The following is a 246237-nucleotide window of genomic DNA, read 5'->3' as shown; positions in this document are numbered from 1 at the left end:
CCCAAAGCCAGAGGCAAGGGGGCCAGGTGAGACCGTCAGCAGGAGCCAGCCCCAGGACACAGGGCAGGCAGGCAGAGAAGCTCAGAGAATAGAGGTTAGGCAGAGTAGCCAGCCCAAAGGCTCCTCTCCTCTTCCTGGCTTTTCTGAGGGGCTGAGAGAGAGTGGCCACACCTGTCTTCCAAAGCAGAGAGTCTGTGCCTGACTACGGAACACCCTTTTTTGTGCTTCCAGGCCCAGGTTACTTTGTCCACAAAGTTGGCCCCTGTCCTGGAGTTAATTTCTCCCACTCCTGGCTCCCCTGGTTCTCAGTGCCTACCATATCACTTAGCCCATGATTTGGCATTATTCTCTGGGTAAGTTTGTCTTCCCAGGAGACAGATCTAACCTATTCTGTACCGTGAGCTCCTTATAGGAGAGGGTCAGGGCTAAATAAGGCCATTTGCCCCACAGAGGGTCTGGCACACACCAAGTGCCAATGTTTACTAAGAGAACTGAGTCCTGTGGCCTCACCTCACTCTGCCTTGGTATAAGCTCTCTGGGCACATGTTTACGTCTGTGTCCCTGAGCAGATTGGGGGCTCCGGGGTGGTGAGTGGCACAGGCCTGGCACATAGCAGGCATCAGATGTTGCCTGAATTGGCCTAGGTAAAACTATACTTCTTTCCTTCATTTACTTCACACTGTTTTTTAAGGTTCTACTATGTTACAGGGCCTGTACTGGGCCCTCAGGACACAACAGTGAAAAAAGACACACAAAGTCCATGGCTTTATGGAGCTCCCATTCTAGTGGGGAAAGCGGAGAAGGAAGAAATTTAAAAAGACACAATATTACACCAGATTGTGATAGACGCTATGACAAAAATAAACAGGGAGATGGATAAACAGTAAATAGGGGGACATTTGCTGCATGGGGACAAGGGCGAGGCCATCAGGGAACTGAAGGGGAGTAAGGAGAGTAGAAGCCAGGGTATGAAGGCCTGGAAAGGGTGTTCTAGGCAGAGGGAACAGCAAAAACAAGGCCTGGAGGTGGAAGAGTTTGCTGAGATCCTGGGGGATTCAATGGAGTCCCTATGTGGTCCAACTGGATAATGTGTTCAGCTGCTAAACAAAAGGTTGAAGGCATGAATCCACTCAGAGGTGCCTTGAAAGAAAGGCCTGGCAGTCCACTTCCAAAAAACCAGCAGTTGAAACCCCTGTGGAGCAAAAGAAAACCCTGTGGAGCAGTTCTACTCTGACACACAAGGGGTCACCAGGAGTCAGAGTTGATGGCGACTGGTTTTGGAGGATTCAGTGTTGCAGCCTAAAGAAAGGCTTGGGGTGAGGCTAAAAGGGGCTAAGGAATTCAGTCATGGGGGCTGCCCAGGCCCAGCCCCTGCGGGGGGCTGGAGGGAGAGGGATGGCGCTTCTGAATGCCACCCTTGCTGCCTGCCTGTTGCCTAGCACTTGGAGCAAATAGCACTGCTGGCAGGCCTTGCCCTTGCCCCCGCCACTCCCCTCTGACTGGCAGCAGCTGTCAAGTGAGCAGCAACTGAGATTTTGCCAGCCTCCTCCCCTGGAATATTTCAGGGGTAAGTCAGAAACTGACCAGCAGCCTCCAAAACCTGACTTTTTCTCATTCATACCTTACAAGGGTGTATTTGGTGGCCTTGGTGTTAATCCAGCCCCCTGCATTAGAGAGAGATATATAAATATACAGCCACAATCAGCACACTCAGACTTGAGCACATGGATTAATGAACACATACACAGGACACGCTGTAAACTGCTTGTGAGCACCTCTCCGCATAATCACACACACCAGCTCCAGCTCCTCACAGGCACCAAGTCATACACATGAACATATACATGCCCTGTAAACACAGTCACAACAGACACACATACAGACACTCTACAAGGGACACAGTCACCAACACACACGTGTTCTGCAATCATACAATCACACACATGACCATACACGCCTCGTAAACACAGTCACAACAGACACACACATAGATATTCTACAAGGGGTCCAGTCACCAGCTCACACTCATCCTGTGATCATACAATCACACACATAACCATATACATACCCCATAAACAGAGGCATAAGAGTCACACATACACACAACTCCACAAGGGGCACTGTGACCAGACACATAACCCCTTACCTCACAATCATACAATCACACATACACATGCCCACACACAGGCACAAATGGACACACAATCCCACACGTTTCCCCCTCCACACACCACACACAAGCCCACTGGGCACATACAACTCAGTCACACCACTATCCGCCCCACCCCCCAGGCTCCAGGACTCTGATTACACGAAAAACTCTGGCTTCTCCAGCTCCTACAGAGCACTGCATTCTTCTTTGATTGAGTCAAAACCTCCCCAGACAGAGGGGCTAAGTGGAAAAAAGGAATCAGAAGGGAGAATGCCCGAGGCCCAGTTTGGGAAGGGGCCAGCAGCTTCTCTCCTGGGGAGGAAGAGGACTTCAACGTTGAAGTCTGATCCTGACACTGATGGGCTGAAGACTTGGGGGAAAGGGGGGCCTTGGAGTTGACAGAGCAGGACTGGGTGGGGGTGACAGGTGGAGCAAGGAGAAACCTCCCATGGTGGGGTCGGAAAGCCGTGTTAAATATGGACTCAACCTTACAGGCGTAAATCCCTCCCAGGCAATCCTCCCACCGTCCTGCCCTAACCCGGGCCACAGGTCCCCGGGCCCCAGACTGTCCCAGGATGCAGGGGGTGTGGCCGTGTACCCTCCTCCCCAGCCCACGCCCTGCCCCAGCCCTTCACGACAGCTGCGGGCATAGCGCTCCCAGAGCTGAGGGTGGCCGCCTGGCGAGCTCTCCCCATTGCGCGGGTGGGGATCAGAGGGTGCCGAGCTGCGGCTGACATAACGGAACACTTGCGAGCGAGGGTGCTGGCTCCTTCTTTGTTCCCCAGCCCTGCCCCCACGGCCGGCCGGACAGGGGAAGGGGTTCTGCCGGGGCTGCACAGTTCCCCCCTCGCCCCCCTCCCATACCGGGAGCCTCGCCGGGAAGGGCGGAGAGAAAGAAGATTCGGGAAGATCTCTGGGTTGGCTCATTTTGGAAAGGCTGCTAGATCGCTCCCACCCCCACCCCGGGCTGGTCCCAGGAGGGGCGGCCTCTCCCCGCCCTCCGGGCCGCGCGGCCCACTCCCTCCTCCCCCGGTTGGAGCCCCGGCCAAGTGGGTGCGCCCGGCCCGGACGGGGATCCGGTGTCGGCTGCAGCTGAGAGTGCGGCGGGCGGGCGCCAGAGCAAGCGGCCCGCGGGCCGGCTATTAATAACGCGACCGCCAAGCCCCGGGTCGCGCAGCCATGGCCAGCCCGGAGCCCCTGCGCAGCGGGGATGGCGCCACCCAAGCCGCGAGGTAGGACCGTCCAGGGCCGGCATCGCCGCCCCTTTGGGGAGGGGGCGCTGGACAGATTCCCTTCCCCCACGCGAGCACCTTGAGCCTGCCTGGAGGGTAGTGGTCCAGCCGGGCTGGGGCACCGGGCGGAGCCACCCCAGCAACCGGACACATTGGGGGTGTCTGGGCCTGGGGTCCTGGGACCTCAGTTAGTTTGTGATTTTTCATAATACTCACCGCCCCCCACCCCAGGGTGAGAATTAACTCTTTCAGACCAGTGGGCGTCAACTATTCAGACTTATGCTATTTGGAGTAGTGGCCTAAGATAATCTTTTTCTTCCTCACCTCAAATGTCAACTGGGATGGAGGTCTCCAGCTGCCGAATTCCTCTGTGTGGAAGCCACTTGGTGCAAGCTTGGGCCTGGGCCAGCTTGAAATTAAGAGTATGTTCAGGCAGCTTGCTCTGTCCTGTTTGAGCCTAGGATGGAGGGTCCGGGAGGATCTACTGTCCCAGACAGGCAAGGGGGTCCTGGCTGGGCAGTGGTTCTGGAGAGGAGATCCTCCCCATCCACCCACCCTCTCAGCTTGTGGCTGGTCTAGGGGAAGGGACCTGTGGCCCAGGGGGTTGGGGAAAGTGGGAAGTATTTCTTCTCCAGGTCAGACTGTGGCCCTGGGACTTTCGGTGTTCTTAGAGGCAGAGGTGCAGATACAACCCACCCATCCACACACACCCCTTCACTCTCACATATGGGCAGAAGGCTGAGCACAGAGCCTTCCACACAGAAGCTCTCTGGAACTGCCATACATGCATACAGGTACACATGGAGTCACAGACATGTGCAGACTCATGCCTGCACAGTGTCACACACACCCCCAGCCACAGCCCTGATGGACAGGGTGGAAGCTGCAGGAGTATGCTGGGGACAGGAACAGAGTGGTGGAAGCATACTGCCTGGGGCCCAAGGGAGTCTGAGGTCAGGGGCTCCAGCTGAGCTCACTCCCTCTCTCCTAGGCCTGGCATAATTTGCCTCTTTCCCATCTCCTTAGAGGGAGAGGGCTGTATGAGCACAGCCTCTAGCTAGCAGAGGTTCTGGCTCTGTGGATGGTGACCGAGGCAACACAGTGTGTGGTAACAGCACTGCCTGAAGTCAGGAGACCTGGGCTCTACTTCCAGCTTTGCCACTCGACCTTGGGCATGTTTCCTCGTTGGATCTCAGTCAGTTTCTGCCTGCCTGCTTTCTACAGAGCCCCACCCTGGGATATTGAGCAGAATGAGAATCACACTTGTCCTTAGGAAATTCACTTAGGAGTCAGCCACAGGCACACCTGTAACAGAAAGCACTAAGTGCGAAGAGGAGTTGCATACAAAGTGCCACAAGAACTTAGAGTGGTGGTTTATAGGAAGTACTTCACAGAGGAGATGGAGTTTGAGCAGGGCTTGAAGGATGTGTAGAAATGTGGTGTTGTTGTTAAGTGCTGTCAAGTTGGTTCTGACTCATAGTGACCCTATATAACAGAAAGAAACACTGCCCTGTCCTGCGCCACCCACAAAATCCCTTGTTATGTTTGAGCCCATCGTTGCAGCCACTGTGTCAATCCATCTCGTTGAGAGACTTTTTCTTTTTCCCTCACCCTGTGTTTTACCAATCATGATGTCCTTCTTCAGGGACTGGTCCCTCCTGATAACATGTCCAAGGTACATTAGATGAAGTCTGGCCATCTTCAGACTTCTGCTAAGGAGCATTCTAGCTGTCCTTCTTCCAAGACAGATTTGTTTGTTCTTCTGGCAGTCCGTGGTATATTTTTAGGTAGAAAACCAAAAAGACCCAAACCCACTGCTGTCGAGTCGATTCTGACTCATAACGACCCTATAGGACAGAGTAGAACTGCCCCATAAGAGTTTCCAAGGAGCGCCTGGTGGATTTGAACTGCCGACCTTTTGGTTAGCAGCTGTAGCACTTAACCACTACGCCGCCAGGGTTTCCTTGTTAGGTAGTTAGATATAAAATATATTTTGAGTGCTGTTATTCATGCTGTAGTTATTTTACCCTTCTTAGATCTCATGCCTACCCAAGGAAGAGAGGCAAGATAGTGTGGCAAACAAGAACTCCAGCTCTGGAGCAGGACCGCTGGCCTTGTCCTGGCTCTGCCACTTACAAGTTGTGTATCTCTGAGTGAATTCTTTAGTCTGTTTGTGCTTTGGTCTCCCTGTCTATAAAATAGATGGATAATAAATGAATATTATATAAACGATGGAGTTTCTGGGTGGCACAAACCATTAAGCGCTCAGCTACTAACTCAAAGGTTGGCAGTTCTAATCCACCCAGAGGTGCCTCAGAAGAAAGGCCTGGCAATCTACTTCTGAAAGGTCACAGCCATTAAAAACCCTATGGAGCACAGTTTACTTTGAAACCCATGTGGTTGCCATGAGTGGGATGAATTTGATGGCAACTGGTTTTTGTTTTTCTATATATATATAGAAATGAGTATTCATGTAAAATGCTTAGAAATAGTTCTTTGAGCACAGTAGGTCATTCCAAGGTAGAGTGTCAGTCATTCCAAGGTGAAGCGTCATCTGCTGGGAAAGCAAGGACTCTGTTGAGTATCAGGGTGGGTCTGCCTGGCTGGTCAGATGCATCCTTCCTGGTGCTAGGAGCTCCACCTACCCAGGTAGTGCAGGATTGTTCTCTTGTCAGGTGGTGTGTAAGGAGCTGCGTTTCTCAGCTGGATCCTTCAGACATTGTGGACTAAGAGTGGGAGGTATGAAAAGTTAATGCATGTTCTGGATTGTCAAGCTTTGGGTGGGATGTAGGAAGTAATGTGAAATGAGGCTAAAAAGGTATGTTGGGGCCTCATCTTTAAGGGTCTTGAACCTGGGCTAAGCTGTCTATGGGTAAAGAGCAGCATGATTTGCTCTATGTCGTAAGGTCCTGGGTGAAACAAATGGTTTGCACTCAACTACTGACCTTAATGGTTTGAACCCACCCAGCGGCACTGCAGAAGGAAGGCCTGGTGATCTGCTTCTGTAAAAGATTACAGCCAAGAAAACTTTATGGAGCAATTCTATTCTGTAACACGTGGAGTGTCGCCATGAGTTGCATGGCGACAGTTAGCAGGCTAACTGTGGAAATGTAAAGAATAGATTGAGATGGGAAGAACAAAGAAGACTGGAGACAGGGAGACCTGTTAGAAGGCTGGTGCAAAAGTCCAGGTGAGAAATGACAACTCGGACTAGGGCCCTGGCAGTGGAATGGAGCAGAGGGGGATGGAGAGTGGAGACTTGCTGAGAGAGAAAGGTCAATTCTCAGTGAATTGGCTATGTGAGGGAGGGAGAGAGCTGCCAAAGGATTTCTTGCCTGGTCAACCTGGAGTATGGTGATGTGCCTGTCTCTGAGCTGGAGAATACAGCTGTAGCCAGCTTGGGTAGAAGGATAATTTGGGATAATTTGGCAGTTGAGTTTGAGATGCCAAGTGACATCAGGTAAAGATATCTAAAACTCAGTTCCTGTCTGGTTAAATGATGTGAATGGACGAGGTCATTGTCAAAGTTGTCTTCGAACTTTAAGTTTTGGTGCAATTGCTGGATTGAATGAGGCCAATGATATCTGAGGCCTGTTGAAGCCTCACTTTTTGGTTTCTAGAGGGCCAAGACGTGATACAGGAAGTGTTAGAGAGGAGGACAGAGCACACAATAGGTTAGAGTAAAAATATTTTTTATTGGGACTTGGAGTTAAGATAAAATTTAAAACCTGGACACGAGTAGGCCTTTTTAAGACAAATAGATCAAGTTCTTTGCTACATGGGGCTTTTCATTTATACTTTATATCTAAAAAAAAAAAAAAAAAAAATTCTTAAAAGCTGTACTCAATTTAGTCTGTTTTGTAACTGACACACACTTAGTTTCCTTGAGCAAATTACTTAATCACTCTTACCCTCAGTTCCACCATCTGTAAAATGGGGCTAATATGTGTGACTACCTCATAGAACGGTTATAAGCATTCAGTGAATTGATATATGCAAAGCATTTAGAATAGTACCTGGCACATAAAAACCTGTTGCTGCCGAGTCAACTCTGACTCATAGAGACCTGGCACATAGTAAGTCCTTTGTAAGTGTAATTTATTATTATTATCTCCATAGTATTGTATATTTTCAAGGAATTTCTGAGAGATTGAAGGTAGGTGTGATACATTTAAAACAAGAAAGACTGAAACCACTTGAGGGCCAGTGAAGCAGCAGAGCATTCCCCAGTAGGAGTTGAGTAGACTGGCTGACAACTGGGTCAAAAAGCTCCTTAGTTGGAAAGAGCCTTTGATAGGCTAGAAGGATGGGCCAATTCTAACAAGATGGAGTTTTACAGGCTCAAGAGATGTGGCTTAAAAGCACTTGCGTGAAAACATTTTAAAGATTTTAGTCAAACTCAGCATTTGTCAAGCATGTGCTGGAGCTGCCTATATGCTAAGTATATAGTGTCCAGAGACTTCACTGCTCAGAGCACACCTGGAGCACTGGTGTCAATACCCATCCCCAAGGGGCAGTGACAAGCTGGAGCCTGCTCAGAAAGAAGTGACCCAAATGAGAAGGGCACCGGAAACCTTGCATGTATGGAATAATTGAAAAACAAGATAAGTTAGTTATCTTGAAGTGTTTGAAAAATGTACATGGAAGAGACATTAGATTTGTCTGATTTTAGAGGGCCAAATCAAGTTCAACAGGTCTTCTCTCAACATTCGAATTTTCTTACGACAGAGGACCAAGTAGTGGTGCCTCACGTGTAAGTTTCCTGTCCTTGAAGGTACGTAAGCACGGATGAGCCATTGACACTGTGGTGATGTCCGGGGATCTAAGCAGTGGATCCCTTGGAGGGAATATAAGGGAGCAGACCAGAGACTTGTGAGATCTGAGAACCTGTTATAACCTAGGCCTAATGAGTCCAATCATGAACCATCCTGGGATTGTGGTTGCCCTCTCACTTTACATCATTTCTCTTGCAGGGAAACAAAAGCAGAGGCCAAGTCTCCTCTTCAGGAGGAGAAGAACTCTGAATTCCTGAATGAGGTGGAGACCTTGAACCCAGAGGTTACTCTATCTTCAGAGGGAACCTTGAACCTAGAGGACATTCTCTACCTGGGAGACACAGGTGACCTCGATGAGACACTGTTTGTGGAAGAGAAGCCAGAGGAGACACTGTATATTGAGGAGATTGTGCGGCCAGATGAGGCATTGTACGTGGAAGAGCCCGTGAAGCCAGAGGAGGCACTATATGTGGAAGAGACTAGGCAGCCAGATGAGAGACAGTTTGTGGAAGAGCCCATGAAGCCAGCAAAGGCCACAACCCCAGAGCAGATCGAACATGTGGGAGAGATGGTCACGAGGGAGGAGAACTCTAACCCTGAGGTGAGCCTCAGAGCTGGACCCTGCCCCCACACAGAGGAGGCCCTGAGCATAGAGGACCTGGAATTGCTAGAGGAGCGTTTCCAGCAGTGTGTCCAAGCTGTGGCCCAGCTGGAAGAGGAGAGGGATCAGCTCATTCATGAGCTTGTGTTGCTCCGGGAACCAGCCCTACAGGAGGTACAGCAAGTCCATCAGGACATCCTGGCTGCCTATAAACTGCACGCCCAAGCAGAGCTGGAGCGAGATGGGCTGAGGGAGGAGATCCGGCTGGTCAAGCAGAAGCTGTTCAAGGTAACAAAGGAATGTGTGGCCTACCAATACCAGCTCGAGTGCCGCCGGCAGGATGTGGCCCAGTTTGCTGATATCCGGGAAGCACTAACTACACGGGCATCCCAGCTCTCAGAAGAGCTGGCCCAGGCCAAGGATGCTTATCAGAAGCAGAAAGAGCAGTTGCGACAACAACTAGAAGCACCTCCTAGCCAGAGGGATGGGCACTTTCTCCAGGAGAGCCGGCAGCTCTCTGCCCAGTTTGAGAACCTCATGGCAGAAAGCCGCCAGGGCCTGGAGGAAGAGTATGAGCCTCAGCTGCTGCGGCTCCTAGAGAGGAAAGAAGCTGGGGCCAAAGCTCTACAGAAAACCCAGGCCGAGATCCAGGAGATGAAGGAGGTTCTGAGGCCCCTGCAAGCTGAGGCCCGGCAGCTTCACCTGCAAAACAGGAACCTGGAGGACCAGATGACACTTGTGAGGCAAAAACGAGATGAGGAGGTGCAGCAGTACAGGGTAGGCCTGAAAGGAAGTCCGGTCTTTTAGCTTGGGGAAGGGAAAGATGACCAGAGTGAAATGTCTTTGGGACTGAAGGGAACTATTAAATGTAGGAAGAACTTATTCTTTGGGGCCACTCACTTCTTTCATTCAGGCCTGTGCTAGGTGTTGAAAATTATCTGCACTATAGGGTCACTGGAAACCCTTGTGGCGTAGTGGCTAAGAGCTACTTCTGCTAACCAAAAGATCAGCAGTTTGAATCCACCAGGCGCTCCTTGGAAGGGGCAGTTCTGTTCTGTCCTGTAGGGTCGCTGAGTCAGAACTGACTCTTTGGCAATGGGTTTTTTTGTTTGTTTACACAGTACTTTTTACACCTATTATCTCATTTGATCCTCACATTAATCCTGTAAACAATTATCATTTTCTATAGATGAGGAAACTGAGGATCAGTGAGTTGGATTAATTTTTTTTTTAACATTTTATTGTGGTCTGGGTTAAGATTTACAGAGCCAATTAGTTTCCCATTCAACAATTCATACACATTTTGTTTCTTGACATTAGTTTCAAGCCCCTCAATGTGACAGCACTCTACCTCCTTCCTCCCCAAGTTCACCATTTCCATTCACCCATTTTCCTGTCCCTTTCTGCCTCATGAACTTTGTTTTTGGGCAAAAGCTGCCCTTTTGGTCTGGTATGGTTGGTTGTTCTGAGGACCCCGTTCCTCACAGATGTTGTTCACTTTATGTAGGCCTATTGTTTGGTGGAAAGGTGCTCTCCAGGAGGGAGTTCAGTTCCAGGTTTGAAGGGTCTAAGGGCCATAGTCCCGGGGGTTATGCCAGTCGCTGTCAGATCAGTAAGTCTGGACTTTATGAATTTGCATTTTGTTCTACATTTTTTTCCCACTCTGTCCAGAGCCATCTACTATGATACCAATCAGTGCAATCAGTTATTGGTTGCTGGGTGCCATCTAGTTCTTCTGGTCTCAGGCTAGTGGAGGCTGTGGTTCGTGTGGTCCATTAGTCCTTTGGACTAATTGTTTCCTTAAGACTTTTGATTTTCTTCACTCTCCTTTGCTCCAGATGGGAAGAGACCAATAGTTGTATTTTATTTTATTTATTTATTAACTTTTATTGAGCTTCAAGTGAACGTTTACAAATCAAGTCAGACTGTCACATATAAGTTTATATACACCTTACTCTGTACTCCCACTTGCTGTCCCCCTAATGAGTCAGCCCTTCCAGTCTCTCCTTTAATAGTTGCATTTTAGATGGCCACTTGGAGTTGGAATAATTTGAACCTTGGTTTGACCAACCCCAAATATTTCAGTCCTCGTTCCACAGCTCCATTTTCCAATTCTGACTGGATCACACTTGGGTTTATATAGAGGAGGGAATGAGGCTACACAGAATTCAGTCCCCTCCACCCCACATTCACCCTTGAGTCCCGTCTATCTGACTTGAAAGATTTTCCAGTCTTAAAATTGGAATGAAATCTGTGTTCTTTATTCTCCTTATTTGTGCATTTGTCATCATCTCCCTTGCATTCAAGGTATTTCTGATTAACTGTGAGCCAGTTCTAATCCCTTTTTAGAACAGCGTGGGATATAAATACTAAATGAATAAACAATTGCGTCTGCCTTACTCACAGACTGAGCTTTTGGAAGGTAGGGGATATGTTTTATTTCTTTGGGTTATTTTCTGCCACCATGGCTCAGAATACACATCAGTTAAATGCTGAATTGAATTTATACTGCTGGGAGCTATGAGGTGACTATAATGTGGTGCCTTTTTTTGTCATTTGAAACATGTGTTCCTTTGGATAAACTTAAAAATCTTATGCTTTCTCAGAGATTGATACATCTTTAAGGGAGCCATGTCCCCTGCTGAAGATGGCTGGCTCTACTTCAGTGCAGATTTTGTTGTAGTTCGTGTTATGAAAACTTGGGTTGTTGTTGTTATATTGAGTGTTTTCAAACTGTGCTAATGCTTGTACTACCCTCACCCACTCCCACAGCACTCCCAAATTGACTTTTTACTGGTTCACAGTCTAGTGAAAGGGCACTTATTTATTTAGTATAAATACTGCCCTTAACAGCTTATACTCAGGTAGACATTACATTAATAGTTGTAATCCAGGGTAGAAGGTAGAGAGATACAGGTAAGAGTATTTTTGGAAAATCAGAGGGATTACTTTTAGCCCATGGGTTAAATCAGAGAACTCTTCATGGAAGAAGAGCTGGAGTTGGAGACAAGTATTGAAGGGAAGGTTTACACCAGCACTGTCTAGTACAAATTATAATGAGAGGCACAGATGTAATTTTAAATTTTCTATTAGCCACATTAAAAAAGTAAAGAGAAACAGGTGAAAGTAATTTTAACACATTTTATTTAACCTATCTAAAATATAATTCCAAAATGTTATCAATGTTAAAAATTCTTAGCTATTTTTTTCAACTAGGTCTTTTACATTTCCAGCATATCTCTATTTAGACTAGCAACATTTCAGGTGCTAAATAGCCACGTGTGGCTCTTAGCTACCTATTGGACAGTGCAGATCTAAACATGCGGAGATGCCAGGAACCAGATGGTGCAAAGGCACAAGAGGTATGAGAACAGAGCATGTTCAGGAAATTAGTAACTTAGCTGCATGTGAAAGGGGGAAAAACTGTAAAGGTAGGTTGGGGCGGGTCACATTGGGCTTTGGAATTTGGACTTTAATTAGGAAGCTACTGTAGCTAAGAGTAAATAATGGCAGTGGGAATACAAGGGGAAGGATGCAAGAACAACTGCAGAAAAATAAACTTGGCAATTGAATGAATGGGGCATGGAGGTAAGGAGCCAAAGAGGATGCTGAGATTTCAGGCATGGCTAAGCATATGGTGGTGTCATAAACAGGGAGCTGTCTGGGTTAAGTTGTCTGACACGATACCAGAGAAGTTGTGGAGTTATTATTTTCCCTAATGATTTTCATCAGCATACTGGGTTTGTTTTAGATTCCAAGGATCATCGTATGAAACATTTTTTTTTAAGTTGTGTTTTAGGTGAAAGCTTACAGCGCAAGTTAATTTCTCACACAAAAATTTATACACATATTGTTATGTGACCCTAGTTGCAATCCCTATAATGTGACAGCACACTTCCCCTTTACACCCCGGTTTCCCGTGTCCATTCAACTAGCTCCTATCCCTTTCTGCTTTTTCATCTGCCTCCGGACAGGAGCTGCCCACATAGTCTCATGTATCTACTTGAACTAAGAAGCACACTCTTCATGAGTATTTTATGTTTTACAGTCCAGTCTAATCTTTGTCTGAAGAGTTGGCTTCGGGAATGGTCCCAGTTTGGGGTTAACAGAAAGTCCGGGGGCCAGGTCTTCTAGGGTTCCACTAGTCTTAGCCAGACCATTAAGTCTGGTCTTTTTACATGAATTTGAGTTCTGCACCATACTTTTCTCCTGCTCTGTCAGGGACTCTCTGTTGTGTTCCCTGTCAGGGCAGTCATTGGTGGTAGCCAGGCACCATCACGTTCTGGTCTCAGGCTGTTGGAGTCTCTGGTTTATGTGGCCCTTTTGTCTCTTGGGCTTATATTTTCCTTGAGTCTTTGATCCTCATTCTCCTTTGCTCCAGGTGGGTTGAGAGCAATTGATGCATCTTAGGTGGCCACTCCCAAGCTTTTAAAATTCCAGATGCCACTCACCAAAGTGGGATGCAGAAAATTTTCTTAGAAACTGTTTTGCCAGTTGACCATGGTTTCCAAACCCCTGCCCTTGCTACTCTGTCCCTCGAAGTGTTTGGTTGTATTCAGAAAGTTTCTTAGCTTTTAGTTTAGTCCAGTTGTGCTGACTTCCCCTGTATTGTGTGTTCTTTCCCTTCACCAAAGTTGACACTTGTCTACTCTCTAATTCATGATTTCCCCTTCCCTTCCCTCCCCATCCTCGTAACAAAGAATGTTTTCTTCTGTATTTAAACCTTTTCTTTTTTTATTGTGCTTTAAGTGAAAGTTTACAATTCAAGTCAGTTTCTCATACAAAAACTTATGCACATATTGTTATGTGACCCTAGTGGATCTCCCTACAGTGTGACAGCACACTCCTCCTCTCTAGCCTGTGTCTCCCATGTTCATTCAACCAGCTCCTGGCCCTCTCTGCCTTCTCATCTCATCTCCGGAGAGGAGCTGGCCACAGTCTCATGTGTTTACTTGAGCTAAGAAGCACACTCCTCACCAGTATCATTTTATGTCTCATAGTCCAGTCTAATTTTTGTCTGAAGAGTTGGCTCTGGGAATGGTTTTAGTTCTTGGCTAACAGAGAGTCCGGGGGCCATGTCTTCTGGGGTCCCTCCAGTCTCAGTCAGACCATTAAGTCTGGTCTTTTTACTAGAATTTGAGTTCTGCATCCCACTTTTCTCCTGCTCCATCAGGGATTCTCTGTTGTGTTCCCTGTCAGGGCGGTCATTGGTGGTAGATGGGCACCTAGTTCTTCTGGTCTCAGGCTGATGAAGTCTCTGGTTTATGTGGCCCTGTCTCTTGGGCTAATATTTTCCTTGTGTCTTTGGTGTTCTTCACACTCCTTTGCTCCAGTTTAAGACCCCAGATACCACTCACCAAAGTGAGATGCAGAACATTTTCTTAAGACACTTTGTTATGCCAGTTGACCTAGATGTCCCCTGAAACCATGATCCCCAGACCCCTGCCCTGTTACTCTGTCTGAAGTGTTTGGTTGTATTCAGGAAACTTCGTAGCTTTTGGTTTCGTCCAGTTGTGCTGACTTCCCCTGTATTGTGTGTTGTCCTTCCCTTCACCTAATTCTTGCCTACTATCTAGTTTTGTTTTTTTATCTAGTTAGTGAATACCCTTTTCCCTCCCTCCCCACCCTCGTAACCATCAAAGAATGTTTTCTTCTGTGTTAAAACCTTTTCTTGAGTTCTTATAATAGTGGTCTCATACAATATTTGCCCTTTTGCAACTAATTTCACTCAGTATAATACCTCCCAGTTTCATTCATGTCGTGGGATGTTTCACGGATTCATCATTGTTCTTTATCATTGCGTAGTATTCCATTGTATGAATACACCATAATTTATCCATTCGTCTGCTGATGAGCACCTAGGTTGTTTTCGTTTTGGTATTGTGAACAGCACTGCAATGAACATGGGTATGCGTGTATCTATTCTTGTGGTGGCTTTTATTTCTATAGGATATATTCCAAAGAGTGGGATTGCTGGATCGTACGGTATTTCTATTTCTAGCTTTTTAAGGAAGCGCCAAATCGATATCCAAAGTGGTTGTAGCATTTTACATTTCCACCAGCAGTGTACAAGTGTTTCCGTCTCTCCATAACCTCTCCAACAATTTTTATTTTGTGCTAGCTTTGTTGGGGTGAGATGGTATCTCATCGTAGTTTTGATTTGCATTTCTCTAATGGCTAGTGAGCACTTCCTCATGTATCTGTTAGCAATCTGAATGTCCTTTGGTGAAGTGCCTGTTCATATCCTTTGCCTATTTTTTAATTGCCTTATTTGTTGCTGAGGTTTTGCAGTATCTTGTAGATTTTAGAGATTAGATGCTGATCAGATATGTTGTAGCCAAAATTTTTTCCCAGTCTTAGGCTGTCTTTTTACTCTTTTGGTGAAGTCTTTGGATGAGCGTAAGTGCTTGATTTTTAGGAGCTTCCAGTTATCTAGTTTCTTTTCTGGTGTTTGTGCATTTTTTTTTTGTTTTTGTATTCTGTTTATGCAATGTATTAGGGCTGCTAGCATTGTCCCTATTTTTCCTTCCATGATCTTTATCATTTTAGATTTTATATTTTGATCTTTGATCCATTTTGAGTTAGTTTTTGTATGTGGTGTGAGTATCGGTCTTTTTTTTTTTTTTTTTTTTGCAGATGGATATCCAGTTATGCCAGCACCATTTGTTATAGAGACTGTCTTTTCCCCATTTAATGGGCTTTGGACCTTTGTCAACTATCAGCTGCTCACAGGTGGCTGAATTTGTCTAGATTCTCAGTTCTGTTCCATTGGTGTATGTATCTGTTGTTGTACCAGTACCAGGTTGTTTTGACTACCATGGCAATATAACAGGTTCTAAAATTAGGTGGCGTGACGCCTCCCATTTTGTTCTTCTTCAGTAACGCTTTACTTATCCAGGGCCTCTTCCCTTATGAAGTTGGTGATTTGTTTCTCCATCTTGTTAAAAAATGTCATTGGAATTTGGATTAGGATTGGATTGTATCTGTAGATTGCTTTGGGTAGAATTGACATCTTCACATTGAGTCTTCCTATCTATGAGCAGGGTGTTTTTTCCCACTTATGCAGGTCTCTTTTGGTTTCTTGCAGTAGTGTCTCATAGTTTTCTTTGTATAGGTCTTTTACGTCTCTGGTTAGATTTATTCCAAAGTATCTATTTTAAGATGCTATTGATTTGATTTCCTCTTTGAACTTCTCTTTGTTGCTGTAGAGGAATCCCACTGATTTTGTATGTTTATCTTGTATCCTGATACTTTGCTGAAATTTTCTATTAGTTCTGGTAGTTTTCTTGTGGATTCTTTGGGGTTTTCTGTGTATAAGATCATATCATCTGCAAATAGGGATACTTTTACTTCTTCCTTACTAATTTGGATGCCCTTTTTTTCTTGCCTTATTGCTCTGTCTAGGACCTCCAGCACAACACTGAACAAGAGTGGTGATAAAGGGCATCCTTGTCCGGTTCCTGTTCTCAAGGGGAATGCTTTCAGATTCTCCATTTAGGATGATGTTGGCTTTGTATAAATGCCCTTTATTGAAACACATTCTTGATATGAACTTATCCTATTGCTGTACCACAATTAAAGTAGAAATCAAGGTCTGAAGGACCAAGTTCTTTCTGAAATGGCTCCCCAAACTGTGTTTGCCAAAGGTCACCTATGACATTGGATTACTTTTCAATAAAAATATAGTGCCCCTTTAATCCTCAGGCTGTGCTCCACCCTTACTGATTGCAAATCTTGCCTCTTTCATCAACACCATCATCATTCATCCATTCAACAGATTATTTTCTAAGTGCCTACTTACTATGTACCAAGCCAGGAGCTAAGTGTTGAGAATACAGAGATGAGAAAGGTGGGGCTCCTGCCATCAGAATTTATAGTCCAGGAGGGATACCAGGTAAAAGTAACATATTTTATAAAATCTAAGATACCATTGGTTTTAAGATGCATCCTGACTTGGAGATGTTAAATTGTGAAAAGTATTTTAGAATTAATGAAATAACACACCTCAATGTGATAAGCAGTTATAGTTGTAGGAATAAGGCACTGTACTGATTCAAACGGCATGATTACCCCTGCCTGGGGAATGCAAAGGGATGTTTCATACAAGGTTAGTAATAGTTTGCACTTTTTGAGCACTTGCTATATGCCAGGCAAGGCACTTTAAGTATTTGCATGTAATAATAACCCATTTAATCCTTACAGCTCTATGAGATAGGTATGAACTCTACTGGCAGCATATGAAAAATGAAAAAAAGGAGGTGAAGCACAACAGTTATTTGTACAGAGTTATACAGCTAGGAAGGGATGGAGCAAGCATTTGTCCCTGAGCAATTTAGTTTGAGTCTACACTTCACCACTACAAGGTATTTGAGCTGGGCCTTGAGGAATAAGTTCACTGAGCAGACACGGGGAAAACATTCCAGGCAGAAGGAACAACTCTTATAAAAGCATGAAAACATGAGATGAAATGTTGTTATGGGAAGTGAGCAGCTCAGTGTGGCCAGATCACCAGGAATGTGAGAAGTAGAGATGAGGCTGGGGAGGGATCAAAATCAGATTTTAAAGGATTCCATGTCTTCTTTAGGTCAGTGGTTTTCAAAAAAAAAAAGGTTGTTTCCAAAGCCACACACTTTTCCCCAAAAGTTTTAGATGGAATGTCAATATATAAACAGGTAAAAGCGGAGCTACTCTCTGGAGAGGTAGGGGCATTCTAATTTGGCATGCTCCTGGGATTTCACAGAAAACAGTCCACACACAACTGAAGAACCATGATTTTTAGGCATTGACACGATGTAATGATGATATATATGTGTGCATATATATTTACACACATTGTATATCGATATGTATATGAATCGACTCGATGGCACTGGGTTTTTTTTTTTTTATTTGTACACATATAGTTTTTTTAAAGAAAGGGGACAGAGTACATAAGAGCATGAACTCTAAGCCTATCTATGGCAAATTCTGGCTCTATCATTTACTAACAGGGAAACTAACTTTGGGCAAATTACTTAATCTCTGTAGCTCAGTTCCCTCACATGTAACATGGGATTACTAATAACACTATTGCTCCTAGGGCTGTTTCAAGGAATGAACAAATTACTGTTTGTAAAGCACTCATTTACCATGGTGCCTGGAACAGAGGTTCACACTATCTGAATGGCAGCATGGAAGATAGAGAGCCTGGAAAAACCACTTAGACCTTCTGAGGGCAAGATTATGTGACAGATTTCTGAGGTAAAACAAGTAGGATCTGGTGACTGGTTACAGTGGGTGGGGTGAGGGATTTGCTGAGAATGATCTCAAGATTTTAGCTTGAGATTGGTAGATTCCAATGCTATTAACTGAAATAGGGGATATGCTATCTGAATACTTCACATCAATAAGCATTTTGTGTAGGGCAATGGACATACAACTAGGAGCCTACAGTCTGATTGGAGGTTAGATATGAATAGAAAGACAAACAACAATAAGGGAGCAGGTGCCAAGTGCCTTCCCTCCTTTCACCTCCTCACAGACACCTCAAATTACCTGCAGTTCTAATGAGCCACATTTCCCCATAATTCCACAACTGTGCGTGTGACCAGAACTCTTCTCCCCTTTTATTACTAACATCTACTTACCCTTTAAGACTTGGGCCATTTCATTTCTTCCTGGAAAGCTTTCCCTGACACCCTGTGTGATATTCTTCCAGTGTTTTCACAGCACTTGTCATACCATATTATCATTTTAGTTGTTTCCCCTCTTGAGAATACACACTATCTTTTCCGTCTCTGGCCTAATACCGAAGTAGAAAATTGAGAATATTGCCAATAGAAGTGCTACTGAGATTAGAGGAAGGTATGAGGATTTGGTATTGTGGACATTGGAGACTGACATGCACCGGCCCTTAAATGCTGGGTAGGATGTGGATGGGGGGGGCAGAGAGCAAGTGGCAGGAGCAAAGTCAGAGACCTGTGAGTTGGTCAGTTTAGAGTAGCGCTGTCCAATAAAAACATAGAGCAAGTCACAAACATCACTTTAGATTTTTTAGATGATGTTACTAGGTTCCGTTGAGTTGGTTCTGACTCATAACAATCCTACAGACAGGGTAGAACTGCCCATACGGTTTCCAAGGAGTGGCTGGTAGATTTGAACTGCTAACCTTTTGGTTAGCAGCCGAATTCTTTTAGTAGCCATGTTAAAAAAAATGTAAGAAGAAACAAGTAAGGTTTAATGTATTTTATTTAACTCATCAAATTAAAAAATTACCAAAAAATTGAGATATTTTACATTTTTTGTGCGAAGTCTTAAAAATCTGCTGTGTATTTTATACTTACAGCGCATCTCCATTTGCACTAGCCATATTTCAAGTGCTCAATAACCACATATGGCTAGCAGGTTCTGGACAGTGAAGGCTGAAGGAAAAGTTCACATGAAGAGTAATGGAGGTTTCAAGTTAGAGATGGGGTCAAATTAGAGGGGGGTCTGAATACCAGACTAAACAAAAGTAGAAAGTCTTTGAAGAATTTTGAGGTGCTAAAGCAATTTTGGGAAAGGTAAACTAGTGGTGCAGATCGCCTTCTCGAGCACGTACTCACGTGCTTCACCAAAGCAACAGATTTGCTAGGTAGTGAGGTTTGGGAAATTGGGGCACAGAGGTATGTAGATGTTCACTTTTATGTGGTGAGGATGGATCTCTCTGTGTAGTGCCAAAGTGTGCTAAAAAAAATCAGCCTTTTGACAAAGTTGATTCAGCCAGAGTATCAAACACTGCAGATTAATGGGCCACAGGTTTTATACCAAGGGTGACTCAGAGAAAAATTATTCAGGTCCTCTAATAATAGCATGTACCCAAACTAGATTCCTACCTTATCATTCCTCAAAATTGGAGGTGAAGTCACTGCCCCTTTAAAATAGACGTTCCAACTTCTCAACTCCCCCCCTCCCCCCACCCCAACTCCCTGCTGTTTCCTTAAGGATTCATGTCCGCTAGCAGCTAAGCTAGAGACTGACTTGCTGACATCTTCCTTACCTCATCCTTCAGGCATCAATACTGGACAGAGACAAAGAATGTACCCCAGCCTGGTCTTGGCAGAATGGGAAATGGACGGTTATCTGAAAGCTCCTGGGGGGCTCCTGGGCATAGCATCTTTGTCTTCCAACTTAAGAGAACTTTTGAACAAATTCACAAAGTCTTTTTGTGTAATAAATAAAGGATGCAGAAAATTATGTATGACAGCCATCATCCTTACTAATAATAAAGCCTCTATGTACATATGGTATTAAGGTAAGTACTAAACGGAGATATCTGATTTTCAAGAGAAGCTCCACCTACAACAAATCAGCATGAAGAATATAAAGACAGTGGGAAAAAATAAATTCAATTATCGACAGTTTTTTCTGCCAACGACAAACCCAAATATTTTCTAAATAGACTTCATTAGTTGTACAACTCTCCTAGAAATCGACCCAATATTTAAAAAAATTATTTCCACAAACTTAGTTTTTTTCAATATAAATTGCTAAGTTATTATAAAAGCTGATTATCTTAACTGAAGCAAACGCGCATTTTCGAAATCGTCCCCAACAGCATGTCTTAAGATTGTGAAACAGTATGTGTCCACCCTCTCCAGGATTCTATTAAGAAGTCAGCTGTGTTTAACAGACAAGAGACCTTTCAGGCCACACTTTCAAAAGCCGTGTCACCCTCTCAAGACACTTAACTCTTTGAACTTTAGTATCCTAATAGATAATGCCAGCCTCAATACTGTTGTCAAGATTATATACTGTGTAAGAATGCGCTTTATAAATGATAATGGACAATGTCAAGTTTTTATTGTCTAGCTGATCAGAAATGTTCTGGGCCCTCTCATGCAGGAGCAGTTGGAGGAAATGGAAGAACGAAAGAGGCAGTTAAGAAGTGGGGTGCAACTCCAGCAGCAGAAGAACAAAGAGATGGAACAGCTAAGGATCAGCCTCGCTGAAGAGCTCTCAACCTATAAGTCAGTTTTTGCTGCCACCCAATTCTCATCTAACACTGGCTGAGGGGGATGGTGGGGGGTGACAGACATTGCTCAGGGGAAAATGATTTGCCAGTTTTGCTCATCCATGAACAGATGGAATATGGCTCTCTCTTTTTAAAGGGCTATGCAACCCAAGAGCCTGGAACAGGCTGAGGCTCCTACTTCTCAGACAGGTGGAATCGAGACAGAGTCTCAAGGTGATCCTTGTGGGTAGAAGAGTGGTGCTTATTATCCTGGCTGCTTTCCTAACTTAATAATACTAATGTCTTTTTAAAATTTTGCATCTAATGACAATTAAGTCATTTAGGGAGTTAAAAAAAAAAAAACTTGTTGCCATTGAGTCGATTCCAACTCATAGCAACCCTATAGGACAGAGCAGAATTGCCCCACAGAGTTTCTAAGGAGTGCCTGGTGGATTCGAACTGCCGACCTTTTGGTTAGCAGCCGTAGCACTTAACCACTACGCCACCAGGGTTTCTTTAGGAATAATACATACCTCTAAAACATCTACTTCAAATTCTCACTTTCCCATCCTACCTGCCATTCATAAACTGTTTTCTTAAAATGGCAGAGAAAGCAGTTCTATTATCAGAATTCAGACAAAGGAGGCCAAGAAGAAGGAAAAATGAATTTGACTCATAAAAAAGCTGATGAAGGAAGGTGTTTATGGGCAGGGGAGTATTACTGCTTAATGTGAAACAAGCAACACACCTTATATAAAATAAATTACGCAACGGCTGTGATTCTGGGCGAAAGTGGAAAAGCTGCTCATATTTCTGACTTTTGGGGAGTGGCTTGCAAACACGAAGCCATCTTTCTGACCAGTGAACCACTGGCTAACATCCCACTGTGATGCCCTATTCACTTTGCCTTTAACAAAGTATCAAAATATTGCCTTTATACACCTGGTTAATACAACAAAAATAAACAACATCCTGTTGAGGATCCCTTCCCCAATGTTTTATCAGTATGTTCTCATGTTCTTTATAAAGGTCTAGAGTCCACCTTCGATACAGACACTAAAGACAAAAGAAAGTCTTGTGTCACATCATATACTAGATAGATACCCATAAACTTTATTTTTAACTTCCCATTTAAACTTACATCTTGGATACAAATTCACAAGTAACTATTATAATTGATGCTCTTCCTAACTTACTAGAATTTTCTTTTACTATGTTTTATCCAGACAAAACTGATTTATACTTGTTTGGGAGATGACCAGAACCTTGCAATTGAGGAAAATGATCTGCTCAGTGTGGATAAGATTAAAAATATAACAGAGAAAAGGCAATGATTAACCCAAAGCAATGAAACTAGAATTTTAGGAACTGTAGTAACTGTATGACGTTAACCTGGGCAGAGGAAATTTTCAGCTAGCTCCTTCCCGTCACAGACACGTAGGCTACCATTCATTCTGTCTTATAAACAGGAAGCACTCAAATATTTGCTGAGGGAAAGCCAACCCTAATCTTATGTGCATCACTCTATTGTCCTCTCCCCGACACAGCCGGCACTAACTCAACTTTCAGAAGTTCATTATAAACTTTCTACTGTATTATTTCAAGTTACAGAAAGTGTAAACTTAATCTTTTTTTCTCTCAACCTTACAGGGGCTGTTTAGAAATCTATGGCCGAATTTGTAACCCAGAAACAACAAAAAAACACTTCTTAGCAAAGGATCACTAAGTACCCTTTGGACATACTTTCTTCCAGACAGACCAGAGAGTGCCTGGGACTTGGCAGACAATTTGCCCTGTGAAAACTACAAATACTGGCTGATGTATTTAAAAAGGTTCTAGGATTGGCTGGAAACAGAATACCAGTCAACCCATGGTGGGATTCTATCTCATAGGCTACTGGTACTGACCTCAGTGCACTGAGAACAGAAAAGTGAGCCTCCTGTCCTCCAGCAGCAGCCCTCACCTCCACACCGAGTGAAGGATGGATATACAGACACACCTTGCAGTGTGAAGAATGTACCTTGCCTTGCGTTGACCGAAATCAAACCCTCCCCCATTTTTGGGGTGGGGGGCAGAAATGGGGTCAAAAAGGCAGCTGATTTGCATTATATGTGTTTACAATTTGAATTCTTTTGTGCCATGAGTATTAGACTTTAAAGGAAGGAACCAATTCAGATTTTAACCTAAAAATTAAGGCTGTTCAGATTTTCCTAGAGGTCTTAACTTATGAAAATGGTTTTGGATTAGAATGATTTAGTTGGTTAAAAAAAAAGTGACTGGTAAAGAACCAGGCATTTCATCCAATTATGGCGCTTGGTGATAAGGTTTCAGTGTCTGCCTACTATCTCTGTCCTCTAAGTACAGGCCCCAGCAGAAAACATGCTGGGGAGATTCAACCTCTCTGAGAAAAGGTTCAAGCACCTTTTCCAAATTTAAATTTTGCCTTAAATTCTCTCTACCACACTGCCTTTGACATTCTTGAAAGCCCATGTAGTTCTTTGGGGAAGGATGCGCAACAGACTTCAAAAGTTTTTTTTTTTAAATCAAAGAATAATCCATGAACCTCTGATTCAGTGTTTTATGTCTTTCACTTTCCTGGGGAAGGAATAAAAAGCTTTTTTTTTTTTTATCGCTCTGGGTCCATTATATTTAACTCTGCTTTTGATAGTCAAAGATCACGGAGCATAACTGTCATCTGAACATCTAGAAGCCAGAGACTGGTGTTTGATGAATGTTTTATACTAAATAAAACCCATGAGCATGGGGTTCTGTAGAAAAGCAATTTATTCCATTATAAGCACTTACACAGTTAGTCATGGAAAGTAACAGGCCTGCTGGTGAAACGGGTCACCCAAAAGGGAGATGGTACCAAACTAGTGGTCAAGGACTAACTTCTAAAAAAAAAAAAAAGGCAACTCTTATCCAGGATTAATTTAATTTTAAAAACAAATTATCAGCTATCAATTCACTCTTCTCAACTTAACTGGACAGTCTACCTGTGGTATAACTGTCAGGTAAAAACATGTATCTTTACAACTTGGTGGTCCCAAGTTTAAAAAAAAAACCAACCATTTCACAGAAAGGAAAGAAATAATATGCAATCAGTTTAAGAAATACACTAACAAGCAAAAATATATGGGAACAGAGGAACATGTAGAATAAAGTTTTGACTTAACTGGAGAAACGGAGAGGAGACTGGTCTACATGGCAAGTCAGGTGTGAAGATTTTAGAGTAGGAATCTATTTTGAATCTCCCGTTTCCTGAATAAAAATGACATCTTGCAGTATTATACTTCATGGCTCAGACACCTACCTCACTTGGCTCTAGTCCTTACCCACTCTAGCCTTTTTACTTAGATGAGTCTGAAAAACTTGGGATTATAGTATAAGAAGAAAAATAACCACACACATATGTTCCCCTTTCTGTGGCTACTTCAGACCCGGGTTTGTTTCTAGAAATTCCTGAAGAAAATTTAAATATAAGTCTGCGGCTTTGCTAAATCAAGTCTCCCAGTTAACATTTAGAAAACCCCCACTGCTTGGGCTAATAGCACTGTTGATGGTACCTACAGAGGAATAGCCAAACATAGTCTTGTCTCAAAACCAGTGTTAAAATCAATCTTGTGGTTGAGAGAAAAAAGGGGAGTCTAAAATCACAAGTACAGACATATCTAGGACCCCTGTCCTTCTGGATCCACACTTCCTTCAGGGTCTTCATCATTATAAATGTTCTCTGCCTGCCGAAAAACAAAAATGAAAGAGAAGGCTATTTGGTAAATGTGAAGGTTACTCCTGAAGATTCAAATGCTAGCAAAATGAGGATAAAGAGGAGATAAGGCAACAATTAGGAACCCATTGCAATAGTCCAGCAAGTGTTGATGAGAACCTGACCAAAAAATCAGGGTGTGGAGTAGAAGCAGAAAGTTCAGCATTTGTGTTTGCATTTCTTAGATGAGGATAGATGGGAGAAACATTGCAGAAAAAGATACAATAAAATTTGGTAAGTGAACTAGACCTAGAGATGACTAAACAATGGAAGAGAACTCTTCAGTTTTCAAGTCTGGTTAATTTGGAAAATATTGGATCCATATAGTAAACAAGTCAGGAGGTGGAAAGGGGAGTAATGAGAAGGGGAGGAGAGAAAGGTAAGTTGTTTTGATGAGTTTGAGATACCATGGGACAATCAGATAAAGGTAAAGAGCTGGCAGTTGAAAACAGCAGCTTGGAAAACATGGCAGACAAGAGCTAAAGTCACATCTGGGAATAAACTGAACAGGTATGCCAGTTGTATTCATGAAATATAGAAATACGAGGGGATACCATGTCTTATTTCTTACCAATGTACCTCCCCCAAACAAATGACCAAACACTTACCATCTGCCACACTTGCATGATATTGTCTTCTGATACAGAACAAATCACCCAAGGTTCATTGGGATTCCAGGAGAAATCAGATATCTTGGCAGTGTGACCACCATGAATAAACTGAAAGAGAGAAGATACAAAAGATATGAAAAACCAGACAAAAGATATTAAATTACAGATTATTTCAGAAGTGCAAAATGTCAGTAACATACCAGTAACTCTGGTGGCCCATCTTCTGCATCTTCTGGGGATTGTTCCTCTCCAATTTTACTAGAGGAGAAGATTTTTAAAAGTCAAAACAGATCTACCCTGAGTAACTACCTATTTAAAGTATTAAAAAAAAAAACAAACCTCGTCCTCCACGGAGGGAGGAGCTAACACAAGACTCACCTTAAATCCCAGACATTCAGCCTACGATCAGTACCACTGGAAGCCAAAATAGTTTCATTGTGAGGTGACCACTGAACCTATACATAGGAAGGAAACAGGAAAGCCATGAATTAAAAAAATTGAGGGAAAATTACCTAAAATTATATTTAATAATTTTAAAAACCTTTAAATAAAATGAGAAGTCAAAGTACCATATACTATAGTTAAAACTGACACCTAGATCATATTAATTTCCTTTATGAAAATAACCTGTTACTAGACTGGTATATCCCTCAGTATGCCCTAGCAATGAGCTTTGAACATAGTACAATAATTATTTCTTGAATTGAGTCAGAGAGGATTTTGCACGTTAAGGAGCATAGACTGATGTGGCAGAATTAGGCTCGAATTGAAAAGTCCATAGACATGTCAAAACTATACAGAATGAAGGAATGGAAATAAAGGAAAGTGTCAGTAGCAAGGCCAATAAGTAACCAGGTACTGGTTCTCTTAACACCTCAAAAACGTAGGTGAATGACCAATTTGAGAAAGTACAGAAATAACAAAGGAGGAAAAAGTCCCACAGGGATTGGCATAGGCATAGAAAATATTTCTATTATTTATAACAATGGGATACACACATTCAAGTTTTCCTTTAAAAAAAAAAAAAGGATTAGTACCATTACTTTCTCTTACCTGGAATATTTCATCCTTATGTGATTCAAAGGAATGCAACTTGAGTTTCAGATTTCTCAGATCCCACAAAGCAACAGTCTATGTAAAAAAGAAATTCGAGAGCAATCAACGCCTTTTTATAAGTGGGGGGAGCTGGAGAAATTCACCACATTTTCTCTTAAAATGTATCAAACTGACCTTGTCAGCTGATCCTGTGGCAAGAATAAATTCACTATAAGGATTAAAAGAAAGGCAGTTCACTTCAGCAGTGTGAGCATCAACAGAGTGGCTTGGTTTGGAAGTATTGTTTGAACGAGTATCCCAGCTTTAGTAAAAAACAAAACAAAAAGTTTGAAATGGGTGATTAAATGTAAAACTTAATATACGAACGGGAAAAAAAGGATTTTACTCACATCATAAGTTTCTGATCATCAGCAACTGACCCAAACAGAGACTCATGGAGCAGATGCCAGGAAACATCTTCAACTACTGCTGTGTGGCCAGTAAAGATGGTCTTTGCATCCACCACTTTTCCTTCCTTTGGAACAGCGCTGATGTCCCATAGGCAGATGGTCTTAAATGCAAAATTAACCATTATATAAAAGGAAGGTTACTCTCACCTCACCCTCAAAAGAAACTGATTGATAATTAGCTCAGATTTGCTTCAAAATGGGAAGGATACGCACATGGTCATCTGAAGCACTAAGCAAGTGCCCACTGAGATTTGGGTTCCAAGAAAGCCCATAGCCCTCCTTCTGATGTCCACGGAGACGCAAGTCTGGGTTGCACTCTCCAGAAGGGTCTGCAAAAGTAACAGACACATCAAGACTATACAGTCTAGTGGGTCTACTAAGTCCAGTAAAACCTGCAAAAAGTTAGAACCTGTGTAAGGCAGACATCTGTCAGAGAAGAACAAATCAAATACTTCCACTAATACTGAGTGATAGAAATGTGCTAAGACTGTACCCGTCAAAGGTAGAAAACTTGCGAGACCTGGAAAAACAAGGCAGTCCTGTCAAGTTCCAGCTCTCACAGGTTCACTGTATAATGGAATTTTGATCAAGAGGTCTGAAGCTCTTAACATTTATAAGCAACACAAAAACCCACTATGATTAAATACATAATGTTTAAGCTGCACTATTACTCTGTTCTATGTAAAGAAGTTTTTTTTTTTTCGCACTTAAGGGAAGAGACATGAGTAAAGAATACTCACACACATCGGTATCAATTACAACATATTAACTTATACAAAGAATAACCAAAAACCAAACCCACTGCCATCGAGTCAATTCCAACTCATAGTGACCCTATAGGACAGAGTAGAACTGTCCGATAGAGTTTCCAAGGAGCACCTGGTGGATTCGAACTGCTGACCTCTTGGTTAGTAGCTGTAGCACTTAACTACTACACCACCAGGGTTTCCATACGAAGAATAAGGACCCACCAAATTCAGATTGAGAGGGGTAAAGTATTCCCAGTGATTCACTACTTTTGTCTGAATAGAAAAGGGCAGATACCTGGTTTAGAAGGGTGTTTTGTGTAGTCAAAAACAAGAACATCACTGGATGGAGTCTTTGTTGCAATGATGCAAGGGTTCTGGGGCATATAACGGGCCCTGTTTACTTCTCCTTCATGGTTGATCTTGATTTCTATTTCAATCTTTCCACTCACTGAGCCAAAACCTCCAAATTCTGTAAGTAAGATTGATTAATTAATTAATTGCAAATGAGGACAAAGCAAGAGCTATCTCTATCTGTAAAAGTCACTCAAAGTGTAAGGACAGGGAAGGCTTTTTTCCCAGAGAACTGGTATAATGCTAGAAGTAATCTAGATACTTTTTACCTCTACAAAGTACTTTCATGCCTCTTATTATCTGATTCTTACCATAACCCTATACAGCAGGCAAGATATTTGCATTTTAGATGAGGAAACAAAAGCTCAGTGTACCAACAGTAATATACTCATGGTGACATGACTAATGAATTGGAGCTATAATGAACCCCTATGTTCTTGATTCCTAATCTAATACTCCTTTAGCTATACCTACAATGACTCCAGGTAATTATACACTCAATAAAAAGTATTTCATTACCATTTGAACTTAAAGAAGACTTCCGCTTCCAAAGCAGGATCTCAATAAGCAGTTTTCAAATCTCATTTAAAGTACCAAATAAGTATATTGAATAAATAAAACCTAAGTTACTATTTTAATGAATAACAAGTAAACAGTCTGTTAGGCACTAAAGGGTTCCTCTTACACCATTTATCTGAAGCTCTAGTCTGTGATGACCTTTCTGAAATACCAATACATCTTATCTTCTCCCTACAGCGTTCTTCCAGTGAGGAGAAACAGAGCCACACCAAGCTAGTTCTGTTTTCCTAACCTCCCACTTACACTTGCCAACCAAAGTCCTTGGGTGAAATAAACCAGGTAGGCAAGTACCACACAAAAACATTTTTTAAAATTCATATCTGACTACTGTATGCACTTAGAGTCCTCCCAAGTACCATTATAAAATGTGTAACAATATAATTTGTGCCTATATTAATCTTGGCTAAGTAATATATAAACAAAAGTAGTTAATCAGTCAAAGAATTACAAAAGACAGCATGATAAAGTAGAAACAGCTCCGAAATGAGAGTCAGATCTACGCCTACCCTGGCCTCTGCCACTTACTAGACTGGTGATTTGGGGAAGGCCTTCAATTTCTCTGAGCCTCAAATATCTTATCCATAAAGCAAAGAAGTTGTAAACGTTAAATGAGAAAGTATAAATAAAAATGCTCTGACAGTAGTGAGGTTATACGAGTGTTATTTTTTGAAGAACAAAATCTTTCCAAAAAGCAAAGGACATAGATGGGTAATATGGTTGGCATATTAGGTAACTTTCAACTTCAAAATAACTTTGAACCAAATTCAAATGGGTGAAAAAAAAAGTTCAAGGCAGACTGTGAAGGAGGGGGGGAAAAAAACACAACACATTAAATGAAACTTTTTTTCCAGGAAGTTAGTCCAAAAGGCATCTACAATGCACACAAAAGAAGGCTCAATATGTGACCTCAAGGAACTTTTAAACATGAGGAGATAAGCACACTATATATGACATGACAAAAATACCTAACAACTACTAAAAAAAAAAAAGGGGGGGGGCACCCATAACAAGGGAAAAGCAATAGCTGCCACAGAGCAAGGGGCAATCATTACATAATGTGGGTTATTTCAGTACTGGGCATATACTAAACTGAGAACTTCCCTAATAGTACAGGAAAGCACAGTAATAAGAAAGAACAAGAGGACTAACAACTCCTAATCAGGGGCTACTGATTCGAAGCTGATACTCGAAATGCCAAATTTAAAGTGGGAAAAGACAAACCGTGATATCAATGTATAATGAAATGAATGAATGTTAAGGTATGTATGTTCACATTGTTTGCTTCTCTCCATGTAGGATTTTTGTTGTTGTTGTTAATTGAGGTACAACATTCACATAGTAAAGGGCACAAACCTCATTAAGTGCCCAGCTTCAATTACCCCACGGGAACTACCACCCAAATAAAAATACAGAACATTTCCAGCACCCGAGAAGGCACTCTCACGCCATTCCCAGTCAATACTGCACTCCCACAAACAATTTCTACCATTCTGATTTCCACCACCAAACCACCTTTTGTTCTATGCCCCAAAACATTTTGAAACTAACAAGAGTAACTTCTAACATTCTGAGTCAAACATGCAAAATATTTCAACATGATTTAACAACAGATTATATATAATTCAGACAAAAAGACTAGAGATTTCTTTTTTTTACATACGAAACCAGCTATCCAAATAGGATGCTAAAAATAAACTTGTTGATATTTGAAGATCTTGGTAACAAAGTATGAAAATATTTTAAATCTATTTTCAGATTTAAAATGTGACAACAGCCAGACCGAATCTAATCTGACGACCACCCAAGAAACTTTAAGAGACATTTTGACGTATCTCCTTCCACCACGGTTGAGACCATACATAGGCATCAATCCCATTTTAAGTACCAAGCCTATCCAGAAATCTGAAAGATTTTTTGGAAGGGAAGAGGAAGGAATGGGAAGAGATATGCTGTAGAAGCTTGGAGCGAGTTACAAATCTCTAGTGAGTCTCTGTTTCCTCGCAAGGATTAAACAGAATGATTTATATAGCCATTATCTTATGTATTATTGGTATTACTAAGCATCAGTAAGGGAGGAAAAGGTCTCATCAGAGAAAAAAGTTTGAGTATTTACGACAACTTAGTAAATGTTAAGAGATGCCATTTTAAACTAGTGGGGAAATAGATTAATCAGTAAACAGTATTCGAAACAAAACTGACTAACCATTTGGCAAAAAAGCTTAGATTCCTATTCCTTATCTAACACCAAAACAAATACCAAAAGGATCAAAGTTTTAATGGTAAAAATATAGAAGTACTAGAAGAAAATAGTGGGTGAATATTTCAAAATCTTAGAATGAGGAAAGCCTTCAAATGACACAAAATCTGGTGGATATAAAAGTTTGACAACTTCAAACTTCTAAACAATAAGACTTAGAGTCATAATATAAACTTGGAAAAAAATATCTGCCACCTATTTGCAGGGGATAATTTGCCTTATCTATTTAAGAGATAATTGAAAACAAAAGGGCAAACAAAAAACTAAACAAAAAAACCCACAGAAACAGCTAAATGTCCATCAATGAGGTATGACATACTATATAGCCGTCAAAAGGAGGCAGGTCTCCATATACTGATACAGAAGGATACCCAAGATTTATTAAGCCAAAAAAGCCAATCGCAAACCTGCATTGTATATTCTTTGCTGTATCTCTGGTACCAAGAAAAATGTCTGGCATACAGTAAGTACGCAACAGTTGCTGAATGAGTGATCCAATACATGGGATAAATCGTTCAGAAAACTATAGATCAATTTAACAGTGATCTCTAGGGAGTAGGTTTACAGGGCTCTTTCATTTTATGTTTATTTATCTTCTTATAATTTACTATATTACCGGTCAAAATATTTGTTTTGTGCTTAAATAACCAAAAAATTTCACTTAACAATTTATCTTCATTTAATGAAAAACACTAAGGCTCATACAGGCTAAATGATTTACCCAAATCCATACAACAGGGCTTCTAGCTGTTCTTTCTCCACTACAGATGCCTAGCCACAGAGTGACTTTTCAGTGATCTTATCCTATTGTTACACACTTAGGTCAATGACACAAAATCACATTTGCTGACTTTAATCCTAAGAACTTATTTTGCATTCTGTACCAGACTAAGCTTAATATGGAATGGTCAAATGACTAACAGCACAATTATAATCCTGACAGATGAGAGCCCTAAAGAATTTTGGTAAAAAAACAAATTATGCTAATCAGGAGAAATCTAACATAAGATGCTTTAACATGCGTTATTTAGAGCAGAACTCTCCATCAAAACCTGTCCTCTAAGTCATAATAATCTGGGTTTGAGGACAATAAAAGAAACCCACCAATTCCTACCTCTTATGAAACGGAAAGAGTAAACACTTCATGAGAAACAATCTAATCTTTAGAATTATCTCCTAAAATACATTTAATTTTTATGTATGTAGTGCCATGGTTAAGTCATTTCTATCACTTCAAACCTGGTAAGGGTAATTTAAGCCACTGCTTCTCAACCGTTTTTTCATTATCACCTCCCCCTTAGTCAGAGCCAACTTGATGGCAACTAACAACATGGAACCCTTTAAGACTTCCCCTCCCTTAAATCCCCAACCCTTGATGAAATTTTCATACCACAAATATCCTGTATGTACATCTGTGATTTATATATAGAGTAAGGCTGCTTTCACACCCCTACAAACCAATTTTTACTCTCTTAGGGGCAACACCGTCCCTGTTGAGAACATATGCATGCACACAGCAGTGATATATGGTAAATTTTTGTTTCTTTTAATTCCAGAAAGTCCCGTACCATCAATTATTAACATAGAAAGGTTTATAGCAAAAATACAGAACAAAGTGTGTATTAAGTATTTCTTTTGGCACCTATGGCTAATACAAGTCAATACCTACACTGCAAACTCAAGCTTTCCCAAGCTTAAATCTTGTTTCTAACTTCAAAGGCTACTTATCAAACCGTACGTCCTTTTTATGATAATTTAAAGATGAAAAATATAACCCACACACGGTTCCCTCTTCCACCTCTAAGATTCCTACCTCCTTTCTCACTGTCATAGTGTGACGCATCAAACTGAGCATCATCGTTAGGAAGCTGCACACTGGCTATCACAAGGTGGTTTTGTTCATCTGAGGTGTGTGTTCCCAGGACAAGTCGATGAATGCTGAAATCTTTCCCTTCTGGTCTGCAAGAGCAACGCATGATCGTTACTCAAATTAGTAATGTCAATGGAGACCATGACGTCAGTTATACATACATGGATGCAAAAGGCTCTATTACTACAATCAGTTTTGAGAGGAGAAAGTCATTAAGAGCCATATTTTCTACTTTTAATGTATCTCCCACAGGGCTGGGTACAAGAAGGAATACATAGTACTTAATTTTGTAAGTATTTCTTAACTTGGCCAAAAATTTAGAACAACTCTGAGAAAAAAAGAAATTCTAACAGATTAAAACATGGATTAACTACTCAGCTTTTACAATGGGTTTGGAAGAAAAACAGCAATTGTTGGATACATTATTAGTATTTAACACTGTTACACTGAGTATAATGCAATAAAAAAAAGAAAAAAGACAGGGAATTTGGACCAATGTCAAACACTGCAGAAAGTTTATCAAAGCAGAAAGCTACTCAGTTGATAGTGCAGAGATTTCAGCCTTGGGGAATTTGCCTAACTGAGTGCATTCCAACCCTGGCTAATCACTACATTATTTGGGAAGCTTTTTAAAAATATGGGTTCCGGAATGATTTAGTAGGTCTGGGGTGGCTACCATTTGGGACCCACTGGTCCAAACATACCTAATTTAGAATGTGATAGTCAATCTGGAATCACTATTCAGCTATTTTTCAAGCGCTCTGAAATGTCTTTCTGTCACAAATTCTTACATGATTTTAACTATCACTGAGAACTCCTTACAGAAAGGACTCCACTTACTCCTGAACTCCCCAGGTAATTTTGACAATCAGCTGAATATGGGAACTCTTGGTCACTATAACGAAGAGCGCAACTCTAAATTTCTAGATGTTTATTACAGTTTTATGTAACTTTTTTTTTAAATGCCCTTGTGAAGGTAACTGTCTCATTCTTAAGTTATTAATAAAATTTACATGTTGAATTTCCACTAGCTGAGCTGACTCCTAGTCTAATAATCACTTGGCACGTATCTTGATTTCTAAAGATCTGAGGTTTTAAAGTAGTTTTGTTACTAAATATACAATATAATTTTGAATGTTATTCTGAAAACTGAATCAGTTTTATAACAAAGTAAGAAACGTGAACTTCTAAGTCATAGTGAAACAGTGATGACACTTGTAACTTCTTTAAATGTGCCTCTGGAAGTGCTTATTGGGGAAATCCATTATTCCAACAAGCACACCGATTTTGCCGAAACTTTAGATATCTATTATCTAAATTCACTTTCATCTTTGGATTGACACTTCCTCTCGGAAGCCTGTCCTGACGCCCCAAAGGGAGATAATTTTTTCTTCCTCTTAAGATTTTATCTGTGCTACTTTTTTTTTTTTTTTACTACTTTTAGGGAAATTATAATTACTTTGTACTGTTCTATTTTATACACAAATTTATACCTAAATTTGTACCGATACCTGGCACATATTTGTTGTTAGGTGCTGTCGAGTCAGTTCCAACTCATATCGACCTTATAGGACAGGGTAGAACTGCCCCACAGGAGCTTCCAAGGAGCAGCTGGTGGATTTGAACTGCCAAACTTTTGGTTAGCAGCTGAGCTCTTCAGCACTATGTCACAAGGGACCCTCAATATATGTAACCTAAAGTAATAATATAATTTTCTCTATTCAAGGTAAAGGTCCCTGGGTGTCACAATTTGCTCTTGTTTACTAAACTAAAGATTGGTGGTTCAAACCCAACCATCAGTGCTGCACAAAAAAAGCCTGGATATATGCTTCTACAAAGGTTATGACTGAGAAAACTCTAAGGAACAGTTCTACTCTGTAACACATGGGGTTACCATGAGTCAGAATCCACTCCATGGCAACGGTTCCCGCCCCCCGCCCTAAGTATCCTAAGTAGCTCTCAATAACTGCTCTCATCACATATAAGGATTAGTTTCAGCCTGCCTCTTTGACTATACTATGTGCAACAATGGGCTCAAACATAACACCAATAATATGGATGGTGCAGGACCGGGCAGCGTTTCTTTCTATGGTACACTGGGTCGCTATGAGTTGGAACCAACTGGACTCGACAGCACCTAACAACAACACCTGCTTCCTGAAGGCAGGTACCGTGTCACGTTCCGTTTTGTATTAACCAACTAATACCAACGACTGTGAGAGTTCAAATGTTTTGTTTAAAGAACTGTACTCATCAAAATACTTTTGAAAGCTGACAAGTTTTATGTTGTTACTTGGTCAACTACAGTTGTTTAATATGCCTACTCAATTCATTATCAGAGAAAGACACTACCCAGGTATTTTCTCTTGTCATATAAATCGCAAAATATTTTTACATTTTGCCACACATTCTGGGCTAGAAAAAATGTTGCCAATAGGTTTTGCTCAAGTGCAGGTGGTTGGATAGTGGGAAATAAGGGGCGGGGTATCTATGGAAAACCTACACTGCGAACACACAAAAAGAGATTCAGAAATTAAGTGTATTAAGAGATTTACATCACCTGGTTACATCTGGAAGCCACTGTGCAGTTAGGCTGGGCCACTCCAGAGCATGGGTCATCACCAAATCATAAAGAAAAGGGGTGTTCTTTTTCCATATTTTGTACTCCTCGTTGATGACACGTTCTTCCACGGCATCATCAAAGGCTGCTAAAAAAGAAAAAATAAATGAACTTAGCAAACGAACGGAAACCGATCACACCCGGTACCACTAACAGCACGGCTCCTGGGTTCTCATTTTGAAATGGAGATTAAGTTTGTCCAAATCCTTCCTAGGCAGAGGCACCAATTCCCCTCTCAGCCTTCGTAGGGCAGGAACTACTCTCGGTTCACTGCCATCAGACACTCCGTTACCCGTTCCGTGCGCTGGGCCTTCGGGGCACGCTCCCGTCCGCCACTAGTCTACAGGACCGGCGAGGAGGCCCGAACACCAACCCCTGGGGGTAGGGAGCGTTGCCGAGAGGCCGACAAAAGGCGGCATAGGAGGACAGGGAGCGCGGGGAGGCCGCCGGGCTGCTAGGGGAGGGATGAAACACCCTGCGGCGACCGGCACCCCCTCTGGAGGTCCTGGCGCGCCGTTAGCCCGCCCCGCGGGGACATTTCTCCTCAGGCCTTCGACGCTGGTAACCGCACTCAGCAAAGTCGGGCCTGTCCTCACTGTTAGGCCGTGTCGAGGCCGCAGCAGAGCCGCAGCTCCCCTTGGCCCTTCTAGGACGGCCCCGACACCCTCACCTTCCTTGTCGGCCATGGCGGGCAGGCGAGCCGGGAGGGAGCCGGGAGTCGAGAGTTGCGGGAGGGGCGGGGAGGCTGCGGGCGCTCGCTCCGCGCGCGCGGCCTCTATTGTTTCCTGCTGCCCCTGCGTGAGGCCCGACTCGCGCACCTTCGCGCCAACATCGGCCAATCCGGGCGCACCGAGCGGCGGAGTAGGCGGGAGAGCCGCGCTCGTAGCCTATCCAGACGCGCAGAGTTGCTTTTCGCCGGACCGAGGCGCGCGCTCCGCCCCCTCCCCCACACGGCTCAGAGCCGACTTCCTTCGTTTGCGCGCGCGCGCGGGGCCTGGCGGGAGTGCGCACGCCCGAGGTCACGTGAGAAGGGTTGAGCCTTTATACTCCTGGGGGCCGCCATTTTCTTAAAGGCTGTTAATCTCAGGATCCTCTCAAAGCACAGTACTCAGATAAGAAATCTAGAATGTTGTTGGGTTTAGTTATCAATTCTGGAGGCAATGGAGAGAAAAGGCCCCTACCGTTCAGGGCTTAAAAAAAAAAAGTTGCCCTCGAGTCGATTCCAACTCATAGCGACCCTATAAGACAGAGTGGAACTGCCCCATAGGGTCTCCAAGGAGCGACTGGTGGATTCAAACTGCCTATCTTTTGGTTAGCAGGGAGCTCTTAACCACTGAACCATCACGGCCCATTCAGTGCCAAAGCCAAAAAAAACCCACTGCTGTGGAGTGGAGTCATACTCATAGTGACCGTAAAGGACAGAGTAGAACTGCCCCATATGGTTTCCAAGGAGCACCTGGCGGATTCAAACTGCCGATCTTTTGCTTAGCAGCCATAGCTCTTAACCAGTACACCACCCCACCAAGGTTTCCCATTCAGGGCCATAGGCCGTAACTCAGGTGTCCCTACTCCCAGGTCCTTCAACTTGCTTGTTGCTAAGAACTATTGATGAAGTAAGGTCAGAAAATGGGGTCTTGGCCCTTTAAAGGTGCACTCCAGGCGGAGGGGCCTAGGACGGAAGGCTTCGGAGCTAATATTTGTACGCCAGCTCCGAAATTGGAGTCTTGGCCCTTTAAAGGAGTGTGCCAGGGAGCAGAGTCAGAGCGGAAGTTGTAACCAGATCCGAAGTCCAGCAGATGAAGGGCGGAAGTAGGGTGCCCAACGTTGTAATCATGGCGCAAGACGGGGGACAAGATGTAAGAGACTACAATTTGACTGAGGAGCAGAAGGCAGTCAAGGCCAAGTATCCTCCAGTCAATCAGAAGTACGAGTGTGAGTAGATGGCTCTCTTTTCAGATAAGGGCACGGGACATCTCTCCTTACTGTATCCAGTCTCGCCTACCATCCCGCCCTATAAGGTGTTTCAGGGATGATCCCATTCCTCCCTGCTGTAGACGCTTTTGGACTTGTCCAGGTGATGCTGAATGAAAGAGCCACCTGGTCTGAGAGTTGAGAAACGTACGCGTTGCCGTCGAGTCGATTCCGACTCATAGACTTAAGCTCCCACATTTACAGTCTTCAACTTCTTTCACGTACGGCTAATCACCTTTTTCTTGTGTGAATTTTATTAGCATATTAACTCTAAAAATAATCGTATTTTTAAGCGTTTCCAAGGGTGTCGCTCCTATGTATATCCAACAGCTGGATAGTTAGATTGTCGTTAGGAGAGAGGACTCGGCAAGCCAAATAGGCCACTTCACTGCGTTGGAACTTGGTATTTTACATGGATCGTGATGTTAGTAAATAAGAGCTGGTTTTGCCATTTAGGCAAATCACATAACTTTGCATTTCAGATTCTTCATCTGAGGATTCAGTGAAATAATATTCAATGTAAAAGTAGAGTGCAGACTTTTGAGTTCTACATAAACGTTGAGCTGTCATACCTAAGCTGTATGTAGTTTGAGGAGCACAAATCTGACTCTTATTTCCCTGCTTAACATCCTTCATTGATTTCCCATTGTCTCTATAAAGTCTGTTTACCATAGCGTGCAAGTCTCTGTACTTCTGGACCCTGCATATCTCTATGCATTTCTTTCTCACTTAAAAACCGTTTTAAAATTTTATTTTTAATGGGCGATATGTGATTCGAAATTCAAAAGGTGTAACAGGTATTCCGTGAAAAATTAAGTCCTTCAGCCCTGATCACCATCCATTACTCCTCCTCTCTAAATCAGGCATTGATACCATTTTCTTATGTGTACACGCAAAGATGTTCTACCACCTGCTTTGTTTAACCAGTTTCCGGTTGATGGACGTTTAGGATGTTTCTTCTCTTTTGCTGTTACAGACAGTGCAGCAGGGAGTATACTTGTATATCCATCGTTTTGCACACGTGCAAGTGTATGTGCAGAATAAATTTCTAAAGCTAAATTGCTTTGTCAAATTATATGTGCATTTCTTACTTTGGCAGTTATTGTCAAATTGCCCTCCATAGAGGTTGTATCAATTTTTGCTGTCACTAGCAGTGTAGGAGTGTGCGTCTTCCCTTACAACTTTTACCAGTTTTGTGTGTTACCCTACTTCTTGGAATTTTCAATTTTAGTATCTTGTCATAACAGTTGTATTTTTCTTATTACATATGAGTTGAGCATCTTATGGTATGTTTGGAGCCAATTGTATGTCCCCTTCTGGAAACTGTATATTCATATTCTTAACCTACTTTTCTATTGGGTTTTCGGTCTTTTTTATTATACAGAAATTTATTCTTATGTAGTCATTTTAACCGTTTCTTTTTATATGTAACCAACAATTCAATTAAGGTATAGAATATTTCCATCACCCCAGAAAGTTCCCTTGTTGTCATTTTTAACTTTGTTGGTAAATAAGCCACCTTGAGGCAAACACTGTTCCAGTTTCTATCATCATAGTTTAATTTTGGGTGTTTTAGAGTTTCATGTAAATGGAATTGTACAGTACGGACTATTTTATGTCTGGTTTCTTCACTCAGTGTAATGGTTTTGAGATTTATTTATTTTGTTGCTTTTTTGTTGCTGAGTAGTAGTCCATTGTATGATTATACCGCTGTTTATTCTCTTATTGATGGACGTTTGGGTTGTTTTTAACTTTCAGGAATAAAGTTTCTGTGATCCTTCTTGTGTCAGTGTTTTTGTGGACACATCTTTTCATTTATCTAGGGTTAATACCTATCATTTTCTTTCTTTTTACTTTTTAACTTGTTTGTGATCTCTGCTAGTCATTGAGCTCTCTTTGCCTAATAGTAAACTGAATACCAAACCCATTGCCATCAAGTCGATTCCAACTCATAGCGACCCTATAAGACAGAGTAGAACTGCCCTGTAGAGTTTCCAAGGAGTGGCTGGTGGATTTGAACCGCCAGCCTTTTGGTTAACAGCCAATCTCTTAACCACTATGCCTCCAGGGCTGCAATACTTAGTAAGTCCTCATGAAATATTTTTGAGTGGATTAGAGATGAATTTGAACCTTGATTGCCACCAGAAGACTATGTTAACAATAATAAAAAAATAATAATAATAGAGTTTGCAAAATGCACCAAATTAGGAATCGGAAAACCTCAATTCTAGTTAATCCACAGTGTGGTCCTGAACAAGTCACATAATCTCTCTGGATTTCAGATTTCTTCTTGTAAGTGAAGGAATTGTACTAAATGGTCTCCAAGGCTTGCTTCTAGCCTTAATATTCTATGACCCTAAGTGGGAAGAATGGTTGAAAGTTATGATATGGGTGAAGAATAGACTGAAAATATTGAGATAACAGATCCAGTGGGAACATGCTATGGTAGGATTTGTTACTTTCTAGTTTTGTTTTTTTTAAATTGTGTCATTTAGGGTGAAAGTTTACACAGCAAATTAGGTTCTCATTTAACAATTCCTAGACATTACTTAGTGATATTGGTTACGTCTTTCACAATGTGTCATCATTCTCATTCTTTCCTTTCTGGTTGTACCATTTCCAGCACTCTCGTCTCCCTGCCCCCTTACCGTCTCATCTTTGCTTTACAGTAATTTTTGACCATTTGGTCTTCTAAAGATGATTTTTTAAAGGAGCTCGTTACTCACAGGTGATATTCTTTATGAGCCAATCTGTTATTTAGCTAAAAGGTGACCTCAAGAGATAATTTTGGATTAAGGTTTAAGGAGTATCTCAGGGCGATAGTCTTGGGGAGCCCTCTACCCTTGATTGGTCCAGGAAGTCTGGACTTTTTAAGAATTCGAGTCCTGTTCCAAATTTTTCTTATTCTATCAGGATTTATCTATTGTGGCCCTGACCAGATGGCAGCCGGGCACCATCTAGTTCTTCTGGTCTCAGAGTAGATGAGGCCGTGGTTCATGTAGACTGTTAGTCCTGTACACTAGCTGAGTTTTTCATTTGCTTCCTTATATTACTTAATATGGCTCCTCTAGCCACAGTCTTTGTGACTCCCACATAAGGATTCGGTGGGATTATGCAAATAAATGGCTTGTGGCCTGTAAAAATAATGTGGTGGTGATGCTTGACTTCCTCTAACTTTACGAGGGAGAAAGAATCAAGATCAGCAGCCCAAGGCTGATTCTTATGAGGCAGAGGTCAGACATGTCTCCTGTCTCCACCATCCTTACCAGTTCTGATACCAACTGTCCCTCCCATGACACTCTCTACTTCTCTGCTAGGTTCAATAATTCATTGCAGTGGCCACAGAGAACTTGCAGACTATACTCACGATTACGGGGTTTATTAGGGAAGTAACAGGTTACAATTCAGGTTTAGGAATGCTCAGGATACAGTTTTTCCATCAGGACAGCCTCTTCCCAGTCATGCCCCAGGGATGTGTCTCTCCGGCGCTCTGTATCTCCCAACCTGGGCAGGTATTACAAAGTTCTTTTAGCCCCTCAGATTGCTCAGGCAAGTGTTAGAAAGCTCCTTTAGCTCTACTGATAAGTGCCGCTAAGCATCCCACTCTGCCAGTAAGCCTCCCGCAAAGCCACTCAGCTTTCTCACTCTCTGGGCTGGGAAGCCCACTGTGCCACCTCCTGCCTGTGTCTCCTGACACTGTTTCTCTGCCACTGTTTCTCGCCACCTTCAGTGTTACAGCTCTCTCTCGGTCTCCTGGTTCCAGGAGCTTCTGAGCGCAGGCATACTGGGTCCAAGGGACATGCCCCACTCTTGGTCCTTTTTCCTTGGTGGTGGCGGGATCCTGTCTTTGTTCTGGAATTGGCTCTCTTAAGCCTCGCGTGATGGCGAGACTGACCAGTCCCCTTGGTGAGCCAAAATTACCTTATTTGCACAGTTCCACCCAATCACTTGGGTGGGAGTTACCAGACCAAGGTGAGAAAGGCCACACAAAAGTGATCCGTCACACTGAATGCCCCACCAAGGAGACTGTACAGCTTGCTAACAGTGCAGATAAGGTGTAGAACTTTGTGGGGGTAAAACTATGCAAATAAGGTGTTTGGAGCCCTCAGCTCTGCACTTCTGCTAGGCTTAAAAGTCATTCCCAGAGTAGAGGGGGACCACACTACCACCAAGAAAGAAGATCTGGGAGTAGAGGTATCTTTTGAATCTGGGGTCCTTGCAGTGAGAACCTCCTAGACATAGAAGGCAGAGGGGTGTAACACTGGAGAGGGTGTAAGACAGAAGCAGTAGCAAGCATGGGAGAAAACTGGCCTCAGCAGAACTAGGAGACCAGCAGGAGACTGTGTGGTTGGCTTCTGGCCCATGGAACAAGAATCTTGAGTGCTTTTGGGCAGGAGGCTTTCTGGCAGAGTGGGGTGCCCCAGGCACTTGTCAGCAGAGCTAGGCTGGCCAACCCATGGGGCTAGAGCAGTGAGCATCTTCAGGCTGAGGCTTCCTGGCAGAGTGGGGTGCCTCTAGGCACTTACCAGTAGAGCCAAAGAGTTTTGTGACACTTGCTTGAGTAGCGCAGGGGCCAGGCTGACCCAACAGGCGTGAGGGACTGAGGGGTGAGAGGGCAAGGGCCAGGGAGAGGCCTGCCTGTGGTCATGGCTAAGAAGCTCTCCTGATTGAAGAACTGTATCCTCAGTTGTTCCTGATCCTGAACTGTATCCTGTTACTTCCCTGATAAACCCCATAGTTTTGGGTATTGTCTGTGAGTTCTGTGTGGCCATTGCAACAAACTACCAACCCAGCAGAGAAGTACTGAGCGCTGTGGAAGGGACAGTTGGTATCAGAACTGGTAAAAAGATTTGGAAAGAGGAGATGTGTCTGATCTCCATTTCATAGGAATCAGGTTTGGGCTGATGCTCATGGTGATGCTCTCTCCCCCTCGTTGAAGTTAGAGGAGGTCAGACGCCCCTACCGCATCATTTTTACACCATTTTACTCTTTTGTTCTGAATGAGTAGAGACCAACAGATGTATCTTAGATGGCCACTTGCAACTTTTAAGTCCCCAGACACTACTCACCACTTTGGGATGAGAACATATACTTTATGAATTATGTTATGTCCATTAACTGAGTTATCCCATGAGACTATGGTTCTAAGTCTGCTCACGAGGTATTTGGTTATGCCTAAGAAGTATCTGTAACTGTGTCCCCTGTAGTTTATTATGTATATGGATATACATGCATACACACACATACCTGTATGTACATATGCCTATAGATAAATCTATCTGCACACATATGTACACTCACATAACCACTCTAGTGTTCTTGTTAGAATACCAGAAGCTTCCTGAAAAGGCTCATGATACATACTGTGAAATTTACTTTCTAAATAGTTTTATCTAGGATTAGGCTAGCTGTTCACAAAAAGGTAAGACATGAGAAATCTAGAATTTTATCCCTTTGATGTTGATGTAATTCCTAGAGTTTTGATCATTCACATAGTAGATATTTAGGAAAGGTATTGGTTTGTTTTGTTGGTGAAAAGTAGCTAATGGCAGGTAATATCATTTAGTCACTGAGAAATTATAACGTATTAGACAAGTTTTGATCACCCAGAAGACCCTGGACCTGCTGTCTTACAGAAATTGTCGTTCATTTAAATATAAACCTTGGCTTAAAGAAAAAAAAAAACCTTAACGAAGCAGTTAACTTTGTTGTGTAAATGGATAGCAAAATGTGTAGGATGCCCCACATTTTCTGGTTCTTTAAGGATGGTGATCTTATAATAATGAACTAGAGTTATTGTATTTTTGATTTGGTAACAATATATAAAAGAAAACATTTGCTGCTTCCGCATTTTTAGATGTACAGCTCAGTGACATTAATTACGTTCATCATGTTATAGAGTTGTTTTCTTGTGATTGTTTGAAAGCATGTTTTGTGTCTCATTAGTGTTTTTGTCTCTCTCTTTCAGATTTGGATCATACAGCTGATGTCCAGTGAGTATAACTGGAGTTTGCTCCCTTTGAGACCATGTTGCTTACGTAAGAAGGCTGAATGTTTTCATCTTAATGTCCCTAATTTTCATTTTTCTCTTCCTATCTTGGTTCTTTCAGAATATGAAAATGGTAGTTTAAAAGCAACCCAGTTTTAGTGCCATTGACTTGATTGAGGCCTTTGGTTTTTTTGTTATCATATTGATTTAATTTTGATCTTGCTGTCACGTTTTCCACCTTCCGGTGGATTACAGCGAGCGTGGATGTGTTTTTTTAGGCTGCACGCATGGGGAGACACTCTGGAGGAAGCATTTGAGCAATGTGCAATGGCCATGTTTGGCTACATGACAGACACTGGGACTGTCGAGCCCCTTCATACAGTAGAAGTAGAAACCCAAGGTAACTGATTTATTCACAAGGAACAAATGGTTACAAAAATGTGTAGTGTTCTAAATAATTGGGGAGTATGTTTTCCAGCTTTTCACAATAAGAATAAAGTTGATTATGAGCCTGTTCTTTTTTAACTAGCCTAAGAAATTCATTAAATTTTTAAGTTAAAACAAATTTTTAGAGACCAGAATAATTAAATGTATTGTTGTGGTTCTTTTTGATCTTGTATAGGAGATGACTTACAATCTCTTCTGTTTCATTTTTTGGATGAGTGGCTTTACAAGTTCAGTGCTGATGAGTTTTTCATACCCCGGGTAAGCAAGGGTTTTTTTCTTTCTTAGCAAGTGGATTCCTAGTTCAGCTTTTAAAATAGAACACAGGATTCAAGACCAATCCATACAGATATCTAAGATGATATTTATTTGCATAAATTGAAATGATAATAGGCATTTTTTGGTTACCCTGAGTTTGCCTTATCTATATACATTTTATCTTCAGGTATCTTATCGCGTACTGGTCAGTAACAGGATTGGGCGATCAGAAGGCAGCACCTACCATGTAGACAGACAGTAGGCTACTGCTTACCCTGAGGGACAGCTCTCCAATATTTGGTCTTTATCTAAGGTCTTTATCTACACTTTTCGTGTCTCTCAAGTTTGAGTTATATTTATGTCCATCCATACATTTCTTTTATTATGTTAACCATTTGAGGTTTAGCAGTTCTGCCAAGTTGGCTTAGTCTAAACAATTGCTGCTTTCAGTTTTCCTTGAAGTGAAAAAAGGTAAAACCAGATGGAAATTCCTTAATGCTGTCAGCCTCTAGAAGGGCACACCTCTCCAACAGCAGTGTTATGTAATACAGATGGCCCTCCCCGCTTCCGTAATTCCACGCTTCTCTCCCTTACCAGCACTACCACATATGCTCTTATCAACTGTATCACACAGCCCACAGAGTTCAAGTGCCTGTACTGTTACGTGAATATAGAATGAAAACGATTGAAAGCCTATATTGTTTTTTGCTGTATACCTTACAAAGAAATTCTTTTAACTCATGTTTTTAGACTACATTTTTCAAGAATGCCTCATTCGAGCATATAAAACAAGCCGTATTTCCTTGCAATGTATTTAGTTTGTTGTGCTATTTTAGTTAACATTTTAATTGTCTTTGTTTGAGAAAAGTAGTGTACTGTCATTTTCTAGAAAAGGTGGTAACCTAGACATGTTTTAGTACATGGTCTGTTATGAAAACATTATTTTAAATAAAAAAAAAATTATTTTTCCTCTTTAGGAAGTGAAAGTACTCAGTATCGATCAAAGAAACTTCAAATTACGGTCAATTGGGTAAGTTTTGAAACCCTTTTAAGTGTCGAGTCGTGGAAGATGTTAGTTAAATTCTTCACTGAACCTAGTGGATGGGGAGACAGGCGCACTTTTGTTCTGTAGGGTTTTGCAGGTTAAGCTTTGTGAGACACTTAGGAATGAGCCCTCATGGTCCAGGGTCTGGTTCTCAGCTTCAGAGGACCAGAAATTGTCAGAACAAAGTTGATTCTGGTTCTTAAACCTGATTCCCAGTTTGTTGTTTTCAACAAAGAAATATAATTGCTAAATGCCACAGCTACTTGCATAAAGCTAGGGCTCCATCCATCCTCATTTTTACACTCATAGGTGGGCCAATCAAATCTACTTTTTTTAACATCAACTCTGAGGATGTAACAAATCTCCACTTTTCGCTTCTGTTCATTTCTGGCACCAGCTGCACGTGCGGCACTTCATTCTCTGACCCTAACCGTCCAGAGCTAGGTCTGGTCCTACAAGTTAACCCATGGTCCTTCAGACTGCCAAGTATACCTGGGACTTCAGGTTCCAGCTGCAAGCTTGGGAGGCCTCATGACACCCACACTTCTGACCTGCTGGCTGTAAGTTCAGGGTTTTCCCATTACCCCTTCAGGATGACAGCTGTAAGCTCGCAAGTTCCCAGCCCCCGCAGTTCTGACCTGCTGGCTCCCACTACTCCCTCGGGTTGGATATTTCACTGGAACAAGTCACAGAACGCGCTGTACTTAAGATTACAGCTTTATTATAAAGGATACAAATCAGGCTGAGCATCAAAGAAGAGACGCATAGGGTGAGGTCTGGGAGGGTTCCCAACTTGGAGCTTCCGTGTCCCAAACAGGGTGCGTCACCCTCTCGAGAGAGCAGATGTTTTCTCTAACCAGGCAGATATTGTAGATACAGCGTCCAGAGCTATTATTGGGGGGGGTCTCATTATATAATATAAACTCCAACCCCTCTCCCTTGAGATCAGTGGCAATCACAAGGTCAGGTATCAGGTGGTAGGGTCTTTCTGGCCTGGTCAGCACCCACCCCAGAGTCATCTCATTAGCATAAATTCTCAGGTGTGGTCTGCAGACCTATAAACCAAAAATAACCAAACCCACTGCCGTGGAGTCAATTCTGACTCGTAGCTACCCTATACGACAGAGTAGAACTGTCCCATAGGATTTCCAAGGAGTGCCTGGGGAATTCAAACTGCCAACCTTTTGGTTAGCAGCCGTAGGTCTTAACCACTACATCACCAGGGTTTCCCTGCAGACATACAGATAATAAGAAACCAAGCCCGTTGCCATCAAGTCGATTTCCAACTCATAGCAACCCTATAGGACAGAATAGAACTGCCCCATAGAGATTCTAAGGAGCAGCTGGTGGAGTCGAACTGCCAAGCTTTTGGTTAGCGGCCATAGCTCACTGTAGCTGTTAACCACTGCACCACCAGGGCCCCATAGATAATAAAGCCACCTTAATTGTTCAGGAAATTCCAAGGAGTAAGAATTTCTCTCTCAGGAATCAGCGTCAATGACCAAATTATTTTGGGTAAAGTGAAAATCTTTACACCACACTCCATTCAAACAATATTTTCCTTTTCCTTCCAGAGTTTGCAAACAGTTGATTAGATCACTTTAATTGGACTTAGTGTTTCCTACGTTTCTTTAGTCATTTGGTTACATCTCTTAGGTTATTTCTATATATAGCTTATCTTTTCCATTTTATGCTGAATTTTATTAGTTTCTTTCTGTAAAGTGAGGTCTTTTATTACTCCCCACAATTTTTTTTTTTTTTTTTATAGATAAGGAAACAGGGTTGTCCAAGGGTACTAAGCTCATAAATGGTTGAAGGAAATTTTAAAAACTTTGCTCTTTCTACCCCACCATATGAAGTGCAGCCACAGTGCCAAGGAGAGAGGGTAGGCTCATCTCAAATTTTAGGAGAGTACCTTTCTACAGCCTTCTGTGTACAGACTGTGAACATTTTTGGAAAAGATAAAATGCCAACCAAGTTCTGGCCATGTCACAGAATCTAGTATTTTGTCTTTTTGATAACTCAGACCTGTGGGAGATACTATTTAACCAGCTCTGTTACTAGCTGAAATGTTGGTCGTTTGAACCCACCCAGAGGTGTCTCCAAAGACAGGCCTGGCTATCTACTTCTTAAAGGTCACAGCCTCGAAAACCGTATGGTACCAAAAGACTTGAAAGTAGAGCCTCAGAGACTTGTACACCAGTGTTGGTTACCGCACTATGCACAATAGCCAAAAGGTAGAAACAACCTAAATGCCCACCAGTAGAGGAATGGATAAACAAAATGTGGTATGCAGCCAGTAAGAGACAGGAAGTCTTGATACATGGTGCAGTAGGGATGGAGCTTGAAGACATTATGCTGAGTGAAATAAGTCAATCACAAAAGGGCAAATACATACGATCTTACTTACATAAAAAGAAAAGGCAGATGTATATAGACCGAAGTTTATTAGTAGTGGGTACCAGGGGCAGAAGAGAGGAGGAAAGGGGGCTATTGCTCATGAAGTTTCCATTTATGGTGATGGAAAAATTGCATTGATTAGGGGTAGGGTTGCGCAGCCTATTATTGTAATTGCTGGCATTAAGTTGTATATCTGTAAAACATTGACTTGGCAAAAGTTGTATGATAGATACATTTACAACAGTGACCAAAAAAAAAAAAAAGGAGTAGCTGCTGAGGCTGCTTATGTACAGCTAAACACCTTGTCTTAGTTATTTAGTGCTGCCATAACAGAAATACCACAGTGGATGGCTTTAACAAAGAGAAATTTATTTTTTCACAACCTGGTAGGCTAAAAGTCCAAATTCAAGGCGTCAGCTCCAGGGGAAGGCTTTCTGTCTCTGTCGGCTCTGAAAGAAGGTCCTTGTCCTCCATCTTTCCCTAGTCGAAGAGCTTCTCAGGTGCAGGGACCCTGTGTCCAAAGGACACGCTCTACTCCTGGTGCTGCTTTCTTGGTGGTATGAGGACCTCAACTCTTTGCTTGCTTCCCTTTCTGTTTATCTCTTGAGAGATAAAAGGTGGTACAGGGCACACCCCAGGGAAACTCCCTTTACCTTGGATCAAGGAGGCGACCTGAATAAGGATGGTGTTACAATCCCATCCTAATCCTCTCAACATAAAATTACAATTACAAAATAGAGGACAGTCACACAACACTGGGAATCATGGCCTAACCAACTTGACACATATTTTTTGGGGGGACACAGTTCAATCCATGACATACCTCATGGCATTTGGTTCCTTGGTTTGGAGGTTTAGGGTCATAGTTTCACGGGACATCCCAGCTAATGGGTCTAATGTGTTTAGTGGCTCTCTTCTACCTTCTAGTTGTGTAGCACCTGGGGTCTTAAAAGCTTGCAAGCAGCCATCCAAAGCACAACAATTGGTCTCTACTGACCTGGAACAACAGAGGAAAAAGGAGTCAGGAATAGGAGGAGGAAATGAAATGTGTGACTAATTGCCTCCATGAACAGCTGCCTCCTTTGCCAAGAGACCAGAAGAACTGGCTAGTGTCCTGCTACCATTACGGAACATTTTGGTCAGAGATTTTATAGGAGAATCCTGATCAAAAGGGAGAAAATGCAGGATAGAATATCAAATATCCGTGTACTCCAGACATTCTGGAGCCATGGAGACTAGATGAACCCCTGAAACTATTGCCCTGAGATAATCTAAATTTCAAACCAAAAATACCCCCTGAAGTCTTCTTAAAACCAAATAGTAGTTTAGCTTAACTAGTAAATAATGTCTGCCTTGAACATTATGCTCTTTTAAGAACTATCCATATGGGATAAAATTGACAAGAGCAACTTGAAAGATTAGATAGGGTCCTTAGAGGGCAGTGAATTTATGTTAATGGGAGACAAACAGCTCAGAAAAGAGGGTCAGAATGGTTGCAGAACTTGAAGAATGTAGTCGAGGTCACTGAATTGTACATGTAGAAACTGTCGAATTGGTGTATATTTTGCTGTGTATGTTCTCAACAATAACAAAAACCCTGTAGAGCAGTTCTACTCTGCACACATGGGGTCATTATGAGTGGGAATTGACTTGATGGCAGCTAACAACAATAGCCTTGAGTACAGAGAAAATTTTGAACATACTCTGTTATGGAACAGTGTTTATTGAACCTCCACCATAAGCACGCTATACTGGGGCACTTTCTTCGAGAGCAACTATCAAATGGCAACTTCCCCAAATGGCTGTTGCGCACAGGTCCCTTGACAGGTGTATGTGCCAGCACATCAAAGTGATATTTATAGCTCCCCTACCCTTTCCGTTTGTTTGGACTCTGGTATCTTAACCACATTTATAAGGCTTCTTTTAAAATATCTTAAGAGAGGAAAAATCTTAAATCTTGGAAATCTTAATCATGTTTGAATTTTCTTTCTCAAGGTGGGGAGAAGAATTTTCATTGTCCAAGCACCCTCAGGTATGTTTTTAAAAATCTAGCCTTTAAAAGCATTTTATGATACCTCACTGTGAGGTCAGCATGTAGGTCTAGTAAATTGATATAATTAAAATGATAAATTTTTCTCACATTTCTCTGACCTGTCTAGATACATTACGGTCAAATACTATGATTTTCTACATCTGGCATGGTTGACTAGGAGCCAGCATTTTGGGTTCTGTGGTCAGGTTTGTTATAGATTGTTGTGAGACTTAGACATCATTTTGCCTATTTGGGCTTTGGTTTCTTCACCTATAAAATGAGGGTGTTGGACTAGACGTCTCTAAAGTATCTTCTGTCTTCTGTGGTTCTCTAGATTCTGTGTTTGCCAACCTGTAACAATCAAATCTGTTGGAACAGGGATTGACAATTTTTTTTCTGTAAAGGGCCAGGTATTAAATATTTTAGGCTTTGTGGGCCAAGAGCAACGGGAGAGGTACTACTCAGTTCGCTGTTATAGTGTTAAAGCAGCCATAGACCACATATAAATGAATGAGTGTGGTTGTGTTCCAATAAAACTTTATTTATATGGATATGGATCTTTGAATTTCATATAATTTTTGAATGTCACGCAGTGTTATTCCTTTGATTTTGTGCTTAACCATTTAAAAATGTAAAAACCATTCTTAGCCTGTGGGACCATAGAAAAACAGATGGTAGGCTAAATTTTGCTCATAGATTGTAGTTTGCCAATTCCTGCGTTGAGGCCAAGGAGGCCTAAAATAGCTTAAGCGCGTCCAGTAGCTCTAGTATGATTTCTTCAACAACAGGGTAATGAAATAAAGCCTGGTGAGGGAGCCTCAGGAGAGAGAAACATAAAAAGAAGAGAAACCAGTAGAGGGGGACATGTATGTTGAAAACAAATTATTTTTACAATACTAATAGCACAGTGGATTCTTCTAAGGTAAAATAATATATTTGGGGCAGAGCAAAACATTTCATGTAGATGGTAGAAGACAACCCTAACACATCCCTTAGGGCTCTTTTCAGAGGGGGAAGACTGATATGAATGGCATATGCATGTGGCCTAGCGTGGTAGTTTTGTTCTCTTGATAGAAAACAATGAGTCTTCCCAGTAATGTGGGATACTGAAGAACTGGTCGGCGGAGTAGTAAAAGCATAAAATAAAGTATGATGATTCTGTTTCCCTGCACTGAACACATGAGAAAGACTTTACTCCTTTCTTCCTACCCCACAAAATTCAGTGGAACACCCAAATAGTATATCCCTAAGACCTGACCAGTCTGTCAAATTTTAGATATTCTAAATTCACATTAGCCATTGGAAGTGCTCAGAATGCATTTCAACTATTTTAATTTCGTTCATTCCTTGCAATTTTTGAAGAAAGCAAATGTAGGTATGAAAGGACTAGAATCAGATTGAATGTTGGACAAATATAATATGACTTCACTTACATGAAGAGGAAAGGGAAATGTATAGAGACTAAAGTTTATTAGTTGTTACCAGGGGTGGGAGGGAGGAGGAAAGGGGGAGTCACTGCTTATGGAGGACTGAGTTTTGGTTTACAGTGATGGGAAATCGCATTGCTTAGGGGTAGGGTTGCACAGCCAGTTATTGTAATTGCTGTAAATAAGTTGTACACCTGTAAAAAGGTGAATTGGCAAACATTGTGTGGTAGATGTATTTATAACAACAACAAGAACAACAACAAAAGAGAGTAACTGCTGAGGATGCTTATGTACAGCCAAACACCTCATGGGGTTTGGTTCCTTGGTTTGGAGGTTTAGGGTCATGACTTCATGCGACTTCTCAGTTGATTGGCCTAATAACATGTTTAGTGCTTCTGTTCTCCTTCCTAGTTGTTGCTGGAGTTCATGACTCTGATGTCGGTGTCGTTTTTTTTCCTGTTTGTTTCTTCTATATCCCCAACTTTAGGGAACTGAAGTCAAGGCAATAACATACTCGGCAATGCAGGTCTATGATGAAGAAAAGCCAGAAGTTTTTGTGATCATCGACATTTAAGATACAAAGAAAAGAGTCTCCTATGAAGAACTGTTGTTTTTCTTCCTTTTGGGAAGATACCGTGATTTAACTTCTACAATATCCATTGATAAATGGAAACATGCAGAGCAAAAGAATGTAACTTAAAGTGTGACTTTCAGAAATGGAAAATCAGGGCACAGCCTTGGTCAATGTCATCTGAGTATTAAAATTTTAAAGAATTCTTCAGGTGGCAAGTATGGTCCCTCATTTAGTAATTCCTTGCTGTGGCAGCAGGTGCCTCACACCCTTCATCGGAAAGCCATCCATTCTGGTCCCAAAAAAGATCAATGATGTAAGCAGTCCCGGAGAGCCCTTTACTCTGTGGGAGCCGGCTCCAGGAGTCAGGCCCAAGTGCAGCACTCTGGAGCCTTCGCCTGCTCCTCCCAAGCCTCCATGCTCTTACCAAATTCATTTAAAAAAAAAAGGAATTTGAAAAAATACAATCCTATGCCTAGAATTTTGCTTTTCTTCCATGTTGGTTAAGACAGATATATTTTATATATGTACATTGAGAGTTCGTGTTTTAGATTGCTATGGGACAGACCCATCCTGTATTCCAGTTGGTTTTCTTAGAAGAAATAAGTATACTTTAGCAACTGGAAGACTTCTCTAGGAAAAGCCCTGATTTTTTGTTTCTCATTTCACACATTTTTTGAAGCACTAATGTTTTGACACTTTTGTTTTCCCGTAAGAAAAATCCTATATCTCTTATAAATGGGCCCGCCCTTCTTCTAACATGTAATTATAATTTAAAGCTTGTATATTTATACTGTTAGAGAAGAAAAGGCAAACTTTTTTTATTTCTTTGTGAGTTTTTTTTTTTTTTTAATTAAGCTACTCATCTTTAAGGATGAAAAAAAAATAAATTAAGGATGAGCCCAGGAAAACAACTTGAAATGATCTGAACCTTTAGAAATAGATGACTTTTAAAAAATGAAACTGCTTTAGTTTGATTTGCGACTTTATTCTATTTTCTATTGATCGACTGGGGTATTCTTTCTTGTGATCAAAAGTTTGCATAGTTGCAGTTTATTCACAAGGAGATAAGAAAAGAGTGCCACTGGGTGGTGCCAGATATTATAGTATCTGTTAACTTGAGCTGAAAGGAAGAGATTGGCTTTGAACTTTGTAATAGCTTTTTCTGAGCACTGTATCACTGTTATTTTTCTCTGGGTACGGTTAAGCACTGGACCACTGACAAAGGTTGGCAATTCAGATCCACCCAGGGGTGCCTCAGAAGATGGGCCTGGTGGTCTGCTTCTGAAAGGTCACAGCCTTGAAAATCGTATGGAGCAGTTCTACTCTGCATGCGTAGGGTCACCATGAGTTGGTAGGGAATCAATTTGATGGCAACTGACAATAACATTTAACAGAAAGTGGGGTTGGTGAAGACTAGTCCAGGAGCCTGTGGTTTGAACAGCTGTTCTTCAAATGAATATGTAACAGGATCACTGGGGTAGTGCCTCTCAGGCACATTTTGTAAATGTGAATTATTCCTCTCCAAGCAACAGGGGCCTTTTTACCTTTTGTTTGGTTGAGATAGAGCTCTGTTTTTCATGGACCGCTTTGCATATCATGGGCTACTCTGGGGGTTGATTGTGAGAATGAACAATGGAATACCATGAGGGCAATGGAAGATCCAACTCCAGAGCAAGAAGAGCGCTAGAATTGGGATAGATTTAAAGCCATGTAGGGCATACACTTGGATTCTGTATGCTTTTGACGAGGAAGAAAATTGTGAGTTAGCCACCAATGCTCTATGGTAGGGTTCAGTAAAAACAAGTCAGATGTAACTATGTAATATTATATTTTCTTCACAATAAAGGTATTACTTATGACATTCTAATATAATATTAATTTGTTAAAATATTAGTTGTAATATATGCTGAGATGAAGATATTGAGTAGAAGAAAAATGAGTATGTTACTCTTTGTGAAGTTGGCATTCTTGATCCATCATCATCAGCACACATTTATTTTTAAAACATTGAGATGGTTGTACTGGCCTGTCATCAGCCTCCTCTGGTAGTTTCAGGTGTATGCCTTGGCCTAGGGAATGGATTTCCACCCTGCAGAGCTAGTTGGTTTAACTGGGACCGAAGTTTATCTTCACACAAAAGCTCTGTTCCAGCCAGACTCAGCGCAGCACTTTCTCCCACCCGTATGTGTGGAAAATAATCAAAATCCCACTTTTCACTTCTCTGCCACTTTTGTTCTGACACCATGTGCACATGTAGCATTCTTCCTCTGACTCTGACCACCTGGAGCTAGGTCATGTCTCACAGGTTGAGGGACATAGTCCTCCAGGCTGCCAAGTCTGCCCAAGACCTCAGATGGCTGCTGCAAGCTTGGGAATCCCCACAACACCCTCACTCCTAATCTGTTGGCTACAAGCTCTGAGTTTTCCCACTACCCCTTCAGGATGCCAACTGCACGATCACTGCCCACCCCTTCACAGGCTCCCTCATTTCTGGCCTACTGGTTACAAACTTGGGGGGTTCCTGTATCTGTGAACTCAGTGGTCCCCAGACCCTCTCACTCTGACCCTGCTGGCTCCCAGCACTCCTCTGGGTTCAGTAATTCACTAGACAACCCGGAACTCACAGAAAACAGTATACTTATTACAATTTTATTACAGCAAAAAGGGTACAAACGAAGAGATGCATTGGGCAAGGTCTGGGAGGTTCCCAACACAGCTTCCATGTCCCCAGAAAGGATGTACTTACCCTTCCATGTACATCAATGCCTTTCACAAACCAGGAAGCTCGTGGAGCTGCCATGTTCAGAGGGTTTTCTTTGCCAGGTCATTATGAGGTGGTGATCACGAGGTGGGTCCCTCTGGCCTTGCTAGCCCACTCCCAAGAGTTGCCTCACCGATATAACCTGTTAGATGTAGTTTGGAGTCCTTACTGGGTTTTTTTTTTTTTTACTGAAATTCCAAGGTTCTGGAGTTTTCAACGGGTAATTTTTTATAAGTAGGCCATAGGCTTTTCTTCCGTGATGCCACTGGGTGGGTTTGAATCACCAACCTTTAGCTTATTAGTCAAGTGCAAGCCATTTGCACCACTCAGGGGCCTTCTGTAAGATTACAGCCAAGAAAACCATGGAGCTTAGTTCTACTGTAACCCACGGGGTGGCTGTGAGGTGGAATGGACTCAACAGCAATGGGTTTGGTTTTGGTGCTAACATGTTTTCAGGATATTGGGGGTGTAGCCTCAGAAAACAGGCCTGGCCATCTGCTTCCAAAAGGTCACAGCCTTGAAAATGCTATGGAGCACTTCTACTCTGTGCACATGGAGTCACCATGAGTCAGAACCTACTTCACGGCAAACAACAGGGGTTGAAAGCACAAACTGGAGGCAGATCACTGGGGTTTGAGTCCTGGTTTCTGCTGCTTACTAACTGCAGACTTTGGGCATGTTGCCCAGTCTCTCTGTGCCTTAATTTCCTCATCTTCAGTGGCAATGATAGTAGTACTTACGGGGTTGTTGGGAGAATTAAATGAATGTATACATGTCAAGCTCTTAGAACAGTGTCTGACACATAGTAAATGCTCAACAAGTGAGAGCTGTTATTGGGACAGAGAAGCCCTGGTGGCGCAGTGGTTAAGCGCTTGGCTGCTAACCAAAAGGTCAGTGGTTCGAACCCACCAGTCGCTCCATGAGAGAAAGATATGGCAGTCTGCTTCTGTAAAGATGATAGCCTTGGAAATCGTCTTGAGCAGTTCTACTCTGTCCAATAGGGTCAGAGTCCGAATCAATTGCTGTGGGTCTTATTGGGACAAGCATATACACAAACATTCCCTTTACCTTTTCTCATCCTTAATTCTTAAAAAGAAGGCCCACAGTGCTCGGTAAGGCAGAGTGGGCCAGTGGGCCAGCCTAGAGACAACCACGCTAGCCATTCTGCAAGAGCGGTAACTAGATTGGGGGACAACTAGGTCAATTGGCATAACATAGTTTATAAAGAAAATGTTCTATATCCCACTTTGGTGAGTAGTGTCAGGGGTCTGAAAAGCTTGTGAGTGGCATTCTAAGGTATATCTATCGGTCCCATCCCACCTGGAGCAAAGGAAAATGAAGAAAACCAAAGAGAAAAGGAAAATACTAGCCCAGAGGACTAAAGACCAATGAACCAGACTCCATCAGGCTGAGACCAAAACTGGATGGTGCCCGGCTACCACCAATGACCACCCTGACGGAGAACACAACAGAGAGTCTGCGACAGGGCAAGAGAAAAATGTAGAACAGAATTCAAATTCACGTAAAAAGACGAGACTTAATGGTCTGACAGACACTGAAGGAACCCCCGAAACTATGACCCCCAGACACTCTCTTAATCCAGAACTGAAACCATTTCCCAAGCCTACTTTTCGGACAAAGATTAGACAGGCCTATAAAACAAAAAATAATATGCCTGACGAATGTGCTTCTTAGTTCAATCAAATATACGAGACCAAATGGGCAGCTCCTGTCCAAAAGCAGGAGGAGAAGGCAGGAAGGGACAGGAACTGGTTGGATGGACACAAGAAGCCCAGGGTGGAAAGGGGGAGCATGTTGTCACATTGCGGGGATTGCAACCAATGTCACAAAACAATATGCATAAAAATTTTTGATTGAGAAATTGAAAATAACTAGAGCTAGAAACCAATTGCCGTTGATTCAGTTCCAACTCCTGCTGACGATGTGTGTGTCAAAACTGTGCTCCATCAGGTTTTTAATGCCTGATTTTTCAGCAGTAGATCGCCAGGCCTCTCTTCCAAGGCACCTCTGGGTTGGCCTGAATCTAACTTTTTGGGTAGCTGCCGAGAGCATTAACTCTGTGCATCACCCAGGGACTCCAGCTAGAGCTAAATCTCGGCTGATTGAGAAGGGCAAGCAAAGCCGCTCCTTTCTGCTGCTCCCTCTCCTGCCTTCTCTTCTTCAAACTTATTTTCCTTCTCTGCTTCCTGTCTTTTTCCTGTGTTAATCTTGTTTTCTTGCTTATATATATTTAGTTAGCTGCTCTCTTCCCCTTTGTACCAAACTAATAGCCTTCCTAGGAAATCCCCACTTACTGTCCCTGTCTGAGTCCCTTGCAGCCCACAGTACTAAACATTCAAGGGGTGCAATCACAATGAGAAGAAAGATGAATAAATTATGGGGTAATTTTGTTTCTGCCTTCATTGTTCCCGTGGCCTCTCCAGCATTTTCTCTCACTACCTGTGCAGCCTGCCCACTATCATCACCAGCAAAGTTCACACCATGTAACTCACCAATTCCTACCTTTGAACTTTTGCCCAGATTATTTTTTTTCAACTTTATTGAGATATAATTTACATACCATGCAATTCACCCATTTAAAGTGTACAATTCAGTGGTTTTTAATGTATTCAAAGTTGTGCAACCAATCACCACCATCAATTTTAGAGCATTTTCATCCCCAAAAGAAACTCCATACATTTAAGCAGTCATCCCCCACCTCCACCCCCAGCCCTAGGCAACCACTAAACTATTTTCCGTTTTGTGGAGTTGCCTGTTCTGTTGTCCAGATTATTTCCTACCTGCTGCTAAGCTTGTCCTTTTTCAATGCAACTGGAAACTCACCTCTCAGAAGCCAGATGGACTCATCCCACCTGCCTGATCCTTGGCTTACTGGGTCCTCTGAGTTCTGATGAAAACCTTGACCACATCTTAAATTTATGGATACACTGCTGCATAAAGGGTTTTTTTTTGTTGTTTTTTTTTTTGCATAAAGGTTTTTAAGCTAATTTATACATGTAATCACAACTTCCCTTTTAAACTGCAAGCACCTTAAGGAGCAAGGGAACTGGCTTCTGATTATTTCACATACCTTCTTGAAACCTTCTGCTGTGGCCCATTCCTGTGAAACCTAATCTAGATCTTGCTGATTCCAAAGCTCCTGGTGACATGCTCCTTAGGGAGACGAATCTTTTTTTTTTTTAAATAATTTTTATTGTGCTTTAAGTGAAAGTTTACGAATTAAGTCAGTCTCTCACACAAAAACCCATATACACCTTGCTACATACTCCCAGTTACTCTCCCCCTAATGAGACAGCCCACTCCCTCCCTCCACTCTCTCTTTTCATGTCCTTCTCACTAGCTTCTAACCCCCTCCACCCTCTCATCTCCCCTCCAGGCAGGAGATGCCAGCATAGTCTCAAGTGTCCACCTGATCCAAGAAGCTCACTCCTCACCAGCATCCCTCTCCAACACATTGTCCAGTCCAATCCATGTCTGAAGAGTTGGCTTCGGGAATGGTTCCTGTCCTGGGCCAACAGAAGGTCTGGGGGCCATGACCACCGGGGTCCTTCCAGTCTCAGTCAGACCATTAAGTCTGGTCTTATGAGAATTTGGGGTCAGCATCCCACTGCTCTCTTACTCCCTCAGGGGTTCTCTGTTGTGTTCCCTGTCAGGGCAGTCGTCGGTTGTAGCCGGGAACCACCTAGTTCTTCTGGTCTCAGGATGATGTAGTCTCTGGTTCATGTGGCCCTTTCTGTCTCTTGGGCTCGTAATCACCTTGTGTCCTTGGTGTTCTTCATTCTCTTTGATCCAGGTGGGTTGAGACCAATTGATGCATCTTAGATGGCTGCTTGCTAGCGTTTAAGACCCCAGATGCCACTCTTCAAAGTGGGATGCAGAATGTTTTCTTAATAGATTTTATTATGCCAATTGACTTAGATGTCCCCTGAAACCATGGGGGAGAGGAATCTTAATGTCAAGTTTCCATTTCCAAATTCCGTGTTCCTTATTTCTATTAACAGCACCTTCATCTTTCCTGCCCCCAGACTGGAGTTGTCTTGGACTCTTCCCACATTTCCATTCCCTACACTCATCTACTAAGGAACCCTGGTAGCACAGTGGTAAAAGCGCTTGGGTGCTAACCGGAAGGTTGGTGGTTTGACTCCACCAGCTGCTCTGTGGGAGAAAGATGTGGCAGTCTGCTTCCATAAAGATTTACCTTGAAAATCCTATGGGGAAGTTTTACTCTGTCCTACAGGGTGGCTATGAGTCAGAATCAACTCGACCGCAGTGAGTTTTTTGTTTGTTTTTATACTCATCTACTAGTTTTTCTTAATTGATCAACGCTCTTTTCATTGTTGTAATAGTTTCCTAACTGAATCTCCTTTCCATTCTTCAAAGTATGGCTCAAAATTATCTTTTTTTTTCTTTTTCATACCAGCAGAGGTTATTTCTGTGGTATGATTAAGGGCCATTTTTGTCATCTATATTCATTTTTATGTAAAAACGAAACTAACAAATGTGATCTCCTCCCTACTCAAATTATTTGCTTGAATTCTGTCTAGGGATCTGGGTGCTTGGAGGTGGTGCAAATGGTAAATACTAAGATCTTTGCTGCATAATTAAGTTGATGTACTTCCAGGCACTTGCTACTTTCTACCTTACATCGTTACTGACCAGGTGGCTGGGTGGCGCAAATGGTTAAGTGTTGGACTAGGCGAAAAGTTGGCGATTCAAACCCACCCGGAGGTGCCTTGGAAGACAGGCCTAGCGCTTTGCTTCTGGCAAGATCACAGCCATGAAAACCTTATGAACAGTTCTACTCTCCATGTAATCCCCGTAAGTTGGAATTGACTCAAAGGCAGCTAACAACAAGCTTTCTCCCCAGCTGGAATGTGGAGCTCCTCCAGGACTTCATTTCATTATTTTGCCTTGCACATGGAAGGGATTCCAGAAGTCATTATAAATGTCTCACCTTCCAAAATGTGGATAATAGTATCTGTGTGTGCTACATATGAAAAGGTAGGAGCCAAGGCCTCTGTTTCATTTTCTTCTTTAATTTCCTAACCCTTTGGCCAAGAGTGGTGAACTCGAAGCATCGAGTTCTTTATCTGTAAAATGGCCAAATAATACCTACCTAACAGGGCTGTTGAATTAAAACATCTGATGCTTGGTGTTTCTCTTAAACAGTTATGACCTCCTCATAAAGAAAGGTAGGGAGAAAGGGAGAAAGGGAGGAAGAGAAGAGAAGGAAAGGAGGAAAGGAAGGAAGAAATAAGAAAAGGCAGGCTGAGGGAGGTGCCCCTAGCAAGTCTGACAAGCAGTAGTCTGTTTTGGGAGTGGAAGTCATTCTCTCCAGGCTGTCTGGGTCCTCCCTCCCTGCCCCTCCATCCTGTTCAGGGTTCCTATTGGCTTGGTACAAACTCCTGGGGCACCCAAAGCTTTAATTGCCCCTAGGTCCCACCTTTCTACTAAGTGTTGCCCTAGTAGGGGTGAAGGCTTTAGGCATGGCCCCATTGGTGGGGTAAAAGTAGGGGAGAGGGTAGAAAGGGCCAAAGGTGACTGAGGGGACTCCCAGTCGCATCACTAAGGTTGGTGTTACCCAGTGTGGTAAGTCATGGTGTCACTGCCCCGCCTGGTGGGCGAGGCCGGCCAGCGAACACTGCCCTAGTGGGCGAGTGGCCTAGCCCACTTTGCCCCAGCACAGGGCTCCTCCCTACCCCTCCAGGCGGCAGCACCAGCTCACCCACCCATGCTGCCACAGCCAGGGACCCTGGGGTCATTTTGGTTTCACCCCCCCCATAGTATCATGGGGTGCCATCTGCACCCCCCTAGTGACACTTCAGGCTCCTAAGGCAATGAGTCACTTTGTTACACAAAATACAATATTGTAACCTAAAGTAACACCAAAAATAATTTTTTGTATAGTTGGGATAAAATAAACTAGCTGTCCCTGGCAGCAGGGTGGCACAGGATGCCAGTTTTAGGCACTGGTAAGGCATACTACTGCATGGGTTCGAATCGCGACTGCCCCTCTGAGTAATGGAGTGACTTGTTGGTCATTCAACTACTTATGCAGTTCCTCCAGTTTTAAATGGGGATAGTGAAAGTGCCTGCCTCAGAGGACTGGAATCTAGTCGGTACTTGGCAAACGTGGGCTCTTTATTTGGCGCCCACTACACATGACATGGAAACCCTGGTGGTGCAGTGGGTAAGAGCTACAGCTGCTAACCAAAAGGTCAGCAGTTCAAATCCACCAGGCACTCCTTGGAAACCCTATGGGGCAGAGTTCTTACTCTGTCCTCTAGGGTTGCTACGAGTTGGAACCGACTCAACAGTAATGGGTGATGATGGTGATGACACATGAGATAAAATTTTCTGTTCTTTCCCACCCCTTAGCTCAGGATCTAGATTTAGGGTTGTCAGGTAGGCTGGAGCTGGGGGTGGGGCAAACTCTTAACTCCATAGGCTGCGAACAGAAAGGTTAGAAGCACTCAGAAGAAAGGCCTGGTGATCTACTTCTGAAAAACCAGCCGCTGAAAACCTTGTGGCGCACAGTTCTACTCTGACACACCTGGGGTCGCCATTAAGTTGGAATGGACTCAATGGCAACTTTTTTTTTCTGATAGGCCAGGGGTTTAGGACGCTAAAGGTCCTGTAGGGGCAGGACTGTGTGAATGACTTTCCAGAAAAAGTAGTTGTGGTAGAAAATGGGACTGAAAAGGAAAAGCCACAGGGAAGGAGAAGATTCCAACCCATTAATCCCACTCACTGGTGCAGTCTTCCCTGAAATAAGCCACGCTGGTCTCCCACCTGAGCGTAAATAAATACCGTCGCTGGGTACAGGGGAAAAAAACTAGACTTTTGTTTAACATGGATCCAAAACATTGGAGCATCCAGGGCTAACGCTTACAGGCATTGCTTTCCACTGCTGTGTTCCTTGTGGATTTTTTTTTTCCTCCAGGCAAAAGAAGTTTTGTCAATTCAAACACATAACAAAAGACACAGTATGTATTTCACTATTTAACCTTTTTGAATTATGCAAGAAAATGCCATTTCCATCACTGGAAGAACTTATTTTGTAGGAGACTAAGTAGGGGAGTGTCTGTGTATACAGACTGCTGAAGGGATATATTTGTCATGTATGGATTGCAAATACAACTTTAAAAGTGGGAATGACAATGCTACTTTATTGAAAAGTTGTGCTTTATTTTCAGTGTTTTTTTTTTTTTAAATGGTGATACTTGAAACAAAGAAGAAATTTACTTTTGTTTCCAAATTTGTCTGAAGGCTTCTTTAACAAATCTTAGTATTGAGTTCTTCTCTAGTATTAGTTTAAGGAACCCTGGTGGTGCAATGGGTAAGCACTCGGCTGCTATCGAAAAGCTCAGAGATTTGAACTCACCACTGGCTCCAAGGGAGAAAAGACCCAGTGATCTCCTCCCGTTAAGACTGGAGCCTAGGAAACCCTATGGGGCAGTTCTACTCTGTCATATAGGGTCACTACGAGTAGAATTCGACTCAGTGACATACAGTAACAGTATTAGTTTAACTTGAATGAAAAATGGTTTAATTTGATTCATTGATGGGATTCTAATCTGTAGCAATTGAGTTTCCCAGTGCTTGGGGAATGTTCTGGGCCTCTTTAAAAAAAAAACACTCAAATACCAATTCAACAGTTACTACGTGTACAATTCAGTGACACAGATTACATTCTCTGAGTTGCGCAACCATTCTCACAGTCCTTTTCTGAGTTAGTCCTCCTCCATTAATATATACTCACTGTCCCCAAGGTTCCTATCTAATCTTTCTAGTTGCTCTTGTCAATTTGATCCCATAAAAATAGATCTTAAAACAGCATAATGCTCAAGGCAGATATTGTAGTTAAGCTAAACTATTAATTGGTTTTAGGAAGACTTCAGGGGGTATTTTTGGTTTAAAGATTACCTCAGGGCCATAGTTCCAGGAGTTCATCCAACCTCCAGGGCTCCAGAAAGTCTGGAGTCCATAAGAATTTGACATTCTGTTCTGCATTTTTTCCCTTCTGATCAGGATTCTTCTATAGAATCTTTGATCAAGATGTTCAGTAATGGTAGCCGGGCACCATCCAGTTCTGATCTCATGGCAAAGGAGGCAGTTATTCATGGAGGCAATTAGCCACACATTCCATATCCTCCTCCTATTCCTGACTCTCCTTCCTGTTACTCCAGGCAAACACAGCTTTTTTTTTTTAAAAAAAACAACATAAAAATCTTTTTAATATTCAGGATTCTGGAGCCTATAATAATAAAATCATTTTTACCAGCTTAATATATGCTTATATAATCTTTAAAAACCATCCTAGTTCACTGTTTTCTGTTGCACAGGTTAGAAACAAAATTAATTTTTTTCCCCTGTTGAATCTTTTGTGTATAGTTTTTCTCAACTTCCCAAATTTTTACCTATTTTGCTTGTCCAAAACACATTATCAGGTTGCTGTGTTTAACTATCAGTTAATGTAATTGAATTGTTTTAATGATTTTAAGTTGAAATTTTTCTTCTTTCCAAGTAATTTAAGCTACATGTCTGAGTAATCATTTACTACAAATTTGCCTCATTTTATAGAGGGAATTTAGCTAAAATCTGGAGTAAGCATCTGGGAGGCATAAGTTCTATTACTGAACTATTTTTGCTTAATCAATGTCTTGGGCAAGTTAGTCTGTTAGAGAGGGAATCATTTATTTAAGAGATTAAATTAGTTACTCTTTATTTCATATATCGATATCCTAAGATGACAGTGTCCATGGGAGAAACAGTTGGTGACATGAATAGCATATGATCAAAAGAAAGCTAAGGAAATGCTCCTCTGCTGAGATTAAATGGCACATACATGTACACGTGTATATGTATTTGTGTGTGTACACATATGGACATACATACACATTTATATTTGAACATATTCATATCAGATTAATTTCCTTTAATCTTGTTTAATAAATAGACTGACATGACCAACAGATGTTTGTATAGTAATTTGAGATGGGGCCTTGGTTTCAAAGACAGAAAATATTAAAACCTGCAGAATTTCAGGATATAGTATTTTAGTCACATACTCTTCATAGTCACTACATGTCTGTCAGTTTGTTGCTCTGTGGTGGCTTGTGCGTTGCTGTGATGCTGGAAGCTATGCCACTGGTATTTCAAATAACAGCAGGATCAACCATGGTGGACAGGTTTCAGCAGGGCTTCCAGAATAAGACAGACTAGGAAGAAGGACCTGGCAATCTACTGCTAAAAAAACTGGTCAGTGAAAACCTTATGAATAATAGTGGAACATTGTCAGACATAGTGCTGGAAGATGAGCCCTTCACGGAGGAAGGTATTCAAAATACGACTGGGGAAGAGCTGCCTCCTCAAAGTAGCTGGCCTTAATAACGTGGATGGAGTCAAGCTTTCGGAACTTATATTTGCTGATGTGGCACAACTCAAAATGAGAAGAAATAGCTGCAGACATCCATTAATAATCGAAACATGGAATATAGGAAGTATGAATCCAGGGAAATTGTAAAAAGTCAAAAATGAAATGGAACCCTTGAAGATAGATATCCTAGGCATTAGTGAGCTGAAATGGACTATTATTGGCCATTTCGAATCAGACAATGATATGGTCTACTATGCCAGGAATGACAAACTGAAGAGGAACGGCGTCGCGGTCATTGTCAAAGAGGACGTTTCAAGATCTATCCTGAAGTACGACGCTGTCAGTGATAGAATAATATCCATATGCCTACAAGGAAGACCAGTTAATATGACTATTATTCAAATTTACACACCAACCACTAATGCAAAAGATGAAGAAACTGAAGATTTTTACCAATTTCTGCAGTCTGAAATTGATCAAACATGCAATCAAGATGCATTGATTATTACTGTTGAATAGAATGTAAATTGGAAACAAAGAAGCAGCATCAGTAGTTGGAAAATATGGCTTTGGTGACAGAAACACCACCAGAGATCACATGATAGAATTTTGCAAGACCAATGACTGATTCACTGGAAATACCTTTTCTAACAACATAAACGGCGACGACACACATGGACTTCACCAGATGGAATACACAGGAATCAAATCAACTACATCTGTGAAAATACATGGAGAAGCTCAATATCATTAGTCAGAACAAGGGAGCTAACTGCAGAACAGACTATCGATTGCTCATATGAAAGTTCAAGTTGAAGCCAAAGAAAATTATAATAAGTCCACAAAAGCCAAAGTACCACCTTGAGTATATCCCACCTGAATTTACAGACCAACTCAAGAATAGATTTGAGGCACTCAACACTGAGGACTGAAGACCAGACAAGTTGTGGGATGACATCAAGGATATCATTCTTGAAGAAAGCAAGAGGTCGTTAAAGACAGGAAAGGCCAAAATAGATGTCAGAAGAGACTCTGAGACTTGCTCTTGGATGTCAAGTAGCTAAGGCGAACGGAAGAAATGATGAAGTGAAAAGAGATGAACAGAAGATTTCAAAGGACGGCTTGAGAAGATTAAGTACTATAATGCAATGTGCAAAGACCTGGAGTTAAAAAACCAAAAGGGAAGAACACCCTGAGCATTTTTCAAGCTGAAAGAAATGAAGAAAAAATTCAAGCCTCGAGTTGCAATACTGAAGAATTCTATGGGCAAAGTATTGAAAAACACAGGAAGCAGCAAAAGCAGACGGAAGGAATACACAGAGTCACTGTACCAAAAAGAACTGGTCAACATTCAACCATTTCAGGAAGTAGCAAATGATCAAGAATCAATGGTACTGAACGAAGAAGTCCAAGCTGTTCTTAAGGCACTGGTGAAAAACAAGGTTCTGGGAATTGACAGAATACCAATAAAGATATTTCAACAAGTGATGCAATGCTGGAGTGCTCACTTGTCTATGCCAAGAAATTTGGAAGACCCCTACCTGGCCAACTGACTAGAAGACATCCATATTTGTGCCCATTCCAAAGAAAGGTGATCCAACAGAATGCAGAAGTTATCGAACAGTATCATCAATATCACACACAAGTAAAATTTTGTTGAAGATAATTCAGAAACAGTTGCAGCAATACATTGACAGGGAACTGCCAGGAATTCAAGCGAGATTCAGAAGAGGTTGTGCAACGAGGGATATCATTGCTGATGCCAGATGGACACTGGCTGAAAGCAGAGAATACCGGCAAGATGTTTACTGTGTTTTATTGACTATGTAAAAGCATTTGACTGTATGGATCATAACAAATTATGGATGCCATAGCAAAGAATGGGAATTCCAGAACACTTAATTGTGCTCTTGAAAAACTTGCACACAGACTGAGAGTCAGTCATTCACACAGAACAAGGGGATACTGCCTGGGGTTTAAAATCAGGAAAGGTGTGCATCAGGGTTGTATCCTTTCACCATACTTATTCAATCAGATAACCCAAGCAAATAACCCAAGAAGCTGGACTGTATGAAGAACTGGGACATCAGGATTGGAGGAAGACTCATGAACAACCTGGGTTATGCAGATGACACAACCTTGCTTGCTGAAAGCAAAGAGGACTTGAAGCACTTACTGATGAAGATTAAAGACTACAGCCTTCAGTACAGATTACACCCCAACATAAAGAAAACAAAAATCCTTACAACTGGACCGATAAGCAACATCATGATAAATGCAGAAAATATTGAAGTTGTCAAGGATTTCATTTTACTTCGATCCACAATAATGCCCATGGAAGCAGCAGTCAAGAAATCAAACAATGTATTGCATTGGGCAAATCTGCTGCAAAAGACATCTTTAGAGCGTTCAAAAGCAAGAAATGTCACTTTAAGGACGAAGGTGCACCTGACCCAAGCCATGGTATTTTCAGTGACCTCATATGCATGTGAAAGCTGGACAATTAATAAGGAAAACCAAAGAAGAACTGATGCATTTGAACTATGGTGCTCGTGAAGAATATTGAATATACCATGGAATGCCAGAAGAATGAACGAATCTGTCTTAGAAGAAGTACAGCCAGAATGCTCCTCAGAAGGGAGGATGGCCAGATTTTGTCTCACGTACTTTGGACATGTTATCAGGAGGGACCAGTCCCTGGAGAAGGATATCATGCTTGGTAAAGTAGAGCATGAGTGAAAAAGAGGAAAACCCTCAACGAGATGGACTGACACAGTGGCTGCAACAACGGGCTCAAACATAGCAGTGATTGTGAGGATAGCACAGGACCGGGCAGTGCTTCATTCTGCTGTACACAGTGTCACTATGAATTGGAACCAACTCCATGGCACCTAACAACAACAATTTATAATAGAATTCTTTTATCAGTCTGAAGTACTGTGTAAATTCCCAGAATGGAATAAAAAGGAAAAACACCCCAGACCTACCGCTGTTGAGTTGATTCTGACTCATAGAGACCCCATAGGGTTTCCAAGGCTGTGAATCTTTATGGAAGCATACTGCCACATCTTTCTCCCACGGAGCCGAAGCCGTTGCTGGTTTCAAACCACTGAACTTCCAGTTAGCAGTCAAATGCTTTAGCCACTTCACCACCAGGACATAAAATGCCAAGTATGTCCTGAAGTAAAAATGGATTAAGCCTACCTAGTGTTTTAGAGCACCCCTATTATTTGTTCCTAGTTCTCTGGGTGGCATCAATGGTTTGTACTTGGCTACTAACTGAAAGGCTGGCAGTTCTAATCCGTTCGAATCCATTCAGTGGCTCCTCAGAAGAAAACCCTGGAGACCTGCTTCCTAAGATGAGTCGTTGAAAGCCCTGTGAGACACAGTTCTGCTCTGATCCCTGAGGTCACCGTGAGTCTGCATCGACCTCACGACAACAGGTTTGACTTTTTTTTAAACTAACTAGATAATGGGCACATTGTATCTTGAAATTTCAAAAACATTAATATATTCCTGGACTGTTTTACAGTTTCCTTAATTTTAGGATTGAGAACCAGTGGACTAAAAAGTCCAGTGGTCCTACTGCCAACCTCTAGCATCTCGATGGGAAGGGCAGAGGGAAACCTTGAATGGGGGACCTATTTTGCACATAGGAAACACCAGGAAACTTAAGCAAACAAACAAACAAAACACCCAGGGCCAAGCCCCCAGATTCTGATTTTGCTAAGCATCTGTATTTTTAAAAGCTCCCCAAGTGCTTCTAATGCATAGCCAGGGTTGAGAATCACTGGCCTAGGCAAAAATGTTCTAATTCTTTCCCTTACGGTTTGAATAAAAGTAAGTTAATTTTTAGTTAAGGAATTAAGTAGGCACAAACAGTCAAGCACTCAGCTACTAACCCAAAGGGTGATGATTCAAATCTACCCAGAGGTACCTCAGAAGAAAGGCCTGGTGACCTCCTTCCAAAAGATGACCAAAATAACCCCCAAACCTGTTGCCGTCGAGTCAATGCCGACTCATGGCGACATCACAGGACAGAACAGAGCTGTCTCATAGGGTTTCCAAGGCTGTAAACCTTTATGGAAGCAGACTGCCACATCTTTCTCCCACAGAGAGGCTGGCACATTTGAACCACTGACCTTTCTGTTAGCAGGCAAGCACTTAACCCCTGCACCACCAACGCTCCTTCCAAAGGATTATAGCCATTGAAAACCTAATCTGAAACACATGAGGTCACCTTGAGTTGGAATTGACTCAATGTCAACTCTTTTTCTTTTTAAATTAGGTAATAACAAGGAATTAGAAGATATCTCAATGATAAAAATTAAGAAACTATATATGGAATTACAGATGGCATATAAAAATCTGAAAGAATGCAGATAAAGTATAATATATCCTTAGATGTCCTTTCCAAGCTGTTTTCGAATGATCAAATCAAGCCAAAAGATGAAGAGGTGACTGTCATTACTATGGTCACTGGTTTCCTATCATCTAAAGGTGATAAAGTATCCACGGGCACATAGCTTTTGCCAGTGTAAAAAAATCAAAAAGGGATGGGAAGAAGTGTTTATCATGCTATTTAAATAAGTACAAATAAAACCCAAACCAGCTGCAGTCAAGTTGATTTAGGTAGGTACATTTCAAAATATTTTGCCTTTAAAAACTTGAGCTCCTTGGTATCTCTTGCTATGTGTGCTTTATTGTTTATTAACATCATACTTAAATATTCTACTTTTTGTTGGCATTAATAAAAGATCTGTAGGGAGAAGGTTCATTTTTCTGGCCTATTCATGGCTCTTGGAAACCTTGGTGGCGTAGTAGATAAGTGCTACGGCTGCTAATCAAAGGGTTGGCAGTTCGAATCCACCAGACGCTTCTTGGAAACTCTATGGGGCAGTTCTACTCTGTCCTATAGGGTTGCTATGAGTCAGAAACGACTCGACGGCACTGGGTTTGGTTTGGTTTGGTTTGGTATTCATGGCTCTATTAGCATGAATAGTTGAGAATCACCTGTATCAAAACAAAATATTATACTTCACAATACACAAAGCAACTGGCAAAATAGTGCCATTTCTCTGGCATCTTAAACGCTAGCAAGCTGCCATCTAAGATGCATCAATGAGTCTCAACCCACCTGGGGCAAAGGAGAATGAAGAACACCAAAGACACAAGGTAATTGTGAGACCAAGAGACAGAAAGGGCCACCAGAGACTGCATCAGCCTGAGACCAGAAGAACTAGATGGTGCCTGGCTACAACCGATGACTGCCCTGACAGGGAGTGCAATAGAGAGCCCCTGAGGGAGCAGGAGAGCAGTGGGATGCAGACCCCAAATTCTTATAAAGAGACCAGACCTAATGGTCTGACTGAGACTAGATGGACCCCGGAGGTCATGGTCCCCAGACCTTCTGTTAGCCCAAGACAGGAACCATTCCCAAAGCCAAGTCTTCAGACAGGGATTGGACTGGACTACGGGATAGAAAATGATACTGGTGAAGAATGAGCTTCTTGGATCAAGTAGACACATGAGACTATGTTGGCATCTCCTGTCTGGAGGGAAGATTAAGAGAGCAGAGAGGGTCAGAAGCTTGCCGAATGGACACGTAAATATAGAGTGGAGGGAAGGAGTGTGCTGTCTCATTAGAGCGAGAGCAGTTGGGAGTATATAGCAAGGTGTATATAAACTTTTGTATAAGAGACTGACTTGATTTATAAACTTTCACTTAAAGCACAATAAAAAATTTTTAAAAAGTGCCATTTCTGTGATAACCTGAATTTTATGATTAACACTCTTGTAGCTAGTTGTATTCATTACATTACATAATATTTATTTTGTACAGGATTTATCCACACACAATGAGGTCAGCTTTAAAACAATTTACTGTTATTTGTATAAAGTCATCTCATAAAATAGAGTGATACACAATATACCTCAGCGAGTTCAGCAGGTATTCTAGGATTCAGAAAATCTAATCGTCTAAGTCCTATTTTTGCCATTGTTTCAATGGGTTATCTTACTGTTAGGTGCCTCAATTTTTGAACTTTCACAGATATGCAAAGAATAAGTGACAAAAATTAAACATTTTGCAAATATAAAATGCTATATACAGTAAAGCCTGTGAAAGTGGGGACCTGCGTAAGGCAGAAAACTGTCGAAGAAGGAAAACTCTTTTTTCCAATAGAATAGAAAGCAATAGAAAAGTGGTAAGACTGTACCCTGTCAAAGGTGGAAAACTCGTGAGATTTGGAAAAACAAGGCAGTCCCGTGGAGTTCTAGCTCTCACAGGTTTCACTGTAAATGATAAATAGTAACACTGATCCGTTCTCATATAAAATAACCTCGAACTTTCTGTTTAGGTTCTCCTGCATCTATTGTTATTACCCTTCCTAGTTAAACATAACACCATCTCATGCTGTGCTGTTTTTAGTGATTTTCCATATTATTAATTTTAAGGCTAAAAAAAATTCAAAAAACAATAGGAGAGGAAATTTCAGTATATCTTACCACGACTTGGCAAAACAACTTTAATGAACTGAGTACTGAACTCATATATAACTGAAACATCAAACTTTTTCATCCATTAAACAGTGACTGGGCCACATGAAGGTGGTAACCATGTTTGTTTTCATTCCATCACTCGAAAACATAATATTGAAAATTTTGTTCTTGAAAAGTCTTAAGACCCGACAACCACATTTAGAAGGACTATAGTGTGGTAAGGATTAATCTGCTAGTCTAAAAGAGATCCCATGGTTGCCTGCTTACAAGGACAGAGATAGTAATGTTCAAAGGGATTTCAAGAAATTTCTAGTTCAGTGGTTTTGAAAGCTGTGCTCCTGAGCTCTGTAGAGGTGTCTCGGGGAAGGTTCATGGGGTGGGAGATGAAAAGGTTTTAACCAAAGCAGCTCTGGTAATAAAAGTTTATCACTTAAATATTGAACTTCTCTGTGAAGCAATTCATTTGAAGGAAAGGTAAAATTATTTTAAACCACTGATCCTGCTTCCTCCAGATACCAGACATGGCTGCAGTGGTATTTCATTTATGCAAAACTTTAGCCCATCAACCAGACATACTTGAGGACAATAGAGTTGGATAGGCATTCCTGTCAGCGAACTCTGGTCTAATCGACTCCCATTCATTACTTTTCTGATTAAAAAAAAAAAAATCCCTGGCATAAATAAAGCTTATTTAAACAGATTATACCCCTATGTAATATTTTGACACGTTTAAAAGCTAAACAATTACATTTCTTCAGAAACCATTAATAGTTTCACTCTAGAAAAGAATTGGTCTCTTAAAGTCTTACATAGATATGATATGATGCCTGGAGTTATTATTTACAATGTACAAACATGTCATAAATGTCTCCCTTTTATGATACTAAAATGATAGAACAGATGTGCTGACTAGTTTGGTGGAATTGATAGCTGTTTTGTGGGGATTGCTTGGTGCTTATTATAATCAATTATGGGAAAGCATTATTTCTGAAAGGCAGTTATTCTACAAGTGCTGTGTTCAATGGGCTTTGCTGACATTCATGCTCATGTATGTAAAGTTTGCATGCAGAAGATAATAGCATAGAAGAACATTTAGATCATAGACTAAAGTGTGTTAGAGTATACACATGCAAGCACTCCTTTATTTCTATGAATAAAGCTCACATCGGCCATTTTTCCTACTGGGCCCATTGCTAAAAATCAGGTTACAATTTTGAAAGGTATAGCATCACTCTGGTTCCTTCCCTCATCTGGATACAGCTTAAATGTTAAGACTCCTGATTCAGGAGTGGTCATGGTGGAAGAACAATGAACTCAACCTATACCATCAGGTCTAGAAACAATTTGCCTTCAGGGGAATCTTAAAGTCTCCGCATTATGTACCATAAAACAAATTGGTTATTCATCCATTTATAAAAAATTTCTCTGAAACTAACCATTTTAACCCACAAGTTGGTATCAAGGACAATCACTTTAAAAAATAAGACAAAATAACATTAAAAAGTACCATCTTGAGATAGATCATGGCATTTAAAAATACAGTATAACACATGGAGCCGCTATCAAAATGAAAATATATATGAAGCTTCACTGTGATAACCTGCAGTGACCTTTATAAAGTTCTTTTCTTTAGTTCTGGTACTTAGGCCTTATCTTTAGCGCAACACTCATGTTTTTGCAATTTAGGTGTAACTTTGGAATGTTTGGTAATTCATACAGGGGAGGGGTTTAAACTTAACTTCGTACCCTAGGAGGAAAGTTTGTTTTGAAATATTATATAAACAAGATAAGCAAAAATGCTTAAAGTATGTAATAGGGTAACTTGTTCAAGCAGTTTTATAGTATTTTAAATTTACATATAAATAACGACATAAAAACATGTCAATAGGTTCTGTAGGGACATCACTGAGCACTATTTGAATAACTCTAAGATATATATATATTTTTAAGATGAGTAAATTCCTCTTCTTTCAAGCCTTCTAATTCTGATTGGCTTACTTTTATAATTACTGTAGGTCGGTGAGGCTTGACTTTAATTCTCAGCTATTTCAGGAGCCGTGTGGGGAGAGCTGAAAGGAGCCTGTGTTTAAAACCACAGCCTGTCTAATCACCGTCCCACCGCTCAACTTTCTGACCTGAATTTCTTCATTTGTAAACCAGAGATAATATCTACCTTGCTGATTAAGTGAGATAATGTGTGTGAGAGCACTTTATAAATAATATAGCACTACATAAATGTTAGAAATTATTCTTAAGAGCCTCCTGTTTTTTTTTTTTTTTTCTTTTTCCTTTCTTCCTTTAGGAGAAGAAGAGAGCTATTTTGACAGGTCTTTCACATATTACCTTGACTTTCAGGCAGCATTAGCTTCCTCCTTTAAGAAAGTGAACCCTGTACACAATCTTGGGTCAGTCCCACTTTAGATTTTTTGTTTTAACAGTACTGACGATATAATTTTTAAATTAATGAAAAACTTTTCAAATATGAATGATTTTAAATATTTTCTATTAGTTTTCAGCCATACTTCTAAAACACTTAAGATACTGGAATAGGTTGTTTCAGATCTGAAATTAACACAAAGATTTCTTAGTTCAGTCAGGTGGGGTGCTAGACCCTTAAATGTGCTATTACCTGGTTCCCTATAAAAATTCGATATTGGTTTAGTTAATGTATTTTTGAAGCACCTTGAACTTGTCTTACATGAAGTTTGGTTGTGGTCAATTTACTTAAAATATTTTCTTTGAAAAAAATTTGGTAAGTACATCTTCCACTATTAGGAGAAAAAAAAGTACCTCTGTAATAAAGTAAAAGGATTAATTGTTCATCCATCATGCCAACTCAAGCTAGGTCTTTCTTTCCAGTGCAGCAACATATTGTAGGGCAACAAAGTTCAGACTGGACACAATGGCCTGTTCGGAAAAGCATGCAAGTTATGTCAGGTCATTTCTTTTGTCAATATAAGCTGGTTAACCAGACTCTGCCCGTGTAAAGAGAGAGATACAGGAAGTCAGTGTAAATCACAGACACGCCAGCTCTGTTGGTTCACGTTACAGCTACCTAATGTTGGGCTTTATTTCCTTTTCTTCTTCTTCGTCACTATCATCGACCTGCTGTATGACCAGATCAGCAGAACCATCCTCTACAATCTCCACATAGGATCTATTCTCATCTTCACTCAAGTGCCATCTGGAATCCTTATCTCCTTCCGAGGGGGACATAAGACGTTGTTCTTCCAAATCGATGGGGAGGCTGTCTATCCCAACTTCGGCAAGGCACTCGTTACAGAGTCTGTAGCGCCTGGTTCCTTCCTGTACCACTTGCCCCGTCAGATCAGTCACATGGCGTTTGCATTTTCTGCAGATTAGTTTGCATGCCTGGTGAATCTGTGTAGAGATTTCAATAGGTATAAAAAAATGGTTTTTCAAAAGCAGGACACCTGGATATTTTAGGTACCAGTTCATAAACTTAAAGTGTTCAAGGTATTAAAATGTTCAAGGCTAGGTATTAAACTTAAATGAGTATCTTGTTATTAAAAAAGATCCGGGGTTTTGGTGATGAGCTGACATCACAGAAATATTAAACATCAGCTTTCATATATGCATAGAAGAAGTTCTAGAAGAATATATGACAGTGTTAAGAATAGTACTATCTGGTTGGTAAAAATGTATCATTTTTATTGTTTCTACTTTGATCTGTTTTCTTACTTTTTGCAATGTACATATATTGCTTTTGTAGTAAGAAAAAGTTGTTTTTAATTGAAAAAAAAAATCTAGCTTCATGAAGGCAGAAATTTTGCTCACTGCTGTATACCTAGCACTTAGAACAGGTTCTTACACACAGTTGGTGCTCAATACATATTTGTTGAAGAAATTAGTATAAAGCAATGAATGAAGAAATCACCTTAAGTGACCCTTTAGGTTTTTCCATTGTCCTTTAAAATTAAAAAGGAGCTCTTATAAATGGAATAGAAGTGCCAGATATAGAACACAGATTTTGGAAAAAAAAATTCTTGCTGTAAGACGAGCAGTAGAAGAATTCCAAAGTCACTACCTCATAAACCATTCCCTGAAATTTTCCGACCGCTGACAGTCAAGTCTCTGACGGGGAGAGGCTCTATTGCCCACCTTGTTCCCTTTCTTAATGAAACTAGAGACCAAATAAAGAGAGACTGGAGAGGGGGTGTTGTGGAGAGAGGCCGGACAGCAGCAACTAGACTGAGACTCAACCAGGTAGGGACTCAAGAACCACTGGCAGATGCTGAGTATCTAATGCAGTGATTCCGACGTAGACATTAAAACATTTACACAGCTTACGTTGTCTCTGGCTCTACAAAGACCAGTATATAAAAATGTATTAGACTTTAAGTGAATTAAAATGGAAATATAAAACTATTTAGTATCAAAATTCCCAACTTCAAGGTCTCAAAGGAGAATCGTATATATATATAAATATATAGTGTCCCCCATATTATGTATTATGTACAAAGTAAAAACATGAAGTTGGAAAATTTTTTAACATAGAGTTATGTGAAAAAATTTCCCTCATAAGTTGGATTACCCTAAAGCAGGTAAGTGTACACATTTCTTAAGAAGTAAAATAATGAAGAAGCATATACACACCGTTCGAAAATGGCTGCTTAGATGGTCTAGCCTGCTGAATCTTTTTCCACAAGCTTGACACGGATAGGGCCTTTCACCTGTGTGACAACGAAGGTGACGCTTTAGGTCAGCTTTCCGCTTCACCACATGGGTACAGTATGGGCACTTGAATCGCATCCTGGGCAGATCGTCTGTCATGAGACAGTTTCATTAGATCACTGGAAAGTTCACGGTAACAATTTCAATAATACAAAGAAATCCAAACAGAGTTGGTAAGTTCCATCTCACCAAGGGTGGGAGAAAAGGAGAAGAAATTTTATTAAGACTAGATGGTCAATGTCATCCTAAATATATATACTGTGTATTTTGTTAACTAAAGTATTTTACAGATTGACAAAGTCTGGATACAATTAATAGATTGCCACACTTATGCTTTTACTTAATGTTGTAGATCCACTAGATTTTAAATGTAAAAAGGTAATGCTTGATTTTAAAACTGGATATTATTGAAGTGATTCATTTAAGTATTTAATATTTAAGCTTTACGCAAAGCTTTCAAGTAACTTGTTTTATTTATGTTTTTACTCCCTTGCCTTTACTTTAGATACACTTCGTAACTTTTTTTCATTCCATGTATTTATCTATTTTTTAATTAAAATATTTTGTTATGTTTTCAGTGAAAGTTTACACAGCAAATTAGGTTCCCATTTAATAATTTCTACATAATTTGTTCAGTGACATTGGTTATATTTTTCACAGTGCATCAATTTCTTCATTGTTTCCTTTCTGGTTGTTCCTCTTCTAGTAATCTAGTTTCCCTGCCCTCTTGCCTTCTCATTTTTGCTTTTGGGTAAATGTTGACAATTTGGTCTCATATAGATTATTTTCTTAAAGGCGCACAGTACTCACAGATGATATTGTTTATTTTGTGAACCAATCTGTTATTTAGCTGAAAGATGACCTCATGGAATAGTTTTGGCTCAAGGTTTACAGAACATTTCAGGATGATAGCTCAGGGAGCCCTCTAGTCTCAACTATTCTGGTAAGTCTGGACTTTTTAAGGATTTGAGTTCTGTTACACAGTAACTTTTTTTTTTTAAGGTGAAAAAAATGTCAGGGATCTTAAATTTTTTGTTTTAAAACTCATATATTCAAAATGTTTTTTTTTTAATTTGATTGTGTAACTATATATAACCAAACATACGTCATCTCAACAATTTCTATATAAAATGTTAATTTCACAGTTCTAAAACAGCATCCTCATTATTAAGGTTAGATTTAAATAACCTAGAATGAAAAAAGTACAGAGCTCAAAGGAAGAAAGAAAACTTTTTTGTATTTTAAAATTCAATAAAGACACTAAAAAAGAAAAAATAATAAAATGCAACAAAGATTTTCCATTTTTGCTCTGTTGTTTCTGTATGCCTTGGTCAGTGGTTACAGCCTGACAGGACTTCCCGTAAGTTCTAAAATATGATATAATTTCATATATTTTCAAATTAATACCCCAAAGGAATATGTGATTAATAAAAATCAATCAGGTTGCTTACTGTATTTTAAAATTTGTGTTCTCAACAAACGACCGAATTATTTTAAATATGTTACATGACAATGAGAGAAATGTGAATACCGAGTGGCTATTTAGTGATATTAAGGAATTATTGTTAATTTTGTTTAAGTACAATGATGGCGTTGCAGTATTTCGGCTGCTAACCTAAAGGTTGACAGTTCAAACCCACCAGTGGCTCCAAGGAAGAAAAGACCTGGCGATCTGCTCCCGTAAAGATTAAAAAATCCTAGGAAATCCTATGGGGCAGTTCTACTCTGTCATATAGGGCTGCTATGAGTTGGAATTGACTTGAAGGCACCTAACAACAACAACAAAATATTTTAGAGATACATTCTGAAGTTTTTACAGATGAACACATACTATGTCTGAGATCTGCTTAAAAATAATACAGGGAGGGGATAAGGGTAGGTCAGTAGCTGAAACAAGACTGGCTGTGCGCTGAAAGTTGGGGCTGGGTAACGGCTCCACGGATATTTACGTTACTCCCTTTACTTTTATATATTTTTCTAAAATAATTTTTCTAAACTTTTCTAAAATAGATCCTGGGTTTGTAAACCTCTGCAAATACGCATGGTTGCTCTATTTAACTTTTCTGTATAAAAACACTTTTCCTGAGTGAATACTGAGGGGGAAATAAGCTATTTAAAGTAAAAATAAAGTGTCTTTGGGATTGAATTATAGAAAAGAGCTTTAAACATTTAACAATAATCTGACCGCCCATAGATTCAGTTGTAGAAAATCCGCTTTTGACCCTCAGTACTCTATTGTTTTGACTGTCATTAAATTTATTCAGTGTTATTTTAAATGAAAATTTTAAGAATTATGTTTCAAGAAACAGATTTCATTAGAGAAGCATAACTGTAAAAAAAAATCACTTCTTAGCAACAGTTCAACTACCCATAACACCTACAATTAGGAGCATGTTGAGATAGGGCTGATTTCTGTAGGAGATTAGAAACTGGATTGAGGGGATCTGTGCTCTTTTGGGGGTACCTGGAAAACTTCTGGATGTGATATCAGAAACTTGACCATACTGATAGCCAGCAGGTGTTGAGTCCATTTCAGCATCAATTTGAGCTTGTTCTTCAGATTGGGTAACGTGGCTGGAAGAATCAGATGTCCGTGCTTCTCGTTTGCTTGACTTATAATGAGTAACTTCAGAAGGCTGTGACAACCTCAAATGTTTGGACTTTTTGATGGAATCTTTCCTTTGTTCATGCTTGGCCAAAGGTTGCTGAGTATTTCTTTGGGAGGCTGAATGGTAATTATACTTACTCCACGACTTCCCACTTACTACCCCTGTTCCTTGATCGGGGCTTAGGTGAGAGTGTGGAGAACTGCTTTCTTCTTGCCAGCCACCACTATAAAGAGAGGAACGTTCTATGCCATTAGAATTGGCATCTTTATCTGAGAGACTGAAATAGCGATCTTTTTCTTTCTCGCTAATATCTAATGAAGATTTAATAAAAGTCTTACATACACTAATGACATCAGTCATCTGAAGGAAGCTAGCAGCTGACATCACTTCTATGACATTCTGGCCAGTAAGAGACAGTTTTCCTGAATAGACAAAGTCCAGAATAACCGTGAAAGTGTCAGGGGAGAAAGCCTGAAATGTAGCTGTCGTTGGCTGACTTGTCTCCTTCGAATTCTGAGAAAGAAGCATTTTAAAGTAGCCACTACTAGCAAATAATACATTCCGATGTGCTTTGAAGACCTTTCCTTCGACTAGAATACTGCAATCACAAAATACATCTTGCCTGCGCTGCTCATTCAGTTGTTGCAGGAGGTGAGACTGATGGGAGGAGATCTCCATTCTAAAGAGGAAAAGACACACATGGTTACCAAAAACCGAACAGCACTGCTTTCTTAAGATGAATCAACTAAAATAATGTTGTCTTCCCAATAAAGGCATTTTCTTCTTGGAGAATACAGTCTTCACAGAAGATGTTAGGTTTCAATCTTAGAAGGTATCACTTAATACTACTATATTATTAGTTACTAGATTTTTAGAAAACTATTTATTCAGTTGACAAACTTTATTAGGCATCTTCTATAATTCAGGCCCTCTGCTATGTGCTGAACTAAGCAGACTTGGTGCCTGTCCTCATGAAGCTTTCCATCTAGAGGGTGTATGAGGCATTAAACAAATATTCAGATGAAGTTAGAATAACAAGTTAAGTGCTAAGCTAAAAAGAGGATGCTATGAGTTAGTTTAAGGTTCCCTGGCTGGCACAAATGCTTAAGCACTACTAATCCAAAGGTGGGCAGTTTGAACCCACCCAGAGGTGCCTCAGAGGTAAGGCCTGGTGATCTGCTTCCTAAAGGTCACAGCCTTGAAAACCCTACGGAGCGCAGTTCTACTCTGACACGCATGGGGTTGCCATGAGTCAGAACAGACTTGATGGCAGTTAGTTATGAATAGTATAAAAGGGTGAACTAGTTTAGATTCAGATGGAGAGAGTTAGGGACTACCTCTCTGAGAAGTGACATTTAAGCTGAGACCTCAAAGGTGACCAAAGGAATTAGCCAGGTGAAGAGTGAGGGGCAAGATCGCTGGTTCCAGCAAAATGGATGTCTAGAAAGTGCTGAAACTTTACTGCTAGGAACACCTAGAGATGCTGGACAAAATAAACCAAGATTTGTGTACTTGTTTGTTTAAACGTATGGCTGGACTTGCAAGAAAGTATAGGAAATCCTCAGATGCCAGCAGTGAGGAAGGAGTTGAACCAGAGTAGAGAGCACAGGAGGGTGGACCAGTGATGGCTAGGGCTTAAGTTTTCATCATTAAAAAACCTCTATCTACGAGAGGTGGGAAGTTGGCATCCAGTTACCTGTTGAGACCCTCTAAGGACCACAACTTCAGTGAAAAGGGACTAGTAAATTTTGCCTTTAAGTCCAGGGGAAAGGTAAAGAAAGCTTGTCTTTGCCAGGTTCTTGGGTGGGAAATATCCTAAGTGTGATATTCGCATTCAAGGTTGTACTTTTTGAGTACAAATTATATTACCTGCTTGGTGTAGAAACTTCAAGTTGAAAAGTTTACAAAAATATTCTTCCCAGGTTGGTGGTGCCTCCGGGGCACTTTGTGAATGAGAAATTGCTCGTGAGGGTTGCTCTCAAAACCCAAGCCAGGTAGTACAATGCCCTTTTCTTTTATGCTGTCTTGACATAGTTTTGAGGCCCTGTTTGGAGGCTGGTCAGTTGCCCCTGTTGAGCAGCTGATTAAGCACACTCTCCAACCACTCCCCTTATCAGGTTCTCACACTCCTGACTTCTACGCCTCCATGATAATCGCCTGGAGCCAGTTACCCAACAACTAGGAATAGCCCCTATGCCTCCCGAGCCTGCAAAATTATTCAGAAACCTAGATAACCCATACATAAGCCCTTTTCTACAATTCCAACTTGTTGTTGCCTTGTCCCCGGGTGCAGCCCCAGGTGACCCTACGTCATGGCATGCTGTGCCTCTATGTCTCTGGGAACTGTGACTATAGTAAGCCTGGTTACTTTTTATGGGCCCCCTGGCTCCTCTTCCCCACATCACACCAGACTTACCATCCCATGAATTTGTTAGAGCGGGTAAGAAATAAGCTCTGCTGAAGATGAATTCAAAATCATTCCCCCTCTTTACACAAAATGGATTATTTCCAATATCAGGCAAGCATGGTATCTATCTCCTATTTAAAAACAAACAAACAAATACTTCCCCTTGATCTCACACCTACCCTTGGCTACTACATTTTTCTGCTCCCTTTACACAAAATTCATTAAAGGAGTTTTAAAAATATCTGCTGTCTCCATTTCTTTGGCCCCATTCTCTCTTGAACCCATTCCAATCAGGTTTTCATCCCCTTCACTCCATCAAAACCATTCTTGTCAAGGTCATCAGTAACTTGCACGTTGTCAAATGGTTCTTGCTTTGTCCTATTTTACCAACACAGTTGATTACTCTCTTCACTTGGCCAGCAGGACCACTCCTACCTGGCTCTCCTCCTCCCTCACTGGCCACTCCCTCTCAGTCTCCTTTACTTACTACCCATTTTTCTCACCTTTAAGTGTTAGAAAATTCGAACAAGTGCACGAGAGCCGAAGTACGACCTTGAGTATATCCCACCTGAATTTAGAGACCATCTCAAGAGTAGATTTGATGCATTGAACACTAATGATCAAAGACCAGACAAGTTATGGAATGATATCATGGTCATCATACATGAAGAAAGCAAGAAATCATAAAAAGACAGGAAAGAAAGAAAAGACCAAGATGGATGCCAGAAGAGACTCTGAAACTTGCTCTTGAACAAGTAGCTAAAGTGAATGGAAGAAATGATGAAGTAAAAGAGCTGAACAGATTTCAAAGGGTGGTTTCAAAAGACAAAGTATTATTATGAAGGACACCCTGGTGGCATAGTAGTTAAGTGCTATAGCTGCTAACCAAAAGGTCAGCAGTTCGAATCTGGCATGTGCTCCTTGGAAACTCTACGGAGCAGTTCTACTTTGTCCTATAGGGTCGCTATGAGTCAGAATCGACTTGACAGCAGTGGGTTTTTTGGGATTATAATGAAATGTGAAAAGGCCTGGAGTTAGAAAACCAAAAGGGAAGAACACGCTTAGCATTTCTCAAGCTCAAAGAACTGAAGCTTCGAGATGCAGTATTGAAGGGTTCTATGGTGAAGATATTAAACGACACAGAAAGCATCAAAAGAAGATGGAAGGAATACAGAGTCATGTTACCAAAAAGAATTAGTTGATTGACGTTCAACCCTTTCGGGAGGTAGCATATCATCAAGAACCAATGGTACTGAAGGAAGAGGTCCAAGCTGCAGTGAAGACACTGGCGAAAAACAGGGCTCCAGGAATTGACGGAATACCAATCGAGATGTTTCAACAAATGAGTACAGCCCTGGAGGTGTTCACTCGTCTATGCCAAGAAATCTGGAAGACAGCTACCTAGCCAACTGACTAGAAGAGATGCGTCTTTATGCCTATTCCAAAGAAAGGTGATCTAACTGAATGTGGAAATTATCAAACAATATCATTAATACCACACACGAGTAAAATTTTGCTGAAGATCATTCAAAATGTCTGTAGCAGTACTTTGACAGGAACAGCCAGAAATTCAAGCTGGGTTCAGAAGAGGATGTGGAACAAGGAATATCACTGCTGTTATCAGACAGATCCTGGCTGAAAGCGGAGTATCAGGAAGATGTTTACCTGTGTTTTACTGACTGTGCAAAGTCATTTGACTGTGTGCATCATAACAAATTATGGATAACATTGCTAAGAATGGGAATTCCAGAACACTTAATTATGTTCGTGAGGAACCTGTACGTAAATCAACAGGCAGCTGTTTGAACAGACCAAGGGATACTGTGTGGTTTAAAGTCAAGAAAGGTATCAGGGTTGTACCCTTTCACCATACTTATTCAATCTGTATGGTAGGCAAATAATCTGAGAACCCAGACTATACGAAGAAGAACGGGACATCAGGATTAGGGGAAGACTCCTTAACAACCTGTGTTATACAGGTGACACAACCCTTGCTTGCTGAAAGTGAATAGGACTTGAAGTACCTACTGATGAAGACCAAAGACCACAGCCTTCAGTATGGATTACACCTCAACATAAAACAAAAATCCTCACAACTGGACCAATAAGCAACATCACGATAAACATAGAAAATACTGAAGTTGTCAAGAATTTCATGTTATTTGGATCCACAACCAATGCCTGTGGAAGCAGGCGTCAGGAAATCAAACAACGCATTTCATTGCATTGTTTGAAGTGTTAAAAAGCAAAGATGTCACTTTAAGGACTAAGGTGCACCAGACCCAAGCCACAGTGTTTTCAATCGCCTCATATGCATGTGAAAGCTGGGCAATGAATAAGGAAGACCAAAGAAGAACTGAAGCCTTTGAGTTATGGTCTTGGCAAAGAATGTTGAATATACCATGGACTGCTAGAAGAAAGAACAAATCTGTCCTGGAGGAAGTATGGCCAGAATGCTTCTTAGAAGCAAGGATGGCGAGACTTTGTCTCACATACTTTGGACATGTTATCAGGAGGGACCAGTCCCTGGAGAAGGACATCATGCTTGGTAAGGCAGAAGGTCAGCAAAAAGGAGGAAGACCCTCAATGAGACTGACTGACATAGTGGCTGCAGCAGTGGGCTCGAGCATAAATACGATCATGAGGATGGGCAGCACCGGGCAGTGTTTCTATCTATTGTACCATAGGGTTGCTATAAATCAGAACCAACTCAATGGCACCTAACAAGAAGTGGTAGAATGCCCCAGACCTTAGACCTCTACCTGTCAATTCTTAAGTGATCTCATCCAATCTCAGTTTTAAACACCATCTTTGTGCTTATGTCTCCCAAATTTACATATCCAGCCCCATGGCCTCATCTCTGAACCTCAAGTCTAGTATGTATGTTGTTGTGAGTAGCCATCCAGTTGATTCCAACTCATGGCAAGCCCATTTGTGCACGGTAGAATTGCTCCATAGGGTTTTCAAGGCTGTGACCTTTGGGCAGCAGATTGCTAGGCCTGTCTTCTGAGACACCTCTGGATGGGTTCGAACCACCAACGTTTTGGCTAGTAGTCAAGTACCTAACTATTTGTGCAACCCAGAGACACCCAAGTCTCATATATCCAACTATTTACCTGCATCTCCACTTAGATGTTTAACAGGCACCCTAAGCCTAACATGTCTGAAACCATACTCTTGATTCACTGCCATCCTAAATCTGCTTGCTGTACAGTCTTATCCATCTCAGGAAACGGTAACTCCATTCTACCAACTGTTTAGGCCAAAAGATTAGGAGTCATCTTTGATTCCATGTTGTTGGTTTTACGTTCAAACAGATCCGAAATTCTACCACTTCTTTCCACTATGCTGCTGCCACTTTGAGCCAAGTCACCATCATCTACCCCTTAGAGGCTACTGCAACAGCTTCCCAACTGGTCTCCTTGGAAGTTCAATCTAGTCTGAATATAGCAGCCAGAGTGATCCTTCTAAAATGAAGTGAAATTATGTTACTCCTCTCCTCAAAACTCTTCAATGGTTCATCCAACTCCAAAGTTGTTCCCATGACCTAAAAGGCCCTATAGGATCTATACTCTTCTCCCTCCCGGCACCTCTCAAACCTCATCTCCTCTGCTCTACCCCTCACTCTCTGCATTCCAGCCACACGGACCTCTTTACTCTTCCTTGAACACAGGCACGTTCCTGCTACACAGCCTTTGTACTTGCCATTCCCTCTGCTTGGAACATTCTTCCCCCAGATACACACAAATCGCATTCTCGCTTCTTTTGGGCCTCTGCTCAAATGTCACCTTATCAGAGAGGCTTTCCTTTCCATCGTATATAACCCCCCCCCCCGCCCCATCTCTAAGGTCCCTGGGTGGTACAAACGGTTTGTGTTTGACTATGTTATAACCCAAAGGCTGGCGACTCGATGGCACCTGGTTTTTCTTTGGTTTCACAGTCTTTATTTCCTTGCCTTGCTTTGTTTCTTCCTTTCGGCATTTGCTACGTATTTATTTTGTTAGTTTTCCCCTATGAAAATTTAAGGTCCAAGAGAGCAGAGGCTTCCTGTTTTGTTTACTACTCGGCTCTTTGAACACAACAGATAATCAATATTGTTGAATGAATTAATTAAAAATGTTACGACGCACAGGGAAATTGTTCTTTATAAATGCAAATCAGCAAACATGACAAACAGGAGAATTAGAACCACAAGAGCTTCAGAAAATAGAAAAAGAACTGACAGACTATTAAATAAGTTGAAAGTAGTTAGAGGTAAAAAATGATAAAGAATAGCATATAGTTATAAGCACAGATACTACAGCAAAGTAGCTTGACTTGGAATTCCAGCTCCACCAGTTGGTAGCTGTGTGGACTGGGGCAACTTATTTAACCTCTGGGTCCTGTTTCCTCCTCTGTAACATGGGGCTAAACACAGCACTTATTTCACAGGACTGCTGTGAGGAGTGAGTTCTCAGCCCATTAGTAAGTACTCCACAAATGTTAGTCACTCTCTTTTTTCTCTCATTATTATTATTCATAAGAAAAGACACCATGAAAACAGAAGAGGTAGCTCTGAAGAGAAACAAAATGAATATAGAAAAATGTTATAATTAATGAAATTAAACAGCTTCATGTTGCAAGATGGCTGTTCCACCTCCAGTCTTATGTCCACATTTCTGGCAGAAAGAAGAGCAAAGGGCAAAGGGCAATTACCAGCCCAGTCTACCTTCTTTTTACCAGGAAAGAATATCTTTCCTGGACACCTCACCCAGGGAACTTACACTTGCAACTCGATGGCCACAGTCATGCCACATAGTTTTAAAACTTGCCTTCCACTAGTAGGATATATCAATTCCCACTTCTCATCTCTGCCAACATTTAGTATTGCCGGACTTTTTAACTTTTGCCAATCTTATGAGTAAGCAATGGTATGTTACTGCTTTTATTTACATGAACAACTTTTAATATGTTTATTAATCATGTTTAGGTTTCCTTTTCTGTGAAATAGTTGTTCATTAGCATATTGCTACTGAGGTGCAGTGAATTACACATTATGGCTCTTCTAACCATAGTCTGTAACTCCCATCAAATGACTGGGTGAGATTATGCAAATGGGGTGCTTGTGGCCCACCAAGGGGGCGGAGAGTTTGCTAATAATGTAAATAAGGTATATGGCATCCTCGTGGGTGCTGGACCATGCAAGTAAGGTATATGCAATCCTAATGAGGGGATTGGTCAGTTTTGCCATCCACTAGGCTTAAAATGGGAAGGGCGGATCTCACCACTACCACTACCAAGAAAGAACAGCCAGGAGTGGAGTTTGTCCTTTGGACCTGGGATCCCTGTGCCGGTAAGTTCCTGGAACCAGGAGACCGAGAGAGAGCGCTGTAACACTGAAGATGGAGAGAAGTAGCTGCAGATAAACTGTGGCAGCAGAGGCAGGAGACTGGCAGGAGACAACGAGGTGGGCTTCCCAGTCCAAGGAGCCAGAAAGCTGAGCACTTTCAGGCAGGAGGCTTGCTGGCGGAGTAGGGAGTCTCTGGGCACTTGGTGGAGCTAGGTTTGCGAAGCCACGGAACTAGAGCTGGGCACCTTCAGGCTGAGGCTTACTGGGGGCAAAGCCGAAAGAGCTTTCTAACACTTGCCTGAGCAGGGCAGAGGCCAAGGGGCCAGAAAGAGGTATGCCTGCTACCATGGCTGAGAAAAGGCTGTCCTGATTGAAGAACTGTATCCTGAGCATTACTAAGCCTGACTTGTAACCTGTTACTTCCCTAATAAACCCCATAATCGTATTGTCTGTGGGTTCTGTATGGCTGTTGCAGTGAATTATTGAATTCAGCGAAGAAGTAGAGTGCCAAGGAAGGCACAGTTGGTATAAGAATTGGTAAAAGGGCCGGTGAGAGGACGTATGTCTGACCTCCACCTCAAAGGTATCAACCTTGGGCTGTTGATCTTGATTCTCCTTCCCCCTTGTGTAGCTACAGGAGATCACAAGCCACCCCCTGCCACACCATTTTTCCAGTTACCTAACACTGTGTAACAACTAACCACAAAGCTCAATGTTATACAATAACAACTATTCATTTAGCTCACACACTTGTGAGTTGGCTGATCTGGGCTGGGCTTGGCAGGACAGCTCTGCTGATCTTGCCTGAACCCACTCACATACCTATGGGTCAGCTGATTCAGGCTTACCTAGAGGGGGTAGCTTGTCTGGGGTGGTTCTGCTACTTGTGTCTCACAGCTTCCTCCTGGGACCAGTGGGCTAGCTTGGACAAGTTCTCATGACAATGGGAAAAGTGCAGTAGGCCAAGTGGAAATACATGAGGCCTCTGAAGGTTTATACTTCTACCATATTCTGTCAACCAGAGTAAATCACATGGCCAAATCCAAAGTCAAGCGATGGGGAAATATCCTCTGCTCCCTTAGTGGGAATAACTGCAAAGTCACACGACAAATAAAGTGAATAGAGAGAGATGGTAAGGAATTGGAGCCAATAATATTCTTTCTTATTTTTTAATTTGGTCACCTTTTTCTTGTTGGCTTACAAGTATCCTTTATATATTTTACATACTAATCCTATGTCAGTTATGTCTTTCAAATATCTTCTTCCCAGTCTGTAGTTTGTCTTTTTAACTTCGTTTAACATTGCTTTCATTAAAAAAAAAAAAAATCTTTTAATTTTAATTTAGTCAAATTTGTCAATTTGTTTATGGTATGTGCTTTCTGTATCTTGTTTAAGAAATCCTTCTCTATGTCAAGGTCATAAAGATATTTTCTAAGGTTCTGTTTTTTTACTTTTAGGGCTACAATCTACCTCTATTTTTTATTTTTATTGTGCTTTAAGTGAAAGTTTACAAATCAAGTCAGTCTCTCACACAAGAACTTATATATACCTTGCTACATACTCCCAGTTGCTCTCCCCCTAATGATACAGCCCACTCCCTCCCTCCACTCTCTCTTTTCATGTCCGTTTCACCAGCTTCTAACCTCCTCTACCCTCTCATCTACCCTCCAGGGAGGAGGTGCCAACATAGTCTCAAGTGTCCACCTGATCCAAGAGGCTCACTCCTCACCAGCATCCCTCTCCAACCCATTGTCCAGTCCAATCCCTGTCTAAGAGTTGGCTTTGGGAATGGTTCTTGTCTTGGGCCAACAGAAGGTCTGGGGGCCATGACCACTGGGGTCCTTCTAGCCTCAGTGAGACCATTAAGTCTGGTCTTTTTATGAGAATGTGAGGTCTGCATCCCACTGCTCTCCTGCTCCCTCAGGGGTTCTCTGTTGTGTTCCCTGTCAGGGCAGTCATCGGTTGTAGCTGGGCACCATCTAGCTCTTCTCGTCTCTGGCTGATGCAGTCTCTGGTTTATGTGGCCCTTTCGCCTCAATTTATTTTTGCATATGGCATTCTAATTTTATATTTTTCATATGACTAACCAATTTTTCTCACACTGTTTACTGACCATCCTTTCCCTACTATTGTAACGCTACCTGTTATACATTTAAGTTTCCATAAGATCATGAGTCTAGTTCTGAGCTCTCTGTTCAGTTCACTTGGGTTTGTCTTTGCACCAATACTTAACAGTATTAATTAACATAACATTATAATGAGTTCCCCCCACCTAGTTCTGTTTCTTAAAAAAAAAAAAAAAAAGATTTAGAAAAAATTCTTCTTGGCCTGTTGTTTTTTCATATAAACTTTAGGGCCAGCTTATCAAGTTTCATGCACACACAAATCCTATTGGTATTTTGTCTGGAATTGCATTGAATTTATAGATTAATTTAGGGAAGAATTCATATCTTTATAATATTGAATCTTGCCACCCATGAACGTGGTATAATTCTCCATTTATTCAGTTCTTCTTTCATAACAATAATGTTTCCTCGTTCTCTTTATTAAGATCTTGCATGTTTTTTTTAGATTTATTCCCACTGCTTATAAGTTTTATTGCTATAGGAAATGTGTATTTTGTTTCTACTGCATTATTATTGGCTTACAGGCTTGCTAGTGACATTTGTATATTAACCTTGTATTTAGCAACCTTGTTAAATTCTTTTTAGCTCTAATAGTTTACTGACGATTTTATGAAATATTCTTTATAGATAATTATATTTCTGAAAATAAGGATAGTTTTACTTCATCTGTTTCCATTTTTATGATCTCATTTCTTCTGTATGTCCTATTGCAAAGTCTAGGATCTCCCATAAAGTGTGTAGCATAAAAATCATGATCACAGGCATCACTGACTAAATGGAAATGCTGTTAAAATTTCACCATTAAGAATGATGTTTAACAACGTGACCAAGGCAAAGCCATAGAAGCTTTCCAGGCACATCCAAATACCTTGAGGGGCCAAGTCACTAGGGCTGAGGGCTGAGGACCATGGTCTTGGGGGACATCTAGGTCAGCTGGCAAAGCAGTTCATAAAAAAACATGTTTTACATCCTACTTTGGTGAGTAGTGTCTGTGGTCTTAAAAGCTTATGAGTGGCCATCTAAAATAATTCTATTGGTACGATCACGTTCAGAGCAAAGGAGCATGAAGAAAACCAAAAATGCATGAAGAAAACCAAAGATGCAAGGAAAATTTCAATCCAAAGAACTACTGGACCACATGAACCAGAGACTCCACCAGCCTGAGCCCAGAAGAACTACATGGTGCCCAGCTGCCACCACCAGCTGTTCTGACAGGGATCACCATAGAGGGTCCTGGACAGAGTAAGAGAAAAATGAGGAACAAAATTCAAATTCACACACACACACAAAAAAAGACCAGACTTATTGGTCTGACAGAGACTGGAGGAATCCCTGAGACTATGGCCCCCAGACACCCTGCTAATTCAGAACTGAAGCTACACCTGAAGTCCACCTTTCAGCCAAAGATTAGACAGGCCTATAAAACAAACAATAACACATGTGAGGAATGTGCTTCTTAGTTCAATCAAGTATATGAGACCAAATGGATGAACACCTGCCCAAAAGCAAAGATGAGAAGGTAGGAAGGGACCAGAAACTTGGACCAACGGAAACAGGGAACCTGGGGTGGAATGGGAAGGAGGGAGAATGCTGACACATTGCGGGCATTGCAGCTAGTATGATAAAACACTTTGTGTATAAATTTTTGGATGAGTAGCTAATTTGCGCTATAAACTTTCACCTAAAACACAGTTGAAAAAAAAATTAAAAAGATGTTTAGTAGTATTGAGTTTGAGGGGTAACCTTTTATTTCTAATTTGCTAAGAATTCTTATAAATGTGTGATTAATGAAATGCTTATTTACATGGTTTCTCTCCTATAATCTGTTGCCATGGTTTATTACATTAATGGATTATTTTGGATGTCGAATGATCTTTGCATTCCTGGAATAATCTAACCTAGTTTTTGCCTTTTTTTTTTTTATTTTAAACTTCTATTTTTCTACTTATTCATAGACTGAAAAGATAAAATGTTCTGCCTTTTCAATTCTGTAATATTGGCATAAAATTGCCAATATTTGACCAGTAAAAATAGTAATTTCATATACCCAACCCAAAACCCATTGACTTCAAGTCAATTCCGACTCCTAGTGACTCTGTAGGACAGAGCAGAACTGCCCCATAGAGTTTCCAAGGCTGAAATCTTTATGGACGCAGACTGCCACATCTTCCTCCAGAGCGGGTGGCAGGTTCAAACAGCCAACCTTTCAGCTAGTAGCTGAGCACTTAACCACTACACCACCAGGCTCCTTGTAGTTAACCTAAAATCTTGATTTAAAATGAACTGGACAAAGAAAAAAACTATTTCTGTATTAACCAAAGAAGCTATAGCTATTTACAAGCTGTTATTTTAATAGTTTCAGTGAACATTTTTGTTATTTGTCTATTATCTAATTTCCCTTTTGTTTACACATTATTCTATTCCTACTATTCCCTCTACTCACTCAATGCCTTCTGGTATTAATGTCCCAAATTTTCTCCCCCCCGCAACCAAAGGTCTCACGTATTTATTACTAAATCAATCTATCAAAGCAGAAGCATAAAAACAGAAGAAACCAGAGTTTTCCCAATATAACATGTTCAATTGTTCAAACAGTGGCCAACTTTTCAACTTGTTATGGTGAGATTCTACTGAACTTGACAGAGCATAAATATGTGTGCCATCGCATGTGCAGCTCCTTTTAGGCCCAGCTTGGTTCTTCTCCAATGTCTCCTCTTGGAGTTGTACGGGGTTTTAACACCAGTTTTCATTCAAATCCACTGAAGAATGAGATGATTCTGCTTTTGTTTCTCGGCCAGGAATCTCTTGATCCCAGAAGCCTTATGAGAAGATACGGTGAGGATGGAAGGCGGCCACACACACCACAGTGACAGAGAAAAAGCTCCCCAAGTTTTCTTAAGAGGATCAACCCTCCACCTTTTTTGGTTCATATGGTTTGGGAGGTACTGCCTTAATCCATCATTCCAGGGATCAACTGTGACCCAGAGCTGGCAAATCAGAGCACTATATTCAAATGAGGTTCAAAAGAAGCTAATCTTAGCACTTTTATTAGAGCAACTGGAATAAAGGACCATTCTTGTGCAGGTGTGAAGATGTAAGCCTGGAGTTGTTTTAGATATTCTACCACCGTGAAGGAAGAATTTACATGAGAAAGGACCAACACTGAGGAAAGCAGACCAGAGAAACAAAGCCCAGATCCTACTGACATTATTTTGTCCCTAAAACCAGGGGTTTAGCAAATTTTTTTCTGTAAAGGACGAAATAGGAAATATTTTAGGCTTTGTGAGTCATAGATCTCTGTAACATCTACTCAATTCTGCCGTTGCAACACTCAACTCTGCCACTGTAGTGCAAAAACCGCCACAGACAGTATGTGAAGGAACGGGCATGGCTGTGTTCCAATAAAGCTTTATTTACAAAAACAGCCACAGACTATCTTTTGCCAGCCCCAGCCCTAGACCTAGCCAGGCCTTAACCTATGTATGTATCCTTAGACTTTTCAGTTACTTGAGACAATAAATTCACTTTTTCCTTAAGCCAGTTTGAGTTGGCTTTCCTTTCACCTGCAACCAGAGAATCCTGACTTAATATAGCTGTTTCTGAAAAGCCTGGATTTTTTAATAACTTCAGTGCAACTTTTCTTTAAAATTCACTAACCCTGAAAGCAATCAAAGTTGGTTTTACTGATGCCCAAGTCACAACCAGTTCTTTTTCAGACATAAAAATGTTATAAAAATACTTTAATTCTATGCTTAAAAGTTTTACTCGAAAGTTATTACCTTGGGTGAAAACACAGAATTTTTTTTAAGTTTCAGTAAGAGTTTGCTTTCTACAACCAAACCCTTCGAAGAAGGCCAGAGAAGCAGGGACGGGGGTCTGGGGGCCATGATTTCAGGGGACATCTAGGTCAACTGGCATAACAAAATGTATTAAGAAAATGTTCTGCACTCCACTTTGGTGAGTGGTGTCTGGGGTCTTAAATGCTAGCAAGTGGCCATCTAAGATGCATCAATTGGTCTCAACCCACCTGGGGCAAAGGACAATGAAAAACACCAAAGACACAAGGTAAATATGAGCCTAAGAGAGTAAGGGCCACATAAACCAGAGACTATATCAACCGGAGACCAGAAGAACTAGACGGTGCCTAGCTATCACCAATGACTGTTCTGACAGGGAACAGAACACAGAATCCCTGATGGAGCAGGAGAGCAGTGGGATGCAGACCTCTAATTCTCATAAAAAGACCAGACTTAATGGTCTGTGTGAGACTAGAGGGACCCTGGAGGTCATGGTCCCTGGGGCCTCTGTGAGCCCATGACTGGAACCATTCCTGAAGCCAACTTTTCAAACGGGGATTGGACTGGACTGTAAGACAGAAAATGATACTGGTGAGGAGTCAGCTTCTTGGCTCAAGTAGGCACATGAGACTATGTGGGCAGCTCCTGTCTGGAGGGGAGATGAGAAGGCAGAGGGGGACAGGAGCTGGTTGAATGGTCACGGGGAATACAGGGTAGAGAAGAGGAGTGTGCTGTCTCATTAGGGGGAGAGCAGTTAAGAATACATAGCAAGGTGTATGTAAGTTTTTGTATGAGACTGACTTGATCTGTAAACTTTCACTTAAAGCACAATAAATTAAAATAAAATAAAAAAAAGAATTTGCTTTCCAGGCAATTTGTAGAAATCTCGAGTGTCAACATTGTAAAGGAATTGCTAAGAGTAGTCATTGTGTGCAAATTTATTTAAACAGACTCCTAATTGAGAGTTGATAGGAGTGGGACAATGTTGAACATTAAAAGTAAAATGGGAAATTATCTTCTGACTGCGGAGACTGGAGCACTGCCTTTGACAAGCAAAAAGAGCAACAAAGGACCTCTGAAAGAAAAGGCAGACGCCTGTAGCGAATGACTTCAGAGCAGTCTCTGTCAAAGGACAGTCAAAAGACTACACCCTCTTAATTCCTTGTATTATTTCTGTGTGGAATATATAGAGTGGCTTCTGCTTTCTTAACAGGACCCTTCCTTATCATATAATCTTGAGAACAGGAAAGGTCCCAGAAAATAAACCCTCCAAAACAGCATTTGAGGATTGGTTGGCTGTCTGCTTGAGCTTGGACAGGGTGATGACCTCACTGCCAATGGAAAATGGGAATCTGTGTCATGTAGTGGCACTGTGATTACTTACATTATCATCTGAAACTAGAACTGAAATAATGAGAATGTTGACACAATATGAATGTAACCAATGTCACTGAACAACATGTGTAGAAATTGTTGAATGGGGACCTGTTTTGCTGTGTACACTTTCACTGAAAATACAATAAAATATTGTTAAAAAAATTATCACCTGAGTTTGCTTAGGATGAAGTGCCTACTGAAGGCTAGGGTTCGGGAGACCAAGCGGCTGGGGCATTTGATCATTATGGTAGTAATGATGACTGCAAGGACTGCACTGGAATGCTTACAAAATGAAAATGATAAGCTCTGGGCTTTAAATTCTCACCTCAAGTCACCATCAGAGAACTTTGATGGTGGCCCCAAACAAACCTCTTACTTCTTAAAGTCATGGAGTATATATAGGTAAAAATCAGACCCCCAAATGTAACTGTGCGGGTTGCGAAATTACAACGTAAGTTTAATTTACATCCTTACCAAGTATTGTATGTGATGGGCGTTGATTGTGAAGGAGTGGAACCCTGACACTTGGAAACACTTGAATAGATTCATACAATCCGAGACCCCTGAACTTCTAAATTCCATTGACCTCCCTTGCCTGGAAAGTACCCTCTCCTTCCCTGTCTGGGGAGACTCGCCTTCCCTTCCCTTTCTTGAAGACTCCATAATAACCTACCTGGGATAATTACCTCACAAGGGATGCCTATTTTCCTTCAGACACATCTCATATTCATTCCCACCAGACCATAACTGGAGTCAGAGCCCAGCATTCTCTAGGGGGATAATTCATCAAAATTATCAAAATAAAAATTAAAAATACATAAGATTTTATCAATTTACCTTGGCAGAAACCCAGAAATGTATTTGGGGATGGATCCTAAGGAATATAATGTTGAAGCAGGCTGAACTTCTTGATATGAGTATATTTACCACAAATTCTGGCTTTAATGTGTTAGCTTGAGCACCTGGGAATGGTTCTTAAAGTTTGCTTCACTGATTGACTGCAACTTGGACTCAAGGGTAGATTACATTCAATGAGGTTGAGATGCCAGAATTTCTGGCACAATGTGGAGGAAGAAATTCAAAGGCCCAGAGGATATTTCCTTCACTAAGAGGGAGATGTCCCTACTGAAATGAAGATGAGGAGACCCTAGAGTGGCAAAGAATAAGTGACAGTGCTTAAATGCCAGAGACAAGGTGGGCACAATTACCATAATGTACAGCAGGGGTGGATCTTTGGCAATGGGTAATTGAACATGTTATCCCTAGGCATTGTCTAGATGAGCAGTTAACTAAAGTATTACATCCAAACCCAAACAACCCTAGGTCTATTAAGCAGGACTCTGATTTGGTTTGCCATATTGGAGCACAATAGCGTGTCATCCATTTCTCCAACCTAAGCCAATTTATAGAGCTGGATTTATAGAACCCTTGATTGAAGAAGAAAGCTAACCTACCAGAAGTTGTTGTTCACTGCCATTGACTTGACTTTGATTCATGGCAACCTCACATGTGCAGAGTAGAACTGCTCCATAGGGTTTTCAAGGCTGTGACCTTTGGGAAGCAGATCACCAGGCCTGAAAGATGACACACACTGACAGAATGGCGTGCTATCCTCTAAGATGTGGTATATGTGTATAACCACTGACCAGTATATTATGCTCGTTTCTTCCCCCACAGCTAGACTACTCAGTTCTAGAAATCAAAGGATGAAAGTGGCTGTGATTCCTTTCACTTTTATACTTAACAACCCACTTATAGAATCTTGGTTCTCTGTCCCTGCGGGGAGGTCTTAGTTCCCAAGGTAGGAAAGCTTGCACCAGGAAACATTGAATGGTTACATTAAGTTGGATTGTAACTGACCCAAAAGAGGAATTAACATCAGTCTTTTTGGAGAGAGGGTGAAAGTGCTTTGTTTGTATGAAGGATAGGTGCATATTACAGGGGAGACTCAGGAAGCTGTCGTTTAGAATTTTAAGTATGGGAAAAATGGTGTATATGGATGCCTAGTAGCCAAAAGGGTGAACTATGTTGGTCATTTATTTACCTGTCATCTCTCAGCCTCATGCCTGCCATGCTATACGGGATCCTCTACTGGTGGAATTGGACTTCTGCAAATGACATCTACCAGGCTTCCTTCCCTGGCATCTGGCTTCTGTTGTTGTTGTTGTTAGGTGCCCTCAAGTTGGGTCTGACTCATAGCAACCCTATACACAACAGAATGAAACACTGCCTGGTCCTGCCTCATTCTCACAATCACTGCTATGTTTGAGCCCATTGTTGCAGCCACTGTGTCAATCCATCTCATTGAGGGTCTTCCTCTTATCACTGACCCTCTACATTATCAAGCATGATGTCCTTCTCCAGGGACTGGTCCCTTCTGATAACATGTCCAAAGTATATGAGGTGAAGTCTTGTAATCCTTCCTTCTAAGAAGCATTCTGACTGTACTTGTTTCAAGACAGATTTGTTTATTCTGTTAGGGTCTGCCAATGAGAGGCACCGATGGGAGATCAGAAAAAGGAAAAAAAGTTTCCTGCTGTGGGCAGTGGAAATGCAGCAGGTGCTGGCTACTGCTTTAATGGCAGCAGGGGTGGCGGCATTCTGGACTCCAGCAGCCTGGATGAGGCACCTTTGGACTTTCCATCTCTGACAGAAGAGGCACCTCCTTGCAGATCTACAACTGACTGTGACGGTGACTCCAACTGCACGGTAGCCAGTACAGAATTGTGGGCTTCAGTTCAGGGCACAGCAGCTTTTGATCTACGATTAGAACCCTCCCTAGCTCCCCAGGCCCTTCAAAGAAAAGGGAACCATCACCCTTCAGCCAAAGATTATACAGGCCTATAAAACAAACGAGAACTCACATAGTTCAACCACGTACAGGAGACTAAATAGGCACACCAGCCCAGGGACAAGGACCAGAAGGCAGGAGGGGACAGGAAAGCTGGGCAGACAGAAATGGGGAACCCAAGGTCGAGAAGGAGAGAGTGTTGACACATCGCCAGGTGGGAAACCAATGTCACAAAACAATAAGTGTATTAATTGTTTAATGAGAAACTAATTTCATCTGTGAACTTTCACCTAAAGCACAATGAAAATAAAATAATAAAAAGATAACAAAAGAAAGAAAAAGGGAAACCACTAAATAAATATCTCTTTTTCTTTCATCTCCAAAGCACTTCTTGCACTTTGGGAGTGAATTCTATATATTAACTTCCCCCTTTTTGAAATACCCAGAGCGGTTTCCACTTGTATGACTGATAACATTTCAAGCACCAAAAACAGACAAATCAGCTGTCTAATAAAAGATCTATCCTGAGATTTGCCCTTCTGGACAAGGGACATATAAACAACCACCGTCAATTAGAGACTACATTTATTTTGTTGTTGCTATTGTTGTGGGTTTTTTTTGGTTTGTTTGGTCACTAACTTCTTTAAGGAAATTTTCAAAAACTAAGAAAAGTAAAGTGGATAATATGAGGAACACTCATGTATTCATTATCCAGCTTTAACAACGATCAATTTGCCAATTTTGTATCTTCTATCTGTTCCACTCCCCTCTCCACCCAGAATATTTTAAAAACAATCATAGGCCTCATGTCATTTCCCCCATGATACTTCAGGTGCAGTTTTTACGTGAGCCTTCTTTCATTTCTGTTATTATAGTGGACCTCTGCTGTCTTCTGCTTGCAGCGTAAGAGTTCCCTTTCCCTTTCTCAGCGTGAGAGTTCTCTTTGGGAACTGCCTTCCACAACTTGGTGGTGATGTTCATCACATGCACTCCCTACCCTACGACAGGAATGGGCACCTGACCCCGGCTGGTCAGTCTGAGTCCTTTTTTGGCACGTGTCATGGAAGCTAGAAAATGAGGGTCTCACTACATCAGTTCCTTACGAATCATGTAAACCTAAAGTTGTAAAAAATCACCTTTAACAAGTGAGAAAGTCTAATGAAGACCAAGGACAACACAGAACACAGCAAGACACAGCTGCTTAGAGAAAGAGTCTTTATGATGTTATTTTAACTCCTGGATCCAGCTGTGCCTAAAGCCAGTGATTCCTCTGGATTTTTAGTTATATGAGCTTATAAACTTTCTTTTCTGCTTAAATGTAAGTTAGATTTCTATCATTTCTGGCTGAGGGTTATTTATTCCTAATTTGTGACACTATCTGAGGCTGCAGCTACAGCCCATTCAGGAATACTCTAGCAGGGACAACAACTTTTTATAAATGGAAACATTGATGCAATCAGTACAATTAGGGTTATGGTATCACTAAGGCATAGTTTCTGGTGGTGGTGTATGGGCAGTTGTTGTTTTTTCTCTTCATAGCCCCTAAAGTCCTGCCATGTCTCCAGACAGTTTCTTTCAACTGCTGTTCACTCAGAGAGTTGTGAGGCAACTCTTTCCAAGCTACAATAACTTTTATGATACCTTTCATGACATCAGAAGTCTCCCACAAATCTCTAACAGCTGACCAGCTTTTTGAAGGTGTTTCCTTGACTCGAGTTACTGTAAAATATCCATTTTAATAACCAAAGTGATATGCTTGTTCAGCACTTTTGCACTAACTTTAGCCCCAACTTGCACACCTGTGATAACTCATGATGAGTCAAAACCATTCAGTGAAACGTGAAGTAACGGCAGAAGCAAGACTGTGGCCTAAAAACACAAATATCTTGGTGAGGCCTCTCAAACTCAGGACCGTACGTACACTCTGTTAAGCCAGCTTTTGTTGGTATTAACTGTATTAAACTGGCTAAGCAGTTATTTGAAAAATCCATTAACTACAATTCAGTAAAAATGTGAACACATGTGAGAGATGAAGAACATTATAATAAATTAGTTCCCAAGGAGTTATGTCTATAATGGAGTTTATTCCATGTTTGATGCAATCCAGGCTCTAGCTAATAATGAACTTCAAGAATCCCAAACCTCCCAGTAACTATTAAAAAAAAAAAAAAGAACGAGTCACTTGGCTAGAGGTTGGGGCCTTCACATTCTCATTATGTACTCAAAGATCCAACTTTTGCTGAATCCTTATCTGACCATGTCTCTGGAGGGCAAATAAACCAGGGACACTGTGCTAACAAAAGGAGAATATATTCAAGGTTATGTCAGATAACTGCAGAAACAAGACATTTGGGAACACTGCTGGAGAAGCATCAAATTAATACTCAACCTTTTACTATCGTATCTTGTCAGTTAAATTTAATAAATCTTCTGTTCTCATTTGAAACAAGGTAGTTGGGCCATAATTTAACAATTTTTTGCTGTTATAAATAATGTTGCAACAAATACCTTTGCACATTGAGGGTTTGTGAAATAATCTGATTCCTAGAAGTGCATTTGCTAAGTGGGTACCGATGCGTTACCTTCCAAAAAGATTCTATCAATTTGTACCTCCACCAACACCATATGATAGAGCCTTTTTCCCAACCCCTTCGTTAACCCTGGATATTATCTCTGTAAAATGTTTTTTCCCATCTACCCTTAGGGGAAAATACCGGGAAGTCTTCTATCAATTTTATTATTTAACTTTGTTCTAGAAGTATCAGTCAATAAATTAGAAAAGATAATTAAATATAAAATACAAATACTGAAAAGGATGAAACAGTTATCATTAATGCAGATGATATTGTTTATTTTTAAAATACAAAAGTAAAATTAGAAAATTTAGAGTAAAATTCTTGAGCTTTTGTCATGTTGGAGTAACTGATATTGGATGTGGTCTCCTGCTATAAACAGTGGGAAAACTGGACAAAGTGCATGAAAAAACAGTTTTCAGATGGTGAAAATAGGTAGTGTGGTGCTGTGATCCCGAAGAAAAGAGATACAAATGAGGTAAGGCTTACTATCACTCTGGCTTTCTGGATTGTGGTATAGAGAGGGGGACATCAAGCCGGATAGAACAAACACGAGTGGTACTCAGAGAGGCTGAGGGTCCCTGGGAGTTGTGGAGCAAAGTACTAGAGAGGAGGCAACTATGCAGAAAAAGAGCCCAAGAAATCTGCACCGGGCTCTTTAGAGTCTGTGCTGAACACTAATCTAGGCATGTGTAGGGTGGAATTTCAATAGCCTGGTAAACAACTACTAAGGAACTATGTGCAGAAAAATTCCCAGACCTCACATAGGGGTAGGGGACATTTATGTTTGACCAGCCAAAGTGAATACTCCTCATTGAACAGCCAGGGTATTTAGTAGAGATCCCAGAAAAGTAATACCTTAGTAGTAGGACTAACTTAACCCAACAGTAAATGTTTATCTAGAACTGCTCTGAAGTTCAAAAACAATCCTCAAAATCATCAAGCTGATCCACTAGTGACTTAACTAACAAGTAGGCCAAATTTTAAAAGTTTTTAAAGGATACTCAAAAATACATATTCACTATGTCTACCACTTAATCAAAAAATTTACTAGGCAGGTGAAAAAGAAGAAAATTGTTACTCTAAAATCAGAAGAAAATCGGTCAATAGAATCAGACACAGAAATGAAAGAGATGCTGGACTTTGAAAACAAGGGTGTAAAAACAATTATTAAACACGTGCTCAAGGACTTAAAGAAAAATATGAACATATGGAGAAAAAAGATAGAAGACATAAAAGTAATTAAAAAAATTTGTAGAAACAAAAAATACAATATTTGAAATTTAAAAATTCACTGGATAAGAAAATAAAAACACAACACACCAAAACCAATGGGATGCAGTAAAAGCAGTGCTCAGCAGAAAATTTATAACAGTAAAAACCTACATTAAGAAGAAAGAGGAGATAGAGCCAACATGGCACTATAGACAGAAGCACCACATTGCCCCTCCACAGCAAAGACCTGAAAAACTAAAACAGAGACAAACATCAATCCTGAAACCCTAAGCATCAAATGAAGAGATAAAGAACTCAACCAAGCACCAAATGGAGAAGAAACTGAGAGAGAACAGAGAGTGAGGAGAGATACGGAGTGGAGGTTCCCTATCAGCTATTGTGGCACGGATTCACTACCTTGAACTCCTCAGCCACCAAGACTGGTGGATACCGAGTACAGGAAGGCAGCTTCAAGGAGTTCCCAGCATGAGACAGAGCACCCCGTAACCAGCAATACACACTTTCCCACCACCCCCCTTCTTCCCCCTGCTCGGCCTCTGCGGCTTCCCAGTGGGTCCAGTGACTGGGGAGGCACCAGCTCCATGCCGCTTGGATTCACCCCGCCCACACCTGCCAGCTCTTTCAGTGCCATTTTTTTTGAAGCCGTTGCTTTTTTCGGCTTCTTCTGGTTTCTTCCCTCTCTCTCACCTTTTTCCCTTCCTTTCTCTCAAATGCCTGGCTCTGTGTACCATCTCTGCTTCTTATTGACAGGCTGTGAAGCGCAGCTCGGCTGGGGAACTGTTTTCTCAGTCTGTGCTGCCACACCAGTGGGATCCTTGGGGGCATCTTGTTTTTTGTTTTTCTTCATTTCTCAGTTTCTCATCTCCTCTACTTTACTTCTTTTCCAGTCTCTTAAACATCTGGCACTGTGTGCCATCTCCACACCTTCTAGACAGGCTGTGATGTTCGACTTGGGAGCCACCTCCCTGCTCCACCATGTTGGTGGGATCCTTGGGGGCATTTCTTTTTTCTTTTTCTTCATCTCTCAGTTTCTCATCTCTCTCTACTTTCCTTCTTTTCCTGTCTCCTGAATACCCAGTGCTGTGTGCCATCTCTGCCCCATCTAGATGGGCTGCGCAGTGCCTACCAGCTTGGGAGCCACCTCCTCAGTCTGAGCTGCCAAGCCAGTGGGCTCCCTTGGGGAATTTTTTTTCCCTCGATTTCTTATCTCTCTCTACCATTTTTCCCTTCTTTTCTCTTGAACACCTGGTGACGTGTGCCATCTCTGCTCCTCCTAGATGGGCTGTGCAGTTCCAAACAGCTGGGAAACCACATCCCTGATCCACAGTGCCATGCTGGTGGGATCCCTGGGGACTTTTTTTTTTCTTTTAATTTATTTTTCTTTTTTCCTTTTTGTTTTTCTTCATTTCTTGGTTTCTCGTCTCTTTCTATTTTCTTTCTTTTCCTGTCTCTGAATACCTGGTGCTGTGTGCTATCACCACCTTTTCTAGACAGACTGTGCAGTGCCTAAAGGCTTAGGAGCCACTTCCCTGGTCCATGCTGCCAAGCAAGTGGGCTCCCGTGGGAATTTTTTCTTTTCTTTTCTTGATTTCTCGTCTTTCTCTACCACCTTTCTGTTCTTTTCTCCTGAACACTAGGCACCGGTACCATCTCTGATCCTTTTAGACAGGCTGTGCAGTGCCGTGCAGCTGGGGAGCCATTTCCCCGGTCAGTGCCACCACAGAAGTGGGCTCCCTTGTGGCATCATTTTTTTCTTTCTCTGTTTTTTTTCTTTTCCTGATTTCTTGTCTCCCTCTGCCTTCCTTCCTTACCCTTCTCCTGAACATCTGGCGACTCATGCCACCTCTGATCCTTCTTGACAGGCTGTGCAGTGCCACTCAGCTGGGGACCCACTCCTGGTGGGCTCCCTTGCGGCATTTTTTTTCTTCTTTCTTTACTGTCTTCTTTTTTTCTTGGTTTCCTGTCTCTTTCTACCTTCCTTCCTTATGCTTCTCCTGAACACCTGAAGCTGTGTGCCATCTCTGCTCCTTCTTGATGGGCTGTGCAGCACTGCTCAACTGGGGACATGCTTCGGGTGGCTCCCTTGGGGCATTTTCCTTTTCTTTCTTTTTTTTTTTTTTCTCACTTTCTTGTCTCTCTTTACTTCCCTTCCTTAACTTTCTCCTGAAAACCTTGCACCGTGTGCCATCTCTGCTCCTTCTGGGTGAGCTGTGCAGTACTGCTCAGCTGGAGACCTGCTTCTGGTGGGCTCCCCTGGGGCATTTATTTTTCTTCCTTTTTTTTCCCCCTGGATTTCTTGTCTCTATCTCCCTTCTTTTCCTTCATCCCAATCACCTAGCACTTTTTTTTTTTCTTGGTTTCTTGTCTCTCTCTACATTACTTCCACTCCTTTCTCCCAACCACATAGCCGTGTGGTACCTTTCTCTCTCCTTTTTTTTCTTTTTATCTTCTTACCTCTCTCTCCCTTCCTTCCTTTCCTCTCTCCACCCATCTAGCTTTGTGTGCCATATCTGTCCCTTCTTGGCAGGCTGTGCCTCACCACCTGGCTAGAAAACCTCCAGCACCTGGCTTCCCCAGGTCTGTGCTACTCCAATGGCAGGCTCCCGCAGCACTTTTTTTTTTTTCTGGCTCCTGTTTCTCTCTCCTCTTTCCCACACCCACTTAACTCTACACATCGCAACCTCCTCCCCCCTGCCTATCTGCACCATGAGCTGAACACCACACCCCCGAGCAGCACAGGCACAGTCTCCTGGAACCTGCCCTGCACTGACCCCTGGCCCCACCCTATCAGCCTCAGTATGTGCCACAAACAACCCATCTCAGCCCCTTCCCTTCCACTGGACCTACCCTGCTGCACCACAGCTGAGCAACTGGCCCTGCCCATTGGACAAGGTGGTGAGAAATACCGTGCCCACAGACAAGCAAACAACAAAAAACAGTCCAGCTGCTCAGACATAATCAAATAAAACAAAAAAGCAGGACAAAACAATTTTACAATCAATAAACAAAATAACTACAGAATGTCCTGAAGACAGCAGATAATATAAAACACACACAAAAAAACAGGACAGAATGGTTCCAGTAGGCGTCCAAAATAAAAACACCAGATGACCTTCCAGCAGAAGAAAAGGCACTGGAACTGCCTGATAGGGTATACAAATCTTTAATATTCAGAATAACCCAAGAGTTGAAGGAAAAAGCAGAAAAAAATTATTAAAAAATTAACAAAATCATGGAAAAGGCAGACAAAATCATGGAAAAGACAGAGAAAACAACGGAAGAATTCAGGAAAATAATACAGGAAAAAATGTCAAAATAAATTCACAACTAGAAATCATACAAAAACAGCAATTACAAGTCCAAAAGATAAACAACAAGATTTCAGAAATACAGAGTGTCATAGAAGGTCTGCGGAACAGGTCTGAAACAACGGAAACAGGATCAGCAAAATTGAAGACAAATTCTTGGGTACCAGTTTGTTTGATGAAAAATCAGAGAAAGGAACAAAGAAAAATGAAGAAACCCTGAGAATGATGTGGGATTCAATCAAAAGCAAAAATCTGCAAGTGACTGGAGTTCCAGAACAGGGTTGGGGGACGGAAAACACAGGATCATTGAAGAACTGCTGACAGAAACTTCCCTAATGTGAAAGATGAAAAGGTGACCATCCAAGAAGCTCAACAAACCCCACATGGGATAGACCCCAAAAGAAAATCACCAAGGCATATCGTAATCACACTCACTAAAACCAAAGACAAAGAAAGAATCCTGAGAGCAGCTGGAGGAAAACAAAAAGTCACATACAGAAGGGAACCAATAAGACTAAGCTTCTGCCTGCCAGCAGAAACCATGCAGGCAAGAAGGCAGTTGAATGACATATATAAAATCTTGAAAGAAAAAAACTGCCAACCAAGAATGATGTATCTTGTAAAAACTCTCACTCAATTATGATGGTGAAATTAGGACATTCCCAGATAAACAGAAACTAAGGGAATATGTAAAAACCAAACCAAACTTACAAGAATTATTAAAGGCAGTACTTTGGTTTGAGAACAAACAACATCAGATGACAGCTTGAATCTAGGATGCAAGACTACAACAGCCAGATACCAACCTAGATAATGAACTCTCAAGGATTAACCAAAACTAAAAGATTTGCAACAGGGAATCAGAGAGGTTAATCTGTAAATGACAACAAGGTCAGAACAAAAAAAGAGGGAATAAACATTGTAGGTATAGAACTTTCAAATGGAGAGGAAGGCAAGGTGATACCAAGTAATAAATGACTGGTTCAAACTTAGGAAGATAAGGGTAAATTTCAAGGTAACCACAAAGAAAGTTAACAAACCTAGTCATCAAAATAAAGAAGAAAAATATAAAGTCTCTGTAAACACAAAATCTACAAATACAAAAGAAATGGAAAAAAAAATCCACAAACAAAAAGAACTCAGCACAGGAAAGTAAGAGGAAAAAAGAAAACATCCACATCAAAAGAAAAAGCACTATAAAATGACAGCAATAAACTCACACCTACGAGTCGGAATCAACTCGACGGCACTGGGTTTGGTTTGGTTTTGGTTTATCAATAATTATACTGAATGTAAATGACCTAAATGCACCGATAAAAAGACAGACAGTGACAGAACGAATTAAAAAACAGGATCCATAAATATGCTGTCTACAAGAGACACACCTTAAAAACAAAGAAGTAACTTTACCAAAAATCAAGGGATGGAAAAAAATACATCAAGAAAACAGCTACCAAAAAAGAGTGGATACTAATCTCAGAGAAAATAGACTTTAAAACAAAATCCACCATAAAAGACAAAGGGCATTATGTACGGACTAAAAGGATGATCCATCATGAAAACATAACCATTATATGTATCTACATACCCAATGACAGGGCTACAAAATACATAAAACAAACTCTAACAGCACTGAAAAGAGAAACTGACAGTTCCCAATAATAGTAGGAGATTTCAACACACCACTCTCAGTAAAGGACAGAACATCTAGAAAGAAACTCAACAAAGATACAGATCTAAAGGCCACGATCACCCAACTTGACCTCATAGACATATATAGAACATTCCACCCAACGGCTGCAAAGTACACGTTATTTTCCAACGCACAAAGCAACCCCTCAACAAAAACCAAAATGTTTAGATAATATAAAGTATCTTCTCTGATCACAATGCCATCAAAGCAGAAACTAACAACAGGAAGAGCAAGCAAAAAAAAAAAAAAAATCAATTACATGGAAACTGAATAATGCCCTGCCTAAAAAACACTGGGTAACAGAAGAAATCAAAGACGGAATAAAAAAAAAATTTTTACAATCAAATGAGAAAGAAAACACATCACACCAAAACCTTTGGGACATAGCAAGGCAGTACTCAGAGGTCAATTTATAGCAATAGATGCACACATCAAAAAAGAAGAAAGGGACAAAAGTAGCTGAACAACTCAAACAAATAGAGAAAAACAAAAGGAGCCCACAGCCACCAGAAGAAAGGAAAAAATAAAGATCAGAGGAGAAATAAATGAAACAGAGAATAAAAAAAAAAAAGAAAAATCAACAAAATCAAAACTTGGTTCTTTGAAAAGACCGACAAAATCAACAAACCACTGGCCAAACCGACAAAAGAAAAACAGGAGAGGGTGCAAATAATCCAAGTAAGAAATGAAATGGGGGGCATCACAACAGACCCAAGTGAAGTGAAAATGACCGTAACAGAGTACTATGAAAAACTATACTCCAACAAATAGGAAAAGCTAGAAAAAATGGACAAATTTCTAAAAACATACTATCTACCCAAACTAACACAAAATGATGTTGAAAATCTGAGCAGACCCAAAACAAGAGAGATTGAAAAGGTAATTAAAAAAAAACTCCCAACAAAAAAAAGTTCTGGCCACCATGGCTTCACTGGAAAATTCTACCAAACATTCAGAGAAGAGCTTACACCAATACTACTTAAACTATTTCAGAACACAGAAGAGGAAGGGATACTTCTGAACTCATTCTACAAAGCCAGCATAACCCCGATAGCAAAACACCACAAAAAAAGAAAATTAGAGACCAGCATCTCCCATGAATATAGATGCAAAAACTCTCAACAAAGTTTTAGCCAACAGAACTTAGAGTCATATCAAAAGAATAATACACCACGACCAAGTGGGATTCATAGCAGGTATACAAGGATGGTTCAACATTAGAAAATCAAACATAATCCACCACATAAATAAAAGAATCACACGATAATCTCAATCAATGCAGAAAAGGCATTCAACAAATTCCAACACCCATTTCTGATAAAAACTCTCAATAAAATAGGTATAGAAGGGTAATTCCTCAACATAATAAAGCGTGTCTATACAAAACCAGCGGAAACCCTGGTGGTGCAGTGGTTAAGTGCTACAGCTGCTAACCAAAAGGCTGGCAGTTTGACTCCATCAGGCACTCCTTGGAAATTCTATGGGGCAGTTCTACTCTGTTCTATACGGTTGCTATGAGTTGGAATCAACTCAACAGCAATGGGTTTTTTTGGTTTTTATACAAAACCAACAGCCAACATCATTCTTAGTGGAGAATCAAAAAAACCAAACCCAGTGCTGTCGAGTCGATTCTGACTCATAGCGACCCTATAGGACAGAGTACAACTGCCCCCATAGAGCTTCCAAGGAGCGCCTGGTGGATTGGAACTGCTGACCCTTTGATTAGCAGTCACTTAACCACTATGCCACCAGGGTTTCCTTCTTAATGGAGAGAGGCTGAAAACATTCCCCCTGAGAACATGAACAAGATGAGGATGTCCTTTACACCATTCCTATATAACATTGTGCTGGAAGTCCTAGTTAGAGCAATAAAGCAAGAAAAAGAAATAAAGAGCATCCAAACTGGTAATGAAGGAGTAAAACTGACCCTATTTGCAAATGATATGATACTATACATAGAAAACCCAAAAGACTCCACAAGAAAACTACTGGAACTAACAGAAAGATTCGGCAGAGAAGCAGGATACAAGATAAACATACAAAAATCAGTTGGATTCTATACACCAATAAAGAGAATGATGAAAAAGAAATCAGGAAAACAATACTATTTATAATAGCCCCTAAAAAAATACAATACTTAGGAATAAACCTAACCAAGGATGTAGAAGACCTATACAAAGAAAATTACAAACCACTACTGCAAGAAACCAAAAAAGATCTACATAAATGGAAAAACATACCATGCTCATGCACAGGTAGACTCAACATTGTGAAAATGTCAGTCCTACCCAAAGAAATCTACAAATACACTGCAATCTTGATCCAAATACCAACAACATTCTTTAAAGAGATGGAAAAACGAATCATTAACTTTATATACAAAGGAAAGAGGCCCCAGATAAGTAAAGCATTACTGAAAAAGAAGAATAAAGAAGAAGGACTTGCACTACCTGACCTCAGAACCTACTATACAGCTATGTGGTCAAAACAGCCTGGTACTGGTATAATGACAGATACATTGACCAATGGAACAGAACTGAGAACCCATATGTAAATCCATTTACCTACGGCCACCTGATCTTCAACCAGGGCTGCCAAAAGTCCTTCAAATGGGGAAAAGACAGGTTTTTTTTTAACAAATGGTGCTGGCAAAACTGGATGTCCATCTGTAAAAAAATGAAACAGGACCCACACCTCACACCATACAGAAGAACTAATTCAAAATGGATCAGAGACCTATATATAAAACCAAAAACTGTAAAGATCATAGAAGAAAAAATAGGATCAACACTAGAGGCCTTAATACATGGCATTAACAGGATACGAATCATAACTAAAAACACTCAAACTCTACAAGACAAGCTAGATAACTGGGACCTTCTTAAAACTAAACACTTAGGCTCATCAAAAGACTTCACCAAAACAATAAAAAGAGAACCTACAGACTAGGAAAAAAATTTTGGCTATGACAAATCTGACAAATGTCTAATCTCTGAAATCTACAGGAAAATCCAACACCTCTACAACAAAAAGATAAATAATCCAATTAAAAAAAAGGGCAAAGGAAATGAACAGACACTTCACCAAAGAAGACACTCAAGCTAACCGACAGATGAGGAAATGCTGGTGTTCACTAGCCATTAGAGAAATGCAAATCAAAACCACAATGAGATACCATCTCACCCCGACATTACTGGCACACATAAAAAAAGAAAAAACAAAATAGCAAATGTTGGTGAGGCTGTGGGGAGACTGGAATTCTTATGCACAGCTGGTGGGAATGCAAAATGGTACAACCAGTCTTGAAAACTATATGGCACTTCCTTAGAAAGCTAGACATAGAAATACCATGTGATCCAGAGATACCATTCCTTGGACTATATCCCAGAGAAATAAGAGCCCTCACAAGAACAGACATGTGCACACCCATGTTCATTGCAGCATTGTTAACGATAGCAAAAAGATGAAAACATCCTAGGTGCCCGCCAAAAGATGAATGGATAAATGAACTATGGTACATACACACAATGGAATTCTACACAACGATAAAGAACAATGATGAATCTGCAAAGCATCTCACAACACGGATGAATCTGGAGGGCACTGTGCTAAGTAAAATAAGTCAATCACAAAAAGACAAATATTATATGAGACCACTACTATAAAAACTCATGAAAAGGTTTATATGCAAAAAGAAACAATCTTTGATGGTTACGAGGGAGGGGGGGGTGGAGATGGAAAAACATCAAATAGACAACAGACAAGTGGTAACTTTGGTGAAGGGTAAGACAGTACTCAATACTGGGGAAGCCAGCACAACTTGTCCAAGGCAAGGTCATGGAAGCTCCATAGACACATCTAAACTCCCCAAGGGACTGAATTACTGGGCTGAGGGCTGTAGGAACCATGGCCTCAGGGAACATCAAGCTCAACTGGCATAACAAAGTTTATAAAGAAAATGTTCTGCGTTCTTCTTTGGTAAGTAACATCTGGGGTCTTAAAAGCTTGTGAACAGCCATCTACAATACTCCACTGGTCTCACCCCATCAGGAGAAGGGATAATGAAGAAAACCAAAGTCACAAGGGAAGGATTAGTCCAAAGGACTAGTGGTCCACAACTACCACAGCCTCCACCAAACTGAGTCCACCATACTAGAGGGTGCCCAGCTACCACCACTGACCCCTTCTGACAGGGATCACAATAGAGGGTCCCGGACAGAGTTGAATAAAAATGTAGAACAAAATTTTAACTCACAAAAAATGACCAGACTTACTGGCCTGACAGACTGGAGAAACTCTGAGCGTATGACCCCCAGATACCCTTTTAGTTCAGTAATGAAGTCATTCCTGAGATTCAGCCAAAGATTAGATAGGTCTATAAAACAAAACGAGACTGAGGGGGCACATCAGCCCAGGGTTAAGGACTAGAAGGCAGAAGGGGCCAGGAAAGCTGGTGATTGGAAACCCAAGGTTGAGAAAGGAGAATGTTGACATGTCATGGGGTTGGTAACCAATGTCACAAAACAATATGTGTACTAATTGTTTAATGGGAAGCTAGTTTGTTTTGTAAACCTTCATCTAAAGTACAATAAAAAATACAGAATGGCCAGTTAAATATTAATTTCAGATAAACAATGAATTTTTTTTGGTATAATTATGTACCATGCTAATACAAAAAAATTTTTAAAAATTGCTGTTTATTAGTAATTCAAATTTAACTCTGTGTCTTGTAGTTTTGCTAGCAACTGTATATGGGATACAGTCTGATATTCCTGGTTTTTAAGCCATACAAGGATAAAAGAAAAGAAGGAAAGAAAAGAGAATTATATAATTTTGCAATGTACTGCATGCTATCCCAGAACCTGCTGGGCTCAGGAGATCTAAGTAGGTGTACTGATCTGTGACCTCGGCAATGGGAAGGTTTGACATCTCTCTTGGAGGTTGGTAGAATCATATTCCCATGGTGCTAAGCCACTCTTTGTTTTGTGACCCAGTCACTTCCTATAAAAAAAACAGGTATTTGCAAAAGCAATGAGGGATACCTGCAGTCTCTTGCACACTGTCTGCTGACTCAGCACAAAAAAAAAAAAAGAAAGATCGCAAATCAATAATTTAACTCTACTCCTTGAGGAACCAGAAAAAGAGCAAACTAAGCCCAAAGCTACTAGAAGAAACGAAATAACAAAGATTAGAGTGGAGATAAATGAAACAGAGAATAGAAAAATAAGAGAATGAAACTAAAAGTTGGTTCTTTGAAAATATCAATAAAATTGACAAACCTTTAGCTAGACTGATGATGTGGTGCAATCAATTGCTTTTAACACGGCCTTTCTCACCATGGCCTTGTAACTCCCACCGAATGACTGGGTGGAGCTATGCAAATAAGGTGCTTGTGGCCCACCAAGGGGACTGGATTGCTTGCTAATAATGCAAATAAGGTGCATAGTGCCCTTGTGAGTGTGCGACCATGCAAATAAGGTGTATGGAACCCTAACGAAGGGATTGGTCAGTTTTGCCATCCCACTAGGCTTAAAATGAGCCATCCCAGAGGCAGACGGGGGGACCCCACAACCACCAAGAAGAAAAGACAAGAGTAGAGTTTGTCTTTTGGACCTGGAGTCCCTGCGCTGAGAACTTCTTAGACCCAGGAGACAGAGAGATTGAGTTTTAACACCGGAGATGGCACAAGATGGTGAGAAGCAGCAGCAGCAGAACCAAGAGACCAGTGTGAAATGGTGCAGTAGGCTTTCAGGTCCACGGAGTAAGGTGGTTACAGTGGGTGTGCCGACCCACGGAGCAAGAAAGCTCCTTCGGGCAGGAGGGTTCCTGGCAGGGTGGAGTGCCTCCAGGCACTTGGTGGAGCTAGGCTTGCTGACCCACGGAGTGAGAGAGCTGAGTGCCTTTGAGCCAAGGCTTACTGATAGAGTGGAGTGCCCCCTGACACTTATTGGCAGAGCTAAAGAGCTTTGTAACCCTTGTCTGAGTAGGGCAGAGGCCACCTAAGGGGTTGAGGGGCCAAGGAGCCAAGAGGAGAGGGACAGACAGAGGCCTGCCTGCAGGCACAGGTAAAAAGAGGCTGTCCTAATCAAAGAACTATATCCTGAGTTGTTCCTGATCCCGAATTGTAACCTGCTATTTCCCTAATAAAACCCACAATCGTGAGTATTGTCTGTGAGTTCTGTGTGGCCACTGCAACAAACTATCAAACTCAGCAGAGAAGTAGAGAGTGCCATGGGAGGGACGGCTGGTGTTAGAATTGATAAAAAGTTTGGAGAGAGGAGGTATGTTTGATCTCTGCCTCACAGGAATCAGCCTTGGGCTGTTATGCTGATAATGATTCTCTATATCCCTCATGATGCTAGAGGAGGTCAGACACCTCCGCCACACCATTTTTACAGTTGGTGCCTTTTTTTTTTAAAGAGAAGGAAAAAAATAAGGATGTAAGAGATTAGTATGAACAACTGTACAACAAAAAATTAGATAACCTACATGAAATGGACAAATTCCTAGAAACACACAAACTACCTAAATTGACTCAAGAAGAAAGAGAAAATCTCAACAGACCTGTAACAAGTGAAGAGGTTAAATCAATAATTAAAAACCTCCTAACAAAGAAAAGTCCAGATCAGATGGCTTCACCTATGAATTTTGCCAAACATTTAAAGAGGAATTAATACCAACCCTGTTCAAATTCTTCCAACAAATAGAAAAGGAGGGAGCACTTCCTAACTCGTTCTATGAAGCCAGCGTCACCCTGATACAAGGCAGATAAAGACACTCCAAGGAAAGAAAACTACAGACCAATAACCCTTATGAATACAGATGAAAAATCCTCAACAAAACACTAGCAAATAGAATCCAACAGCACATAAAAAGGATTATACATCACAACCAAGTGGCATTTATGCCAGGATAGAAGGATGGTTCAATATAAGAAAACCAATCAAGGTAATAATCCACATTAATAGAACAAAGGATAATAATTACCTGATCATCTCAAAAAAGACATCTCACTCAGAAAAGACATTTGACAAGATCCAATAACCTTTCATGATAAAAAAAACTCAGCAAATTAGGAATAAAAGGGAAATTCTTCAATATGATAAAGGACATTTATGGAAAACCCATAGCTACCATCATATTCCATTACCTGTCTGTCAGTTTGCCATACAGCGGTGGCTTGTGTGTTGCTATGATACTGGAAGCTTTGCCACTCATATTTCAAACACTAGCAGGGTCACCCTTGGTAGACAGGTTTCAGCAGCGCTTCGAGACTAAGACAAAGAAGAAGGACCCAGTAGTCTACTTCTGAAAAAATCAGCCAGTGAAAAGGCTTGTGAATAGCAGCGAAACATTGTCTGACATAGTGTCAGAAGATGAGCCTCTCAGGTTGCAAGACACTCAAAATACGACTGGGGAAGAGCTGCCTCCTCAAAGTATGGTTGACCTTAATGATGTGGACGGAGTCAATCTTTCAGGACCTTCATCTGCTGTTGTGGCACAACTCAAAATGAGAAGAAATAGCTGCAAACATCCATTAATAATTGGAATGTGGAATGTACAAACTATGAATCCAGGAAAATTGGAAGTTGTCAAAAATGAAATAGAATGCATAAATATCATTATTCTAGGCATCAGTGAGCTTAAATGGACTGGTAGTGGCCATTTTGAATCAATCATATGGTCTACTATGCCATGAATGACAAACTGAAGAGAAATGGGATCACATTCATCATCAGAAAAAACATTTCAAGACCTATCTGAAGTACAAAGCTGTGAGTGATGGGATAACATCCCTATGCCTAGAAGGAAGTCCAGTTAATATGACTATTATTCAAATTTACACACCAACCACTAAGGACAAAGATGAAGAAATTGAAGATTTTTATCAATTTCTGCAGTCTGAAATTGATCAAACATGCAATCAAGACATATTAATAATTACTGGCGACGGGAATGTGAAAGCTGGAAACAAAAAAAAAAAGGAGGGAAGTTGGAAAATACTGCCTTGGTGATAGAAACTACACCAGAGATCACATGATAGACTTTTGCAAGACCAATGACTTATTCATTGCAAATACCTTTTTTCAACAACATAAACGGTGACTATACATGTGGACCTCGCCAGATGGAATACACAGGAATCGAATTGACTAAATCTGTGGAAAGAGATGATGGAAAAGCTCAATATCCATCAGTCAGAACAAGGGCAGGGGCCGACTGTGGAACAGACCATCAGTTGCTCATATGCAAGCTGAAGGTGAACTAAATTAGAACAAATTCACAAGAGCCAAAGTACAACCTCGAGTATATCCCATCTGAATTCAGAAACCACCTCAAGAATAGATTTGATGCACTGAACACTAAAGACTGAAGACCAGATGAGCTGTGGAATGATATCAAAGACACCAGACATGAAGAAAGCAGGAAGTAATTAAAAAGACAGGAAAGAAAGAAAAGACCAAAATGGATCTGAGAAGAGACTCTGAAACTTGCTCCTGAATGTCCAGTAGCTAAAGTGGAAGGAAGAAATGATAAAATAAAAGAGATGAACAGAAGATTTCAAAGGGCAGCTCAAGAAGGCAAAGGAAAATATTATAATGAAATGTGCAAAGACCTGGAGATAGAAAACCAAAAGGGAAGAATGCACTCAACATTTCTCAAGCTGAAAGAATTAAAAAAAAAAAAAAGGTAAGCCTAGAGTTGCAATATTGAAGAATTATACGGGTAAAATATTAAATAATACAGGAAGCACCAAAAGAAGATGGAGGGAATATACAGAGTCACTGTACCAAAAAGAATTGGTCAATGTTTGACCATTTCAGGAGATAGCATATGATCAAGGATCGATGGTACTGAAGGAAGAAGTCCGAGCTGCACTGAAGGCATTGGTGAAACAAAAGGCCCCAGGAATTGACGGAATACCAACTGAGATGCTTCAACAAACGGGTGCAGCCCTGGAGGGGTTCACTCATCAATGCCAAGAAATTTCGAAGACAGCTACCTGGCCAAACAACTGGAAGAGATCCATATTTGTACCCATTCCAAAGAAAGGTGATCCAGCAGAATGAGGAAGTTATCCACCCATATCATTAATATCACACACAAGTAAAATTTGCTGAAGATAACTCAGAAGCAGTTGCAGCAGTATATCGACAGGGAACTGCCAGAAATTCAAGCTGGATTCAGAAGAGGACGTGGAACAAGAGATATCATTGCTGGTATCAGATGGATCATAGCTGAAAGCAGAGAATACCAGAAAGATGTTTACCTTTTTTCTATTGACTATGGAAAGGCATTTGACTGTGTGAAAGATAACAAATTATAGATAACATTGCAAAGAATGGGAGTTCCAGCACACTTAATTGTGCTCATACGAACGAAACCTGTACGTAGACCAAGAGGCAGTTGTTAGAGCAGAACAAGGGGATACTGCGTAGTTTAAAATCAGGAAACGTGTGTGTCAGGGTTGTATCCTTTCACCATACCTATTTTATCTGTATGCTGGGCAAATAATTCAAGAAGCTAGACTATATGAAGAAGAACGGGGCATCAGGATTGGAGGAAGACTCATTAACAACCTGCGTTATGCAGATGACACAACCTTGCTTGCTGAAAGGGAAGAGGACTTGAAACACTTACTGATGAGGATCAAAGACCGCAGCCTTCAGTATGGATTACACCTCAACATAAAGAAAACAAAAATCCTCACAAAGGGACCAATAAGCAACATCATGATAAATGGAAAAAATACTGAAGTTGTCAAGGACCTCATTTTACTTGAATCCACAATCAACGACCACGGAAGCAGCAGTCAAGAATCAAGCGACGCATTACATGGGACAAATCTGCTGCAAAAGACCTCTCCAAAGTTTTCAAAAGCCAAGACGTCACTTTAGGGACTAAGGTGTGCCTGAGGCAAACCATGGTGTTTTCAATTGCTTCATATGCATGCGAAAGCTGGACAGTGAATAAGGAGGACTGAAGAAGAACTGACACCTTTGAAATTATGGTGCTGGTGAAGAATATTGAATATACCATGGACTACCAAAAGAACAAACGTGTCTTGGAAGAAGTACAGCCAAAATGCTCCTTAGAAGCAAGGATGGCGACACTTCATCTCACATACTTTGGACATGGTATCAGGACGGACCAGTCCCTGAAAAAAGACATCATGTTTGGTAAAGACGGTCAGTGAAAAAGAGAAAGACCCTCAAGGCAATGGACTGACACAGTGGCTGCAACAACAGGCTTATGCATAACAACAATTGTGAGGATGGCTCAGGACCAGGCAGAGTTTTGTTCTGTTGTACATAGGGTCACTGTGAGTTGGAATCGACTTGACAGCACCTAACAACAACAACATCATACTCAATGGTGAAAGACTGAACGCTTTCCCCCAAAGATCTGGAACAAGACAAGGATGGCCACTTTCACCATTGCTATTCAGCAATGTACTGGAAGTTCTAACCAGAGCAATCAGCCAAGAAAAAGAAATAAAAGTCATTCAAATCGGAAAGTAAGAAGTGAAACTATCTCTATTTGCAGACGATATGATCCTCCATACAGAAAATCCCACAGAAACCACAGGAAAGCTATTAGAGGTAATAAATAAATTCACCAAAGTGGCAGTGTACAAGATCAACACACAAGAAGCACTGGTGTTTGTATACACCAGCAGTGAACAACAGGAAAAGGAAATCAAGAAAACAATCCCACTTACAACAACATCTAAAAGCATAAAATGCCTAGGAATAAATTTAACCAGGGAGGTGGAAGACTTGTACGCCGAACAACATAAAACATTGCTGAAAGAAATGAAAGACGATTTAAATAAATGAAAAGACATCCCCTGTTCATGGACTGGAAAATTTAACATTGTTAGGATGTCAATTCTACCCAAAGCAATCTACAGGTTCAACGCAATCCCTATCAAAATTCCACCAGCTTTTTTTGCAGAAATGGAAAACCCAATCCTCAAATTCATATGGAAATGCAAGGAGTCTCAACTAGTCAAATGGATCTTGAAAAAGAAGAGCAATGTAGGAAGACTCCCACTTCCCAATTTGAAAATGTACTATAAAGCTACAATAATCAAAACTGTCTGGTACCAATATAAGGATAGACATATAGAACAATGGAATAGAATTGAGAATTCAGAAATAAACCCATGCATCTACAGCCAATTCATTTTCAAAAAGGAAGCCAAGACCATCCAATGGGGAAAGAAGAGTCTCTTCATTAAATGGTTCTGGGACAATGGGACAAAAGAATGAATTTGGACCAATAACAAACACCATATATGAAAATTAACTTGAAATGAATCAATGACCTAAGTATAAGAACTGAAACCATAAAAGTTCTCTGAGAAGAAAGCATAGGTCAAAACTTCAAGACCTTGGTTTTGACAAAGGATTCTTAGATATGACAGCAAAAACATGAGCAACAAAATAAAAAATAGATAAACTGGACTTCATCAAAATGAAAAATGTTTGCGCATCGAAAGACTTTATTAAGAAAGCGAAATGATAATCTACGGAACGGGAGAAAATATTTGGGAACCATATATCTAGTAAGGGTTTAATATCCAGAATATACGAAGAAGAACTTCTACAACTCAACAACAAAGGTAAATAAACCAATTAAAAAATGGGCAAAAGACCTAAATAGACATTTCTCCAAAGAAGATACACAAATGGTTAATAAGCACATGACAAGATGCTCAAAGTCATTAGTCACTAAAACCCAACCACTGCCATGGAGTTGATTCTGATTCCTAGTGACTCTATAGGTCAAAGCAGAACTGCCCCATAAAGTTTCCAAGGCTGTAATCCTTAAAAGAGCAGACTGCTACATCTTCCTCCCATGGAGCCACTGACAGGTTCAAACCACCAACCTTTCAGTTAGCAGCCATGAGCTTAACCACTGCGTGAACAGGGCTCCTTCATTAGTCACTAGGGAAACGCAAATCAAAACCACAATGAGATACCACCTCACACCCATTAGGATAGCTATTACCAGAAAAATGGAAAATAACAAGTGTTGGCGAGGATGTGGAAAAATTGGAACCCTTGTGCATTGCCAGTGGGAATGTAAAATGGTAAAGTCACTATGGAAAACACTTTCACAGTTCCTTAAAAAGTTAAACATAAAATTACCATACGGCCCCGTAATTACACTTCTAGGTATATACCCAAGAGACTTGAAAGCAGGGACTCAAACAGATAAATGCACGCCAATGTTCACTGCAGCATTATTCACAATAGCCAAAAAGTAGAAACAACCCAGGTGTCCAGCAACAGATGAGAGGATAAACAAAACATGGTATATACATATGATGGAATAATATTTAGCCATAAAGACAAATGAAGTTCTGATACCCACTATGACATGGATGTAACTTGTAAATATTACACTAAGTGAAATAAGTCAGACACAATATGACAAATGGACAAATATTATATGATCCCACTTATATGAAATATCTAGATTAGGAAAATGCATAGAGACAAAAGTTTAATGGTTTCCAGGAGCTGGGGGGAGGAGCGAATGGCAGTTATTCCTGAAGGGGTACAGAGCTTCTGCTTGGGATGATGTAAAACTTTTGGAAATGGATAGTGGTGATGGCAGCACAGCACAGTGAATGTAATTAATGTCACTGAATTGTACACGTAACAATGGTTAAAACTGCAAACTTTTTGTTATATATATTTTACCACTATAAAAAAAATTTTTCATCAATAAAATAAAAATTCACTAGGTGGATTTAGTAGCAGATTATAAAACGTAGAATAATCATCCATGAATTTGAAGACATAGCAACGGAAATTATCCAAACTGAATAAAAAAAAAAAAAAAGACTGACAAAAACGAGCAGCGCCTTAGTTACTTGTGGAAACATATCAAATGCACTAACATATTTGTAACTGAAGTCACAGAAAAGGGGGAAGGACAGAAAAAATATTTGGAGAAAAGAGAAGGAAACAGAAAAATACTGCTGTAAGCTTCTTATACTATATACCAAAGGTTGGCAAACTTTTTCTATCAAGAGCCAGAGCCATATGGCTGTACAGGCCATATGGTCTCCTGCAACAACTCAACACTGCTGTTGTAGCTCAAAAGCAGTCAAAGACAATATATAAATGAACGACTGTGGCTGTGTTCCAATCAAACTTGACTTACAAAATCAAGACAGAGGGCCAGATTTGGCCTGAGGCTGTAGTTTGCTGAGCCCTGCTAGATACAAAATGGTATATATAATATGATTTGAACGAAAACTGCAATAAGTGAAAAATGCACATTGTAACCCCCAGAGCAACCACTAAAAAATAAAGCAAAGAGTTTAAGTTAATAAGCCAATAGTGGAGATAAAATGGAATACTAAAAAAACATTCAATTCAAAAGGCGGCAGGAAAAGAGAAAAAAAGAATAAAAAACATATAGCATAAATAAAAACAAATAGCAAGATTGTACACTTAAATCCAACTATATTGATAATTATATTAAATACAAATATTTTTAACTCCATTTTAAAAGGAGGTGGTGGTGGTGGCTGTTCTCTTGAATTGATTCCAAGTCATAGGAACCCTAAAGGACAGGGTAGAACTGCCCATAGGGTTTCCTAGGCTGTAATCTTTACAGAAGCAGATTGCCAGGTCTGTTCTCCTGCGGAGCTGCTGGTGGTATTCAATAATTTATCTTCACCAGTGTTCTTACTGAACAAACAAAAGTTCTTCATATGATTTTCCCCATATGCTGCCTCTGAAGTCAAGGACATACTATAACTAACTCTGAAAACATTTCAATAGCAAACTAAACTAACACAATTTGGGTACATTGTTCTTTGGAATTCTATTTTGACACAGGGCTAAAACTGATTAACTATTAGCCTAATTTGTGTCTCCCCTGTACATAGTTTACCGTAACACCTATAGCACTCATTTTTATGTCTGTCTTTCCCTGTAAACTCTTTGAAGGCAGATAGAGTCACACTCAGAGTCCCTGGGTGGCGCAAAGGTTAATGTACTGGCTGCTAACTGAAAGGCCTGGCAATCCAATTCTGAAAAATCAGCTATTGAAAACCCTATGGAGTACAGTTCTACTCGGAAACACATGGGGCTGCCGTGAGCTGGAACTGACTTGATGGCGACTGGTTTAGGGTCATATTTAATATTTTTTAATCCCCATTGCATGAGACAGAATCTGGCATATAATCTGTTCTTAATAAAAACTTGTTGTTGATATATCTATCTCAGACCCAAATCTAGCATCCTACTAGAAGCATTCCTAGTAAAGCCAGCAACAAGACAAGGATGCCCATTACCTCTATTATTTAACATCGTTCTGGCGGTATTAGCCAATGCAGTTGGACTAAAGAAAGAAATGAGAACAAATGACTACAGGGAAGTAGGAGGTAAACTATTATCTGCAGATAATATAATTACATACTTGGAAAAAACAAGGGAATCAACTGCAAAATTACTGCAAATAGGAAGAACATTCACAGCAGGAGATTACAAAATTAATGTAAGAAATCAATAAACTTCCTATGTATAAAAAAATCACCAGATAAAATATACAATGGAATAAAAGAATCCAATTTATATTTTATATTTGAAAATATAAAATATAAATATAAAACCCAAAACTAAAAAGATTATGGAAGAAAAAATAGAGTCAACTCTAGGGGCCCTAATACACCAACCCTAATAGCATAAATAGGATACAAACCATAACTAACAATACACAAACACCAGAAGATAAGCTAGATAACTGGGATCTTCTAAAAATTAAACACTTATGCTCATCAAAAGACTTTGCCAAAAGAGTAAAAAAGAGAACCTACAGACTGGGAAAAAATTTTTGGCTCTGACATATCCGACAAAGGTCTAATCTCTAAAATCTATAGGAAAATCCAAGACCTCTATAACAAAAAGACAAACAATCCAATTAAAAATTAAAAATGGGCAAAGGATATGAACAGACACTTCACCAAAGAAGATATCCAGGAGGTTAACAGACACAAGAGGAAATGCTCACAATCATCAGCCATTACAGAAATGCAAATAAAAACTACAGTGAGATACCATCTCGCCCTGACACTACTGGCACTAATTAAAAAAATAGAAAATAACAAACATGGGTGAGGCTTCAGGGAGATTAGAACTCTTATGCACTGCTGATGGGAACGCAAATGGTACAACCATTTTGGAAAACAATATGGCACTTGCTTGAAAAACTAAAAATAGAAATACCATATGATCCGGCAATCCCACTCCTAGGAATGTAAAAAAATCCTAGAGAAATAAGGGCCATCACACAAATAGACATATGCACAACCATGTTCACTGCAGCATTATTCACAGTTGCAAAAAGATAGAAACAACCTAAGTGTCCACCAACAGATGAATGGATAAACACACTATGGGGTACAAACACAATAGAATACTACACAACGATAAAGAACAATGATGAATCTGCAAAGTGTCTCACGACACGGATGAATCTGGAGGGCATTACTCTGAGTGAAATAAGTCAATCACAAAAGGACAAATATCATATAAGACCACTATTATAAAAACTCATGAAAAGGTTTCCACACAGAAAAAAACCATCTTTGATGATTACGAGGGATGGGGAAGGAAAAACACTAACCAGACAATACACAAACGGTAACATTGGTGAAAGGTAAGAAGTACACAATACTGGGCAAGTCAGCACAACTTGACCAGGGCAAAGTCATAGCAACTTCAAAGAAACATCCAAAATTAAAGAGAGACCCCCCCCCAAAAAAAGATACATCCAAACCCCCTGAGGGACTGAGTTACTGGGCTGAGGGCTGGGGACCCTGGTCTGGGGGATATCTAGCTCAACTGGCACTATACAGTTTATAAAGAAAATGTTCTACATCCTACTTTGGTGAGTAGTATCTGGGGTTTTAAAAGCTTGTGAGTGGCTATCTAAGATGTATCTACTGGTCCCACCCTGTCTGGAACAAAGAAGAATGAAGAAAATCAAAGACACAAGGGAACAATTAGTCCAAAGGATAAATGGATCACAACTACCACAGCCTCCACCAGAACGAGTCCAGAAAAACTAGGGGCGCTGGGCACAACCACCGATTGCTCTGACAGGGATCACAACAGATGGTCCCAGACAGAGAGGGAGAAAAATGCAGAACAAAATTCTAATTCGCAAAAAAAGACCAGACTTACTGGTCTGACAGAGACTGAAGAAACCCCGAGAGTATGGCTCCCAAACATCCTCTAACCCAGCACTGAAGTCACTCCTGAAGTTTACCCTTCAGCCAAAGATTAGACAGGGCCATAAAACAAACAGTAACATGTGTAGCTCAATCACGTATAGGAGACTAAATGGCCACACCAGCCCAAAAGCAAAGAAGAGAAGGCAGGAAGGGACAGGAAAACCGGATGAATGGAAATGGGGAACGCAAGGTCAAGAAGGGTAGAGTGTTGATACATCTTGGGGTTGGCAACCAAACAATCTGTATATTAATTGTTTAATGAGAAACTAATTTGCTCTGTAAACTTTCAGCTAAAGCGCAATAAGAAATACATTAAAAAAAAATAGCACATGATTGCAAGCAATTGTTTGGAGATTTTTAAGCCAAAATTTATCAAGGACCTAAAGTGTAGCACTGTATTCATCAAACAGCAAAGATGCATGCCTTGTGTTATTTAACCTTTCCAAGCCACCTGCTTCCTACTATATATTTTTTTACTTCATAATTGACTTTCTATTTGAAATTCAAACATTTTATTAATCATGTATATGCTCTCTGAACTTAAGTGGAACATTCTAAAACCTGGTTTTTTCATGCATAAAAATTGCATTTATGATAATGTACTCAAAAAAACAAATAAGATAGCAACAAAAATATATGAATACTTAGGAATAAATTTAATAAGAAATACATAAGGCCCATATGAAGAAAACTTTACAACACCACAAATGGACACAAAAGAAGACTTAAACACATGGAAAGAGAAAATCTTTGAGTAGGAAGACTCAAGGTATTAAGATGTCAGTTCTTCCTAAGTTAGTTTATAAATATAACATAATAAAAATACCAGCAGGTTACATTAAGATCAATTTAAGTTGATCCTAAGGTTTTACGGAAAAATAAATAAACAAGAATAGCCAGTTAAACTCTGAAAAAGAAGAGTAAAGGAATTAGCACCAACAGATACTTAATTATACTTCCACAGAAATTAAAACTGTGATGATGGTAACAAAGAGAAAGACAAGTAGAATATATTAGAAAATCCAGAAACATACCTGTTATCGAATGAATTATATCCCCCCCAAAACACGTGTTGTAAATTGGAGCCCTGGCGGCATAGTGTTTAAGAGCTCTGCTGCTAACCAAAAGGTCAGCAGTTCAGATCCACCAGCCGCTCCTTGGAAACGCTATGGGGCAGTTCTGCTATGTCCTGTAGTCACTATGAGTCTAAATCCACTAGACTACAATGGGTTTAGTTTGTTTTTTTTTTAATACCTGTGGTTATAATACCATTTGGTAATGGGTTTTCTTTGTTATGTTATGAGACCGAATTAGTGCAAGATGTGTTTTCAATCAATCTCTTTTGAGATGTAAAAGAGACTAAACAAGCAAGCAAGCAATCAGAGATGGGGGAAGAGAGATGCCAAGTCACATGAAGATCACCCAGAAGCAGAAGCTCAAAAGAGGCAAGGACCTTCCTCCAGAGGTGACAGAGAGAGAAAGCCTTCTCCTAGAGCTGACACCGAGAATTCGGACCTCTAGCCTCCTCAACTGTGAGAAAATAAATTTGTTAAAGCGATCCGCTTGTGGTATTTCTGTTATAGCAGCACTATATAACTAAGACAATACCCAAATATATGTAAGAATTTAATATATTATGAACAAACGGTAAAAAGATAACAATTGAATTGTTGGTCTTGGGATCATTGTCAGCCTTCTGGGAAAAAAATTAAGGTAGATTTACATTTTCCATCTTACACCAGGATAAACTTCATATGGATTAAAGGTTTAATTGTGAAAAACAAAGCCATAAAAGTTCCAAAAATATATATATAGGTGAATTCTTTTATAAACTCAGGCCTTTCTAACCAAAATCCAGAAACCCTAAGAGAAAAAGATGGATACATTTCATTACATAAAAATAAAACAAAACTTCTGCATGGCAAAAAATACCACAAGCAAAGGCAAAAGACAAATGACAAAATGGCAAAAACTTCTATCAGAGAAAAAGGTTATCTCCACAACATATACCAAGCTTCTAACAAATTGGTAAGAAAAATAACCACCTAACAGAAAACAGGGCAAAGGACAGTTCACAGAAACAGAAATACAAATATTCTTTAATCATATGGAAGGATGCTCAAGCCTGTTCATAAAAATGCAAATTAAAACCATACCAATTGCATTTTTCCCTTCAAACTGTCAAAAATCCAAAATTTTGATAATATTGATAAAGCTGTGAGAAAACAGGTACTTACAGTCATTGCCGGGGGGACTCTAAATTGATATGACCCTAAGAAGGGCAATTTGGTGATATTTCTCAAAACTACAAATGCACAGAATCTCTGATTTCACTTCTGAGCATTTACCATACAGGTATTCTTACACATGATTGAAATGACAAGTGTACAAGGTTATTCAATGCAGCACCATTTGTGACTGAAAAAGATTAGAAAAATGTCCATTAATAAGGAAGAGTTGAAAAAATTATACTACACCCATATAACAGAATATTAACAGCTGTAAACAAGGGTAAGAAAATATGTATTGATATGGAAAGGTGGCTACGATACATAATTAAGTAAAAAATAAAGCAAACTGGAGAAGAGTATACATAAAATGAGGCGGGAAAAAAGCAGAAACTCTGGAAGGCTTTGTGAGAAATTAGAACAGTGGTTGCCAGTGGGGGCCGGGAAGGATCTGAGAAACAAGAGACAAAGACAAGAGGGAGGCTTTTTATGGTATACTTTTTAAGTTTTTTGTTTTTTTTAATCATGTGAGTATATTCCGAAGTGTTAAAAGTTTGTCAAGCAAGCGGGTGAAATATTAATTATCAGTGTCACATTTAGCTGGATTTAGGCTGAAGCAATTTTAGACCTGAGATGTCTTGGGTGCTTCTAGAATATTCTGTGTCTTATTGAAATCAAGACTCATGTGCTACATGTGCAGGTAACAAATTGATAATTCCATTAGGAAAATTCAAAATGTCATATTTTTACTGAGAGAGAGAGAACCATGCTACTTAGGTGAATAGCTATTCTGTCAAAATTGTCAGCCTGGTTACCGGAGGGAATATGGTGATGATGGTGGGAAGACGGTGATGATGGCGGGAATACAGTGATGATGGCAGGAATGGAAAGGGAGGGGCAGATGAAGCAGACTTGGATGGGAAACAAATCCACAGGCTTTGATGGCCGATTGGCTGTGGGAGGGAAAGAGATATAAAAAGATCACTGTGACTTTTCAAGCCTAGGTGTTTAGCGGTGTCACAAACAGAAATTGGGAAGTCAAGAGGAACAGCTGGTTTAGAGGAAAAGCAAAGACTTCAGTGTTAAGTAGGCTGCATTTGAGGTGAGTGAGAAGTCAGGGAGAGATGACCAGAGAGAGGGCCACTAGAAAGGCTGATCTGGAGTTTAAGGAGAAATCAGACTTGAAGACTGAGATTTAGGAGACATCTGCAAACAGAGATCGGGCTGTTGGCAGGGATGAAGGGGCTCAGTGGAAACACAGGCTGAGATGAGAACCTGGAAGGCTGGACATGTTTGTGCAGCAGGATGGAGAGGAGAAGCCAGTGTTACAGACCGAGAATTACAGGAAGAGTCAGGAGAGCACTGTTACATGTTAGCCAAGGGTGGGGAGTTTCAAGAAAGATGCCGTGAATGGGTCAACAGGCTGAGAAATGAAAGGGCTGAGAGGTAATAATATTAGAAGCAATATGCATTGTCTCACTGAATCCTCACATTAGGTGTATTACGATTCCCATTTTACAGAAAAGGGCATTAACCCAGATGGTGACTCCAAAGCTGCACTGCTAACCACCGTGCTATATTCTATCACATGGACTAGGGGAGGGTGAAGGAGGGGGGTGGGGAGGGTAGGAGGAGATCAGGCTTTGATACTACTTCTACCAATTAAATTAGCTATGTGTCCACTGGCAAGTAACTTAACCTTTCCAGGCTTAATTCTTTTCTCTAAAAATTGAGGGGACTGGTTCTAATGTAATATGAGTCTGTGATTAAGACAGAACAGAAGAGATACATACACAGCAGAAGCAATGAATTAACAATTTAGCAATAAGCAAACTGGGAGACCTGGCCAAGAACATTAGAGTGCTACGTATTTTATACATTCAATTTTCAAGTAATAAATCCATCTCTGATATATATGATCTACAACTGCAAAATTCTACTTTTTATTTATGTATTTAAGTTAGGTGTAATATCAAGAATTAAAATTTTTCATACCTGGAGCTATATGGATGCTGCTCCTACAACCCTGTTAAGCCAAGTGAATGAAGTAAAGAAGGGAAGGTTCCAAGTCAAACACAGCCTGTATATGGAGAAGGACCGTCCTGTAGAGAGAGAAAAGAGCTATTTCTAACATAATTTGTAATAAGAGACAGAAACATCTGCTAAGCTTGTTGTTAGCTGCCCTTGAGGAGGCCCTGACTCATGGCGACCCTGATTCACAGTGATCCCATGCACAATGAAACAAAATGCTGCCTGGTCCTGTGCCATCTCCATGATCAGTTGCAGACTGGACCACTGTGACCCATGGGTTTTCACTGGCTGGTTTTCAGAAGTAGATCACCAAGTCTTCATTCCTAGCTCATCTTAGTCTGGAAGCTCTGCTGAAACTTGCTCAGCATCAGAGCAACACGAAAGCCTACACTGACAAATGGCAGCAAGTCTGGTTTGGTTTTTGGATGCATATATGGATAGAGACAGATATAAACCAAAAAACAAGCCCACTGCCATCAAGTCAATTCCTACTCATAGCAAACCTACAGGACAGAGTAGAACTGCCTCATAGGGTTTCGAAGGACCAGTGGTGGATTTGAACTGCCGACCTTTTGGTTAGCAGCTGTAGTTAACCACTGTGCCACCAGGGCTCCTTATATATGTGTATATATACACGTATATGTAAATGTGTTTTATATACACACACACAGAAATACATATGTGTGACCATATTCTTTAAACCACAACCTTAATATTTCAGTCTGCCAAGAAAAGATTCCCAATATTAAAATATACTATGGCAAATTGAAAGCAAACATACTTTTTTAACTTTGACAATAAAATAAATTTAGTAGCGTCGACGCTTCAAAGGTAGGCCAGATGAGAGACCAAGACAGCAACACAAATTCTATTGCCCTTTTCCTGGAAGCGGCATTGATATGATTTGCAAGAAAACCAAACAGAATAGCTTTAAAGATTCAACTTGAAAAATTCAACATATCGAGTACAACTAGATGGTGCCCAGCTACCACCACCAACTGCTCTGACAGGGATCACAATAGAAGGTGCCAGACAGAGCTGGAGAAAAATTCTAACTCAAAAAGAAAGACCAGACTGCTGGCCTGACAGAGACTGGAGAAACCCTGAAAGTATGGCCCCCAGACACCCTTTCAGCTCAGTAATGAAGTCACTCCTGAGGTTCACTCTTAAGCCAAAGATTTGACAGGCCCATAAAACAAAATGAGATGAAAGGGAAACACCATCTCTGGGGCAAGGACTAGAAGGCAGGTGGGAACAGGAAAGCTGGTAATAGGGAACCCAAGGTTGAGAAGGGAGAGCGTTGACATGTCGTGGGGTTGTTAACCAATGTCATAACACAATATGTGTACTGTTTAATGAGAAACTAGTTTGTTCTGTAAACCTTCATCTAAAGTACAATATAAATAAATAAATAAAAGCCAGGCCTCTAGAAAAAAAGAAAAATTCAACATATCCAAAACTGCAGTTAAGAGGGGGAAAAAAATCCTACCACATGGTTCAGAAAGCCCCTCTGCAATCACCCAGATTTTTTAAAATTATCTTGTTTGCCAGACTGCAACAGAGTGTACTACAATTTGTAACAGTAGCTGTAAGAATTCTTATTATAAAAAAAAGTTTCAGTTTCCATTGTATCGCAAATCTTTTCAATTACAAAAAAAGAAAATCTGTTCAATCATTTTTTTCATTGACCGCAAAACTTAGCAGCTATTAAGGCTGTATTTCCATAGGCAGTGGAAAAATGAATTTGATGTTTGTTAAACCTAATTCATTAAGCTAAGAATTCCCTCCAAATAATTATGACTAAATTAATGGAATCATTTTAAAAAATAATTTTTTTCTGTTCATAAATGTATTACTTACAGAAAACTTAGAAAATACAGACAAGTATAAAGAAGAAAACAAACTTTTTAAAATTGTGATAAAGATATATATAACAAAACATTTGCTGTTTCAACTTTTTTATGCATACAATTCAGTAATAATTACTTCTATCATGTTGTGCAAACCTCACCACTGTTTCTAAATTTTTCCATCACCCTTAACAGAAAATCTGTGTCCTAGAAGCAATGACTCCCTGAAATAACTTTTAGATGAGCATTCTAAAAACACCACCAGAGAAAAGTAGAACCGCTTTAAAATTAGTAAAACGAATGCATCAACTACCCATTCATGCAGCGGTCTGAATTCTGGCAACTAACCAATCACAGGAAACCCTAGTAGCGTAAAGGTTAAGAGCTACAGCTACTAACCAAAAGGTCTGCAGTTTGAATCCACAAGGCGCTCCTTGGAAACCATATGGGGCAGTTCTACCCTGTCCCATAGGGTCACCCTGAGTTGGAATCGACTCAAAAGCAACGTATTTGGTTTTTTAGGTTTTTGTCTTTCCACAATGTCTTTATTAATTATTAATATTATAGGCACAAGGGTTTTTGGCTACCCCGGAAGCCAGAGATGTCATTTCACCAGGGGAAAAGACAGGGAAAGCAAGCCAGTTTATGGCAAATCAGGGCAGTGTTTCGGCATTGTTTTCTGGTTCAGGCCAACTCTTGACCACACAGTCGTCCATGGCTCGGATGTTAAATTGGCCTCGATCCTCGAGAATCTCTCGTGGATCTCTATCATGTCTCTTGGGCACAAGGACTTATTATCCCTTAGCTCTCAACCTATGGCCAAAGCAATGTGTACTGGGTCAGGAGTGAACTAAGAGTAAGCCCAGGCAAGCTGTCACAGCCCACTGCTTCCTACCTCACTGAGTCTTGACCTGCAATGTATGACCAAGATGGCAGAGCAGCAAGAAATGTGTTTTTGACTAGGAGGGTTTTTTAGTTTTTTAACCACTCAAAACACCGCTGACCTAGAGGTTTCTGAAAAAATGTCTGAGCAGCAACCAATAAAGAAAACAGCCAAGGTGATCTGAGTCTTCCATAAAATGCAATGTGATTCCTTCCAATGATTGGCACAGGTTATAAAAAAACAACTTCCACAGTCAATATAGCTGGGAAGTCTGGGAGAAATAAAAAAGAAATGCAGGTAAAGGGGAGAACAAAAGGTTACAGAGATGAGTGTGGGTTATCAACATTATTTAAGTGTTACATTTAAAGTTAAGGCGCCCTGTTGGCACAACAGTTCAAACCCACCCAGCAGCTCTGAGGGAAAATGACCTGGCAGCCTGGTGATCTGCTTCCACAAAGATTACAGCCAAGACAACCCTATGGGGCAGTTCTACTCTGTCATATGGGGTTGCTATGATTTGGAATAGACTACACGGCACCCAACAACATTGAAAATGCAGTAGAGAATGGAATAGGCTATGGAAAGGATTTTAAGAAACAACAGCCATTCAAACAGTAGGACAGAATCCACAAATAAACTAGAATTTTGCAATTTGGGGAAGGGAACAAAATTAACAGCCTTTTTTTTTTGTGTGTGTGTGATTTCCTTCTCGCTTTATTCTGCACCCAACAAAGAATGAAATGGTTCCCATAAATGAGGGGCAAGAGACTTTCCTCATGACCATGGTCTAGGACAAGGGGCAGGGCACAGGGGGCCTGGGTGGGAGTCCTTGTGACAGGACCAGTCAGGGGACTTGGATCAACAAGCACCAGAGAAGGCATGGGAGAGGCAAGCAGAAGGCTCAGCGGGAGCCCACCCAGTTGCCCAGGCTGGTGGGCCCGACAGGCTAGGGCGGGGTCAGAAGCTACCTTGGATCCTTTCCATGTAGTTGCACAAAATTAATAGTTTTGAGAACAACTCCTTGCCACACTAAAAGCCCAGCCATCACCTAGCCCCACTGTGCTCGGAGGACACTCAGTGAAGAGCTTCAGAGCCATCGCTATTTCGACAATGCCACTCTAAGAACATGCTGACTGCTACTGTCTGGCGTTCTGGGTCTAAAAAGTGGCTTTTTAAGTGCACTGATTTCTGAACAGTCAGTGCCCTAAACAGTTTCTACATACTGACAAAATGTCATTTTTAGAGAGAAACACCAAATTCCACCCTAGCAGATACAAGTTGGAACAGATACGTGTACCAACACTCAGTATCCATTCTAGTGTGCCTCTCCATTCTGTGGGGTCTAGAAGACTAAAAGCACATTTCCTGGGCTCCTGTATAGTGAAGTTGCCCTGTGTGAAATGGGGTCCATCAATTAGATGTTGTTAAGGTACAGTTAAGGGGCCCTGTGGTGCAATGGTTAAAGAGCTAGGCTGCTAACTGAAAGGTCGGCAGTTCAAACCTACCAGTAGCTACGAGGGAGAAACGACCTGGTAATCTGCTCCTGTCGTGACTACAGCCTAGAAAACTCTATGAGGCAGTTCTACTCTGTCCTACAGGGTTGCTAGGAGTTGGAATCGACTGGACGGCACACAAGAACAACAAGGAAGAGTTAGAAGGCAGAAAGGAGGTGGAAACCATGTTTCTGCTGTTTGGGCCGGGGAGGCTGGCGAGCAGCCACGGAAACACTGGGGCTTTCTGCAGCAGCATTCCAGTGTCTAGAACTTCATGGTTATCAAGAGCCAAGTGTGGTGAAGACAGCAATCACTAGTTGGTGGATGTAGAGGGACAGTTGTGGGATAGCACTTTCTTGACCCCTTAACTACAGTTAGCAGTGTTACCTGGAACTCAGCAGTGCCAGTTGTGGCCTCCAGATGATGCACTGCACTGGGCAAATCTGCTGCAAAAGACCTCTTTATAGCGTCGTTAAAAAGCAAAGATGTCACTTTAAGGACTAACGTGCACCTGACCCAAGCCATGGTATTTTCCGTCACCTCACACGCATGCAAAAGCAGGACAATGAATAAAGAAGACCTAAGAAGAATTGGTGCCTTTGAATTACGGTGTTGGCGAGGAATATTGAATATACTATGGACTGCCAGAAGAACAAACAAATCTATCTTGGAAGAAGCACAGGCAGAATGCTCCTTAGAAGCAAGAACGGTGAAACTTCATCTCACATACTTTGGACATGCTATCAAGAGGGATCGGTCCCTAGAGAAGGACATCATGCTCGGTAAAGTAGAGGGTCAGGGAAAAAGAGGGAGACCCTCAACGAGATGGATTGACACACTGGCTGCAACAATCGCCTCAAGCATACCAACAATCATGAGGATGGCGCAGAACCAGGCAGTGTTTTGTTCTCTTGTACACAGGGTTGCTATGAGTCAGAATCGAGTCAATGGCACCTAACGACAGCCTAGAGCTCCGTTCACAACCAAGTGAACAGAGATTGGAATTTAAGCAGACTGACCCCAAGGAAGGCACTCTTAATGCTGTACTCCTCTATACGTCATGTTGTTGTTGCCAGGTGCCCTTGAGTCTATTTCTACAGAGTAGAACTGTCCGAGAGGGTTTTCCAGGCTGTATGGTAATCTTTATGAGATTACCAGGTCTTTCTCCCTCGGAGCCTCTGGGTAGGTTCTAACACCAACCTTTCAGTCAGCAGCCAAGTGCTCCTTTTACCTGCCATGTTGTTGGGTGCCCACAAGTCAATTCCGACTTCTAGTGACCCCATGTGACAGAGTAGAGCTGTTCCATATCACCAGGTCTTTATTCTAAAGAGCTGCTGGGTGAGCTTGAACCGCTGAGCTTTCTGTTAGCTGCGGAGCACTAAACTGTTGCATCACCAGGTATCCTTGTACCTGCCATAAACCCAAAACCAAACCTGCTGCCGTAAAGTCAATTCCGACTCACAGCGACCCTAAAGCACCAAGCAGAACTGCCCCATAGGGTTTTCAGGGCTGTAAATCTTTACCAAAGCAGACTGCTGTATCTTTCTCCTGTAGAGCGACTGGTGGGCTCAAACCACTGACCTTTCGGTTAGCAGCCAAGTGCTTAACCACTGCACCACCAGAACTCCTTTCTACCTGCCATAATGTATGCAAAACACCTAGTACAATGCCTGACACAGGGCTAGGGGCTCAATAAATGTTAGGTATTACTGTTATGATAATCCAATTTGCATACCCCAAAGAAAACCAGCTACAGTGTGGAGAAATGGTGGGGGAGTGGGAGAGGCAGACGCCAGGGAGACAGATTTAAAGGTTTACTGCAATTGTCAAAGCAAGATGTGTCAAGGACTTGTACCAAAACAATGGCAGCAAAGACAGAGAAAGTAGCAGAAACCAGGAACTTTTTCAAGAAAATAGAAATCGTCCTATTAACTGGGGTCTGTTGACAGCATTCCATCTACAGGAGACTAACGTAACTAACATTCATAATAGTACCCTTGAGTCATCAAGGAAGGTTTACATTATTTCAGGATATGGGATTTATTAAATTAGGGAAAAAGGTAATATGTGTCAGATTTCCTTCTTTCAGTAGAATGACTTTACAAATTGAAACATCAAGTCAGACTAATCCACCTGGGATATCCAAAATTCAACTGGAAGCGTTTTAAGTATCTATAAGTGTTAAATATTTATAACAGTCCTAAGAATGTAAAAGAATTCAAAATTCCTATCAAGTTCAAAGATCTTTAAAAAGGAAGATGGAAAGACAATTACATATTTTAGAAACCATTAAGTTCAAAGATTTTTGGAATAGCAGGAAAAGACATGTATTTCTATGAGTAGAAGGGAGACTGAGGTAACGAGAGTAACTTGATTAAAGGTTGTGGGCTACAGGACCATCTCTTTTAACATGTAGTCATTCCTAGAATTTGGAGTCTCTGGGTAGTGCAAATGGTTAAGTGCTCAACTAGCCAAAAGGATGGTGGCTCGAACCCACCCAGAGGTGCCTCAGAAGACAGGCCTGGCTAGCGAACTGCTTCCAAAAGGTCACTGCCTTGAAAACCCTATGGAGCAGTTCTACGCTGACATACACAGGGTCGCCATAAGTCAGAATTGACTCAACGGCAACTAACAACAACTGCCACCTAGAATTTAATGTGTCCCATCAGTATCACGAAAAAGAATCTAGTTAGCCTCTCGGGTGAAAAATTCCTGGGTCATAAGGAACTTCAGTCAACTGGAATGCCAATTGTGTTCTTTAGTGGGTAACCAAACCAAAACCAAACCCACTGCCGTAGAGTTGATTCCGACTCACAGTGACCCTATAGGACAGAGTAGAACTGCCCCATAGAGTTTCCAAGGAGTGCCTGGTGGATTTGAATTGCCGACCTCTTGGTTGGCAGCCGTAGCACTCAACCACTGCACCACCAGGGTTTCCTTAGTGGGTAAACGTCTTTTAAACCTGGAAAGATTTAGAATTAAGTGTAACAATGTTTAAGAGAATCAAAACCATAGTTGAGAAGGCCTCACTGGGAAGATAACATTTGAGTAAAGTCCTAAAGGAAGTGAGAGTGTCACATGGATATCTGGGGAAAGAGTGTTCCAGGCAGATGGAAGAGCAAGTGCTAAGGTGGTGAGGCGAGGCCGGCTAGGAGGCTTGGAGGAACATCAAGGAGTCATAGGAAGAGGAATGGAAGACACAGTCAGAAAGTTAAGCCAGATTCTAGGAGGACATAGGTAGGTGGAATGAATTTCTACAGGGCCTTGCAGACAGCTGGAGTTGGGGAAACTCTGGCTTTTAATCTGCATGAGATGGTGAGCCACTGATGGACTTTGACAGAGAAGTGACAAAAACTTCCCTCAAGGACATGAAAAAGCTTACATCAAACCCTTCAAACATTACAAACGTATATCACTGAAGGGGTTAATCTCATTAGACGGAAATTCTACTTTATCTAGAAAATCAGATTTAAATGATATAGGAGGAATCAAGTATTACCCTATGTTACAATGATTCTGCTTGGCCCAAATCATTAATCACCAGCAACGCCGTTGATTTCAGGGCTATGAGGTAAGGTCTGGCCTGGTGGCCTTTTTCGTGGGATCAGAAATTTAAATGGCCATACCCCTGGAAGGAGCCGCCCCCTCACGTGGCCTCCAGCTGATGTGTTAACGCTGACTTCCACACACGCCCATTGGGTGAAGGGTCCCAGGCCACCGACTCTCACTTCTCATTTACCACTTGTGTGGCCAGCAAAGTTCCCAGGACTAATGGGGTCTGGTCCCTGGTTATGAGTGAAGGGCTCTTGCTCAGGGCGGGGGGATAAAAAAGGACGTGGAGACTTAGGGCTTGAATCCTCTGCTGAGGAGTTTGGGCTCTATTCTGATAAAGATCTGTTAAGGCTTTTTGAGCCAGGGAGCTATGTGACTAGCTTGCTCCTCTGGAATATTCTTCTGGAGGTGCTGCCATTAGGAGGGGGTGTGGAGGAGGACCAGGAGACTAGGCACATTGGAAGGTCCCCCTCTTTCTCGTTCACCCCTGGCCTAGAGGGTCAAACAGTGTTTCCTCATCTGAAAATGAAATAGCCATCACTTTGACTGGGTGGTTCTTTTATGTGAAATACCTACAAATGAAAGCACTCCATTTACGAAATAAAAGTTCTGCAAATATAAAGGTTTATTAAAAATAGAGGTATTACTGAGGAAGTTAGTTAAAAGCCCGGTAAGTGCGATTCCAACACTTCCACACAGGTCTTGGAAAGACGGCGAGTCTGGCTATTCGTACAATCAACCGTCAGTAAACGCACTGGTGGGATAAAGGGGCCAAACGGCTCATTTACGGAACGGGCAGTCGGCACAGGCAGATGTGGACGCCTGGCTCCGTCATAAAACGAATCTTGTTGCTCACCATTTGTTAGGTGTAGTACGCCTGCCTTCGGTTCTATGCCCAGATCTGTTGCATCAGGATACAAAACCAAACGCTGGAGAACGTGTTGAGAAACTCGAGCTACCGCACGGGGAGCCACCCTCCCAATAAAGCGCCCGGGACCGCGCGGGGAGAAGCCCCGGGTCCCTGCCCCGCCTGCCGCACCGCCCCATTGGGCGGGCCGCCCGTCATTCAGCCGCGCAGCCCGTGTCCGGCCGGCCGCCGACCCTCCCGGAGTCCGCGACGCCCGACGGCTCCAGACACGCCCGGCACCGGCCCGGCGCCGGCTTCCCGCCGCAGCCGCCAGGAGGCTCTGCGCGCCTTCCCGCCTTTCCCCGCGCCGCGGCCGGGCTGGGCGGCGAGGCGGGCGCCGCGCTCATCGGGGACCGCCAAGCGCGGGCGGGCGGCGACGGCGCGGCCATTGTCCCGCAGTCCCTCCCGGGCGCGCAGGAGGGGCCGGTCCCGCGGGCGGGGAGACGCGGGCGGGGCGGGCGCGGGAGCCGGTGCGCCCCGGCGCCGCCCGCCTGTCCCGCGGGCCGCCCGGCCGCCGCCCCGAGGCCGTGCCCGCCGCCCCAGCTCTCCGCGCCTCCTTTGTGGCCACCTCCAGCCCCTCGGAGCCGCCGCGCCGCCGCCGCCGCCGCTGCGCCCGGGGCTGCAAATGGCGCCCGCTGGCCTCTGCGCCGCCCGCCGCCGGCCCGAGAACGTCTGGGGGCGGCGCGCCCCGGGCCCGCATCCCGGCGCCGCTGCCGCCCGGGCAGTCGGAGCCCGCGGAGCCGGAGGCGCCTCAGCCAGCAGAGAGGCTCGCGGGCCCGTCCCGGGCAGCCCCGACGCCCCGCCCGCCCTCCGCCCGTGCCGCGCGCAGCCACTTACCCTTACGGGTCGTGCGCGCGGGTTGGGAGAAGATTCCAGGTTCTCGGCGGGGGAAATAACCCCTTTACGAAGCCGTTCCTTTGCGCCCTAAAACAAGTAGCCCCAACGTGAGAGAAACAAAAGGTATTTGCTGACGTGGGCGTTGGACAGAAACGCCCGAGGGCTGGGGACACAATTAAAGGGGCAACGCACAGATTTCAGGCACCAACCAGCAGCTTCGCCCACTCCCCCTGCCCTTGCCTACACCCCGATGCACCCTCCAGAAGCACTGGGTGCCCAGATTCTCTAGCAGTTGACTGCGGAATCATTATTTAGTCAGGAGCTTAAATTTTAAATTGTACTTTACGTTGAGAAAGGCGCCTCCGGAGGGCAGAAAGGCTGGATTTCTAGGATCTGGGGAATTTGGTTTAGGGAAGAGGGAGGGACTTAGGCGTGCCCACAATTACTGTATAAGTACATGTGACATTATTGTACTTAAGTTTAGCAACGTCAAATGTAAGAGATTTCCACAGAATTTTTCTCTTTATTGAAGCAATTATTTTAGTCAGGGGTAACCTTTTCTAAACCTCTATAGGTGACAAGCATTTTATTTGAAGAGGAAAAATCCAGAGAAGCTGAAATAAGAACATAATTCTTAGTTCAGAGGAAGTATAAAATCAGTACAGATAGCATGTTTTGTGTTTTAAAATATAAAAATTCATTGTTACAACAAGCTTTCTGACATTTATGTTTCTAATATTTAGTACAAACATCAGTATATACATTTGCTAAAATAGTAAATCACTGAATTTTCACTGTTACTAGAGAAGCGTTAATTCTGCATACTAGTTTTCTAGTTCCTTGTCCTGGGGCCAGGTACTGAAAAGTACAGTATCATATAGTAAAACTGAAAAAAAGACTCAAATTTTCAAAACTCATATTTAGCTTTTGAGTGGATTCCTCTCCTATGCCATAATGAGTCATATTGAATGAAGTTTATTACTTTGCTTTCAACAATAATTTGCTGTGATTTTGAGGATCATACCTTCTGTGGGAAGGATAAAAAATATTCAAGTATCTCTTAATAATCACTTCTGTATTACTCCAGAGGTGTGTTGCCATTTAGTTGTGTCTCCTCATCTTCTGAACAGGTAGAATCTGTTTATCAAACATGAAAACATATTTGAAAACCATCAGGTATCAGGAGTGTTGAGTGTACTCTGCTAGCACCCTCGTTGAGAATTCTTCCAGAGAGGCCTAGACATTGTTACAGCAGGAAGTTTTCATTTTAGCCTAAGTTAATTAAAACATGCAAAATAGTTCTACAGACATGGTTGCCAGAAAGGAGAAATAGGAGTTTATGATTTAATTAATAAGGGAGAAGTGAGCGTGAGTAGCTGTGCAGCCAGTCCTCCTAAAAAACTGAAACTGGAAGGTCCAACGAGGTCCAAGACAGATTTTTTTCTTCACCTTCACCCTCTCAGCTTCAAGAGTTGGTGCTTCTCTCTGCTGGTGCTGCACCATTAACCAATTCAGGAGCGCTTATTCTCTTAAACTCTACTCCCCCCACCCCCCACTCTTCAGTCCCAAGTCTCGAGGGAAATCATTCATTCCAATTTTAAGAGGTATAATTCAGCACCTAGGAGTATCTGGGTGGCACAGACAAACACTCAGGTGCTAACAGAAAGATTGGCAATTCGAATCTACCTACAGGTGCCTTGGAAAAAAGACCTGGTGATCTAATTCTGAAAGCACCTGGCCCTCGAGAACCCTAGGGAGTGTAGTTCTGCTCTGAAACACATGGGGCTGCCATGGGTCAGAATTCACTTGAAAGCAACTGGTTTTGCTATTTAACACCTACTTTTTTATGTTTTTTTTTTTTTTATGGGTAAGGTGGAAACCCTGGTGGCATAGTGGTTAAGTGCTATGGCTGCTAACCAAAGGGTTGGCAGTTCAAATCTGCCAGGCGCTCCTTGGAAACTCTATGGGGCAGTTCTACTCTGTCCCGTAGGGTTGTTATGAGTCGGAGTCGACTCGACAGCACTGGGTTTGGTTTTTTTGGTTTGGTATGGATTTTTTTTTTTTAATGGATAAGGTGGGGGGAGCCCTGGTGGTATAGTGGTTAAGTGCTATGGCTGCTAACCAAAAGGTCAGCAGTTGGAATCTACCAAGCGCTCCTTGGAAACTCTCTAGGGCAGTTCTACTCTGTCCTAATTGACTCGACATCAATGGGTTTGGTTTTTTATGGATAAGGTTGGAAACCCTGGTGGCATTGTGGCCAAGTGGTGCGGCTGCTAACCAAAAGTTCAGCAGTTTGAATCCACCAGGTGCTCCTTGGAAACTCTATGAGGCAGTTCTACTCTGTCCTGTAGGGTCACGATGAGTCAGAACTTACTCGATGGCAACGGGTTTGGTATTTTGATTTTATGGATAAGGTTCTGTGGTTTATTCTTGGAATGCAGTGTTTAACAAAAAATAGACCTGGTCTCTCTGCCTTCATGGGACTTGGCAGTCTAGTGGGGGAGACAGACAGTAATCAAATAAATATAATTTAAAAAATTTAATAAATCATGAAGGTGAGGTCTGTAGTGCTGTCAGCATATAGATGATGTCGTTATCTGTCTTACGGGGGAAGGAGGCTTAGGGAGGGCTTCCTTGAGGAAATGATCTTGACTGAAAATCTGAAGTAGCAATTAGTAGGCGAAGGTGAGAGTGGTAGGAAGTATTCCAAATAAAAGGATCAAAATGTACAGAGGTTCTCGTGAGGAGGGAGCATAGTATGAAAGACTGAAGAGGCTGGAGTGCATGCAGAATGAGGGACAGTGAGGAGAGATGAGGCAGGAGAGGTAAGCAAGGGCCAGACCAGCCAGGACCTTGTAGGCCATGTTAAGTTTGGAAGCCGTTGATGTATTTTATGCTCTGTGGGCTGTGTAACATGATGAGATAAGCATTTTGAAAAGATGACCCTGGCCTTATTGTTAGAGAATATATTAGAAGGGAAGTGTTAAGTGTTCCTCCAGAATCCTAAAATCTATGCCTGTGGTTATAATCCCATTTGGAAATGGTTATCTTTATGTTATGAGACGGGATTAGTGTAGGGTGTGTCATAAATCAATGTCTTTTGAGATATAAAAGAGATTAAACAAGCAAGTGAAAGAAGCAGAGATGGGGGAAGAGAGATGCCAACTCACATGAAGATCATCCAGGAAGTGACAAGGACCTTCCTCCAGAGCTGGCATCCTGAATTCGGACTTCTAGCCTCCTAAACTGTGAGAAAATACATTTCTGTTTGTTAAAGCCATCCACTTGTGGTATTTCTGTTATAGCAGCACTGGATAACTAATGGAGAGTGAATTGCAGTAGTCCAGCTGAAAGATGATGGAGCCTTGAAGTAAAGTGAAGGCAGAGGAGATGGATAGAAGTGGAGAGACCAAGAGAGATAAATATTAGAGGTAGTAATAGGTTGGTTACGGGGAGTGAGGGAGAAGGAAGTGTCAAAGACAACTCCAAGCCCATTAGCTTGTGAAACTGGATGGATTGTGGTCTTACTCATGGAGAGAAAAGATTAGAAGAGGACCAGATTTTTGGGGGGAAGGGGGCTAAGAGGGCCACAAAAATTATAAATTCAGCCTGGATATGTTGAGATTGAGGTATCTTTGAGCTGTCCAATTAGAGATGCAGATTGAACATCTTGGCATCTTCATTATTTTTGTATATATACCATTGGAACCTCGTTTATACGTCCGGGGATTCCTTACCTTATGAGTAATTGGTGCGAGGTAGAATTTGCTTTCTGCAATAGCATCTAGAAATACCAGAGACTTGCTTTCTCAGAATCCCTTGCAGCTAGGAAATTACTAATGGTCTGTGCTTTGATAATCAGATGCACTCACCAAGGATTTTGCAGATGGAGTTACGACACCGAGAAGCAGAAACCTCAAAGAATCCTCTGGCAGTGGTGACAGTTCCAGCAAAGTAGTATCTCCAGGCGCCATAGTGGCCGTGCTGCTAGTGATAGCGTTCACTTTCCAGTGCCAGCACTATCAGTGACACAAGCTGTCATGCCTGAGAGCAGTTCGGGTGTCCTCACCAGGCCAGTTTTGTGGTGTGACTTTAGCTGTTGTTTCTGACTGCCTAGCATAGGCTATATCTGCAATCCTGTGAACATTCATTCTACTTAAATCAGCCAGGGCTAGTCTTCGTGCGACCAAAAACCCTGAGTAGTTCAAAGGGTCAAGAAAGCAGCTGGATATAGGGACTGGACCTTAATAGATAAAATTGCTTGCAGTAAAACTTTGACATCACTCTCATGTAAATAAGAATTAAAACTATGAATGTGGATACAGAGAATATAAAGTGAGAAGTGAAGAAGGCTGAGCACACCATTGTTTAGTGGATGGTTGTTCTTAGCTGCCATTGAGTGGGCACTGACTCATGGTGACTGTGATGGTCAGTGCTGTGTGTCAGCTTGGCTAGGTTATGGGTCCCAGTATCATGTAATTGTCCTCCATTTTATGATCTGATGCAATTGTCTTCCATTTTGTGGTATCATGTAACTATCCTCAGCTTTATGTGTTATAAATCCTAAACCTCTATATTTTAATGAGGCAGGATTAGTGTGGAGTGTACCTTGAGTCACAGCCTTTAGTAAGTCACTGTACCTCAAATCACTGCCCTAGTCAAATCACACCCTTATCTGACGTAAGAGGAGTTTCCTTGAGATTGTGACCTACATCCAATATATATGGACACTCTGGCAAAGCTTGGTCTTGCTCTGTATCCTGCATCTGGCTTGTCATTATCTGACCTCTGGTTCTTGGGACTTGAACTAGCAGTCTGCCATCGGACCTAATTCAAGAGCTTCCACAACCCTGTGGACTACCAGCCTGTCGTCTGACCTGCCAGTTCGAGTTCGTCAGCCCCTGCAACCACATGAGTCAGGAGAAGCCTCCAGCCAGACGCCTGATCTACAGATTTGGCACTTGCCAGCATCCACAACCGCATGAGCCATTTCCTGGAGATGAATCTTTACATATATATGTCATACATATGTATATGCTTCTCTAGAGAACCCAGCCTAAGACACCAACCCCATGTACAACAGAACAAAACGCTGCCCAGACATCCTCATGATCCTCAGAATGCTTGAGTTCATTGTTGCCATTCAACCTAGGGGGCTCATCTTCCAGCACTATATCAGACATTATTCTGTTTTGAGCCATAAGGTTTTCATAGGCTAATTTTCGGAAGTAGATCACCAGGCCTTTCTTCCTAGTTTGTCTTAATCTGGAAGCTCCACTGAAACCTGTCCACCATAGGTGACTCAGCTGGTACAGGTAGTCCTTGACTTACAGCAGGGCTCCATTCCGATGACTCTGTTATAAGTTGGTTCTAAGTCGAATACCTCATTTTTTTTTAAGTTTTCGTTATTATTACCTTTTATTATCAGTATTTTTATAAATACTATATTTGGGGATTGGAAACATTACGTATAAACTTGCAGATATATTTATACATTTTAACATTGTATGTAGTACGTATTACTAATGATAAAATGCACAAAAAAAAAAGTCTGTGTGAGTGTAGTTCGTCATAAATACGTCATAAGTCGAGGCCTACCTGTATTTGAGATACTGGTGGCATAGCATCTAGCATTATAGCAACACACAAACCACCACGGTACAACAAACTTACAGATGCGTGGTGGAGTAGCTGGTTAAAAAAAAAAAAAAGTTAGGAAGGTGAAATTGCAGAGGAGGCTGAAAAGTGACTAGAGAGGAAGGAAGAGACCTGGGATAATGTGGTGGTGTAGCAACTAGGCAAAGAGAGCATTCAAGAAGGCAGACTGGACAATAGTATTAAATACTGCAGAGTTCAAGTATAAGAGCAAATGGGTATTAAATTTAACAACTAGTAGATCATTGACTCCGGAGAACATTATTAAACTTGAAAGATAGGAACAAAATTCAGATTAGAGGAATAAGTAGGGGTAAAGAAATAGAGGTGATGAGAATAGACAACTCTTCTGAGAGGTTTGGTTGTAAAGGGGATGTTCCAATTACTATTACTGTGTAACAAACCAGTCCAAACTTAATGGCATAAAACAACCACCATTTAATTATGCCAATGGATTACATGTGTCTGAAATTTCATAGGTTACAGCAGGGATGACTTTGTTCCATGATGTCTGGAGCCTCAGCTGGGAAGACTCTAATGGCTGGGGGTAAACTACTGAGAACTAAAATCATCTGGAGGTTTCTTCATCCCCAGATATGGCATCAAGACTGTGTTGACTTGAAGGCTGGGCTTACCTGGGACTGTCACCTGGAGCACCTACATATGGCCTGTCTATGTGGCTTGGGTTTCTCATTGCATGGTGGCTGGGTTCCAAGAGGGAGTGTCTCAAGAGGGAACATACCAAGAGTGACTGTTCAAAGGGAACTAGGAGGGAGCTGCTTGACTTTATGTCTAAGGAAGTTGTATTGCATCACTTGTGCCGTATTCTGTTGATTGAAGTGGTCACAGGTCTACCAAGATTCAAGCAAAAGGGTACATAGCTGCTACTCTTAATAGGAAGAATGTCAAAGAATCTGGGCCCACGTTTTAAAACTACTACAGAGAGGGAGAGAGGTGGTAGCTAGAAGTGGATGTGGTGTCTTAGGCTGGGTTCTCTATAGGAGCAAAACCAGTGAAACGTCCCTCTCTCTCTCTCTGTATATATATTATATATACACACACAGAAAGGGATTTATATCAAGGCAATGGCTCACTTGGTTGTAGAGGCTGGAAAGTTCCAAGTCCGTGGATCTGGCTGGAGGTTTCCCCCGACTCATAGCTGCATGGGCAGGCGAACACAAGATCCAGACCTTGGAGGCTGACAAATCCCAAGATCGGCAGGCAAGCTGCTGGCTCAGGTCCCAAGAATTGGAGGTCAGATGAATAGGAGCCAGCTGCAGGATCCAGAGCAAGCAAAAGCCTGAGAGCCTTGCCAGAAAATCCACCTATATTGGATGCAGGCCACGTCCCTAAGGAAACTCCCTTTCAACTGATTGTCTACTCACAGCAGATCCCATCATGGAGGTGAGCACATCATTATATGACTGCCAAACTGTATCATAACTGGCAAACCACTGAGACTCATAGTCCAGAAGAGTTGACACACAACCTTAACAATCACAGTGGGTAAAATAATTTTTTAAAAGCATGTTTAAACCTGATGGAAAGCTTGAGGATAAGAGGAAGATAATTAATACACAGGGGGAATAATTAATAGCAGTAAAAAGTCTCAGAGAATTTCAGGGAGGAGGAGACCTAAAGTTCAGATAGAAGAGTATCCCCTAGACAGGACAAGTGATAACTCCTCTATCCCCACTGAAACTGGAAGGCAAAGAGAAAAGCATGAGTAGGTGTGGTGGTTTTAAAATACCCACAATTTCTTTGCCACTCCTCCCTTTAAGAGATGGATCCTAATTCCCCTCCACATGAGTGTGGGCTGGACTTAGTAACTTGCTTCAAAAGAAGAAAGAAAAAATAATGGTGTGTGATTTCAGAGTCTTAGTCATAAAAGGCACACTGGCTTCATGCTTGCTGTCTCTGGCTTGGATCATTTGCTCTGAGAGAAGCCAGCTGCCTGAGGAGACTCAGGCAGCCATGTGGAGAGGAACTGAGGCCTTCTGCCAACAGCCATGTGAGTGAGCCGTCTTGGAAGTAGATCGTCTAGCCCCAACAAGTCTTCAGATGACTGCAGCCTCAGCTCACAGTTTGACTGAAACCTCATGAGAGACCTTGAGCCAGAGCTACACAGCTAAGCTACTTCCAGATTCCTGACCCTCAGAAAATGCGTGAAATAAAAATGTGTGTTTCTTATGTTTTAAGCTGTTGTGGGAGTTACTTGTAATGCAGCAGTAGGTAATGAATACAGATCTTAGTACCTAGAAGTGCTACCATAACAAAAACCTAAAAATGTGTCTTTGGAACTAGGCAGTGGGTGGAAGCTAAAAGAACTTGAGGTGAGTGTTAGTGAAAGCTTGACAAACCTATAAAAGACAGTAGAAATCTGATGACCTTTGAGGAGGCTGTAGGTGGGGGCTTAAAGAAAAATCATGAAAATCTTGGAAATGGGAGGAAAGGGAATTTTTGTTATGTAATGGCAGAAAAATTAGTAACACTGTTACCTGTACTAAAGTGAAAAAAAAATAATGAACTGGGTGATCAAGCTAAGGTTTCCAAACAGAATGTTGAAGGGGCAACCTGGTTTTTTACTGCCATTTTTTGTAAGATGTGAGAGGAGAGAGATAAGCTAAAGGAAGGACTGTTAAAAAAAAAAGAGGAGCTAGAACTTGCTAGTTTTGAAATTTTCCAGCCTCTTCAGGTACCAGATGATGCTCAAGTTAAGAAATGGCTTCTGAGCAAAAATTAAATGCAGAGCACTGACAGGAAAACTCAGTCTAAAGATGAAGCCAAAGATGTGATTGTAAAATCCTTTGTTAAGATCTCAGAAAGATCTAAGGTGGTACCCACAGTACTATTCAGTTAGACAAAAAGTACTCTAAAGATTTTAAGAATGTAACTCACAGATCCTCTCAAACAATAGGGCTTCCAGGAAGCTTAAGGGCATTGTCCTTTAGCAGAAGCCTAAGGTAAAGAAGGGTTTATCTCAAAGAGTTTTGCGGCAGGGATGGCTTTTGTTTAGAGTGAACCTTAAGAAGATTCACAGGAGACCCACAAGTTTTTTTAAGAGAAGGTTTGCAGAAACACTGCCAGCTTGGACTGAGAAGAGCAGAGACAGTACAAAATAAAAAAGATGTCTTCTGATGCAATCTGAGAAAAATATGCAACTACAAATATGAGCTACCTTTTATGCAAAAGTAGGATGACTCAGAGGGTAGAATCAAGAGCCCAAAAGGTGGGCTCAAGAGGCATGAATGATTATCCCTAGGCCTTGAATCCTAAACATGGAATTTCTAACATTTTCCCAGTTGGATTGTAGAATTGCTATGGATTCAGCTAAAGCAAATGGAAGAAATGATGAAGAGCTGAACAGATGATTTCAAAGGGTGGCTAGAGAAAACAAAGTATTATAATAAAATGTACAAAGGCCTGGAGTTAGAAAACCAAAAAGGAAGAACACACTCAGCATCTCTCAAGCTGAACTGAAGAAAAAATTCAAGCCTCAAGTTGCAATATTGAAGGATTCTTTGGGCAAAATATTGAACCATGCAGGAAGCATCAACAGAAGATGGAAGGAATACACGGAGTCACTTGTCTTGGTTATCTGGTGCTGCTAGAACAGAAATAACACAAGTAGATGGCTTTAATGAAGAGAAATTTGTTCTCTCACAGTCTCGGAGGTTAGAAATCTGAATTCAGGGTGTTAGCTCCAGGAGAAGGCTTTCTTTCTCTGTTAGCTAGCAGGAGAAGGTCCTTGTCATCAATCTTTCCTGGTTGAGGAGCTTCTCAGCACAGGGACCCCAGGTCTGAAAGACGTGCTGTGCTCCTGGTGCTTCTTTCTTGGTGGTATGAGGTCCCATGTCTCTCTGCTTGCCTCTGTCTTTTATCTCTCAAAAGAAATTCGCTTAAGACACACCTAATCTTGTAGATTGAGTCCTGCCTCATTAACAAGACTGCCACTAATCCCACCTCATTAACATCATACAGATAGGATTTACAACACATGGGAAAATCACATCAGATAACAAAATGGTGGACAATCACACAATACTGAGAATCATGCCCCAGCCAAGTTGACAGACATTTTGGGGGGACACAATTCAATCCATAACATCACTGTACCAAAAGAATTGGCCAGTGTTCAACCATTTCAGGAGGAAGCATATGATCAAGAACCAATGGTATTGAAGGAAGAAGTCCAAGCTACACTGAAGGTATTGGTGAAAAACAAGGCTCCAGGAATTGGTGGAATACCAATTGAGATATTTCAACAAACAGATGCAACACTGGAAACACTCACTTGTTTATGCCAAGAAATTTGGAAGACAGCTACCTGGCCAACCAACTGGAAGAGATCCATATTTGTCCCATTCCAAAGAAAGGTGATCCAACAAGCTGCATAAATTATCAAACAATATCATTAATATCACATGTAGTAAAATTTTCCTGAAGATAATTCAAAAGCAGCTGCAGTGATACATTGACACGGAACCGCCGGAAATTCAAGCCAGATTCAGAAGAGGATGTAGAATGAAGAATGTCATTGCTAGTGTCAGGTGGATCTTGGCTGAAAGCAGAGAATATCAGAAAGATGTTTACCTGTTTTTTATTGACTATGCAAAGGCATTCAACTGTGTGGACCATAGCAGATTATGGATAACATTGTGAAGAATGGGAATTCCAAAACACTTAATCGTGCTCATGAGGAACCTGTACATAGACCAAGAGGCAGCCGTTCAGACAGAACAAGGGGATACTGCATGGTTTAAAATCAGAAAAGGTGTGTGTTAGGGTTGTATCCTTTCACCAGTATACTTATTCAATCTGTATGCTCAGCAAATAATCCAAGAAACTGGACTATAGGAAGAACGGGGCATCAGGATTGGAGGAAGACTCATTAACAACCTGCATTATGCAGATGATACAACCTTGCTTGCTGAAAGTGAAGAGGATTTGAAGCACTTACTGATCAAAGACCACAGTCTTCAGTATGGATTACATCTCAACATAAAGAAAACAAAAAATCCTTACAACTGGACCAATAAGCAACACCATGATAAACGGTAAAAGGATTGAAGTTTTCAAAGATGTTATTTTACTTGGATCCACAATCAACGCCCATGGAAGCAGCAGTCTAGAAGTCAAACAACACATTGCATTGGGCAAATCTGCTGCAGAAGATTTCTTTAAAGTGTTAAAAAGCGAAGATGTTACTTTAAGGACTAAGGTGCGCCTGACCCGAGCCATGTTATTTTCAATCGCCTCGTATGCATGCGAAAGCTGGACAATGAGTAAGGAAGACTAAAGAAGATGAATGCATTTGAATTACAGTGTTTGTGAAGAATATTGAATAAACCATGGACTGTCAGAAGAACGAACAAATCTGTCTTGGAAGAAATACAGCCAGAATGCTGCTTAGAAGCAAGGATGGCAAGACTTCAACTCATATACTTTGTACATGTTATCAGGAGGGACCAGTCCCTGGAGAAGGACATCATTCTTGGTAAAGTAGAGGGTCAGGGAAAAAGAGGAAGACCCTGCACAAGATGGATTGACACAGTAGCTGCAACAATGGGCTCAAACATAGCAAGGATTGTGAGGATGGTAAAGGACCGGGCAGCATTTTGTTCTGTTGTACATAGGGTCGCTGTGAGTCAGAACTGACTCGATGGCATCTAACAAGGACAACATGAATCAGTGACTCATTTGTTGCTGCATTTCCCCTTTTTGTACAGGAATGTCTATAGTGCTTATCCTATCTGTCCCACTATTGTTAGTAGGTGTGATGAGGCAGATAACTTGTCTCCACTTAACAGATCTTCAGATCAAGAACTGTACTTAAGGAGTTGTACTTAAATAAGTATACCCATGGGAGTTGTTCTAAGATGTTGATTGGTGTGATCAGAGACTTTCTGGATGATACCAAATTTAAACCCTGAAATATGAGCAGGAGTTAAGTGGAGATGAGGAACTGGGTATTGGTCATTAATAACATTTGAATCAGATTTAGATTCATAGTAGTAATGTTTGCACAACATGGTGAATGTAATTAATGTCACTTGAAATTGCAAATGTTTTATTATATGTATTTCACCACAATAAAATAAAACGCACACACAAGAGTTGGGTGATGGTTCACCTTAGTTATTAATTAAGCTATTCAATTGTCCTGTGCTGTGGTGCAATGGATCGTTTTACATGGCCTTTCTTGCCATGGTCTTATAACTCCCACCCAACTGCTTGGGTGGGACTATGTGTATAAGGTAATTGTGGCCCACCAAGGGAATTAGTCAGTTTTACCATCCCGCTAGGCTTAAAATGAACCATCCCAGAGGTGAGAGGAGAGGATCTCACCACCACCAAGGAAGAAGAACCAGGAGTGGATCACATCCTTTGGACTTGGGATCCCTGTGCTGCGAAGCTCTTAGATCCAGGAGACTGAGAGAGAGAGCTGTAACACTGAAGACGGTGAGAAATGTTGGCACAAGAGAGTAGCAGGAGATGGCACAGTGAGCTTCCCAGCACACAGAGCAAGAAAGCTGAGTGCCTTTGGGCAAGAGGCTTGCTGGCAGAGCAGGGTCCCTCTGGGGGCTTGGCGGAACTAGGTTTGCCGACCCATGGAGATACAGTTGGGTACCTTCAGGCTGAGGCTTACTGACGGCAGAGCTAAAAGAGCTTTGTAACACTTGCCTGAGCAGTGTCGAGGTCAAGGAGACAGAAAGGCGTGCCTGCAGGTATAGCTGAGAAGGGGCTGTCCTGATTGAAGAGCTGTCTCCTAAGTGTTCTTGAACCTGAATGATAACCTGTTCCTTCCCTGATAAACCCCATAACTGAGTATCGTCTGTGAGTTCGGTGTGGCCATTGCAATGAATTATCAAACTCAGCAGAGAAGTATGGAGTGCTGAGAAGTAGAGAGTGCTGTGGGAGGGACGGTTGGTGTCAGTATTGGTAAGGATGGTAGAGAGAGGAGGCATGTCTGATCTCTGCCTCATAGGAATCAGCCTTGGGCTGTTGATTTTGCTTCTCCTTCCCCCTTATGAAGTTAGAGGATGTCAGACGCCACCCCCACACCATTTTTACATATGCAGAGCTCTATAGGAGCCCTGGTGGCACAGTGCTTAAGTGTTCAGCTGATAACCAAAAAGTTGACAGTTCAAATCCACCTGCTACTCATTGGAAACCCTGTGGGGCAGTTCTACTCTGCCTTACAGGGTCGCTATCGGTCACAATCAACTCAGTGGCAATAGGTTTGGTTTTTGGTTTAGTGTTTTGTAATGTGTTTTATTTTACAATAAAAAGTCTAAACATCACGAGCAAAGTCAAAAATAAATAAATAAAAATATCGAGGCCTGGGCCCCAGCCAAAAAATTATTATTATGATTTAAAAAATAACTCTTTCATATATATCTATATATAGTTAATATACATGGAATCATACTAATCATGCATAGTATTTATTTTTTAACTTGATTTGCACTGGGTTTTTGTTAATCTACAGCCATTTTTATGTCAATAAATATTCATTTACAGAACTAAAAAGATTACATTAAGTTAGATTAAATTAACATTAATTAGTTAAAAGGTCATACTGGACTTGACCCAAAACCAAACCAAACCCATTGCCATGGAGTCAATTCCAACTCATAGCAACCCTACAGGACAGAGTAGCACTGCCCTATAGGGTTTCCAAGGAGCAGCTGCTGAATTTGAACTGCCATCCTTTGGTTAGCAGCTGTAGCTCTTAACCATTGCGCACTGGACTAGGGTGGGCTCTTAATTCAATGACTGGTAGCCTTAGAAGAAAAGAGAGACATGGATAGAGAAGACAGCCATATGAAGATGGAGGCAGAGATTGAAGTTATGCTGACACAAAGCAAGGAACACCTGGGGCTACCAGTAGCCAGGAGAAGCAAGAAATAATCCTCCCTAGAGCCTCGACGGCACTGGTTTTTTTTTTTTTTTTTAGAGCCTTTGGAGGAGCCCTTGTGGCACAGTGGTTAAGTGCTTGGCTGCTAACCAAAAGGTCAGCAGTTTAAACCCACCAGCCAGTCTGCAGGAGAGAGATGTGATGGTCTGCTTCCATAAAAACTGCAGCCTTGGACACTCTATGGGGCATTTTACCCTGTCCTATAGGGTAGCTATGAGTCACAATCAACTTGATTACAATGGGTTTGAGTTATTTTTGTTTGCTTGTTTTGTTTTTAGGAATCTTTGGGGAATCTGTGGGTGGTACGAATGGTTAACATACTCGGCTGCTAACTAACTGAAAGGTTGGACTTTTAAGTTCACCCAGAGGCATCTTGGAAGAAAGGCCTGGTGATCTACACTTAAAAACCAGCCAATGAAAACCTTACGGAGCACAGTTTCACTCTGACACGTATTGGGTCGCCATGAGTCGGAATCCATTCAAAAGCACTTGGTTTTGGGTTTGTAGGGCCTTTGGAGAGAACATGGCCATGCCAACACCCTGAGTTCACATTTCTAGCATCCAGAACTGTGAGACAATAAATTTATGTTGTTTTAAGCCACATAGTTTTGGTAAATTGTTAGAGTAACCCTAGGAGATCGATACAATGGTTTAAACAAAAGAACTTTATTAGACAGTATTAGGTAGCTTATGAATCTTCAGGTAGGCCAGGGAGTCATGTTTAGATGCTAAAAGTTCAGAACAATAGCAGCCAGGAGAAACTCCCAACCATAATACAAAACTATTGTTGGAAAACCCCAATGCTGCCACCGCCTGATACTATGACATTAGGACTAGACACTAGAATCTCTGCTAGAGCTTCCCCAGGAGAACCAAGTGCCTTCAGCCTATGCTTGCAAAAAGAGTTATCTACCCATGAGCATGCCTACTGCCTCACATATGTCCTTTCAAGTCTCTTGTGGATACATCTATTTGAACCATAGCTTCAGGGAAGTCTAGGAATTGTAATTTTTAGACTTTCAGACTATGTATTATAGAAAGGCATACTAGAAGGGGATTGCAAAGGGTGTTGAGTGAGCCAATATACAGTAAATGCCACAGTCCATCATTTTGGATACTAGTCATCCTTACAACTTAGTATACTTTGGAAAAAAAAAAAAAAAGCAACAATATATTTCTATCTAATGTAACTATCTGTTACAGAAAAAATATTTTCACTGTCTTTATGAAAGGGAATAACCACTGTCTCATCAGGAACGGCATCAATGTCTGGGAAATGTTTATGTCCCCTTATTTGGTTATAATCCCATCATGATATTCTGTAATCAAGAAAGAAAATATGTAGTCATTGTTTCTGCAACTGGTCAGGAGGCAACAGTTGGCATTTATAATTTCTTTCCTCTCCTCCCTATCCTAAAAGGAGCCCTAATGCCACAATGGTTAAGTACTTGGCTACTAAATGAAAGGTTGGCAGTTCAAACCCACCCAGCGGCTCTGTGGGAGAAAGACCTGGTGATATGTTCCCAGGAAGATTACAGCCTAGAAAGTCCTGTGAAGCAGTTCTGCTCTGTTACATGGGGTCACTCTGAGTTGAAATCAACTTGACAGCACCTAACAACACTCCCTATTCTACGTTCCACAGTATCTTTTGTCTCTTATGATATTTTTTATTTTAGACCTATTTTATTAGATATTAGGATTACTGTCTTTGTATTCTTTTGGTTCATATATGCCTGGTATATCCTTTCCTATCCTTTTATTTTCAACCTTTCTATTTCTTTTTGTCTGAATATGTTTTGATAAATCATATTGTTGGATTTTTAAAAATCAGATCTGAGAATTTAACCCAACTACATTTATTGTATTTACAGTTGAATTAGGGTTTACTTCTGTTGTATTAAGGAGCCCCCGTGGTGCAATGGTTAAGCACTCAGCTACTGAGAGGTTGGTGGTTCGAACCCTCCAGATGCTCTGCAGGAGAAAGATGTGGCATCCTGATTCTGTAAATATTTACAGCCTTGGAAATTTATAGGACAATTCTCTTCTGTCCTATAGGATCACTATGAGTTAGAATCAACTCGATAGCAACAGGTCTGGTTTTGGATTTTTCTGTCATATTGTATTTGTTTCATTTTTTTCCCTTTTTTTTTTTATTATTTCCTTTTTTCCATTGGTTAGATTGAGTTTTCTTCTGTTAGTTTAAAAGTTAGCATTTATTTTTTGTTCTGTTGTGGCTATCGTTAATTTACGATGTGCACTTAGGATTTTTGCCCTTATGGATGTATTGAATGCATCAGGATCTATTTCTTCCCCTTCACAGAAAAGTACTTAAGCATGCTTCTTTTAACTCCACCCCCCTCCATTGTTGATACTATGTGGGATTTTAGTTCTAGGGTATTATAGATGTGCTTTCTCTTTTTGTTTTCCTTGATTAAAAACCTTCTTCTTTAAAGACAAACTTTTCCAAGGTATTTGAACACTCTTACTTCCTCTGTCCCTTTTAGCACCTGGACTTGTTGTTTCTCTTAAGTACTTTCTCCAAGGTTGTTTTCAATGTTTGTCTTTGTGTGGTAAAGCTTCTGAGGTTTTGTGTGCTGGGGAATATTTTGATTATGCTCTCACATTTGAATGCCAATTTAGATGGATATAAAATTCTAAAATCAAAATGTTCTTCCTTTGATACTTTCAAACATTTTATTCTATTCTTATCTTGCATCCAGTATTCCAGTGTGGTTGTTGAATAGTCTGATATTAATTTGCTAGTTCTATGGAAGCCTTTACAATTCACTGTTTGTCCTTGATATTCTTAACATTTTATCATAATGTGTCTACGTGTGTATTTTTTCTTAACTTTCCTGTTTGACAGTCTATGAACCCTTTTAATCTAAGACCTTTCAATGTTATTTAAAACTGGGAAGTTTACCTTCGTTATTTAAAAAAAATTTTTTTCTCCTCTCCATTTTTCCCCCACTTCTTTTGGTACTCACATTTTTCCAGACTGTGGTCCTTAAGGTTGTGTGTCAACTTGGCTGGGCTATGATTCCCAGTAGTTTGCCAATTATGATTTACTTTGGTAGTCATGTAATAATGTAATCACCTCCATGATGAGATCTGATATAATGTGATCACGTACATGATGGGATCTGCTGTGAGTAGCCAATCAGTTGAAAGAGCATTTCCTTGGGGGTGTGGCCTACATTCAATATAGGTGGACTTTCTGACAAAGCTCACTGGCTTTTGCTTGCTCCAGATCCTGCAGCTGGCTCCTGTTCATCTGACCTCCAGTTCTTGGAACTTGAGCTAGCAGCTTGCCTGCCGATCTTGAGATTTGTCAGCCTCTGTGGTCTGGATCTTGGGTTCACCAGATCCTGCAGCTATATGAGTCAGGAGAAGGCTCCAACCTGACCCACCGACTTGGGACTTTCCAGCCACTACAACCACGTGAGCCATTTCCTTAATATAAATCTCTCTCTATATGTATATATATGTAGATGCTTCACTGGTTTTGCTTCTCTAGAGAGCCCAGCTTAGGACACAGATGTTGGCATTTCTACTCCTATCCTCCACGTTTCTTAGCTTTTCTTTTAATATCCTCTATCTCTTTGTCCCTTTCTGCTTTCTTCTGGGGAAGTCCTCAATATGATCTTGAAATTTACAAATTTGTTCTTCAGCTATATCCATCCTGTCATTCATTCCATCTCTTGTGTTCTTTCTCTAATATTTCAATTCTAATATTTCTTCTTGGTTCTTTTTTTGTAATTGCTTATTATTGCCTCAGATTGTTACTACAGTCTATTCCTTCTTTAAGTATCATACTTATCCTTTCTCTTCCAATAATTGTGTCCTAGATAGTATACATGAATTGACACAGTGGCTGCAACAGTGGGCTCAAACATAGGAAAGATTGTGAGGACAGCGCAGGACCAGGCAGTGTTTCGATCTGTTGTACATCAGGTCACTGTGAGTCAGAGCTGACTCAGTGGCACTGAACAACAACAGATAGTATACATATGTTTTAGCTTATTGTTTTTTCTTATACTGGTTGTATATGGCCTGTGAACTCATGTACCCTAAGGTGATTGACTACTCTATTTTCTAATGTAGTTCTTCTCAAACTGTGATAAAGAAAAAGATTTTTTTTTTTGTTCCAATCTATTGGGATCCTACTTATTACGGCAATATCAAATTACTATAAAAGTTTCTAAATGCCTATTTTCTGTACTTATCTCATCATAGACCAGGATCATCAGTCTTTGACCATACTTCCACTAATACTGTCCTAATGTGTTATCAGCAAAGAGTGTTAGGGTGGTATATAGTACTAATTGTTGTTGCTGCTAGGTGCCATCAAGTCAGTTCCGACTCATAGCCACCCTGTGTACAACAGAACGAAACACTGCCCAGTCCCATCATTCTCACAATCGTTGTTACGCTTGACCCCATTGTTGCAGTCACTGTTTCAATCCATCTCATTGAGGGTCTTCCTCTTTTTCACTGACCCTGCACTTTACGAAGCATGATGTCCTTCTCCAGGGACCAATTCCTTCTGGTATCATGTACAAAGTATGTGAGATACAGTCTCGCCATCCTTGCTTCTAAGGAGCAGTCTGGCTGTACTTCTTCCAAGACAGATTTGTTTGTTCTTTCTGCAGTCCGTGGTATATCCAATATTCGTCGCAAACACCATAATTCAAAGGTATCAATTCTTCTTAGGTCTTCCTTATTCATTGTTCAGCTTTCCATTGCATATGAGGCGATTGAAAACCCTATCGACTGGGTGAGGTGCACCTTAGTCTTCAAGGTGACATCTTTGCTTTTTAGCACTTTAAAGAGGTCTTTTGCAGCAGATTTGCCCAATGCAATGAATCATTTGATTTCCTGACTGCTGCTTCCATGGGTATTGATTGTGGGTTCAAGTAAAATGAAATCTTTGACAAATTCAGTCTTTTCACCTTTTGTCATGACGTTGCTTATTGGTCCAGTTGTGAGGATTTTTGTTTTCTTTATCTTGAGGTGTAATCCATACTGAAGGCTGTAGTCTTTGATCTTCATCAGTAAGTGCTTCAGGTCCTCTTCACTTTCAGCAAGCAAGGTTGTGTCATCTGCATAACGCAGGTTGTTACTGAGTCTTCCTCCAATCCTAATGCCATGTTCCTCTTCATATAGCCCTGCTGCTCGGATTGTTTGCTCAAAATATAGATTGAATAAGTATAGTGAAAGGATACAACCCTGACACACACCTTTCCTGATTTTAAACCACTCAGTATCTTCTCGTTCTTTGCAAATGACTGCCTCTTGTTCTAAATACACATCCCTTGTGAGCACAATTAAGTGTTCTGGAATTCCCGTTCTTCACAATGTTATTCATAATTTGTTATGATCCACATAGTTGAATGCCTTTGCATAGTCAATGAAACACAGGTAAACATTCTTCTGGTATTCTCTGCTTTCAGCCAGGATCCATCTGACATCAACAAATGATATCCCTCATTCCATGTCCTCTTCTGAATCTGGCTTGAATTTCTGGCAGTTCCCTGTCAATGTATTGCTGCAGCTGCTTTTGAATTATCTTCAGCAAAATTTTACCACATGTGATATTAATGATATTGTTTGATAATTTCTGCATTCTGTTGGATCATCTTTCTTTGGAATGGGCACAAATATGAATCTCTTCCAAATGGTTGGCCAGGTAGCTGTCTTTCAAATTTCTTGGCATAAATGAGTAAGTGTTTCCAGCACTGCATCCATTTGTTGAAATGTCTCAGTTGGTATTCCATCAATTCCTGGAGCCTTGTTTTTCACCAAGCCTTCAGTGATGAAAGGAGCATCAAAAGAAGATGGAAGGATTACACAGTCACTATACCGAAAAGAATTGGTTGATGTTCAGCCATTTCAGGAGGTAGCATATGATCAAGAACTGATGGTACTGAAGAAGGGGGTCCAAGCTGCACTATTTTTTTTTTTTCAGTGCAGCTTGGACCCCCTTCTTCAGTACCATCAGTTCTTGATCATATGCTACCTCCTGAAATGGCTGAACATCAACCAATTCTTTTCGGTATAGTGACAGTGTAATCCTTCCATCTTCTTTTGATGCTTCTTTCATCATTTAATATTTTCTCCAAAGAATCCTTCAATATTGCAACTCAAGGTTTGAATTTTTTCATCAGTTCTTTCAGCTTGAGAAATACTGAGCATGTTCCTCACTTTTAGTTTTCTAACTACAGGTCTTTGCACGTGTCATTATAATACTTTGTCTTCTCGAGCTGCCCTTTTAAATCTTCTGTTTAGCTCTTTTACTTCATCATTTCTACCTTTTGCTTTAGCTACTAGACAGTCAAGAGCAATTTTCTGAGTCTTTCCTGACATCCATTTTGGTCTTTTCTTTCTTTCCTGTCTTTTTAATGACCTCTTGCTTTCTTCAGGTATGATGTCCTTGATGTCATTCCACAACTCATCTGGTCTTTGGTTATTAGTGTTCAATATGTCAAGTCTCTTTTTGAGATGGTCTCTAAATTCAGGTGGGATATACTCAAGGTTGTACTTTAGCTCTCATGAACTTCTTCTGATTTTCTTCAGTTTCAACCTGAACTTGCATATGATCAGTTGATTATCTATTCCACAGTCGACCCCCAGCCTTGTTCTGACTGATGATATTGAGCTTATCCATCGTGTCTTCCCACAAATGCAGTCGCTTTGGTTCCTGTGTATTCCATCTGGCAAGGTCCACGTGTGTAGTTGCCGTTTATGTTGTTCAAAAAAGGTATTTGCAGTAAAGAAGTCGTTGGTCTTGCAAAATTCTATCATGCTATCTCCAGCGTGGTTTCTATCACAAACCACATTTTCCAACTACCAATCCTCCTTTGTTTCCAACTTTCGCATTCCAGTCACCAGTAATTATCAGTGCATCCCGATTGCATGTTTGATCAGTTTCAGACTTCAGAAGTTGGTAAAAATCTTCAGTTTCTTCATCTTTGGCCTTAGTGCTTGGTGTGTAAAATTTGAATAATAGTGGTGTTAACTGGTCTTCTTTGTAGATGTTTGGATATTATTGTATCACTGACAGTCTTGTACTTCGGGATAGATCTTGAAATGTTCTTTTTGAGGATGAATGCAAAGCCATTCCTCTTCAAGTTGATAATCTCAGCATAGTAGACCATATGATTATCTGATTCAAAATGGCCAATGCCAGTCCATTTCAGCTCACGGATGCCTAGGATGTTAATGTTTATGCATCCCACTTCATTTTTGACGATTTCCAATTTTCCTAGATTCATACTTCGTACATTCCACATTCCAATTATTAATGGCTGTTTGCAGCTGTTTCTTCTCATTTTGAGTGATGCCACATCAGCAAATGAAGGTCTCGAAAGCTTGACTCCATCCACGTCATTAAGGTCAACTTTACTTTGAGGAGTCAGGTCTTCCCCAGTCATCTTTTGAGTGCCTTCCAACCTGAGGGGCTCATCTTCCGGCACTATCTCAGACAGTGTTCCGCTGCTATTCATAAGGTTTTCACTGGCTGAATCTTTTCTGAAATAGACTGCCAGGCCCTTCTTCCTAGTCTGTCTTAGTCTGGAAGCTCAGCTGAAACCTGTCCACCATGGGTAACCCTGCTGGTATTTGAATACTGTTGGCATAGTTTCCAGCATCACAGCAACACGCCATCCCCTACAGTATGACAAACAGACGGGTGGGGGAGTATTAATTAGTCTTCCCTATTACTCCCTTCCTTCACTGTAAGAAAAATATATATCCCCACCCATTGCTATGTGACTGTCATTGCCTTTCTTTAGGCAGAGTGCACTTCCCTGCCCCATTGTTTTGCTTGGTCTTATGACTTTCTTGGACCAATGGAATGTGAGGAAAGTGACAGTGTGCCAGTTATGAGCAGGAGCTTTTGGAAATATTGTGTGTTGCCACCAGTTCTTTTGCTCTTCCTCTCTGTTGCAAGAACAGCATGTCCCAAATAGGGTTGTCCTTAAGGCCTGGAGTGAGGCACTTGGTCCCATAGAAACTGACATTCAATCTCCAACATGTAATGTGAGCAAGAATTATACGTTGGTTGCTGTAAGCCAAGGATTGGCAAACTACTGTCCATGGGCCAAATCCAGTCTAGTGCCTGTTTTTGTAAGGCCCACAAGCTAAGGTTTTTTTTTTTTTCATTTCTAAAGGGTTGAAAAATAATTAAAAGAAGAATATTTTGTGACACATGAAAATTATATAAAATTCAAAATTTATTGTTCATAAGTAAAGTTTTATTGGAACACAGCCACACTCATTCATTTGCATATTGTCTATGGCTAGCTGCTTTCATGCTACAACAGCAGAGTTGAGTAGTTACAAAGACTGTATGGTCCACAAAGCCTAAGGTACTTACTATTTGGCTCTTTACAGAAAAAGTTTACCTACCTGTGCTGTAAACTACTGAGATTTTGAGGTTGGTCATTACCTCAACAGAGATGATTAATATTGTCATGATGAGTTTGAGGAAAGAGAAGGGGAGTGGCCCCAAAGAAGGGAGTGCCAGGCACCACAAAACCATTTTTGACTACTCCCATTTGCTGTCACTGTGGACATGCAGCTCTTCTGAGAATTTACCTTTAAACTTTTAAGGAGAAGCATCATTGGGATGAGCTGGTCTCTTAGCTTGTAATTCCCTAGCCTTGGAATTTGTAGAAGGAGTGACTAGTGGAATGAATGCTCAAGTCCCATGGTCATCCCACCCAGTCTGCATTCCTCCAGCAGGACTTGGCGCTGCCCTGGTCTTTTGCTTCTTGCACTGCAGCCTGAACCTGTTGAAAATATTTTATTTCTCTGGACCCCACTGAAAGTTGGCAGTCCTTTGGGCTACTTGGTAAATGGATTGGAGCAGCACCTAAATGTGCTATATGTTGCTTCCTAAATTCAAACAAATCCTATAAGTGTTGTGCTTCTTTCTTAATGGTAGGTGCTATAAAGCATAGCAACTTGCCTTTTACTTGAAGAGAATATCCTAACATGCCTTAGACTTTTGGAACGCAGAAAGCTCACCAAGGTAGCAGGCCCCTGAATTTCTGTGGGGCTTTCCTTGTATCCTCTGGTCTGTATGTGTTTTACCAATGCTTTTAGGCACTTGTTCCTTTCTCTTCACCAGGTTGTATTGCTACCATGCCATCACTAAAGTACCAGGCATCTTGTTTGACCTCATTATAGGAAAGTCTCAGTGGAGGGCTAGCCAGACCAAGAATATTGATGCCTGTGTTTGGGTTGCAGGACCCAGAACTATGGTGGGTCTTTCCACCTAAGGTAGCTTCAAAGAGTCAATGATTCTGAGCCAAATCCTTGGAGAACACTCAAAGTTGAGTTAGGGAAACCAAGCTCAGGTGGTGGAAATAGGGTAAAAATATTGAAACAGGCCAAGAGAGGGATAAGGTGTGAGCCCTCATATATGAATGGTATCTTTGCTGGGTATAGGATTCTTGGACTACAGTCCTTATTTCTCCACGGTGTATAATGCTAGTCCCTTGTCTTCTAGATTCCAGTTTTGCTGATGAGTTGTCTGTTGCCCATTTAGTTCCTTTTCCTTGGTAAGAAAACTATTCTATTTGGAAGCTTGTAAACTTTTCTTTTGACCACTGAAGTTCAAAAATTTCATCAGAATTGGTCTAGAGGTGGTCCTTATTGACCTCTTCTCTCTATCTCCATCAATCACTCGACTCCAGCTGTCTTCCTATTCCTGTCAAGGACAAACCAGTTCTTGTTTTGGGCCCTTTAATGTTGTTCCCTCTGACTGGCTTCTTCAAATTCAGGTCTCAGTTTTATTGCCACCACTTCAGAGAAACGTTCCCTAACCATCTTAACAAAATAGCATTCCGCCACCCAATAAGTCTCTGTTCCATTACTTTCTTATCACCATCTGAAAATTATACTACATAATTTTTGCTATGTCTGTCTCCTGCATATAAAATGTAACCTTTATGCCTTTTCTGTCTTGATTGCTGTTGTATCCTTGGCAAATCTAACAAGTCTTAGTAAGTGTTCGTTGAATAAATGAATGAGTAATGGTAGAAAATAAGATGAGTTTTTCTCCAGTGAGCCTTGAGGTGTGTGGTGGAGACCAGCAGCAAGAGTTGAGCTCAGCCAAACATGGCAGCCTTTCCATGCTGCCTGCATCTGGGTAATAGCCAGCCTCCCCCAGAGCTATAGGCAGCAAACAGTAATCAGTATCTTTGCCCTGGCTGGCTTCTATGAGGCAGTTCTGCTTTCAGACTTTGCATTCTTTGATTTTTCTCCCAACGGCACTTCATTCTGAAAATACTCATGGTCTGTACCTTCTTCCCAAGAACCCGGGGTCTTAGGTGTACCTGAAATCTCTCCTTGGCTCCAACACTTTGTCAGTTATTTAGTGGTTTGGCTGTCCCAACAGAGTTGGAGGCAAAGGGAACTTATGCTTAGGCTACCATCTTCCCTCTTACTTGCATTTGATATCCTCCCTTGAGTGGAAGAGAAAGAGCTGGAGTCAGAGCCAGGAATTTTATGTAACATACAGCCTATTTTATATATGCCATAGATAGTAATGAGCAACCGTTACTGATGTTCCCTTTATAGCAGCAGTTATGAATTACAGATGCTTTATTATCTCCTCAAATGAGGGAGGGCGAGTTTCAGCAAAAACTTTGTTCATGTATGGAACTGTTATGAATATGAACATTACCTGTTATGTGTGTCTTGGTATAAGTCAGTCCCCAATTCATGGCAGCCCCATGCACAGTGGAATGAAATGCTGCGCAGTCCTGCGCCATCACTGTGATTGGTTGCGGATCAGACCATTGTGATCCACAGGGTTTTCGTTGGCTGATTTTCAGAATACATTTCCAGGTCTATGTTTATAGTCCTTCTTAGTCTAGAAGCTTCGCTGAAACCTGTTCAGCATCATAGCAACATGCAATCCCCCACCAACTAAACCACCACTGCCCCCGTCATTGATGATAAGATACATATTTTTTTCACATTTAAACATCTACAAAATAGGGATGCATCTTACAGAGAGTGTCATGTCATAGTTTAATTGGCAGCATTTTTTATTTCTTATCAGTACATAAAAATAATGGTGCATCTTTAATAGATGGTGTTAAAAAGCACTAATATAGCCTTGGGAGATTAGGTAGAAATCATTCATTGAACATTTACCAAAGGTCCACCTTATATAAGTTCCTTGTTGCAGGCTGAGTTTTCTGGGAAGCAGATACTGAGATAGAATTAGGAGTGTAAAAGGTTTATTGAGGACTAACATCTGTGAAGGAAATGGAGAGAAAGCAGGATTGAGCAAAGAGATCTGTCAGACCATGATAAAGTCTCTCCCAACCCCATGGGAAACTCCAGAGAAAAGATTGCTGGAGAGAGGAGTCCCAAGTTTGGGATGTCTTAAGTTTTTCTTCCTGGGAAGCTGAGACAGCTAAAGGCACCAACAGCTAGAGGCTGCCAGAGTCATTTCTTGAATTTCCCTCCAGGGGCATATCTCTCCACATCTGCCACATCATTTTTCTCAGCTTTGTGGTAGTGGGGGTGGTGGTGGTTGTTGTGAGGTGCCATCAAGTCAGTTCTGACTCACAGTGTCCCCATGTACTACAGAACAAAACACTGCCTGGTCCTGTGCATCCTCACAAACACTGTTGTGCTTGAGCCCATTGTTGCAGCCACTGTGTCAATCCATCTCACTGAGGGTCTTCCTCTTTTTTGCTGACCCTCTACCAAGCATGTTGTCCACCAGGTACTGGTCCCTCCTGATCACATGTCCAAAGTATGTGAGATGAAGTCTCGCTTCTAGGGAGCATTCTGGCTGTACTTCCTCCAAGACAGATTAGTTTGTTCTTCTAGCAGTCCATAGTATATTCAATATTCTTCACCAACACCATAATTCAAAGGCATCAATTCTTTTCGGGTCTTCTTTATTCATTGTCCAGCTTTCCAATGCATATGAGGCGATTGAAAATATCATGGCTTGGGTCAGGCACACCTTAGTCCTCAAAGTGACATCTTTGCTTTTGAACACTTTAAAGAGGTCTTTTGCAGCAGATTTGCCCAATGCAATACATCGTTTGATTTCTTGACTGCTGCTTCCATGGCTGTTGACTGAGGATCCAAGTAAAATGAAATCTTTGACAACTTCAATCTTTTCTCCGTTTATCATGATGTTGCTCATTGGTCCAGTTGTGAGAATTTTTGTTTTCTTTATGTTGAGGTGTAATCCATACTGAAGGCTGTGGTCTTTGATCTTCATCAGTAAGTGCTTCAAGTCCTCTTCACTTTCAGCAACCAAGGTTGTGTTATCTGTATAACACAGGTTGTTCATTAGTCTTCCTCCAATCCTGATGCTCCGTTCTTCTTCATACAGCTTCTGAGATTATTTGCTCAGCATACAGATTGAATAAGTATGGTGAAAGGATACAACCCTGAAGTACACCTTTCCTAACTTTAAATCATGTGGCATCTCCTTGTCCTATTCACACAAGACTGCCATCAATCTGATTAGTTTATTATAATGCTTCACGCCAATTTAAGAATGACTTTTAACGCTTCACAAAGTTATATGCACTTTAAAAGAAGAAGTATTTAAACACAAATCATTCTGTAATTAATTGGCAGAACTGGGAGCAGGATTAGCACTCCTGTGACTGTCACCAGCACCACATCCTCCCTCTTCAGAAATGCCGTTCCTTCCTTAGAAGTTGGAGGTAAAGTCTGTGCAATTCGCTTTACAGCTCACGTCATTGCTGCTCCACCCTCTGGAAATCAGAATTCAGAAGAATATTAGAAGAACGGAATCTGAGGCTCCTGGGGCTTGCGACAGCTGGCTTCTGTATACATTGTTAGATGGCTCAGGATTGACAGATGAGGCTGCTTACCCAGGGACACAGCCCCCCAGGATTGCTACTGGGGGAGAATTGTTTCTTTACAGTAGTGCAGGCAGCATTTCCAAAGGAGGATCCTACTGGGGAACTTTCAATCTCCAGGGGACTCCACTGCTGAAATCCAGCCCACAGTACAATATTATTATGGGGGAAAAGAGAGAAAGGGTGTCTGACATCTGTGATCAGTCCTCCGGTAACCTCCACTTAAATACCTCCCAAATAAAACTGTCAGCCAACAGCTGGCTGGAGCGGAGTAGGCACAGGGACTCACAGCAAAGCCCATCCTGTGCTGACTCTACAGTCACCTCTTAAAGGAAGGTGGGAAGGGCCTACCTCAGAGTTCATGCAGGAAAAGTGGGCTCCCCCAGCACTAAGTTTGGTGCCCCTCCCAGCTATTCCTACAGCACTGCGCTTCAGCACTTAACAAACTCTTAAAGTGCCCCTTTGTCTGTCATTCCCTCCAGACAACAAGGTACTTGGGGGCAGGGGCTGTATCTCATTTATTCTAATATCTTCAGCACTTAGAAACCAGTTGTCATTGAGGCAATTGCGAGTCATGGCAACCCCATGTGTGTCACAGTAGAACTGTTCTCCATAGGGTTTCCAATGGCTGTGATCTTTCAGAAGCAGGCCTTTCTTCCAAGGTGCCTCTGGGTGGAATTGAACTGACAACCTTGTGCTTCCTAGCTGAGTGCATAACCATGTGTATTACCCAGGGACCCCCCTAGCATCTAGAGGTACTCAATGAACATTTGAAGAAAGAACAGTGTTGAGGGCAGTGGTGAGATGAGTTCCTTTATGTGGTCTTTTGCCTTGGTTCTTTGGAAAAGCTAATTTTCTACCCCAAAAGGTTTGTTACTTTTGTCTAGGTTGACTGACACTTCCTGGGTAAGCTGGAAACAACTTGAGGTTTGATACTTTTTGTTGGGCCCTAGGCTGCAGCCTGCTCTGTGATTGGTTTGTGCCTTTTAGGGATTGGTCAATACAGTATGCAAATGAAGTACCTGGAGCTTACTATGTAAATGAACTATCTGTGGCCTACTAAGAGAGGATTGGCCCATTCATGGCCATGGTGGGAGGGCCATGCCTAGAAATTGGTCAGAAGTTTGTGTGTATAAGCAGCCAACCGCACATAGGTTTAAGACAGAAGGAAGTAGGAAGAGAAGTAGCAGGAAGAAGCAGAAAGAAGAGAGAAGAGGCAAAGAGAGAAAGAAAGAAGGAACCTCCTAAAAGAGGTGTAACACAGGTCAAGGACTGTAACACTGAAGACAGTGACAGATCCAGAATGGGTCTAGCAGCAAAACTGGCAGGGATAGGCCTGGAAGGGGTCCTGTAACAGAGTTGGTGGTGACAGATGACAGGGCTGAATGGAGCCTTGTCCTCAGGGGACTGAGAGGAGCCTGTCCTCAGGGGGCCAAGAGAAGGCCTGTTCTGAAGGGCTGAGAGGAGGCCTGTATGGCCAAGAGGAGCTTAAGGAGTTATCCTGCACTGAAGAAGGGAGACTTTGCCTATATGCTTCCTGAACCTGAGTTGTAGCCTCTTAGTTTCTTAATAAACCGCTTAACTGTAAGTATGGTCTGTGAGTTCTGTGTGGCCATTGCAACAGATTATGGAACCCAGAAGAGAAGTAGAGAGTGCTGTGGGAGGGACAGCTAATGTCAGAGTTGGTAAAAATGTTAGGAGATGGAGGTATGTCTGACCTTCACCTCGTGGGAATCAGCTTTAGACTGATCCTGGTCATTATCCTCCCTGCAGTTAGACAGATACAGCCTCTACTACTAATAGTCCCATTTTACAAGGGCCCACCATACAATGAATACATGTGTTTCCTGTCCTGAAAGCACAAATAAGATTTCATTGGGGTAGAAAAGTGTATATGGGTGTGTGGAATGAGGGAGAAATAAGAGAGCAGAAGAAAATAAGAGCAAATGCAATATGAAAGGGAACAGCCTTTTAAGGTAGTATTCTAGAAGATACAAGTAAAAAGGGTGAGGCCATCTTTGAAGACAGTGCCAATTTGGATGCTGTTATGGATTGAATTATATCCCCCCAGATGATGTGTTGTAAATCCTAACCCCTATACCTGTGGCTGTAGCCCTGGTGATGCAGTGGTTAAGAGTTACTACGGCTGCTAACCAAAAGGTCAGCAGTTTGAATCCCTGAGCCACTCCTTGGAAACCCTATTAGGCCAGTTCTACTCTGCCCTATAGGATCGCTATGAGTTGGGATCGACTCGACAGCAACAGGTTTTATACCTGTGGTTATAATCTCATTTGGGAAGGGGTTTTCTTTGCTATGTTAATGTGGCAGTATTAGTGTAGAGTATGTCTTAAATAAATCTCTTTTGAGATATAAAAGAACAGATTAAGCAAGCAAGCACAAATGGGGAAAGATAGATGCCACACCACATGAGATCTCCAAGGAGTTAAGAAACAAAAGCTGAAAAGAAAGAGACAAGGACCTTCTCCCAGAGGCAACAGAGAGAGAGAGAGAGCCTTCCCCTATAGCCAGCACCCTGAATTCGGACTTCTAGCCTCCTAAACTGTGTGAAAATAAATTTCTATTGGTTAAAGCCACCCACTTACAGTATTTCTGTTACAGTAGCACTAGATAACTAAGAATTTGGTATCAAAGTATGGGATACTGCTCCTATCAAATAACTAAAATGTGGAAGTGGTTTTGGGATTGGGTAATGGGTGGAGGCTGGAAGAATTTTAAGTTGTCTGGAACTGTCCCATAGAATTTTCAAGGAGCGGACGCTGGATTCGAACTGCCGACCTTTTGGTTAGCAGCTGAACTCTTACCACTGCACCACCAGGGCACCAACGGTAAAAGCCTAGATTGCTTTGAAAAGATTGATGGTAGAATTATGGATGTCAAAGGCAATTCTGGTGAAAGCTCAGAAGGAAGTGAGGAGAGCCATAGAGAAAGTCTCTATTGTCTTACAGGATACATGTGGCGCCAACAACAGAATGTTGCTAGACATGTGGATATTAAATGTACTTCTGATGAGGCTTTAAGAGGAAATAATGAACATACAATTGGACAACGGAAGAAGGGCAGTGCTTTTTGTGTCGTGGCAAAGAACTTGTGTTAATTATGTTGAAATGTTTGGTGGAAGGTAGAACTTGTAGTAAGTGATGAACTTGGGTATTTGGCTTAGGAAATTTCTAAGCAAGGTTTCTCCTGCCGCTTATAGTAAAATGCGAGAGGAAAGAGATGGACTTGAAAATGAATTGTGCAAAGTAAAAACAGAACTTAAAGAAAAATCTGTTGTACAAACTAAGGATATATGTCCTAGAAATTTCACCAAGGATATGGCTACACAATCTTTTGCTAAAGAAGTTAAGCCTGTGACTGATGGATCTAACCAACTACCACAGCAGAAAACCTATCAGCCTAGACTGAAGGGGACAGAGACAGGAGGAAAGGAAGGAAAGCTGTCTGCCACTTGGAATTCTACAGGCGGGAAACAGGCCAAAGGATCTACATCTGTTGTCCTCCTAGAAAGGAAAAGAACTATCCCTGGAGCAGCTCAGAGATCAGCAGAGCTGTTGGAAGGAGTGTGGGAAGCAAGGCTGCCTCAGTTTCAAAGGGTGAAGCCACACCTCCTGGGTTTCAAAAGGTGGAGCCACAACCTCCTAGGTTTCAAAGAGTCAGATCTCCACCAACTTGTTCCAGGGTGTGGGGCTGCTGTTCTGGTGGGCCAAGAGGATGGAGCCACTGCCCAAAGCTGAGGGGGTGCAGATGCCACACCCAAGGGACAGGAAAGTGGAGTCTGCGGGGACTGAAGGGGTGGGGTCACCACTCAGATGGAATAGGAGAATGGGGCCACCCAAAGCTGAGGGAACAGAGTTGCTGTCCCAGTGAGCCTGGAAGGCGGGGCTGAAGCCCAGGGCCAAGGGGCCTCCACCCAGAATCCAGAGAGTGTGGCCAAAACCAGAGTCTGGAGGGCGGGGCCATTGCCCAGATGGTTCTAGGGAACAGAGGATTATTGTCAAGCCTTTAGAGCTAATTTGTTCTGCTGTGTTTTGGACTTGCTTGGTGCCTATTATCCCTTTTTTTCTTCTAATTTTTCCATTTGTAACGGAAATGTCTACCTTGTGTCTGTTTCACCAGTGTATTTTGGAAGCAGATTTCTTGTATTTTAGATTTCACAGGTTCACAGAGGAAGATTTTGCCCCAGGATGGAAAACACCTAAAATCTCACCCTTATTTGATTTAGATGATTCAGAAGATGAGATTTTTGGGCTTGGAGGTGATTTAAGACTTTTTGGATGTTGTGATGCAGTGAATGTGTTTTGCATGTGGGAAGGGCATGTATTTTGGGGGCCAACGGGGGAAATGTTCTGGATTAAATTGTGTTCCAAAAAAATGTGTTATAAATCCTAACCCATGTATCTGTGGTTATAATCTCATTTGGGAAGGGGTTTTCTTTGCTATGTTAATGTGGCAGTATTAGTGTAGGATGTATCTTAAACTTATCAAGCACAGATGGGGAAAGATAGATGCCACACCACACGAGATCATCAAGGAACCAAGAAACAGAAGCTGAAAAGAGACAAAGACCTTGCTCCAGAGCCAACAGAGAGAGAGAGAGACAGAGACTTCCCCTACAGCTGGTGCCCTGAATTAGAACTTCTAGCCTCCTAAACTGTGAGAAAAGAAACTTCTGTTCATTAAAGCCACCTGCCTGTAGTATTTCTGTTATAGCAGCACTAGATAACTAAGACAGATGGGTTGGCAAGAGTATTATACCCTTAAGTCTGTATTTTTATAACTTTTCATTATGATTAAGATTTTTAGAAAGTCTGTTAATTTTAAGTAGTATGTCTACTTGGTAGAAATATTCTATTTACTTGACTGTAGCAGCTCAAGACTGGAAACATTTACCCTTACTTTTTTTCAGACCATGAGCTAGACCTGCACTGTCTACTATGTGGCCTCCAGCCCCATGTGACTATTGAGCATTTGAAATGTGGCCGGTCCAAATTTAGATGTACTGTAAGTATAAAATGTACCCCAAATTCCCAAGAATTAGAATGAAAGAAAGAATATAAATTTTATTAATAATTTATTATGTGTTGAAATATTATACTCAATATTAATATAAAATATTAATATTGAATTTAAATAAAATATTAATAAATTAATATTGATTTTAATAGTATTCTTTTTTAATGTGGCTACTAGAAAATTTTAATTTTTGATTTACATATAGCAAAATTCACTCTGGTATACAGACCTATGAGTTTTGAAAAATGCATAGAGTCAAGTAATCAACATCAATAACCAAGATAAAAAAAGCTAACTCACTCCCCAAAACATTCCATTGTGTACTGACCCTTGGTAGTCAAATCTTCCTCCCACCCCCAACTCTTGAGAGCCACTGCTATGTTCACTATTCCTACAGTTTTGCTTTGTTCAGAATGACATATAAATGGAATCCTACAGTATGTAGTCTTTTGAGTCTGGTTTCTCTTCCTTAGTACAGTGCATTTGAGATCCATCAATGTTGCTGCATGTAAACTAGTTCCTTCCTTTTTTATATAATTGTATAGGAATTGTAATGTCGCGTAATGAATTGTCTAAATTCACGAGGAATAAGAATCAGGACCAGCACAAAACTGGTTCCTATGAGGCGGAGTTCAGGTAAATCTTCACCTTCATACTTCTCCATTATTTCTGACACCAGCTGCTTCTCCCACGGCACTCTCTACTTCTCTGCTGGGCTTGATAATCCATTGCCAACAGCCACACACAACTTACAGATCGTATTCAGTTACATGGCTTATTAGGGAAGTAACAGGCTACAACTCAGGATCACTATCAATTTGGAAGTAATAAGAACAAATCAGCATTAGGAAACACACAGGCAAGGCCTGGAAGGGTCCCAGAAGTAGAGAGCACATTCCTCCCTTATGCGGTGCAGGACAGCTCTCAGAGCAAAAAGACTCAAAAAGCAGATAAGCTCTCCACTATAACAGCTCTGAGACTGCTACTAGCACCACTGCCCTCCAGTGATCGGTGGGCATGGCTTCTCTGCTGGGCAACAGCTTTCTCTTCCAGGAAGGTACCCGGACTCAGCTTCTTTGCCGAGCAGACCTCTCTGCTGTCATCCTCTCTGCTGCTAACTGGCGCAGCTCATAGCCGGTGTGGCAGCCTGCTTAGCTCTCTCAGCTACAGCTTTCCTAACAGCAGCTATCTGCCACTGACCCTCTCTACTGTCAGGGCTCTGTCATCGGGCGCTCTGCCGTCAGGCTATCTGCCATTGGCCTCTCTGCCACTAATAGGCCCAGCTCATAGCCACCGTAGCAGCTTGGTCAGCTTTCTTCGCTGCTCTCTGCCATCGGGTCTCTCTACCACTAACTCGCGCAGCTCATAGGGTAACAGCTTCAGGATGCTCTGCTCCCAGGTAGCTCTGTTTCTCTGCCAGCTCAGGTCTTAGCCAACAACTCTCTCAGCTGCAGCCTTTTTTTCCAAGCGTGGGAGGGGCCTCCATGTCCCAAAAGACACACTTTCCTCCTGGCTCCTGTCAATCAGGAGGCCTTGAAAACTTCTGTATTTCAACCATTTATATATATGTTTTGGAAACCCTGGTGGCATAGTGGTTAAGTGCTATGGCTGCTAACCAAACGATCGGCAGTTCGAATCCACCAGGTGCTCCTTGGGAACTCTATGGGGCAGTTCTACTCTGTCCTATAGAGTCGCTATGAATCAGAATCAACTCGACGGCACTGGATTTGGTTTTTGGATATATATGTTTAGATAGATATATATACCCTGACCCTCATCAGTTACAAGGTGGGGGGTTTCCGCACTAGAATCAGAGTTCAACCAACCCTCAGTTACCCATGAGATGTCAATCAACTTAGGTCTTATACAGAAATAATATTTTCTGCCTACGAAACTGGCTTCTCCCCTGGGTGAAAGGAGCAACTTTTACTTTGTTAAAGCAGCCTGGAATGTCCCTCAAAAAAATTAGGGCAAAGGTAATAACTCCTCAGGGTTTAGGGGGAAAATCTCCCAAGCTGTTTTTCCAAAGAACCAAGGCAGAAGGCCACATAAAGGAACTCACTGCACCACTGTTTTATCTGTTCACCCTTTGAAGAACATTTAGCTTGTTTCCAGTTGGGGCATTTATAAATAAAGGTACTGTAAACATTCACATATGAATTTTTGTGTAAATATCAGTTTTCATTTCTCTTGGGTAAATACCTAGGAGTGCGCTTGCTGGGTCATAGGTGAAATAGAAGTTTAACTTTATAAGAAACTGCCAAACTGTTTTCCAAAGTAGCTGTACCACTTTGCATTCCCACCAGCAACACAGAAGAGTTCCGTTGTTTCACACCCTTGCCAGTGGTTGGTATTGTCAGGTTTTTTTGTTTTGTTTTGTTGTTGTCTTATCCATTCTAATAGACGTATAATGGTTTTACTCTGCATTGGGGTTTGCATTTCCCTAATGACTAATGCTATTGAGCATCTTTTCGTGTGTTTATTTGCCATCCATATATCTTCTTTTGTGAACAGTCTGTTCAAATCTTTTGCTTTTTTTTTAATTGGGTTGTTTTCTGGTGGGTTTTCAAGATTATTTTTTAGATAAAGCTTTAGCCCTGCCTTCAGTCTGCAGTCTCCCTCCACATTGAATATAGCCATCGCCATCTTTTTTCGGTTTAAAAGCATATAAGGATCCACCTTCAATCAACATCATAGAATTCTTACAATCTAGATATTTGCCAGAAAACTTATTTTTTAATTAATCGACTACTGGCAAGCTTTTGTCAAAAGCTTGATTGATATGATCACTGAGAGGGTCAAAAGAATGTGCTAGCCATTCATTCCTCTAGATTTTACAAGCTCCATCCCTGAATCAAGTTAGATTACCTAAACGCTACACACTTAAACAATATGAGTTTATGATTTAATGTTGTGTGCTTGGATTTTATTGATGGTCCATATTAGAAACAGCCCTTGTAAATTCTGTAAAACTGCTGATAAAGAATTTGCCCATCATATTTTTTAATATCCCTTATAGGGAACTATTTGATAAATTCCTTTTAGAATTTAATGCCAGAAAAACTTCCTCTCTCTTGACAAATAGCCACCTTTCCTATTAGTATACGATGAGAACTATTAGATTTATTATTTTTTTGCTTATACTTTGGCTGCTAGAAAATACAGAACCATATTTAATATTCAGTTACTGTTTTAGTCATCTAGTGCTGCTATAACAGAAATACCACAAGTGGATGGCTTTAACAAAGAGAAATTTATTCCTCACAGTCCAGTAGGCTAGAAGTCCGAATTCAGGGTGCTGGCTCCAAGGGAAGTCTTTCTCTCTCTGTCGGCCCTTGAGGAAGGTCCTTGTCATCAGTCTTCCCTTGGTCTGGGAGCATTTCAGCGCAGGAACCTCAGGTCCAAAAGGATGTGCTCTGCTCCTGATGCTGCTCTCTTGGTGGTATGAGGTCCCCCTGTCTTTCTGCTCACTTCTCTCTTTTATATCGCAGAAGAGGTTGGCTTAAGACACTATCTAATCTTGTAGATCTCATCAATATAACTGCCACTAATCCATCTTATTGCACCATAATGATAAGATTTATAACACGTAGGGAAACCACATCAGATGGCAAAATACAATACTCGGAATCATGACCTAGCCAAGTTGACAGATATTTTTCGGGGACACGATTCAATCCGTGAGAGTTACATTAACTACTGTCTTAGGCTGAGTTTTCTAGAGAAGCAAAACCAGTGAAGCACATATGTATGTATATATAGAGAGAGATTTATCTCAAGGAAATAGTTCACACAGTTGTACAGGCTGGCAGTTCTAAGTCCGTGGGTCAGGCATCAGGCTGAAGGCTTCTCTGACTCATGTAGCTGCAGGGGCTGACAAACCCAAGATCAGCAGGTAGGACACCAGATTGTTGGCTCACAAGCTGCAGGGGCCAATGAATCCCAAGACTGGCAGGTAAGTTGGCAGGCTGTTGGCTCACAGGCTGCAGAATCCCAAGATCAACAAGCAAAATGGCAGGCCGCTGGCTCATATCCCAAGAGCTGGAGGTCAGATGATGACAAGCCAGATGCAAAATCCAGAGCAACCAAGCAAGCTTTGTTAGACATCCATGTACATATTGGATACAGGCCACATCCCCCGGAAACTCCCCTTATAACTGATGGGCCGATCACATCACATCATGAAGGATGACCACATCGTTACGTAACTGCCAAACTATATCATTACATAATGGCCAAACTACATTATATAACTGCCAAACCACTAAGCATCATGGCCCAGCCAAGCTGACAACCTTAACCATCATAACTATCTTTAGCCTTAATTATGCCTCCACTCTCCATGGCTCTTTATTGTTTATTCTTATTTTAGGGTCTTATTTAAGATCCTTTATTCAGCAAACAAAGAGGGAATGTCCCAAGAATGAGCCTTCCAAGAGAACTAGGTGGAAGGCTCATAGTCTTCCCTGATCTAGCCTCAGAAGTCACACAGTGTCACTTCTGCTATACTTTATAGGTCAACCAGTCACAAGCCCACTGAGATTCAAGGGGAAGAGACAAAGACCTCACTTTTCAATGGGAGGATATTAAAAGAGTTTTTTGCCATCTTCAAAAACTACAGATATAAATAGTAATAATAATAAATAAACTCATGCCTATTCTTTGGTCAAAGATATCTGAATAGAATGTCTCAGCATTTACCCCTCCTCAGATCACAGGGCTGGGGATGGGGGTGGAGACAAAGGTAGGAGAGGCCTCTTCAGCTCCTCATCTTCTTCCCCCACTCATTATGGAGCCAGTTTAAAAATTCACGAAAGAGTCTGCAGTCCTAAGGGAAAAAAGCTAGCTAAAATTAGATATATTACTAATTTGGTAGCAACAAGATTGTTTTGGCCCCAAGTAACATTTTTAAAGGATATTTAAGAAGCTATTGTTTTAGTCATAAAAGATTGATGAAAGACATCCTTCTTTTTAATGACTAGTAAGAAGATATCTTTTGCACTGGTTGGGAATAATAAGCTCAGCAGATTCCTGAAAACAGATACGGCTAAAAACCATTATCCCTCTTCCGTTTTGTTCCTATTCCCTTCCCTTCCTGAGTTATTTGGAAGAGTTCATTACTAGGTAGCCTTTATTGAGCACCTAAAATGTGTTGTGTACTCTGTTGCCACTCTCATAACCTTTCAAAACACAGATTAAGTAGCCAATTGAATAACATGATTAAAATACAATATTGCAGGGGTCAGCAAACTTTATAAAGACCAGCAGTAAATATTTTAGGCTTTACAGGCTATACATCTCTGTTGCAGCTACTCAGCTCTGCTGTTGTAGCAAAAAAGTGCCCACAGATAATACATAGATGAATAAACATGACTGTTTTCCAATGAAACTGTATTTGTGGACACGGAAATTTGAATTTAATATAATTTTCACGTGTTACAAAATATTGTTTTGTTTTTGTTTCAACCATTTAAAAATTTAAAAACCAGTTTCAGTTCACAGGTTAAAAAAATAGGCGGTAGGGCTGGGTTTGGCCTGTGGGCTATAATTTGCCTACCCCTGCAATACTGAGTAAAAAAAAAAAAAACAGGATATAAATTTGTATTTACAGTATGGTTTCATGTAAACCCAAAATAGAAAACCTGTATATATTAGTCCAAAGGCCTAATGGACCACATCTACCACGGCCTCCACCAGACTGAGTCCAGTACAACAAGATGGTGCCCAGCTACCACCACCGACTGCTCTATTGCTCTCACAATAGAGGGTCCTGGGCAGAGCTGAAGAAAAATACAGAAAAAAATTCTAACACAAAAAGAAAAACCAGACTTGCTGGCCTGACAGACTGGAGAAACCCTGAGAGTATGGTCCCTGGATACCCTTTCAGCTCAGTAATGAAGTCACTCCTGAGGTTCACCCTTCAACCAAAGATTGAATAGGCTCATGGAACAAAACAAGACTAAAGAGGCGCACTAGCCCAGGGGCAGGGACCGGAAGGCAGGAGGGAATGGGAAAGCTGATAATAGGGAACCCAGGGTTGAGAAGGGAGAGTGTTGACATGTCGTGGGGTTGTTAGCCAGTGTCATAGAGCAATGTGTGTACTAACTGTTGGATGAGAAACTAGTTTGTTCTGTAAACCTTTATCTAAAATACAATTAAAAAGAAAAAAAGATTTAAGCTCATTAAAAAAAAATAAGCCTGAACATAAAAGACTGGTAGAAAATCCAGCTCATAAATGTTCATACAGGCTGTATTTGCTAAGATTGTTGATTTTTCCTTTACTTTTTGGTAATTTCAATTTTTATCGATGGGAATATTTAACTGTCATGGATTGAACTGTGTCCCCCCAAAATGTGTCAACTTGGTTAGGCCATGATTCCTAGTATAGTGTGGTTGCCCTCCATTTTGTGATTGATAGAATTTTCATATATATGTTGTAAATCCGAATCTCTGCCTGTGGTTAAAGAGGCAAGATTGGATTATGTTGAAGAAGATTAGGTGGGATATACCACCCTTGCTCAGGTCATATCCCTGATCCAATGTAAAAGGAGCTTCTCTAGGGTGTGTCCTGCACCACATTTTATCTTACAAGAGATAAAAGGAAAGGGAAGCAGTAGACAGTTGGGGACCTCACACCACCAAGAAAGCGGTGCAGGGAGCAGAGCACGTCCTTTGGACCCAGGGCTCCTGCAAGAAGAAGCTCCTCATCCAGGGGAAGGATGATGACAAGGACCTTCCTTGAGAGCTGACAGAGAAAGCCTTCCCCTGGAGATGACACCCTGAATTTGGACTTCTAGCCTACTAGACTATGAGAGAATAAAATGTCTGTTTGTTAAAGCCATCCACCTGTGGTATTTCTGTTACAGCAGCACTAGGTAACTAAGTCATTGACTTCAATGATGAAAATAAAAAATTTTGAAAGAATAAATGTGGTAGTGTTCATCTTAGCAGCTCATATACCAGAAATTATGGAGAGGGAGAAAATTAGAATGAATCCTATACTGTTGGATTAGAATTGGAGTTTCTATCTATATTCTGGAAACCCTGGTGGCATAGTGGTTAAGTGCTAGGTTAAGTGCTACGGCTGCTAACCAAAAGGTCAGCAGTTCGAATCCACCAGGCACTCCTTGGAAACTCTACGGGGCAGTTCTACTCTGTCCTATAGGGTCGCTTTGAGTCTGAATAGACTCGATGCCAGTGGGTTTGGGTTTATCTATATTCTGTTGTTTTGAAATACAACTGTCATGGATTGAATTATGTCCCCCCAAAAATGTGTGTATCAACTTGGTTAGGCCATGATTTCCAGTATTGTATGGTTGTCCTCCATTTTGTGATTGTAACTTTATGTTTAGAGGATTAGGGTGGGATTGTAACACCACCCTCACTCAGGTCACCTCCCTGATCCAAGGTAAAGGGAGTTTCCCTGGGGTGTGGCCTGCACTACCTTTTATCTCTCAAGAGATGAAAGGAAAGGGAAGCAAGCAGAGAGCTGGGGACCTCATACTACCAAGAAAGCAGCACCAGGAGCAGGGCGCGTCCTTTGGCCTCAGGGTCACTGCACCTGAGAAGCTCCTCAACCATGGGAAGACTGAGGAGAGGACGAAGACCTTCTTCCAGAGCCAACAGAGAGAGGAAGCTTTCCCCTGAGCTGACATCTTGAATTTGGACTTACAGCCTACTTTACTGTGAGGAAATAAATTTCTCTTTGTTAAAGCCATCCACTTGTGGTATTTCTGTTGTGGCAGCACTAGATGGCTAAGACAGAATTTGGTACTGGGAGTAGAGTGGCGCCTGTGGCGGCTCACTACCCCCTCAGCCTTCATCTCTCCCCCTTCCGCCACCTATCTCCTTCCTGCTTGCCTGGCAAAGGTTGTTGGCTTGTTCTGGATCCAGCACCTGTCTCTTGTCTGACCTCTGGTTCTTGGGACTTGAGCTAGCGGCTTACCTGTCCATCTTGGGATTCGTCGATCTTCACAGCCTGCGAGCAGGAGTCCTGCTTCCCGACCTGCCTGTCTTGGGTTCCCCAGCCCCTGCAGCTAGATGACTTAGGAGAAACCTTGTGGTCTTACCTGTCGACCTTTGGGATTCCTCGACCCCCACAACCTGTGAGTGGGATCCCTGCTCTCCAACCTGCTCATCTTGGGTTCATCAACTTCTGCGGCTCCATGAACTGGGAAAGGACTCTTTCCTGATCCAAGGACTTGGGACGTTCCAATCCCTACAATCTTGTGAGCTGTTTCCTTAATATAAATCTCTCTGAATATATTTATATGCATTACTGGTTTTGCTTCTCTAGAGAACTCAGCCTAAGACAACAACCAAAATGCTCCTTAGAAGTGGAGATGGCAAGACTTTGTCTCTCTTACTTTGGACACTTCATCAGGAAAGACTAATTAATTGCGAGAAAAGGACATCCTGTTTGGTAAAGAAGAGGGTCAGGAAAATCGAGTGAAACCCTCAATGAAATGGATTGACGCAATGGCCGCAACAATGAACCCAACATACCAATGACCGCGAAGACGGCACAGCACCTAACAACATTTAGTTCTATTTGCCATGAGTCAAGCCTTCTCAACAGCAACTAGCAGTAACAACATTTATCCACATATCAACATACAGAAATAAATATATATGAAGATGTCCACTGAGAGGGTCTGAAAGCAGCAACACTACAAAAGCAATGAGCACAGCTTGCACCCAGATCTTGGCTTCTAAATACCACTCTTCACTAAAAAAGAACCAGAGCTCCTTGGATAAGGAGCTGATTCTAGGGCTGAGGCAAGGAACACACAAGATAATTTTGTGCCAGGCAGCAAAGAAGTGCTCAAATAATGGTAGGGACATGTCAAATGGACACAGAAGCTTGCTTGAATGCGCTTCCATTGGCCAAATCTGGGACAATTTGAGCAATAAAATAAACGATATTAACAGGTTATAACCCCATGAATAAAATAGGAAAACATATGATATAAAATAAGTGAATAAAAATTTAAAAGGTTTGGTGACAATAGGTTATTTATATAGTTTCAGAGTACCACCTTACCAAATACTTTTTTCAATTACAACAGAAAAAAGTGTAACTTTACAGTGAAGTCTGGCAGACACCATAACCAATCAAGTGGTCAAAGTGCACATCATCGGTAATGATACAAATTCATAACCTGAAATTGTGAGCCACCTGATAGGATGCCCTGAGAGGAACGCAGCATCACTTCTGTGACAGTCCTGGATCGGACAAAACCAAATTGAGGGAGATTCTACCAATTAGCTAGTTCGTCGTCCCTCCTACCGCCCTATGGCGCGTGCGGTGCCGCGAGTCATTCAGCCGCGCAGCCCGTGCCCGGCCGGCCGCCGACCCTCCCGGAGTCCGCGACGCCCGACGGCTCCAGACACGCCCGGCACCGGCCCGGCGCCGGCTTCCCGCCGCAGCCGCCAGCAGGCTCTGCGCGCCTTCCCGCCTTTCCCCGCGCCGCGGCCGGGCTGGGCGGCGAGGCGGGCGCCGCGCTCATCGGGGACCGCCAAGCGCGGGCGGGCGGCGACGACGCGGCTATTGTCCCGCAGTCCCTCCCGGGCGCGCAGGAGGGGCCGGTCCCGCGGGCGGGGAGACGCGGGCGGGGCGGGCGCGGGAGCCGGTGCGCCCCGGCGCCGCCCGCCTGTCCCGCGGGCCGCCCGGCCGCCGCCCCGAGGCCGTGCCCGCCGCCCCAGCTCTCCGCGCCTCCTTTGTGGCCACCTCCAGCCCCTCGGAGCCGCCGCGCCGCCGCCGCCGCTGCGCCCGGGGCTGCAAATGGCGCCCGCTGGCCTCTGCGCCGCCCGCCGCCGGCCCGAGAACGTCTGGGGGCGGCGCGCCCCGGGCCCGCATCCCGGCGCCGCTGCCGCCCGGGCAGTCGGAGCCCGCGGAGCCGGAGGCGCCTCAGCCAGCAGAGAGGCTCGCGGGCCCGTCCCGGGCAGCCCCGACGCCCCGCCCGCAAATAACCCTTCTCGTACGGCGGATACGCACGGATTCGTAGTAATAACAGCTAAACAGACTCTTGGTCCCTTGTAATAGAAAACCCTACAGCCGCCTACAGTTTTCCTCCCTTAATTCTGGGCGCCCCTTAGGAACATCGCTTGTGCTTTTGAAATCTCTCCTGCCTGCCTTGATTTTCTGGCTGTAGGAGACACGTAGGTCAATTTTCGTGCGGTCTTCCAGGGTCCCTTCTCAGAGTATCCGCCCCCTCCCCCCCCCCCCCGCCCATAACCTAGCACGGGAAGCAGCAGCCCCAACTCCCAATAATCCAGCGCCGGAGCCCACCCCTGCCTGACCCACGAGTGTCTCTGCCTGACCTACGGGTGTCACATGACCCGGGGGAGCCCATCCTCGGACTGGGCGGAAACCGAAGAGTTTTTCTTTGGAATATTTTAACTGAGGGTCAGGGCTGTGGTTAAGTCGGAGCTGTGGCAGCCATTTGGGGCTGATGTGTAGGCGGAAGAAAGCTGGGGAACCTCACATGGACACAGAGAGAAGCAGACAAGTAGGCCCCGTTGCCCCTGACAGATGGGGGTAGCCTCAATCCTTACTTTCTAATTCCAGGCAATCCACTTACTTCTCATTTCAACGTTCATACAAAAAAAAACACAACATTGCCGCCTAGTCGATTAGGACTGAAGGCGACCCCATGTGTTACAAAGTGGAACTGCTCCACAGAGTTTCCTCCTAAAACTGTTGTCAAACTTTAGTTTGTATCCTCAGAATCCCTGGGGGTTGTATTCCTGGGCCCTGCCTCCAGGGTGAGGCTCGAGAATTTGCATTTCCAACGGGTGCCTACTCGATGGCACCATCAACAACAGGTCCCCAATAACACTGATGATGCAGGTTTTGAGAGCCACTGCTTTGGGCTCGTTTGTCTGTTCCTTGCAGCCAAATACGCCCCGACCGAAATAGGCGCTCTGGATTTCCTCAGTGACGTCTGCTACTGAATTTGTTGTTGTTAGGTGCCATCCAGTCGGTTCCAACTCATAGCCACCCTAGGTACAACAGAACGAAACACTGCCCGGGTTCTGTGCCATCCTAACAATGGTTGCTACGCTTGAGCCCATTGTTGCAGCCACTGTCAATCCACCAGGTTGAAGGTCTTCCTCCCTTTTGTTGACATTACCAAGCATGATGTCCTTCTCCAGGGTCTGGTCCCTCCTGATAACATGACCAAATTATGTGAGATGAAGTCTCGCCATCCTCACTTCCAAGGAGCATTCTGGCTGCACTTCTTTCAAGACAGATTTGTGCGTTCTTCTAGCAGTTCATGGTATATTCAATATTCTTTGCCAACACCGTAATTCAAAGGCATCAATTCTTCTTAGGTCTTATTTATCGTCTAGCTTTCGCATGCATATGAGGTGACTGAAAATACCATGGCTTGGGCCAGGTGCACCTTAGTCCTAAAGGTGACATCTTTGCTTTTTAACACCTGAAAGAGGTCTGATAGAATGTGAAATTAATCATTAATATCCCACCCAAGAAAAATTTGCTGAAGATCATTCAAAAATGGTTGCAGCAGTATATCAACAGGGAACTGCGAGAAATTCAAGCCTGATTCAGAAGAGAATGTGGAACCAGGGATATGATTGCTGATGTCAGATGGATCCTGGCTGAAAGCAGAGACTACCAGAAGGATGTTTACCTGTGTTTTATTGACTATGCAAAGGCATTCAGCTGTGTGGTTCATAACAAATTTCGGATAACATTACAAGCAATGGGAATTCCAGAACACTTAATTGTGCTCATGAGGAACCTGGACATAGATCAAGGCACAGTCATTGAACAGAACAAGGGGATACTGTGTGGTGTAAAATCAGGAAAAGTGTGTGTCAATATCATATCCTTTCACTATAATTATTCAATCCGTATGCTGGGCAAGTAATCCAAGAAACTCGACTATATGAAGAACAGGGCACCAGGATTGGAGGAAGACTCATTAATAACCTGCAATATGCAGATGACACAACCTTGCTTATTGAAAGTGAAGAGGACTTGAAGCACTTAATGATGAAGATCAAAGACTATAGCCTTTAGTATGGATTACACCTCAACATAAAGAAAACAAATATCCTCACAACTGGATCAATAAGCAACATCATGATAAACAGAGGAAAGATTGAAGTTGTCAAGGATTTCACTTTACTTGGATCCACAATCAACGCCCATAGAAGCCGCAGTCAAGAAATCAAAAGACGCATTGCATCAGGCAAATCTGCTGCAACAGTGTTCTTTCCAAGTGTTATAAAGCAAGGATGTCAAGGTGCGTCTGACCCAAGCCGTGGTGTTTTCGATTGCCACATATGCATGTGAAAGCTGGACAATGAATAAGGAAGACTAAAGAAGAACTGATGCCTTTCAATTATGGTGTTGGTGAAGAATATTGAATATACCATGAACTGCCCAAAGAACAGACAAATCTGTCTTAGAAGTACAGCCAGAATGCTCCTTAGAAGCGAGGATGGCGAGACTTCGTCTGCTGTACCTTGGACATGTTATCAGGAGGGACCAATCCCTGTAGAAGGACATCATGGTTGGCAAAGTAGAGCGTCAGTAAAAAAGAGGAAGACCCTCAAACAAGATGGACTGACATAGTGGCTGCAACAATGGGCTCAAGCAAAACAATGATCATGAGGATGGCGCCAGACCAGGCAATGTTTTGTTCTATTGTACATAGGATCACTATGAGTCAGAATTGACTCAATGGAACCTAACAACAACAATGTGATGTTAATGAAGCAGGATTAAAGGCATTTACACTAATGAATCAAGACTCAATCTACAGGATTAGGTTGTATTTTGAGTCCATCTCTTTTGAGACATAAAAGAGAGAAGCAAGCAGAGAGGAGGGGGACCTCATTACTACCAAGCAAGAAGAACCAGGAGCACGAGTGTCCTTTGGACCCAGGATCCCTGCTCTGAGAAGCTCCTAGGCCAGGGGAAGATTGATGACAAGGGCCTTCGACAGAGAGAGAAAGGCTTTCCCTGGAGCTGGCACCCTGAATTTGGACTTCTAGCCTCCTGAACTTTGAGAGAATAAATTTCTTTTTGTTAAAGCCATCCACTTGTGGTATTTCTGTTATAGCAGCACTAGATAACTAAGATATCCAGTCTCAACATTTTTAAAAAATGTAGTTGTATCAATATATTGTTAAAAGTGAACCCAACTTCCTGTTTTCAAAAGATAAATATTAGAAACTGTTGTTTAACCAGAAATAATTTTTTAAACAAAAATGTGCACATATATTTTAAAGACTTATATTAAAAATGGAATGCCAAGAAACAACAGAAATGAGAAGTCAGATCCAGATTAACTCCACAAATGTACTTTATTCTCTCTTATTTTCAGTTCTTTGTTTAAAAAAAGTAAAAACAGCAAAATGACACAAAACCTGGACAACACTGAACCACATAAACAGATCTGGTACATAACCACGTTAACATAGAGACCACCTCAGTTCCAAAAAGCAGAAGGTTTCCCACTCCTTAAAAAAGGTGTCAGTTGCTATTGTTTTAATGGTTGAGATTATTTCCAACTTTGGCTTCTCTTTTTTTTTTTTAAATATCAGTTTTGACAAGTGCATTTGTAAGAGGAACTAATCCACTTGGAAACTTGACAGCCAAGGATAAAGTTAGTTTCTGTTTTTCTTTCAATGGCTTAGAATGGTTATGTCTCCTCTGATTTTTGTGTTGTCTGCCATTACTTTTTTTTAAATTGCATCCCATGTTACCCATTCATCAAGCAGTGGTCAGTCCTCTTTAATCAGAATCCAAAATGCCTTGGCTTAGGATATTCTGCCCAGAAACTCTTATACAAGAAATACTTGGTCCTAACGCCATGGGGCAGTGAAGTGGAAAAGATGTTTGACGGACGTTTCTTCTGTTTGGAGTACCATTTAATACTTCTCTTTATTTTGTGTGTTTTTCTTAACTGAAATCTTGTCCATAGAGTTCCTCATTAGAATTTCATGTAAATGATTGCTTTGAGAAAAATAGTTAGCTACACTATGAAGGATTATTACCAACCCACTCATGTGAAGAGGGTCACCCCTCAATTCCCTATTTCGTTCATCCTAAATAAACTGTTTTCACTATTTTGACCTTAGCCATTCTAAAATTTGTAGTTATCTAATAGAGGTCAATTTCAAATTCTGTTAAGGACAGAAAATAATTAAGTTACATTTGTTTCTGAGGACAACATGAGCAATAATGGAATAAAGAGGAAGGTTTTCCTGAACCTGGCTGTGGATATTCCTATTCTAAACTTGTCTCAGGTATTTCAATCTGACTTTATATAAATCGAAACAAAAATTTAGTTTGAAACTTTCTTGTTTTACCCCCAGGTTGATTTAACAAAACTGAAGATGGTTTGCATCTTCGATAGCCCTAAATTAATTTTAATCCCAAACTTAATATTTTATTAACAACCAAGAACACTGCTTCTAAGTATTTTGAGATTGTAAAGTGGCTTATCTGACAGCACTGGGTTTGGGTTTTAAAGTGGCTTATGTGTTTTATTAATAACTGCTATAATATTGCAGACCTTTCAATAAAATTAGCTTCTGCAGTAGATTTATTAAGATCCACTCAGTCAAGAAATACCTAAAACACATTTTCACTCATATACCATAATATTATGTGGGCTGTTGGCTTAAAAATAATGTGGTTTTCTGTTTCAAAAAAGATTGTCCTTGTCAAATTCCCGGAATCATACCCAATTTCTATTTCAAAACCAGTGCTGATGTTGGCAGAAGTAATTTCAAGACAATGTTGTATATTTTTTATTTTTGAAAGTTTTTGTAAGTAAAAGTGAATAAATTAAAATCAAATATATATGATACATATTAAATAAGTAGACAATAAAGACTTTTGATTTGCCTATTTCTGTGTGTGGTAGTTTTCTTTGTTTCAGATATGTGTAGATACTACAGGACAATGAAATTAAATTAACTTCCCTATGCTCAACATGTGACTGCCCAATCCCTGTTTCAGCATTACAAGAATGCAGGTCACGGTCACACAAACTATACCACATGGGGCCAGTGTAGCACTGTCCTCATCGGACGAACCCCCAAGGAAACAAATGCTGTATCTATGGATGGTCTTTTCTGCCTGCCCAAACATGCTTGTGAGTTACCAGCATTGTAGAGAAGAAAGAACACTAGCCCAGTCTGGGCAGGGCCTAGTTTCTGATCCTAACTAGTTGTGAAAAGTAGGAACTAGTCATTTCATCTCCCTGTAAAACCGAGTTGAACTATGTTATCTCTAAGGTCCCTTCTATTCTCAAATCCTTTGACTTAATGGCCCTATCCCATGTCTATCCTGACTTCTGGGGTATTAGCCAGTTCACAAGGCCAGCCAAGGCCCAAATGAGGCTCCACCACATCCCTCAAAATGACAATACCCTTTTTCTATGTTATTGCACTGGATCAAGACAATGGGAGGTTATGTGTGTGTATGTTTTAAATAGGAAAACGTAATATCCAATGTATATTTTCTAAAGACTAGGATATTCTGAAACGTTTATAGTATTTCTACATACCTGAATAAAAGAGCTAATTTAAGCACTAAAAAAAAAAAAAAAATTTTTTTTTTTTTTTAGTGTCCACAGCCACCATGTTTGGATACAAACCTTATCCTGAAACTGGAAGTTTAATGGATGGGAAGGATGGGAAGGACCACAATGACAGTAGCTTAGACAAGAGAGTCTTCCCTGAGGCTCTAGAACTGGGCTAGTGGCTCTACCCAGGCACTCTCAGAGCAACCTGTACTCACTCCTGTTGTCATACTCAGCACACTTTGCTGTAGCTGCTTGATTGCTGGTCTCTCAGATGACACTGGAAGTTCCTTGAAGGCAGGGGTTGTGCTCATTCCCTGACACATCCCTAGTACCTGACACATAGTAAACACTGCAAATATTTGTTGGGTAACTGTTGAATAAATGACCAACTATCTCCTGATGTGCCAGGAACAACAGAAGCAGGGAAGAGTAGCACCACATGACATAGCAAGAAGAGACAATAATTTAGACACTGTTATTAAAAGCTTAGTGTTTGGTAGTTGCCAGTTGGACACATGTTCCCATCAAAGTGTGACTGATGGAACCCTCAGAAATTCCCGTTCAATAATGTTCCTACAGTATGTCATACTACACCTGTCTACTGTGGGTAGCACCAAAGGACACATGACATTTTCATGGGGTCATTTTGACTATTTATCCAGCTCTTAGACATACATACCTCAGCAAAATGTGCAAACAGAGTATTGATGACAAGCAGCTAAGTATAAAGAATTAATACTATTCGAGAGAGGAAAAATGAGTTGGCGGTGGCTATATTTTAATAGGAAATTCCTCCGGCTATAGTTCATAGGAATTAGGTGGAGGAGCTATTGTGCAAGTGCTTAGCACACTGTTTGAAAGGATTAACAAAACCTTTTGCCCTTCTCCATGAAAATATGACCTTTGGCTAACTTTCTAACTCTGTTCCTCTGGCAACCTGATAAAAGTAGTAATGGCAACCATGTTGCTAGGCAACATTACTTATGGTAGAAATGATCCTTAATTGGTAAACTGCATCTGGACTGTGAGAACTATAAATACCTGATAGGGAGCCACAGCTTTGGGTCTTCCCTGACTCTGGTAACAGGCATATCTCTTGCAGAGACCCTGGAAGCTATGTTTATGGAAGAAATATCTTCCATGGAACAGGAGGCTTTTAAGCCAGGGCAGCTTCCTTACCTGTCTGATATGGATCTGTCTCCTTGCACCTCTGCTGTGCCACATGGACAGCTGCAGAGACTCCCACAGAAGGGCAACATCTGGCTCTTCTTTTCTGGCAAGCTGTGCTTCCCATCCTGTATTCTTCCAACTGAATTTGATACAAACTTCAAAGTTCGTGAGTTTGAATGCCTCTAAACTTTCAGGTGAGCCTAAGTAGACCCCTGGAGGGCACTGCAGTACTGTTTGCTCATTTGTCTGGTAGCAGTAGATAGATGCTCTACAGGGGCTATGGATAGCTAGAAGACTTGAAACTGTTTGGAATGTTTTTCTGCCTCCAAAAAAAGTCTTGATCATATCCTTCACAGTTTGCATGACAGAGAATCCATTTCCACTGCATGTCACCAAGACATGTATCTCAAATCAATGCTGTCCTTCAAAAGCTGGAAGTGTGTTACTTCAGCCAAGCACACAATTCCCACCCCTAATCCCACCAATTTTAAATATGCTACTGACAAAGGTCCAAAATTCAAAGGATGGAAATAAAAAATTGGCCTAAAAAACCATAGTTGTCAATGAAGAATTGGCCATAGTAAACTTATCTACCTGGAGGGTCAAAACAGATGCTAAATGTGCTCCTTTAATTATGAAAGTTCCATATCAGCCCATCATGTAATGGTGTGAGTTACCGTCACCTTTTAAAGCAAGGGCATGTTAAAAACCAACCAAACTACTTCTGCCAAAAAAATCCTTTTCGCTCATCTCTAAAGAAGCATCATTTGATGAAAAGAATTCAAATTTTCAGCAGTACAATGAAAGCTCTGAGGAACATCATGATATCCGGTGGAAAGATTGAACTACAAAACCAATGAAAACATTGCCCACCACAAGCAAATGAATAAAGTGCCCCCTTTTCTGGGTTAGAAGTCAGTGTGATCCCACGAAAGTACAAGGCAAGCCACAAGAGACCACCAACAACAGGCAGTACAGTGCTAAAGCTCAAAACAGAGTGTAACAGGAACTTCTCACCCACCCTAACCCTTTGCCCCTCCCTACCGGCTTACACTAGACTTCACGGAGATAATTCTATTCTCTATGCACAAAGGACACACAAGAAAAACCTCCAAGTCCAAATGAGACAGTCTGACTTCTGCTGACCAAGGCCACTACAGTGTTCCCCACTGCTCTAGGATCAATGCATGCAGAACTGCCTGCTGCCTTCCTCCCTGCAGAGCAAAATTAACAACAACAAAAAACCCAACACAGTTTCCTGAATTACCAGAGTACAAAATTCCACATTTTGCAGACCACTAACTAGGTCGGCAGCTTTCTCAAGGAATATTCAAAGTCTAGTGGCCGCCAAAATATTTACATCAGAACGGAATCTTTCTACCAAATGACCAGAAATCACAACGCTCTGTGTCATTTTTGTGTCGTAAGTTACAGGCCTTATTTACATTCCTTCTCAATCCTTGCTATGAAAGCCTGTCCCCTTCCCCCAAGAGAAACAACTTACCAAGAATGCCCAAGAATTTTTGAATTCCACTGTAAGTAAGAATCCGGTTCCCATCCATGCAAGCTAATTTAAGACAAAAATATCCCTTTGTATACTTGCACTGAATGTGCCAAAAAGATGCCAGAATAAAAATAAATCACTAATGGTTTGTGTTGGGCCCAACTGTGAAATTCTTATAAAAGTATCAACAACTCTACGATTTAAGCCTTGAAGACACTGTACAGGTTATAAATACTGACCACCAAAAAGTGAACATCAATTTAGAACAGAGAATCAGTTTACAATCTGACGCTCCAGACACAGGAAGTATATTTTCTACTAATACCAACAAACAAACCCCAAACAGCCAATCAAGAATGCAACCATCCACGATACTATGGAAGAAAGGGAATTACTCAAATATTAAACTGCACACTCTGCTTTTCTCCCAGTGATTCTTCTACTTTAACATTTAATAAAATGATCAGAGCCTACTAACGGCTCTGGGCATATAAATCAGAGTCAAAATTTCTCACTTTCCACGTCTACACCTAATCTGATCTTGGACAAGCTCTGAACCATCCTAACTTCAGCTCCCCCTCTTACTAATCCACTATTTTCCAAAACTTGTGGGAACGTCAGGGCCCATTCAATGTTACGAAGGTAGCCAAAAATATAACACAAAATTAAGTTCACTCATTAAAGGTCATTTTAAAGATCCTACTTTATTTTACAGCAGGGCTTCTCAACCTCAGTACTATGGACATTTTGGAATAGATAATTCTTTGTTGTGAGGGGCTGTCCTGTGTGTGTACTGTAGGATGTTCAGCAGTATCCCTTGCCTCTACTACCTACTAGATAGGTAAAACTTTGCCATTGAGCCAATTCTGACTCATAGTGACCGTATAGGACAGAGTAGAACCGCCCCCATAGAGTTTCCAAGGAGCACCTGGTGGATTCGAACTGCCAGGCCTTTTGGTTAGCAGCCTGAGCTCTTAACCACTACACCACCAGGGTTTCCACTAGATGAATACAGATGTACTATGTGACTCACCAGAACTGACCACACCCAAACTGGTCTACACCCTGTTCAACAAGATCAGGCCACTGATCACACCCTTGAGTGTCACAGCAATGTCAAATTGTTACGAAAGTTTCTATACACTTACTCTGAATTTCTGACTTTCCTAAATGCAGACGAGGAGCAAACAATTCACAGACTAGCCCCAGTCTGTGAGAAGTACAGTGTAAACACCTTTCTAACTCTTCAATGACTAACATATACAAGCCAATTTGTAATGTTTTTTAATTAATTGTTGTTAAGAGGCAGAAACATACCTGCACTGAAATTGAAGGAACAAAAAGGGTTTTCTTCTAAAATCTATTTTGGATATTTTAACATAAGACAAAATTATGAGAGTACCTTAAATTACATCTTATGTCCCTAATATTTCCTGCCCCTTAACCCTTTAAATAAGTCCAGCCTCTTTTTTGGACTATAAAGTGAGCAAAAAGACTGGTTTTAAAAACCTACTAACTCTCTCTTTCCCCTAAGAGGACCACGAAAAGACAGAAGATTTAGAAATATAACTTGTTTACGTGGGTTAATACTTACACTCCATAAGGTTCTCTTTATAAACCAAGTAAAAGAAATGGCAGTTACATTTCAGATTACACAGTATTGGCTCTTGGAAATGGCTGGAAAAAAAGTAGAGTGGTGCATTTTGGGTTTTGGCCAGATGACTTGTTTTATGATCACAGAACAGGTTATTCGTGTGTACAGAAGTCAAATACCAAACCGGACAGGGAGGCCATCCAGACCTGGGCTCACAGGCTCCTTTCCCAAGGCTACTCAAAATTTAATTCAACTCTGCAAATCAGGGTGCTATAAAGAACCTTTCAGTTGGATTCCATGCTTATCTGTACGTAAGTACCCCAGCCTTTAAAAGCGTAGTTGTAGCGTGAGGAAGTACCTTTTACCAACCTGTAGCCAGCCAGCCCTGCGTGCCTGGTATCAACGAAGCTTTTTGTCTAACACTTCATCAGAAAATTAAAACACAGAATTCATTAGGAGAGGTTTGGCAAATATAAGATGGACCCCAAAACGTAATATACTCTTGCCCACCTTTTCAGAGAAAAGAGGGTGGAGATTCTCTCATCTCTCTTTTAACTAGAATTTGGGTGCACAGCAAGAAAACCAGGAAGCCTCAGCGCCAGCCTTAATTCACTCAGAATTAAGGAAACGCCGGAGAAGTCCTCAGAAGCCCAGGGCACCATACTAAAAAGTTATTAGTCCTTCGAGTTACAAAATCCAACTACCACTATGTAGTCTAACAAAGATCCAAATATTATAATAACAGCAAAAAAGCGTTCCTCTCAGGGTTCCACAAAATTGCACAAATGGGTGACTTTCAACCACGGAATGGGCAGTAACAAATTCTGAAACTTCTTTCCTGCCAATTGATTGCTACGTAAGTGTCTCTCGATCCGAGAAGCTGGGTCGAATTTGTGATTTGTCATCGGAATCGTCTCTGGCAGGGTCGTTTTCCTCACCAGACTCCACGTAGATGGGCCAGTCATTGTCTGTATCGCTCTTCTCTTGGCTTTCTGAGGAAGCCTCCACCAGGCTGAGGTTGATGGGCATCAAGTCGTCATCATCGTCGTGTGTGCCTGTAACACAGGTGCAGCTGTCACATAGCCCAAAGCGCCGCAGCCCCTGCGACAGCTGACTCGTGAAGGTTCTTCTGCAGCCCTTGCAGATGATTGGACGGTTGGATCTGTGGACCTAGAATCACAGGCAGACAAGTATATGTGACAGAATAGGGGTCGAGCCATGGCCTACAAGGGCCCATGTGAGCTACGTCTCCGGTCTCATTCCTCACCACTACCCCCCTGGCTCTTGCTGCCACCTACTCACCTCAGCAAGGTCCTTTCCATCCCCAGGGCCATTGGACACACGTGGAACGTCCCCTCCCCTCCTTATTTCTAATCCTCACCCCTTACTAAGGCTTTTCAAGGAAGTCTTCCCTGGTACTCCAAGCCAGGTTAGGTTCCCCATCTATATTCTTCTTCCTTTGTCGTGTTTCTCACAAATCGTTTGTATAATTCACTAGACTCTAAGCTCAAAGAGGCAGGGGTCATATCTGTCCCATATAGGCACTGTATCCCCAGCGCCTGGCATGTGATGGTTCCAGTGGTAGAATTCTTGCTGTCAATGTGGGAGACTTGAGTTCGATTCCTGGACAGTGCATCTCATGTGCAGCTACCATCTGTCTGTCAGCGGAGGCTTGTGTGTTTCTAGAATGTTGGACAGGTCTCAGCGGAGCTTCCTTTAGTTGTTAACTCATGCTGCTACAATAAAATACCACAAGTGGGTGGCTTTAATGATCATTTATTTTCTCACAGTTTAGAAGGCTAGAAGTCTGAATTCAGCATGCTTCTATTCCTGGGTTCCTTGGCAATCATGTGGTATGTGTCTTCCCCTCCATTTGTGCCTAATTGCTTAATCTGCTCTTTTATATCTCAAAAGAGATTGACTTAAAACACACCCTACACTAATACTGCCTCGTTAACATAACAAGGAAAACCCATTCTCAAATGGGACCACAACCACAGGTATAGGGGTCAGGATTTACAACACATATTTTGGGGGCCACAATTCAATCCATAACGCAGACTGAGATAGACTAGGAAGAAAGGCCTGGCGATCTACTTCTGAAAATCACACCAATGGTGGGGGCGAACCCTATGAATCACAATGGTCAGATCTGCAAGCGATCATGGGAAAGGTGCAGAACCGGGCAGCATGTTGTTGTCCCATTGTGCACAGGGTCATCTTGAGTCCGGACCGGCTCCACAGCAGCTAACAACTGTGTCTGGCATACCATGAACGTTCAGTGAACTGATTAAGAATTTAGGCACAGCTTCTTATGTATCTTGAATTTAGTTGTTTTTTCAGGCTGATTTGCTAGAGTAGGTTCCCCAGTCCTGCTAGCGGATGCTTCACCCTCAGCTTCCTCAATGATAAATTCATTCCTTATTTATGAGAAGAGCATTGCATACTGCAAAAGGGAACCTGATTCCTACCCCACCCGCCTCTCCCGATGGCAGCAGCCTCAGGGGTCCCCTCTGCAGCAGGTGCTGCCTTTCTAATGCGTGCACACTTCAGAAATCTAGCCAGTAGGGGCTCTCTTGGGCGGATGGCTCTGCGAACCAATCACAGCCTCTCTTGAGAGAGCTCTGGATGTAGAATATGCAGGCGATGCAGAGCCAGGGAGAGGCTGATGCAGGAGAAGGGACAACAACAGGATACCCATGAAATCCTGACTACTGTCCCCAGTTTCTATTAGGTTTCCTGGGCTCCTATGCTAAACCCCCAACATTGCAGTTAACTAGAGTGTGTACTCCCTCTTGCAACTTGACGGAGCCTTTGAATAACATCTCTTTGGGGTACAGTAAACTGGACCTTATATGATATGGAAAGAGAGAGTGAATAAGAATTCAACCAATGAGACATCTTAGAAACACTCCGGAACTACTTCTTGCCAAGATGGGCTGGAGATATAATTTGAAATGAAAAAAACAGCAAACACACACACATACACAAAATGAAAACAAAAAAAATTAAGCTCTTGGAGTCAGGCCACTCTCAGACAGGTATGCTGGGGGCAGGACTGAGCAGAGGCAGGCAGGAACCCTGCACTTATCTTAAACCTAGGTTATTTCCAAGTCTTTTTAAAAACTTGAGAACTAATTCACATACGATTGTTATTATGCTTCAGCCCATTGTCGCAGCCACTGTGTTAATCCATCTTGTTGAGGTCTTCCTCGTTTTCAGTGACCCTCTACTTTACCAAGCATGATGTCCTTCTCTGGGATTGGCCCCTCCTGATAAGTAAGATGTTCAAAGTACTAAGACAAAGTCTCACCATCTTCGCTTCTAAGGAGCATTCTGGTTGTACTTCTTCCAAGACAGAATTGTTCATTCTTCCGGTACTCCATAGTATATTCAATATTCTTCACCAATACCATTATTCAAAGATATCAATTCTTCTTAGGTCTTCTTTATTCATTGTCCAGCTTTCGCATGCATGTGAGGCAATTAAAAATACTATGGCTTGGGTCAGGTGCATCTTAGTCCTTAAAGTGACATCTTTGCTTTTTAACATTTGAAAGAGGTCTTTTGCAGCAGATTTGCCCAATGCGATAAGTCATGTGATTTCCTGACTCCTGCTTCCATAAGCATTGATTATGGATTCAAGTGAAATGAAATCCTTGACATCTTCAATATTTTCTCCATTTATCACCATATTGCTTATTGGTCTAGTTGTGAAGATTTTTGACTTGTTTATGTTAAGGTGTAATCCATACTGAAGGTTGCAGTCTTTGATCTTCATCAGTAAGTGTTTCAAGTCCTCTTTGCTTTCAGCAAGCAAGGCTGTGTCATCTGCATAATGCAGGTCAGGTCGTTAATGAGTCTTCCTCCAATCCTGATGCCTCGTTCTTCTTCATATAGTCCACCTTCTCTGGTTATTTGCTCAGCATACAGACTAAGCATGGTGAAAGGATACAACCCTGATCCACACCTTTCTTGATTTTAAACCACGCAGTATCCCCTTGTTCTGTTCGAATGACTGCCTTTTAGTCTATGTACGGGTTCTCCATGAGCACAATTAAGTGTTCTGGAATTCCCATTCTTCACAACGTTATGAAAAATTTGTTATGATCCACACAGTCAAATGCCTTTGCATAGTCAATAAAACACAGGTACACATCTTTCTGGTATTCTCTGCTTCCAGCCAGGATCCATTTGACATCAGCAATGATATCCCTTGTTCCATGTCCTCTTCTGAATCCTGCTGGAATTTCTGGCAGTCTCCTGTCGATGTACTGCTGCAGCCACTTTTGAATGATCGTCAGCAAAATTTTACTTGTGTGATATTAATGATATTATTTGATACACATTTTACCACTACAAATTTTTTTTTTTAATTCTTAAGAAAAAAGAAAGAAACCCTATACCTGTTAGCAGTCACCACAGGTGACTGAATAAGTATGAGTTCCTTTATGCGTCCTTTTGCCTTGGTTCTTTGGAAAAACAGCTTGAGAAATTTTTCTCGTAAGCCCGAAGGAGTTACCTGTGCCATAGTTTTCTACCCCAGAAGGTCTGTTACTTTTGTTCAGGTTGCTTGCCATTTCGGTAAGCTGTAAACAACTTGAGGTTTGATAGTTTTTGTTTGGCAATGGGCTGCAGCCTACCCTGTGATTGCTCTATTTTGCACATCTTGCAGGGATTGGGGAAACGCTGGTGGTGTAGTGGTTAAATGCTATGGCTACGAACCAAAGGGTTGGCAGTTCAAATCTACCAGGCGCTTCTTGGAAACTCTATGGGGCAGTTCTACTCTGTCCTATAGGGTCGCTAATCGACTCGACAGCACTGGGTTTGGTTGGGTTTTTTTTTTTTTTTGCAGGGATTGGTTGATATAGTTATGCAAATGAAACAACTATAGCCTAGTGTGCAAATGAAGTGTCTGCAGTCTCCTGAGAATAGATTGGTCAGTTTGCAGCCCTGGTGAAAGCGCCATGCCTTGAAATTGATGAGGAGTTTGCTTATATATGCAGCCAACCCCACAGAGGTTTACAGACAGAAGAGAAGGAAGAAAGAAGAAAAGGCAAGAGAGAGCTGTCCTGAGGCAAGAAGAAAAAGAGAGAGAGGCAGGGAATCTCCTAAAAGAGCTGTAACACAGGTCAAGGGCTGTAACACTGAAGACAGTGTGAGGCCTGGAAGAGGCCCTGCAGTAGGGTTGGTGGTGATGGCAGAAATTTGCTACTAGAAATGCAGTAAGAGAGCAGAACAAAACTGCTCACTGGCTATAAGCTGAGTCAGTCAGCAGTGGAGAGGCCAACAGCAGGGAGGCCAAAGGCAGAGAGGTCTGTCCTGAGGGGACTAAGAAGAGGCCGCACGCTGAGAGCGGGTGTGCATGGCAGAAAGAAGGGCCTGCCAGCTTGCACAGCTGACAGGAACTGAGGGAAATGTCCTGAACTAAAGCCTAATCCTGATCTCGATTGTAACCTGTTGATTCTACTTCCTGAGTTATATCCTGCTGCTTCCTCAATAAACCACTTAACTCTAAGTATGGTCTATTACTTCTGTGTGGCCATTGTATTGAACCCAGAAGAGAAGTAGAGAGTGCTGTAGAAGGAATGGCTGGTGTCAAAATTGGTAAAAAGTTTGGAGAGTGGAGATATATTTGAACTCCACTTCATAGGAATCAGCTTTAGGCTGATCCTGGTTATTATCCCCCCGAAGTTAGACAGTTTCTGACACTACTCCTACCATTTCATGCCACTCCACATTCCCACATGCCCCTATCCTGTCGTTGTTGTTAGTCGCCCTCGAGTCAACTCTGACTCACGGGGACCCCATGTGTGCAGAGTAGAACTGCTCTATAGGGTTTTTAAGGCTGTGCTCTTTTGGAAGCCGATTGGTAGGCCTGTCTTTCGAGGGGCCTCTGGGTGGGTTCGAGCTGCCAACCTTTCGATCAATAGTCAATCATTTAACTGTTTGCACCACTCTAGGACCCTATCCCCTGATAACTATTAATCTACTCTCTGTCTTTATGGATCTTCCCGTTCTGACATTTCATAGAATCATACAATATGTGGTCTTTGTATCTGGCTTCTTTCACTTAGCATGTTTTCAGGGTTCATCCATGTTGTACCATGTATCAATACTTCATATCTTTTTTTTTTTTTTTACTGGTTAAAATGTGCATGATTTATTTATTTATTTTAATAACTTTTATTAAGCTTCAAGTGAACGTTTACAAATCCAATCAGTTTGTCACATATAAGTTTACATACATCTCACTCCCTACTCCCACTTGCTCTCCCGCTCTTGAGTCAGCCTTTTCAGTCTCTCCTTTCTTGACAATTTTGCCAGCTTCCCTCTCTATCCTCCCATCCCCCCTCCAGACAAGAGTTGCCAACACACTCTCAAGTGTCCACCTAATATAATTAGCTCACTCTGCATCAGCGTCTCTCTCCCACCCGCTGACCAGTCCCTTTCATTTCTGATGAGTTGTCTTCGGGGATGGTTCCTGTCCTGTGTCAACTGAAGGTCTGGGGACCATGGCCGCCGGGATTCCTCCAGTCTCAGTCAGACCATTAAGTTTGGTCTTTTTATGAGAATTTGGGGTCTGTATCCCACTGATCTCCTGCTCCCTCAGGGGTCCTCTGTTGTGCTCCCTGTCAGGGCAGTCATCGATTGTGGCCGGGCACCAACTAGTTCTTCTGGTCTCAGGATGATGTAGGTCTCTGGTTCATGTGGCCCTTTCTGTCTCTTGGGCTCTTAGTTGTCGTGTGGCCTTGGTGTTCTTCATTGTCCTTTGCTCCAGGTGGGTTGAGACCAATTGATGCATCTTAGATGGCCGCTTGTTAGCATTTAAGACCCCAGACGCCACATTTCAAAGTGGGATGCAGAATGATTTCATAATAGAATTATTTTGCCAATTGACTTAGAAGTCCCCGCAAACCATGTTCCCCACACCCCCGCACTTGCTCCCCTGACCTTTGAAGCATTCATTTTATCCCGGAAACTTCTTTGCTTTTGGTCCAGTCCAATTGAGCTGACCTTCCATGTATTGAGTGTTGTCTTTCCCTTCACCTAAAGCAGTTCTTATCTACTGATTAATCAATAAAAAACTTTCTCCCACCCTCCCTCCCTCCCCGCCTCGTAACCACAAAAGTATGTGTTCTTCTCAGGTTTACTATTTCTCAAGATCTTATAATAGTGGTCTTATACAATATCTGTCCTTTTGCCTCTGACTGATTTCGCTCAGCATAATGCCTTCCAGGTTCCTCCATGTTATGAAATGTTTCAGAGATTCGTCACTGTTCTTTATCGATGCGTAGTATTCCATTGTGTGAATATACCACAATTTATTTACCCATTCATCCGTTGATGGACACCTTGGTTGCTTCCAGCTTTTTGCTATTGTAAACAGAGCTGCGATAAACATGGGTGTGCATATATCTGTTTGTATGAAGGCTCTTGTATTTCTAGGGTATATTCCTAGGAGTGGGATTTCTGGGTTGTATGGTAGTTCTATTTCTAACTGTTTAAGATAACGCCAGATAGATTTCCAAAGTGGTTGTACCATTTTACATTCCCACCAGCAGTGTATGAGAGTTCCAATCTCTCCGCAGCCTCTCCAACATTTATTATTTTGTGTTTTTTGGATTAATGCCAGCCTTGCTGGTGTGAGATGGAATCTCATCGTAGTTTTAATTTGCATTTCTCTAATGGCTAATGATCGAGAGCATTTTCTCATGTATCTGTTGGCTGCCTGAATATCTTCTTTAGTGAAATGTGTGTTCATATCCTTTGCCCACTTCTTGATTGGGTTGTTTGTCTTTTTGTGGTTGAGTTTTGACAGAATCATGTAGATTTTAGAGATCAGGCGCTGGTCGGAGATGTCATAGCTGAAAATTCTTTCCCAGTCTGTAGGTGGTCTTTTTACTCTTTTGGAGAAGTCTCTAGATGAGCATAGGTATTTGATTTTTAGGAGCTCCCAGTTATCGGGTTTCTCTTCATCATTTTTGGTAATGTTTTGTATTCTGTTTATACCTTGTATTAGGGCTCCTAGGGTTGTCCCAATTTTTTCTTCCATGATCTTTATCGTTTTAGTCTTTATGTTTAGGTCTTTGATCCACTTGGAGTTAGTTTTTGTGCATGGTGTGAGGTATGGGTCCTGTTTCATTTTTTTGCAAATGGATATCCAGTTATGCCAGCACCATTTGTTAAAAAGGCTATCTTTTCCCCAGTTAATTGACACTGGGCCTTTGTCAAATATCAGCTGCTCATACGTGGATGGATCTATGTCTGGGTTCTCAATTCTGTTCCATTGGTCTATGTGTCTGTTGTTGTACCAATACCAGGCTGTTTTGACTACTGTGGCTGTATAATAGGTTCTGAAGTCAGGTAAGGTGAGGCCTCCCACTTTCTTCTTCTTTTTCAGTAGTGCTTTGCTTATCCGGGGCTTCTTTCCCTTCCATATGAAATTGGTGATTTGTTTCTCTATCCCCTTAAAATATGACATTGGAATTTGGATCGGAAGTGCGTTAAATGTATAGATGGCTTTTGGTAGAATAGACATTTTTACTATGTTAAGTCTTCCTATCCATGAGCAGGGTATGTTTTTCCACTTAAGTATGTCCTTTTGAATTTCTTGTAGTAGAGCTTTGTAGTTTTCTTTGTATAGGTCTTTTACATCCTTGGTAAGATTTATTCCTAAGTATCTTATCTTCTTGGGGGCTACTGTGAATGGTATTGATTTGGTTATTTCCTCTTCGGTGTTCTTTTTGTTGATGTAGAGGAATCCAAGTGATTTTTGTATGTTTATTTTATAACCTGAGACTCTGCCAAACTCTTCTATTAGTTTCAGTAGTCTTCTGGAGGATTCCTTAGGGTTTTCTGTGTATATAATCATGTCATCTGCAAATAGTGATAACTTTACTTCTTCCTTGCCAATCTGGGTACCTTTTATTTCTTTGTCTAGCCTAATTGCCCTGGCTAAGACTTCCAACACGGTGTTGAATAAGAGTGGTGATAAAGGGCATCCTTGTGTGGTTCCCGTTCTCAAGGGAAATGCTTTCAGGTTCTCTCCATTTAGAGTGATATTGGCTGTTGGCTTTGCATAGATGCCCTTTATTATGTTGAGGAATTTTCCTTCAATTCCTATTTTGGTAAGAGTTTTTATCATGAATGGGTGTTGGACTTTGTCAAATGCCTTTTCTGCTACTTCATATCTTTTTATAGCTGAATAATATTGCATTGTATGCACATGCCACATTTTGTTTTCCCATTCATTAGTTGACTATTATGAATAATGCTGCTATGATCATTCATGTATAAGTTCTTCCGTGAATGTATGTTTTCAGTTCTCTTGGATATATATCTCGGAGCAGAGCTGCTGGGTCATATGCATATAGTAACTCTACGTTTAATTCTTGAGGAACCACCAATCTGTTTCCACAGTAGCTGCACCATTTTACCTTCCACCAGAAATCCATGATGCTTCCAATTTCTCCACATTCTGGCCAGCATTTTGCTATTGTCCTTTTTTGTTTGTTTGTTTAATTATAGCCATCCTAGTAGATATGAAGGAGTCCCTGGGCAGTGCAAACAGTGCCTCAGCTGCTAACCAAAAGTTTGAAGGTTTGAGTCTACCCATATGCACTGCAGAAGAAAGCCCTGGCAATCTACTTCTGAAAAATCAGCCATTGAAAACCATATGGAGCAGAGTTCTACTCTGACACACATGGGGTCACCATCAGTAGGAATCAACCTGAGGGCAACTTGTTAGCAGGTGTGAAGTGCCATCTCATTGTGGTTTTGATGTGCACTTCCCATGACTAATGATGTTGAGCATCTTTTCATCTGCTTATTGACCATTCATACATCTTTTTTGGAGAAATGTCTACTCAAATCCTTTGTCTATTTTTTAATTGGGTTATTCATATTTTTATTGTTCAGTTATAGAGTTCTTCATATATTCTGGATACCAGACCTTATCAGATACATGTTTGCAAATATATTCTCCCATCCTGTGGGTTGGCTTTTCACTTTCTTGATATTGGTCTTTGAAGTCCAAACTATTTTTATCTTGGATTTTCCAAAGGCTGATTGCCTTGCTCAAAGATGAATTTAAATGTAATACCTTTCTAAATGGCCTGAGTGTTTTTCAGCTGGTGGGAATCACCAGCTTACATGGAAGACAGAACCCTAGTGAGGCAGCCAGTGAGAGGGGAGCTCCCCTTGGGCTGGGGCCTTCTTTTCTGCCTTTAGGTAGCCCTGTAAATGGTAGTATCTCCTCCATCACCCCAGGGTGCTGGGGCTGGGTGGGAAACTGAGGATGCAGCTTACTGTCAGCATTCCACTGATGGAAACAGCCCACAATCCCCTGTCCAAGCCCCATTGTTCTCTGCCTTGACCAGGATCCAAACTTTCTTGACTTTTCCCCTTAGGAAACTAGTCTGTTGCCATATAAGTTTTAACTTTTTCTAAGCGCTACCAACCCTGCTTTAATGAAGTAGCAGACATATATATTTAAAATTCTCTGAAAATACCCCGGTAGATCGAAAAGTAAAAGACAGGCTGGCTTTACCCTTACATGAGACAGCATCATGAACCACCCCGCCACAAGGAATCTGCCGGCTGGGATACTTACACTCAGGGCATGACTCCGCAGGTGCTCCTGACGAGTGAACCTCTTGCCACAGGTCTCACAGGGGTATGGCCGCTCGCCCGTGTGTGAGCGGATGTGCCGCTTAAGGATGCCCTTCTGTTTGGCAGTGTAAGGACAGAAAGGACACTTGTGGAGCTTGATGGGGACCACCAACACATCACCTGGGGAACCAAACAAATTGATTTAGCTCTTCTATGAGCAGTGACAATACCACCCTCCGATGGATGGGTTCTGGAGCTGGGGAAATGGACCAGCCCAGGTCAAGAAGATAACAACTCCACCTCCAGCTCATAGGATCTGGTCTGCAAATTCCCACTCTGTCTGGCTCCCAACCAGCCAGAGGGCAACATGGGCTTCTGATACTCCAAGGAATGCCATAATACATTGGCTTTCAAGTATCTTGGACTCTGGCCCACAGTCAGGAACACAGCTTACACCACAACCTCAAAACACACAAGCCTTCCTGTGAGTAACTGGAAAAAGCGTCACACAACAAGCTACCTACTCTGGTAGCTTCTATTCCATTTGATTTCATTTTAAGAAAATGCTGACTGAGATCCCCTGAACAGATCTCAGGACTCTCAAAAGTTTGAAACATTCTGTATTAGGACAGATCAGACCTAGGGACTAGGATTCATGCTTTCTTTAACAAAGTTCCTAAGACTAGCTTCCAGCTGTGTGTAGGGTTTGCTATGATGCAGACCCGAAATTATTTGGGATTCATATTAATTATATGTATCTGGAATCATCAAATATCCAGGAATTCACTGAAATATTTTTCCAGCTCTTTTTTTTTTTTTCACTTTGTTCATAAGATCTTTAATGTTTCTCTGCTTCAGATACCCTTCTCTGTTTTGTACACCTGGTGAACTCCTATTCGTCCTTCAGAACCTTGCTCAGCATTTACCTCTCCTGTGAAATCTTCTCTGAACTCCTAGAGTGAATTTTTTCACTTCTTTTGTGATGACTTCTATCACTTTCACCCACCTGTATGAAAACTGTTTCTTTCAAGTTTCCTGGATATACCCTCGTTGTGATATTCAAGGTTTATTCTCACTATCCATGCCCTTTGGAGCCCTGGTGGCACAGTGGTTAAGAAGCCTGACTCCTTACCAAAAGGTTGGCAGTTCAACTCCACCAGTCGCACCTTGGAAACCCTATGGGGCAGTTCTACTCTCTCCTATAGGGTCACTATAAGTCAGAATCAACTTGATGGCAACATGTTTATCCATGCCCTTCAGGATTTTACAGACTTTGATTGTATCATATCATATCATACCATATCATATCATGAAGGCATTCAACTCAGCTTTCTAGGCACAGAAACCTGGGTTCAAATCCTGGCTCTACCACTTCCCAGCTCTGTGACCTTGGACATTTTATGTAACTTCTCTGTGCCTTACTCTCCTTACCTGTGAAAGAGAGATAATAATAGTTCCCACCTCATAGGACTGTGATAAGGATTAAGTGAAATAACACATAAAACTCTGTTAGCACATCTGGCAGATAGTAAGCGTTTGTATATGTCAATCATGTTTGTCATCATCATAATCATCTCCCTGGTGTTTCGTTACTTACTAGGCAGTCCAGCCTCTTGTGATCTCTGTCAACACTGGATGTATTCCATTTTCTCCAAACCTTCTCAGGACACCTAACTAGGCTTTGTCTTTCCTGAGGCGCTGCAAAAAGTATAGCAAGCTGAATTCCAAGTGAGAACTCGACATCATTTTATATAAAAACAAAAAACCAAACCTGTTGCCATCGAGTCAGTTCTGACTCATAGCGACCCTATAGGACAGAGTAGAACTGCCCCATAGAGTTTCCAAGGAGCGCTGGTGGATTTGAACTGCCAACCTTTTGGTTAAGGGCTGTAGCACTTAACCACTACGCCACCAGGGTTCCCTCATTTTATATAGGGGTGGAGATTATTTTCTTTGGCTTCTAGTTCCCTTCCTGAGAATGCCTAACATTTTGGATAACCTATAGTGACTCCAAAATCTGTTGCCTAGGCTATAAGCAGCAGTTCATAGCTCATCAGTGAGTACGTGTGTCGGACTGTCATTCTCTCTCACTGATCACACTGAGGCTAAGATGCCATTTTCCTGCTCACTCCACCAGCATTGTGGAATCTTCCTGTCATTTGTCCCCATCAGCTTGGTGTCATGCTGCTCCTTTCTTCCCAGTTATTTTCAAAAACATTACGGAAAATGGGCCCCATGGTAGTCCTTGGAAGCGCCAACTGTTAATGCTTCTCCACTGGAAAAATATGAATTATCTCAACATTTTCCTTTCTCTTTCATGATCTGATTCTCCCAATCCAACCGTTCAGTTGAATGTATATTACTTGCCAAGCACTGTGTCAAGATTTATCTTTACCAAAACAGTTGCTTCCTCCCTCAAGAAGTTAAGCCTAGCAAGGGAGAAAGACATGTAAACAAATTCATACAATATAATATGACAAACATAAAGTTCAAAGTGATGAAGAAATACAGACAAAAAAGTAATGAATTCTCTCTTGGAGTTCAGAGGTTTCACAGGAGAAGTGACCTTTGAGGAGGGTTTTAAAGGATGAATAGGAGTTCACCAGGTATACAAGACAGAGACAGTATCTTAGGTATAGGACCAGCATGTACTTAGGGATAAAGCTAAATGAGTATAAAGGAGACTGAGGGATGAGACTGAAGAAGGGACAAGAAGAACCACATTGTGAAGGTCATGTTCATTCATTTATTCAACAAATTTATATTGAGTCCCTACTATGTGTCAGGCTCAGTTCTAGGCCCTGAGCAGCAGTGAAAAGAACAGATAAAAATTCCTGTCCTCATAGGAGTGATATGATGAGCTTGGACTTTTCATGGCCAGATTTAACTTTTAAAAGGTTTCTCTGAGGGCGATGTGGGGGAAGGATTCAAAAGAGGCAAGATTAAAGGCAGGAAGTCCAGGTGGGAGATGACTAGTCTGGATGAGAGATGACATGAACTAAAACAGTGGCCACGTAGGTGAAGAGGAAGAGATATATTTGAGGAGAAGTAAAATTAACAGTACTTGATGATCATATGCGGGGTAGAGAGGAAAGAGAAGATTCTAGATGATGCAGATACTGGGTTAGCCAACTTGAAGGATGATGGTGTAATCTACTGAGGCAGGGAACACCGGAGGAAAAACAGGTACAAGAGGAAAAGGCAGCTCAGTTTGGATTTTACTCTGAGGGACATTCAGAGTTTCCACATGGAAATATCCAAGTTACATACATAAATCTGGACCATTGGAGCAGTTGCTTTAATTGAAACTAGCTCTCCCCTGAGCACCCTGCTTACTTGGAGGTCTCTCCCACAGTCCTGACACCCTGGGCTGGAGGTGGGTAGGGTCCTCTTTGTGTTTCATTACTGTTTCCAGACCTCTGTCCCTCCCTCCTTCCTTAAAAACCCTCATAGGTTTTGAAGCTCATACCATACGATGATACTACCGTTATCCCTCCTTGTTACAGTCATCTGGGCTCCCCCCGGTCACCTCCTCATACCTTGAAGATTTGATCACATCGCCTTCAAATACAACTCCTGTCATATTTCTTGGTATGAATATCAAAACAGATCCTTTCAATACCCTGGCCTCTCTGTTCCTTGACCTCTTATCCTCTCAAGATCTTGCTCTCTACACCAACTCTGCAACCCAACCCTAGACCAACAGCTTAAAATAGAAACATACTGATGTCCAGTCCCTAGTACAGTGGGTGTGGTGGGGCCTGGGCATCATATTTTTTAAGTACCCACCACCCCCCATTTTCATGTTCAGGGATGAGAATTACTGCTCCATACCTTGATGTTGCCAATAACTGTATTCCCTGCATAACCCACATTTCAAACATTCAGCTTGCCAATCACAATCTCATATCTTTCCAGTTCACTCCCAAAGTGCTCTGTCTCCACTAAGACCTCCAAGGGGTGGACTACACTGCCATTTCACTGACCTTCACTTTCTCACATCCACACTCCCCTCATTCCTTGGTTTAGTCCCCATATCCATCATTTCAATCACTCTCTTTCATACATCCCCCACATGTCTGTCAGTTTGTCATACTGTGGGGGCTTGCATGTTGCTGTGAAGCTGGAAGCTATGCCACTGGTATTCAGATACCAGCAGGGTCACCCATGGAGGACAGGTTTCAGCTGAGCTTCCAGACTAAGACAGACTAGAAAGAAGGACCCGACAGTCTATTTCTGAAAAGCATTAGCCAGTGAAAACCTTATGAATAGCAACAGAACATTGTCTGATATAGTGCTGGAAAATGAGCACCCCAGGTTGGAAGGCACTCAGAAGATGACTGGGGAAGAGCTGCCTCCTCAAAGTAGAGTCGACCTTAACGACGTGGATGGAGTAAAGTTTTCGGGACCTTCATTTGCTGATGTGGCATGACTCAAAATGAGAAGAAACAGCTGCAAACATCCATTAATAATTGGAACCTGGAATGGACGAAGTATGAATCTAGGAAAATTGGAAATCGTCAAAAATGAAATGGAACGCATAAACATCGATATCCTAGGCATTAGCCAGCTGAAATGGACTGGCACTAGCCATTTGAATCCGACAATCATATAGTCTACTATGGTGGGAATGACAACTCGAAGAGGAATGGTGTTGCATTCATCATCAAAAAGAACATTTCAAGATCTATCCTGAACGACAACGCTGTCAGTGATAGGATAATATCCATACGCCTCCAAGGAAGACAAGTTAATATGACTATTATTCAAATTTACGTACCAACCGCTAGGGACAAAGATGAAGAAATAGAAGATTGCTACAGTCTGAAATTGATCGAACATGCAGTCAAGATGCATTGATAATTACTGGCAATTGTAATGTGAAAGTTAGAAACAAAGAAGAAGGATCAGTAGTTGGAAAATACGGCCTTGGTGATAGAAACAATGCCGGAGATCGAATGATAGAATTTTGCAAGACCAACGACTTCTTCATTGCAAATACCTTCTGTCACCAACATAAACAGCGACTATACACACGGACCTCACCAGGTGGAACACACAGAAATCAAATTGACTACATCTGTGGAAAGTGACGATGGAAAAGCTCAATATAATCAGTCAGAACAAGACCAGGGGCCAACTGTGGAGCAGACCATCAATTGCTCATATGCAAGTTCAAGCAGAAACTGAAGAAAATCAGAGCAAGTCCACGAGAGCCAAAACATCACCTTGAGTGTATCCCACCTGAATTTAGAGACAATCTCAAGAATAGATTTGATGCATTGGACACTAGTGACCGAAGACCAGATGAGTTGTGGAATGACATCAAGGACATCATACATGAAGAAAGCAAGAGGTCACTGAAAAGACAGGAAAGAAAGAAAAGACCAAGATGGATGTCAGAGGAGACTCTGAAACTTGCTCTTGAATGTTGAGCAGCTAAAGCAAAAGCAAAAATTGATGAAGTAAAAGACCTGAACAGATGATTTCAAAGGGCCTCTTGAGAAGACAAAGTATTATAATAACATATGCAAAGAGCTGGAGATGGAAAACCAAAAGGGAAGAACACGCTCAGTGTTTCTCAAGCTGAAAGAACTGAAGAAAAAATTCAAGCCTTGAGTTGCAATAGTGAAGGATGCCATGGGGGAGAATATTAATGCAGGAAGCATCAAAAGAAGATGGAAGGAATACAGAGTCATTATACCAAAAAGAATTAGTTGATATTCAACCATTTCAAGAGGTGGCATATGATCAGGAACTTATGGTACTGAAGGAAGAAGTCCAAGCTGCTCTGAAGGCATTGGCGAAAAACCAGGCTCCAGGAATTGATGGAATATCAGTTGAGATGTTTCAACAAACAGATGCAGCGCTGGAGGTGCTCACTTCTCTATGCCAAGAAATATGGAAGACAGCTTCCTGGCCAACTGACTGGAAGAGATGCGTATTTATGCCTATTCCCAAGAAAGGTGATCCAACCGAATGTGGAAATTATAGAACAATATCATTAATATCACACACAAGCAAAATTTTGCTGAAGATCATTCAAAAACAGCTGCAGCAGTATACTGAGACAGGGAACAGCCAGAAATTCAGGCCAGTTTCAGAAGAGGATGTGGAACCAGGGATATCATTGCTGATGTCAGATGGATCTTGGCTGAAAGCAGAGAATACCAGAAGGATGTTTACCTGTGTTTTATTGACTATGCAAAGGCATTCAATTCTGTGGATCATAACAAACTATGGATAACACTGCGAAGAATGGGAATTCCAGAACACTTAATTGTGCTCATGAGGAACCTTTACATAGATCAAGAGGCAGTTGTTCGGACAGAACAAGGGGATACTGATTGGTTTAAAGTCAGGAAAGGTGTGCATCAGGGTTGTATCCTTTCACCATACCTATTCAATCTGTATGCTGAGCAAATAATACGAGAAGCTGGACTATATGAAGAAGAACGGGGCATCAGGATTGGAGGAAGACTCATTAACAACCTGTGTTATGCAGATGACACAACCTTGATCACTGAAAGTGAAGAGGACTTGAAGCACTTACTAATGAAGATCAAAGACCACAGCCTTCAGTATGGATTACACCTCAACATAAAGAAAACAAAAATCCTCACAACTGGACCAATGAGCAACCTCATGATAAACGGAGAAAAGATTGAAGTTGTCAAGGATTTCCTTTTACTTGGATCCACAATCAACAGCCATGGAAGCAGCAGTCAAGAAATCAAAAGATGCATTGCATTGGGTAAATCTGCTGCAAAGGACCTCTTCAAAGTGTTGAAGAGCAAAGATGTCACCCTGAAGACTAAGGTGCGCCTGACCCAAGCCATGGTATTTTCAATCACATCATACTCGTGTGAAAGCTGGACAGTGAATAAGGAAGACCGAAGAAGAATTGACGCCTTTGAATTGTGGCGTTGGCGAAGAATATTGAATATACCATGGACTGCCAAAAGAACGAACAAATCTGTCCTGGAAGAAGTGCGGCCAGAATGCTCCTTAGAGGCAAGGATGGCGAGACTGCGTCTTACATACTTTGGACACGCTGTCAGGAGGGATGAGTCCCTGGAGAAGGACATCACGCTTGGCAGAGTACAGGGTCAGCGGAAAAGAGGAAGACCCTCAACGAGGTGGACTGACACAGTGGCTGCGACAATGAGCTCAAGCATAACAACGATTGTAAGGATGGCGCAGGACCAGGCAGTGTTTCGTTCTGTTGTGCATAGGGTCGCTATGAGTCAGAACCAACTCGATGGCACCTAACAACAACAACAACTTTCATACATCCTCAGCTGCCTCGGCCCTCTCTTTCTCTCTGTATTCACCTGATTAAACCTAAACTCTGGTTAAATCCAACTCTCTGACTATTCCATACCTGAAGCAAGGCAGCTGAACATCACTGGAGAAAAATATGCAACTATGTGTTCTAGTCTCCCTTTAAATCCACGACCACTAACATCAAAAGAGCCCTTGGTTCTGCCCATTCTATACACTTCCGCAGTTCATGCAGTCTCCCACTCTTCTCAATAACTATTTCACACTTTCCCTCTTCTCAAACCTCCAACCTCTCCTGCCTCTTTGTCACTTTCAGCTGCTGTCTTTTCTTATTTCATGGAGAAGGAGAAGCAATCAGAAGAGAACCTCTACATACGCCCAGTCACCCACAACCTCCCATATGAACCCACATGCTCTGTCTCACTCCTACTCCTATCAATGAATCATCCTTCCTCCCACCCAAGGCCAGGCCAATCCCCCACTTATGCAGGGGGCTCATCCCTCCTCGCTCCAATAATTGTCCCCTCTCTCTTTTATCATCAATTATCCCCCTCTCTCCTGGATCATTCCCATCAATAAACAAACATACTATTACATCTTCCACCTTAATAAAAATCTTGATCTCACATCTCCTTTCGGCACTGCCTCATTTCTTTGTTTCTTTTAAAGCAGAACTTGAAAAAAGCATCTATATTCACTATCTTCACATCTATTCCTGCAGTTCTCTTCCCATTCAGGCTTTTGTCCCCGCCACTTCATTGACACTGCTCTTGTCAAGCTCACCAATGACCTATGCATTGCTAAACCCTATGATCAAGAAGCAGTTTGCCTAGAAGCACGAGGACAAGGACTGTCTTTTGTTCAGTAACTAGCAGTGCCCGGCACAGAGTAAGTGCTCAATAAATATCTGTTAGATGAAGGAATGAATGAACAAATGAGCAGACAGGAGTACTGAGATGTCGGACAAGCAAGCCAAGGATGGCATACTGGGTACACTGATGTTAAATGACCCATGAGGCTGCAAAGGAATGGACAGAAGTAAGAGCAACAGGGACACACGGTGTCAAGAAGGAGAAGGAGAGCAGGAGAGTGGTCAACTACTGAGAGAGGTCAAGTAAGACAACTCCTGAAAACCACCCATTCGAACAGTTTCAGAAACGTACAGCTGACCTCATGACAGTAGTCAGTAGTGTGGAGGGAGTAGAGAGACCATAGTGGGCTGAGAAAAGAATGAGAAGGACAATAGTGGAGGCAGTCAATGTAGATGACTCTTCCAAGAAAAGATGGGAGGTGCTGAAGCTGGTGCTGAGGGGGTATGTGGGAAGAGGGCTAAAAGGGGGACCTTATGCTTTAGGCAGTGTCTGCTGCTGTCAAGGATGAGCAACATGGTAACCACTACAGCAGGCTCCCTGCCCTGGTCTCCCATTTGCACGCCATCTTGTGCTGAGGCCAAATTGATCTCCCTGAAGCACAGGTTCTGTCCACTCCTAAGCTCACAAACTACCAAAAACTTCCCTGTGCCTACAAACAAAACCTAACTTCTTAGCATTTAAGATTTTCTATGATCTGACACCAATCTAATTTTCCCTACGTCTCTCCTTCTTACCCTCAAATACCACTTCCATGAAGCTCTCCCTGATTTCCCAATGGGAAGCCATTTCTTCTCTTAGACTACTGTGAAATTCATACTTCTGTCTGAGAACATTTCCACCTTGTAATGTCATTTATATATCTGCTCCATTGCCTCGAAGATACCATTAGTTCTTTGAGGTCTGGATCCATGTCCAACTTATCTCAAGCACAAGGAAGGTGCTCAAACATTTGTTAAAAAAATATGAATGACCAAGGAGTCCCTAGGTAGCACAAACAGTTAAGCACTCAGTGACTAACCAAAAGGTTGGTGGTTCAAATCCACCCAGAGTTGCCTCTAAAAGGAAGCATGGTAATCTACTTCCAAAAGATTACAGCCATTGGGAAAAATATATGAATGGACAAACAAATCAATCCTACTCTGTGCCCTGGCACTTGGAGTAAATTTATCCTGTGGCCATGTGAATGGAAATCAAAACTTGGTAGGCAACAGACACGTCCACGTGCCACGGGAGCTGCCTTCCACAACACCCTGCAGTTAGGAATCTGAGTTTACAGACTGATAAAGACTAGGCATGAGTGGAGAGATGGCATAGAGCTAAATGACTATTTCTTGACACTTATTGTGCTTATAGGCAGAAGGGTTGAAAGACAAAAATCCCTGAACCGTAAACCTCTATCCATTTGTGCTGCCTTCACAATTTGTTTAATCAGTAAAATGAAGCCAGCCCAGGGTTCTAGCTTTAGCTGTGCCACTTATTTACCAGCTCTGCATTCTCGGGAAATTCACTTAATTCTTCGGGGTCTCAGTTTCTCCATACTTACTCTGCCAAATTCTGAGGCGTTATGAGGGTCTAATGGATGTGAAAGAGCCGTCACAATCTATGAAATACTATTATGCGAGTGGAAATAAGGGTTTCAACAAGTTCCCATAATGTGGTTGCTGAGAAAACCATTGCCTTCCAAATGCTAGCTAAGCCAGTGTCTCTGAAGACCAGAAACAGCATTTTCGAGTCTTGTTGGAATCAGACATACAGAGTGTTGTTGCTTAAAGAAAAATGAAATTAAAAAGTCCCAAGACAGCCATTTAGTAATGAATAAAAGCAGCCAATCATCCCTTATTTAAAAGACTTTCACTGATCAATACTGAAAGGTGAGCCATCTAAGATGCAACCATTGGTCTCTATGCATCTGGAACAAAAGAGAATGAAGGAAACCAAAAACTTAAAGCAGGAACTAGTCCACAGACTAAGAGCTCACATGAACCACAGCGTCATCTAGCTTGAGACCAGAACTAGATGGTGCCCAGCTACTGCTACTGGCTGTTCTGATGAGGGACACAATAGAAGGTCCTGGATAGAAAGGGAGAAAAACATAGAACAAAACTCAAATTCCTAAAAAAGGCCAGACTTACTGGACCAAAAGAGACCAGAGGAACCCCCAAGATTATCACCTTAAGATACCCTTTGAACTTGGAATTAAAGCCACTCCTGATGATCACCTTTCATCCAAATAACAGAGTGGCTTATAAAATAAACAATATCACCCATGAGAAATGTGATCCCTTAAATAAGCAATTATAAGAGACCGAGAAATCAACATTTACCTTAAAACAAAGATGAGAAGCTAAGGAGGGGCAGGGAAGCTAGATTAATGGAAGCAGAACAAACAGAATGGAAGTAGTAAGAACGCTGACACGTTGTGAAGAATATAACCAATGTCATGGAACAACCTGTGTGAAAACTGTTAAATGGGAACTTAATTTGTTATGTAAACTTTCACCTAAAACACAATCAAATATTTTTAAAAATATTGAAGGGTGAAAGAGAAATGTTGGGATTCATTAATTTCTTGGCTTGAAGCTCTGAAAGTACTTTCATTAGTAAGATGGCAGCCAAGTTTCTCTCTGTCTCCTACAAGACACCTTATAACACATTTATCTCACCTGTTAAGAAAAGTTAACAATGTTAAGCTCACCTCTCAAAATCGTTCAGGGAAACAATCAAGTTCTCCTAAAACACAAAAACCTACAAAGAGATGTAAGAAATGTACTCACATGAAGCCAAATGCTATCTGACTCTAAAATATTTTCAAGTAGATAGCACCATCAACCCCAACATGTTCATTGAATGCCTACTATGTGCCAGGTGCCATGACAGAGAGAGAAGTATAAATGTCCTACGTGTAGAGGACACATTATCAAATGTGAGAAAACATTTTGAAAACCTTCTCATTTGGCCCGAGTAACAACCCTGTGAGAAAGGCAAGGCAGGAGTGCTTATCTCAATTTTACAGATGACAAAAAAGGCTCAAAGAGATTCAATGACTTAACCAACGTCCCACTGCTGGTTAGTGGAAGAGAGTGGGATACTTTCCATAAATCCAAACACTTATACTCTAGTTGTGGAGGTAAAACACAAACATACATGAAGAAACAATGCCCTGCACACAGCAGGTGCTCAATTAATACCTACTGATGGTGGTAATGGAAAGGGTGGTGGCAATGCTGGTGGTGGTAGTACTGATGATAGTGGTGGTGATGATGGTGAAGATGACGGTAGTCATGACAGCAGAGGTGACAATGATCATGATGATGGAAAGTACAGAGCACAGATGGTGCAGGCTAAATGGCCAGCGGAGATAATGAATGCTGATGGCGCTGGCTGAGCTCACCTGAGTCCTCTCCATACCAGTCAGTCTGGACATCCATCATGGAACTCATGGCTACTCCTGCACCATCTGGTCTTGCCTCCAAAGTTGGAGAAAAGTGATGGTTCACATCATATTTGCTCTGGACAGCACTGTTGCACAAGAGTGCCTCCAGGAACTGCTTCACGTGGTAGTTACTATAAGCTAAGTCAACGGCCTGGCCGCTGGGCAAGCCCTCCTCCATTTGAGCCAGGCTCAGTGGGGCAGCGTACTGCTGCAGCTGCTCACCAACCTCCACCTCCGCCTCATCGGCATCAAACTCCACCTTGGGCTCTATCCGTTTGGGTGGAGTAGGAAGGTCACTGACAGCTGAGCTACCACCACCCTGGTTGTCTTTCACCACCAGCTCCAAAGGGTGGCAGCCTCCACAGTCACCGCAAGGGGATGCTCTTGGACAGTCCACACTCTCTTCTTCCTGGGCCGGAGAGGAGACCAAACTCTTAGTACCACAGGAGGTTACTTCCCCGCCTGAACTAGGGCTTCCACTGTCCATCTGATGAGCCGCTGCTGCTGCCGCCGCTGCTGCTGCCACCGCTGCAGCTACTGCCGCCTCCTTCTCCATCTTGCGGCAAATATCAAGGGATGACCTGATGTATGTCTTGCAGAAGTTCACCACATCGTTCATCTGCAGGTAGCTGGCAGCTGACATAACTTCAATTACATTCTCACCACACAAATCCAACTTTCCAGAATAAAGAAAGTCTAAGATGGTGGAGAAGGCATCAGAGGTGACAATATCCAAGGAGGCAGTGCTGTGCCGCCCACTGTCTTGGATGTAGTGAATGAGCAGGGCTCGGAAGTAGCCGCTGTTGGCAAATAAAATGTTCCTGTGGGCCTTGAAGATCCGCCCCTCCACAATGATGCTGCAGTCACAGAAAAAGTCCCTCTTGCGCTGTTCATTCAACTCCCCCAAGAGCTTGGCATAATAGGATTGCATCTCCATTTCTCCACCAGCTGCTGCTGCTCTGGAGTAGCCTCTGTCTCTGCCAAGATTTTTTTTTTTTACATTAATACACAAATCCCCACCTTACAAATAAGATGTTGGTTTTTTATTTTTCTTAGTTTCTTTCAAAACCCAGTTCCGTAGTGTCCTTATGATATGGGGTGTTTTTGGATCTATCAAAAATCAGAAGTTATCCGACTAGGTTAATCATGAAAAACAACAAAAATAGCAGCCCTAGTAGCACAATAGTTAAAATACTGGGCTGCAAACCAAAAGGTCAGCAGTTCAAACTCACCAGCCACTCCAAGGCAGAAAGATGTGATCGCCTGCTTCCGTAAAGATTACAGCCTTGGAAACCCTATGGGTGCAGTTCTACTCTGTCCTATAAAGTTGCTAGGAATCAGAATTGACTTGACGGCAATGTATTATGTTTTTATCATTAACTGTATGTGGGCACAGTACTTAGTTTTACATGGATTATTTCAATAAATTCTTATAAGAATTTTAATAAATCTTATTATTTAAATTAATATAAAAGCTTTAAGAGTAAGTATGCATATTGTCCCCATACTTAGGATAAGGAAATCAAGACTCAGAGAGGGTAGGAGATGATGACCCAGCTGGCATTAGGACCAGGTCTCAAATCAGAGTCCAGAGACCATCTTCTCTACACGATATTTTCTTCAAGGCTCAAAATATAGACAATGCTCAAATCTAAGAATTACCGTTCAGTTTCCCACATCCCAATTAGAAACTTTGTTATGTTAGCCGCTGTTGGGTTGATTCTGACTCATGGCAACCCCGTATGTACAGAGTAGAACTGCTCCATATGGTTTTCAAGGCTGTGACCTCTCAGAAGCAGATCGTCAGGCCTATCTCCCAAGGCACCTCCAGGTGGGTTCCAACAGCCAACCCTTCAGCTAGTAGTTGAGTGCGTAACCATTTGCGCCACTCAGGGGCTCCTAATTTGAAACTTGGAGACTGGCAAGTAATAGCCTCAGCTGTCAGAACTTTTGGTTCTTATCGTTCTAGTGCCCTTTTTGGCTTTGATGGAACCACTCATCCCCCATTCCCAGCCAATACGCTTTGCATAAAGCTGGCTCCATCCCCAGGCTCTGGATGTATAAAATGTAATGTAGACTGTATCCCACCCTCTGACCATAGTGATTAGCTCAGGGATGGCCATGTGACTGGGTGAGAGCCAATGAGAAGCAATAAAATGTTTTCTGGGGATTTTGAAAGAGCACATTTTTTGCTCTGCGGACATGTGGGGTGTGAGGAGGGATACTGCTGCCACACCACCAGGGGAACCAGACTAAGAAAGCTTACCGGCCAGCTGAGTCAGGTCCAACAGATGGATCCCAGAGATGCCACCTGAGCCCCAACTCAAGCAGTGCCAGAAGCCAATTACGGTCCTTTTTGCTTTAGCTGGTCTGAGCTGGGTTTTCTGTCACTTGTACCAGACAGACTCCTAACTGGTTGACTCCACTATCCATGGGTCACTCCTGTGTATTATTTCTGTACTGGCCCTTCTCTGTCAGTGGCCCACAAGTCCCTTGATGACACAAGTCCCATCACATTCAATCTGATATCCTCCACAGCCCCTGGCAGAGTACTTTGGACAAATAGGTTTGCTAAGTAAGAAGGAATACAGTACTCCCTTCTTAATTGCTAAATATAACAAGTATAAATCAAGTTAAAATCCTCCTAGTGGCTGACCTTCTTCCTTAAGGTCTCCCCTCCACCTTTTTCCATCACACAAACTATACACAAACCAGCCACCACTTTTATTTGCTGACCCTTTGAGCCCAGAGAAGTTCCTACAACCAAGTTCATCATCTCCCTCTACTGGCATCAAAAAAGGTTTAGTTACAGCTGCCAGCTACTACTAACGACTCTTTAACCACTCTTCCTTTCCACAAAGGGGGCACAATCATACCTCACCCAACCAGAAAAACTCAGAAAAAAAGAAAAGGCTCCTCTACTAGCAAAATGGATTGCCCAAGGCCTACACACCACTGCATAGATTTTACTCATAAAGAGCCAGCTCAGCCTTATTAAATGATCATTTACACCTTTTTTTACACATTTACAACTAGCAATGCAATAAGTTTAGAAACTAGAGAACCAAGTAGGAAGAGAAGCAGAGAAGAAGGAGCCCCTATAAGCGAAGAAACCAACAAACTTAAAAGTGAGAAATGACAGCTAGGAAAAAGTCAAAAAGTTATAAAAAGTAGACCTAAGAATTTTTTTCAAAATATCAGCCTGAGGCCATTTAGCTAAGGGCATTAAAAGCTCCTATATACTCAAAATGGCCCACAGGCATCACTAAATTATAGCCCAGTGCAATGGCTGGTGTTCCTAAGGATGTGCCTGAGGCATCAAGAAGATTCTTTTATTTTTATAGTCATTTTAAACTCAAATTACTTATGTCATAATTTTGAGAATTTTCTCATCCAAAGTAGTAAAAACTAACATTTTGGTTTCAAAAGGAGAACTGTCAGATACCTGAAAAATTCTATTATCTCAAAGAAATTAATCCTGAAAATCTTCACAGGGCTGAGGTTTCCGTTATTCAAACCTCTCCCCACCGTTCAAACCAAGTCTTCTCAGCAGTTCCTGCTACTGCCTAGGACAATCAAAATATTAAGATAAAAATACAATACAGAAAAATGCTGTGTTTAAATACTACATTTTATTCTTCCACAGAATTGACAGGAAACCTATCAGATTGGTAAACATTTTTCAATGTATTAATACTTAGTGTCAGCGGGAGTGTAATCTGGAACACCATTTTGGAGGAGAATTTGGCAATACTAATCAAACTTAAAATGCACACATCTTTTGTCCCAAAAAGTCATTGCTGAAAATGTACTGTGTGCAGTATATTCACAAAAATACATCAAAATATAAGTTTAGAGATGTCCATTGCACCAGGTTTTTGCACAAGTACAAAAGTAGAAACACTCTGAATGGACATCAATCAAGGATTAGTGAAGTCACTTACAGAACAACCACACAGTGGGATACTATGCAACCATGTTTTTAATGAGCTAGAGTTGTGTATGTTGATATGAAAAGGCCATCAAGATATATTAAGAGAAAAAGGCAAGATGTAAAACAAAACACATAGTCTGATCCCATCTGTTCATGTGCTTTTGCTGCTATGTGCATATTTTTTTTTCCTGGAAGGTTATAGAAGAGTTAAGACTGGTTATCCTTGGGGAGAACAGTTTGCTCTAGACTAGTAACCTAAAGGTTGGTAGTTCGAGTCCAGCCAGCGACTCCACCAAAGAAAGGCCTGGTGATCTGCTTCCATAAAGATTATAGCCAAGAAAACCCTATGGAGAAGCTCTACTCTTTAACACACAGGGTTGTCTTAAGTCAGAATTGACTCCATGGCAATGGGTTTTTTGTTTGTTTTACACTTGGGAGAGGGATTAGAAGTAAGAGGTAGATCGAGGGATCTTCGCTTTTCATTTTAAACCTTTCTGTACTGTTAGAATGTTTTACCATGAGCAGGTACTACTTTTTTTTTTTTTTTAACTAAGAAAAAAGGGGTGGGGGAAGAGGGGGCAGGAGCTGATAAACCAGAGAGAAAAATATACAAGTACACACAACAGTACTTCTTAACTTCTAGAATGGTCTGGCCCACAGGGCCTCCTCTGGCAGCACTTACACCTTTTCCGGAAGATGCTCCTTTCCAGCAATAGTACCCAAAACCCACTTCCTCTGCAAATATCCTAGACTCTATTTATTGGGTCATGAAAATACTCCCTGACTCTGTGAAACAGTCAATCCACATACTTTCTTCAAACCTTTCGCCAGTGCCACACCTGGCATATCCTGTGAAAATATTTATTCATATCAACCCCGATTGGCTTCTGTGCTCTGCGTCCCTGGGACATCCTGAAGATCACCACCTCTCCCAGAAAAGAAGCTCTTATCCTCTAAGGCTCTCAGAAGCACAATTATCAACACCTTGGCAAGGACCATCCCAACCTCTCCAATTCAATTCAACAGTTACTGGCCACAACAATGGTGACACAAGGAGGATGCCAGGAATAGAAAAAGGAACCAAACATGGTCCCTGTCCTCCAGGACAGGGCAAATGCCAACACCACCATCTGCAATACAAACTCCCACATTCTCCTGAGAGATCCTAGCCAGATGGAGGGATGGTCGTCATTTAGGCGCCAAAAGCAGCCTTGAATTCCACCCAGCGACTGACGAGACTCCCCTAGTCCCACCAGCAGAGAATAAAAATCGGCTCCTCAATCGCTAGCATTTACTGAGCACCACTCTTTATGAAGCACTGTACAAAGTACTTCACAGGCATCAATTAATTTTAACCTTATAATAACTCAGCGAAGCTGGTACTATCATTACATCCTCTTTTTCTGAGAAAACTGAGGTTCAAAGATACGAGACAAAACGCCCAAGCTAGGACTGCAACCGAGATCGGTGCGATTCCATAGCTGGCACCCTTAACCACTACGTGAAGCTGTCTCCCAAAGCCTCCGGGACACAGTGCCAACGCTGGGGAATTTCCCCAACGCACGGAGTGGAGGGGAATCGTCACGGAAAAGAGTTTCCACTTCTACAGAAAGAAATTTCAGGGCCAACTGCATCTTGGGTTTACCCGGGAAATTGCTCGCAAGACAAGGATAGCCAGAAGACCATGCGGGGGCCACCGAAACCAGCTACGGGGGCGACTCGCCGTTCCCGGGGGTGGGGCCCTGGGGCCTTGCCCCTCCCGCGTCCTCCCGCGGACAAAGTGACCATCGCTGCGGGGGGCACTGGCCGAGCCGTCGTGCCCCAGGCACGGTCGGAATAAGCCGGCGCCCCCGACCACCGGGCTGGACGACTCCGGGGCAGCCCAGTGCCAGTGAAGGGGGAGGCATCGGTCGCCGCGCCCGCCCCTTCCACGGTGGGAGGGAAGGAGGGGGCCGGTCATCACGCGGGGGTTGGCGCGGCGGAGGTCCCGACGGTAGCCAGGGGTTCAGCGATCCGAAGAAGGCCGACCGAGAAGGGGCATCCCTGCCCGCTGCCCCTCGGGTCGGCCTCCAGGGGGGCCCTCAACCCACCCCAATCCAAGAAAAGCGGAGGCGCAATGCCGAATAACGGCTCTCACCTTCCAGCCGGCCCCAGCCGCGCCGCCACAGCACTACGCGCACCGACACGCCCCCCTTTCATTTACCTGCTGTCCCCTCCGGTGAGAGGCGGGGCAGCTGACCAATCACAGAGGATTTTGGGTACAGGAAGGCGGGCACCTCGGTCAGCAGGTTAGTCAGTGGCGCTGGCGCTAGCTCCGGAGGATGCGCTCTGACCGGTGCTCGCGGGGTGACGGGAGTTGTGGTCTCGGCGTTGGTTCTATGGGCAATAATACAGTGGACAAAACTACAAGTACCAAGATGCTAAAAAGGGGCACAGACCAACCAAAACCAAAGCCAACCTGTTGCCCTCAAGTCAATTCCTACTCCTAGTGACCCTACACGACAGAGTAGAACTGCCCCCATAGGATTTCCAAGGCTGTAAACCTTTTTTTTTTTTTTTAAACCTTCACTGCCACATCTTTCTCCCAAGGAGCGCCTGATGGATTGAACCGGCGAGATTTCTGTTAGCAGCCAAGCGCTTTACCACTGCGCCGCCAGGGCTCCTTGGCACACTGACCAGTGCTTGTAAAACCTTGAATTTCAGTTCCGTCTTTTGAGTCCCACTTGAGGGACTTGAGAAATACATAGTCTTTTTGTTGGGAGAGGGAAAAGCATGTCACGGATATTAATGCAGCCTTGAAAATAAGGATCTATGATTTGTCAGCCATCACACGTCTACCAACTGGTGATCTCCGCAGAAATCTGAAAACAAGTGAAATGGTTTAATGTACTCAACAGGTTTGTATTGAACACTCGCAACACACGTTCACTGAGTAGTGGTTAACAAAAAAAAAGGCCTTCCTCTGAAAGGCCTTCAGGTTCATATATATGGAAGGTAAACAGTAAAAAAAAAAAAAAAGAAAAAGTGGTGCTAAGTAACAGTGGCAAAGCTCCATATCATCAGTCAGAGCAAGGCCAGGGGCCAACTGTGGAACAGACCATCAATTGCTCATATGCAAGTTCAAGCTGAAACTGAAGAAACCCAGAGCAAGTCCATGAGAGCCAAAATATGACCTTGAGTATATCCGACCTGAATTTAGAGACCATCTCAAGAATAGATTTGACCGGTTGAACACTAGTGACCAAAGACCAGACAAGTTGTGGAATGACATCAAGGACATCGTACATGAAGAAAGCAAGAGGTCAATGAATAGACAGGTAAGAAAGAAAAGACCAAGGTGGATGTGAGAGGAGACTCTCAGACTTGCTCATGAACGTTGAGCAGCTAAAGCAAAAGGAAGAAATAATGAAGTAAAAGAACTGAAGAGAAGATTTCAAAGGGTGGTTTGAGAAAACAAAGTATTATAATGACATGTGCAAAGAGCTGGAAATAGAAAACCAAAAGGGAAGAACACACTCAGCATTTCTCAACCTGAAAGAACTAAAGAAAAAAATTAAAGCCTCGAGTTGCAATAGTGAAGGATTCTATGGGGAAAATATTAAATGACGCAGGAAGCATCAAAAGAAGGTGGAAGGAATACTCAGAGTCATTATACCAAAAAGAATTAGTCACTGTTCAACCATTTCAGGAGGTAGCATATGATCAGGAACCGATGATACTGAAGGAAGAATTCCAAGCTGCCCTGGAGGCATTGATGAAAAACAGGGCTCCAGGAATGGACAGAAATATCAACTGAGATGTTTCAACAAACAGATGCAGCGCTGGAGGTGCTCACTCATCTATGCCAAGAAATATGGAAGACAGCTTCCTGGCCAACTGACTAGAAAAGATCCATATTTATGCCTATTCTCAAAAAATGTGCTCCAACCAAATGTGGAAATTATAGAACAATATTAATATCACACACAAGCAAAACTTTGCTGAAGATCATTCAAAAATGGCTGCAGCAGTATATTGACAGGGAACTGCCAGAAATTCAGGCCAGTTTCAGAAGAGAATGTGGAACCGGGGATATCATTGCTGATGTCAGATGGATCCTGGCTGAAAGCAGAGAATACCAGAAGGATGTTTACCTGTGTTTTATTGACTATGCAAGGCATTTGACTGTGTGGATCATAACAAATTATGGATAATATTGCAAAGAATGGAAATTCCAGAACACTTAATTGTGGTCATGAGGAACCTTTACATAGATCAAGAAGCAGTTGTTCAGACAGAACAAGGGGATACTGATTGTTTTAAAGTCAGGAAAGGTGTGCATCAGGGTTGTATCCTTTCGCCATACCTATTCAATCTGTATGATGAGCAAATAATCTGAGAAGCTGGGCTATATGAAGAAGAACAGGGCAACAGGATTGGAGGAAGACTCATTAACAATCTGCATTATGCAGATGACACAACCTTGCTTACTGCAAGTGGAAAGGACTTGAAGCACTTACTGATGAAGATCAAAGACCACAGCCTTCAGTACGGCTTCACCTCAACATAAAGAAAACAAAAATCCTCACAGCTGGACCAATGAGCAACATCATGATAAACGGAGAAAACACTGAAGTTGTCAAGGATTTCATTTCACTTGGATCCACAATCAACAGCCATGGAAGCAGCAGTCAAGAAATCAAATGACACATTGCATTGGGTAAATCTGCTGCAAAAGACGTCCTTAAAGTGTTGAACAGCAGGGATGTCACCTTGAAGACTAAGGCGTGCCTCACCGAAGCCATGGTATTTTCAAACGCATCATATGCATGTGAAAGCTGGACAATGAATAAGGAAGACCGAAGAAGAACTGATGCCTTTGAATAGTGGTGTTGGCAAAGAATATTGAATATACCACAGACTGCCAAAAGAACAAACAAATGTCTTGGAAGAAGTACAACCAGAATGCTCCTTAGAAGCAAGGATGGTGAGACTGTGTCTTACATACTTTGGACATGTTGTCGGGAGGGATCGGCCCCTGGAGAAGGACATCATGCTTGGCAAAGTATAAGGTCAGAAGAAAAGAGGAAGACCCTCAGAGAGGTGGATTGACACAGTGGCTGCAACAACGAGCTCAAGCACAGCAACAATTATAAGGATGGCTTAGGACCGGGCAGTGTTTCGTTCTGTTGTGCATAGGGTCGCTATGATTTGGAATCGACTCAACAGCACCTAACGGCAACAACAAGTAACATTGCAGGAAACACTGGTGGTGTAGTGGTTAAGAGCTACAGCTGCTAACCAAAAGGTGGGCAGTTGTAATCCACCAGGCGCTCCTGGGAAACCTTGTGGGGCAGCTCTAGTCTGTTCTATAGGGTTGCTATGAGTCAGAATCAACTCCACTGGGATGGGTCTGGGTTGTTTTTTTTTTTTTTTTAAAGTAACAGTGCAGGTGCGTTCTGGGAAGCTATAACAAGACAAACTCGATTGCAGCTTTAGTTCTAATCGGGGGTGGAGGTGAGGAACACGGCCTCTAAATAAACAACAAGAAAAGAGAATAGTTGAAGGGCACGCAGAGAATTAAAACAGGGTAGTGCAGGAGAGTGATCCGGTGACTACATTAGACTGTGGGTCGGGGATGGCCTCTCTGAGCTGGTGACATTCAAGAAATGAGGTTTTTTTGTTTGTTTGTTTTACTTTTTTATTTTATTTTATAATTTTTATTGTGCTTTAAGTGAAAGTTTACAAATCAAGTCAGTCTCTCACACAAAAACCCATATACACCTTGCTACGCACTCCCAATTACTCTCCCCGTAATGAGACAGCCCGCTCTCTCCCTCCACACTCTCTTTTCGTGTCCATTTCGCCAGCTTCTAACCCCCTCCACCCTCTCATCTCCCCTCCAGGCAGGAGATGCCAACATAGTCTCAAGTGTCCACCTGATCCAAGAAGCCCACTCCTCACCAGCGTCCCTCTCCAACCCATTGTCCAGTCCAATCCATGTCTGAAGGGTTGGCTTCAGGAATGGTTCCTGTCCTGGGCCAACAGAAGGTCTGGGGGCAATGACCACCGGGGTCCTTCCAGTCTCAGTCAGACCGTTAAGTCTGGTCTTACGAGAATTTGGGATCTGCATCCCACTGCTCTCCTGCTCCCTCAGGGGTTCTCTGCAGTGTTCCCTGTCAGGGCAGTCATCGGTTGTAGCCAGGCACCATCTAGTTCTTCTGGTATCAGGATGATGTAGTCTCTGGTTCATGTGGCCCTTTCTGTCTCTTGGGCTCATAGTTACCTTGTGTCCTTGGTGTTCTTCATTCTCCTTTGATCTCCTTTGAGACCAACTGATGCATCTTAGATGGCTGCTTACTAGCATTTAAGACCCCAGACACCACTCTTCAAAGTGGGATGCAGAATGTTTTCTTAATAGATTTTATTATGCCAATTGACTTAGATGTCCCCTGAAACCATGGGCCCCAGACCCCTACCCCTGCTACACTGGCCTTCAAAGCATTCAGTTTATTCAGGAAACTTCTTTGCTTTTGGTTTAGTCCAATTGTGCTGACCTCCCCTGTATTGTGTGCTGTCTTTCCCTTCACCTGAAGTAATTCTTATCTACTATTTAATTAGTGAATGCCTCTCTCCCACCCTCCCTCCCTCCCGCCTCTCGTAACCACAAAAGAATGTTTTCTTCTCCGTTTAAACTATTTCTCAAGTTCTTATAATAGTGGCCTTATACGATATTTGTCCTTTTGCAACCAGCTAATTTCACTCAGCATAATGCCTTCCAGGTTCTCGAGGAAGTTTTTAATTCTCGTGGAATCCAGATTTCTGGATTCCATGGAGGGTGAAATGACCCACCCGAACTACCACCCTGAGAAAATCTTTGAACCTTAAGGGTTCATAGCCAGTGTAGCAGCGTCACAACTGCCCTGCTCCCAAGTGACTGTTTTTCTCGGCCAGCCCAGGGCAGGTCTTAGCCAGCAGCCCTCTTAGCTGAAACTTTTTCAGTTAATCAGCCCAGCTGGCAGCCTCTGAGTTGCAGCTTTTTTTTTTCTTCTTTTAAGCAGGCCTGGAATGGGGGGCTGGGGGGGGGGATCTCCATGTCCCAAGGGACATGATCCCCTCCCAGTGCTTATCAACCAGCCATTTATATACCAGGATCCTCATCAGTTACAAGGCGTGGCCTCCCTTGCCAGATCAGAGTTCAGCCAATCCTCAATTACCCTTGAGATGTCAATCTATTTGGGCCTTGTACAAAAGTAGAAAAAATACATTTTTTGCTGACAGATTGCCTCCTTCCCTGAGCAAAAATTAACAGCCCTCTGGAGTAGAAAGCAAGTGGGAGATCCCCCAAGTTGCTACTCCAGAGAACTAGGGCAAAGGTAACCACTCTTCAGCAGTTAAGGGAAAAATCTCCCAAGCTGTTTTTCCAAGACAAGACGCCACTTAAAGGAATTTACTGCACCACAGAAGGAGATGAGGCTGGCTCCAACACTTCTGAAGCACTTTCCAACTTCTCTGCCAGCCCTCAGGAGGGAGCTCACCTATTGTTTTTCAAGGAAGTGGCCATTAAGTTAAGGGATGGGGGTCAGCAGTAAAAAGCCAACAATTCTCAGACTTAAAAACTTTATCTAGGGGAGATTTTTATCTGTAACTGTTTATACAGAGAAGCAAACTTACTGAAAGCAAAGAGAGTAGAAGTCTACTAAGTTCTTGAGGTGTCTATATTGCCAAAAGGGGCCTTGGTGGCACAGTGATTAAGAACTTAGCTAAACAAAAAGTCAGTAGTTTGGATCTACCAGAGCTGCTCCTTAGAAATCCTCTGGGGCAAGTTCTACTCTGTCCTATAGGGTTGCTATGCTTAGGAATTGACTGGATGACAATGAATTTGGGTTTTCATTTTATTATTATTATTATTGGCAAAAGGAGCCCTGGTGGTGCAGCAGTTAAGCACTTGGCTGCTAACCAAAAGGCTGGCAGTTCAAACCCACCAGCAGCTCCCCATGAGATAGATGTGGCAGTCTGCTTCCATAAATACTTATAGCCTTGGAAATCCTATGAGACAGTTCTATTCTGTACTAGAGGGTCGCTATGAGTCAGAATTGACTCTACGGCAGCAATTTTTTTGGTTTGTGTGTATTGCCAAACAAGGTGCCAAGATGCCACCTTGAAGACTAAGGTGTGCCTGACCCAAGCCATGGTGTTTTCAATTGCCTCATATGCATTCGAAAGCCGGACAATGAATAAGGAAGACCTTTTTTTTTTTGAGAAGAACTGATGCCTTTGAATTGAGTGTTGGTGAAGGATGTTGAATGGACTGCCAAAAGAATGAACAAAGCTATGTTGGAAGAAGTACAACCAGAATGCTCCTTGGAAGTAAGGTTGGCGAGACTACGTCTCACATACTTTGGACATGTTGTCAAGAGGGATCAGTCCCTGGAGAAAGACAGCATGCTTGGTAAAGTAGAGGGTCAGCGGAAAAGAGGAAGACCCTCAATGAAATGGACTGACAAAGTGCCTACAACAGCAGGCTCAAGCATAGCAGCGATTGTGGGAATGGCAGAGGATCAGGCAGTATTTCATTCTGTTGTGCACAGGGTCACTGTGAGTCAGAACCAACTTGACGGCACCTAATAACGATTCAATTTTTAAGGCCATTCTTGGGTCCCAGAATCCATACCAACAGGAAGTGGGCTGTGCTGGTGCATCAGTCAAGATTCAATCAGGAGACAGAAACTACATCCATTATTCTGAGAATTTAATATAAATAGTTGTTAACCAGGTGTGTCATGGATTGAAATTGTGTTCTCCAAAAATATGTGTATCAGTTTGGCTAGGCCATGATTCCCAGTATTGTGTGATTGTCCACCATTTTGTCATCTGACATGATTCTCCTATGTGTTGTAAATCCTATCTCTACGATGTTGATGAAATGGGAGTAACAGCAGTTTTATCTTAATGAGGCAAGACTCAATCTGTAAGATTGGATTGTGTCTTGAGCCAATCTCTTTTGAGATATAAAAAAGAGAAGCAAGTAGAGAGACAGGGGACCTCATACCACCAAGAAATCAGCACCAGGAGCAGGGAACGTCCTTTGGACCTGGAGTTCCTGCGGTAAGAAGTCCCTAGTCCAGGGGAAGACTGATAATGTCTCCTCCAGAGCTGGCAGACAGAGAAAGCCTTCCCCTGGAACCAATGCCCTGAATTTGGACTTCTAGCCTACTAGACTGTGAGAGAATAAATATCTCTTTGTTAAAGCCATCCACTTGTGGTATTTCTGTTATAGCAGCACTAGATGACTAAGACAAGGTGTTAGAGAACGGTAACAGCAAAAAAAGGGAACTAAAGTGTCACAAAGGGAATAACTGCAAGAAGCAATTACCACTCCTACAGCTGGGGACCACAGGGAAGAGGGTGGAATTATTTCAATTTAGAAGATGGATTTCCAGATAAAATACAGGAACACCGTTAAATTTTGAATTTCAGACTAAAAAAAATTGAATATTTTTTTAGTATAAGCCATGCAGTATTTGAGACATACTCATACTTAAAAAAGTTACCTGAAATTCTAATTGAACTGGGTTTCCTGCGTTTTTCTTTGCTAAATCTGGCAATGGTATTTGGGACCCAGACCTCTAAGGACAGAAAGTGATTGGTGTCTGTGAGGGAGCACAATGAAATTGATTCTCTGAATATTAGAAAAGCACAAACTGAAATCAACTGTTGCTACTGGAACAAACTGTAACCAGGGTGAAAAATCATTGCTGCAGTGATGCTGAGAGAGACAGGGAAGCAGAAGGAAAGAAACCAGTTGCTGTCAAGTTGATTCTGACTCATGGCAACCCGACTTGTGTCAGGTTAGAACTGAGCTACATAAGGTTTTCAATGGCTGAGTTTTGGGAAGTAGATTGTCAGGCCTTTCTTCTAGGCCACCTCTGGGTGGAATTGAACTGCCAACCTTTCAGTTAGCAGCCAAGTGCCTGACTGTAATTTTTCATCAACTAATTCATTGTATGAATCTCTTTCTATTTAAAGTAGCCAGGGTGGTTTCCACTTCCTGCAACAGAACCCTGACTGATAGCCTGAGGATTAGGGCATCTAGTACTAAGGGTTTTGTTGTTCTGGGTGGCCATAACAAGCCCCACAACTGACCAACAGGTGGATCAGATCTAGGGGTCATAAGATTCCTAGATATCTCCTACAGCCAGTTGCCATGGGTATCCCATATTCAGATCACCCTAAAAAGCCCCCTTTACTTTAGCAGTCTGAAATGTTACTAAGTCATCCAGCACAGGGCACATGCGTCATAGCCATAAAATACGATACCAGAAACTTGGATCCAGGATGCAGGAAATACAGAATTACTTCCATGTATGGTAAGGTTAAGATACTGATAACATGACTTCCCAGGTTGAAAGATACAAAAGGCTGAGCCTGGATAAGCATGGAGCTCCTACTTCTGATGACTCTTCCTATGTCATGAAGATCAAAAGTCCCTGGGACTTGAGCTGTCCACCACTGGGAACAGGGTGGCAAGGAGCGCTACCCTGACAGAAAGATGTAAATGATGCTGACCCTGAGTATCTGATTTTGCAAGAGCTAAATAAAATATTTTTCTTTGATAGACATCACAGTGGCAATTCTACCACCCATCTATTAGTCTGCTGTACTGTGATGGCTTGCACACTGCTGTGATGCTAGAAGCTACCAACAGGAACACCAGTGGTGGATTGGTTTCAACAGAGTTTTCAGACTAAGGGGGTCTATCTAGGAAGAAAGTTCTAGCAATCTACTTCCAAAAATTAGCCAATGTAAACCTCATGGATCACAACAGAATGCTGTCTGATATAGTGCTGGAAGATGAGCTCCCTAGGTTGGAAGGCACTCAGAATGCATAGCGGCTGCAACGGTGGACTTGAGCACATCAACGATTGTAAAGGTGCAGGATCGGACAACATTCATTCTGTTGTACATGGGGTCACCCTAAATCAAAGCTGACTTGATGGCAACTAACAACAGCAGTGCTTAGCTGACATTTCATAACTAAAATTATTAAGTTACCTTTTGTGTAAAAAAAAAATTTTTTTTTATAAAAGTGACCTGCAATTTATTCTTAGACTAGATTTAAAATAGATTCTAAACCAGTCCTCTCTATCTCTCAGCACCTTTCCCATGTACCACTACGATCACATCATATCTCTCTCCTGCTTAAGATCCTTCAAAGGCTTCCCATTACACTTAAAAAAAAAAAAAAAAAAGTCCTTCACTTGCCCTAAAACCCCTATGTGTCTTGGTTTCTGCTTCCCTATCCATTCACATTTCCTGTCACCAGGACCAGCTACCTAATTGGCAGGACCCAGTACAAAATGAAAATTCAGGGTCCCTGGTTCAAAAAGTATTAAGAATTTCAAGAGCAGCATTAAACCAAGCTCCCCTGAGCCTTCTGCCTGTCACCTTCCCCTGACCACAGCGCCATCTTCCTGTTTCTCAGACACATAAGTACCAACCTGTTTTAGATCGTTTGTACTAGCTCTTCCTCTGCCTGGAATTATCTTCTGTTTAATCTTAGCCTGGCTCACTCCTGCTCAGTAGGGTCTTAGCTGAAACGTGTTAAAACAAAAATAATATTAAGCCAACAATAGAAATTAATTAAAGTTTATTTAATATACAATTTGCAAATTGAGGTAACATTTTCAACTAGGAATTAAAAAATGTTCCAAAAAAGAAAGATTTGAAAGATTCTTATACCAAAGTTTACTCTTGTGCTTTTTTTTTTTTTTACTGTTTACCTTATCTATTGCCATGGAAACAGGGCCAGAGTTTATAAAACAAATTGTGATCATGCCAGATTCCATACAGCATTTTCCTGAAGAGCAATTTAAATAATTACTGATCGGCCTTAAAATATAACTTCTAGTCTGACCTTTAAAATTGCTGTTTGTTGAAATAAGCTGCACATGAAACCAAAACCCGCTGCTGTGGAGTTGATTCCGATTCATAGTGACCCCATAGGATAGAGTAGAACTGCCCTTTATGGTTTCCAAGGAGCAGCTGGTGGATTCAAACTGCCGAACTTTTGTTTAGCAACCGACCTCTTAGCCACTGTGCCACTAGGGCTCCACCATCAATCATAATCTGTCCAATTTGGAATATAGAAACAGGTGGCTCTTTCAGGTGTACAAGGGACCAAACTGTGGGGTTCTAGTCAATTTTGGAGCCCTGGTAGTACAGCGGTTAAGAGCCTGGCTGCTAACCAAAAAGTTGAAAGTTCAAATCCACCAGCTGCTCTGTGGGAGAAAAGACCTGGCCATCTGCTCCTGTAAAGACTACAGCCTAGGAAACCCTATGGGGCAGTTCTACTCTATCCTGCAGGGTTGCTGTGAGTTGGAATCAGCTTGGTGGCACACAACAACAACTATAAGTTAACTTAGATTTCAGGTTTTAGGCAGAGTTACTTCCTTAGTAAAGCAGTGCTCTTACCATCTCTTCCTGCAAAGTGACTGCCTCTACCGTAAGCTCATCTTTCTGCCAAAGGACTTTGTTAAATGTAGCAAGAAGGAGCCAGCACACACCAACAATCTGAATTTTGCTATCACCACCTCTAAAACTACTGCCTCAGTTGGGTTATGATCAACTTTCCAAGATAAGGCAGGCAATGTTTTAAACAAATATTTCACTTCTGCATTAAAAAGCTCACCTGCTGAAGTCAGCACAACTGGATTAAACCAAAAGCTAAGAAGTTTACTAAATACAACCAAACACTTCGGGAGACAGAGTAGAAGGGGTAGGGGTCTGGGGACTGTGGTTTCAGGGGACATCTAGGTCAATCGGCATGACAAAGTGTATTAAAACCTTCTGCATCCCACTTTGGTGAGTGGTATCTGGGGTATTAAAAGCTAGCAAGCGGCGATCTAGGATGAGTCAATTGGTCTCCACCCACCTGTAGCAAAGGAGAATGAAGAACTCCAAAGACACAAGGAAAATATGAGCCCAAGAGACAGAAAGGGCCACATAAGCCAGAGACTCCATCAGCCTGAGACCGGAAGAACTAGGTGGCGCTTGGCTGCCACCAATGACTGCCCTGACAGGGAACACAACAGAGAATCCCTGATGGAGCAGGAGAAAAGTGGGATGCAGAACTCAAATTCTGGTAAAAAGACCAGATTTAATGATCTGACTGAGACTGGAGGCACCCCAGAGGCCATGGTCTCTGGACTCTCTGTTAGCCCAAAACTAAAACCATTCCCAAGGCAAACTCTTCAGACAAAGATTAGACTGGACAATAAGATATAAAATGATACTGGTGAGGAGCATGCTTCTTAGCTGAAGTAGACACATGAGACTATGTGGGCAGCTCCTGTCTGGAGGCAAGATGAGAAGGCAGAGGGGGACAGGAGCTGGTTAAATGGACACAGGAAATACTGGGTGGAGAGAAGGAGTATGCTGTCACGTTGCAGGGAAAGCAACTAGGGTCACATAACACTGTGTGTATAAGTTTTTGTATGACAAACTGACTTGAATTGTAAACTTTCACTTAAAGCACAATAAAAACTAAAAAGATTCCCAGCTTTCTAGCCTGCCCCAAGCCCTCTCTCCTCTGTGAATCTACCTTCTTTCGGTTTTGTTACCTGCAACAATAGATACAAAAAATTCTGACTAAATTAGAATTTGTATCCAGCTGTAAGTAATAGAGATCTGAAAAAAATCACTAAATTACATTTTCCTCATGAAATAGTCCAGAGGTAGAGCAGTGCAGTGCAGTGCATTACTTAACTTGGCCCTTTTAGCCATGCATGGTCTTGTAACTCCCCACATAGTGATTGAGAGGGACTATGCAAATAAGGTGATTGTGGCTCACTGAGGGGATTGGGCAGCTTGCTAATAATACAGATAAGGTACATGGCAGCCTTTTGGAGGTGGGTCCATGCAAAGAAGGTATAAATAAGGTATAAGGAACCTGTTTTGGTTATCTAGTGCTGCTATAACAGAAATACCACAAGTGGAAAGCTTTAACAAAGAGAAATCTGTTTCTCACAGTCTAGTAAGCTAGAAGTCCAATTTCAGGGAATCAGCTCCAGAGGGAGTCTTTCTCTCTGTCAGCTCTGGAGGAAGTTCCTTGTCATCAATCTTCCCTCGGTCTGGGAGCTTCTCAGTATAGGAACCTCTGGCACAAAGGATGTGCTCTGCTCCGAGAGCTGCTTTCTTGGTGACATGCGGTCCCCCATCTCTCTGCTCGCTTCTCTCTTTTATATCTCAAAAGAGATTGGCTTAAGACGCTATCTAATCTTGCAGGTCTCATCAATATAACTGCTGATGATCTATCTCATTAACGTCATAGTGATAGGATTTACAACACATAGGGGAATCACGTCAGGTGACAAAATGGTAGGCAATTATACAATACTGGAAATCATGACCTAGCCAAGTTGATAGATATTTTGGGGGGATACAATTTAATCCATGACAGAACCCTAATGAGGGGATTGGTCAGTTTTGGCATCCTTCTAGGCTTAAAATTAGCCATCCCAGAGGTAGGAAGAGGGGACCTCACTGCCACCAAGAAAAAAAAGCCAGGAGTGGAGCATGTCCTTTGGACCCAGGGTCCCTGTGCTGAGAACCTCCTAGACCCAGGAGATAGAGAGTGAGCTGTAACACCAGAGACAGTGCAAGATGGTGAGAAGTGGTAGCAGAGAAACAGTGACAACACAACCAGGAGACTGGCCTGAGACAGCATGGTGGGCTTCCTGATTCACGGAGCAAGACAGCTATAGTGGGTGCACTGACTCACAGAGTGAGAGAGCTGAATGCCTATGGGCAGGAGCCTTGTTGGCAGAGTGGGGTGCCTTCGGGCACTTATCGGCCAAGCTAAAAGAGCTTTGTAACACTTGCCTGAGCAGGAAAGAGGCCAGGCGAAGGGCCAAGAGAGGAGGCCTGTCCTGAGGGGGCTGAGAGGAGCTGAAAAAAGCTGTCCTACCTAAAGAAGGGAGACTTTGTCTACATGCATCCTGATCATGATTATGAGTTATAATCTGATGATCTTGATTCCAAGATGTAACCTGGTACTTCCCTAATAAACCCCATAATTGTGAGTATTGTCTGTGAGTTCTATATAGCCATTGCAACAAATTATCAAATCTAGCAGAGCTGTAGAGAGTGCTGTGGGAGGGACGGCTGGGGCCAAAACTGGTAAAAATGTTGGAGGGTGGAGGTATGTTTGACCTTCACCTCATAGCAATCAGCTTTGACATGATGTTGATGGTGATTCTTCCCCCTTGTGAAGTTACACGAAGGGCTCGGACACTGCTGCCACACCATTTTTACAATTGGCAACGAGAGTTTGTCCAAACCAAAAAACCAAACCCACTGTCACTGAGTCGATTCCGACTCGTAGTGACTCTATACTACAGAATAGAACTGTCCCATAGAGTTTCCTAGACTGTAATCTTCACGGAAGCAGATCTTTCTCCCAGGGAGCAACCAGTGGGTTCGAGCTGCTGACGTTTGAGTTAGCAGGTGAGCACTTAACCACCACACCACCAGGGCTCATGAGGGCCATGTAGTTACATAAAATCATCAGGGACTTAGGCTTTTTTTTTGTCATCCTGTTCTGTCATCCTTAGCACATAGATTTCATATTAAAGTTTTCTTCATGGTCATAGGATGACTGCTGGAGCTACAGTCATTGTAGAAAGAAATTAACGAAGACCTAAATAAATGGAAAGACTGCTGTGTCCATGAATTGGAAAACTTGATATTGCTAAGGTAGCAATACTACCCAAAGCTACTTACAGATTCATTGCAATCCTTATCAAAATTCCAATGGCCTTTATTTGAAGAAATGGAAATAGCCAATCTCCAAGATGAGAAGAAAGAAGGGGACAGGAGCTGGTTGAATGGACATGGGGAATACAGGGTGGAGAGGAGGAAGTGCTGTCTCATTAGGAGGAGCATAGCTAGGAGTACATAGCAAGGTGTGTATAACTTTTTGTATGAAAGACTGACTTGATTTGTAAACTTTCACCTAAAGCACAATAAATAAATTAAAAAAAAAAAAAAAAGGAAAAACCAATCTTCAAGTCCATATGGAACTGCAAAGGACTCTAAATAGCCAAAACAATAGTGAAAAAGAAAACAAAGTTGGAGGAGTCACACTTCCAGATTCCAAGACTTACTACAAAGCTACAGAAATCAAAACAGTGTTGTACTGGTATAAGGTTAGATATATAGACCAATGCAATATAACTGAGAGCCCAAAATAAACCAAAACATCTACGACCAATTGATTTTTGACAAGGTAGCAAAGACCATTTGATGGAGAAAAAAATAGCCCTCTTCAACAAATATTGCTGGGACAACTGGATAAGTACATGCAAAGGAATGAAGTTGGACCTCTTGTTGTTGTTAGTTGCCATTGAGTCATGACGACTCATGGTGACCCCATGTGTTCAGGATAGAACTGCACTCTATAGAGTTGTCAAGCCTGTGACCTTTTGGAAGCAGATCACCAGGGTCTTACTTCCAATGAGCCTCTGGTGGGTTTGAACCATCAACCTTTCGGTTAGTAGTCCACCACTTAAACATTTGCACCACCCAGATACTCCACTGAACCCCTACCTCACTCCAAATACAAAAATTAACTCACAATATATCATTTAAAGATAAGAGCTAAAACTACAAAATTATTGGAAGTAAACGTAGGAGTAAATCTTCATGACCTTAGCTTTGGCAGTAGATTCTTAAATCTGGCACCAAAAAAATAAGCAACAAGAGAAAAAGATAGATAAATTTGACTTCATAAAAATTTAAACCTTTTGTGCAACAAAGGACATGATCAAGAATGTAAAAAAACAACCTATAGAATGGGAGAAAATATTTATAAATCATATACCTAATAAGTGTTTAATATCCAGAAAATACGAAGAACTGTTACAACTCAATAACAAAAAGACACACATGCCAATTAAAAAAAGAACTTGAATAATCATTTCTCCAAAGATATACATATGGCTGGTAAGTACATGAAAAGCTGTTCACCATCATTAGCCATTAACCAAAAACCAAACTAAACCCGTTGCCATCAAGTCAATGCTGACTCGTAGTCATCCTATAGGACAGGGTAGAACTGCCCCTTGGAGCTTCCAAGCAATCCCAGGAGGATTTGAACTATCAACCTTTTGGTTAGCAGCCATAGCACTTAACCACTATGCCACCAGGGTTTCCCATTAGTCATTAGGGAAATGCGGATCAAAATAATTTCATACCCACTAGGATGACTAAAATAAAAAAGACAAATACTAACAAGTGTTGACAATGATGTGAAGAAATTGGAACCCTCCTACATTGCTAGTGGGAATGTAAAATGATGCAGCCATGTGGAAAACAGTTTGGTGGTTTCTCAAAAAATTAAACATAGAATTACTATATGATCCAGCAATTCCACTCATAGGTATATACCCAAAAGAAATGAAAACACATGACCGCACAGAAACTCGTACACAAATGTTTACAACATTATTCATAATAACCAAAAATGGAAACAACCCAAATATCCATCAATGGATAAATGTTATTCTTGTTAGGTGCCGTCGGGTCGGTTCCAACTCATAGCGACCCTATGCACAACAGAACGAAACACTGCCCGGTCCTGAACCATCCTTACAATCATTGTTGTGCTTGAGCTCGTTGTTGCAGCCACTGTGTCAATCCACCTCGTTGAGGGTCTTCCTCTTTTCCGCTGACCTTGTACTCTGCCAAGCATGATGTCCTTCTCCAGGGACTCATCCCTCCTGACAGCATGTCCAAAGTATGTAAGACCCAGTCTCGCCATCCTTGCCTCTAAGGAGCATTCTGGCCTCACTTCTTCCAAGACAGATTTGTTCGTTCTTTTGGCAGTCCGTGGTATATTCAATATTCTTTGCCAGCGCCACAATTCAAAGGCATCAACTCTTCTTCAGTCTTCCATATTCATTGTCCAGCTTTCACATGCATATGATGTGATTGAAAATACCATGGCTTGGGTCAGGTGCACCTTAGTCTTCGGGGTGACATCTTTGCTCTTCAACACTTTGAAGAGGTCCTTTGTAGCAGATTTACCCAGTGCAATGCGTCTTTTGATTTCTTGACTGCTGCTTCCATGGCTGTTGATTGTGGATCCAAGCAAAATGAAATCCTTGACAACTTCAATCTTTTCTGTTTATCATGATGTTGCTCATTGGTCCAGTTGTGAGGATTTTTGTTTTCTTTATGTTGAGGTGTAATCCACACTGAAAGCTGTATGTAGTCTTTATCTTCATTAGTAAGTGCTTCAAGTCCTCTTCACTTTCAGCAAGCAAGGTTGTGTCATCTGTGTAATGCAGGTTGTTAATAAGTCTTCCTCCAATCCTGATGCCCTGTTCTTCTTCATATAGTCCAGCTTCTCAGATTATTTGCTCAGCATACAGATTAAATAGGTATGGTGAAAGAATACAACCCTGACGCACACCTTTCCTGACTTTAAACCAATCAATATCCGCTTGTTCTGTCCTAACAGCTGCCTCTTGATCTATGTAAAGGTTCCTCATGAGCACAATTAAGTGTTCTGGAATTCCCATTCTTCGCAGTGTTATCCATAGTTTGTTATGATCCACACAGTCGAATGCCTTTTCAGAGTCAATAAAACACAGGTAAACATCCTTCTGGTATTCTCTGCTTTTAGCCAGGATCCATCTGACATCAGCAATGATATCCCTGGTTCCACTTCCTCTTCTGAAACCGGCCTGAATTTCTGGCTGTTCCCTGTCAGTATACTGCTGCAGCTGTTTTTGAATGATCTTCAGCAAAATTTTGCTTGCGTGTGATATTAATGATATTGTTCTATAATTTCTACATTCAGTTGGATCACCTTTCTTGGGAATAGGCATAAATATGGACCTCTTGCAGTCAGTTAGCCAGGAAGCTGTCTTCCATATTTCTTGGCATAGAGAAGTGAGCACCTCCAGCGCTGCATCTGTTTGTTGAAACATCTCAACTGATATTCCATCAATTCCTGGAGCCTATTTTTTGCCAATGCCTTCAGAGCAGCTTGGACTTCTTCCTTCAGTACCATCGGTTCCTGATCATATGCCACCTCTTGAAATGGTTGAATATCAACTAATTCTTTTTGGTATAATGACTCTGTGTATTCCTTCCACCTTCTTTTGATGCTTCCTGCGTCATTTAATATTTTCCCCATGGAATCCTTCACTTTTGCAACTTGAGGCTTGAATTTTTTCTTCAGCTCTTTCAGCTTGAGAAACGCCGAGCGTGTTCTTCCCTTTTGGTTTTCCATCTCCAGCTCTTTGCATATGTCATTATAATACTTTATACTTTGTCTTCTCAAGCTGCCCTTTGAAATCTTCTCTTCAGTTCTTTTACTTCATCAATTCTTCCTTTTGCTTTAGCTGCTCAACGCTCAAGAGCAAGTTTCAGAGTCTCCTCTGACATCCATCTTGGTCTTTTCTTTCTTTCCTGTCTTTTCAATGACCTCTTGCTTTCTTCATGTATGATGTTCTTGATGTCATTCCACAACTCGTCTGGTCTTCGGCCACTAGTATTCAAAGCATCAAATCTATTCTTGAGATTGTCTCTAAATTCAGGTGGGATATACTCAAGGTCATATTTTGGCTCTCGTGGACTTGCTCTGATTTTCTTCAGTTTCTGCTTGAACTTGCATATGAGCAATTGACGGTCTGTTCCACAGTCGGCCCCTGGCCGTGTTCTGACTGATTATATTGAGCTTTTCCATCATCTCTTTCCACAGATGTAGTCAATTTGATTTCTGTGTGTTCCATCTGGCAAGGTCCATGTGTATAGTCACCGTTTATGTTGGTGACAGAAGGTATTTGCAATGAAGAAGTCGTTGGTCTTGCAAAATTCTATCATTCGATCTCCGGCATTGTTTCTATCACCAAGGCCGTATTTTCCAATTACTGGTCCTTCTTCTTTGTTTCTAACTTTCACATTCCAATCGCCAGTAATTGTCAATGCATCTTGATTGCATGTTCGATCAATTTCAGACTGTAGCAGCTGATAAAAATCTTCTATTTCTTCATCTTTGGCCCTAGTGGTTGGTGTGTACATTTGAATAATAGTCGTATTAACTGGTCTTCCTTGTAGGCATATGGATATTATCCTATCACTGACAGCATTGTACTTCAGGATTGATCTTGAAATGTTCTTTTTGACGATGAATGCAACACCATTCCTCTTCGAGTTGTCATTCCCACCATAGTAGACTATATGATTGTCCGATTCAAAATGGCTAGTGCCAGTCCATTTCAGCTGGCTAATGCCTAGGATATCGATGTTTATGCGTTCCATTTCATTTTTGACGATTTTCAATTTTCCTAGATTCATGCTTCGTTCATTCCAGGTTCCAATTATTAATGGATGTTTGCAGCTGTTTCTTCTCATTTTGAGTCGTGCCACATCAGCAAATGAAGGTCCCGAAAGCTTTACTCCATCCACGTCATTAATGTTGACTCTACTTTGAGGAGGCAGCTCTTCCCCAGTCATCTTTTGAGTGCCTTCTAACCTGGGGGGCTCACCTTTCAGCACTATATCAGACAATGTTCCACTGCTATTCATAAGGTTTTCACTGGCTAATGCTTTTCAGAAGTAGACTGCTGGATTCTTCTTCCTAGTCTGTCTTAGTCTGGAAGCTCAGCTGAAACCTGTCCTCCATGGGTGACCCTGCTGGTATCTGAATACCAGTGGCATAGCTTCCAGCATCACAGCAACACACAAGCCCCCACGGTACAACAAACTGACAAATTGTGACATTTCTATAGAATGGAATATTATCCAGTCATAAAAAGGAGCAAAGTATTGATACATGCCACAACATGGGTTAACCTTGAAAACATCATGCTTAGTGAAAGAAGCCAGATGCAAAAGGTCACATGTTCTATTCCTTTTATATGCTATATCCAGAGTAGCTAAATCCATTGAGATAGAAACCACTTCAAAGGTTACCAGGGATTGAGGGGCATGGGGAGTGATTACTTAACGGTATGGGTGTTTTTCTCCAGTGATGAAAAAGTTTTGAAATTAGAGAGATGTGGTGGTTTCATAATAGTGTGAAGACACCATATGCCACTGAATTGTACACTTTAAAATGGTTAATTTTATGTTACGGAATTTCACCTCAATTTTTTTTTTTAAAGTGGGGTGAAAAAGAGAAAGCATGGAGAACATCAGTTAATCTAGCAAGTCAGTTAAATATAGAACATTTAGGAGAGATTCTTCTAGGAAATTTAATCCAAGCTATGAGACTGAATTAAATTTCTTAGCAAGAGTGTAGATGGTCATTGTCTTAGTTATCTTGTGCTGCTATAACAGAAATACCACAAGTGGATGGTTTTAACAAAGAGTAATGTATTTTCTCACAGGCTAGTAGGCTAGAAGTCCAAATTTAGGGTGTCAGCTGCAGGGGAATGCTTTCTCTCTCTGTCAGTCTTCTCATCAATCTTTCCTGGGACTAGGGGCTTCTCCACGCAGGGACCCCGGGTCCAAAGGACACGTTCTGCTCCCAGCACTGCTTTTTTAGTGGTGTGAAGTCCCCAACTCTCTGCTTGCTTTCCTTTCCTTTTATCTCTTATAAGATAAAAGGTGGCACAGGCCACACACCAGAGAAATTCCCTTTACATTGGATCAGGAATGTGACCTTAGTAAGGGTGTTACAATCCCACCCTCATCCTCTTTAACATAAAATTACAATCACGAAATTGAGGACAACCACACGATACTGGGAATCATGGCCCAACCAAATTGATACACACATTTTGGGGGGGGCATAATTCAATCCATGACAGTCATCTACTGAGCTCTGGAGAATTCCCACAATTACAGATTGACAGAAGTGAAAAAACCAGAAAAGGAGACTAGGAAGGAGTCCTACTGGGAATCCCTTCTACAAGGAAGTATTCCCTTCTCTCTTCCCTCCTCCCTTGCCTGAAGAATTTGATCTTCCCTAATTGAGAAAATTGAACACTCATTGCTCCGGAAAACCTAACAAATCCCTACTTGCCGCTTGGCGAGAATCAAAGCCCAAACCTAACATGCCCTAGAGGATGAAAAACAGATTAAAAAAAAAAAAAAAGGAAGGAAAAAAGAGGTCTGCCCAAAGAAAGAATTGCAGGAATTGGCTACTTTATTTAATGAAAAATCAGGGGACTGTTTACGGAAGTGGATTAGAGGGTACTCAGCTACGGAAAACCTGAATATAATTTTAGATCAGAATGAATTATTATTTGAGTGTATTTGCTAGAGATTTTGCATTCAATGTGCTACCTCTGAGAGCTGGCAGCTGCTGTTCTAGCAATTTGAAGTGTTGGTTTATGCAAACCTCAATACAATACTAGCCCATCATTAATTTGCATGACAGCAGAAATCTCTTGGCATAAACTAGAGGAAGAAATTCAAAGACCTTGGAGACAGGACTGCTAGATTGAATCTATATATATACATCTTGCTGACCAACCCAATTATTGCTCCTTGAAGAAACTCAGAATATACCTCCTTTATCAAAGTAAATGAATGATTTCTTTTATAAGGATCAGCACAAACCCAGTTCCCATGAGGCGGAGTTTAAAGATGTCCCAAATGTCCAACTTTTCCAAACTGCTGTACCACTCCATCGTATCTAACATCACCTACTCCCCCTCTCCTCTTTAGGCTTGATAATTCACTGCAATGTCTCACAGAACACACGAGCCCTACTTACAGCCAAGTATTAGGGAAGTAATGGGGTAAAACTTGGGGTCGGGATCACCTTGGAAGTAACCGGAACAACTCAGGACACAGTTCCTCGATCAGAACAGCTTCTTGCTCTCTGCCGCTGGGCCCTGCTGGGGGCCGTCTGTCATCAGGCAGTGCCGAGGCCTTGCTGTGATGGGGCCCTGCTGGTCTTCTGTTTCTGCTGCCTCTGCTGGTATTGCTTTTGCTACTGCTGCCCCGCTGTCTCTCACTGTCTTTCGTGTTACAGCTCACCCCACCACCCCATGTGTCTTTAAGCCTAGTGGGATGGCAAAACTGACCAATACCCTCGTTAGAGTTCCATGCACCTTCTTTGCTGATCCCACCCCCACAACGGTGCTGTCTTAGTTATCTAGTGCTGCTATAACAAAATATCACAAGTGGATGGCTTTAACCAAAGAAATTCACAGTCTAGGAGGTTAGAAGTTAGGGAATTCAGGTTGCCAGCTCCAGGGGAGGGCTTTCTCTCTCAGTCGGCTCTGGGGGAACCACCTTGTCATCAATCTTCCCCTGCTCTAGGACCTTCTCAGCATAGGGACCCCAGGTCCAAAGGATGCTCCTGGCCCTAATTTCTTGGTGGTAAGAGGTCCACATGTCTCTCTGCTCGCTTCTCTCTTCTATCTCAAAAGAGGTTGACTCAAGATACAATCTAATCTTGTAGATTGAGTCTTGCCTCATTAATATAACTGCCTCTAATCCCGTCTCATTAACATCATAGAGGTAGGATTTACAACACATAGGAAAATCACATCAAATGACAAAATGGATAATCACACAATACTGGGAATCATGGCCTAGCCAAGATGACACACATTTTGGGGGGGCACAATTCAATCCATAACTGTCCACCCTTTAGGCCCCAAAATTCATGTCCTTATCTCGTGTAAAACGCATTCACCTCATGTGATGGTTAAGATTGTATGTCATTTTGGCTGGGCCATGATTCTCAGTGCTTATATAATCACTCCTGTGATTGAATCTACTGTGAGTAGCCACTCAGTTGAAAGGGAGTTTCCTTGAGGGTGTGGCCTGCATCCAAATATAAGCAGATGTTCTGGCTTTTTTGCTTACTTTGGAACCTGCGCTGCCTCCTGTTTGTCTGACCTCTGGCTCTTGGAACTTGAACTGTTAACTTATCTGCAGATCTTGGAATTTGGCTGTCTTCACATCCTGAGGAAACCCTGGTACCATAGTGGTTAAGTGCTATGGCTGCTAACCAAAAGGTCAGCAGCTCAAATCCACAAGGCACTCCTTGGAAACTCTATGGGGCAGTTCTACTCTGTCCTATAGGGTCACTATGAGTCGGAACTGACTTGACAGCAAAGGGTTTTGGTTTTTGGTCACATCCTGAGACCAGGAGCCCTTCTCTCCAACCCGCCAATCTTGGGTTCTCCAGCCCCTGTGGCTATGTGAATTGAGAGAAATCTCTATCCTGATACACGGACTTAGGATGTTTTAGCTTCTACAGTCATGTGAGCCATTCCCTTGATATAAGTCTCTCTTTATATATATTTATATGCTTTTCTGGCTTTGCTTCTCTAGAGAACCCAGCCTAACATCAAATGTTAGCAAAAGTCTTAGACCAACTCCAAGTCCAAAATCCAAAAGTTCCTCTTCATCTGTGAAATCTAGAATACAAGTTATCTGCTTCTAAGTACAATGGTGGGACAGGCACAAGCTAGACATTTTCATTACGAATGGGAGAAATTGGAAGGAAAGAAGAGATAACAGGCACCAAGCAAGTCAGCAGAACACATTACATTAGTCTTCAAGGCTTGAAAAATAATCCTGTTCTCTGAGACCATTTAGGCAATGGCCCTGCCCTCCAGACTCTAGGTGTTAGCCCCACTGTCTGGATTCTGGGTAGAGGTCCCCCAACCATAGACTTTAACTGCACCTTTCAGGCCCACTGGAAAGGCAACTCTGCTCCCTCAAATTTGGGTGACCCAATTATCCTTGTCATTCTGAGTGGCGACTCCACCCTTTGAGACCCCAGAGATCATGGCCCTATCCTTTGAGACTGAGGCAACTCTGCTTCCTGTGTTCCTTGTCTCTCTGGCGTTTGCTTCCTTGTTCTTTGGTCTCTCGGCCCCTCTGGCCTCACCACCTGAGTCTGCTCTGCTGGCGCAAGTGTTTCAAAGCTCTCTAGCGCCACCAATAAGTGCCGGGAGGCACCCCACTCTGCCAGTAAACTTCAGCCAAAAGGTGTTCAGTTCTCTTGCTTCATAGGTTGGCAAACCCAGCTCAACCAAGAAATGTCTGGAGGTACCCCACTTTGTCAGGAAGCCTCCTGCCAAAGGCGCTGAGCTCTCTCACTCTGTGGGTCAGCTCCAGCACTACCTCGAGCTGGTCTCCTGGTTCTGCTGCTGCAGTGTCTCTGTAGCTGCTTCTCCGCTGTCTGCGCCATCTCCGGTGTAACAGCTCTCCTCATTTCCTTCTGAGTTCTCACCAGAATTGTCTTTGATGTCCATAATTCCAACAGTCTCTTCAAGACAATCTAGGCTTTCACCATTAGGCACTCTAAAACTTTTCCAGCCTCTACCCATTCACGGTTTCAAAACCGTTTCCACATTTTAGGTATCTATTAGAGCAGGACACCACTCTTCCAGTACCAAATTCTGTCTTAGTTATTTAGCTCTGCTATAACAAAAATACCACAAGTGGATGGCTTTAGCAAAAGGAAATTTATTCTCTCACAGTCTAAGAGGCTAGAAGTCCAAATTCAGGGCACCAGTTCCAGGGGAAAGCTTCCTATCTCTGGCAGCTCTGGGGGAAGTTCCTTGTTATCAATCTTCCCCTGCTCTATATATGCTTCACTGGCTTTTCTTCTCTAGACAGCCCAGCTTAGCACAGGCTCAAAATGTTTGTGGCACAATAGGATACTGTACAGAGTCCATGGCAAGCCCCAATAAGAGAATCACAGAGAGATGCCCAGGGTTTTGAAGTAAAATAGTGCCGTCTTCAGTGTGTAACCATTTGCTGTGGAGAAATAGCTCCCAGATTGCTGTCGGTCTCTGCAGAAGACTGAATACCTAGCCATGGGACATCAGGGATCCATGCCCTCTGAGTTGCCCATCTCTCCCATTTACTTATCCACAAAGTCAGGGATGCCCAGAAGCACCCCATCATCAAGTGGAAATGATGCTACATGGGCTCAGGCCTGAGCAGACCCAAAGGCACAAGTGAGTTACATGAAGAAATTGGTGTGTCACCCTTCTCCACCTCCCTCAATGCACCTCTTTGGCTTAGTGGGAGTTCCCTAGGACCCCTAGCTCAAGAGGAAAAAGAAAGTAGGGTAGTTTTCAGATAGCAGATTCTGAAATAGCTAGAAGTGATTAAATAGTGAAGAAGAAAACCTTTCAGCAGGCAGAACAATAAGCAGTATATCTTACTATCCACTATACCTGGAAGGAAAAATAGCCTGAGGTCAGGATCTATACCAGTTCAGGGACAGCAGCTAATGGCTTGAGCAGCTCAGCTAAAAGATTGGTAGCTGATGACTATGATGTCTGAGAAAGAAGGATTGTTTTAGAACGGGCCCGCATCATTAGAAAGCAGGTATACTACGTGAATTCTCACCATGGGTTCCCACTGCAGGGGATGCTTTTCATAATCAGCAAATATGCCAACTAAATGGCCTCTTCCCCCACCCATTCCAGCTCTTGTTCAGCAGGTTCATGGACAAAGGATCATGGTGACAGGGGTGAAAACTATGTACAGGTTCAAGAACAGGACCTTCTTCACCGAGGCCAATCTGCACCTGCCCAGTTTGCCAGCAGCAGCAGCAACCCACCCTACACCCTTGATGTGATATCATACCTTGAGGGGACCTACTTGGTAACAGGTTGCTTACATAGGACCACTTCCTTCGTGAAGGAGGCAGGAATTTTTCTCATGGGAAGAGGCCCTTACTCTACATTTGGATTTGCTTCCCCTACCTCTCCTGCCTCTGGTAGCACCTCCATCTGTGGACTTTATATACAGTCTTAGTGTTCCACGCAATATTGTGTCTGACCATGTATTCACTTCACAAGAAGTGAGACAATGAGCAGACACTCATAAGGTCCACCGGTTTTACATGTACCCCATCACCCAGAAGCAACCAGCCTTCTAAAACCCAGTGCCATCACGTCGATTCCAACTCATAGCAACCCTATAAGACAGAGTAGAACTGCCCCACAGAGTTTCCAAGGAGCGCCTGGCGGATTTGAACTGCCGGCCCTTTGGTTAGCAGCCGTAGCACTTAACCACTATGCCACCAGGGTTTCCACCAGCCTTCTAGAATGTTGGAAAAACCTACTGAAGACCCAGGTAAGGTACCAGCTGTTACAGAACGCCTTGTGAAATAGAAAGCCATCTACAGGGTGCTCTAAATCAGGATACTGTTTCTTGTTTAGTCAGAATAAATAGTTCAGGAGCCTAAACTTTCAGGCTCACTGAAAATGTGTTTGCTTCTTGTCCCTGTGACTGTAGGGAGGGGAAGTATGTTAAAAGCTTTGTGTCCAAGGCAGGAATCCCTCCATCAAGTGACACAATTTTTCCACCAAGTCGGAAGCTGAAACCGTCACTCAACCATTTTGAGCACCTCATGGTACTGGATAGGCAAAAAAGGAGTCAAGGTATTTTCTGGAGTGTTGAATTCTAGCTATTAAGGAGAAATAGGTTGTTGCCACAAAAAGGGCACAAGAAGGTGTGTAGACTCTACTGTATATCTTAAGGATCCTCCTCCTACTATAATATCCTGTGATCAGAATTACTGGGAGACCACTGCAATTCTATACAAGAGCATATCCTGGGACACAGATCTCTAAGGAATGAAGGGTTGGGTCTCTCCTATGCGCAAAGACCTTGACCAAAGGTAGAAGGAACCTGAAAAATTTAGTGAAAAAGGCAAGTCATAAATATATCAGCCTTGGGATGGGTTACAGAAGTGAGGATTATAGCCTCTATTTTCCTTCCTCAATGTATGTATTTACGTATTTTAAATACTTTTCCTTCTCTTTCTTCTCCCTTTCTACCACTATTGTTTCTAGGTACTTGTATAAGGAGATTAACTTCATCATTTAGCCATGTTGTTATTGTTGTTAGGTGCCGCAAGTTGGTTTTAGTCATAGGTTACAGATTATTGAAAAGGGATTGTGAGAAACCTGGAGGAAAATGCTGATAGTTGATACGAATAGAATGACTTCAATTTCTTCTCCATTTATCATGATGTTGTTTATTGGTCCAGTTGTTTCCATCAAGTTTTCATTGACTTGGGGTGTCTTCCTTGTGGAGTAAATTAAGGGTATTTTAACTATAGGAGTGATAGCTGCTTTATGTTAGGTGGGAGCAAGTCTAAGTTGGGGACACAGGATGTGTGTGAGTGCTTGGCAGCAAGTAGGGTACACTACAGAGGACAGTTGATGTTTGGGCCATCCATATCCAACCCACCCCAGTCTCCCTTTTGGGAAAAACCCTTACTGTCTGCTGTCATGGTAGGGAGGAAATTCCCTTTCTCACCACTCACTACTGTGTCCTTCTACAGAAGCGAAAGGGGCTAGAGCTTTTCCCCGTGCACTTCCAGATACAGCCTGGGAGCAGGCGTATGATGTAGGAGTCCCAAAGCCAGTGCTGGAGGCAACTGAAAAGGCATTATTATTACCATTTTACCTATGAGGAAGGTGAAGCACAGAAAAAAAATACGACTTGTGTTCCCAAGCCAGTCCAGAGCGCCACCTGCGGGGGCTTTAATGACAGAGCCACCAGGGGAGTCAAAGTCATCAGTTCTGCCACATCCTTTGTTTTTTGGACCACATAACTCCTTGTTGGTTGTAAGAGTTACATGAGATAACAGTGCCTAGCATATCTAAGGTGCTCCCCTTTTATAAAGTGACATATAAATGTATGGGAGGCTGGAAGGAACAGGACTTTGCTCAAGATGACACAGATCGTTAGAAGTACAACCAGTACCAGAGTATACTGGTAAAAGTTAAACAACCAGTTTCCTCTGTCAATTTTAAGCCGTCAGTGTGACATCACTAAATGCAGAATTGGGAAGAGATATGCAGTAAGTAAAAACCAAAACTAAACCCGTTGCTGTCAAGCCAATTCCGACTCATAGCAACCCTATAGGACAGAGTAGAACTGCCCCATAGGGTTTCCATGGAGCACCTGGTGGATTCAAACTGCTGATCTTTCAGTTAGCAGCTGAACTCTTAGCCACTACGCCACCAGGGTTTCCATGTAGTAAGTAGTACACCATTATATGGTGTTTCCACTATATAGATACAAACAAAACCCTTTGCCCTCAAGTCAATTCTGAGTCATAGCAACACTATAGGACAGAGTAGAACTGCCCTATACAGTTTCCACGGAGCACCTGGTAGATTCAAACTGCCTTGGCTCTTAACCTCTACACCACCAGTGTTTCCTATATAGGTAGAGTAAATGTAATGAGCCTCAAGGGCATAGATAATGAAATATAAAAAATATTAGAGATGAGTTTTGGGTATTTATTACTTTTGTTTTTAATATAATTAATATAATGTATTTACTCCTCAGTTTATATAATTTAATTGTTGATAATGGGTGTGTTCAACAACTAACCCAGAATTCAGAAATTTTAATAATCACCTCTAGAAAGCTGGTAAGAGTCGGCTCCAGCACATCACTGAGCTGGAACAGTTCTACTGGCTTATGGGCATGCCCTGTACTGCCTCTGCCAGCAACTTAGGCATTTTCAGTTTCTTCTGGGTTCTGCAAATTGTGTAGCTGGTCCTGCTGCCAACTGTAAGCTGGCAACCCCACAGCAGAACCAGGGTGGACTTGGAACTTGGAAACTCCCAAAAGGTCTAAAAGGATAGAGTCACCCCCCTGGATCACCCACGGCCGGGCTGCCTTCCACTGAGGAAATCCACTCTCTCCAGAGGAGTCAGAAGACATCCTAGGACCTCGCCTGCCAACTCTGCCTGGACTCTGGGAGCCAGCTTCATCTAAACGGAGCCCACAGCACCATCTGGTGACATCCAGGTGTCAGGGCTCCCTGGCAGCCAAAGCCAGGTTTCTTGGAAAAGAAATAACTAGGGTATGAGGGTCAAGGATGGCATAGAATTTACACGCACTCATACTTTGCCTAAGAGCTATAGGAAAACTTAGAGCCCCTGAGCACAATGAAAAAACTGAAGTTCCAAGCAAGCAAGTGACCAGTGCCCACACACCAAGATTAAATCTAGCTCTGCTGACTCCCAGTCCAGTGTTCTTTCAACATGCTGTTTAATTCCGTAGATGCTTAACAACCCTCTGCCACTGCTTTAGTGCTGTGTTAAGTCCTGAGGACAGGGTACGGGGCTAAAACGATAATAATTACCACATTAGGACTTTGTGCCATATGATTACGTGTTTTACTGATTTTATTTGATCCTCACAACAACCAAGATTCATATCCTCCATTTTAAGGATGGAGACGCTGAGGCCTGGGGAAGTTAACTTGCCCAAGACCACATTGCTGGTAAGTGGCTGAGCTGGGCTTGGAAGACAGATCTGCTTGACTCCAGAAGTCATGGCAGTGAAGGCAGCCAGGAGAGTAAGGTGTGGGGATGACTAGCTCCAAGCAAAGACTCCTGCTCAGTCTTAAAAGACCAAGGACCTCATGGGCAAGTACTGTGCTAGGCCTAGAAGTGGAGGAATGAAATAAAGTAAATATGAAGAAAAAGTAGATGCAGTCCCTGCCTGCCTGCAGCGTATTGCCTACACAGGACCTAAGGCTGGAAGAAGTTAAGACATAACATGTGAAGTGTGCAGAAACTTGATTTTATTAGACAGCCTTGGGTTCGAATCAGAGTCCTGCCATTTCCTGGTTGTGTGACCTTGGGAAAGTCATTTCGTCTCTCTGAATCTCAGCTTCTTTATCTATAAAATGGAGATTTTAAATAGCTCCTATCTCTGGAGCTACTGGAAAGATTACACAAGGTACACTGTATAAAATGCTTACCTGTTTAATAAATGGCACTGTTAAACCTTTTAATTGTGGCACTTGGCCACTTGGTCATATGATCTGCACAGCACAAATCATTTCCTCATTCAAAAACCTTTTATGACTATTTTCTGCCCATGTATTAGGTTCAAATTTTTATTTCTGCACTCAAGGCTCTCGGGAGTCTAGATGCTAATGACCCTTACAATCTCATCTCCATCATCTCTGATGCCCTTTCATTGTAGCCACTCCAGATTACTCCAAATTAGCCCTGCCTTTGTCCTCACTCTCCTTACATTTGTTCTTTCATTCATTCAACAAATATTGAGTGTCCGTTGTGTGTCTTGGAGCCCTGGTGGTGCAGTGGTTAAACATTCAGCTGCTAACCAAAAGGTTGGCAGTTCAAACCCACCAGCCACTCCTTAGAAACCCTATGGGGCAGTTCTATTCTGTCCTATAAGGTGGCTATGAGTCAGAATTGACTCGACTGCAGTGGGTTTTTTTTTGTTTTTAATTGTGTATCGGTTAAGGAGCCCTGGTGGTGCAGCGGTTAAAGCACTCAGCTGCATACCAAAGGGTCAGCAGTTCAAACCCACCAGCTGCTCCTTGAGACAAAGATGTGGCAGTCTGCATCTGTAAAGATTATGGCCTTGGAAACCCTGTGGGGAAGTTCTACTCTGTCCTATAGGGTCATTATTGTTACTCGATTGGGGTCCGTGCCTGGAGCAGTTAAGCCAATGAAAAGTACTCAAAGTCAGAAAGAGAGAGAAAGTTTACTATGAGCTGACACCGAAGGAGGGGCCCCAAGAGCAACGCGGGCTGTCCTTTATGGAGTCCCCCAAAAGCAATTTTTACATCAGAGCTTATGTATCTTTTTGGCAAGGATTACCTAATGTTTTTAAGCACATAGTCCCCAGATGGTCATATACATCACAAAACAACTATAAGAAACTCTTTATTAAACTAAAGATACGCATGTTGGACATCTGGACTCTAATCTGTATGTTTGTAACAGGCTGAAAAACTTACATAAGAATCTCTCAGCTAGTGGAACTGGCCTGTCAAGTCCAGTCCGACAGAGATAAGGAGCAAGAAAGTTCCAGACCAAAAGCACCAGGCAGCCTTCCTAGCTGCCGTCTTGCAGGCTGAAGGGCATTTCTCAAGAGAACAAAGAAGAGAAGAGAGACCAAGGCCACAGATGCCGAGAGGGCTCTGCAACCCTTTGGAAAGAGACCAATGCAGCTGGTGCAATAAAAACATGCTTTATAGATTACTTAGAGTATCATTATGGGGTTAATTATGTCAAGCTCTCAATCACCCATTTTGAAAAGGAGAAAACATGTTGTAAGGTATTAGGGTCACACTTTGAGTCAAATTGGGCCAGGCACTGTTTTAGGTGCCAGGGGTAGCAGGTGAACAAGACAAACAAAAGCCCCCGTCTTCGTGGCGGTCACATTCTAGTCAAAGGGAGGTAGACAATAATAAAAAGTAAAATATATAGTAAGTTAGATAGCAATAAGTGGAGCAAATATTATGCTGGGCAGAGAAATGAGAGTGCTGGAGGTATAAGTTGCAATTTTAAATAATGTGGTCAGGATCAGTAAGAAGATGACACTTGAGTAAAGATCTGAAGGAGGCAAGGGTTTGAGGTGCATAGATACCTGGGGTAAGACCATTCAAAACAGAAGAAACAGCAAGTTAAAAGGCTCTGAGGAAGGAAAGTAGCTGGAATTTTCAGAAAACATTAAAGTCGCCAATATAACTGGAACAGAGTAACTAAGGGAGCCAGTAGTTCAAGGTCAGAGAGCTTACAGAAGGCCAGATCAACTATGGAGGGCAGGTTGTGAGGATTTTATCACTTTTCTCCAAGTGAAATGAGAAGACATTGAAGAATTTTTAGCAGAGGTCAGTCATAATCTGATTTACGTGTTCTAAAAAATCACTTTCAGGATGAATTAAGTAATTAAGGATGAATTTATAAATTAAGGTAGGCAAGTATGATGAAATGAATTCCTTTATGTGGCCTTTTGATTTGACTCTTTGGAAAAACAGCTTGAGAGATTTGTCCCCTTTGCCCTAGTTTTCTACCCCAGAGGGTTTGTTACTTTTGTCCAGGTTGATTGACATTTGCTGGGTAAATTGTAAACAACTTGAAGGTTTGATACTTTTTGTCTGGCCCTGGGCTGCAGCCTGCCCTGTAATTGGTCCATTTTACACACCTTGCAGGGATTGGTCAATATACTACAGGCTATGCAAATGAAGTGACTACGGTCCACCAATGGGATTGGTCAGCTTGGGGCCCTGCTGGGCAGGCCAGGCCTTGAAATTGACAAGGAGCTAGCTTATATACACAGCTAACCCCACTGAAATTTCAGAAAGAATAGTTTAAAAAAAAAGCAGAGAAAGGTAAGGAATTGTTTAAAAAAAGTTGTAACATAGGTCAAGGGCTGTAACACTAAAGATAGCAAGAGGTCCAGAAGGGGCCCTAGAGCAGAGCTGGCGATGAAAGGTCTCGAAGGAGCCCTGAAGTAGTCAGTGATGACAGCAGGAACTTGGTATTAGGACTGCAGCTATGAGAGCTGAACAAAGCTGCTACACTGCTTACGAGCTGGAGAACTGAGTGGGAGAAAAATATAGAACAAAATTCAAATTCATGAAAAAAACCAGACTTAATGGTCTGACACACACTGGAGGTACTCCTGAAACTATGGCCCCTGGACACTCTGCTAACCCAGAATTGAAACCATTCCCAAAAACTACTTTTCAGACAAAGATTAGACAGGCCTATAAAACAAAAGATAACACACATGTGCAACATGCTTCTTGATCAATCAAATAAACGAGACCAAATGGAAAACTGTCCAAAAGCAAGAAGAGAAGGCAGGAAGGGACAGCAACTGGACAAATGAGCATGGGAAACCCAGGGTGGAAAGGGGGAGTGTGATGTCACATTGTGGGGATTGCAACCAACGTTACAAAACAATATGTGTGTAAATTTTTGAATTAGAAATTAACTTGGGACTGTAAACTTTCACGTAAAGTGCAATAATAAATAAAAGAGGCCTGTCCTGAGGGAGGCCAGGAGGGGACCTGTGCTGAACGGGTTGAAAGGAGGCCTATGTGGCTGAGAGGGGGCATACAGGGCCAAGATGCCTGTTTTGAGGGGGCTGGAAGGAAGGCCTGCATGGCCAAGACGGGGATATGTATGGCAGAGAAAAGGGCCTGGTTGCTTGCTTGGGCAAGAGTAGCTGAGAGAGCTGTCCTGCGCTGAAGAAGGGAGGTATGTGCTGCCACTTTAGGGTAGTCTTCAAGAGTTTGCCTACATGCTTCCTGATCCTGATCCCCAGTTGTAGCCTGTTGCTGATTTAATAAACCACTTAATTGTAAGTATAGTCTGTGAGTTCTGTGTGGCCATTGCAACAAATTATCAAACCTAGAAGTAGAGAGTGCTGTGGGAGGGACTACTGGTGTCAGAATTAGTGGGAGGGTTGGAGAGCAGAGGTATGCCTGACCTCGACCTCATAGGAATCAGCTTTGGGCTGATCCTGGTCTGATCCCTGAGGAATCTAGACAAGTTTTGACACTACTACTACTGCAGTACAGCAAGAGCAGAATCGAAGTCAGGAGGCTCTTGCAATTATTCAGGTGAGAGATGATAGTGGCTCAGACCCACATAGTAGCAGTGAAGGTGGTAAGTGATGGGATTCTGGTTTTATTTTAGAGACAGAGCCAACTGGATTTGCTGAGGGATCAGCTTTGGAGTATGAAAGGAAGTGAGGACTCAAGGGTGACTCCCAGGTTTTTGGCTTGAGCATCTGGGCAGACTGAGGTTGACACTTGTAGAAAGTTTGTAGGAAGTTGAGGTAGGTAACATCAGGTGTTTGAGGACATGTTAAGTTTAATAGGCCTATTATAGATCCAAATAGACATAATGAATTTGGTATTCAGAGATACGTGGCTTGGAGAGAAAATTTGGGAGTTGCCAGCATATAGATGGCATTTAAAAACCATGGGGCTTGCCATCATCTGGAGGGTGATTAGAAACAGAGAAGAGGGCCAAGGACTGAGCACTAAGATAATTCAGCATCAAGAGATGGATGAGAAAACATCAAAACACACTGAGAAGAGCTGCTGGTAAGGTAGAAGGAAAGCCAGGAGGGCCTAGTGTCCTGGAGGTCAAGTAAAGAAAGTGTTTCAAGGAGAAGGAAGTGACCAACTGTGTCAGGTAAGATGCTGATGGATCAAGTAAGA

At 41.9% G+C, this 246237-nt stretch overlaps 5 protein-coding genes and 1 pseudogene across 10 annotated transcripts; 2 read left to right on the top strand and 4 right to left on the bottom strand.

Annotated features, from left to right (window-relative positions):
* The first annotated feature begins 3120 nt into the window (after positions 1–3120).
* On the top strand, positions 3121–23366 carry SYNC (syncoilin, intermediate filament protein). 3 transcript variants are annotated; one of them, XM_049878640.1, is made up of 5 exons: positions 3121–3384; positions 8358–9537; positions 20623–20747; positions 20889–20965; positions 22382–22441. In XM_049878640.1, exons 1-5 carry the CDS (start codon positions 3332–3334, stop codon positions 22390–22392), a joined length of 1446 nt encoding a protein of 481 aa, XP_049734597.1. In that variant the 5' UTR covers positions 3121–3331; the 3' UTR covers positions 22393–22441. The 3 variants fall into 3 exon arrangements, with proteins under 3 accessions (XP_049734597.1, XP_049734598.1, XP_049734596.1); XM_049878641.1 differs by lacking the exon at positions 20889–20965 and having other exon boundaries at positions 22382–23366; XM_049878639.1 differs by lacking the exon at positions 22382–22441 and having other exon boundaries at positions 20889–21720.
* Position 23367: 1 nt separating this feature from the next.
* RBBP4 (RB binding protein 4, chromatin remodeling factor) lies at positions 23368–35895 on the bottom strand. 2 transcript variants are annotated; one of them, XM_049878643.1, is made up of 12 exons: positions 35710–35895; positions 34980–35124; positions 32363–32508; positions 27658–27831; positions 26827–26942; positions 26554–26714; positions 26339–26465; positions 26162–26239; positions 25487–25563; positions 25309–25366; positions 25106–25216; positions 23368–24468 (listed from the first exon to the last, which is right to left on the bottom strand). In XM_049878643.1, the coding sequence occupies exons 1-12, from the start codon at positions 35723–35725 to the stop codon at positions 24403–24405; spliced, it is 1275 nt and encodes a 424-aa protein (XP_049734600.1). In that variant the 5' UTR covers positions 35726–35895; the 3' UTR covers positions 23368–24402. The 2 variants fall into 2 exon arrangements, with proteins under 2 accessions (XP_049734600.1, XP_049734599.1); XM_049878642.1 differs by having other exon boundaries at positions 34980–35127; positions 35710–35889.
* Positions 35896–36820: 925 nt separating this feature from the next.
* On the top strand, positions 36821–53053 carry ZBTB8OS (zinc finger and BTB domain containing 8 opposite strand). The gene is made up of 7 exons (XM_049878637.1): positions 36821–36971; positions 42979–43003; positions 43278–43399; positions 43622–43704; positions 44679–44731; positions 49142–49178; positions 51093–53053. The coding sequence occupies exons 1-7, from the start codon at positions 36836–36838 to the stop codon at positions 51177–51179; spliced, it is 543 nt and encodes a 180-aa protein (XP_049734594.1). The 5' UTR covers positions 36821–36835; the 3' UTR covers positions 51180–53053.
* Positions 53054–69157: 16104 nt separating this feature from the next.
* ZBTB8A (zinc finger and BTB domain containing 8A) lies at positions 69158–134221 on the bottom strand. 3 transcript variants are annotated; one of them, XM_049878634.1, is made up of 6 exons: positions 134174–134221; positions 133828–133914; positions 124270–124376; positions 77001–77824; positions 74459–74628; positions 69158–73222 (listed from the first exon to the last, which is right to left on the bottom strand). In XM_049878634.1, exons 4-6 carry the CDS (start codon positions 77821–77823, stop codon positions 72893–72895), a joined length of 1323 nt encoding a protein of 440 aa, XP_049734591.1. In that variant the 5' UTR covers position 77824; positions 124270–124376; positions 133828–133914; positions 134174–134221; the 3' UTR covers positions 69158–72892. The 3 variants fall into 3 exon arrangements, with proteins under 3 accessions (XP_049734591.1, XP_049734592.1, XP_049734593.1); XM_049878635.1 differs by lacking the exon at positions 134174–134221 and adding an exon at positions 134020–134167; XM_049878636.1 differs by lacking the exons at positions 124270–124376; positions 134174–134221 and having other exon boundaries at positions 133828–134167.
* Positions 77831–98493, bottom strand: LOC126072849 (60S ribosomal protein L39-like; annotated as a pseudogene).
* A 44423-nt stretch (positions 134222–178644) lies between the features above and the next one.
* On the bottom strand, positions 178645–213442 carry ZBTB8B (zinc finger and BTB domain containing 8B). The gene is made up of 4 exons (XM_049878633.1): positions 213424–213442; positions 207311–208329; positions 195765–195943; positions 178645–186319 (listed from the first exon to the last, which is right to left on the bottom strand). The coding sequence occupies exons 2-4, from the start codon at positions 208287–208289 to the stop codon at positions 186002–186004; spliced, it is 1476 nt and encodes a 491-aa protein (XP_049734590.1). The 5' UTR covers positions 208290–208329; positions 213424–213442; the 3' UTR covers positions 178645–186001.
* Between the last annotated feature and the right edge of the window lie 32795 nt (positions 213443–246237).

Source organism: Elephas maximus, chromosome 3 (assembly GCF_024166365.1).
Source record: "Elephas maximus indicus isolate mEleMax1 chromosome 3, mEleMax1 primary haplotype, whole genome shotgun sequence".
Lineage (NCBI taxonomy): Eukaryota > Metazoa > Chordata > Mammalia > Proboscidea > Elephantidae > Elephas > Elephas maximus.
The sequence above is the reverse complement of the archived record's forward strand: the minus strand, read 5'-3'. Positions and strand labels throughout refer to the sequence as shown.

Excerpts from the sequence above, each read along its gene's own strand:
- SYNC (XM_049878639.1), top strand. The coding sequence starts at position 3,332 with ATGGCCAGCCCGGAGCCCCTGCGCAGCGGGGATGGCGCCACCCAAGCC. Across the intron at positions 3,385-8,357 it reads GGCGCCACCCAAGCCGCGAG|GGAAACAAAAGCAGAGGCCA; the intron begins GTAGGACCGTCC and ends TTTCTCTTGCAG. Across the intron at positions 9,538-20,622 it reads AGGAGGTGCAGCAGTACAGG|GAGCAGTTGGAGGAAATGGA; the intron begins GTAGGCCTGAAA and ends CCTCTCATGCAG.
- RBBP4 (XM_049878642.1), bottom strand. Across the intron at positions 26,466-26,553 it reads GATGATCAGAAACTTATGAT|CTGGGATACTCGTTCAAACA; the intron begins GTGAGTAAAATC and ends TTTTTACTAAAG. Across the intron at positions 25,217-25,308 it reads ATGGGCCACCAGAGTTACTG|TTTATTCATGGTGGTCACAC; the intron begins GTATGTTACTGA and ends TCTCTCTTTCAG.
- ZBTB8OS (XM_049878637.1), top strand. The coding sequence starts at position 36,836 with ATGAAGGGCGGAAGTAGGGTGCCCAACGTTGTAATCATGGCGCAAGAC. Across the intron at positions 36,972-42,978 it reads AGTCAATCAGAAGTACGAGT|ATTTGGATCATACAGCTGAT; the intron begins GTGAGTAGATGG and ends TCTCTCTTTCAG. Across the intron at positions 43,004-43,277 it reads GATCATACAGCTGATGTCCA|GCTGCACGCATGGGGAGACA; the intron begins GTGAGTATAACT and ends GTGTTTTTTTAG.
- ZBTB8A (XM_049878634.1), bottom strand. The coding sequence starts at position 77,823 with ATGGAGATCTCCTCCCATCAGTCTCACCTCCTGCAACAACTGAATGAG. Across the intron at positions 74,629-77,000 it reads CACATCCAGAAGTTTTCCAG|ACGATCTGCCCAGGATGCGA; the intron begins GTACCCCCAAAA and ends GTCTCATGACAG. Across the intron at positions 73,223-74,458 it reads TAAGCAGCCATTTTCGAACG|ATTCACCAGGCATGCAAACT; the intron begins GTGTGTATATGC and ends ATCTCTACACAG.
- ZBTB8B (XM_049878633.1), bottom strand. The coding sequence starts at position 208,289 with ATGGAGATGCAATCCTATTATGCCAAGCTCTTGGGGGAGTTGAATGAA. Across the intron at positions 195,944-207,310 it reads CTGGTATGGAGAGGACTCAG|GTGATGTGTTGGTGGTCCCC; the intron begins GTGAGCTCAGCC and ends TTGGTTCCCCAG. Across the intron at positions 186,320-195,764 it reads TGCGGAGTCATGCCCTGAGT|GTCCACAGATCCAACCGTCC; the intron begins GTAAGTATCCCA and ends CTGTGATTCTAG.